The sequence below is a fragment of the Theropithecus gelada genome, chromosome 2 (genome assembly GCF_003255815.1).
Source record: "Theropithecus gelada isolate Dixy chromosome 2, Tgel_1.0, whole genome shotgun sequence".
Taxonomy (NCBI): Eukaryota; Metazoa; Chordata; class Mammalia; order Primates; family Cercopithecidae; genus Theropithecus; species Theropithecus gelada.
In genome coordinates, this window is record NC_037669.1 from 51,693,224 (window position 1) to 51,938,966 (window position 245,743).

Genomic DNA, 245,743 nt, shown 5'->3' on the forward strand with positions numbered 1-245,743 from the left:
TGATGACTCCACCTCCATCACAGTGCTCATCTAACCAGGAAGGAACCAACCCTGAGCTGCCAGATTTTCTCAGCTGTGGAGAGAAGACAAAGTCCAGCATTTCGCCTGAAATCTTCTATTTGGCAGTGCTAGTAGGTGATAACATGATCACATTTTAAAAATATTTTAGTTTTAAGCCACATGCTGCAGGCCAGCCATCCCTCGGGGTGGAGGCCAATTTGCCACCTCCCCTCATGGAGAGGGGACAGAGGGTGTGGCTCAGATGCTGCACACATCCTCGTGGCCAGAATTCAGTCTCATGGCTATGCTTCACTAGGAGGGAGGCTGGGAAATGCAGTCTTTCACTGGTCACCCATGGGCCCTGCTGAGGCTAGGGGAGGGAGAACGGATCTAGAGGGACTCTTAGATGCCCGTGATACAGAAAGGAGGGACGGAGAGGCAGTGGGGGGAAGGAGAGTGTGTATGCGCGCATGGAGACTGTTGATTTTGTTAACTGGGTAATATTTTAAAATGCGACTGCCAGCTTCCTTGCGTTTTTCAGGATTCACCACGCCTCTGATGTTTCTTGGTTTTCTCAGAGCTGGAGGTTCTGCCCCTGCCGGCAGGGGTGGGACTGGTGGGAGTGGGTGGCAGTCCCTGAGCAGCATCTGTCTGCTGCCACCCCAGAGGACACCGGGAGAACCCTGGGATGTGTGGCCAGGATCCTGGACTCCAGGCCTTGCTCTGCCCCTGACTGTGGAGGCCTGGGCAGGAGACCAGATGGGTGTAAAGTAGGGAGTGGTAGAGTCCCCTGGAGGGGAGTGGGTCAGGGCCTGCTTCCTAGAGGAACAGTGCTGTTCTGAGTAGAGGGTGTCGCAGACACAGAAGTGTAGTCCTGTGTAGAGATTCCTCGTGGGCTCAAAGGCGCCAGACCATGAAAGACCTTGAATGCTGAGCCAGAGAGTTCACACTGCACAGGGCAGAAGTCACAGACTAGCAGCCGACAGACTGCCCCTGGCCTGCAGCATGTGTTTTAAAAGTAAAATGACTTTTTAAATGTGATCATGTAATCAAGTACTAGCATTGGCAAGCCAGAAGATTTCAGGTTAAACGCTGGGCTTCATCTTCTCTCCACAGTTGAGAAAATCTAGCAGCACTGCACTGGTTCCTTCCTGGTTAGAGGAGAGCCATGATCTTCATCCTGGCCCTGCCCCAGCACACCCCGCTCGTTTCATACCCCGACCAACCCCTGCAGGCCTGGCTCCTACAGACCCTGCCATGGGTCAGGGGCCAGGCAGGACCTAGTTGTTTGTTGGGCTAGCGTCCGCTAGTGGCCGGAGTGAGGGGTGAAGAGGAAGGGGCCATGATGGGCCCTGCACCTGGGGTCCCGTGAGAGCAGCTGAGTCCAGAGCCAGGGCCACTTGAAGGGGAGAGGAGTAGGGGAGGGAGACTTGGAGATGAAACTGCTAAGATGTGGCCCCAGCGTGCACAGGGGAAAGAGGATGGCACCCGGGTGGTGTCTGTTCCCAGTGCTGGGTCAGCAGTGGAAATCTCCTTACCTGGCTGGAAAGCTGCAAGAGTCCACAGAAGAACAACATCACGGCTGTGAATGTATTTTTTTTTTTCAAATAGACTACAGAGAGCCCAGAAATGTAAGGGATTGGTGAAAAGGGAGATGGAGGTAGGATTAGAGAGTCCCTAATGTTGGCCCCAGCAGTGTACTCACTGGGAGGCTTGTCACCCCAGGGTCACCCAGGGGAACTCACCCCATCTCTTCCCTTCATTTCCAGATGAAATACTCCAGATTTACCCCAACAGATGGGTCAACTAGGTTGTTTTGGGAAGCAGGGAGTGCAGAAGTCACCATTTATTCACTCAGCAAACATGCTATGTTTGTGTGTGACAGAAGTTATACCAGGCACAGGACCTAGTCCCTGCCCATCGGAGCTGACAGGCCATGGGGAGCAAGTAAGGAAGAGCGGGGCGATTAGTAGCAACAGCCCTAGAGCCAGATGGCCTGGGCTCAAATCTCAGCTCCATGACTAACTAGCTGTGTGATCTTGGGCAAGTCATTGAACCTCTCTGTGCCTGAGTTTTCCCATCTATAAAATGAAGATACTAGTAGCACCCACCTTAGGGAGTGCTGTGAAGATTAAATAGAACAATACCTGGCACAAAGGTAATGTCCTAAGTTTTGGCAAGTATTGCCATTCATTTAGTGACTTACTGAGCACCTACTATGTGCCACACGCTGGGGAGAGAGCAGTGATGGAGGCAGACACAGCCCCTGCCCTCATGGGATGGTAGGCAGCATGGAATACCGGGGAACTCCTAGGGGTAGGAGGCACACCCTCTGGGTGTCAGGCCTCCGACTTTCCTCTGCTCTGCAATCACAGCTGCCAGCCCCCCTGCCAGCCAGACCCCCAGTGCCTGCTGCATATGAAGTGCATCATGCAAATTGCCCACCCCGATGGCACACTTGGCTCTGGCTCTTGCCAGCTGCTGCTTGGCCTCCCTGATTCTTGGTTTTCCTCACAGTGAAGGGCCCGGCCCCTTCCTTGGGGACAGGCATGGATGGCATCCAGGCAGCAAGGCCAGCTCTTCCAGTGACTGAGGATGGTGATCAGACAGATTTAAACACACCTGCCACTCCCCTGAGGCTGGTGGAGCTAGTGGTCTGTGGTCCACAAAGGTGGAGGGGAGAGGGTGATCTATTGGTGCCTCGGGTGTGTTGGAGGGGGGTTAATTAAAAAGGTGGCTGGGAGATGAATTTCTGGAAACAAATTGGAAACCAGTGGAAGCTATTGATCTGCTTAATGGGAAGCTGATGATATCTGAGCGAGCAGACAGCTCTGGCTTAGGGAGGTGGCGAGAGATCGATGTAGGCCCCTTCCCTGAGCTGACCTGCCTGGGGCCGGCCGGGGACATGGGCCAGGGAGGGGCTGGGACAGAGGCAGAGCCCTGGGGCCCTGGCTCTACTTCAGAGCATGGGAGCAAACTGCATCCCTGCGCAGGAGTCAGAGTTCCTTCTGACATCCAGCCCGCAGGTTGAGGTAGGGGGGCGCCAAGCACCTGATCTGAGCCCCCTCTGCCACCTCCGACGGGGCTGAATTGGACAAGGTGCCAATTGTCTTCAGCCCTCAGTTTTCTCATCTGGAAACTTCTGACCTCCCAGGGTGGTAATAAGGACTAAATGCAGTAATAGGTGGGCTGTGGCAGGCACAGCCCTCAGCACCAGGGATGCAGCCGTGAACAAGCTGCGCTCAGTGCCTGCCTCCTGGAGCTTACATTTTAGTGGCAAGCAAGCAAGTCTGCTGACAGTGGAGTGCCAGGGAGGGCATCCAAGCAGGGAATGCTGGACATGCAAAGGCCTGGAGGGCGGGACCCGTGGCCTGCAGTTGACAGTGGCAGCCTGTGAGGGGAGCTCCGTGGTTACCAACAAATACCTGCAAATCCCCAATCCCCACCCAAGCAGGGAAGGACAGTGCTGTGGAGAACCATGGATCACACCTGCTCCTTTCCTCCTGCCAGACCCCTGTGAAGCACAGGTTTTCATGCCCATTACTCAGATGAGCAAACAGAAGCTCAGAGAAGGAAACCATGGGCCCAAACCACATGGGTGAGGAAATCCAGCCTCAAATCCAGCTCTCCATACCAACCCAGGCAGTGCCGACACAGGGCTGGGCCCAGGCCTCCGCTCCCCAGCCCGTCCCAGTCTCAGGCTCCAGGATGGGTGTTTGTTCACATGGAAGGCAGAGGTTATTTATTATTATTATTATTATTTTGAGACAAGTTCTTGCTCCATCACCCAGGCTTAAGTCAGTGGCTCCATCACGGCTCACTGTAGCCTTGATCTCCTGGGCTCAAGCAATCCTCCCACCTTAGCCTCCTGAGTAGCCAGGACTACAGATGCACACCACCATGCCTGACTAATTTTTGCATTTTTTGTAGAGACAGGGTCTCACCACATTGCCCAGGCTGGTCTCAAACTCTTGGCCTCAAGTGATCCACTTGCCTCAGCCTCCCAAAGTGCTGAGATTATAGGCATGAGCGGGCGGAGTTTACTAATCAATGGCTCATGACTGGGCCGCTGGCTCACTGCACACTCCTCCCACCCCTGCAAGGCCAGAGTCATTTTCAAAGCACTTACTCGTGAAATCGTCTCCCAGGATCTGGATGGGGAAGGAGGCCAGTGTTAGTCTCTGTTTATTGATTCCTGGACTTCATCAGGGTTTATCTCTAAAACAATAAAATTGAAAGATGGCCCCAAATTTATATCTCTAGCCTGTACCACTCACCACTCCGCTGCTACCCATCCAGCTGCCTCCTCCGTGTTTCTACCTGGAGGCCCCACAGACATCATACTGGACACAGCCAAAACAGGACTCTGAGTCTCCTCCCAGCCCCTCTGCCAGCAGCCCAGCCTGACTCCCCTTCCTCTCCCAGCCACTCCAATCCCTCGTGGAAGCCGGGAGCTCCCTCTGGACAGACTGGGGCCTGAGCACCTCTCCCTGCCAGGCCACTATCTAGCCAGGTACCACCATCGCTCACCTTCCCAGGGCTTCCCAGACCTCCTTGTTTCCTTTCTATTCCTTTTGGCCCTCTCAGCAGTAGAAGGGTGCTTTTTTTTTTTTTTTTCCCCCCCCCACGGAATCTCGCCCTGTCTCCCAGGCTGGAGTGCAGTGGCTTGATCTCGGCTCACTGGAGGCGTGCGCCACCAGGCCTGGCTAATTTTTTGTATTTTTAGTAGAGACAGGGTTTCACCATGTTAGCCAGGATGGTCTTGAGCTCCTGACCTTGTGATCCACCCACCTCAGCCTCCCAAAATGCTGGGATTACAGGCATGAGCCACCACGCCCAGCCTAAAGGTACTTATAAAAACAGAAGTCACATCATGTCACTGTCAGGCTTGAAGCCCTCCCATGGCTCCTTGCTGCACTTAGCAGAAAATCCACACTCCCCTCAGCAGCCTCCCTCTTCCACCTCCTCTTCCCAGCTCAGTTCCTCCCAGCCTCTCGGCTCTCTTGCAGCCCTTCGAACACGTGGTCTGTTTTCTCTGTCTGGAGCACTCTTGTTCCAGGTTCTTCCATGGCTGGCCTTGTTCAGGTCTCAATTCAAAGATTGCCTCCTCGGGGAAGCCCTCCCTGGCCGCCCCTCTTCATTTTCACAGCACTGACTGAGTGATCTTTCAAAGCATCCTTTGTGTGCACTTGTTTATGAGTTTCCTATCTGTCCCCGCAATGCTGTGGCAGCAGAAACTGTCTTTCCTACTTACTGCTCAATCCCCATGGCCCAGACCAGAGTTCAATAAACATTTGTAGAATTAATCGATGAACAAAATGTGAGGCTCAGCAGGAATTCAGCTGGAGACGCCACCTGATGTGGCCCGGAATTCTGGGCTTTGCTGGATTTACCAGCACTTGGTGGCGTTGTGCCTATTTCTCCCACTAACCCACTCCCAACCACTGACCTGAAGACCTTGTAGTTGCCTGGGCGGCCCTCGCTGTGCCAACTCCAACTACAAGAGGTGGAGCTCAAGGAGGTGTTCAGGAAGCTGGTCCATGCTGAAAGCCCAGACCCTCCAGGTGAGTGGGAGGAAACCCCACCCTGGGGTGCTAACCCCAGCAAGAGAGAGTAACTTCTCCATACAAGGGGTTAGGCACTTGAGGATGAACATTCACCAGGCAGATAAAGAGAGAGGGAAGGGGGTTCTGAGCAGAGGGAACAGCGTGTGCAAAGGCCTAGGTGTAGGAAGAGTGTGGTAACGAGAGAGGTAGGAGCCAGCCAAGTCTTCTGTTTTGGAGGGAGGACCATGGTCTGCACCTGCCTTATTTACCTCCCCACACCCCCCAACTCCCTGTGCACAGCTGAGGGGTTAGGACCACAGAGTCTCTCCTGAGCCTAGGTGCCTCACCTCCTCCCTGCTCTCATGGCTCCTGCAGCCCTCACCACGCCACTGTTCTCAGCACAAATCCAGCGGGTTCCTCCCATCCTCCTACTCAGAACCCTCCCAAGGCTCCTGCGCCAGAGTGAAGGCCTAGTCCTTCCAAGGCCTGCCCCACTGTCCCCGTCACCTCCGACCCCCTCTCCTTTCCTCCAGCTGTCTCCATCCCTCCCTCTGTTCCAGCCACCCTGATTCCTTGTTTTTCCTGGATCACACCAGGCACACTGCTTCCTTGGGGCCTTTGCACAAGCTGTGCCCTCTGCCAGGGGTGCAGGCGTGCAACTGTCCCCTTCACTGATGGCTGTGGTTCCACAGAGAGAGGAGTTGGGGGTGGCGGCTTGAACAGGGACTGCTTTGAGGTAGAGAGGACTTTCCTGGCATTTGAAGTTGTCCCGAGTTGGCGGGGGGTCGGGGGCACCTTTTAGGAAATAAAGATGGCTGTTTTCCTAAAACTCAGAGCAAAGGAGGCCTCCCAGAGATGGAGCCCCAGCCCCGGGCAATGGGTAGAGTCCTTTTACTTCTGCCTAGTTGATTCTTGCACAGGCTGGCTTGCGCTTCCATGGCCATAGCGCTCTGCCAACCTGAGTGAGGTGGGTGCTTCTGAGGGCCACAGATGCACGCGGGGACTCCTAGCTCAGGGGAGGAGTCCACCATTGCCTGTAAGCCCTGAGCAGCACTGCCTTCACTCTTTCGAAAGTAGCCTGAGCCTAAAAACCATTTTTCCTACCAGCTTTGAGATGTTGCAACTCTTGCTGATTTAAATATGTCAACTTCTCATAAAATACAGTCCTGCACATCCGAAAACCTCATCTGCCTATGCCTCACCAGCTATATTCTGGTGCCCCAGTGGACCCTGATAATAGCCCGTGTGCCTCACTCTGGCCTCAACTTCCCTGAAGGTCCCACTTGCCTCTCCCCACCCCTCTCCAAGGGCCATGGTCCCCAGGGCTACACTCAGTGGTGCCCCAGGTGGCAGGTGCGGGACAGGCTAGTCTAGCCACCAGCCTATTCCTGGACCTGTGGCTCAGCCCAGGTCTCTGCTTAAATATCACCTCTTTGGGGACACTCTGCTTGTTCCCCCCAACCCCTGAAAGTCCTCTTATCCCCGTGTCTTTTCTTTTCTGGCACTGATCACTACCTGACATATGACAAAGTTATTTTGTAACAGCTTCATTGGAATTTACATACTGTAAAGTTCATTCATTTAAAGTGTATCATTCCGTGGATTTTAGTATATTCACAGTTGTGAATCCATTTCACAATCGGTTTTAGGACATTTTCATCATCCAGAAAGAAACCCTATACCCATTAGCAGTCATTTCCCACTTCCTCTTCCCCTAAGTCCCTGGTAACCTTGAATTTACTTTCTTTTTTCTACTGAATTGCCCATTCTGGACTTTCCATACAAATGGAACCATATTACACTGGTCTTGTGTAACTGGCTTCTTTCACATTGCATCATGTTATTTTTAGCCATCCATTTTCCCCTAGCTCAGAACCTTTCCACTGCTGTTTCCTCTGCCTCAAATACTCTTCTACAGGTATCTCCTTGGCTCCCTCCCTCACCCCCTTCTCAGTGAGGTCCTCTCCATCCTCCTATTTAAGTGGAAACCTTCACCCTCCTCCTAACCCTCCTGATTCTTACTGTCTTGTCTTTTCTTTGTAGACTGTTCCCTTTCTGGGGTTGTGCTTTCTTTACTTATCCCCCCCACCCCCAGAGAACTCCTCTACATCCTTCAAAACCCACTTAAGATGGCACCTCCTCTGTGGTACCTTCCCAATGCTAAGTTAGCTTTCGCCGTCTATGCTCCAAAAATTCCTGATTCTTGCTAGACTGTAATTTGTTTGCTTCCTCGTTGGTTCCATTGATTGCCAGGCTGCCCCCACAAAAAGTCAAGGACCTTGTTTTGATCTCTGCTGTGCCCTCAGCCTCCAGAAAGAAGGCTGCACATCATAGTTGCTCAATAAATGTTTGTTGAATGAATGAAGAAATGCTAGGGTCTTCTGGGGACCTGAAGACCTGACCTAGGGTCAGGTAAGGCCATAAGCCAGCGCAGGGCAGGACAGACATTGACAGCACCACTGCCCCAGACATCTGGGGTCGGCCCTGATATGCTCAGGCCTGGCCTTCAGAAGCCCCCACATGCCCAGGGCACAGCAGGCTGAGGCTGTCAGGGCTTTAAGTGTCCAGGGCCTTCCATGCACCGCTGTGGGGCAGATGGGCATCTCCTATACCACTGAGCTGGTCATGAAGAAAGGGGCTGCACACAGGCGCAGGCTCCAGCTTTCCCCAGTGACAAATGGCTGATAATTAATGTTGGGTCTGCACGTTATTAATCAATTTAAAGTTGAATGCACAGCCAGAAGCAATTCCAGGAAAAAAAATGTTCAGCCCTGCATCCTCCTCATTCTTACTCATCAATCACCAATTTTGCAAGCAGCTTATTAAAATGTAGAGAAAAGCGTGGCTGGAGAAATAAAAGGCCCTTAAAGGCCCAGAGATGGTTTATCAGGCGTTCACAGCATGAGTGTGTCGGTAGGTGGGGACCGGCAGCTGCAGAGCTGGGGGGCCCGGCCTCTGTACACAGATGGAAAGACTGAGACTCGAGCTGGGAGGCCATGTGAAATCCAGAAAGTTGACGCCAACACAGGAGCATGGCCAGGGCCTGGGAGCTCTGGGCACAGGGCCTGGAGGGCTTATGGTGAGCAGCCAGGAGGAGTATGGCTGCCAAGCTGGAGACTCAGTGACTGGAGGGGACCAGAGCCACGTCTGGAAGCAGGGAGGGGGAAAGGCATTGTTCTGGAGTCAAGCAGATCCGGATTCGAATCCCAGCTCTTCTTCCAATTGTGCGGGAGGCAAGGTACCATCCCTCTCTGAGCCTTGCTTTCCTCTTCTGTGAACTGGAAGGTTTGCAGAGGCGAAGGGATGCCATGTAAAGAAAGGCCTAGGAGAGGGCTTAGGTGCACACCGGGTGCTCACTCGATGATGGCTGTCTGTCGAAGGCCCAGCACTGGTGAGAGGGCAGCTGGGGCAGCTTCTGTGCCTCCCTCAAGCGTGGCAGTGCTATTCTGGGTATGGAGCTAAGTGGCTGCGACTGTGCTGCCCTTTGCCAGCATGGTCTTCGGAAGCACCCGGAGGCTGCTGTGCCTTTGCTCATGTTTCTTCCTCTCTGGGGGTGTGTTTTCTTCACATCAACCCCAGGCCCCAGTGAACTTATATACATCCTTCAAAACTCACCTCATGTGGCACCTCCTCTGTGGTGTCTTCCCAATGCTGTCAGCTTCTTGCCCTCTGTGCCCCCCAAATACTTGATTCTTGCTAGACTGCGAATCCCTCCTGGGAAGGGTGTGTGCCCTGTGCAGCCCAGTGTATGGTGACACAGTAAATTTTGTTGAGTGAATAAGCAAAGGAATGAGTGAATACATCAATGGACGGTTCTCACAACACTGACCCTGCCCCGAGATCACTTAGAGGCCTGTCCCCCACATGCCCCACCTCCAAGACTGTGAGCTCCCCAAGAGCTAGGGCCTGGCCTGGAGGTCTTACCTGTGCCTCCCACTGCCCAGGTCAGGTCTTAGTACACACTAGGTGCGCAATACATGTCTGAATGAGTGAGAAGAAAAAGAGGGGATGGGAAGGCTGAGGCCACACTTGGGACCTACAAAGAGCCAGGGAGGGCGCTGGGCATTTTCGCCCGTGGGGTCCTTTCTCTGCCTCATGGCAGCCCAGATCACAGATGCGGATACTGAGGCAGGAGGAACCAAGGATGTGCAGGAGCCTGGATTGAAGCCTTGGAGCTTGGACAACTCAGAGGGTTCTTCCCACCCCATCATGATGCCTTCCAAATGAGGGAATGCAGGCGTGTGTGGATAAATCAGTGAATGCATGAGGCGTCACGTGAATGTCGCCGCCCCTCCCTCAGCCTCATCCTTTCCAGGCCTCTCTCCTCTGCAGCTGGCTCAGCGCTTTTGCGTGGGGCTGTGGAATGAAAGCTGCCCCGCCCGCTCCCTGCCAATCAGCCTCCATTGTCCTGCCGCATCTGGAGCCCTCTGCAAATTGCCCGTCCCGACAGGCGTGCTCAGCATCCTCCGAGGAAGGACGTCCCCACCTCTTTCACAAGCGCCAGTTCCTAAAAGGCTGGTGATTGCGTCCTTAGCGTCCCCACTGAGCCACCCAGTGCCATGGAGTGGCGGAAAAGGCCCCAGATGGCTGGGAAAGGAGCAGGGAGTGGCAGTGATTATCACTGAGCAGGAAGCGGCTCGGCCTCTGAGGAGGCGCTGGGTATGCATTAAGTAGGAAACACATGTCTAAAATGTCCTTAGCTCTGTCCATCAGCTCCCCCATGCTGCCGTTTCCACCAAGCCAGCGCTTCCCTAAAGGAGTGCACGCCAGCGTCACCAGGGCTGGTTAAATCCCAGATGGCTGGGCCCCACCTCAGGGTTTCTGATTAGGAGGTCTGGGTAGACCTGAGAATGTGCATTTTTTACAGGTTCCTCAGAGATGCTCTGGGAGGTGGGGGTAGGGGACTGACCACACCTTTCCAACTCCCTGGGGCCTTCAGGAACGGGGACCATGCCGGGCTCACCTCTGGGAAAGGCAGTGTATACCGTGGACCAGACTACACATGGCAGCCTGGGGTCCACCCACAGGCAGAGATGGAGGCAGCTTCTTGGGCTGGTCGACTTGTGGGGCATTGTTATTAAACTGCAGTAAACCAGAAGCAAGGTGGAGAGGAGGAGGGCTCTCGGTGCAACAGCATCTGCCCAGGTGTGGCTCCAGTGAATGGTCATGATCACCACTGTACAAAACCACAGCCACAGCCACAAGCTTAGGAGCACTTGCTTGCTGGGCTCCTGTCTCAGAGTGTGGCCTGCAGCTGGTTCAGTCTGTGTCCATGGTCCATCGAAATGCATCCCTTGCCTGGGGAGGTAACAACTGAACTCAACTATTGATCCTCCCTGAATTCCCCGTGGAGGCCCAGAAGGGTCAGGTGATCTCAGCAGGTCACACAGTGCTCAGTGGGAGAAGGCCCCGGAGCTCGTGGCTGCTGGAGCCTGTTAGCCTGAGTTTGAGCCCTGCAGCCCTTGTCCAGCAGTATGGCCAGGGACAGGCCATACTCTTGATTTATCTGTCCTCAGTTTCCACATCTGTATTATGGGGGAATGGTGGAAGCAGTCTCACAGGCTGATCCATTAACAATACTTAGTGCAGGTGGGGTGTCAGGAGGAGAGAAAAGTTGAGTGGACACAGATCTTCCTGTCAGAAAGCACATACTCAGATAGGAACAAAATTAAAGGGGCTCAGACACCCCATCCCCCACCCCAGCTCCCATCACTCTGTATCTCGCAGAGCCTCTTTGGTTCGTGTTTTGTATATGGTTAGGGGAGGGAGTCTACAGCAGAGATGGAACGTCCGGGAGAGGGGTGGAAGTGAAATCCTTCTTTTCAAGGTCAGCCCCTGCAAGCCCTTGCCTTTGCCTTCTATCTGGAATGCCTGATCACTTATCTTCCTGTGTTAACAGTCTCATCCTTCAAGGCCTGGTGCAGTCCCTTCCTCTTCCATAATCTCCTTGCCACAAGTGCCTTCAATCCTAAAACTCCCACAGAACCAGCTTCTCCCTTGTGATGCGAGGTGCTGCCTGCTACCATCGGTGGATCAGTGAGGACCCTGATGGGATGTCACAGTTCTCTCTCTCTCTCTTCATCCCTCAGCTCTGTTTCCCTTGCTGTCTCATTCTTGGGAAGGTTTGCTCTTACAGTGTAACACGATAGGCCCTAGGAAGCCCAGGCTCACAGCCAGTTAGTTCAGTGGCCCTAGTAGGAAGAGGTCTCTTTTTCAGATCTGCAAAAGCGCCAGGACTGACTTTTATTGGCCTGACTCAGATCACAGGCCCATCTCTAAGCCAATCACATGAAGAACAGAGGGATTTATGTTCTGATTGACCAGGCTGGATCACATGCACGTCCCTGGACCTAGAGGGTGCTGAGAATGGAGAGGGGAGACCTAGCCAAGTCACATGGACCAACAGTGGGCAGGAGGTTCTGGGATAAGGGGGACTGGATGCTAGACAGTGGATCCAACTGTGTCTGCCTCAGTCATCATCAGTGCTTAGGCCTGATCCTGCCGCCAGGCTGTAGCTGCATGCGTCTTATGTCCCCTTGTCCAGGGTTTGCCACACACCCCATGTGCTGGATGAAGGGGACACACATAGGAGAGTCACACTGAACAACCTCCTCCCCCGTGGCATCCCCTGAGCCTGGGGAGGAGGCAGCCCTGCCTCCCCCACTCCTGCCCTGAGCCACAAGGACCTGGATGAAGCCCCTCATCTGTGCAGGGCAGGAGGTGGAGCCCAGCTCCTCCTGTGGAGGAAGCTTCCTAATGGTCTCCCCTGGGGCCTGGTGAGGACATAAACTCTGCATCACTGAAGGTGCTGGGGCCCAGATGGCACCACCTGGGATGCTGGAGGGGCACGCATCCTGCAGCAGGCCGAGCTGGGATGGAGGCCCCAGGTCTCCTTCCGTCCCTGAGCCTGGCTGGGCTTGTCAGGTATGGGGCTGAGGCTCTGGCTGAGGGACGATGTCTCCTTTATAAGAGAGTTTGTTTATTTGCTCCTAATGCCTCTCTGTGTCCTCTTGCCTCCCCAGCTGGAGTTGGTGAAACCACAGACTGTGCTCTGGACAGGGGCAGGACCTGTGTGGAGCCACCAAGATGTGATTTAGTCACTTGTTACCTGGGTTAGGCTAAAATAATCCCAGGTACTGAGATGCTGCCAAGAAGACACAACACAGAGATAGGACCGTGAGGACTGGGAGCAGTTCGTGCCCGGGTACTGGGGGCCTCTCTGAGCCAAGAGTGAAATAATGGGAGGAGCCGGCTACAGGAGGGAGAAGGATGCTCCCGGCAGAGGAAACAGCAAGGACAAAGGCCCCAGGACTTGAAGAAGTTTGCCTTGGAGATGCAAAGTCAGCCAGTGTGCCTGGAACCCAGCGAGGAGGGCTGGCACTGGGACAGGAACCCTGCAAGGTGGGTGGGGCTAGAGTGCGCAGGGCCTGAATGTTGGTGGACTGTGTTTTACGTGAAGGGGCCACTATCAGAGGCGTTGATAGAGGAGTCACCATTGAGATTGTTCTGGCAAGTGAGGGAACAGAAATAATTCGGGTTAGGGGCTAAAATGGGCTCCTCCCATTATTTAGCTCTTGGCTTAAATGTCGCCGTCTCAGAGAAGCTCCCAGCACCCAGGCAGCCGCTGCTCCTGGTCCTTAGGGTCCTATCTCTGTGTTGTGTCTTCTTGGCAGTATCTCAGTCCCTGGGATTATTTTAGCCTAACCCAGATGGGGAGAGGACATGTGGCAGGGAATGAGGCCTGGGCAGGCCCGGGAAGGAGCCAGGTCAACAGGGTTCTGGGACGTCTGTGGGAGCCCGGACGGTTTTTGCAGGTATCTCTTTGCAGGGCTTTGCAGCAGCCGAGCGCTGCCCTCTGCTGGAACTTCTGAGCATTACACCCAGCGCCTTTGAGCTGTACTAACCCCAGAACTTACTTCCCTGAGACTTTATGGAGACACCCCTGGGATACGGTGTCCTCAGAGCTGGCAGTGGCTCACAAGTTCTCCTTCTCCTGCCTCATAGGTCCCTGCTGGCCTGCTTAGCCCTAGGCACAGGCATCTCACTAGCCCCTTTTGACGCAGTCAGTTGTGACCCTGCACAGTGCAGGGCAGCTTGACCCCAGAAAGAGCCATGCTTGGTTTCCTCCTGGCCTCGGCCCTGCACCAGCCCTCAGGACTGCCTGGGGGGCCTGGGGATACTGACCACCTCCCCCACGACTGCCCTGCTCCAGCACCTCCAGGCCCTGCCCACCCCGACCCCCCACAAGCTGCCCTCCCACACCAAAGAGAAGACCTGGGAGGAAGCCCGAACAGTCTAGGCTTCCACGGAGGATGCGGCTTTCCTAGGAAAACCCCTGCAGATTCCCCAAATGCAACACACGGGTCCTCTGCCTGCCTGTGTTTTGGTTTTTATGTTGGAGCTTCAGACACCTCTGTTTCCCTGAATGCAGAGGGAGGGTTGACAGGGGCCTGGTCATAGGAACAGCTGGGGTGAACAGAGAGGTCGGCAGGGGCAAGGCTGCAGCACAGCCAGGCCGGGCTTCCTGGGAGCATTGTGGGCCCGTCCCACCTGGGCTTCTGGGTCCTTTCATGCCCCAGCCCCTGCTTCTGCAGTAGTCACAAAGGAGGGCCGTGCTCAGGGAAGGCAGGGAGACCAGGAGGCCAGGGGAAGAAAAGATGGATGGGTTTCAGTAGGACCAAGCCCAAGTCAAAGGCCCAGCAACACTGTCCTGGGTCTCATTCCAGCATTGGTCCTGTAAACAAACTCCCTCATTCATTCAAATATTTTTTGAGTACCTGCTATGTGCCAGACACGGTCTATAGCTTGAGCCTGCTTCAGTGAATAAAACAGACTCCCCTGGCCTCCTGGAGTCTGCACACCAATGAGGAAGGAGGACAGCAACCAACAACCCGGCAGAGAGACCGATGCTGCTGCCCTGGGAGAGTGGTGACGGAGTCAAGATGTAAACCTGAGTGAGGGATGGCGTAGGGAGTGCAGGATCGAGGCGGGCAGGAGCCCTCCCTGAGAGAGTGTCCACTGAGCCAAGACCTGAGTGACGAGAAGTCTTTACAATCCTCTCTGGGGGAAGGACGTAGAAACTGAGCACAGAATGGGTCATCGGGGAGAGGAGTGTGGGCGGTGAGGAGCAGGCCAGGTCAGCCAAATCCAAATTAATCTTCCTCCTTGCTGGTCAGGCAGCTCTGTGCAGTCTTCCAGTGCTGTCCCTGCGGCCGAGGTTCAAATTCAGCACAGGGCTCTTGGTCAAGGGAACTGTGGATACCCGGGTTCCATTCTCAGCCTGTCTGTGCCTGAGTGTCCCCAGCTGAGGTGCTTCTGAGCTTGAGGATCGAAGTCTAAAATCTCTACTTGAGCTCATACCAATCACAGGGTACCAGGTCCCCTTAGTGTGTCTCCTCAGGCCCAGCAGAGCACCTGGCACATGGCAGGAGCCCAGCAAAGTCCCTTGAAATCAACACCAGGCTATGGGGAGGGAGAAGGGGCTCTCGGGATGTGGTGGGCTGTGGAGTCTCTCAGCCCAGTGTGGGGCCCACCTCTGCCAGTACCTGCCCTGAACCATCGCTGTCACCAATCACCCTACAGACTCCATGAGCATGTCCTGTGGGGGACTTGCAGCCAGCAGGCGGCACGCATGGACACAGAGAGGTGCAACACGGTATGGGGGTGTGCCTGAGTGCTGGGACTCACCAGTAAGCAGGACTTTGAGCTCAGATTGCAGTCATTCATTCATACATCCACTCATTCATTCAGTCACTCATTCCACATTTTATTGAATACCGATGGTATTCCAGGCACTAGAGTATAGTGAATAAAACAGACAAAAATCCTTACCTTCATGAAGCTAGCATGTTAACTGTAGGGAGACAAACCAAAATATAGAATATGGAAATTTAAAATATACAGTTTTTTTTTGTTTTTTGTTTTTGTTTTTGTTTTTTGGAGACAGAGTCTCACTCTGTCACCCAGGCTGGAGTGCAGTGGCATAATCTCGGCTTACTGCAACCTCCGCCTCCCGGGTTCACGCCATTCTCCTGCCTCAGCCTCCCAAGTAGCTGGGACTACAGGCGCCCACCACCATTCCTGGCTAATTTCTTTATATTTTTAGTAGAGACGGGGTTTCACCATGTTAGCCAGGATGGTCTCAATCTCCTGACTTTGTGATCTGCCCACCTCAGCCTCCCAAAGTGCTGGGATTACAGGCGTGAGCCACTGCGCCCGGCCTGTAGTGTTTTTAAAAGTGTACAATTCAATGCTTTCTAGTTAATTCACTGAGTTTCACAACCATCCCCACAATACATTTTAAAACATTTTCATCACTCCAGGCAGAAACTCCATACCCATTCACAGCCGTCCTCATACTCCCTAGGCCTCCTTCCAGTCCCAGGTGGCCACTCATCTGCTTTCTGTCTCTATGGATTTGCCTGTTCTGGACATTTTATACCATTGGAATCACAGAAGATATGTCCTTTTGTGTCCGGTTTCTTTAACTTAGTTTATCCATGTTGTCACATATATCAGTACTTCATTTCTTTAAAAACAATTTTTTTTGAGACAGGGTCTCATTCTGTCACCCAGGTTGGAGTGCAGTGGCACAAACACAGCTCACTGAAGCCTTGACCTCCTGGGCTCAACGGATCCTCCCACCTCAGCCTCCTAAGTAGCTGGGACTACAGGCGTGCACCACCACACCTGGCTAATTCAACATTTTTTTTTTGTAGTTTTGTAGAGACTGAGTCTCACTGTGTTGCCCAGGATGGTCTCAAACTGCTGGGCTCAAGTGATCCTCCCACCTCAGCCTCCCAAAGTGCTGATATTACAAGCATGAGCCAGCACTTCCCAAATTTTATTTCTTTTAATGGCTAAACAATGTTTTGTGTACAGACAGATCGCATTGCTTATCCATCATCTGTTGATGCACACTTGGGTTGTTTATACTTTAGGGCTGTGCGGTATATTATAGTGACAAGTGCTAAAGTAAAAGGCCAGGATGGGGTGAGGCAGTGTGTATTGGGGAGGGGCCCAAGGGGGCCTCCTGGCCAATAGGAGAGGAGTGGGCCAGGCCAAGTCAGAGCAGATGTCCAATGGTTACACACCTGTCGTTACAATACTGAAATCTTTTTATGCCCCTGGGTTAAAGCCCACTGTCTGGACCCCCAGAAGGGCTCCCACTGTGGCTGTCCCTGTCCAGCCCTTCTCCTGGCCCTCCTCAGATGTCCCTAGGGTCTGCAATAAAGGAGTTAATACTTAGCCTAGCAGGAGGTGTTTTGGAGTGGTCGGGACCAGTGCCTGTGTTAAATATTTTGAATATCCCCCTGGGCAAAAAGCATGGCACATGCAAAGGCCCTGGGGCAGGTGATCCTGGAGCTAGAGCTGGAGAAACTGCAACAGGCCAGTGTGCCTGAGCCAGAGTTAGGAGGAGGAGAAGTAAGGCTCAGGGGGTCAAGCAGGGCCTGTGGATCATGACAAGGATTGGGGTTTCTATTCTGAGTGGAGTGGGGGCCTCTGGAGGGTACTGAGCAGAAGAGGGCCATGGTCTCACTTAGGTTCAGCCAAAGGATTGGTCTGGCTGAGAGCTGAATCAGGGAGGGTAGGGAGGGTACTAAGGCCATTCAGAGGAGAGGGGAGGGCAACAGGAACCAGCGAGGGGTGTGGAGGCTGGGAAGGGTGAGAGTGGGTGGGTGGGGGCCTGGAGAGAACAGGAGTGGGGAGGAGCAGGCTTCGGGAAGCTGGGGGTGCGGTGGGCCTGGGCATACTAAGCTTATGCTCTCATAGGTGTGGTAGAGGCATCTGGACCTTGGCCCTGCAGTGAGCAGAGAGGTCGAGCGAGGGCGTCGTCAGCACACAGGTGCTGGGTGAGCACGTGCATGAATGGCTGGCAGCTCCTCTTCCCCCTCCACTTTCATCCGTTCTTTCGCCACCCACTGCGTGAGCACACTGCCCTGTTTTAAGCCCTGAGGACTCAGCAGTTACGGGACAGACGCGAAACAAATCCAGTGTGAGAAACAGATGGTAAACACACAACGTGATCAGTGGGTCACAGAACACTAGGCACCGGAGAAGAAGAGAAACAGGGGGGGCTGTGTTAGACAGGGTGGGGGGACTGTGCTCTATTACTGTGGTTTCAGTGTGTCCCCCAAAGTTCATACATTGGGAAGTTAGTCCCCAGGGCAGCAGTGGTGAGGGTCGGGGCCTTGAAGAGGGGGTTGGACCAGGAGGTGTTCATGTTATCTCAGAAGCGGGGTAGTTGTCCTGGGAGCAGGCCCTGATAAACAGGACAGGTTCTGCCCCCATCCCTCCCTAGTGCACATGCTCTCTGGCCCTTCCACCTTCTGCCACGGGAGGATGCAGCAGGGTGGCCCTTGCCAGGTGCAAGCCCCTCGACCCTAGACTTCCCAGCCTCCAGAACTGAGCAATAAATATCTGTAATACATTTATAACTACCCAGTCTCAGATACTCTGTTATAGCAGCACAAAATAGACGAAGACAGCAAGTGATTCTGGTTTTCCATTTGTGGTAGTGAAAGAAAAACTCCCTTTAAAATGCATTTAACTAAAAATAGTTAAAAGAAAAACATGACTGGGATAGTGGTACAGAGGCTCTCAGCATATTGCAAAGTCATCACAGCTGTCAAGGTTTGGGATCGATTCACGGTCTCCTCCCCTGCCAGGCCAGGTTTACCAACCCATTTTACAGATGAGGAGACTGAGGCTGAGAGAAGTGAAGGGGCTTGCCTGCAGACCTCCTGTGCACACTCTAGGGCTCTTTCTTCACCAAGAGGCAACAACGCAGTTCTCTGAGTTATTCTTTCTTGCTATTTCTCTTCCTTTTGGTGGATGAATTTGGGAACTCTTTAAAACATCAGGGGAACTTTCCAGATGCAAATATTCCATCCAGGCCATTAACTAAAGTCGCAGCAAATAAACTATGATCACAAGACCTATTATTAGTGTGGATTCGAAAGTAATTGCTCAGTGCAGATTTAGACTGTAGGAAGAATGTTGTCTGTGGTGGGATTTTCACCAAACCTTCAAAGGATGAGGCATGTGAAATAAGTAGAGCTACAGGGTGGTACCCAGGTTCCCACCGAACCGGCTGGGGTGAATGAGGGAGTGTGGCTTGAGGTCATTCATTCATTTAGTTGGCAAACATTTATTAGCACCTACTGTGTGCCAGGCCCCATTCAGTGCACTGGGGGATGCCACGATAACCAAGACAGGGGGTGACCCTGCCTTGTGGACAGGACATTCTCTTGAGAGAAGACAGATGTTGAGAAAGAACAATTAAACAGGATGACTTTAAATGGTCTAGAGGAAGTAAACTGGGTGGGGAGACAGTGCCTGGGGGCCACTTCTTCAGGGGTGCCCAGGAAGGCCTCCCTTGCAGGTGATTGTTAAGCTGAGACCTGAAGAGAGAGCTGTGCAGAGAGCTGGGGGAGGGGACAGCAGGTGCAAAGGCCCTGAGGCAGGAACGAGGCTCTCATGGATGGGAGCAGGCGGGGGTGGCAGAACGGTGGGGTAGAACCAGGCTTTCTTTCGGTTCTGAGTGCAGTGAGAAGCTGGCGAGATGGGTCTGATTTGCGTTTACCATGATACACCACAATACGGAAATAGGCAGTGACTCCAACCAGGGTGAAGAAAGGCCCTGACCCTCCCAGGAAAAAGACGCCTGCTGGTTCCCAGCCCTGCGGGTGGCTCTGTGTGCCAGTTTCTTCCACACCCCTCTCCCAGGGCTGAACCAGCATGGAGACTGAGGTAGGCTTCCCAAGGCCAACAGTGCTGTCATGATGATGGTGACAAGCAGCCCTCACTGAGCATGTGCGGTGTCACCCCCACCACAGTGGGCACAAACCGGCATCTTCTCCTGTCATCCTCCTCATGTCTGTCCATTCTGGATAAGGAATCTGCCTTTCCCATCTTCCATACAGGAACTAAGACTCAGAGTCAGCAGCCCCTTGCCCAGGGTCATACAGCAGGCAAGCAGTGATCAGGATCTGAGCTGAGGTCTGAGGGCAGCGTCCATGCCTGCTGTGTCCCCAGCCTGCCTACGCCACTCTGCCCCAAAACAGTCTCTCTGGGCTGGGTGACCAGCAACCTCAGTCCTCCAGCGCCAGCCCTGCGGGAGCCCAAGTTACCAGCTAGACTGGGGGTAGAGGAGAAGTGTGCAAGCAGAGGGACCGCGTGGAACCACCTTCCAAATTCCCTCCCTGGGTAAGGACAGCAGGTGACAGCCACCTGCAGGTGAGGACTCAAGAAGACATTCTGTCTGTGTTCCCCACGGGAAGGGCCTGGGCAGCCTGGAGAGCCTCGCATTGGCCAATACCCACATGCCCATCAGGCCAGCCAGTCTCAGACGGAAGTCCAAGACATGGCCTCGGGCCTTCTGTCCGTCTGTGAAATGGGGTAACAGCACGTGGGCCTGAAGGCTTCAAGGGGGTTCACTTTGGTAACGGCTATTCCATCACAACCACTAGCCTGTAAAACTGGAAAGGAGCTATGAAGGTGGGGGCTGTTGTCAACCGTGGGCGCTCACTCCAGCAAGGACCCACCTGACTGCAGCTGGACACCCTGTCTGCTGCAGGCTGTGCTGGCAGGGCCGCCATCACGGAGGCCTAGTTTTCTGGTCCTTAAACACGCTATCCTTCCTACGTCAGAATCCCAGGATTGAACGAGTATTGAAGGTGACCCTACACATTGCTGGGTTCCTGTCTGCCATGAAGCCCCGTCCTCCACGTGGCCCCTCTGCTTGCACACTTCCCATGACAAGGATCTCACTCTCTCACCAGGCAGCTCTGATGAGGGTGCTTGCCCCGAGCAGAGCTGAAGTCAACATCCTCCTAACATCACCCTTACTGCTGCTGGGGCTGCCCTGGTCGGCTCAGTTCCGTGCTGGCTGAGTGACACAGAGCAGGTCTCTTTGTGTCTCTGAGCATCAGTTTCCTCATCTCTAAAAGGGACTCAGTAATCGTTTTCTTCATATGGCTATTTGGGGCATCCGAGGAGATGTCATAATAAGCGGGAGTTCAATAAATGCTAGCACTCTTCCCTGTTCCTCTTCCTCCGAGGGTCCTATCTATGGCCTCTGAGCCCAACAACCTGTTTATCTGTCCCAGGACAACCCTACACAAGGACTTGGGGGCTAGAATTGCGCCCTCCCCCCACCGCCCGCGACCCCGAGGCTGTTTCTTCTTGTTGGTGATACCTTCAGGCCCTTTTGCATCCCACGCACTCGTTCTGATCATAGCCCAGGCTGCCCTCATCACTTTCTCAGGGCAGGAACCAGAGCTGAGCTTGAGACCCAGATGGGGTCTAAGCAGGACTGGGAAGACTTATCACCTCCCCAGTTCTGGGCATAGATCTTGGTTACTACGGCCAATGATCCTGGGAAACCTCTTTGTACCAGTGACTTCTGGTGAGCTGAGTCAGTTCAGAGCCTGAAGCTGGGCCCATCTCCCCTGTCCTCAGTTCTGCCCACCCCAGAGTTCTAGGCTTAGGCACCTGGAATGGCAGGCAGGAGAATGGGACTGGCAGATGCTGCTGACACTGTTTCTGCCATCAGAGAGCCCAGGGCTGTCACGGCACCCATCATCATCTGATGTCTGTCTCCTCCACTGGACGGTCAGCCCCATGAGGCAGATTTTTCTATCTATCTTATTCACTGCTAAGTCCTGGTGCCTAAAACAGTGCCTGGCACACAGTAGGTGCTCAGTAAATTTTGGATGACTGAATGAGCAGGCTACCCCCGGTATGCCACCAGGCCAGAAAAAGCATCCAGACACAGGCTTTGAGATGAGTATGTCAGGGGGGATGTGGGGTGTGGAAGGAGCTTTGGGGGCCCCCAGGCTCCACACCAGCTATGTAGTGATGCCCCTACCCTGGGCTGGGGGACCCGCCGTGTGCCCCACGCCTGACTTAGCCAGGTCCCAGGTGGTCAGGTGCAGCTGCCCTCTGAAAACCCTGCCTGAGCTGGAAAAACCCACAACCCCCACTACAGCTGGGACCAGCTGAGTTCTCTTCATCGGTCTACCCCCGCCCCACCCCAGATACCACCAGAAGAGGAACAGAGACCCTGCAGGAGGCATGAGCTCAGCCATGCGCTTGGAGCCCCTGGGACACACGGCCTTCCGCCCTCCCCTCAGTCCACCCTGCAAAACCCCCACCTCCCTGGGGAAGGCCGGGGGGTGGGGGACGGCTCTGTCACTGGAAAACTGTGTACTCCTCCAGGGCAGGACCCTGACGTGAAGTGGGGACCAAGAGATACTCACTCAACAAATAGTCGCTGAGCTCCGGCTCCATGCCAGGCTCCGCACAAGGTGCTGGGGAGACAAGGAGAAAGTGGAGCGAGGTCTCGTCCTCAGGTCGCTGACACTCTGGCGAGGTGTATGCCAGGCGCTGTCCCAGCTAAGTACAGGACATGTGTCCCCTCATTTATTCGCCGCAGCTCTTGGAGGAGGCACCATTTCATGCCTGTTCTCCAGATGAAGCAGCTAGGAAGGCTGCCTAGAGACCCTGCGGCCACAGACCGGGCTTCTGACTGCAGCGGGGGCTCCAAGGCCTCTGTTTTCAGCCAGTCTGGGATGGGCATGTGTGCAGTGGGAAGTGCGCACCCAGTCAGAGTACCCTCCCAGGCACACTTATCCAGCAAGCCGAGTGTGCCACTCCATTGTACAGAGTAGGAACAGGAGGAGGCCCAGAGAGGCTGTTGTTTGCCAGGGTCACACAGCAGGTGAGTGGCAGAGCCGGAATTTGAAGCCCTGTCTTCTTGACTCCATGGTTGTTTTCTGCTGCCACACTGCCTCTCAGTGAGTGAAGGACTAGTGAGTGACTGAGGCAGGGACTCAGGCCCTGGAAGAACGTGGGAACTGCCACCTTCTCTCAGCCCCCATCTGCATTAATGGGAGACACGGTAGGCACGCAGGTCCTCCCTCTCCTTGAACACTAGTGTCTCTCAGTTGCCAACTTGTTCAGTCCACGGGCATTAATTGAGCACTGCAAGTTATCAGGCACAGAGGATAAAGCAGTGACTGACAGACACGGTCCTTGCCTCCACCAGGCTCACATTCCAGTAGGGGAGATGGCCACATGATAGTAAACCGGTGTGTAATTATTATAGCATCCCTTCTCACGTCAACGACTGTGAGGGAGCTGGTGGGGCAGGAATAGACACTGTGCCATGCCTGGAGTCACAAGAAGGAGCCAGCTGTGAGCTTGGGAGGAAGAGTGTTCCCAATGAGGGTGGCAGCTGTGCAAAGGTCCTGGGGCTGGGAAGAGCTTGGGAGTTGGGGGCTGACAGCGGTCCCTTGGCTGGAGAGGCATGAGTTGGGGCATGACCAGAAAGGAAGGTGAAGGTCAGCAGGGGCAGGGGGAGGCATCTGCACAGGTCCCTGAGAGCCAAGGGTGACCAACACGGGGTGGGAACCAGAGCCACGACATGGTCAAGTTTCAGGATAAATAGATCCTTCTGAGTGCGGAGCTGGGGGTGGTTTAGAACAGCAAGAGGGGAGACAGGGAGGGGCCCAGCATGGCAGCCAACCTTGCTAGGAGATGCTGAGAGCGCAGTGACTGACAAGGCGGAGGGCTCTGCCTCTGACCTCCAGGCTGGCCAGGTGGGCACCTGGGACCCACAGCCATGCAGTGCTCAGCATGGAAGCCCATAGAGAATGCCCGCTGGGTGCCAGGCCAGCTGAGAGGCTGGTCTCACTCTGACCTCAGCACCCCAGCCATTGTAGCAGTCCAGGCCCGCACCTTCCTCCCCAGCCCTGACCTGAGGGAACTGCAGAAGAAGCTTAACTGCCCTTTGTCAGGGATAAAAAGAGAGTCGGGGGTGAGAACTGTGTGTGCCCAGCGGTGTGCAGGGTGATGATAAGCACTCGGCAGCCATTTGCTGTGATTAGCACCTGCACACATTAGATCATCACACTGCCACAGCCGACCGACGCGTTGATTCCCTTATTATCCTCAGTTTTGGAGATCTGCCCAAGGTCACACAGCTAGTCGGTGACAGAGCTAGGATGCAGTACTCCAGAGACCACATGCTGAACCACGGCTGCTGCCCTGCGCTACTCAGGGGCCATTGCTTCCACTCAAGGATAAGGGAGCTGCACCCATGGAGTTGGGCAGTGCACAGCCTGCACCCCTCGCCCTGCCCAGCAGCCCTGCTCTCATTCACCCCACTCTACTGACCCCTACAGTCTTTGCTCACCTTTGTCGAGCACCTGTCATGGGGTACCCACTCTTTTAGCACACTGAGTGCGTTCATTCATTTGGTATTCATGTCAACCCTCTGTGAACGGGAGAACCAGAATAGATGTTTAGAGAGGAAAAGCAGGCTCAGAGAGGAACGAAGACTTCCCCACGGGTCTCCCTGGCACCTCACATCCAAAGGGGGCAGGGGTTATCTCTGCCTCCACCCTGCATCTCTGCCTGTGTCGCTGTATAGACTAAGGGTGCCACCGTCCACCCAGTCGACGAGCAGGTGGATGCCTTGCCCCTGTCCCATCTCTCCTCTCCCACCCACACTTCTCCCCAAAACACCTTTTCTCTGCATCCCCACTCTCATGCTTCAGTGTAGGCCTCCACCTCTTCTCTCCAGAGTCACCATCCCAACCTCTCCTCTGGTATCCCAGCCTCTAATCTCTCCCCACTAATCCTTCCCCCATGAGGGGATCTATTTAATCACAAACCTCACCATGTCCCTCCTCTACTCAGAAACCTCCCCGGACCCCATTACCCTCATAATGAAGCCCAAATCCCTGGCAGGTTAAGGCTCATGACTTTCTGCTGCTTTTCACCTCCAAGCTTCTGCACATGTTTTTCTATCTGCAAGCAATACCTTCCCATGCACTGTCTGCCCAACAAGCTTCTGCCCATCCTTCAAGACCCCGTTTCAACATCTTGTCCTCTAGGAAACTTCTGTTTTCTCTTGCTGTATCTCTTTTTCTCAAAAACCTTGCCCCTCCTTCCCTCATCTTACATAGTATTATTTGATCTACATTTCCATCAAAACAGTGAATTCTACCATATTATAATTGTGATCATGTTCACTCAGTATTGTAACTATTACAAGGTACTTGCATTAGAACGTTTGGTTCTGTGTGACAGTGAGCCCACTTCAAACTGGCTCATGTGAAATGGGCATATGGGCGGCATAACCTCCAGGTTTCAGGTGTGGCTGGCTCCAGGGCTCCGGTGATGAGAACCTGCAGCCTCTCATGCAGGCTCCTCCCCATGGGGGCCCCAGTAAAGCAGGGGCTTCTATCTCTCCAGGGGTAAGCTCAGGCCCAAGGTGGGATCTTCTGTCTCTCCATGACACTGGCAAACGTCTGGGCTTGCCTCTTACAGCCCTGCTTGAGTCACGCACTGGTCCTGGCTCCCCCAGAGTCCCAGAGATTAAAGAGGTGGCAACCAGAAGGAGGCAAGTGGCTGGGCAGGAAACATGCTGGGTGCCCACTGCCACCCAAGGCATGCTACTCCCTTCCTCCAGGCAGGAGATGGGGCCTTGGCTCACCTTGTTTCCCATGCCTGGCCTGGACCTGACCCAAAGCAAGCACTGGTCAGCACTTACAGACGCAGGACCAGGCAGATGGAGCGTGAGGTTTGGGAAGGCTCAGGGTCACAGGGATGGGGCCAGGCAACCAGTGGCCTATGCTTGCCGGCCCCTTGGCCCTACACACAGCCCAACTCCACGTGCACGTCTGTGCTGACCCAGCCTCCACAGGCCCGGCCCTGCTCTGCACCTACCCTGTCTGGTACCCCAACATCAGTGCAGGGGTTCCCATGTTGGGACACCCAGGGCCTTGCGAGGGCCTCAGGGGTGCAGTGCTTCTCTCTAAATTGTACTTCTTTTAATGTTTATTGGTTGAGGAAAGTGACTAGCACATGGAATGCACAATTTGCAATACTGATGGAAAAGTTATGCTTTAGTGAAAATTATTTTAAATTGATATAAATATATTAGGCCAATATGAACACAGGAAGGGTGAGAAGTAGGGGCAGAAGGGCACTTGGCACAAGGTATGCCAGGCTTGGAGGAACCCCCTGGGACAGCTGGGAGAGGGAGGCACCAGCCCTGCTGAGCCCAGACCTCCGGATCCAGCGCCCCATGAATGTCCCTCCTGTGAACTCTGCAGCTGCCCAGCCTGGCTCTAAAACAACTGCAACAACAAATCGAACACCGGCAGAGCACGCAGCTGGACCTGGTCTGACTGCTCCACCTGTGCGCACTCACGCAGCTTTCACCCACAGGTGGATGTAGATGCCCTGTTAATCCCGGCGTCTAGATGAGGGGCTGCAGTGGGGTCACCTTCCAAAATCCCACAGCTGGTGGCAGAGGAGACTTCTGGCCTTCACCCCCAGGCTACACTGCCTGCTGACAGGTGCAGGGTTTGAGGGGAGAAAGGAGGGGTATGGCAGCCCTTGGGTGCAGGAGGGAGCCCACGTCCTGGGGCTCTGTCTCTGCACACAGGGACCCAGCATCTCTGGTTTAGTGTCTGTGGCTGCTCCATCCTGTCCTGCCATTGACCACCACTTTTTAATGATGCCTTCTCTCTCTCATGTTACACCCCCCTGCATCCTTCAGGGGCTTCTCACAGGCTCCTGAGTAGAGGCTCAGAAGCACAGGGGCTGCTGTAGGTGCCCTCTGCTCATGTGTTCACCGGTTCTCTCCCCAGGGGAGCAGGACCCTTGAGTCCTGCAGCAGCCGAAGCATCTCAAGCAGCATCTGTCTCCCACGCCCCCTTCCTCCAGCCAGCGTGGCCTAGTGCAGTGTGAGCTCCTGCAGAAAGTGTCTGCAGGGCCACAGCTCCCTCACTCATCCCCAGCCACAGCAGGTTCCATTGGCCACAGCCGTTCTTGGCACACTCAGCAGCAAACCTGGCAAGGCGGCAAGTGGGGATCAATGCCAGCCCTCGTGACTTTCAGATCTCCATCAGCCAGGACTCCAAAATAGCATCAAGAAGCAGTGGATATGCTCCATTTCAGGAGCATATCAGGGACTGCTGCTCAGCTGTTACAGGGCCAGGGTCTGATCTTCTCCCCCAAGACAGGGGACAGGGTACCTCAGTGATACTTGGTTTGCTGCAGAGGGAGGTGTTTGCCAGGCTTCCAGAAGCCCACACACATTTGCAGAGATAATTGCTTCCGGCTGCTTCCCCCCTCCATCAGCCTCCTGCACGTGAGGGGTAGGGCTGGGCAGAGATGTTAGGAGGGCCCTGCACAAGCCTGCCAGTGAGGTCCCCCCAGCACCAGAGCCCGAGCCCATGTCTATGATTAGAAAAGCCTGTGATTTGGAAACTCAGCATGGAAGAGTCTGTGGTTTAGAGATTCCAAGATTCCGCCTTCCAGACATAATGCCGAGTGGGGAAAGAGTTGCAGAAAAAGATATGCAATGTGATCCTACTTATGTAAAGTTTAAAAACGTGCACAAGTGTTTATATGGTTTGTGGATACCTCTCTATGCAGGAGATTCACTACAGAGTGAATTCACCATGGGGATGGGAAGAGGGCAGGACTGGCGAGGGGATTTAACAGAGGCGGTGACCCTGGGCTTCCATCATATTCGTCATGTTCTGTTTCTTGTAGTGGGTCAGGGGTATATCAGAGTTCATGGTATTCATCTTTATGCCTTTTGGCATATTTTAAATCTTTTATTTAAAAAATTCATAATATGCTGGGTTCGGTGGTGCATGCCTGTAGTCCCAAGCTAAGGCAGGAAGATCACTGAGCCCAGGAGTTTGAGGCTGTAGTGTGCTATGGTTGCTCCCGTGAAAGCCACTGCACTGCAGCCTGGGCAGCATAGTGAGACCTCGTCTTTAAAAAAAAGAAAAGAAAGAAATTCATAAAACGATGCCATTTTTAGGGCCTATGTAATACTTCATATTTTCTATAGGCATATATATGTAGATAAGTGCATAGAAAAAGTTCTGGAAGGATCCACTCCAAACAGATGACAGTGGTCACCTCTGCAGAGACTGGAAAGGGGAATAAGATTTAGTGGAGTGGGAGGTAAAGGGGGCTTTATTTTGTTTAAGGAGAATAAATTTTCTTATCATTTGTGCACTTAGGATTTTATTTATTTAAAATGTGAAGCTTCAGCTAAAAGAAAATAAAGTCTTCAGACTTGAAGGCTGTGTGGCCTGAGATTTAAAGAGTCAGAATGTTGACAGCTTTGCAGTTCCATAGTTGGAACAGAGCAGCGGGGGTGGGGGGTTCACTTCTATCCAGTGCTGGATGAAGACCCTGAATCCTTAGGATTTGGGGTTCCCTGCCTTGAAGAGCTCTGTGACTGTCATATCTGTGGACTGCATGCTCCAACCTTCTCCATCCTCTCTCTTCCCAAATGCTGTTGTGCTCCTCCCACCTTGGGGACAGATGGCCGCAGGTTGCAGGAGTGAGCCGATCTGCAGGAATGTTCCTGCCAACCTGCAGGGTAGAACTTTCCGGTTGAGGGAGGGGAGATGGATGTGAGATGTTTCTGGACCTACCCCTTGGCAGCTGCTCTCGCCTTCTGATGCAGGTGGCTTCCCGCAGTCCACAATGATGAGGCAAGGGCAGGGGTGAACTTGGGCACTTACAGAAACTCCAGGGGATGAAAACACTGTCTGAATGCTAGGTTCCCACTGTGCCCTAGTCCCCAGCCTGCAGAGGTGGGTGAGTGGGTGGGTGATTCTGTGATACAACCGGGGACACAGGGCAGCAACCCCAAGGCTGGCTGCCCCCGCTTCCCACTCCAGACCTCTGGTTACAGCTGAGAAAGTGAGGAAAGGGGACAATTCCATCCAAAGTCCTATAGCACCACTCTCTGTGTGATCAGGACCCTCTCACGACCACAGGTTTTGCATCTGGGAGGTGGGGCTGACAAATCTGCCCTGAGATTGGATGGCGAGGGCTTGGGGTCGTGAGGTAGGTGAAGCCCAGCCTGCACAGGTGGGCACGCCCCTTTGCTGAGTCTCTCTGACCTCTCGCTGCCTGAAGGGATGAACCTGTGGGTTCTGGAGTCAGAGATCAGAGTTGGAATCCCAGCTCCACACTTTTTGGAGCCTCCTTTGTGCCTGGTCCAGTGCCGGATACTGAATGTCAGAAATCAAAACAATACAGGTGGGTTGTAGGCACTGTCCAAGTAAATGACGTTTTGTAAAAGCCTAAAATCTTGGCATTTGTATCTCAATGCCAGGGTCCTTGCCATTTGCCCTACTTTGAAATAACAGCATAATGTGGAAGGAAAAGGATTGTACATTTACAAGAGGAAGTGCTGAAGAAGGAACGGATGTGCAGATGCATGTCCTGGGCCTCCCAGGGAGCAAAAGAGGAAGCCCAGGAAAGGGACACTGGGTGCTCCACACTCAAGGCATCCAATTCACCAATCTGAGCCTGTTTCCTCCTCTGGAAGATGAAAGTGAGAAGAGAATCACTACTTGAGCAAGGTGGCTGAGAGGGGCATTGCTCTAGCCCGAGCCAGACTGTGAGTTAGAGTCTGGGCTCTGCTACTGCCTTGATGGGAGACCCCCGTAGGTGGTGCAACGCATCTAAGCAGGAGTGGTAATTATGTTCACTTCATAGGGCGCTTCTGAGAATTCACTGGAACCATGAAACAATTGGACCTGACACAAAGTGAGCCCTCCTGATGCAGTGGCTGAATTTTGATGTTATTAAAATCTTTTGAAACTCTAGTGAGAAGAGGAGTGGGGCAGGCTCTGCAACATGTTAACCCACAGAAATATGAATTCCTCACATGACTCAGGGAGGGAGGTCCGTGCTACAGGAAGATTGGTCATGCATATGGATTCACCTACAGAGGGCAGATGGGGAAGCATCATGCAGTTCTGATCGATGCCTCACCTCAGCCACCTGAGGCTGCAGCTCCAACTTCTGCTCCCTACGAGGACACTGAGCTGGAAGAATGGGATCCTAGTCCTACCTCTGCCACTCTGCTGTGCAACTTTAGGCAAATCACTTACCCCAAGGTTCATTTCCTGTAAAGGATGGAATGGAACTCAAGGTTGCAGCATCACTCCTAAATTCAGTGAGTGTGAGTCCAGAGAGAATGGAAAGAGGAAGGGAAATGGCCCTGTGGGCTGCCAGCCATGGCCAGCTGATTCCCAGTCTCAACTACTCCCTCTCTCATTTATTCCTCCCAGTGAGGCAGCTTTCAAGAAGTCAAGAGCCAAGACTCTGGAGCCAGACTGCCCTGGCTACACCCCCCGCCAGCTATGTGGCTTGGGCCAGTTGCTGAACCTCTGGCTTTAGTGCGCTCCTCCATGAAGTAGGATGATAATATTAGACCTCATTGGAGTTGTCTTGAGGATTACCGTGTACGGAAGAATATTGTCTACATGCCTCTGAGATAGGTCTGGGATTCCTGGTTTACAGATGAGGAAGCAGAGAGGATCAGATGAAGATCAGATAGGAAGAGAGAAATCTGTGTGGGAAAGGCGGGTGTGGGAGCCAAGGATGGATGTGCGCTTCTCCTCTCCACCTCCCTATCCCACCACTGCACCACGCTGACCTCCTCTGGGCCACTCTAATACACCAGGCTGCCTTCCGCCTCAGAGCCTGGACGCCAGCTCCTCCCCTGCTTCTTGGGTCATCCGAGTCTCAGCCACACGTGCCTCACAGAGGGCCTTCCCGACCACCCTGTCTGATGGCAGAAGCCTCCTTCCCGCCTCCCTCGGGCTCCCTGCCGCTCCTCTTTCTGCTCCCTTTTCATCCTGATTCTTATCACCACGTGCAATCCTGTATCTGCACACTTACTTCCTGTCTCCCCCTTAGACTGTAAACATGAGGGCAGATACTTGCCCAGCACATGGAAGGTCCCCCGGAGAGGAAGGGGCACCATAGCTAGACCAGAAATTCTCCCTAGCCCCGTGCAGCCCCCTTTGGGACAGGACTGGCACAAACGAGGACTGCTCTGCCATCCGCCGTACAGCTTAGTGGTGTGGTACGCCCTCCTGAAACCCCGTGTTATAGCTGTAATGATCCCTTTCACAGTAGCATAATCAAGACTCCCAGGAGAGATGCGGCTTGCAAAGGTCTCATCGCCCTTCAGTGGCAGAGCTAGCCTTGGAGACGGCCGGCCTCACTCCAGGGCCAGAGCCCCGAGAGCTGCGTGGCTCCCGTGGCTCAGTTCCGAAGGCAGAGAAGCCGCCTTGGAAAGCAGTGACATCGTAGGCTCCGCGCGGCGCGTGCATTTTAGCAACAGAATTCCAGGTTTCCAGCGCGGGCCAGGAGGGGGCCGGCGCCCCGCGCCCGGCCGGGTGTGTGACTTTGCAGCGAGGGCGCCGCGGAACGGCCGCGCCTGATGCTGCTGTTGCCATGGCGACCAGCGCCTCGGCGATTGGTCCGGCGCGGCCGCACTACGTTGCTCCTTGGGCGCCGGGGGGAGGCTCCTGCGCGCCCGCCCCTCCTCCGGATGCTGCGAGAGCAAACCGGGGGCAGCGTCCTCTCCACCCTCCCCTCCTCATCCTCGCGCCCCGCACCCCAGATGTACGGGAGGGGAAACACCCCAAGGTGGGCCCAGGTAGCAGCGAGGTGGACTCCCCCGCCCAGCCTGGCGACCATGGTTACTCGACGTCCTCGCTCGCTCCTGGGCACGGTGTGAGCGCGCTCTACGTGCCAGGGCCCTTCACAGTCAGCTGCTGGCGCCGCCCCCCGCTCCCGCCCCAGCCTCCCTAGAGGAGCCCGCCACCCCCGGGAATGTGACTCGCCCCGCGATTTAATTTTATTCCCTTCCACGTCTTGCCTGAGCCTCCTGCTCCTCTTGCAAACACTTTGAGCCTCCCCGCTGGAGAGGGAGCCAGAACAGGGAAGAACGGATTCACACAGGATGGCCTGCAGAAGACGCTATTTGTGAGTATATGTGGCAGGTTTCTGCCTAAAGCCAGAGGCCAGAGGGGCCCGGCTGAGCTGGAGTGAGGGGCTTCGTGGGGGGAAGGGCAGGTGGATGTGCAGGTGACTTGCAGAGGGAGCTGGCCACCCAGCAGGGATGCCAGCGTTCGGCCCCTGCAGCGGAGGTGTTTGTTGGTGATGACGATGAGAAAAAGGCTGTTAGTCAGCAGGTCTTCAGCAGGCTGTGAAATTCCCAACTCTGAGAGCAGGTATCCCCCCTTCCAGATCCACATTCAGGGTGCCCAGACCGGCTCCTACTGTTTTGGCTTTGGTTTAGCCCATAGCCTGTTTGGGGAAAGCCTCTCTGCCCAGCACACCCATGGCCAGCCCTTCAGCCATGCCTGATAGAAGGTCGCAGGCAGGCTGAGGCAGTGGGCAGGATGCTGCGTCCTCCAAGGGCAGGTGAAGGTCCCGCCCACCGTCCCTAGCACGGTGGCATCAGTGTCCAGCTGTATGCCCAGGTGTTCTGTGGGCTGGCAGCAGAGCGGCTGTGTGCTGGGCCTCACGCCAGCAGCAGAGGCTGTGAAAGTCTGCACGGGGCGGTGACATCACGGGCCTGGGTATTTATGGAAACCAAAGCCTGTGCTTCGTTTAGCCAGGCTTCCCACGGGGCAGTGGGGTTCGAATGCCAGCTTCCTTCACAGCTCCCTGGGCGCTGCACTGTGCTGTTCTAGGAGGAGCAACCTTTGCCCTCCTCTGGGACCCTCAGCTGCGGGGGTTGGGGCCCAGCGTCAGGTCTCCACCTGCCTAAACTATTTGCCCACGACCCACTCGTTTGGGGCTGTGCAGTGACCTCAGACCTTAGGAGGTTAGCGATTACGGCTGAGTCCTCTTGAGCTGGGCTCAGTCGCAAGGCTAGGAAAAGGAGGCCTGGAACAGTATGTGGGGAGCCTTCTGGGGGCTACCCCAAGGCCTCCCTATTCGATGGAGGCCTCTTACCACGGCAAGGGCCTGTGGAGCCCCTGATAGAGTGGCAGCTCCCCGTCACCTCCACTGAGGGAAAGTAAACACACCTCTGCCTCTGCTGCGTCAGCAGACCCGGGCGGGAGCCTGCGGGGGATGGCGGTGGCCTCTGGTTCGCTGTGATGCTCACTTGCTTTTTTAGTGGAGAAGTTCACAGGTTGGTTGCTCGATGCCAGCAGAACACACCAAAGTTCTCACTCCCTGTGGCAAGGCCCTCGCTGTATTTTCGGAAACAAATAGTAAATCCTTTCCCAGCGTGGAACTTCCTCCACAGTGGCTGGGAATAGGTCCTCCTGAGCCAGCTGTCTCCTCCCTGCCACACCTTTGCCTGGGCCCAGGAGCCTGATGCCAGAGAAATTCTAAACTCTCGGGGGCTGTTATACCCTCAGGGAGGGGAGATGTCATGAGGATGAAATGTGACAATTCATGTTCGGATTACTTGGCCCAGTGCTTGCTTGCCTCCAGTGCTCAGAAATGTCATCCTTGCAAAGGCCTTGTCTGGGCAGGCACTAAGACCCCCATTTTAGAGATGGGGAAACTGAGGCTCAACACAGTTCTACTGGAACCCTGGAGTATACTAGCCTGGGGTGGGGGTTGTAGCCCAGGAGCTATACTGGAATCACTTGAGGAGCGGTTAAAAAAAAAGTGTGAGTCGCACCCCTAGACATTCTGGTGTCTAGGTCTGGGGGAGGGCTCAAGCCTCAGAATCTTTTTCATTTTCCAGATAATTTTAATGTCCAGGTGTGGTTGATGTTCCCGGGATGCAGCTATTCACTGTGGCTGCGTTGCCCAAGCCCATCCACTTGCGGTTTTGTGGGGACAATGTTCTATATGAATTCTAATACTCTTCCCTAGAGAGTCTGCTTCCATCTGTTGGGGGCCCAGCCACCTGCATTTGAACACATGGCTCTGGTGGGTTTGCTGATTCCTGGACTAAGCTCCTCTAGCCTTCCTGCCTGAGAGAGGGGGCTCAGCGCTCACTGTCTTCCTTTCCTGTGCGTCTTTTCACTCTTCTCCAGTTCTCAGGCTCCCACAGTCTGAGCATTGTGACTTCCAGGCCATCCCTCCTCTGCCACCAAACCTATTGGCACCGAAGTACCAAATAGACTTGGAGGGGGTGGCTCTGTTTGTATGCAATGATTTTGCAACCAAGAGCAGGCCTTTTCTGAGGTTACCCTGCTGCATTTGAAAGCCCGTATTTGCCCACCATTACTCCCCACCCAGAACCCATGGCAGGCCCACTCCTAGACCCAGGCTTTCCCAGCACCTGCTGCTCAGACCTTATTGTTACCCAGCCTTTCAGCATGGAAAGGAGATGGGGTGTTGAGTATCTCTAGATGTTTAACTTTCCCAACAGCGGCGTTATAGCCACTATCAGAGCTGCCCAACTTGATTGCAAAGCGTTCTCGTGCTTAGTTGCATCGCTGAGTCTCACCAACTGCTGCAAAATGTGATACTGTTGATCCCATTTTACAGAAGAGGAAACTGAGGCTCAGAGAGGGGAAGGAACTTGACTGGGGTCACACAGCTGTTTCCTGCTGTACATTTGGCAGCGGTGTCCCTTCCCCAACATGCCACATGTCAAATCAGGGCAGACTTGCTCCAGTGGCCCTGTGCACGGCATGGCCAGGCTCTCCTCAGCCTAGAGGAGCCCTGCCAGTGGGCCCCCCAGCACCCTACTGTCCCCGCTCCCTAGCCTCCATTTTCGCCCCTTCCACTCTCTGGGCCCCTGGTGTGCACCCAAGGGAGCTTTATGGAATCGAGACTCTGTCCCAGTCAGGGTTCAGTCCATCGTGAAGGTGGCACACTGGACGGGATAAAGAATGACAACAAAAGCAGGGGAAGATTTCTTAACCCAGTGGGGGAACATCAGGAGGCTTCCAAGAATCAGACCCTGAATCAAACTTGCTAACACCCGAGGTTATTGCTGTACTGGCAGCTTCATGAATAGTGTCTGAATGAAGGATGGCTCCCACTTCTGTAACTACAGCGTCCTTTTCATCATCTCTGCAAGGGGCCCCTCTGTCCTCATGGGCATGTCATATCCTGTCACTTGAACACAGGAAGTGAGGCTGTGAGGAGTTTGTGGTGTGTGAGATGTGGGCTGCTTGGCCAGGCCAATGGAACACTTTCCCACCCATGCCTGCTCATTCATTCATTCACTTCCTGAAACTGTCCCGGCCCCTCTCTTCCTTCTGTTTGGGGGACATGGTGACCAGCCGGCCCCTGCAGGAGGCAATGGTCTCCCTCCGGTGGGATGCCCTGACCTGCTGCTTGCAGTGGGGCCTTCATAAAGGAAGCCAAGCCCTGGTGGGTCTCCCCCAGACAGAAGAAGGGACACTGGTGGGACTGGGCCTGGAACATTCCACACGCACACCTCCAAGAAACTTGTGCATTGAGCCTTCACCATTATCACCTTGGCTGGGTCAGTTCTGTAGGCACAGTTATCAGCATCTGCTGGACAGTGGGCCTGGGCTGGATGCCAGGGAAGAGCAGCCCCAGCCCACAGAGAGAGATGCCCGTAGGGAACCTGAGGCCCAGTCTTCACTCTCAAGCACATGTGATGACAGTAGCCTTTCTTGCCATGCAGCGATCATTGTTAAAAATGGTCATTATGAATGACCCACACAGCACTGGGCTATTTTCCAAGAATGCTGTAGCATCTCTCCACCCTTTACAGCCCCAGGAGGCAATTGGGCAGGTCCTGGTTATAACTCAGAAAGACTGGGACATGCAGCCAAGGCCACATAGCCAGGCCTGGGCCTTCACTTCCCTGCATTCAGCTAGTGTTCATGGCACACCTGATGTGTGCCCAACTCAGTGCTGGGAACCACTGAGAGGGTGCCGCTTTCAGGGGATACTGCAGGGGAGAAGGACATAGAGAAATGAAGAAGATAAAGAGCCCAATAGGAATGGATTGAATGAACTGTGTGCCACTCAGGAAGTGGGGAGGGCTTCCTGGAAGAGGTGACCTTTGAACAGAAATCTAAATGATTAGGAAGAGGAGAACTATAAAAGACTATCAAGGGGAAGTGTGGGGGCCCCAGGTGCAGGAGACAGCAGGTGCAGAGGCCCTGATGAGGACATGCTTGGCAGGATTGGGCCACAGAGGGAGGGTGGTGTTGCTGGAGCAGAGTGGGCCAGGAAGAGAGGTAAAGGGGCTGGGGCTGCTCATGGAGGCCCTGGAATAAAGAGACACATTGTCATGCTGGAGGCTAAAGATATGAAGGAGAGACTGGGGGTTAAAGAGGCTGGGGAACTGCACTGGGGCCTCCCAGCCATGAGGGGATGTCATGAGCCTGGGGCCTGAAAATTCAGAGGCCTGGCCACTGCCTCTGCCCCTTTGCAAGGCCAGGGCCCAGGCCTGCTCCCCGTTGTATACCCAAAGCTGGCACGGCCTGGCATGATGTTGGGACCTAGAGACCCTGTCTGGGCTGAATTTTAGAGACTGAGAGGAACAGACTTTTCTGGTAGTTGCTGGACAGGCAGGGCAACAAGGAGCGTCTGCTTAGGCAAGCACCTACCTCTAACTTACTCAACCTGCCACCAAAGGATCTATGAAAGACAGATCCGACATCCATGCCCTCCCTGGGCCTCAGAGGAAGCGTAAGGCCTGGACTGGCCCCAGCCCCGGGGCAGGACCCTGCCGGGCCTTGGTCAGCCCATGGTCAGCATCTTTTCCCAAGTGCCCTAAGCACAGGCGCTGGGCCTAAGCCTCCTGCTCTATGCAGCGGGGCTGATACTCCCCTTCCAGGGCTTGCCTGCGGGCCAGAGGGCGGGCCGGGCCCCAAGCTCAGCAAGTGTGGCGCCATCCTTGTCCCTCCCTGGTGGCCCTTTGTTGAAGCCCCCCAAGGTCCCCTGTGCCCCTAAAGGACTTGGCACCCTCTCATCAGGGCCCTGGCCTGCCTCCTTGCGCTGACTCACTCACTTGGTCTTTAAGAATAACAAGAGTGCCTTATCTTGTTGAATCCCACAACTCTGGCAGCGTAGTTGTGTGCCATCCTATTTTCCAGGGAAGTGCCTTGCTCAGGGTCACAGCCAGTGAATCTGCCTGACTCCAGACCCTGCTCCTCCCAAGCCAGGTCTGTGTGCCCTTGTGGGTGGGGCCAGTGGGCACCCGGTGCACAGAGATAGGATGAGGAAGGGAAGGAGGGCAGTCAGGGGGCCCAGGTGTTGGGGGACCTGACGCCTTACCCTGAGCAGGTTCCAGATCTCTTGGCCACGAGGCTGTGTCCCTCCCCACCCCTTCCCCACTGCATGCACTACCTGGAATGTGTTGGCCACTGCCGCTGCGGCGTGGCTGCCCCCAGCCCGCTTGTCCTGGGTGCTGAGGGTACTTGTCCCACAGTGGCTGGGAGCCCAGCACCCAGTACCTGTGGACTAGACCAGTTTTGTCACCACCAGTGGGGTCTTAGGAGGTGTTGCTCCTGGGTACTGGCTAAGCTGTTCCCAGGCTTACCTTAGAGCCTGCTGCTTTCCCCCAAAAGCCTACGGATGACACAGCCCCGTCTGCCCTTCCTGCTCCTTCCAGCCTGTTGGATGGCTCCTGTTCTCTCACTCTTACCCCAGGAGGCTCCCTGCAGGCAGAGCAGATGAAAATACTCTGCCCCTTGGACTCTGAGGCCCTGGCCCACCTGGGGCCTTACAAAGCAGGACAAGGAGGCTCCACTCCAGCTCTGTCCCTGCCGCACTGAGTGATCCTGGCCAGGCTGCTTGCCCTCTCTGGGCCTGTGACCTCATCTGGAAAGTTCCTGGTTATGCTGCGACACACAGGGGACTGGGAGTGGGAGGAGCTGTGTCTGCCAGGCACAGCAGCTCCAGGCATGCTGGCTTATTCACGTGGCCCCATCCTGCCGATCAATCACCCGTTCATTCGCTCAGCCCACCATGGTCACTGGACGTCTAGTCCACATCCTGACACACACCAGGCCTGTGGGCTATGCCTGTAAACGAACCAGGCCTGCCCTGCCTGCGTGGAGCTGACCGCCCAAAGAAAGGACACAGTAAATAAGACCTTGGTGGCACCTGCCAGAGCAGCTCCTGAATAGAACTGAGAAGAGAACGAGGTGGGGCAGTGGGCTCCCCTTCCCGCACACACCCCTCTCTCCTCAGCCACTCTGGGTCCTGAGGCCCTCTGTCCTGCCCCTCCTGGCCTCTCCCGATCCCACAACATTCCATCTGCTGCCCAGCACTGCCTGGAAGGCTCACCCCGCCACACTCTTGCCCATGCTGGCTCCTCTACCAGGAGTGCCCTTCTCTTCACCTCAGACCTCACAGTCCAGCCTGTGCCTCTCTCCTGACTCCCCCAGGCAAATGGGTCCCCTCATGGAGCTCCTGCATGGCGAGTCCTCCCTGCGACAGACACATTGCCGGCCCCTCTGTTGTCACCAGCTGCCTGGAAGTCCCGCGTTTGCTTTCTAGCATCCCTGCAGGGCCTGGCCTGCCAAGGCACAAATCACCATTTTTAAAAACTGTGGTAAGGCAGACAGAAAACTTCCTTTTTTAAAGCTGAAAACCGTTCCATTGTGGAGATCCACCACATGTTTGCCCTTTTTAATTACACACATTTCAGCTGCAATAAGTGCATTCACAGTGTTGTGCAGCCAACACACCATCCATCTCCTGAACTTCACTTTCCCAAAAAAGGCTCTGTGCTCCGTGAGCGCAGACTCCCGTCTCGCATCCCCAGCCCCTGGCGCCCACCATTCCACTCTCTGTCCCTGTGAATGTGACTGCCCTGGGGACGTCATGTGAGTGGAATCAGACAGCAGTTGTCCTTTCCTGACTGGCTTACTTCACTTAGCATCATGTCCTCAAGGTTCATCTGTGCTGCAGCAATGGGCAGAACTTCCTTCCTTTTTAAAGCTGAACACTGTTCCATTGTGCGAATCGACCACATTTTGTTTGTCCATTCACCCATTGATGGACACTGGGTTGTTTCTGCCTTTTGGCTATTGCGAATAGTGCTGCTGTGAACGTGGGTGTGCAGATACCTCTCCAAGTCCCTGGTTCCATTTCTGTTGGGTGTGTACTCGGAAGTGGGCTTGCTGGGTCAGGTGGTGATTGGATGTTGACTGTTTTGAGGAGCCGCCGTACTGTATTCCACGGCAGTTGCACTGTTTTACCTTCCCCCCAGCACTGCGCAAGGGTCCTAGTTTCTCCACATCTTTGTCATTACTTGTTACTTTCTGTTTTTCTTCAGTAATAGCCATCCTAATGGTGTGAAGTGGTATCTTGTGTTTTTAAATTTCCCCTTCCTGAATAAAAGTGTGAGTGATCAAGTTTAGCTTACAAAAGGGATGGTTATGTTTTTGTTGTTTTTTTTAAATGTATTCATATAACTGAGAGATTATTCATTCACATGGTACAAAAAAGGGCTGCACACATTGTCTGCGTGGTTCCCTGCTTCTCGTTTTTCTGCCCAGAGGCCACAGCTGTGTCCAGTTCCTTTGGGTCCCTGGTGAATTTCTGTGCATGTGTATGAGTGCTTCGTCACTGAAGTGCTCCCTCAGCAAGCTGGTGACACAGAGCGGTTTAGTTTTCCCATCACTGTTTTGTGGTTCTGGATTTGAGCCAATGAAATGCTCAACTTGGGGGATGTGTGACCAGCCGGCCGCTGCAGGAGGCGGTGGTCTCCCTCCGTGGGAAGCCGTGGCCTGCTGCTTGCAGTGGGGCCTCCATGAAGGAAGCCAAGCCCTGTGTGTCTCCCCCAGGCAGGAGGAGGGAGGCTGGCGGGATGGGACCTGAACATTCCAAGATGAACCCCCGCACACACACCTCCCGGAAGCCTATGCGTCGAGCCTTCATCATTGTCACCTTGGCTGTCTCTCCGTCCAGGTCAGTCCTGGGCACAGTTACCAGCATCTCTTTGACAGTGGGCCCCCAGATGCAGGCAGAGCTGCCAGAGGGCGTCTGGGAGCGGGGCCAGCCTAGGCTGTGCAGGGCAAGGCCCCTACACCAAGAATCCGCACAGATATTTATGGGTGTGAAAATCTGTGAGCAACTATCTGAGTCTGGTCCTCACTCCTCTTGACATCTAAACCACAAAATGCATTTTGTATGATTTGAATATGCATTGAGTTTTCCAGGAATGCAACTGCTCTCGCAGTCGAGGGAAGATCAGACTCTGATATATTCGGAGCTCCGCCAAGAGCTGCCACCATTCAGAGCACCACATCACCAAGGACAGCATCTCTTGTGGTGTCAGAGTCCCCAGTGAACTCCAGCATCCATCTGGGTTTGTGGTCGCTGTCACACGACCTGACAGGTGACTATGGGATAGGCCCACCCACCATTAACATGACAAATTACTCTTTATTTTATTCTAAATTATTTTCCTCTTTTTTTTTTTTCTGTAATGTTACCATCCAGCCATTCTCTTGGTTCTGTTTTAAATGTGTGTGTAGATGGATCACATGACTCATCAACTTCATTTGAGAAGAGAGACGAGGATAGTGCAAAGCTCTGGTTTTAAGGGGGGGGGTGCTGGACAAGGGATCTTTGTGGTAATGGAGCTATTATTGTGTATTTTGATTGTGGTGGCACTTGTATTTGCCTGTATGTGTGTGCATGCATGTGTTTAGTTCTATGCAGGCGTATCGTGTGTGTCGGCTCCACAGTACAAGCAAAACAGGAAATCTACCTAAGGTGGGGGGACAGTGCAGTGTCAGTATCCTGGTGGTGATGGATCCAGTAGTTTTGTAAGATGTTACCATTGGGGGAAACAGTGTATATAAGATCTCTCTGTATTGTTTTTTTTGTTTGTTTGTTTTAACAACTGCAAATGAATCTACAATTATCTCAAAATAAAAAGTTTAATTTTAAAAAGGTGAGAGTAGGTATTGGGTCTGACAGACTGAGATCTCTGGTGATTGAGGACAGCGGACAGCCAGTGACCTCCCAGTCTCAGTTCCTTGGTGGTGCGCCATGGTCACCAACCTCTACTACCCTCCCCTCCCTGACACCTGAGACACCTTGGGCCCTTCTCTCCAAGGCTGCATCCCACCAGGGGCACTGGGGCCAGCCCCTCACCCCAGAAAGGCAGCACAAGCCCCTTTGGCTGCCACCTGGGGCCTGGCTGGCCCCCAGGGGTTCTGAGTTTGAGACCCTATTCTGCCAGCAGGCAGTGGATATCAGCTGGCTGATGGAACAGGGGTCTTATGTATTGTCCCCAGTTGTCTCCCAGAACCAGGGCCCCAGCCCCAGCCCAGCCCATTCCTCTTCTCAGGTGGGCCTTCCTGCTCCCCTGAGCTTGCAGGACAGCCCTGCTGATGGCCACTCCTGCCCTCCTCTGCCCTATGCCTGCAGCATTCCTGATGACACAGTCACCATGCTTGTCTCTGCCTCCTGCCACCACAGTGGGCAGCTGGGACAGAGACAAATAACATTCCATCAAATGCCGTTTTGAAGACGAAAATGGACCAGTCAACTAAAGCTAAAAGGTTAAGGGAGGAAGCAAGTCCTTTTTATGACTTTATCATTCTTCAAATTGACTGTTCTATGAATTGGCTTTCAGTTAATTGACTTGTTACTGGTTGAAGGAAAGCTGGGATATGGCTGGTGAGGTTGTGGGCAGGACTGGGGCAGTGAACAGGGCGGTGGGGAAGCCAGACCGGGCGTGCTGTCGGCTCTCTGAGGGACCGGGCTTTGCCCGCTAGACTGCCCAGCCCAGGAGTCCTGGCTCTTCTTCCCCTGTGCATCCCATTTCCTGAGCATGAGCTCAGGATATCAGGACTCGGAGGAACTGGGGCTGCACCAGAGATACCCATCCCCCTTTATATCCCATGGCATGACCTTGCCACACTGACCTGACCTCTGAGGAATGAAGGTCCTGTCAGAGCAATTCCTGTGGCTCAGCAGGTGGCTGACCTGAGCGTGGCTAATAGAAAAATGTTTTATCGGCACCAACGGCTTCATTCCTCATCAAGATGTCCCTGACATCTGCTTGGAATGGTTACTAAGGGAAGTAATACATCTTAAATCACCAGGGCCCTGGCTGAAGTTTACTGCCTATCTCTCAGGGCCCTCGGTGGCCCCACGATGACACTGAGCATTTTCCTCCCATTTGCCCTCCACCATCAGATAACAGAGAAACACCCTCAAGTCTCTCCAACCCCTTTCCTTGTTCAGGTTTCTGTCCCCTGACCATCTCTGGGCTGCAGAGAGGTTGGGCTGCCTCAGAGGAGCTCCCCAAGACCAGGTGAGCCCAGCAGATGTGGGGTCCAAGATCCGGGGGTAATCAAGACCTTTTTCTGAACCTCCCCTGCCAGGACCCCACCACTCTCCAAGGAGCTGCTCAGATGGAACTCCTTATCTGCTGCCCAGTGGCTGTGTGACTTGGGGCAGATGACTTAATCTCTCTGAACCTATTTCCTTTTCTGTAAAATGAGGCTAATAATACCAGCTTTGCAGGGTGGCCATCAGGACAGAATGAGGTAATAAGGCCTGTGGTATCTCTGTGACCTATAGAGATTATTCCTGTCCCCTTCCTCCCCTGGATTCTCATGGCACAGGGCTGGGCTTCAGGACATGCTAGGACTTAAGAAATGTGAACATCTGGGAAGGGAAGGGAAGCTGGGCCATAACGGTGTATCCATCAGGAGCCTTTGGGTGGCAAACGGCAGAAACTCAAGTCAAAGGGATTTCCGTGGTTACTGTCAGTGAGTAGCCCATGGTCTGGCTTCAGTGTGGCTGGCTCCAGGGGCTCCAACATTCCTGAGGCCGTGTCCTGTTCACCTTTCCCCAGGACGCGTTCCTGTGTGGAGGCTCCAGCCCCCTCAGCAGCCTCAGTCCCCCTGGTTAGCCCTGGGGCTCATGGCCATTCCTGAAACCATCTCCATCCCCAAGAGGAGCCATGTGCTGATTGACCAGCCTCTGTCACTTGGCCACACCTGTAGCTGGAGCATGGGGTCAGCCCCCCTGAACCACTGGGCTGGGAATTAGGAGGGGAATTCAAATGTGTGTGTTTGTTGGGATGGAGGTAAACCAAGTCTAGAAACAGGCCACCAGATTTTGCTTGGAGTTAGAGGAGAGCCTGGCAGTTTGGGGCAAATCTGGACGGAGCTGGTAGCCTCAGTGCAGTAGTGTGCAGAGGCCCAGGGCAGCCAGAGCCATGGCTCAGGTACCAGGGAGGCCAGCCCAGCACCCCACGCCAGGCAGCTGGCCCCTGGCGTCAGCACAGGGCCTGGAGTCATGGGCTCTGTGTGTTAGGGGCTCTGTGGACCTTGGTGGGGGCTGGGGACTGCATGTGCTAGGTAAGTCCTGGGACCCCTGATGTTCAGGATCCAGCTGCACCTCTGGGCTGGCACATCCCCCTCTTGCTTTGCCAACTGGGACCTATAAATAAGCACTTTTTCTTACCATTTCATCTTTCCTCTTTTCCTAGTGATAGATATTTTTAAAAACTGCCTAGGGCATTGTATGTTACATGAAAAAACTCATCATTTATTCCAGATTGACCTGAAATCTTTTTTACCAGCACCTCAAGGAGGGGAAACCCTTCCTGGCTGCTTTGAGCCTCCCTGGGGAGAAACAGTGAGGAGAGGCAGTCATGCTCATGCTGCTGGCTCTGTCCCCTCGTCCCCGTCTATAATATGGGCCATTCCCGGCCTCGTGGGCCAGAACCATGGGGTAGGAATTGCACAGGGGTTTCCTGAGCAAGAGCAAGTTCTCAGGGAGGGCCAGGCCACACATGACTAGAGACCCATGTTGTCTCCTTTAGTCTGAAGTATATTGTTTCTCTTTTCCTTCCCTCCTTCCCTCCCTCCCTCCTTCCCTCCCTCCCTCCTTCCCCCCCCCCTCCCTCCCCCCCCCCCCCCCCCTCCCTCCCCCCCCCTTCCTTCCTTCCTTCCTTCCTTCCTTCCTTCCTTCTTTCATTTTTTAGAGACAGGGTCTTGCTCTGTCGCCCAGGCTGGAGTATAGTGGCCCAATCTCAGCTCACTGGAGCCTTGAACTCCTGGGCTCGGGTAAGCCTCCTACCTCAGCCTCCCAAGTAGTTGGACACAGGCACCCACCACCACACTGGCTAATTTTTTTTTAATTTTTTTGTAGAGACTGGGTTTTGCCATGTTGTCCAGGCTGGTCTTGAACTCCTGGGGTTCCTCCTGCCTCAGCCTCCTGAAGTGCTGGGATTCCAGGCATGAGCCCCCATGCTGCCTCTCTCACATCACCCAGAGGGTGCCCCCGTGCCAGGCCTGTGCTGCATGGGCAGGGGGTGATAGGAAAAGCTGGAGGTGGTCTGATGGGGAGGCTGAGGCAGCTGCTGAAGCGGAGATGCCCAGGGTTCCCACGGAGATTCAGCCCAAGGCTGGGAAGGAGCAGGGGAGAACAGGGCATCAAAGGCATGGTAGACCGTGGTGCCCAGTAGTCTGGCCTGGGGGTCTGATGGGTGGCACCACCATTGCCGAGATGGGCCCCTGGGATGGGGCCTGCTGGTGTAAGGAGAGCCCTATGGGACACCCAGGGAGGAGCCCACGAGCACTGAGCTCCTTGTGTCTGAAGGTCAGGGGTGGAGGGAGGTCAGACTCAGGACGGTGACCTTGGTGGCCCCAAAGAGTGGAGGGAGCCCAGGAAGAGATGGCTACCCCAGGAGAGGCTGTGTCAGAGGCTGGCACCATCCCCATTCTCATGCCCTGGTGAGGGCACTACCCCTCCATCCACCTCCTGCACCCCAGGGCTCAGCCCACCCACCTGGCTGAGGGCAGCGCTCTCTGCTGCTGGCCAAGACTACCAGCCACTCCCTGAGCCGAGGGCACCCAAGGCCTGCCGCCTACTGCAGCTCTCTGCCGGGAAAATGCTCTGTGTCCCAAGTGGAGACAGATGCATGGGGAACAGTGCATGCCACGACAGCATCTTGCGCCCCTGAAATAGAAGCCCGCACGCTCAGACTGAGCTTTCCAGCTCCTCCCTCTCATGCATGGCGGGGGATGGGAGGCAGGTTGGGCTCTTTTTATCCAGAAACCAACACACCCTTGAACCCACAGGCTGGGGGTGGGTTCTGCTTCCAGGGCCCCACTAAGGCTTCAGGTCCCCTGCAGCTGCCCTCCAGGTCCTCCCCTGGATGGTGCTGACTGGCCACAAAGAGGGCCCTCATCTGCTGTGTGACTTCAGACAACCCCTTTACCTCTCTGAACCCCAGCTTGCTCCTCTGTGAGGTGGGAAAGATAACAACCCCTGCCCCCAAGGATGTTTGGAAGGACAGAGGTCATATACCAGGCACACAGTGGCACTCAGCCCATCGTGGCCCTAGCCTTTATTGGCCTCTCCTAACCTTCATGCCCCTGTGGGGTTTGCGTGGAAGTGCCCAGCCTAGCGTCTGGCCCACAGGGGTTTGAAAATTACTATTTTTTTCTTTTCTTTTTTTTTTTTTTGAGACAGTCTCCCTCTGTCGCCCAGGCTGGAGTGCAGTGGCGCCATCTCAGCTCACTGCAACCTCCACCCACCGGGTTCAAGCAATTCTCATACCTCAGCCTCCTAAGTAGCTGGGATTACAGTTACCCGCCACCACTCCCAGCTATGTTTTGTATTTTTTGTTGAGACGGGGTTTTACCATATTGGCCAGGCTGGTCTTGAACTCTTGACCTCAAGTGATCTGCCTGCCTTGGCCTCTGGAAGTATGGGGGATTAAGGTGTGAGCCACTGTGCCAGGGCTGAAAATGTTGTTGCTTAATCAGAAGGATGTGTGAGTTAAGCCTGAGCTGTTTTGTCACCTGCTGTCTGTGCTCCTGACCCTCAGTTGCAGGGAGCCTGGGGGCAGATTTTCCTTTCGTGTGGTTGCTGAGTCCTGGCATGGGGTGGCGGAGTGGGTAAGGAGAGCCCTAAAACAGCAGGGAGTTTTCCAGACTCAGGCGGGCTGAACTTCTGGGCAGGGTAGTTTGGCAGGATAGAGGAGCTTTGGAGGCCAACCCTGGGACAATCACCTCACTGTGCCCAGTGGTAGGGCCCCGAGGCCGGCAGGCAGGGTGTCTGGGGTCCCATCCTAGCCTAACCTTTACTCACTGTGTGACCCTGTGCCAGGCGCTTCTCCTGTCTGTGCTAAGACCAGGCCTGGGGACAGTGGGGTGTTGCCCGCCACTCACTGGAAGAGCCCATGTGCATGTGCCTCATTGCACATGTGTGTGTGTAGTGTCTGCATTGTATGGGCTAAGAGTGTGTCTTATGTGTGTGCTTGTCTGGCCATGTGAGGGCAGCATGGCTCTGAGGGTGTGTTGTGGGTTGGAGGGCTATCCTGTAGACCCTCCATTGGGCATGGAAAAGTCTACAGGGCCAAGATTGGCCTGGGGCCTCCACTGTACCCAGCAGGTGTACGCTGTGCTCCCCACCACTGTTTTAGGTCAGGGGCTCAGGTCTGGGAGGGCGGCTGTGAAGCAGAGGCCACCTCCATCCCCTGACTGTGTCTTCAGTCCACATGGGCAGCTGTGCCTGAGATTGAACGGCCAGAAAGCGAGTTTAAGAGCGTGTTCTTGTTGGGGGAAGGCAGGAGCACATTGTGGTCAAGATAAGGCCTCTGTGTAAGGAACAAGAGACTAGGGGAACATGTATGCGTTGCAGGTCTTGAACTCTTGCATACTGCCCGTCTCTGTGTGCATATGTGTCTGCTTGTGTTCACATAAGGAAATCTTGTAAGGGGGCCCAGGAGATGGGGCTCTGTGTAAGGAGTAAGAGACCAGGGGAGCGTGTATGCATTACAGGTGTGCATTGTGTGCCTGGGAGCCTGGTGGATATGGAACATTTAGGAGGGAGACCCTCCACATGACAACTTTTGTGTTTTGGTTTTGAACCATGAGTATACATTAGGGATTTTAAAATGAAATTTTAAAAATGTGTAAGTTGCTAGGTCTGGGGTGAATTGGGTTGCTTTCTGAATATCCTAAGGACCTCCAGTGGAAGGACACCCTCAGAGAACGCTCGTCTCAGCAAATCCTCCATCCTGAGGTTGGGAGGGCCCAGAATGTTCTTCCTGGTTGGAGATCAGCTGCCTGAGCTGACTGTGGGTGGTGCAGGACCCTAGAGCAGGGAGCAGGGGACAGAGCCCACAGGCTCAGGTCAGGAGCTAAGTGGAGCCACTTATCTGCAGAGGAGGCTTGGGGAGGTCTCTGCCTTTCGGAGCCTCAGTTTCCTCATCTGTAAAATGGGAATAAGAAACTCAAGCTTCCCAGGGCAGCTTGAGGATTAAATGAGATCCCGTCAGCACCTGAAGGGTCTGACACCTGAAGGAGGTGAGGCTGAAAACCCAGGAAGGACCCCTCAGAAAGGCCAGGTGGACCCCAGAGGGTTTTCTGGAAGCTGTATTTGCCCTGTAGATGGGGTGGTGCCAGATGGTTCTTTCAGGGCAAGGAGTTGAGATTGGGAGCGCTGAACTCCAAAGATTGCAGGTACACCCTCCCCCAAGCCTGTACTAGACTAAGGTTTCTCTCTGCTTCTTGCCCGTCAGTGAATTGGGCCTAGAATGAACAGGACTTGGCAGCAGTCCTGGACTCGGGACCAAAGGACACTGATGCACAGGCTTGGTCAGGCTCCAGGCCGCATGGTGAGGCCTTGGTCCCACCCGGACAAGCCCAGGATAAGTTGGACATGCCCTGACCCGAGACACTCATGACTTGTGCTGCTGCCTTAAGAAGAGAGTCCTTAGTGGAGCCTTTGGGGGTCACAGAAGAAGCTGGGATGGTGGTTGGGGGGACATCTCGGTGGTGCTACTTGGCAGGTGTGACGGTCCAGGTGGGCCTCTCTATGAAAGCCAGGCCTTCGTTCCTGCAGTAGATGCCTGGCCTGGCCCACGCTGGACCTGGACCCTGCATCCCAGGGCCGCTCCGCCAGGATGTTCTGAGGTCACTCTGCAAGCTTTTGTCCTTGCTGGCCCCTTGCACAGCACGTACTCCCTCTGTGACCTTGGCTCAGTGGTCGCCTCTTCCTTGAGGCAGCTCTGGACCAGGTTAGTGGGGGCAGCCCCCTGCTTCGCCACCCTACCCATCCACTGTCTCCTGGTATTACTTTCTGGATCCCTTGAGGTTATATTGTTTGTGTATTTTGCCTGTGTCCCTGCCCTATGTGGGTGGTGAAGGCATCTGTCCTGTTCACTCTTTGAGTCATGCCTCTGATCATGGCTAGGTGCCTCCGTTTTCACATCTGTAAAGTGGGAAGGAGAATATCTCGTGTCACAGGGTGGTTGTGAGCATGAAATGAATTAGTACTAAGCTCTTAGACCTTAAAGTGGGGGCTGCGTGGAGACTAGGTTGAATGAAGCTTCGTTTCAAAGTGGCCTGAGACTCTCCCTGCCAAAGTTAGTAACTGCTTCTCTAGACAAACTCCTCATGACACTGATGGGGAAACTCAGGCCCAGACAGGTCTCACCCCAGGGCTTCTGCCTCACTACCCTGGGCTCTCTGTCCAGGAAGACCTCACTGAGACCCCTGTCTGCCCCCACAGGAGGGAGTGTTCCAGACATAGGCGGGCTGAGCTCCTGGGCAGGGCAGTTTGGCAGGATGAAGGGGTGTGGAGGCCAACCCTGGGACAATCGCCTCACTGTGCCCAGTGATGGGGCCCCAGGCCCACAGGCAGGGCGGTCTGTGGCCCAGAGCCAGGACAGGAAGGCTGGCAGTGGGTGGACAGGAGCCTTCTGTGGCCTTCTCAGAGCTTGGGAGGCCTGGGCAGGACAGGCGGGCATGAACCAGTGTAGCAACCCCTCAGGCCAGTTTACGAGGCGCCTCCAGCCGTCAGCTCCCGGGAGCCTCGCTGTAACCTCTGATCAGCCCGTTTTACAAATGAGGAAACCGAGGCTCAGGCAGGGTCATGTGGCTTTTGAGGCCTGCACTGGAAAGCCCAACAGGGTCCGTCTGACTGAAGTGCCCCACCGTGGCTCCTGGGGTCCCACCATGTGACACTGGCAAACAGCCTCACCCCTCGGGGATCATGGAATGAGACCGCAAGGTGACCCAGTGGCTTTACTGGGCTCAAGTCCAGAGGCCACCTCTTCACTTCTCTGCGCCTCAGCCTCAGGAAGCCCAGAGAGGAGGGATGACTGCATCCCGTCCCTGAGCTCAAAGGGCACAGTGAGCCTGGGAGACCTGGCATCGCTGTTAGGCTTCCTTCTCTCTGGCAACATGGTGGGGTAGCAGGGAGGCCAGGAATGCAGACCCAGCGTGCTCTTGTTCACTTCTTCTGTGACACAGCTCATAGCTTGGCTGTGGACACCAATGGCTGACATGTAAACCGCAGGGCCAGGGCCTGGTGTGTGGGGGACAGGGTAGAAGGGTGCCCACTGCTTCCTCCCTTGCCCTCGCTTCTGCCCCAAACAGAGAAACTTCTGGAGCCCTAAGAATGGTCCAGCACTCACAGTCAGTTGCTGGTAGGAGTGTGTTGTTGGTGCCACCTCTGGGTGGACATCCGGGTGTACCCAGAGCCCAAAAAACATCCCTCCTGTGCCCCAGCCATGCCAGGAATTGGTCCTAAAGGATAGACTGTGGCTGTGCACAGAAACCCTATTGAAGCCACTGCCTTGTTTACCAGGACCAACGAGAGAGACAGCCAAGCTCAACACCCACCGTGGGCAGGGGAGTGCCTGCCAGGCTCCACCAGCTTTCCATGGGGCGAGGGGAGGAATGCTTCCAGACCCAGAAACACACTCGAGAGACGGTGCGAAGTGGGGGAAAGTGTTTCACAGAGTGAAGCGTATTTTTGTGTAACTAAAACACATCTACATCCAGACACAGGCACAGCCAGAAAATCTCGTCAAATATTAACACTGGGGTATCCCCAGGGAGTTGGAATGGTGGATAATTTTATTTTTCTTGTTATGCTTCACTGTTATTTTCTAAAGTTAGTACAGTGAATATATGCGACTTATTTAGTAAGAGGGAGGGGGCAGTTGAACAGAGAGGTCTGTGTCCTCCCCACCCCTTTGGAAACTGAGGCAAATTACTCATACAACCCGTTCTGGGGCCTGTAGCAGTCTGAAGTGTCCCTTCCTCGAGCCCCTCCCAGGTCATGCCCCCACCCGAAACCACAGACTCAGCCCACTTGCTGGTTGCCCCTGGCGAACCCAGTCATGGCAGCTGCCGGGGCTGTGAGCTGACTCCCAGAGTCTCCCTTCTCCCCGTGGTCCCTGCCTTCTTTCCCTTTTCCTCCCATTCCCTCTCAGGAACACACAAGGTCATCATCTGGCTGAGACAACTCAGAGCTGCCTTTGGCCACCTGGACCCCGCCCTGAGGCCCGGATCCAGTTGTTCCTTCCAGAAAGCACAGGATGTTCTGGAAGAATTCTTAAGGCAGCGAATGGGTTCTTTTAAAATGGCAGAACTGTCTAAGCTTGGGAGGCTCGAGGGGATTCACTGATTCTGCGTTAGGTCTGGGAGCTTCTGAAGCAGATGGTACACATAGATGCTCCAGCAAGGATGACGTGCAGGTGGCAGAGAAGCTCATGGAAGGATGGGTAGCAGCATCCCCACAGGGAAACGAGGTTAAAACCACAGCCAGCCCCCTCTCTTCCTTTCTCCATCATTGTGGTGTGTGCTTGACTCCACTTCTCGCCTTGTCTTCCCATAAGACTTTCAGGAGTAAGTGATTTCCGGCCAAGAAAATAAAGCAAAATCGTCCCATTCCCCCGTGGATTTGGATGAAAACTGGTAATAAAATCAGGCACAACTCCAAAAGGAGACATTGGAGAAGAACCAAGCTGGGTCTATAAAGAATTACACATGAGATGGCACACATATTGGTGCTGTCTCAGGGTCACAGTCATGTTGCCAAATCAAGCTGAAAATGTCACCACTATCTGGAGAGTTGGACATGTTTTATTGGGAATGTATTTTTTCTCTCTGAATATGTTATGAACGCGTTGGTTGGCTGGGTTCAGTAGTAAATATGTGAGAACTTTCATTTAAAAAAAAAAAAACCCGACATGGCACCGTGTACGTCTGTCCGAATGGCTAACACGGAAAGGGACAACGTGAAACGCCAGGTGGGCTGCAGGGAAACTGGATCACTCACCTGTTGCCGGTGGGAGTGTGGTACAGCCATGCTGGAAAATGGTTTGGCAGTTTCTTTTAAAACTCATCATACACACACCATATGACCTACCAGCTGGGCTCTTGGGCATTTCTTCCAGAGAATGAAGACTTGCATCTACACAAACACCGGTCCAAGAACACTTGCGGCAGTCCTAGTCATAACAGCCCCCAAACCGGAAACTGCCCAGATGCCCTCAGCAGGTGAATGGTTAAATACACTGTCCCAGCCATGCCAGGGAGCACTGCTCAGCAGAGAGGCAGAGCGGACCCTCCACACCCAAGCGTGACTGAATGCAGAGGGCATGGGGCTGAGTGCAGAAAGCCAGTCTTAAAAAGTGGCACACTGGATGATTCCATTTGTGTGGCACTTGAGAGATGAAAATATGATGGGGATGGAGAAGAGATGGGCAGTTGCCAGGGATGAGGGCTGGTGGGAAGAGGCGAGGGAGCTATGGAGGGTGCCCAGGGAGCCTGGTGAGGAGACGGCCCTGTGCTGGATCATCGTGGGGGCCACACAGAGCTGGGGGAGAAGGAATCACAGGGACATGCAGGCGTGTGTAACTGGTGAAGTCCCCATAGGCCCAGTGGGCTGTGGCTTTCCTAACATCGATGGTGTACTGCAGGTGTGCAAGATGTTATCTCTGGGAAAGGCTAGGGGAGGGGCACACAGGATCTTGTACTTTTTGTTTGGAACTTTCTGTACATCTATGGTTATTTCAAAATAAGCAGTTTTTTTTTTTTTTTTTTTTTTTTGAAGCCCTAGGTGCAGGAACTTGGTCTACATTAGGGCCTAAGCATCCATATTTCTTGAAAGCACCCCAGGGTGTTTACCCTACAGCCAGGATAGAAACACTGACCACTTCCTCATTTAGCAGAGGGAAACTGAGGCAGGGAGGGAGGTTTCCAAGGCCACGCAAGTGCTGTGCAAGAAAGGGGATGACCACCAGTTCCAGCTGAGCCTGAGGCCTGGGCTTCTGCTGCTCCAGGCTGGTGCTGAAGACTGAACGTGAGGCAGACTGTTCGGTTTTTGTCTTTGTGTTAATTGATATTGAATTATTATCTATGTACAGAAAAATACACACTTCATCAGCATATGGCTTGTAGAATTGTCACAAACTGAACATACTCATGTAACCAGCACCCAACCTCAGAACAGATCACACCCCAAGATCCCTGTGGTGCCCCTGCCAGTCACAGCCCATTCCCCAGGGGCCCTCTCCTGACTTTGTGCAGCACAGAGCCAGCACTTTTTCCTGCTCTTGAACTTTGCATCAATGGTCGGGTGCTGTTCAGAAGCAGTGCCAGGGCGTAGGCCTGGGGCAACCGGTTGGTTCTGAAAAGGGAAAGGAAGCAGCCTCCCCAGGGTGCTGTGGAGTGGGGCTGGGGACAGAGGAGGGGGGCCTCACTCAGCATGGCTGGAAAGGGCTGCTTGTCTCTGAGCCAGAGGCGAAAGATGGAGGAGAGACTGGACCCCTGCCCAGCTGACTGGCAGCTCTGTGTCCATGAGCCTGGACCAGGATCCCCTAAAGATCCTGGGGGTGAAGCAGGGGAACCGACACAGCTCCAGCAGGTAGACAGAGCTCTGGACTTGGGGCTGGCAAACCTTTAGGGAAACTGGGTGCCACTGAGCTTGTTGCTGTACCTCTCTGAGCCCCAGTGCCCTCATATATAAAATGAGACTCATATATTTATATATATAACAAATATCTATTAACATAGAGGTAATGTGTTAAAAAATATGTGTGCATGTTATTATAACATTTATATTTTGTTTGTATGTTGTTGGTATCACACATGAATATATGTAATATAATGCAATATAAGATATATTGAATATCATACAAATCTTTTGAGTCCTTTCCTAGTCAGAGCTAGCTTTTATGGAATGCTGACTCTGTTCTTGGCACTGTTTTAAGCCTTTTAAATGTATTAACCTGTTTAATCTTCCCAAAACATTACAGATGAAAAAACTAAAATGGGGCACAGAGAGGTTAGTTAACTTGCCCAAGGGCACTCAACTAGTAGGTGGCACAGCTGGGATTTGAACCCTGGCCCTCTTGGCTCTAGAACTCATGTGTTAACCTTTAAGCTCTTACATCTCGATATACACTAGTCTATGTAATGATAATAACGATGTATCTCAAATATGCATGCAATGGCGTTTTCTGGTTTGCAAAGCCCTTTTACTTTATGGGCACTGTCTCATTTCTCAACAGCTCTGGGAGGTAGGCGCTATTATTGCTATCCCCAGGGCACACACCAGTTGGGGTTGGTTCCAAATTCAGGTGTGCTGGGCTGAGGGTCTCTCTGGGGACCCTGTGTACCCTCACTCTGGGCCTTTTTTACTGGCGCCTGTTCCTGGCCTGTGCACTGCTGTGCTGAGTGATGAAGAAGGACGGCAGGGAGAACAAGGCCTCAGTCTTGGCTGGACAGGCTGCAGACAACTTGGACCCAACAGGGCGGTTGACAGAGGGAGGATCTCCATTCAGAGCCACTCCTAGCTATACTGTCTTGGAGGGGCAGGGCCCCGAGGCAGCTGGTGGGAGGAACTGCTGAGTGTTCCAGGCCACAGAGAATTTCCCGGGGTGGGGAGTGGGGGCAGGGACACAGGTGGGGAGAAGTGGAGAGGGCAGGCAGGGGCCACTGCCTACTGTGGGGTTCAGCACTGGGCCACAGCAGGCCTGCAGGGCACGTTGCATCCATCTGACAGTTTCCCATCTTCACATGTGGACTTCAGTGACTGTACTCTCTGGTTGGGGAGAGAGTATTGCACACAGCTCAATTCCTTGGACCCATGTACCACAGCATGTAGGGTGTAACTGTACCTCTGTTGCGTGGCTCAATGAGTTAATACCTGTGAAGTGTTAACACTCCTGCCACTTATTAACTGCTCAAAAAATATTTGCTATTATTAGGGAAATGAGAGAGAGGAGAAGAAAGAAAGGAAAGGAGGGAGACAGGAAAGGAAGAAGGAAGAAAGGAGTCTGCTGAGGGAGGGTGCAAGGTAGACAGAGAAAGAGGTTGACATTTGAGCAGAGTTTTGAAGGGTGAATAGGAGTTTGCGTCTGAATAAGGAGGCAGAGAATAGAATGGTGTTCTGTGTATGGGGTCTCCCTGAGCCATACCTCAGCCTCTGTGAAGTGGGAGCATGATTCCATGTACCTCATAAGGTTAATGCAAGGGTTGGATGAGGAAGTGTGTGGGAAGAACACATAGCCCGAGGTAGGCTCCCTGCAGTAGGTGAAGATATTGCTGTTTGTCATGATGTGGCCAGAGTGAGATCAGAGCTGGGGAGCTGAATCTCTGTGGCTGTGGCAGGGCAGCCCTGGGCCTGGGAACAGTGGGCTCTGCCTGTGGGGCCCAGGAACCTGGTGCCATTTTGTGGTATCTTTGTCGCATTGTATTGGTATCATCTCATGTGGCTCGTGTGCAACTGAGTGGCCAGGCTGGGGGATGGAGGGCTGGGTCCTCTTGTCCAGATCCAGGACTCCCTGAAGCCCCAAATTCCTTACCATACCCAGTATGGGTTCTGGCACTGGAAGGGAGGGAAGGCCTGCTTGCCGCCCCGCTAGCTCTCCCTCCTATAAAACCTGTTGCCCATCCCAGATTGGGCACAGGACTGTGACCAGTCCAGGAAGTGAGCTCATGGCTTCCTGGCACCGCCCCTCATGTCTTCTTTTCTTCATGAGCTTTGGCAAGGCATGACTGGCACACAGGTAGAGCTGCTAAGCCCACCGTGTGTGGCCCTGGGTGGGTTCTGGCTCAAGGGGAGAGGGGTGCCACCTGCGGCCTCTTATGCTGGGGCTGGAGAAGAAGGAGGCATTGCGCTGTGGATGCTCCCGCCCTTATGGACGCTCACGTCCCTAAGGGATGACGTGTGGAGCAGGGCCTGGCATTGGGGATTCGAATCTGCTGAACATGGGATCTCCCAGTGGCCATGATGGTAGCTAGGCAGAAAGTAGTGGAATCACAGGCCAGCATGGGACACGGGAAGGAAGGTCAGCCTCCTTCCAGGAGTGTGTCCAGCAGGGCTCTTATACGAGAGCAAGTAGGGAAACGGAGGCTAAAGCTGGGATGACCCATGGCAGGCACCCAGCATGGGCCCAGAATGTCAAACCCCACTGTGGCCAAACATAGGCCCAGGCTTGGCCTGTGCCATGGACTTCTAAGGTCTCAGGAGAAGCGTGTGAGGCAGCGATGGGGGGTGTGGGTGCCCCATGCAGGAAGGCAGGTGGCATTGGAAGAGAGGTATTCCAAGGACATGGTCTCTAGGGATGAGTTCTGTGTCATAGCTGATGCGCCCCAGGTGGGCAGGTACAGGCAGTGTTGCTGGGATGGGGCCCCCAGCCTCTAGGAAAGCATCACCCCATGCCCTGAAGATGTAGAAGGTGGGGTGTGCTGCCAGGCAAAGCAGAGATAGTCCTTTCTGATGCATTAGTTGCCCCTGTGAGAGATCTGCTTTTCCTACTCCCATTTTACACATGAGGAAACTGAGGCACAGAGAGGTGAGGGGACAGGCACCAAGTCCATGGCTAGTCATGGATGGAGGTGGGATGTGATCCTGGTTGGGCTGGCTCCAGGCCCACACCCCATAGTGTAGACCGAAGGCAGGAGGCAGGACCCAGGCTCCTGGGCCCAGATCCAGAGCTGGACGCTGAGTCTCTGGGCAGGAAATCAGGGCTCCAGGGCCCCTGGGCTCCTGGCATGGAGGCTGGGTGGGCCCAAACCCATGGATCTGCTGAGATTCCTGGTGCAGGGCTCTTTGGGGAAGGAGCATGGTGGTTCAGGTCAAACATACCCGAAGTTAAGTCTGGAGCAGCCAGAGAGGACCTTTAACCCTGCTCACTGTGCTTCCTCTCTTTGAGCCTCAGTTTCCCCATCTGTCAAGGGGGCAGTGGGACTTGACATTGCCATGGGCTACAGACAAGGCAGCTTCTCCGTTGACCCAGCAGGGGGAAGGAAAGCACATGGTTTCTTGCATGTGGGGCAGACACTCTTCCCAGGGCTGCTCAGTTGCCCCAGGACCTGTCTTGGGACCACCTGCTGGGGCCTGAGTGGACATGGCCCCCAAGGGGTTTGCTGTGTGTGGGACCATAAGTAACCCTGTCTCGCTTTTGCCACCTCAGGAGCTCCCTGGACACCGGAAGCAGCCTCTCAACTGACCGCTACAGGTACTGTCTTGCCATCCACCCCAGCCTGCCCCAGGATCTCCTTAGGTCCCCACTGCCCATCTGCACCCAGAGGCGGGCCTCTAGGAGCCCATCAGGGGAAATTAGCTCCACCATTTGGCCCTGAAATTCCCCCAAGGACCAGAGTACTACTGACATGTCCCCTGAGAGCTGCTACAGCTTGGAGTAGTTTCCCCTCAAATCAAGGTCCCCCCAAAGAGCATGACTGCAGTCCAAGTTCCTACCCCAAAGACCAGAGCTCAGCTGAAGGCCCCTCGGAGGATCAGGCTGCAGCTGATAGTTCCTCCGAGATCCAAGGCTGATGGGTCTCCTGAGGACCAGCCTGCAGCCGGCAGTTCCCATGACGACCAAGGCTGCAGCCCAGGGGAGAAGCCTGACGGTTTCTATTGGTGTGCAGCTGCGCTTGGTGGGAGCTGGGGCGTCTGAGGGTCTCTGCTTCTGTGTGCTTTGTATCTTGATGTCTTCCAAAAAGAGCATTTTCTGTTTTCACAAAAAAGAAAAAAATATTGGAGACTGCGCCTAGAGGAAAGCTCCCTGGACTGGAAGTCAGCAGATCCTTGTTCCAGTCTCATGGGCAAGAAAGACAAGTGACAGGCAGCCTGTCCTGGGAGTGGGGGTGACTTAGAGGGCTGTGTTCAGTGCATCGATGTGAATTGGGGAGGAGGGGACATCTGTACTGTGTTGTAGAGGTGACTAGAAGTCGACTGGTCCCCTGTTTGGGGTGGGAAACAAGTGGTCCCGGAAGGGAGGACCCTGTGTTCGGACCTGTGCAGGGTGGATGTGGCCGGGGCATGGAGAGGGAGGAGGGGAGTTGGGGGAGCTTCGTCCTGCTAAAGAGCTTGGCTTCTGTGAGAGGGGGTTTTTGAACAAGCCCAAAAGGAGACTCACAAGGTAGTAGGCCCTGTCCTTGGAGACAGCAACCAAGGGCTGGGCCCCACGTGTCAGGGTTGCAGCAGATGCTATACAGGAAGGAGATATCAGAGCGACCAACTCTGAAACTCTGGACTGCAGGGAGTGAGGGAGTGGCCATCTGGGCCCTGCTTCCCTGAGCCAGCTGGGGACTGGCAGCCCTGCCGCGTGCGCTCCTGGAGGACACAGAGCCAAGTGGTACACACGTGTATACACATGAGCAACACGCTCACACACTCACCTGATCCTCTGCACGGACACTCCACAGTCACACCCACATAGCATCATAACAGTACTTCCTTTGCTTAGTGAAAGCTGACAATCCTTATGGCCACCCAGCAAGTCAGGGCTATTGTTAGCCCACTCCACAGACGTCACCTGCTCAGGATTCGAGACTGCGGGGGCAGAGCCGGGATTTGAACATGTGGGTATCCTGGTGTGAATGCTGCCCAACACCATAGCACACTGCCTGCCCTCATACTCACAGCTCCTCATATGCCCATTGCACAATCTCACATGCACACACGTATACACACAGACTCCAGAACGTTCCCACACCCAGTTCTTCCTGTAGTCAAACTCTGGCATTGTCACTTTTGCACATGGGCACACAGCCCCCATTTTGACACATATGTGCTTGCAGGCTCACACTGGTACACACACTCTCACCCCTGATGGGCTGGCCTAGGGTGCCAGCAGGCCTGTGGGTGCCTGCGTCAGGGTGGCCCCAGGGAAGGAGGCTGAGGAGGCTCCTGTAGGGGCTGAGCCTGGCCTCTGCACCACCCACCCATGCCATGGGCGCCACTGCAGCTCTGTCTGCATTGTCCACTCTGCCGGCTGGTCAGTCAGGTGCCCTGCTCGAGGCCAGCCCAGGAAAGTTCTGGCATGAAGGGAGGGTGGATGGGGCTCTTTGTTCTAGGGTGTGTGGGGGCCGAGCAGGTTCTGTGCCCCTGCCCACTCGGGTCTCACTGCACAGCCCTCCATCGGATGGAGTCACACTTGACCTTAGAGCCAACGCCCCAGTGCCTCACTCCCTGGAGGACAGAGCAGGGGTCAGAGTGGAGGCTGTAGGAGCCTCTGCATTCTGCTATATTTCCTGAGCACCTGCGGGTGTCAGGCACTCAGGATCCCTCATTGAGCAGTCCTCTGCCTTCACAGAGCATGTGTGGCAGGCAGGAGCACAGGTAGCAAGCGGACAAAGAAATTGGTTTTTAACATAATGTGTCAAGGGGTGAAGAGCTATGGAGAAAATAAATCCAGGTGAAGGGAATAGACAGAGATGGGAGGGTGGCCAGGGAAGGCCTCTGGGCCTGGAAGCACAGGAGGGGCGAGGAGCATCCCAACAGCCTGGTGGGAACAGTGGTGCAGAGGCCCTGGGGTGGAGCATGCCTGGAGGAGTGGCCAGAAGGCAGGTGCTAAGTGGGGCCTGCCCCATCCCTGCCATCTTGCCTTGGCATGCGTCCTGACTCCCAACCCTCACAGCAGCCTCAGACACAGACAGGGCCAGGATCAATGTTCCCCTTTCACAGATGAGGATACCTGAGATCTAGAGACCAGAAGAGCATTGGTGCCAGGTCCAGGACTAGGGCCCAGGACCCCCACCACTACCATAACTCTGTGCCCTTTTTGTGCAGTGGAAGCACAGCTCCGCTACTGGGGGCAAGCTTCTGAGAATCCCGACCCTCGGATGTTCTAGAGGCCTGTGCACAGCCTAGGAATTCAGAAACAAAGGTCCCAGCCAGTAATTGCCGCCTTTCAAAGGCACAGCCGGCTTCCTCTGCCACAAGCGTGAGAGGGAAGCTAATGTCCTTCTCTGGGGGTGTGGGGGGGTGGGGGAGGAGTGGGCAGCACTTCAGGGCTGCTGGCCCCGCCTGTGCTACCTTGCCAAACAAGCACATCACACTCAGCACATCGCGTCTCCCCTGCCCACCCCCAGTTATCAGCCCAAGTGGGATGTCTTGCATCCAGCCTGGGTCCATTACAATGACACTAGGCGTCCCCCTTTACCTCTGGCCTCGCACTCCCTGACTGTACTGTAGGAGGCTTGGACCCAGCCATTTGGAAAGGTCTCCCTCTCCAGCCATCCAGGATGGGTGCCTCCAAGGGAAAGTGACTACAGACAAGGCCTCCCAACCTTGGCACTACTGACATTTTGGGCGGGACTGTTCTCTGGTATGGGGGCTGTCCTGTGCATGGTAAGGTGTTTAGTGACATCTAAATGCCACTAGATGCTGGCACTCTCTCCCCATTTGTGACAACCAAAATTTCTCCAGACATTACTAGATGTCCCTGCGGCAAGGGGATGACCAAGATGCCACTGGTGGAGAACCATTGCTCTAGAAGCAGCATTTTTGCTAACGACACTGAGAAAATGCCACCTGAGGTGGGAGACGTTGTTCTTTGGCTTTGCACGGGGTGGAATCAGGCCTCTGGTTCCCAGCCTGGCCTTGGAAGCTGAGCAGCCTTGCTAGAAGCACACAGAGTCTTGTCTTTTTTGTGGCCCCAGCTTCCATCCGACAGCCTGGATGTCATCCCTCCTGGCCAGCAGCTCCTGGGCTCCTGGGCTCTATATGCACTCCTGGGCTCTATGTGCACACCTCTGGGTCTTCTCTGTGCCTCTGTTTCTTCATCTGATGGGGAGTGGAGAGGTAGCAAGACCTCCTCGTCTGAATGGAATGTGACCACTGCTTTGCAAACGATGTTGGGTTGTGCAAACGTGGGCCCCAAAGTGGCCAGAGGGGATGAGTGTGGTGCCTCTGAGAGCCTTTCACACGCTATTCAAGATCCTTCCTTCCACAAATGATTATCGAGCCCCTGTAGTGGGTCAGCCCTTAAAAGAGATGGGCCCCTGCCCTGGAGTAGTTGCTTGTAGTCAGGAGAAAGACAGTTAACAAGTAAACATGCAAAAGCAGGATCCTTTCGGAGAAGGGGCTGTCCCGTGGAAAGAATCAGACAGGGTAGTGACTGAAGGGGGCTGGGCTGCTATAGCTTAGACAGGAGAGGTGCTGGAATGGGACCTGACTGGCGAGGAGGAGCGGAGCTGCAGGAAGCGTGCCCGAGAGCAGACTGCATGGAACCCAAGGGCGTGCCAGACTCACGGGGGTGCGGGTGGCCAGTGTATCTGGGAGCTGGAGCCTCAGATTTTCGGGTGGCTGGTGTGTGGGGAATGGGCCATGGGAGGGTTGGAGCAGAGGCTGGGACCAGCCAGATCCCAGGAGATAAGAGGGGAGAGGTGAGGCTGGGCCGGGGCCTCCTCTCCTATTGTCTGTGACTGCCAGGTCCCCTGGCCCGTGGGGCCACCCGTTCTGCCTGGGGTCCCTCTGCCCAACAATGCGCCTGGTTGTCTGTGGCCCGGCAGCTCAGCCGCTCCCCTCCCTGGTTAGCGACCGGATTCCCCTGCCGGCAGCCAATGAGCGGCTGTCATAGCGGTTCCATTTTAGATTTTATCAATGTGTCCCCGTCACCCAGGCAACGGCAGGCGCTGGGCGACCCTGTCAGTCTTCCTCTGCCTGCCTTTCAGAGCCCAGCTGCCCCCACCCCAAGCACCATGTGGCTACATGGTGAGTTTTCCCTCGCACAGGCCGAACAGGGATTCCGCCAAACGTAATTTATCTGGCAAAAGAGGCCGGTGTTTGCCTGTCATCTGGCCCCCTCCCTACCTGCTTTCCCTGGGTCTTCCTGGCCTCAGCCACTCTGGGCCAGTCAGGCGGGTGCAGGACTGCCCAGCCAGTGCCGGCCCCACCACCCAGAGCCCCAGGGCCTGGTTGGAAGAACAGACTTGCAGAGCCACCATCAGGAACCCTAGCATCCAGGCCCCCCAGGATGATGGGCTGGGGGCCCCCACAACTTGATACAACCAGAGCTGCCTTGGTGTGTCCCAGGGACCCCCAGGGAAGCCCTCAGATGCACCAGCTAACAGAGACAGCAGCAGCATGAGCCGGGCCGGGCGAGCCGCATGAATGAGTTGCTAGGCTTTTGTGCTGGCTGTTCTTTGTATTGGAGGCGTGTACTGTACAAGCCGCGCCGGGCGGGCTGGGCCATGTGAGTGGGGGCCGCCGTGGCAGGGACCAGGGCGGGCCGAAGCGGCCGGTTCTCCACCTCCCACCAGCCCCTCTCCGTGTCTCCGCGGAGACACTGCCGTGGTCCAGCTGGAGACCACAAGGTGAAAATGCTCAAGTTCAAGGCCTTTTGCCTGGATTACTGGCAGTTCCTGTGCCTACAGCCCCTGCATGGAGCCTACAAAAGGTAAGTCGACCCTCTGGGGAGAGCCTTGGCCACTAGGGCAATGGGGCCCGGAGGGAAAGTTCGCTCTGAGCCTGCCCGACTGCAGGGCTTCCTCATCTTGGCGGAGGGTCCCCGCCACTGGCCAAGACCAGTGGCGGCATTTGTCGTGGTTCACTTTGCAACTGGGCTTAACTGTTTTTTCCTCTCCCTCTGGCCTGAAACTGGTAGAGTTTCTGCAGAGAAAGGGTCAGCCTGGACTGCTCTGTGGCCAGGCACTGTGTTTCATTGTTCCGTGCTGCTGGGGTGAGCCCTAGGCAGGGAAGATGCACCGGTCCGGGGTCCTGGTCTTTCCCGGCACACTCGCTCTGACCTCGTGGGTTGGATGACTCAGGGGTTGGCCTGCCTCCTCCCTAAGCACAGGTTTGGGGAGGCAGAATTGGGGGTCCCCTGGTCAGGAGATCAGGAGACCCAAGTTCAGTCCCTTTCCTGGCTGTGCAATCTTGGGCGAGTCACTTTCCCTCTTTGAGCCAGTTTCCCATCTGTAGGGATTCGGACTCGATGACATGGATTTGGGGACTGCTCCCTGAGGTGACAGGGGCTGTAGGCACCCCAAGCCCGAATGTTCATACCCCCGGCAGCTTCTTCCGAGCATGTGTGTTCTTCCAGTGCACACCTTGGTCAAGAAAGACCTGCATCCGGGCCAGCAGGAGATCATCGTGGAGCCGTCGCCATGGTCACCTTGAACAGCGTGTTATTAAAGACCTGGAGGAAGGAATTGTCCCGTCTATTCTGAGGGAATTAGTTTTTCCTGATTTCACACTCTGTGAAGTCTGCGGCCATTAGCATACGAGCAATTCTGGGAAAGTGTGGGAGCTTTTCTTCTCCCTTCCAGTGGGCTTTCTCCAAAGGGGGAGGGCACAGAGGGTCTCACAGCAGCTGTAGAAAGGAAGTCCCTGCTCTTGGGAGGGTGCCAGCAAGAGTGGCCTGTCCTGCGTCTGATTAGTGCAAGCCACATCAGAGAGGAGCCCGACACCCAGTGGGCCCTGAGCGCCGTGGTACAGCCTTTCACCCGACCCCTGCCCCCAGGCTTGCTCACGTGGCCTCAGGAGGGCACATCCAGCTGTCAGTGATTCAGTGTCTACCGCAGTGGGGCACTTTATATACTTAATTGTTCATCCTCATCCCTCCTGCAAAAGAATCATTGAAGCCCCTGTGCACAGGTGAGCAGAATAAAACCAGAGGGCAGGCAACTGCAGAAGAGTGGCCACGGGATCTGACCCGTCTTTCCTGTCTCGAGATGCAATCTCTTGAATGTCTACAGTCTCAGGCCATATAGACGCCACAGTCCTGGGCCAGGCAGGGACAAATGAGGGACAGACCCTGCTCCACAGGGCTTAGCTGGCCAGGCACGAGTCATGGTCAGAGTCTTGACAGAGGAGCAGGGCTGGGTGCGGGGACTTCATGGAGGAGTTGACAGCTGAGCCAGGTGGTGAAGTGTCTGGAGGAGTTTACTGGGCTGAGATGGGGAGCACAGGTGTTCCAGGCAGAGGGGAAACCATGTGGGAAAAACCCAGAGGCTTTGAAAGGGAAGGGTGTCTTCGGGTCATGGCAAGAGGTCATGGAGCTGGGAAGGGGTACCAGGGACTGGGGCTCAGGACCAGGGCCTGGGCCTTGTCCTGCATTCAGCGGGGAGCCCATGAAGGATCTTGGCAAGCAAGTGGCAAGCTGAGAGTCACACTTTGGGGGCCACGTGGTCCAAGAGTGAGAGGCCTGGCTCAGACTCTAGGAGGAACCCGTGAGAGCGCCCTTTGTCCCCTCCCCTGACCTATGGAGGTTCTTACTCAGAGCCTGTGCTCTTGTTCTTAAGCCCTGACTGTGCTCCAAAGACAAATGAGACTAATCCTTGAGGAGCTCCCAACCTACAAAGGGAAAAGACCTATTAACAATTCATGAATGTTAAGAACGGGGGTAAATAGAGGGTGCACAAAGTACCAGCAGCCTGAGGGAGGTCTTATTGGAAGGCTTCCTGCAGGAGGCGGCATCTGATCTGGGCCTAGATATGGGAGTTGGAATTTTCCAGACAGGGAAGGGCACTGTGGGTGGAAAACAAAGCATGAACAAACGTATGGGAGTGGGACCAAGCCTGGCATGGTGCATAAATGATCAGAGGTGAGGCTGAAGCCTAGTTATGTGTCAGGGGAAGAGCTAGAAAGGAAGGTGGGGCAGTGAAGCTCAGTGAGCGTCTGTTACACGTGAGGCATCGTTCTAAGCACCAATTCTGTGCACTGACGCCGCGAAGTGGAGTCATGATTCTTCCATTTTCCAGGCGAAGAAACCAAGGCACAGGGAGAAGTAGCTTGTCCAAAGGCTCATGGCCAGTCCGTGGTGCTGCTGGGATTTAACCAGGGGGTCCAGCTGTGGAGGCTGCGTGCTGCCAGCTGAGCAGCTCCGGCTGTCCACCCTGGCAAATGACATGCTGAGGGCTGGGGGCAGTCATCTTTCCAGCAGTTGTCGACCAGAAATGATGATGCATCAGCCAGGTGGGCAAGAACTCAGACTTTGTGGTCAGACCTCACTGTGGCAGGGAGCTTAGAAAAGTCACTTTTCCTCCACAGCTGTGTAACATGGGAGAAGAAGGATGCTTAGCTCACCTCTTGCGCTTGTGTGAGGATTTCAAGGGTAAATGCTGGGAAAACACTGAATATACAGCACTTAGTAGGGGCTTTGCAAGTAAGTGGCTGTGCTCACCCAAATGGATCCTTCCCCAGGAAGGCTCTGCAAACGGAGCCACTTGGCTTTTTGCCTGATGCCATATTCCGTTGTTTAAAACAGCGATCCCAAACTTAAGAGCATGAAAGGGGTGTTTTGCAGACAATGCATAATTAACCACTTCTAAACACAGGGTGTGCCAGGCTCCCTCAAAGCTGTTAATTATTCTTCATTAGTGATCTCAAATTAATGTAAAATAATCCTGGAGCTCTGCCAGAGGCTAGGGCAGGGGGAGGAGCGGAGCGGCTTATTTCTGGAAAGAAATCTTCACGGTGCGGAAAGAAATCTTCACGGGGCGCCTCTGCGTTCTGCCTTGCTTGCGGGGAGGTGCCTCTGTAGACTCTTTAGCTCTGGCCCAAAGGCCATTATAGGAGGCAGTGAGCCCTCTCCCAAGTTCCCAGAGCCCAGCTGACCTCAGGGTACTTTGGTTAATGAAATAGTTTAGGTGGGAAGAAAATGTGGAGGAGAGTAGTATACCCATCACCCAGCTTCCAGAATAAGCTGTTAGTGATGTGATGGACCACCCCTGTGGGCCACCCCACAAATCTGATGCCTCCCTGCTTCCCCAGAGCTAAGCCTAAACAGTCCCTCTTGTTTGGTGTGTAGATTTCCCATGCACATTTTTAAAAATTGCTGTAGGTACATAGTAAGTGTATACATTTATGGGGGACATGACATGTTTTGATACAGGCATGCAACGTGAAATACACACTTCATGGAGAATGGGGTATCCATCCCCTCAAGCATTTATCCTTCGAGTTACAAAGAATCCAATTACATTCTTTCAGTTATTTTTAAAATGTACAGTTCAGTTATTATTGGCTATAGTCACCCTATTGTGCTATCCAATAGTGGGTCTTACTCATTCATTCCTTCTATTTTTTGTACCCATTAACCATACCTACCTCCCCCTCTATCCGCCAACTACCCTTCCCAACCTCTGATAACTGTCCTACTCTCTATGTCCATGAGTTTAATTGTTTTGATTTTTAGATCCCACAAATAAGTGAGAACAAGTGATATTTTGTTTTTCTGTGCCTGGCTTATTTCACTTAACATCATGACCTCCAGTTCCATCCATGTTGTTGCAAATGGCTGGATATCATTGATGGCTGAGTAGTACTTCGTTTTATACATATATATACACACACATATATCTGTATTTATATATATACACTTATATATATACTTTATATATTTATATGTACATATATATTTACATATGTATATATTTTATATATATACCAAGTTTTCTTTATCCATCTGTTGCCATGTACATTTTTACAACGTTGTTAACACAAAAGATTGTTTTACATGTTTTTAAACTTTAGATCATAGTATTATAAACTTCTAGTTGCTTTTTTAAAAGTTTCAATTGTGGTAAAACACACATAGAATTAAAATCCACCATCTTAACCATTGTACAATTCAGTGGCATTAAGTACATTCATGTTATTGTGCAATCATTCCCACCATCCATCTCCAGAACTTTTTTATCCTCCCAAACTCTGTACCCATTAAACACTAACTCCCCTCGCACCCCCAGCAGCCACCATTCTACTTTCTTTCTCCATGAATTTCACTGCTCTTCCATATGAACGGAATCAATACAGTATGTTTTTATTGTTGTTATTTCGTTATTTCACTTAGCAGAGTGGTCTCAAGGTTCATCCACGTTGTAGCATGAGTCAGAATGTCCTTCCTTTTAAGGCTGAATCATACTCCACTGTAAGTATGGACCACGTTTTGCTTATCCTTTCATCCACGAATGGACGCTTGTGTTGTTCCCACCTGTTTGCTATTGTGTGTAGTGCTGCTATGAACGTGGGTATGCAGATATCTCTTCAAGATACCACATGTAAAGCTACTTAGCACATATAAACACTCAAAGAAAGTAATAATAAATAAAAATAAATTGTTTAAAAAAGCAAATTATGAAAGGAGCCAGTCAGATTGCATTCCCACTTCTCCTGACTTCAGAACTGCACTGTCCCCTGAAGCCACAAAGCCACCCAGGTGCCCCCTGTAGAGCCACTCCTCCCTGGACTGAACTTCCCTGGCCAATAGATGAGGCCCGGGGCATCAGTTGTGTGGGGGGTGCCCGACAGCCTTGGATGAGCTCAGGAAGCTCGGCCAGCTTGTTTTTTCAGTAAACATTTTATTGGTAAGATTCATCCATGTTGCAATGTATAGATCTCATTGATTCATTTTCATTGGTGTATAGTATTTCATGGTACAGCCATGCCCCGGTCTGAGTATCTGCTCTCCTGTTCTTGTGTATTTTGGTGATGTCCCATTTGTCAATGTTACAGACAAGGATGCAGTGAGCCCTTGTCCCTGCCTCCTTGTGCATGGCTGCGGGCATTTATGGAGGGTTTGTACCAGGATGGCACAGGAGTGTCTTCAACTTTCCTGGGCTTAGTGAGCTTGCTTTCCAAAGTGGCCCTGGCAGTGTGTAGCCTTACCAGCAGTGGGTGAGAGTCCCACATCCCCACATTCTTTCTACACTCGATATTAAAAGCTAGGTGTTTTTTTTTAATGTAAAGATGAGAGAAAGAGAGATTCAGAGAGGAGAGCATGTAAATGGTATGGGGGCACACCTGTAGCTCGACACAGCCCTAGGCATCCTGGAGTGGAGGGTGAGGTGCACATGTGCTGTTCACCTGGTCTGTGTAGTTCCAGGCCCTCCATAGTAAGAGGCTTCCAAGGGTGGTAGGAACTCTGCCCACACGCTGACTTTGCAACCTCACCTTCAGTATGCCATGGATGCCGTTGTCTGGTTTGGGATGTGGGACTAGTTCTGATCACATAAGGTGCCAGCTGATCTGATGCGCAGGTTTCACAGATTGCTTCTATTAGAAAGAACAGAGGCCAGGGATCTCGAAAACACAGCATCTAGAAACCCACTTTGGGACGAGCTCCCCCAACTGCCGGCTCAGTAAGGGAGCTCAGTGGATGGGATTCCAAGCACATAGCCTGGGAAGCTAGCTGAGCTTCCTGGGCTCATCCAAAGCTGTTGGGCACCCCCCACACAGCTGATGCCCTGGGCCTCATCTGTTGGCCAGGGAAGTTCAGTCCAGGGAGGAGTGGCTCTACAGGGGGCACCCTGGGTGGCTTTGTGGCTTGAGGGGACAGTGCAGTTCTGAAGTCAGGTGAAGCGGGAATGCAGTCTGACTGGCTCCTTTCATAATTTGCTTTTTTAAACAATTTATTTTTATTTATTATTACTTTCTTTGAGTGTTTATATGTGCTAAGTAGCTTTACATGCGGTATCTCTGTCAATCCTCACAACAGCCTTGTGAAATGAATACTATTATTTTTTCCATATTTCAGACAAGGAAAAACTGAAGGCATAGAGGTTAAATGACCAGCCTAAGGTCACAGAAATGGAGTGTAATTTATCAACCCAGGTGACCAACTCCACTGAGCTACACTATCTTGTGTCTCCTCCACACTAATGAATGCTTTCTGACTGCATGTAACTGTCACGGTTGTTATGATGGTGTAACACATCACCCCAAAACTTAGTGGTTTAAAATCCCATAGAACTGCAACTTGGGCAGAGTCTGCTCTACTCAATGTTAGCTGGGCTTTGAAGACTGGGGCCTGGATTCCTAGGAAGCCTTACTTGCCCCCCACCCACCCAGCCACTCACTCACTCCCTTCCTCACCTTGCAGATGCTACTGGCTGACAGCTGAGACCTTAGCCAGGGCTGGCAGCCAAAACACCTGCACAGGACTCTCCATGTGGCCTGGGCGTCCTCACAACATGACGCCTGGGTCCCAAGGGTGAGCAATCCAAGGGAAAGAGAGCCAAGTAGAAATGTCCACCTTTTATGACCAGGCCTCAGAAGACACACAGCATCACTTCTGTGGCATGATCTTCACCAGGACAGTCAAAAAAGTGCTGCCCAAGCCCATGGTGAGGGACTTAAACTCTATGCCTGATCAGGAGTGGCAAGGTTCTGGCAGAGCATGTGGGACAGGAGATGAGGTTGCAGCCATGTTTGGAAATAGAATCTGCCACAATAGCAAATCACTTCTCCACTCTAACCCTCAGCATCCTGGGGTTGGGAAGAGGACCTAACAGGTGTGGGGGCACTTGGGATCCAGTGGCATTCAATCAATGGTGGGTTTTCTTTTCCTTAATGGAGTCAGTTGAAATAAAGTGTGGTGATTATTCAAGAGAGGGGGCAATCATTTCAGCCGGGGAAGCAGGAGAGGATTCTTAGAGTTGTAGAGCTGAGATGGGTCTTGAGGGATGAGGAGGACTTGTCACGTCCACGTAGGGAAGACAGTGTCCTTGGCAGGAGAGTCCTGAGAAGGATGTGCAGATGGTGCCTCGTGTCTGATGGAGTCTTTGGTGGAGGGCAACAGAAATAGCCCCAGGCCAACTACAGCAAAAAGGGAGTTTACTGAGCCACTCTTGGGAGTTCAGGGGACCAGCAGGAAGCTAGAAAAGTGGATTAGGAGCCAGGGCGCCTACTCTGTACCCCCAAGGGCAGGCTCACAGCTGTGAACAAAGCTCCCCGGAAGCCCACAGCCCTGTGCCGCCACTCAAGCTGTCAAATCTCAGGAGAGTTTCATTGGCCGAGTTCAGGTCCTGTCCTGCTGCTTGGCAGTGCTGGGATGTCAGTGGAGGAGGAGAAAGCAGGATGGAGCCTCCAGGGACCCTTGGGCTTCCGTGGGGCACAGGCTTCTGAATTCCTGCCCCACCAGCACTGTGCCCTGTCGGGGAGAGGCCAGTCCCTGGGGGCATGGGAATGCTGTTAGGGGAGCCTGTGTGCCAGACAGGACCTGCATGTGGGCCTGTATTCCCTGCGATAGCAAGCATTAGCTCAGACACTTCCGCCGGCCTGGTGAGATTCAGGAGCGGGTGTAGGTGAGAAATACCCCAGAGGGGCAGGTTGAGCAAACTGGCAGGGCCTTGAGAAACTTGTCCTCAGCAGAATAGGTGCAGTGAAGGAATGAGAATCAAGCATCCAGAGCCGAATCCGGCTGGTTTAGAGAGAGCAGCTGACCCCCTAGTGCGAGTCATGGGCTGCCTGGCCTCAGTCAGCAGATCCTCACTGGGCCCATCCAGAGAGCATTTAAAGCAAGCGTTGCAGGTGTCAGCAGGCTCCGCACTGGCTCAATCTTTCACTACGCCCTCTACTCCTCCCTGGCTGCCTTCTGTGTTAGCAAGATCCCACTGGTGGCAAGAAGCGGGAGATGGGTGTTAGGTTCATGGAGATTTGATTCGGGGAAGCATTCTTGCTGGGTCAAGACCTTACTAGCTTCTCACCACAAACACTTCTTGCTCTTGGTAACTGCTGGATTTAGCATATGAGATGAGTCCATCCCAAGTGACTGTTTGCACCTCAGCGGTTTCTTGGCAGCCACCTGGTTGAACAGGTCCTTCCTTCCGCAGGGGGGAGATCGTGCCAACCTGAGGAGCTCCACTTGCCCAGTTGACTCTGTGGGGAGACATCTGGTCCTGAGTGGTTGCAAGCTGAGCCCTTTGCCTGGCAGGGCCTGTCACAGGCTGAAAAGTGTCTCCCTGAATTCATCTGCTGACGTCGTAACCCCAGTATCTCCGAATGGGACCTTATTTGGAAATAAGGTCTTTAATGGGAGGATTAGGGTGGGCCCTAATGCAATCTGACTGACGCCCTCATAAGAAAAGGAAATTGGGCCGCCTACAGTGGGAACACCATATTCATCTCATGTGTCAACTTGCCTAGGCCATAAAGTGACTGGATGTCTGGTCACACATTACTCTGGGTGTGTCTGTGGGGCGTTTCTGGATGCAATGAACATTTGGATTGGGCTGAGTGAAGCCGAATGCCCTCCCCAGCCTGGGCGGTCCTCTTCCAGTCAGTTAAAGGCCTGAATTGAACAGAAGGCTCAGTAATCAGTAAGAGGGTCTCCTGCCTGGTGCCCACAGGCTGGGACGTCGGTATTTTCCTGCCTTCAGACTCAGACTGAAACATAGGCTCTTCTTGGGTCTCAAGCCTACTGGCATTTAGACTGAAGCTAAGTCATCAGCTCTCCTGGGTCTCTTGCTGACTATAGATCTTGAGACTTGTCAGCCTTTGTAATCATATGAGCCAATTCCTTATTTTTAAAAAAATGTGTATACATACATATACCTATATATGCATCTCCTATTGGCTCTGTTTCTCTGGAGACCCCTGACTAATACGCCATGCAAAGACACAGGAAGAACACAGCCACATGCAAGCCAAGAAGAGAGGCCTCAGCAGAAGCCCACCTTGCTCTGACTTCCAGACTCCAGAACTGTGAGGAAACTCATTTCTGTTGTTTACACCCCGTGGTCTGTGGTGTTTTGCTACGGACGCCCCTGCAAATCAATACAGGGCCTCTCTGTCTTCATCTGTGAAGTGGGCACGAGGACCTGTCCTCGGGCTCGTCAGGAGACGCTGTCTGGGCGCGTGTTCTGTGCCCTCAGCAGAGCTCATGTGTCTGGTGTTTGGTGGTCAGGGCTGGGATTAGGGTGAGACAAGTGAGATGTTCACCTCGGCACAGAATTTAAGGGGTGCCAAAAAACTCAATAACCAAGTAAACAAAATATTGAATTTTAAAATAAACACAGGCTGTTGTTTATCTTGCAACACCATGTGAGTATTGTAAAGCGAGAGGTCATTTCCAAAGGCACTGCAGTTTCCAGGCCCGGAGGCCCTCGTGTGCCCTGCAGAGCTGGTTTTTGAGGGTTGACAGGGACATGTGAACAGATCGAGCAATGTGGGGCTTTATATATAATGTTTTAAAAATATTTTTAAAGCTTTATTCGTTTTTTCTACTTGGTTCAAAATATGGGGGGGCTATTTTGGTGTTTTAGGGGTGCACATTTATCCTTCTGTGTCAGGTTCCAACCTGGCTCCGTGCAGCGTAGTTGCTGGCCCTGGGCTGGCCCATCCGCATCCTGCAGGCTCAGCCTACGGAAGTCACGGCAGCACAGCCTCCCCCATGCTGCCCTGCACTGTCCACTTTCACGGGGCCAGCCTGGGTGTTCTCCTTGGAAGGCCTTCCTGGGAACATTGCCCCCAAATGTGTGTGTGAGAGGCTTAAGAATCAGGGGTTGTTTCTCCATAGAGGACCGCATGAGGTCAGTTGGCAGCTCTGGATGAGCTGTGAGGATTGGAGAGTAGTACCGAGTCAATGTCAGTGCCCTCATTTTGAAAACCGAACTGTGATTATGCCAGAGAACGTCCTTGTCTTTAGGAAAGACACTTTGAAGGAGTAAGGGGCTTGAGGTGGACACGTTACTCTCAATTACAGGAGGAAAATGTGTATGCGAGCACAGGTATGTGTGCGTAGAGAAACGAGAATATGAGAAAGCAAATGGGATACAATGGTAACAAGTGGGGAACCTGACTGAAGGCTATACAGGAGTTCTTTGTACTCTTCCTGCAACTTTTCTGTAAGTCCGCAATTAATTCAGTATCCAAAGTTTTAAAAACAGAGCCAGAGGTTTCTGAGGGCTGGCTGCAGATGCTCATGAAGTTCTCTACCCTAGACCTCCTCCACCGCATTCTTAGTCCTTCAGGTGTCAGCCCGCGTCTCCTCCTTACAGAGGCCCTCCCCATCACCTTGTCTAGCATAGCACCGCCCTCCCCTCACCTTTCACGTCACTCAGTTTTGTTTTCTTTGTCACCCTCACTGTCCTGGGAAACTATCTCATTCATTTGCTCAGCGTTTTTGTCCTGCATCCCCTGTCTGCAAATGTCGGCTCCATGAGACTGTCCGTCTTGGTCACTCCTGCCCCTCTGCCCTCTGTGCCTGGCACACAGTGGGTTCTCAAGCAATATCTGTGAACAAGGGAAAGGTTAGATGATCACAGTTCTAAAGGTCAGAAAACCTGGAGTCTTGTCCTTTCTGGTTATCCCCCATGGATTTGCCAGGAGACCTGGGGCAGTGTCCTGCTCGCCCGTGGACCTCGGTTTCCTCATCTGTACCCAGCCCTATAGCTTTTGGATTGCGTGTTGCAGAAAGCCCCAAGGTTCTGCAGAGGCTGAGTCCCCTAGCTGAGCCCCTCCCTGCTGTAGGCAGGGGCCCTTGTCTACCAGCTGGGGTGGACCTGTCCCTGCCCCCAGGCTTGTCACCACCATTCCCTGATAAAGGAGAAGCATGTGGCAGAGAAAATGAGCTGCGTGGCCCTTACCTGTAGGCCAGTGCTCCCAGAAAGGTGGGTCCAGGTAAGAGTGAGTTCAGTTCTCTCCCTGGGCTTCTTTGTAACAAAAATGGGGCAGGTTTTAAGCCCAGCATCTTTGGCAGGAAACAGTATCTGTGTGAAACTCAATAACATTGTCTTGTTTTCATGGTAACCTTCTACTTACAGCAGATGATCCTAGTTTTCCATTTAAAGGAGTGATATAAGGTTTCCTTTTAAAATAAATGTATTCAGGGGTGAAATCCAACCAATGTATTAATTTGTGCATTGCTTTTAGCTTCTGATTGTTGAAAGTGTGAAATATGTGTAGAAGTGAAGATAGCTGCTTGGTGAAGGTGAACCTCGGAGTTGTAAGGCGAATCCCTCGACTGTATGGCACAGCTTTGCGCCTTATGCTTGAGTTTCTTCCACCCACTCCATGCTGTTTTTCATGTTCGGCTCTCCCAAAGGGTCTCCAGAAATGTCTTTTTACAGCTGGTTTGTTCAAATCAGTGCCCTAACAAGATCCACACCGTGCACGTGTCTCATAAGTATCCTTTTACCTAGAGGCTCCCCTTCCTTTTTCATCCTTGCAGGATTTGTTGAAGGAACAAATTTGCCTGTGGCATGTCCCACATTCAGGATTAGGCTGATTGCCTCCCTCATGATGTCATTAAAGCTGTTCCTCTGTTACCTGTAGTTCCTGTTAACTGGGAATTAGATCAGGAAGCTTGATTAGACTCAGGTCCAATTTTTTAAGCCAGATGATTTTAAAAGAAAATATTTAATAAATACTAGAATGGAAAGAGAGTGCACCACAAAGGTGCAGCGAGGCTGGGCACAGTGGCTCATGCCTATAATCCAGGTACTTTGGGAGGCCAAGGCAGAAGGATCACTTGAGACCAGGAGGAGTTTGAGACCAGCCTGGTGGACATGGCGAAACTCTGATTCTATTAAAAATACAAAAATAGCTATGTGTGGTGGTGCATGCCCGTAATCCCAGCTACTCAGGAGGCTGAGGCATGAGAATCACTTGAACCTGGCAGGAAGAGGTTGCAGTGAGCAGAGATCGCACCACTGCACTCCAACTTGGGCAACAGAGGCTGTTTAAAAAAAAAGATTTTAGACAGAGCATGATGGCTCACGCCTGTAATCCTAACACTTTGGGAGGCTGAGATGGGAAGATTAGTTGAGTCCAGGAGTTCAAGACCAGTCTGGTTAACATAGCGAGACCCCCTCTCAAAATAAATAAGTAAGTAAAGGTGGAGCGAGGGTGGAGTTCGGAATGGTCTGGGAATGCAGGAAAGCAATGGAGCAGGTTTAGGCAGCAGACTTACCTCTATAGGTCTGGGTATTGGGAAACAGCCCAGAGGCAGCAGATGACAAGGAAAGGAGGCAGGGAGGCCAGTGAGGAGGTGAGGGCCAGCCCAGGGTGCTGCATTCCTCACCAGTCCTCACCAGTCCTCTTTGAAGGGGATTTATGTGGATATGTGCATGCATGCACGCACGCACACATCTCACACACCACATGTGTGCACATACACACGCACAAGGGGAGGGTTCCTATTTGGCCCCCCCTTGACCTGCATGGCAAGACCCAGGGAGTCAGGATACAGGGGCTAAAGAATTGAGGCCTGTCAGCACAAGAGTGGGGGTTGAAGGGAGCAACTTTCTTCTTTGTCTAAGGAAGGGGCTAGTGAATAGGCACAGCCTGCAACAAAAGGGATTTAGGTTAGACATTGAGAAGGACTTCCAAGTCAGCCGAGGAGAGCCATGTTACGTAGCAGTTATGAAGTGTGTCTCAGAACAAAGCTGCTTCAGTTCAATTCCCTGCCCTGCCATGTTCTATCTGTATAGCCCTGGGCATGTCTGTGGACCTCTCTCTGCCTTCCTTTCTTTATCCTATAGATGAGATAGTAACAGCACCTACCTCATGGGATGGGCCTGAGCATTAAATGAATTAGTCACACATAGAGGAGTGGCTACAAGAACCATTCAGTAGCCCTTCGGTATCACCATTCTTGTTGTGTTGATGGAGAGCTGTGTCACCCTGGAAGTTTTAAAGACAACCACAGCCAGAAACTTTCAAGGCTAGAGGCTTAGAAGGGCAGTTACTGCATATTCGTGATCTTCTATATAGCTTTACACAGTGCAGTCACACAGCATTAGCTCCTTCCATTTGCTTCATCTTCACAACCCCTGGAGATAGATCCTATTTTTCTCCCCATCTTGTGGATTAAGAAACTGAGGTAGGCCAGAAGGTGTGAGGAACAGCTTGTGAGGATCCCTTGGCCAGTGCAAGTCTCAGAGTCAGGACTTCTCATCTGAAGTCCCAGAAGTCCCAGATCTGCAGCTTCCTTGCTGTGTGACCTCAGGGCAAGTCACCTCCCACCTCTGAGACTCCATTCTCCATCTCCAGCAGTGAGGAATGAGGCTGGAGTCTCCGGTGCCTACGTTGTCTGATTTCCTTGCATAGAAGATCTGAACACAAACCCTGATGGTCAAACCCGGTACCATCTGCCCTCCCCATGGCTGAAAGGAAACGTGTCAGAACCCTCAGAAGGGACAACCTATGGGGACTGGCTGTCACTTTGACTGACTGCTAATGTCAGTCCTGCCATCTGGGATGCCATCTGTCCCACAGCCATGACACCTGCAGAGGTACCCAGTTCTAGGGTCTGGCTCTGCCCTGACCCCAGTTGGGGTCACCTTAGCAAGTTCTTGGAAAAACATCCCCCAAACAGCCTCCACCCAGATGCTCAAGAGCTGCTCAGGATCCTATTTCTACCCTCCCATGGCATAACTTGATAAGATTGTGCAATTGTCTTTATACTTCCTGCTGGCCTAGCCTGGCCCAGCCTCAGGGGACAACTGACAAACAGAGGCCAGATGGGAAGCAGACCCTGGCCCCAGATCCCACCCTGGCAGGTCATGTCCCTTATCTGGGACTCAGTTTTATTTGCAAAATAAGGGCAGAGGGATCAAGTGAGCTAGCTGTTCGTTCACTCATTTGGCAGGTATTCATTCATTAACTCCCCCTCTGAGCCAAACCCTATGATTGAGGCACGAGAAATGGATACGCAAACCCCCTATTTGCCCTCCTGTCACTTCCAGTCTGGGATTTTCAGCCCTGCGGGGCTGTGAGGGGCCACAAGCATCTCTGGAGCTGAAACAATCATGGGCAGCTTCCTGGGGGAGGTGGTAGCTAAGTGGACCTTGAAAGGCAAGAAGGAGCAGGGGATATAAGAGGTGTCCTGTGGGCCAGACACTCACAGGTGTATTTTATTTGGTTTTCATAGGATTAGCCTACATATCATTGTAAATTTGAATTTACTGCAAACATATAAAAATCAAGAGCTTTTATGTAAAAACCTGGATTTCTGATATCTGAAAAATCAGAGCCCTTATTCCTGCAGAGCAGCCATCAGCCAGAGCCGAGCCATAGTTGTTCCGTTTGACCAGTGGGAGTGCCCCCATTCTGCCTTGCCTCACCATCCCTCCGAACCTGCTCCCACCGGCCATCCTTGTGTTCGTCACCGTGGATGGAACCTCCATTTTTCTAGTTGCTCAGGCCAGAAACCCAGTCATCATCTTCCACTCCTCTTTTCTCTCTCACCCCCTCATCTTCTTGATCAGACATTTCTACCGGTTCCACTTTAAGAATGTCTCTAGAATCCAACCTCTTGTCCCTACCTTCCTGTCCACCACCCCAGTCCAAGCAACAGTTCCTCCCTGGCCCCTGCTTGGGCCATCGCCCCCTTGTGGTCTCTTTTCTGCACAGCAGGTAAAGTGAGGCCTTGCAGGCCAAGTCTGGCAACTTGGACGCTGGCCCTTTGTGCTCCCTAAGATGGACTTGGGGAAGCTCTTCTCTGCTTTCTTTCCCAGCTCCTGCCCTGAAGTGAGTGCCCAGCCCCTGCCCGCACACTGGGATATTAGTAGCCGTCCTAGGCCTGAGACAAGATGGTGGAACTCAGGATGCCAGCTGCCCGGGAGGCTGGGAGCCCACCACTGTCCTCCAAGACCCAACGCTCTTAGCATCCTGGACTTTCATTTTTCCGTTTGGAAAATAGGGGCACCCCAGCACCCCATCCTCAAAAGGCCAGTGCTTCTTGAGAAGGGGGATTCAGGGTTTTGAAGTTCAGCCAACTCGGTGTGTGTGCCTTCCTGTGCCTTGTATGGCTCGGCACCATTGGAAGACTGCGGATATAAATGACAAGTGATTTATTTTGTTTTCAGCCTCCAGAGCTTCAGCTTTAGAGTCAGATAGGCAGAGCTGGGTTTATATATCATCCTGAGTATCTAACCTTAGCATCTGAACCTCAGTTTATTAATTTGTTAAAAAAAAAAAAAAGAAGCTGGGGAGATAATAATAACTGCTACTTCATAGGGTGATTGTGCAAAGAACTAAGCTGCATAGATCTCCCCACCCATCCCTCCCCTGCTCATGTGAGCTCTCAGAGCAGTGAGGGAGGGATGCAGAGACAGGTCATCCAAGTGCAGGGAAGAAATGGCTGCAGTCCAGTCTCAGGGAACGAAGAGGATGCGGGGAAAAAAGGATGGACTCCTGGAGAAGGGAAGTGTGTCATCCAGAGAAATGATCTAGTTCATATGCCTTCTTGATGGCACAGCCCACTGTGGGAAATCGTTTTCATTTGCTCCCTTGGTTCACAAGGAAGGCCAGCCCCACCAGGCTCCACAGTTTTGTCCACCAACTCCTCAAGTGATGATATCTGGCACAGAGTAAGCCAATCAATGAATGTTGATTGGGTGAAGGAACAAGCCAATGGAAAATTGGCTTCCTAGGGGAGGTGTCCTTTGAGTTGAGCCTTGAGTATTGGGTCCTGTTAGGAAACATGGGTCACTACACAAACTCCCTTGCAATGTGGCCTGTGATGGGGCTGTGTGCAGGGTGGGATGGGGTTAAGGCAACTGGGCACCTGGGCTGGCAGCAGGGGAGAGCCCTAACCGGTCCTGGGCCAGAGGGTTGGGGGAGAGAACAGTTTCATGAACCACAAAGAGAGAGACCTGAGTGCAAACGGCCACCCATCAGGACTGTGGCTGCCGAGGGGCACAGGAAGCAAAGACAGAGCTGAGGCAACAAGTACCCTCACCTACAATTCTCTCCTCCACCTCCTGACCTCCTGCCAGGGCCACTGCTGGCCACCCCATCAGGAACCAGGAGGCAGTGGGAGCCTGGGAGCTGCAGTCCTGGACCCAGAGCGGACTGGGGCATGTGGAGAATAACTGGCCAATGTGTGCAGATTTCCTGGCCCAGTGTGGACAGGCCTGGAGATCTGAGAGGGCTCAGGGGTGTTGTGATGGAGTGGGGGCCACTTGGGGGTGTCAGGAAGCTCAATGCAGAGGGAAGATGTCAAAGGGCCTTGCCCACCTCACCCTGGTCTCCCGTGAGTGACGGTCAGCATGGGAGAGCGGGTAGAATAGGAGAGGCTGCACGGACCCCCAGTGAGCAAGGAGGGGGTCTCATACTGTCACCTGTAGTTCTCCAGGTAGGAGTTGAGTATAGTGTGCCCGTTTTGTGGATAAGACAGATATGGAACAGTGGCTTGCCCCTTAAGCCAGAGGCAGAAGTTGGAGGGTCTCAAGGCCCTAAGACCACAGGCAGATACATCTCAACGGGCAAGGAGAAGGCACATGTTCAGTGAGGCCTAGAGGCCAGACAGAGACTCATTGGCCCTCACTCAGCTTCCAGAGCAAGGGACACCTCTTCCAGTCCTCATTCCCCCAAGCGGGGTCCCCTTCGACGCTGTCCCCCCACTGTGCCTGCTGCCTTCCTCAAGTGTGCACAGTCTCTGAGCTGTGCCCTGCCCTCAAAGGCCAAGTTCACAATGGCATCAGAGTCTCCCAGGGAACAAATGTGTCCTTTCCTTTGCCTGGGCGGCAGTGACTTCATCCCCAGTGGGCTGTGTGAGTCACTGGACTGAGGTTGGAGGGCCAGCCAGTTCCCTGCACAGCCTGGCTTTGGCCTTGTGGCTGGGGAGATAGAATAGCTGAGGGGGTGAAGGCTTCCACGCAGACCTGCCCTCGTTTCCACTGCTCTTGCTGGGGCTCCCTGTGTCCTACAGGGCAACTGGCACTGAGCACCTAACACATGCCCGGCAGTGCCAGGGGGTTTTTAGGTGACAGCTGGTATTTACTGAGTGCACTCTCTGTTTCAGAAACCGTTATGAACTCTCACTTCGTGGACCGGCCATGCTGTCCTGCAGACAGTGATGTTGAGAGGTTAAGTGTTATACCCAGGGTCACACAGTTCTGTAGTATCCCTCATTCCTCATCACGGCCAGGAGGGCAGAGATTTTTATTCTTATTTTGCAAAGGGACAAACTGAGGCTCTGCAAGAGGAAGTAGCTTGTGTAGAGACAAAGGAGTCAAAGATGAGTAAGGAGTGCCCTGTTCTCAAGGATGAGCCCCTGAGGAAGGCAAAGACAGAGTGTGACATGTCCCCAATGAGAGGATGAATGGGTGGATGGACGAATGGACAGATGGGTGGATGGGTGGATGGATGGACAGATGGGGTAGATAGGTGGATAGATGTGTGGATGGATGGACGGATGGGTGGATGGATGATGGATGGATGGGTGGATGGATGGATGGGTGGGTGGATGGGTGGATGGATGGATGGATTAAGGCTCATTTGCAATGAATTCAAATTTACAATGATATGCAGCAACATATGATATGTGGATGGGTGAATGGACAGATGGATGGATGGGTGGATGGATGGACAGATGGGTGGATAAGTGGATGGGTAGGTGGATAGTTGGGTGGATGGACAGATGGATGGATGGGTGAATGGAGTGATGGATGGGTGGATGTGCAGGTGAGGAAACAGATGGATGGATGGGTGGATGAGGGGATAAATGAATGGATGATAGGAAGGAAGATAGATGGATATGTGAATGGATTAATGAATCTATGGATGATTCATTGGAGAGGAAGGTATGTGGATGTGTGAATATATGAATGAGTGAGTAGAGATACAGAGGGTAAGCAGAGGCTGCTTCCACCCACAAAAGACACTGCGAAAACTTCCCCTATTAGGAGGACAGGCCAGAAAAACATTTGAATGGAGGCCCTAGTCTGTGTGGCACAGGGAACCGAGGCCTGTATGAAAAGTGATAGGGAAGTAATGTCCAAGGGAGAGTTTCCTTAGGTCAGTGGGGTTCCATGATGGAATGGGGAAGCTTAAAGAAAAAACAAGGAATGGGGAGCCTTGAAAGGTAGTGGGCTTCACATCACTGGGGGTGTTCAAGCAGAAGCTGGGCAGCCACTCCCGCTGCATGCTATGGAGGAGCCCCTGTGGCAGGTGGAGGTCTGCTGTGGTGGCTTGTGAAACCTCCTCTGATGACAAGGAGGGAGAAGAATTTGGGTTTCCAAGTCCCCCAGGGAGGCCACAGCCTTTGTAGAAACCTATCTTGCTTTGGGATTAAAAGTTCTTTCCTGGCTTGGGGGATGGAGAAGCATGCAGCTGCTAATCCTTGGTGTGGGAATCAGGCTGGAATCCGAGACAGATTTCCCATTCTGCACAGGCCAGGGCAGGGGGCCTGGGGACAGAGCAAGGCTTTGGAGCCCTGGCCCCACCCTCCCTGTTTCTGCAGACAGGTGATGGCCCTCTCTGAGCCTCAGTTTCCCCCTGGTGAAATGGAGACCCTGCTGCCCACTCTATATGATGCCCAGGGCCCTGCTGGGTGCCAGGTGCTGGGTGCACCTGCCCTTCTGGGGGACTTCCTGGGGGCCGTAGGTGGGGAAAAGTAGATCTGTGAGCGTTGACCTTAATCTGTGAGTCATTATCCCTGGGGGCCCTGCCTGGGAAGCCCCAGCTGCCTGGGCTGGGCTGGGCCTGGGAGCAGCTGGCGGGGACCAGGGTGGGGGCTCAAGCTGGGGCCTCAGTCTGGAAATGCCCCAGACCCAGCCTGGGCCCAGACCCCAAGGCCCTCAGCTGCTCAGAGACTCCAGCCCTTCATCCCACCCCACCCCATCCCTACAGAGAGGAGCCAGCTTACACCCTGACTCCAGCGTGGGCTCTTAGAGCCAGACTGCCAAGGTTCAAATCCCACCTCCACCAATTCCTAGGTCCGTGACCTAGGGTAAGTGACTTCCCCTTATCTGTGTCTCAGTTTCCTCACATGTAAACCAACACGAATCATAAAATCCACTTGATAAGGACATTGGGAGAACTGGGTGAGTTCGTTCTGGGCCTGAGGAGGGCTTAGGCCAGTAGCCTGAGGTGAAACTAAGGCCGGAGGGGGCTGACCACACCCAGCATCAAACAGCAAAGAAGTGGCCCAGCCAGGGCTGGAAACCATCTCACCCACCAGCTGGAGACCCTCGGGGCCAGCCACTGTCTAGAGGATCAGCCCTGATTTTGTCTTTATTTTGCTTTGTGTCAACCCCAGGCTTTCCCTGGGAGTGAGGTGGCAGAGCAGCCCCTTCCTCCACCCTCATCTTGGCCAGCCGGTCGGTGGGCAGGGCTGCAGGCTTTGGGCTGCGGGGCGGGAGTTGGGTTTAGGCCTCTGGGGAAATGGGGAGGATGTGGGCCCGCCCTCGCCTCCCCGCCCGCCTCCCTCTCTCTGAGCTCGCCTCTCCCATCCCAGGCCAGCCTCTGGACACAGGGCCGGCCCCTGGGCTCCGGCAGCTGAGCTTTTCCTCACCGGCGGACGCCCCTCACCCATCCCGCCCTGAGTGACTCACTGCTCCCCTGGCCTGCAGCCACCACTGTCTCCTGGCAGGAGGCAGCGCAAGGTTGTGCAGAAGCCACAGGGTCTAGTGTGTGAGGGCCGCTTGGCCAGGAAGGTCTGGAGCAGCTAGACAGGACCAGGGCACAGAGGCTGGCTGGCAGATAGTGGGGCCTGTGGCTCAGCCCTGCAGTGGCCGGTGGCAGCTGGTGCCTCCCCTTTCCCCTGACTTTGGGAGCTTTTCTTCCTTCTTCCCACCATGAAGAAGGAAGGGACTTGAGAATCTGTGAAGAGAGCCGGTCCCCGGCCAGGAGACGCTGGGTGGTGGGGCAGTGGTGGTGGGCCCCTCAGCCACTCGCTCCTCCACTGAGCCAGGCATGAAGGGGGATGGCAGTGCCGTGTGGAGCCTTATGTGGAAGTACTGCATCTCTGTGAGGACACTCAGGTACCGGGACGCGTGCGTGGCTGCTCTGCCTGGCTGTCGACTATTGGGCTGGACGGTTTGCATGGCTGTACAGGGTCCAGGAAGGAGCTGGGATGGAGGCAACCAGAGCAACTTTCAGTCTCTGGTGAAGCGGGAGGAAGAGAGTGGAACAATGGCCAGGGGGTGTGCAGCATTTGCCTGGGACCCAGAGCACCCATTCAGGAAAGGAACACCAGGGGCAGGTACAGCATGTGTTACATAACATGCTGGCACAGGGCACAGCTGTGTGACCCTGGCCCTGCCCCACAGCCTCTCTGAGCCTGTTACCCACCAGCAAAATGGGGCTCACACTCGTCCCTTCAGCGCTTGGTGGAGTGATTCCTTCGTGTGACTGTAAATGTCAGTCACTGAGTGGCTGAGGGCTCAACCCGGACTCAGGCACCAGGCTGCCCAGGTTTAATGCTGGCTTTGGCATTGTTAGTGGTATGAAGTGGCTTCACTTCTCTAGTCAAAGTTTCCCATCTGCAGATCCTTTCAGGATTGTTGTGAGGATTTAGTGAGGTAATACATACTAAGATCAGGGCCCGGCGCGGCGCCAGCATGCAGTCAGTGTTGGATACGATGACCCTTGCCGTTGAGCTTTCTCCCCAGCTGGACAGCTGTGGGGGGCGGTGGGGGTGTCTGGAATGGTGCCTGTATGGTGGGAATGAAAGGGTGGAGCAGCGCTCCTTGGCCCCCTGGGGAGGGGACACCACCCGTGATCGTTCCAGCCTCTGCAGCTGTCAGAAGGAAGGAGACAGGGGCTCAGGAAGCCAGGTCCCGTGTGATCTTAGGCAAGGCTGGGGTCTCCTCATCTGTAAAGGGGAACTATATGGGGCCAGAATTTGTATATGGAAGGGCTTAGAGGCAGCCACCTATTTGGAAGATGTGTTTGTACTTGGATACCGCTTAAGGGCGTATTTTTTTATTTAAAAGGGTGGACTTGCAACAGGTATGGGATTGAAAGATTGTCCCTCTTTCTGCCCTCACTATCTGGTGTATAAACTTTTATAAAAGTTCCTTCTTTCCTTCTTTCCTTCCTTCCTTCCTTCCTTCCTTCCTTCCTTCCTTCCTTCCTTCCTTCCTTCCTTCCTTCCTTCCTTCTTTTTTGCCTTTCTTCTATTTATCCTTCTTTCCTTGCTTCTTTCCTTTCTTCTTTCCGTCCCCAAATACTTGTGACAGCTTACAGAAAATACCTGAAATAAAATAATTAATAAAAAACATCACAAGCCAGGCATGGTGGTGCGTGTCTCTAGTCCCAGCTATTCGGGAGGCTGAGGCAGGAGGAATGCTTGAGCCCAGTTCAAGTGTAGTGTGCAATGATCATGCCTGTGAATAGCCACTGCACTCCAGCCTGAGCAACACAGTAAGACCTCATTTCTAAAAACAAAAAGAATCCGGAGTGGAAAAAGCACAATTTAGAATAGGATGTCATGAGTTAGGGTAGAAAAATAGAACAGAACAGATATATGCAGGGTCCTGAGGTTCTTCTGTTGGGGCAAAAATTGCCAAGTTTCCTGGCAGCCAAAGGGAAAGGGGAAACCCAGCCACGCAGTTTACTCTCACTGTAATAAGAAACCATAATTACAGTGGCCACAGTTGTCTCGCTGCTCGGTGAGAGTGTCTGGGGCCCTGGGCCTCAGCCTCAATGGCGGGCCTTGGGCCTGGGCAGGTTTGAGGGAGCAGGGCAGACAGTGAGGGCTGAAGTGTTCTCTTGGGACAAGGATGCCGGCTGGCTGTGGGAAAGGAGAGAGGCAGAGTTCAGCCCTGGAGTGAGTCAGCGGCTGCCTGCCCCTGCCCCAGACCCCGGGATAGACCTCCTGGGTGGGTGACTTGGGAGCTGGGCCAGGCGGTGGGTGAGTCCTGGACTTCGGTGAGTGCTCCATGTGCTTTTCCTTGTGACCACAGCTGTATTTTCCTGAGTCCCATTCTGTCCCAAGGTTTCCAGGGATTGGCACTTTGGAAACCTCAGGACTTGTTGACAGAATGCAGAGGGCTCAGCACTGGGAGACCCACCATGCCCTGTCCAAGGGTGATTCGCTCGCTCCCTCTTGGCTGCTGTTTGCCCACATGGTCTGTAGGAGAAGCAGCAGCGCCTCACAGAGGCTGGCATACTGGCCTCTCTGTGCCTCAGTCTCCTCATCCACGAAGTGTGGGGATAATGGCATGGCCACCTGACAGGGCTGTGGGGCGGGGCCTTACAGGAGGGTTTGTGGCTGTCATGTGGTGATGAGCAGGTAGCTTCACAGGGGTGTCACGAGCACTGGCAGGTGGCCTCCTCACCACCAATGAGAGGAGAGTGGCAGGGTGGGTGTGGGCACCATAATTGGCACTGGGTTTGTCCCAGACCCACTCTTAGCACCCATAAGTGCCAGGCACCCCTGTGGTTAGCTGGGGAGGATGGGCCTTGGGCTCCAAGAGAAGCACTCTGCCCTCCTGACCCCTACCCCATTCTGTTGAGAGCCCCCGAAAGGACTAAGGCCACGCCTCAACCAGCCAGCCAGCCAGAAGCAGGCCCTCTGCAGATCCCAGCCCCCTCAGCTGCCAGGGAAGCCCTGAGTCAGCAGGTCTGTGGCCTGAGGCGGAGCTGCCGGCAGCCACAGGGACAGATTGGAGGGTTGTGATCGGACAGCGCATAGTTTTCCACTTGCGTCTTCAGATTCCCCTCCGAGTGAGCCTATTGCCCTGGCTGGGTCCCATTCACATCTGGAAAAGCGAGAGGTGTGTGTGGAGCAGCTGTGGGCCTGCCAGCCCTGGCCCTCTGCCTAGGGGTTTGGTGATCACAGTCAAGGAGGCAGGAAAAGGGTCTCTGGAACTTTGGCCCGAGGACTCTGAGAGGCATGATCCTGGCTGCAGGCTGTATCCTGGACAGAACAACTTGGGAGCTGGGTACCCCAGGGTTTAGAGCCCACAACGGTAGGTTGTGAGATGTGCAGCCCTCAGGCAAGTTGCTAAACCTCTCTGGGCTTGTTTCCTCACCTGTAGAGTGTGGGGGGAGCCATGACAGCTGAGCGGGCTTCTTGGCAGGTCACCACTGGGTTCTGTTGGCTTGGCATCCAGCAGGGTGCGTGGTTGTGGCACCCACTCCTTGTCCTCTGAGTCTCAGCATGGGGGCTGGGGCAATAGCATGATGAAGTGAGAAGCACACAGGCTCAGAAGTCAGGCCGACCTGAGTTCAAAATTGGGCTCAGCCCCTTCCTACCTTGAAAGTGACTTTTAGAGATGTTCTGAAGCTTCCATGAGATGATGCCTGGAAGCCTGCCCTGGCTGCAGTAGGTGCTGCTGAGGCATTGGCTGTTTGTATAACAGGCAGCCTCCCTGATCCTTTGTTTTCCCACCTGTGAGATACGTGTGGGGATACAGTAGTTCTGGAGGGTGGATGAGACCCTTTAACAAGCTCCCCGCCCCTCACCTCCCTGCCTCTTCCCTGGCTGGCCTTTCTCTGGGCACTCACCTCTGGGCCCCTGGCAGACAAAGGCCTTGCTCTGGGTACAGGGCAGTGCCCTGATAAATCCACAGCCCCTCTCAGGTCAGGCAGGAAGATCACTTTTGCATCTGGCATTATATTGGAAAAGAAAGATCGTTTTGTGCCTTGAGAGCCAATGGGGCGTTTGAGCCTCTTGATGGGCCAGGGCAGCTCGCTCGGAACACATGGGGCCCAGGGTGCTGGTTGGTGAGGAGTGGGGTGGCCTTGGCTGCCCTGGCCCTGCCCCCCTCTGGCTTCCCACCGTGGCTGCATCTGGGCAGGAGGGCCGTGAGCAGCTCAGCTGGCAGCCGGCCTTTGAGAGCTTCCAGGGAGCTTCCTGGACAATTAGCCATCTGATGCCTCTCTGCAGGATGGCCAGCGGGTGTTCCTCTTGGGACAGAGCGCTCACCACCTCCCAGCCTGGGCCATGCCTAGGCAGCTCTGATGCGAGGACATTTGTTCCCACTTGGAACTGGCACCATCCTTCCTACGGTGCCCGCTGCCACCCACCCACACACTGAAGTGGCCTGGCCCTGCGCTCTGAGCCTCACAACCCATCTGCTCCCCAGCTCTGGACAGCCTGCAGAGACCAGAACTCCCTGAGGCTGAGGAAGGGGTCACCAGCCTCTTCCTCACCCATGCCTTCTGGACACACCCTGGCCTGTGCTGTCTATCTCCGGGAAGAGCCCAGAGCTGAGTTTAGGATGGGCAGGAGGTCCTGGGCAGAGCAGAGCAGAGCCGCCACTTCTCTGGCTCCGGGTACTGCCTGAGCACACATAAATTCCCTCATGGCTGCTTTCCCCTTTCACTCATGGGCCTCCCCATTACCTCAGCCCTGCCAGCCTCACCTCCCTCTCCTCAGTTTCCATCTCTGCTAGTAGCTGCTGCCCCCTCTCCCTGCATTGAGTCTTTGTGCAGGGGATGAAGACCCACTGTGTGCCTGGCACTGTGCCAGGCGCTAACTATGTGTTCCCACATCCAGCCAGCTAGCGCCCACCCTGTGAGGGGCACTGTCTCACAGCACAGAGGAGGACCTGAGTCCAAGGCTTTTCGTTATTGGTTTCCTCACTGGAGTTGTGGGTGAGGCTCTTCTTGGCAAGCACCGCAGGGCAGCACTTGTTGTCAAGAGCTCAGAGCCCAACAGCAAGGCGGCATGGGCATGAGCCACTCTGGTGCATGGGAAGAGGCTTTCTTCCGTTGGTCAGCAAGCAGTTTGCTGAGCACCTATTGGGTGCTGACCCGGGCTAGACCCTGGGGATACAGCAGTGAGTGAGGGGAACACTCGGGCCTCCTGGAGCAGATAGATGTTCAGGTGAGAGAGAAATGATAAAGAGAAAATAAACAAATGAAGATGCCTTCAGGCAAGGATCAGTGCCAAGAAGATAAAACTGGGAGGGATGATGGAGTGATCAGGGGAGAGGGAGCCACATGGCCTGGGGAGGTCAAGAAAGGCCTCTCCCAGTGGCGATCAGTGGACAAATACATAAACACAAGGTGGTCTGTCCATAGTGTGGAGTATTATTCAGCCATAAAAAGGAATGAAGTTCTGGCACATGTTACAGCACAGGTGAACCTTGAGGACATCATGATAAGTGAAAGAAGCCAGACACGAAAGACCACAAAGCGTATGGTCCCGTTTCTAGGAAATGTCCAGAACAGGCACATCTATAGAGACAGGAGGTAGGTTTGTGGTGATCCAGGGCTGGGGAGGGGTTCTTTTTGAGTGATGAAAATGCTCTAAACATAGATAGTGGTGACGGTTGCACCCCTCTGGGAATATACTATTAATAAAATCATTGAACTATACAATTTAAATGGGCGAGTTATATAGTGTGTGAATTATATCTTAATAAGACTGTTTGAAAAGAAAACAAAGGCCTGTCTGTGGCGGTGGCCTTACATTGAGAATGACAGGGAGGAGTGAGTTTGTAAGGACCTTAGGGAAGAGAGGGCAGAGAGAGCAGCCGGTGTGAGGACCCTGAGGTCTGTGTGCACCTGCAGGAGAAGCATGGAGGAGGAGGCCAGCAGGGGTCGGGAGGGAGGGAGGGAGGAGCAGGCTGGCAGGGGTTGGGAGGGAGGGAGGGAGGAGCAGTCCCCGTGGTGGCAGGGCTAGATCCTAGAGAGGGCTTGAAAGTTGACTGGGGCGGGAGAGCCACGGCTGGGTAACATCGCTGTGCTTTCTGTTTTAAAACCGTCACCCAGACTGCTGTGAGGAAATGAGACTGTGGAGAGGGAGTGGTGGGGCATGGGGGGCAGGGAAGGCCGGTTGAGATGTGGCGGCCGGCCGCTGTTTAGATGAGAGATGACAATTGAGATCCAAAGAAGGAGACAGACAGACTGGCCGGCGGTCGCACTGGGAATTCAGACAGGGACAGAGCACTCCTGGCGGGGAAGAGGCTTCCTGGAGGAGGGGCCTGGGCCTGGACACTGGGAATGTCAGGATGGGCTGGTGGCGGCTCTCTAGATGGCACCCCTATGGGGGATGTGGGGTGCCCTGCCTGGCCATGGGGAGACAAGGCTGGCCACCCTACCCTGGCACCCACCCTGGGTACCCTTTGGGCCCAAGCTGCTAAGTAAGTAGGGCACCCTCTCTCCAGGGACCCCGTCACACTGCCTTTGTGCTGCCGGCTCCGGCTGGCCCTCCGTGAGAGTGCAGTGCCCGTGTGGCCAGGGACCCAGCAGGGGCCTGGCACTCTGAACAAACCAGCCTGCCTGGAACTTGAGTGGCCCTGAAACACAATCAGCCACCAGAGACTAGCCAGGAGGTGGTTGTATTATTTATTAACTGGGGCTTGCCCAGTGAAGCCATTTGGGCTTGCCAGACCTGGAAGAAGCCCCCTCAGCAGTGCCTGGGGGCCTTTTGGAGGGCAGGCGGGTGGGGGCCCCGGGGTGCCTGGCATGCTCTCCCCTGGGTGTGGTTTCCTGGATGCCGACTGAGCAGGGAGGAAGTCAGACGTCAGGACCTGCTGTGGGGATGGACCCACAGCTCATCCCCTGGGGCCGCAGAGGCAGGCCAGCTGCTGGGGTTCCAGGGACACCTCCGCCCCCTCCACTTTGAGACTGTGAGTACCACCCACCTGGCCCGGGGAGGGGACCTCAGCAGCCCTGAGAAACCTGTGAGGGGCTGGCGACTGTCAGGGCAGCCTGCCGTGGTGAGGGTCTTGGGGGCTGTCGTCAGAGTTTTCACTGTTTCTCAGAGCTGTATTCTGTGACCCATTTCTCACTGCCTGGAATGCACACAGGCCCGCCCTGGGCCCAGGAACACCAGGTGTTTCCCCACAGCAGCAAGGGGAAGTTCTTTAGCTCCCCTGCGCATTAGACCAGCCCCAGACCCTGTTAGGACTGAGAACCAGGGCCCCGCAGACCACCTGGATGGCTGGGAGTGTTGGCTCTGCCTAGGGCCCTCACAACCACCCTGAGAAAGATGGACTTTTGACAATGCCCAGTTTACAGCCAAGTAAACTGAGGCCCTCAGAAGTCACACACCAGTCAGAAGTCCTCAGAGGCCCTCAGAAGTCACACAGTTGCCCACGGCTCCTAGAGCATAGTTGGTGTGTTTCCTTCCCACACTGCTGCTCCCCTCAACCCTATGTTGCATAAACTTTGAGCAAATGGAGTTTTACGACTGAGGGAATACAAGGCTTCCCCAAGCTGTGCTGAGGAGACACTGCCTTGCACAAGTCTTCCCTGCCCCAGGCTCCCTGGGGCCATTTCCCATCTGGCAGTGCCCCAGTGTGTGTCCCCCCAGGAGACTCTTGACCCACTGACAAGTTCAGTTTCTTTCTGAAATGATCCAGAGTAGAACCTTGAGGATCTGCAGATCCCTGGGGCTGGGAGGGTGTTGGGGGATGGTCTCTGGGTTCTGAGCTGTAACCCCTGAGCCCGACCTCTTGGGGTCCTTGGGCCAACAGACCCTGGCTCACTGGGGTCATCAGGGAATTCTACAGATGGGTCAGAGGAGGCTTTTGCCAACCCAGCCTCAGGGAGCAGTCTGGGAGCTCTCACTCCTGTTAGCCAAGCCTCCCCCACCCCAGCCCTGGCTCTTGGGGGCAGGCAAGATGGATAGCCCTTTCCTTAGGACTGGAGCCCAACCCGCGGCAGATGGAAAAAGTGAGGCCCAGTGATAAGGAAGTAATGGGCACCTTCACTCCTGGCCCCACGCTGCAGACAGAAGGCTGCTCAGTGCCCTGAGGGGTCAGTCAGTCTGTCTCAAATCCCAGCTCCCCAGTGTGTCCCAGCCGTGTGACATGGAACAGATGTCCCAATATCTCTGGGCCTGGGTTTCCATATAACCCACGGTGAAAGTCCCCCCTTCCGGGGTTGTTGTGAGGCTTACGTGGGGAAGCAGGCCTCGATGGGGAATCTCCCTGTAGGCGTAGGTGACTCCGGATTCCCATCTCACTGAGAGATTTACCAGGGCACAGTGCCCCTCAGGCTGGGTTAGGGGAGGCTTGATGACCCTAGTGAACCAGGGGCTGTTGGCCCAAGGACCCCAAGAAGTCGGGCACAGGGGTTACAGCTCAGAGTCCAGGGCTCTGGCCTCCAGCTCAGCTACCTCCAGCAGGAACCTGCCTTTGTTGGACTCCAGGGTGCAAGCTGGGGAGCCTGGCCAGATGGCTGCCCACACCTGTGTTCAAGGCCCAGCAGAGGCACAGGGCAGAGCAGGGCCCCTGCTGCCTGCCTGGGGACCTCAGGGGCGCCCATCCTGAGGCCTCCTGTCCTTACCTGTGAAATGGCCAGGTGTAACCAGGAGCCTTTAAGCACTCCATGACTCTGTGCAGAATTTCATGCACATCATTCATTCGTTAATGTAGTCATTCGACAAACATCTATTGGGCACCTACTGTGTACCAAGCACTGTCTTGTCTCTGAGAGTACAAAGGTGATAAACCAGATAAACCATCCCTGCCCTTCTTGGTGTTGGGGAGGTAAGTGATATATGAGTAACGCAATGCATGCATGATAGGTCATGGTGGGGACATGTTCTGTGAAGGCGAGTAGGGCAGAGGAAGGAGATAGGCAAAAAGGAGGGGTAAGCGGTTGGTTTTTTTTTTTTTTTTTTTTAATTGAGATGGAGTCTCGCTCTGTCACCCAGGCTGGAGTACAGTGGCGCAATCTCGGCTCACTGCAAGCTCCACCTCCTGGGTTCACGCCATTCTCCTGCCTCAGCCTCCCGAGTAGCTGGGACTACAGGTGCCTGCTACCACGCTCTAGGGCTAATTTTTTGTATTTTTAGTAGAGATGTTTTACCGTGTTAGCCAGAATGGTCTCGATCTCCTGACCTCATGATCCACCGACCTCGGCCTCCCAAAGTGCTGGGATTACAGGCGTGAGCCACCGCGCCTGGCTGGTTGTATTTTATTTTAATGGACACATGTCAGCTATTAGAAAACACCTGCAGGCCATCAGGCAGCTGAGGGCTGGTTGGAGGGTCCACACTGTGGCCTTCACTCCCTGAGTCCCTTGTGGGCCAGGCCAGTGTGAGCTGTCCTCTGACCTGCTTGCAAGGGTGAGCTCATTAGCCCCATCTGAGGGACTTGCAAACCAATGCCCAGAAATCCCAACCAGTGTAACTCCAGTGGCTTCTGGGAAAGAGGTGAGGGGACCCCGCCAGCAGAATGGATATCTGGACTGTACTCAGTGTGTGGGAGCATCGAGGTGGTTATCAGCTGGGCCTGGGGTGCGGTCAGGCTGTGGTTAACAGCCCAGACCTTGGGAGGCCAGGGCAGGCGGATCACTTGAGGTCAGGAGATCAAGACCAGCCTGGTCAACATGGTGAAACCCCATCTCTACTAAAAATACAAAAATTAGCGGGCGTGGTGGCAGGCGCCTGTAATCGCAGCTATTTGAGGGGTTGAGGCAGGAGAATCGCTTGAACCTGGGAGGCAGAGGTTACAGTGAGCCTAGGTTGTGCCACTGCACTCCAGCCTTGGAGACAGAGCAAGATTATCTCAAAAAAACAAACAAAACAAAACAAAAGAGGCCCAGACTTTGGTGGGAGTTTCTGTTCCGCTGCTTTCGTAGCTAATGTGACCTGGGGTGTGTTGGGTGCCATCTCTGAGCTTCAGTCGGTCAGTGAGGGCTCTCTTAGTTCCAAGTGACAGAAAATCCGAACCTATCAGGCATAAGCAGAAAAGGGGTTTCGTTGCCTCCTGGAACTGCAAAGTCTAGAGGGTAAGCTAGCTTCAGGAATGGCTGAATCGCAACGTTCGTTTATGCATTTGGACTTCTCAGCTCTTACCTCTGCTTTCTTCCCTACTGTCTTCACTGTGAGGCAGGCCCTCTCCATGCGGGCATCCCTGGCTCTGTGCCCGGCATGTAGCAAGTGCTCAGAAAACATTAGACATTTCCTTTCATTCAGTCGTCGCCAGCCCTGTGACAGGCCAGCTGGAGGGCCCAGGCTGTGGTGAGCAACACATCATTTCTGTCTTGGGGATGTTCACAGTGCTCTGTGGGAGAAGGGACTAGAAAAGAGGAAATGACTACATAGGGCACTCAGGGCTGAGAAGGGGGTGAGCTCTGAGGCCTGTGGGAGCCCAGAGGAGGGACAATGGAGTTTTTATATGGAGGGGTTCCCCGAAGGCTTCCTGGAGGAGGTGGCAGATGAGCTAGATTTTAGGAGCAATGGAGGAGGTAGCCTGGTGAGTGGCAACTAAGGGAGCAGGGGCCTAGGATCGGGTTCAGGACTCACACCCAGTGGGGCTGACCTGGCTGTGCTAGGTTCTTGGAAGTCCTGGCTGAACTCAGAGAATTGGTTCTTGGGCCATGCTGGGGGTGGAGGCGAGTAAGCCTACATGTAGGTGAAAGGTAGCCCCAGCAGCAAGGCTGTAAGGAAAAGAGAGAATGAGCACTGAGTGAACACCTACTGTGTGCCACCCACCCTCCATATGTTGCCTCATTCTGGCCACTCCACAGCCTCTGGTGGTGCCTCATGCCCACTTTGCAGAGAATGAGCCAGAGGTTCTGATCAGGTACTGGAACAAACCACCCTTCCAAGTGAGTCCAGGAAACCATTTCCCCCATGAACTTAGAATTTGAGACTCACTCATTGGCCAGGCTCAGTGGCCTCTGTTCTGCCATCGAGAGGCTGCTGGGATGCTACCCATGGCATGGCAGGGACAGATGGGGAAGTCACCGCGTTCAAAACAGTCATGTGTTGAAACACCTCCCCAGCCTCTGATCTACCGGTAGTGGCAGCGGAAGCAAACACAGCAAATCTGAAACCCGATGCCTACAAAACAGGAGTGTGAAGTGTGACACCAGAGGCCCCCACACAGAAGTGGGTGTGGACGGCCACCTGCCTGTGAGCAACCAGGGGAAGCCAACTTGGTGCTGAGTTTACACAGTGAATGTTAAAAAGACTTCTAAGCTGGTCCCAGTGTATTCACACATAGTTGAGAAAGGCCAGGGAGGATAACAAGGGCTAGAATATAGGGTCAGCTCCCTACAGTTGCTGTAACCCCCTGGGCAGCTCCCTTTACTTCTCTGAGCTTCAGTGACCTCCTCTGTAAGTGAGGATAACATTTCCCAGAGTGAGGATTAAATAACACCATACATGGACATGCATGGTGTCGATGACCTAGCAATGGCTCAATGAGTGTCAGTGATGATTATCCCCATGTAAAATAAATTTGAATTTAAAATTTTAAAAATGGTCATTTTTGCATCCATGGACTTGAGCCAAATGGGAAATGGTTTGGTTCAGCCTCTAAGCCCCTACAGGTACACACTAGGTCTTTCAGCCTTGTGTCTACTGGTACGCCTGGGGCTCAGGAAATGCACACGGTGTGTTAAAACCAAGTTTGAATTTGTCAAATCCCAAGTCAGTCCAGGATGTTCATTTCTTAAATGATACAGTGAGAGAAAGTTTTTTGAAGATGAAAAAGAAAAAAAAAGTGAATTTCACTCTGGAGAAATAAGCAGAGTGATGGAGGTAGATGCCACTGACAGAGTGGAGGAGGAAGCGTGGGGAGGCTTCCAGGAGGAGGCGAGCTCTAGTCAGCAGGCACCGGTCAAGTGGGGAGTAGAGGAGAGTTTGGGTAGAAACTGTAGGTCGAGTCCCCATGGTGTGTTTGGGAAACAGCAGTCTTGGGTGATACCTGTATGGAAGGGATGAGGGCCAGAGTTCAGGACAAAAAGGAAGGCAAGTGGGACCCAGAGCCCAGGGTGCTGGCCTCCCTGCAGGCACAGAGGAGCTGCCAGGAGCTTTTGAGCAGGGAGTTTTATTAACCAGTATTTGGTTGATTAAAAAAAAGAGGCACCTCAGACTGGCTTGACTGGCTTAAGGTAAAGGCTGAATTTATTGCCTTCTGTTTCTGAAACAGACAGGACTTCAGGTACAGTTGGATTTGGGGGCTCAAACCATGACTCCAGACACCGGCCTCTTTTTCTCTTCTTCCATCTCTTTGACTTCATTCCCAGACAGCCTTTCTGCCCTGATGGCCTCAACAGCTCCAAGTCGACAATTGTCATATCCAGGCAGAAACTGTTCTGACAGAATCAACTCTCCCTGGTTAGCTTAGACCACATACCCATCTCTGGACCAGTCACTTGAGCAGGGGGGATGAGCTACTCTCTCTGATAGACCAAGCTTGGTACTGCATTCAGCCCTGGAGGTAGCTGACCCAAATTAGATGGACTGGGAATGGAGGATTGGGTTCCCCAAAGAAAATTGGGATGTCTTACCAGAAGTGAGAATGGAGGCTGGTCAGGCAGAAACATCCTGCATCCACCACTGCGACCTGCTAAGACTTGTGGGCTGGTCGATCCGCTACTGTGACCTGCTAAGACCTGACGGCTGGCCAGCTGAGCCATGTGATCTGCCATGCATCATCCCTTCAGGTCAGCCCCATGAGGTAGAGTTTGTTATGATCCCTATTTTGCAGATGAGAAAACTGAGGCTTAGAGAGACACAGTCAGTTGCCGAAGGTCACACTGTTAGTAAATGTCCTCAAATCCCAAATCAGCTTGACCTGAAGCCCAGAATCTTAACCACGTGCTCCACTGCCTTACAGCAATCAGCAAAGAGTTTGAAGAGGATGCCTAGGGAGCTTGGATGGAGGACAGGCTGGCAGAGGAGACTGGAGGCAGAGGATGGGAGTAGGAGGCAGGTGCCACACTGGCAGAGAGGAGGGATCCTAAGACATAGAGCTGTGGTGTGCTAAAGCCTGGCTCTCAACGCACTGTCAGTTTCACTTTTGTTGTTGTTTCCTTGTATAGATAAGATAGCTGATATCTAATCAGCAAAGTACACACACACACACATATATATATACACATACTAATTATTATGCCTACTGGTTTCTGCTTGGGGTGATCTTAGCAGGAGGATGTGAGGGATGAGGGTCCTGAGCCTGGAAGCTGGAGTTATGCTTGGGCTGCGGACACCTGGGGCATTTCTGGGGGAGTTTCCCGGGGAAGTGGTCAAAGGGAGTTGGCCGCCCACCTGGCTCAGGGCCAGGGCAGAGAGCGGCTAGGATGGGGAAACAGCCACTCTGCACTTCCCTTTTCAGCCCTAAGGCTTCTCAGGCAAGGTCCACCTCCCTGATGACATTACAGCATGTCAGAAATCAGCCTGCCCACACCCTCACGACACAAAGGGGAAGTCAAGGCAGCAGGCCACTTTAGCTTCACTGCCACCACATGGAGAGGTGTGGCAGTCTGGGCACCCGTCCTGGATTGGCTGTCGCCGCACTGTGTGACCTAGGGCGAGTCACCAGGCCTCTCTGGGCCTCGGTTTGACATCTGCAAAATAGACCTATGAAGACAGAGCAGGCATATGAACAAACCTTTGCAAGTGACCTGACCCAGTGCCAGGCACTTCACGGGCTGTCAGGATTCCTTCCCTGTGTGGTGATCTCTTGGAATCACAGCCTTGGAACCCTGGAGGGGAGAAGGGCTGTCGATCTCAGAAAAGCAGGCCAAGACCCAGCTTTGTGGTATACAAGCCACGTGGCCTTGCACAAGTCACTTCACTTCTCTGGGCCTCCATTGCCTTATCTGGAAAATGGCTTAATAACCACCCCCTCATGCACGAATGAGAGGGTTAACTGAAAGCTTAGCCCCGAATGGGTTTTGCTGGTGTATCTGGTTCCCACTGGGTTAGCCGGATATCCCCTCCTCTGTGAGCTTGGCTCCTGCCCTGGAGCCAGATCAACAGCGTTGTTCTACCAGTAATTCAACCAACGAATATTGACTGTGTGCCCAGCACCGCTCAAAGCAGTGGACACCAGTGCGAGACCCCCTCCCTCACAGAGCTGGCATTTGGGGGTTGGGGGAGACAGACAGGTGACAAGTAAACAAACAATCAAACAAGAGCATTTCCAACATCACAGTCACGAAAACGAAGCAGGAGGCTGCGGTGGGGAGCTACTTGGCGCTGGTCAGTGAGGGCCTCCCTGAGGAGGGCACCTGAGGGCAAGAAGGAGGTGGCCAGCAAAGATGGGGGCTGGCCTGGTGGCAGAGAGAAGAGGAGTGTGGACAGCCCCCTGGGGATTCAGGCTCAAAGGACAGAGGGTTTGGAGGCTAATGGCAGCACCCTCAGAGAGGACGTCTGGGCAGGCGTGGACAGTGGACAGCCTGACGGTCGCTGGTGGAGGATGCTTACCTCATTCCCTAAACATTGGCTGGAGGAAGGGTCAGTTGAGGCTCACCTCTGAGCTTCAACGCGGGAGGGAGAGGTGTCCAGCTTGGCCTTAGACCCCAGACTGAGGGTGACGAGGTGGTGATGGTGGTGGACGGGCATAGCCAGGAGAGGCACCTAGGTTCAGTACCAAACTTCAGAACTGCTAAGAAGTACCTAAGTAACCCCGTTTCATCTTCAGGTAAAGACACTCAGAAGGCCAGGTACCAGGCCCCTCCTTGGGGTTCCTGGGGTGGGCTTATGGATGGGTAGTTCCTCTGCTTTCTCACCTGTCTTCCTAGAGGAGTGCAGGCTTAGAAGGTCAAAGCTGCAAGAACTTTGAGAAATCACCAAGCTGTCCTCCCATAGGACAGGGAATTCAGTGACCTTGGTCTGGGGAAGGGTGGGCTCCACTGGCAAGCTGGATGTGCTAGGGGCTCTGGACTCTGGGGCGGGGTACGGGTGGGGCCCCAGAGACAGGGAGGGATGGCTGGACTCAGCCCCAAACTTCCAACAGCCAAGAATTACGCTTCATCTGCAAGCACAGAAACCACAGATAGATCCAGAAGGGAGGGGTGGGTGGCCTGTGGAGGCTTTCGAGCGTCAGCAAAGGAAACATGGGATGTTTTTCAAGTACAGAATGGGTGATAAGCTCTAATGTGTGTATGAGGATGTTCCCAACTATGATGTCATTCCATTCTCACAATAAATCCTGTCCAAGAGGAATATCTGCCCTATCTTGCAGAGGGGAAACTGAGGCAAGCCAAGTGACTCGCACAAGTTCCTTGCCAGCCAGAAAGTGACAGCATCACAATTGAGACCTAGAACCAAGCTTTCCTTAGGGACATGGAGGGTGGACCAGTGCAGTGGGTGGGGCAGGTAGAGAGCCAGGCTGGCCTCTGCCCTCCTCCCAGGGGCAGCTGGGCCCACAGCTCAGTCCTCTGGATGATTAGAACGGCCGGCAGGCCATTTACGGAGCCAGCCCCACCCGCTGTGTCTGGATCCTGCATACCAGCTGGAGACAGTGTCCTTACGACAGCTCCCCTGACCCTCTTCCTAGGGGCTCTGTCCCCCCACCCGCACTGCCTTGGTCTCTGTCTGCATGAAGACACGTGATTCCCTCCCCACAGTCTCATGCAGCCCCCGCCAGCTTCCTCTCCTGCACTCCACTCTTGTGAATTAGGGGTGCCCCTACCACTGCAAGGATAGGCCAAAAAGTCCTGGAGGAGGACAAAGCCTAGCAAAAGTGACTTTGGACAAGCGTCTCCTGCTCTTGAATCTGTTTCCTCATCCATGAAATGGGGAGAGAGATACCCGCCGGTAGCAGGGCTTTGTGATTTTGACTGCAAACGTGTCAGGAGAGGCCAGGCTGCAGGGGCTCTGCCAGTCAGAGCCCGGCCCAGAGCACAGATCCCAAAGACGGCCTGTCTCTGGGCTCCATGTGGGTCTCTGCTCTGTTTAAATGGTAGAGTTCCCCAGCGGCCCATGGAGACTGCTCATGCCCCTGCCCCTGGGCCCAGGAAGTGCTTCAGGGTGTGCTGCTGCCTCCTGGGGCCGTGGGTGGGCCCTGAGCTGCAACACCAGCTGGCAGTCTCTGGAGTGGGGGCTGTGTGCGCATGTGTTTCAGTTAGATTTTGCTGTGTAACAAACTACACAGAACATAGTGTCTTAAAACATTGGTGACTTATGATTTTGCATGATGGTGTGTTTGGAAGATCTGGGCAGTAGTGCTGGTTGCCTTTGGCTGTGCTCAGCTGGGCTGGAAGTTCCAAGAAGGCCCCCCTCCCATGTCTGCCAGTGGATGCTGGCTGTCAGCCAGGCAGCTCAGGCCCCTCCAGGTGCCCCCGGGCTCCTCCATGTGCCCCCACCACAGTGGTAGACCAGCCTCCTCACATGGGGGTCCGCTTAGTTCCCTCCACATGGCCCCCACAATGGCAGACAAGCCTCTGACATCGGGGTCCCTTCAGTTCCCTCCATGTACCCCAATCACACCTTCTACACATGGCATCTGAGGCTGCCCTCCCAGAGTGGACCAGAAGCCGCGAAGCCTCTTGAGGCACAGCCATCACCAATGCCACCTTCTCCTGAAAGGAAAGTCATATGTCCAAGGAGAGGGGAAGTAGCCCCCCGCTCCGGTGGGAGGAGGGGGACACGTCGTACCTCGGAGAGGCCTGGGTACCAGGATGGGAGGAATTTGTGGTCATATTTGGCAATCACAGGGTATGTATCATTAGGATTTTGCTGGGCTGTTATTTCACACAGGTTGGGGTGAAGGGAGTAAGCTCTAGTCATTATATACAAAGTCAAAAAGTTACTGTCTTAAAATTCCCCTTGAAGAGCCCTTAAGTTGCTCATATTGGACAGAGTACCTGGTTTTGTGTGCACTGCCCCGGGCAGTGGCACTCTGTGTGCTGTGATGTGTGCAAATGCCTGGGCCAGACCAGGAAGGGAGCTGAGGCTTGTCCAGACACCGCGGCCTTCACCCTGCAAGGGGGACCCTCAAATCCTTGCTGAGAAGGGAGGGGGAGCTAAGCTGGCTGGCTCACCTTCAGGGCCATTTCCATTCCCCATCCCTACAAAGCCTCTAGAGCCAGGCTGCCCAGAACAGTAGCCACTAGCTATAGGTGGCTATTTAAATGTTTGCTGATTAAAATTCACAAAATGAAAAACTCAGTCTCCATCGCCCTAGCCACATCCTGAGTGCCCAGTGGCCACACAGCTAGCAGGTGGAGAGCCGGGCTCAAAGCCCTCAGCCAGCCCAGCCTGCTGTGAATGTCAGTCCCCTTGTCCAGGCCCCTCCTGCCTGCCTGCCTCCGTGGTCACCCAGCTACATGCTGACTGCCCAGGACTCCCGAGAGACTCAGCCTTGGCCCAGCTGCTGCCCTAGGGGACTGCTGGTCTGCTGGGGGCAGGCAGGCTAGTAACACTGGGTGCCTGACTGCGGGCCCCCAAATCCCCTCATCTTCCAGAGCCCTGTGGAGCAGGGAGCCCTGGGCTGCAGTCTACAGCTGAGGTCCAGCAATACAAGCCTTATCCTCTGATCCTTCCCCCACACCATGAAGTATGGGGACTCCATTTGCACTCCCGGGCTTTTCCAGTAAAGGGAAGAGACCTGTTTATCATCAGAAATTATGAGACACCACCTGCCCCCATGCCATGCACACCCCCCACGCACAAGGGTTAATATCCAAGATTGAAAAACTACAGGATGACAGGAAGCTGTTAAGAACCAATTTTTAGATGACTTTGGAGTCTGTGAATTTTATTTATCAAAGCAGCTTCTATTTTGGTTTGAAAGATGTTCATGTGTGAAACATAGTATTTGTTTGGTCTACCAGCAGTGTTAGCTGCACATATGGGATGAGAGATCCCCTAAAATAATTCAGGGGTTCCCAGCTTGGGAATCCGTGTAACCTCCAGGAGCTGGAGTCCCTGAGCGGCCCCAGGAGTCAAGGGCTTAGTGGTGGAGGTAGAGGCTACCTTGTGGATATTTGCGTGGCCAGCACTGTGGCTGGCCTGATGCCAGGTTTTTGGTGGGAGGTGAATTAGTCTCCCACCTTGATATTGCTTCCCTCCATCCCTGCAGTCCTTCACCTGGACAGCCCCCAGCCACCCTCCCTCCCACCCACTCTTGCTGATTCTGTTCTGAGCTTTGCTGGTGGAAAGTGTCCCTGCATAGATGCCCTGTCCCCACTCTGGGCCTCTCGAGGCCTGTGGGCCCCAGCGGTCAAATGCTCTTTGCTGTGTGGAGGCAGAGTTTGACTTATAATCCAAGGAGAGGGAGGAGGGAGGCAGGGAGAGTGCACAGAGGTGATTCAGACACAAATCCCTGCCCTCCAAGGCTCCAGATCTGGTGGGAGGCTGGGGCCTGGGTTTGGCTGAGGGGTTTCCACATCGGGTTCTCCCTCCTGCTGAGCGCTACCCTGCCCCCCAGCTGCAACTCAACACCTGAGGGCAGGGATTTGACTGTGTCTGCTTCACAGCCGATTCCCCTTGCACATGGTGGCACCCAGGAAATATTCGTTGGGTAAATGACTGAATGAATGCAAGCTATGGCATATACAGACACGTGTTCTTACCCTGCCCTCTGGCTCTGGCTGTGTGTCTTCTCTTTGGGGTGCAACAGACATGATGAGCAGGGGCACCCTCTCTAGGAACTCTGTTCTCAACTAGCTCAGGGCTTTTTCTCCATTCAAGGTTCATAGATTTCTTCAAGGTCCAAACAATAATTTTTTTAATGTGTGGATTCTTTAAGAGTTGTAAGTTATTTTGAAGTGATTTCAATCTTAAAGAAGAGTTACAACAATAATACAAAATAAAATTCTCCCATGTACTTTTAACCCAAACTCACCACTAATAACATTCCACCAAATTTTGCTTTCTCTTAAAAACCATTTTTCCCCTTAGAAGCATTTGAGACGTCACTGCAAACATGCCACGTGTAACTTTCACCCCTAAATAATGTTCCAGCACATAATTACTAAGAACAAGGACATTCTCTTAAACAACCATGGTCCAGTAGCCAAATTTAGGAAGTTTAACATGGACATGATACTAGGATCTCATATACAACTAACTTAAAAGTCACATTTCGCCTGTTGTCCCAATAATGTCCTTTTTACCAAGTTTGCCTCCCAATCTAGGATCTTGTGTTACATGTAGTCATCATGTGTTTTCTTAAAGCTTTATCGAGGGATACTTTACGCTATGAAATTCACTCATTTTAAGTGTACAATTCGGTTATTATTACTATATTTACAGAATCCTGTAACCATCACCACAATTTTATTTCTAATCATTTCCATGACCCTGAAAATAAACCACATACCCATTTTCCCTCACTCCCTTGTGCCATCCCAAGTCCTCAACAACCACTTTTTGTCTCCATAGATATGTCTTTCTGAGCATTTCATATCCTTTTGGAATCATACAACATGTGTCCTTTTGTGTCTAGCTTTGTTCACTTAGCGTGAGGTTTTTCAAGTTTCATCCATGTTGTAGAATGTATCAGTACCTCATTCCCTTTTTTTTTTTTTTTTTTTTTTTGTAGAGACAGGGTCTCACTTTGTTGCCCAGGCTGGTCTTGAACTCCTGGCCTCATGTGACACTCCCGCCTCAGCATCCCAAGTGTTGGGCATGAGCCACTGTGCCTGGCCCTTCATTCCTTTTTACTGCTGAATAATAACATTCCATTGTATGGATACACTGTAGTTTATCCATTCCCCGGTTGATGGACATGTGGGTCATTTCTACTTTTTGGCTATTATAAATACTACTACTATGGATATTTGCATACAAGATTTGATGTGGACATATGTTTTCATTTCTCTTTAGTAGATACCTAGAAGTGGAATTGCTGGGTCATATAGTAACTCTCTGTTTAACCTTTTAGGAAATAGCCAAACTGTTTTCCAAAGTGGCTGCATCTTTTTGTATTCTTACCAGTGGTGTGCGAGGGTTTCCATTTCTCCACATCCTGTCCCACATTTTTTACTGTCTGGCTTTTTGCTTCTAGCTGTCCTAGTGGGTGGGAAGTCATATCTCATTGTGGTTTTGATTTGCATTTCTTTGATGTGGAACATCTTTTCATGTGCTCATTGGCCATTCATGTCTCCTTTGATGAAATGTGTATTCAAACCTTTTGCCCATTTAAAAATTGTATTGTCTCCTTGTTATTGAGTCATGAGTTCTTTGCATACTCTACATACAGGTTCCAGTATCAGTTATATAATTTTCTCAGTTTCTCAGTTCCTTTTTTTTTTTTGGAGATCAGGTCTCACTCACTCACTCAGGCTGGAGTACAGTGGCGTGATCATGGCTCCTTACGGCCTCGAACTCCTGGGCTCAGGCAGTCCTTCTGCCTCTGCCTCCCAAAGTGCCGGGATTACAGGCATGAGCCTATGCAGAGCCTTATCTTTTCACTTTCTTGATATGGTGTCTTTTGAAGTGCAAGTTTTTAATTTTCATGAAGTCTAGTTTATGAATTTTTAATTCTCTTACTTATGCTTTTGGTGTTGTATCTAAGAAATCACTGTATAACCCAAGGTCACAAAGATTTATTCTTATGTTTTTGTCTTAAGAGTTTTATAGTTTTAACTCTTTCATTTAGGTCTTTGATCAATTTGAGTTAATTTTTGTGTATGGTGGAAAGCATGGGCCCAAATGTATCCTTTTGTGTATAAATAGTCAGTTGTCTCAGCACTTGTTTTTTTTTTGTTGTTTGTTTGCTTTTTTTCCAGACTGAGCCTTGTTTTGTCACCCAGGCTAGAGTGCAGTGCCAAGATCTCAGCTCACTGCAACCTCCGCCACCCCCCACCCTGCCCCCGGGTTCAAGCGATTCTCCTGCCTCAGCCTCCCGAGTAGCTGAGATTACAGATGCACACCACCACGCCTGGCTGATCTTTATATTTTTAGTAGCGATGGTTTTCACCCCGTTGGCCAGACTGGTCTGGAACTCCTGACCTCAGGTGACCCGCCCACCTCGGCCTCCTAACGTGCTGGGATTGCAGGAGTGAGCCATCGCACTCAACCAGCACTACTTGTTAAAGAAATGATTGTTTCCAATGAATTATCTTGGCATCTTGTCAAAAATCATTTGACAATACATTTTTATTATTTATTATTATTTTTGACCATTCCAGCTAAGGCCAAGACAATACATTTTTAAACATCATTTTTGTGAAGACGAAAACTCCCCCCCTATTTTAACAAAAGCATGCTCCAGGTCATCTGGAGGACCTTCTACCAACTGAGCTCTGTTGCCTGATGTCCGTGGCTGCCTTTTCTTTATGAACATGTAGTCATCACAGGACCTTCCAGTGTAGCAGTGTTTACCATTGGATGCAGTGTTTCTTAAAGTGGGGCCTGATGGAGCTCAGGAACCATATTCTTAGAGGTCCATCAGTTCTTCAATTTGAGAAGCCCCTAATATAGAGCCATTTCTCAGATGGAAGGGTAGAGTTCCAGATAGGGAGCATGAAATGTCCAACCTCCCATGCATCTATCAAGTGCCCACAAGCCAGCACAGGCAGTGTGGGGTAATGATAAGAACTCACTTAGGATCGGGCATGGTGGCTCATGCCTGTAATCCCAACACTTTGGGAGGCTGAGGTGGGCGGATCACTTGAAGCCAGGACTTCGAGACCAGCCTGGCCAACATGGCGAAACCCCATCTCTACTAAAAATTAAAAAAAAAAAAAATAAGCTGGGCATTGTGGCAAGCACCTGTAATCCCAGCTACTTGGGAGGCCTGAGGCAGGAGAATTGCTTGAGCCCAGGAGGCAGAGGATGCAGTGAGCCAAAGTCGAGCCACTGTACTCCAGCCTGGGTGACAGCACATGCCTCTGTCTCAAAAAAAAAAAAAAAAAAAAAAAAGACTCACGTGGGTAAGCTACTCCCCCTTCCTGAGCCTCTGTTTTCTCACCTGTAAAATGGAGGACACACCACCCATCTCAAAGAATCTGCAGGAATAGAGATAGTTTGGATAAAGTATCTGGCACAGTGCTATCTGACACGAAGTGGGTACCAGTTCATGGAAGTTGTGTTTATTGCAAGCCTGGGGCTGTGCCCACTACCTGGCCCTCCTCCTAGCCCTCCCCTCCACAGTGCCTACTCTCCCCAGCAGAGCAGCCTTTGAGGGCCGACTCCTGACTCCAGCCTTCCCTCTGCCGCATATACCTCACCTGTTCCCATCACCTGTCTGCTTACAGGGCACAGCTCTGTAGCAGGCCCTGTGTTGGTCCTAGAAAAGCAGTGATGAAGCAGACTCCATTCCTGCTTTCAGAAACCTTCCGGGCAGGTGGACAGAACCATTAGCTGATGACCACAGAACAGTGTGGTAGCTGTTATTTTTATTAATAATAGCTAAATTTATAGAATTTCTGCTCTGTGCCTGGCCCCACTCTCTCAAGATGTACAGGACATTGTGGGAGACAAGAAGATGATGTCTAGAGGAGGTGACATTTTTAGAGCTGGATTTAAAGGATAAGTTTGGACTTTAGCTAATATACAAAGAGACATGAGCATTCTAGGAATTTTTGCCCTAATCTCATCAGTATGATTTGTGTTTCTGTGTAAGGTTGTACATCTTTTTGAATGTTTGCAGGCCATTTGTATTTCTTTTTCACTGAACTACCTGGTCAAATTGATTGGACATTTTTATTTGAGTTGTTCATTTTTTTTATTGATTTGGAATAGCTCTTTATATATGGAGAAAACCAAGGGAATAGTATGTGCTAATACTCATTGATATGAAATAGTACAGTGTGCTTGAAAAGCATAAAGTTTAGCCTAATTTTGAGAGACATAGCTGAAGATAGAGCTGAGCAGGGAGGCCAATGCTAGTTCCTAAGGAGCTTGGACTTTATTACACAGGTCATAGGAGCTACAGAAGTGTTTAGAGCAGGGAAGGGATAGGATTGAATGTGTATGATTGAAAATTGCTTTGATAAGGGACAATAATGGACAGAGTGAAGAGCTAGAAGGGACAAATTGAGTCCAGAAAGTACAGGAGCTTGAATGTCCCCTGAAGAGTGTCTACCTGGTTTGGTGGGCAGTAGGGAGTCACAGAAGGTTCTGGGTGATGACCGATGGTGAACTGCAGAGACAATGGGGACTGAGAGTTGCCTGCTACACTTCCTGCTTTGTGGACAGCTATAAAGTGTGGGGGCGGGATGGAGGCCAAGGCTAATCTCTGGGTGGGGTGAGTGGTTTTGTTTCCCAACATGACTCTTTGTTCCCCTAGACATCCCCGCCCCACGTGAGTGCCAGTGCTGTGTCATCTGTCCCCACACCACAGGACTGACCTCCAACCCAGACAGACGAGACCATTGCCAGGGGTAACCAATAGAGGAAATATGAACTAAGAGTTTCCAGGCAGGGCACTGGGAATGGGAGAATGAAGAAGGAACAGCACACTGCCGAGCTGGGAGGGATTTTAGAAGTCATGCAAGGCAGCTTACCCTCAGCCCTGCTCCCATGAGCCCAAGGACAGGGAGTCCCTACCTCCCCAGCAGCCATTCCATATCTAGGTGGCTCTTCCAGGGAGAAGGCTCTGGAGCTGGTATGGCATCAGAGCTGTAAGGAGTCTTAGCACTTGTCTTATGCTTCTTGATAGAGGGGACCTTGAGGCTCAGAAGGGACACCTGCCTTCCTGAAGTCATATAGGGAGTCATCCTGGGTGGCACAGCAGGCTCTAGAAATCAGGCTTCTCAGTTCCCCACTCAGAAATTACTTTTAAACATAATCTTTTACAAACAGTAACACATGCATATAGTAATACGTGCAAAAAATACTTAAATGAAACATTGCACTGAAAAGCCAGTCTCCTTTCCACTCCATCCCCCAGGGCACGAAGACGTCTAGGGGGACAAAGCTTCATGTTGGGAAACAAAAACACTCAACCTACCCAGAGATCAGCCTTGGCCTTGATCCTGCCCCCCTCCCCCAACTTTTTAGCTGCCTGCAAAGCAGGAAGTGTAGCAGGCAGCTCTCCATCCCCACTGTCTCTACAGTTCCCCTGCGGTCATCACCCAGCACCTTCCCCAGGGCATGGTAACATGGTGAAACCATGTACCAGTTTCTTAAGCATCCTTGTCAGAGACAACATATGCAGGTACCAGCAGACATTCTATACCCCCTCTTTTTTTTACTACCAGATTTTTATTTTTATTTTTAAAAAAATTTTTTAAGAGGGAGTCTTGCTACATTAACCCAGGCTGCTCTTGAACTCTTGGCCTCAAGTGATCCTCCCACTTCATCATCCTGAGCAGCTGGGATTACAGGCAAGAGTTACCACACCTGGCTTACTCCCTCTTTCTCACATAAAAAGTAACACACCCTACACCCTTTATTGCATCTACCAAAATATCTTGGGGATTGTTCCTTATCGTATCAGTCCATGTAGAAATGCCACTTTTTTGTTGTTGTTTTCGTCTTGTTTTGTTGTTTGGTTTTTTGAGGCAGAGTCTCACTCTGTCACCCAGGCTGGAGTGCGGTGGAGTGATCACGGCTTAGTGCAACCTCAGTCTCCCCTGGCTCAGGTGATCCTCCCAGTTCAGCCTCCTAAGTAGCTAGAATTACAGGCGCATGCCACCATACCCAGCTAATTTTTCTATGTTTTAGTAGAGATAGGGTTTCACCATTTTGCCTAGGCTGGTCTTGAACTCCTAGCCTCAAGTGATCCACCTGCCTTGGCCTCCCAAAGTGCTGGAATTACAGGTATGAGCCACTGTGCCTGGCCCTAGAGCTGCCACATTCTTTTTGATGGCTACATAGGTTTTCATCATAAGGATGTGTCTTAATTATAATCTGTTTAACAAGTCCCTCACTGGTAGGCTTTAAGGAACAAGAATACTTCAATAATTTTTATTCACTTTAAAAACATTTATAGTAATGTGCATTATGACATTTTGGTCAATGACACACCACATATACATGATGGTGGTCCCATAAGATGATAATACAATATTTTTACTGTACCTTTTCTATGTTAAGTTTAGATACACAAGTATCTACTACCTGGACAAATTAATTGGACATTTTCATTTTGAGTTGTTCACGTTTTTTCTTATTGATTTGGAATAACTATATATGGAGGAAACCAAGGGAATAATTGTGACTAGTTGCCTGCAGTGTTCAGTACAGTCACATGCTGAACAGCTTTGTAGCCTAGGAGGACTGGGCCATACCATATAGCCTAGGTGTATAGTAGGCTGTGCCATCTAGGTTGTGTAAGGACACTCTATGAAGTTTCACAATGATGAAATCACCTAAGGACACATTTCTCAGAATGTATCCCCATCATTAAGTGCTGCAAACCTGATTGTTTATTAAAGACATGTCAAGAAGAAACTTCAATTGGCCCATGAGCTTGTGTCCAGATAACCCCTGTTGACCTTTTAAAAATCAATTAATACAAAAAAATATACAATGAAAAGTAAAAGCGCCTCACATATCCATTCCATGCACCCCTCAGTCCTCCCAAAAGGTGTCCATCAATAAGAGTTTCTTTGTTTCGGCATGTTTGTGTCCTTTGGGAAAATTAGGAAATTCCCACACACATCTACAGAGAGCCTTTTAAGTTGTACACAAAAGGGATCATGATGTACAGTCTTCTGTTCCTTGAATTTTTCACTAGAAATATGACCTGGAGATCCGTCCATCCTAGGACAAAGTCCCAGCAATGGGTATCTTATTGAAGTTACTCCCTCTCCTACTGCTGGACTGAAGGCGGCTCTTTTCTTTCATTGTTTACTGGTACACACAGTGCTGTGTTGTCTGTCCTTGCATTTTTATATTAGCGTGCTATAGTAGCTTCGCCATACCCTTCCCGATTGGTTGCACCATCTGGCACATCACTCTACAGCATTTTTGAGAGTGATCATTTCTTCCCACCTTTTGCAGCAAAAGTATTAGCAAACTTGCTCGTTTTTGCCAACTTGGTAGATAAAAAATGGCAACCATGTTGTGCTTTGATTTGTATGTCTTTAATATACATTTAATTACAAGTGAGATTGAAGATCTTTCCATAGCTGCTTGTTCATATCCTTTGCTCTTTTTCCTAATGAGTTAGTCATCTTTTTCCTATCAATTTGAAAGGCCTGTTTATGTATTAGGGAAATTAACTTTCATCTCATTTTCCTCAATTAAATTCTGTCATATGTGCTGCAGACATTTTTTTTTCAGTTTACCATTTGTCTTTTTTACTTTGTTTATGGTATTTTAATTCCATTTACATAGTTTTAATTTTTATGCAGTTAAATGTTCGACATCTTCCTTCACGGCTCCTGGGAATGAAAATATTTACACAGTGCATTTTGTGCAGGCTTTCCACACATTATCATAGTTAATTCTCATAGCAGCCTTTGAAGCAAGACAGGGTGGGAATTTTTAGCTTCAGTTCCATTTTAAGGATGAGTTCAAATGAGCCTCAGAAAAGTCGTGGGACTTGCCCAGGTCCAACAGATTCTGAAACTTTTGTCATTCTCACTTCCTCACCTGCCTTCCAACCAGCCAGGTGACCTACTCCTGGCACTGATAACAAAAGAATATGGCTTCTCAGGGACTGCGTTTTTAAACTATTAAAACAATAAGCATCTTATCTTCCCTTAACTGCCCTTAAAAAAAAAAAAAAAAAAAAAGTGTTTTTAAGAGAAAAGGCTTGCTCTGTCACCCAGGCTGGAGTGCAGTGGTGCACTGATAGCTCGCAATAACCTTGAACTCCTGGGCTTAAGTATTCCTCTTGCCTGAGCCTCCCGAGTAGCTGGAAGCACAGGTGTGCATTACCATGTCTGGTTAATTTATTTTTGAGATGGAGTCTCACTATGTTGCCCAGGCTAGCCTCAAACTCTTGGCTTCAAGTGATCCTTCCACCTCAGCCTCCCAAAGCACTGGAATTACAGGCATGAGCCACCACGCCTAGCCCTTAAAAAGATTGTTTAAACCTCCAATAATATGGAAGGGTACAATATGCAGTGGGGATGGGACTCACATTTCAGCCCACAAGCCCATCCCCAGGGGACCCACTGTCCAGTTGGCTGTGAGCACTGATAAGAAGCCATGGGCTCTTGCCACCAGGCAGGAAGACCCACCAGGAGCTGGGCCATTCCTTATTCGTCTCTGTCACCAGTGCCTTGGGCATTCTAGGGACAACTTAGATGCTCAATAAATTCTGCAAGAGTGGCGAGTGGGGCAGTCAGGCACACTGCTTAGACTCTACAGCTTCGCAGGTGGGTGTTCAAATCCCAGGTCACCCCTTAGCAGCTGTGTGAATGTGGGCAGATGACTTTACCTCTCTGCCTCAGTGTCCTTGTCTGTAAAATTGAGATACTAGTTTCTGCCTCAAGTAAATGAATAATCCTCCTCCAGTGCTGAACAGTGCCTACGTCTCACTTCTGATCCACCTGTGCCTTTCTGGATCCATTTGCCCACTCTCACCTGGCCCGGATGTCCAGGGTCATGAGATGTCAGAGGTAAAAACCAGGGTCCCTCCTTCTGTCCTTTCCTCCCAGAAGTCCAGAGGGGGAAACGTCTTGCCCGAGGTCACACAGCCCCTGGTGGCAGGACCCACAGAGCCAGGTCTCCTGACTCATGACATCACTCGCCCAGCTTCTCTGGCTGGGCCCTGGCTGCCCCGTCCCTCCGGTCTCCGGTCTCGCCGCCTCCAGGCACCAGGGGGCGCCTCATCCCAATCGCAGCCCGCAGCCTGACGCCCGTGGTCCAGACCGGCGGGGTTCCGGCTGCCGGGGAGAGGCCGCCGCTCCCGGCCCGGCGTTCAGGGCTGCCGGAGCACCTCTGCTCTGCGATCCGCCCAGCAGGGCACTCGTGCGTCCTCGCTTTCTCCTTAGGTGCACTCCTGCGGGCGCGCTCCCGCCCCTATCCCTTCCAGGCCCAGCCTCTGCTATCTGCGCCACTTCTTCCCCGTCTTTGGGCTCCCTTCCGATTGTGCGCACCCCATTCTCTGTAACAGTCGCCAGACCACCAGGGCCCGTCCCAGCATCCAAGTCGAGGTCGGCTGCGGGATGGGGGCGGCACCGGCAGACCCAGGTCCCCACCCCGTCCCCAAACAGTCAGGAGCGCGTGTCTTGGAGGGGACGCAGAGGAGCATGGTGCAGCTGTGCGCCTCTGGGCCAGTGGCTTCCCTGCTCTGGGCCTCAGTGTTCCCATCTGAGAACTGGGGACGGCGGCGGGGATGGGGCGTTGTTGGCCGAGGCTGCAGCTCTCCCTGGGAGGACCCGGGGGACTTGGCCTGAGGTGCGTTTGCTCGCTGTTTATTGGGGGTCTGGAGTGGTCTGAGGGAAATGCCGGGGGTCGCAGTGCCCCCTGCTCCGCGCGTGGACTCTGCGTATGCCGCTCTCCGGGTCCATCCGCAAAAGCGGCTGCACCGACCTGAGCGCCCTCCACTCGCCCAGGCTCGGGTGACGTCGGCGGCCGGGGCGGCACCGTCCTCCCCGCCCCCCAGCACAGCCGCGCACGCACACACACCTTCCGAGGGGGGAAACTGAGGCTAGGCGCGGCGAGGCCACCCGCCAAGGTCACGGCGCACGGGCGGTGGGGCGGGCAGGAGGGCGGCGCGCTGGGAGGCCGCCCCGCCGGCGGCATTGGGATCGGGCTCCGGCTTTGGCTCCCGAGCGCCCGCCCCCGCCCCCCCGGCGCCCGGCCACCCGACGCGCTGGGGCCGCGCCCGCCGCGGGGACGGCGCGCGCTCGGCGGCTGCGGGCGGACCCGCGAGGTAGGAGGCGGGCCGGCGGGGGACGCGCGCGGCGGCCGGTGCGGTGCGGTGCGGGGCCCCGGGCGGGGGTCGCTGGGGCTGCAGCCGGGAATGCCCTCCGCGGGGAGGCCTGGGCGGCAGCTCCTCCCCCAAGGCCGCGGTTACACCGACGCGCGGGTGGCTCTCGGGAAGCTGGGGCGCGCGGGGATCGCGGCGAGCTTCGCGAAGCGGGGCTCAGGAGGGGGTTGCGAGGCCGCAGTTGCGAAGCCCGCACCGGGCTTCGCACCGGGTTGTGGGATTGGGGATCAGCGGCCGCCAAGCTCACGGGAATGGGGGCCGGGGCGCGCCAGCGCTTTCTGAGCTGGGCTCTGCGGTGTCGCTCTCTGGGACTGGAGCGGTGAAGACGCAGAAGCCCCAACCTCCGCGGCTATGCAGATGGCTTATCCCGAAGCCTTGAGAACGCTAAAGGCGCGATCTTGGGGGACGGGTGGGGGGCGGGGTGCTCCATCTCCGCATCAATGCAGTTGGTTGCCTCCCCGAAGCGAGGGTGTGTGAATCCAGACCCCGAGGGTCGCCGGGCAAGCATTCCCCAGACCCCGACTCCGCACTACCCTGCTTCTCTTCCCCACCCCCACCCCGCCCCCACCACCGCTGCTGCCTCCAGGCGGAGAAATCCCGCCACCGCGTCCAGGGTCCCGAGCCGCGGGCGGGAGGTTGAGGCATCTCAGGAATTCGCTGGGAGCCACAAGGACGGGCTCTGGGAGGGAGGGAAAAGCTTTGGCAGGGCTGGAGGGCTGGGTCCAACCTGGCCCTGTCCCTGTCTCCCAACCCCGTGTGACCTTGGGCAGCCCCTCCTGCCATTACCACGTGGGGAAGAGACTGGTTCTCAGTCTTGGGGTGGAGGGAGCTCTCCCGGTCAGACCCCCAGGAGAGTTGGCTTAGGGAGCAGTCTTGGGGACCAGAACAGCCTTGGCGACCTCTGGACCCTGACCCATAGGGGGCAGGAGGCAGCAGGGGGATGAGGTGTAATGGGGGTTGTTGTTGGAAACCTGTCCCACCTGCCAGCTGAGGATGGGACACTCCTGGGCCAGGGTCTTAGAGTGTGGGACACCCCCCCTTACCTGCCGCTACAAAACCACCTGCCCTTGGGCTCTAAGCGGGCAGGGTGGGTTGGCAGAGGTGAGTCAAGTTTCTCCCCACCCCTAAGAGTCCTGGGGAACTTCCCCTCCCATGTTTCTGTCTGGCAGTTGTCACTTTAAATTGCCAAGCTCTCAACTGTCACAGCTGATCTGTTCCTGGAGTAAAGGGAGCAGAAAGGTGACAGTGGGTGTCCCCTCCCCCTGGCCCTGTCCAGGAGATGAGGCTCACAAGGACAGCAGTCGGCTCTGCCTGGTCAGCTTTGTGAGTGTTGCTCTGAGCATGCCCAGTGATCTGTGGTGGGAGGGACCTGTCCTGGACTGGGAGCAGGGGTCTGGTTGTGCACTTTGATGAGCCACTGTTCCATTTTGTGGTCAGGCTCCACTAGACACACTGGCCTATGCAGCCCCCTCTGAACAACTCTGAATTAAGGTGACACAGGAATTGGCTTTCTGGTCACCCTCCCCTGTTCCCAGTATGATGCCGAGCTCCTCATTACAGTTGGCAAGATGGCCAGGCTGCTGAAGCCATGTGCAATTAGAGCTCAGAAGCCAGGTTTAAGGGTAAAGAAGAGAAACTGCCTTAGCTGTGCCACCTCCTCCCACCCCCCACCCCCCACAGGAAAAGATAAACTAAGAGGTGACTTGGGGTGGCCACAATGCCCACGTCCCAGCCATTAAGCATCAGTGCTGAAGGGAGCATCCCGGAGCCATCCCACTGTGTTAGAGATGGAGAACTGAAGGCCAGAGAGAGGCAGGGATATGTCCAAGGTCACACAGCATATTCAGAGCCGAGGGGCCCTGTCCCCAGCTCTCCAGCAACCCAGTCATCCTGAGAGAGCTGCTTCCTGGGGAATGCTTAGAGGACTCGGTGTCCCCTCAGAGGTCTCTGCAGTGAAGGGACAAGGGAGGGGGCCTGTGCTCACCTCTGCAGGGGACTGTCTCCTGCACGGTTTGCAAACATTAGGTAATCTTGGGTCTTGTGACTGGAGTTGCCACTCTTTCAAGGCTGCTTAAAGGGCCATGGCAGCCCGCCCTTCCAGCCACTGCGCTGACCAACCTGCCCTGCCCTGCCTGTCCCATGCCTGCTGTCCCCATACCACCACCCTTGGTTTTAGTCATGCTCCCTTCCCCATTGTCCAGAGGGGAGTGCCGAGGCCACGCCAGAAGAACTGGGACCATTTGTGTCCCCAGCTTTCCTGCACACAGTTTCAGCCATTGGTATAGGGGGTGGACCTAAGCACCTAAGTGTCCCCAGCCAAGAACACAGCCATCCTTTGTTCTTGTAGGAAACTGCCCATCTCTGGGCTGTGCAAGCTGGAGCTGCCGTTGTGCTGGTCAGGGAGTCTGAATCTGGCCTCTGGTAGGAGAGTTGGCCAGAGCCCTCATCACTCCCCCTGCCCCTCATAATTAGGTGGGTGGGGAGTGGGGGGCTGCTCATTCCTATCAGGAGGTGTTTCTCGAGTACAAGAGGCTGGCAAAAGCCCATTCTGTTGATGAGGTCCATGTGGACTGGGGCCCCACGCACTGCCGTAGCTCAGACCAGCATTCATTACCACAATGCAGTGAGATGCAAACCTGCTTGTGGGAGCAGCATTTTCTGGAGCCCCCTACCTTTCCATTGGGCCCCGCCTTGCCCTGCCTTGGCTCCTGCGGGAACGAACACTCCACCCCTGCCACCTGGCAAACTCAATTCATCCTCCATCATCCTCATCCATGATACCTCTTTGGCAAAGCCTGCCCTGAGTCCCTGAATCTTCCCCGCGGGGATACCATTATCACTGAACGGAAGGGCGGTGTAAAGCGGGGTGCAGGTAGGGACTGACTTTAGACCCCTGGTCATACACCAGTCTTCCAGACTCCCTCTCACCGCCTGCCTCGGGGCTATTCAGTGGGGCCATCATAGCAAGCGTCAGCTTGGAAAAGCAGGAAGCAGGCTGCTAAATTCTCAGTGACTTAGAGAACTGTGACTCAGAGAACTGTGTATGTGGCTTTCTAACCCAGCAGGATTGCAGTGCAAACCCAATGAGCATTTTTTTCTAAGCATCTACTCCATGCTAGACTGGATCACAGGGGCTTTCACATGTATTTCCCATTTCATCTGCAAAACCACAAACCCATCATTCCCTTGTATGATGGTTCTCAAAGCATAATATTAAAACAGTGTCAATCCCACAGGCCAGCTGGAATAATGTAGGATGCAGCACCCTGTCGATTGTCCTTTCAGCGTTGCTCGGTTGCCCCAGAGCCCCAGCAGTTTACCAGTCTGTGTAACCAGACACCCTCAGGGTGGCATTCCTCTGGGAAGGGCTTCAGACTCAAGTGCACAGAGTCCAAGCTGACCCAAATAAATCCCTGCGTGCTGTGTGTGACAGCATAGAAAGCTGGCTGTGGGGGCTAATGACCTCTGTACACACAGCTTGGGCCTTACCTGCTGTCTCTTTAGAAGGTAACCCTGGCCTGCGTCATGCCTTATCCGGTTGTGCTTACACAATTTCTTCTTCCAGACTGTGAACTCCCTGAGGGCAGAGTGGGGCCTGAGGCACTACTTCATCCCTAGTGCCAGGGGCTGATATAAGTTCTTGTTGTGCCTGACTGAGACTGAGCTGAATCCAAACAAGGAACAGGCTGCCTTAGAAGGCAGTGAGTTCCCCTCACCGAAGGTGTGCAGAGTGAGGCCAGGTGGAGGATTCACAAATTTCAGTTAGCTGAGATACCCTGCAGGACCACTTTAGCTCCAAGACTCCCAGAGCCAACGATTTATTTTTTGTTTTTTCAATGATCCAAGGACTTGGTGGAAAGCTATCAGGATAGTAATACAGGTTTGTAACAATGCTAAAAGTGCCAATGTGTTTTAATAAAGCCAAGTGCCAGGGAGTATTATGGGAACATTTCATTATTCAGCTCAGCCAGATGCTGAACTAGGACCAGGTTTGGGGCTCATCCAAGTGGCCTGAGGGTTTGGTATAAAAGGAACCAGGAAGAAAATTGAGCGTCTTATGGCTAATCCTTGAACAGCAGCTGGGGTCTCTGTCTGTCACTCCAACTTAGGAGGCCTTTAGGTCAGAGAGCCGGATGCTTTATTACTCTGGACAAGTCCCTTCCCCTCCCTGAGCCAAAGCTTCCCCATCTTTATCATGGGGTACCTAATCCCTACCCACTTCCTTACTGGGGGCTGAGAGTTTGGAAGAGACTGGAACACACTTTAGAAGTCAGAACCAGCACTCAGGAGGGTTGAGGGCGGGTGAGGACAAGAGGGCCTAAATTCCACAGATCCTGGTAAGCTTAGGTGTATGGAGTGGCCCAGGGCCAGCCAGCCTTTTGGGGGCTTCAGAGTCATGGATGAGGTTCAGCCTTTCTGTGCTTCCAGTTCAGTGATCCTAGGGGTGCTTGAAGACAGCTGGGCTGGATTCGAATCCCAGCTGTCAACTTCCTAGCTTTGTGCATGACCTTGGACAAGTCACTAGGCCTCCCTGTTTTCTCCTTGTTCAAATGGGGTGATGATGGTACCCGCCTCCTAAGGCAGTTATGAAGATAATTCTGTGAAAGTGTGTCAGTATCATACAGTTGTTTTTTTGTTCTCTCCTTTGGAATATCACAGAAGCCACCAGGGATTTCTGGGATCTCAAAGTGCATATAGAAGCATCAGCTCCATTCATTTACTCATTCAGCAAATATTTATGGAGCACCTACTGTGTGCCAGATTTTGCTTTTGGTGCTGGGGTTACCACTGAAGCAAAAGAGACTAAAAACCATGCCCTCTGGGAGCTTTTATTCTAGTGGCAAGAGACCCAAAATACATAAGCAAACAGAATAATTTTGCAGTGCTAAATGCTAAAATCAGCCCATCTGCTCCAGTTGATGTTAAATGTGATTTGCAATGGAAGAACTCTTCCAAAGAGACCAGAGAGGAGAGCCTTGGTTTGGGCTTTGCCAAACCTAGATTTTAGTCTTGGCCCTGCTGGCTTCTAACTTGCTTTGCAACATTGGGCAAGTTCCTTCCTGTCTCTGATCGTCAGTTCTTGTCTGTGAAGTAAGAGAGCAAGATGAGCCCTTCCAGCTCGGATGCCGCTGCCTGGTGGCTCTGCAGTCACAGCTTGGGGTCTGTGCCTTTCCCCACCCTTATTACATGTACCTTTCTGTTTTAAATGTGGTCACCTGTCACAGAGAAAGGTGCAAGGACAAACATGCATAGCTTAAAGAAAAATAAGGAAGAACATGAGTGCGACCACTGCTTGGGTCAAGAGACTGAGTCTTGCCCAAAGCCCCCACGTGCCGCTCCCCAGTCTACTCCTCAGAGATTGTCGTCGTCCTGACTTTGTGCTAATAACATCCCTCTTGCCCTTCCTGTTGTACCACCTATAGAACAGCTTTTTACAATATAATTTTGTTTTTATTATTTTTTAGCTGAATATAAATAGGCTGTGGATGTTTGTTCAGGTCTGGCTCCTTTTGCTCAAAGTTGCATCTGCGAGATTCACCTATGCTATGAGTTGTTGTTCATTCTTTTATTTTTCTTTTATTTATTATTATTATTTTTTTTTTGAGATAGAGTCTCGCTCTATCGCCCAGGCTGGAGTTCAGAGGCACAATCTCAGCTCACAGCAACCTCCGCTTCCCAGGTTCAAGTAATTCTCCTGCCTCAGCCTCCCCAGTAGCTGGCATTACAGGTGCCCACCACCACGCCCAGCTAATTTTTGTATTTTTAGTAGAGATGGGGTTTTGCCATGTTGACCAAGCTAGTCTCAAACTCCTGACCTCAAGTGATCCGCCTGCCTCGGCTTCCCAAAGCACTGGGATTACAGCCACTGCGCCCTGCTGTCCTTTTAAATAAATAGTATTTCATTGTATCGACAGGCCACAGCTTATTTATGCAGTCTACTGTGATGGACCACATAGGTTGTTTTCAGTTTGGGGCTGTTACTCTTGAACCTGTGTCCCAGCACACATGGCATGAGCTGTCTCTGGGGCACATACTGGCTGTAAAGCAAGCACACAGCCTTGCCCCAACCCCGCCCTGGGCATTGTCAGTCTTTGTTGTTTTCACTCACCTGGTGGGTGGGTAATGGTTTCTTGCTGTGGTTTGAATTTGTATCTCCCCGATGAGGTTGGGGGTCTTTTGTTTGCCCTTTGGCTGTTTGGATTTCATCATTGGTGGAGTGCCTGTTCATGCCTTTCACCCATCTTGGGCTGTCTTTTTATTTCTTTATGATTTGGAGAGTTCTTTGGGTGCTCCAGATTCTAATCCTTCGTCAGTTAATCCACATTGTAGATATCTTCTCCCTCCCTCCAGCCTGCCTTTTTCATTCTTTACAGGGTCTTGGGATAAACTTCTCAATTTCAGAGTTCTTAATTCAAGTAGTCAACTTTCTCACTTTATTAACATTTTTCGTGTTTTGAGAAACTCATTCCTACCCTGTAGTCATGAAGATTCTCCTTATTCACCTTTCACATTAGGTCTTTAATCCGCCTGGAATAGATTTTCATCTATGGTCTCTTTCTCTGACACACATACATGTGTGGATATGCATGGCCCCATGTGCACACATATACCCATTCCCAGGTGGCCCGGCACCATTTGGTGAGAACTGTGTTCTTTTCCCTACCTGCACTGCCCCCAGCACGTACCATACCTCTCGCTACAAGGCTGGCAGGGGCCCAACTGCAGGCTGTGGGCTGGGAGGTGGTAGGGACGGCCCGAGGGCGAGGCAGACAGCCCTCCCCACCCCCATCGGGACCAGCTGCTGCTCCTGCCAAACAGGTCCGTGAGGCTGCAGTGTCACGTGTCTGGCTGGCGCTGACTCGGGAGCTGGCGGATTAAGCAGGGGCTCAGGGTTTATGACCCGCACTGGCCGCAGCACCAGCTGGGGGAGGGCTGAGGGAGCTCATCTGTGTGGGCAGCAGAGGAGGCCTGAGAAGCCGGCCAGGCTGCGGCTGTTTGTCCACCCACAGCACTGGACCAAGGTAAGGGAAGGGTGGGATGGACCAGCCCCACTATTAGTGTCTCTAGCTGGAAAGTAAAATGTCCCCTCCCAAGCTCCTTCTATCTTGGTCTATTGGGGCAGCTGAGATCTGGGAGATGCCACAGCCCACAGCAAGCCCCTACCGGGTCTCGGTCTCCTGTGGGGAGCACACATGAGCTCACATATGCGCACTGGCACCCTGCCCGCCCAGTTCCCGTCCCAGCTCCTCGTCCTCTTCAGTGCCTAGTATGTGCCCCTGGGTGAGAGGGTCACTGCCAGCTGTTAGCATGCCCCCTAGACCCTGGTGCCTTTCCCCAGGCAGTGCCCCATGCCTGGCCTGGCAGGACGCAGCCAGGAGAGGACGGACCTCCCACTCAGGTTCACCAGGCAGGGGAGAAGGGAAGGGAATGAGTGTGTGCTGAGCACCTCTGTGTGTCAGATACCTCATCCAGGGCCATCATTACCCCTGCCTTCCAAGGTAGGAAAGATTCACCTGTTTCATAGATAAGGAAACTGAGGCTCACAGAGGGGCTGAGGATGGCCACCTGCATCTCAGTAGTCTGCCTGTGTGACCCCAAGGAAGCTGCAGGCTCTGCTCCTGGCCCCCGGGGAACTCTCAGTTGTTGTCTGGGAACTCTCAGTTGTCTGACGAGGCACATTCCCTCTGGCACAGGGCTGCTGCTACCTGGGGCTCCAGGGAACTCTAGGCCTCTGGGGGAAAAGTCAGGACAAAGAGCAGGATCCAGAGCCTCAGGTCCCAGCCCAGCCTGTGATGTAGCCCTCCCTGTAGCATGCCGTCAGCCTTGACCGGTGGCTATGACTTGGACTCGGTGGTCCAGCCTGTGGCGACCTTGCTTTGTTTCCTCGTTTGTAGCATGGAAGATGTCAGTAATAGCATCTCCCTCCTCAGGTCACTCAGGCTGAAATGAGATGGTAAAGAAGGGCTTTAAAAACAGGGCCCAACAATGGCCAGGCGCGGTGGCTCACTCATCGCAGCGCTTTGGGAGGCCAAGGTGGGTGGATCATGAGGTCAGGAGATCGAGACCATCCTGTGAATGGTGAAACCCCACTTCTACTAAAAATAAAAAAAATTAGCCGGGCGTGATGGCAGGCACCTGTAGTCCCAGCTACTCGGGAGGCTGAGGTGGGAGAATGGCGTGAATCTGGGAGGCAGAGCTTGCAGTGAGTCGAGATCGCACCACCTCACTTCAGCCTGGGCGAGAGAGCGAGACTCTGTCTCAAAACAAAAAACAAAAAAAAAAAACAAAACAAAACAAAAATGGGCCAACAGGCAAAGCCCATGGGCACTCAGTCAACCCTAGCTTTCGTTTTTACAGAGAAGGTCAATGTCTGGGGTCCCTTCATCTTCTGAAATTCTGAGCTCCTGTCTCTTTCTTTTCTGCCTGGGCCATTTATGTATGGGTTTAAATCTATGAATTTAGTATTTGCTTAGGAAATACAGGCCCATGATGAAAATGTTAAACATTATAAAAGAATATGCAGTGGAGACTACGTATGTGCCCCACCCCCTCCCAGAACAAACATGGAAAGCATTTTTTCGGGTATCTGGTCAGAAACATATAAATGTTTATCACCCTCCACCCCAGACATATTTGGGCAGTTTGGTGACCCCCCATCTAGTGACCCCCCCTGCCACCCGTCCTTTAAATTCACCCACTCTAGGCTGGGGAACCCAGGCTGCTGCCTCCCTCCAGAAGTCACACATATTTGTGGGTGCTGGCACCAGATTTTCCTTGTCAGCAGGGCTTAGGGAAGGCTGCAGCCTGGCACAGGGCAAACGGTGGGGGGGTGGTTGTTGAGCAGTAAAGAACGGTGTCTCTGTGCCCAGTGAAGGCCCGAGTTGGAGACCAGCTCCCCCACCCCCAGGATCCAGCAGATCTGGGTCTAGAGCAAGGGCGGGGCCTGGGGACCTGACTCAGGCCCAGCCTGGCTGCCAGCTGGCCATTGGGTGACCTTGAGCCAGCCCTGGCTTTCTCTGGGCTCCTGACTCAGTGTGGGAGCCCAGCGTGTGTGGCAGCCTCAGTGAGAGGGCCGAGGGTATGCCCCCTTGAAGACCCAAGCAAGCCATACCTCACTTAGCCCACTTGGGCTAAAACCTGTAATGTAGGGATGGGGTCTTGATTTCCTGAAAAATTTAACTACTTAAAAATGTAATTGCTTTAAAGTTTTAATGGTGCACTGGGAGGCAGCTGAAGGCAGTGCTAAGTCTGGCTAACATGTTCTCTCTTGATCTTGTGACTTCTGGACCTGTAAGCGACTTATCTTTGTTCAAGTAAATCTCGTAGGGGGCGGAGGGTTGGGGCTTTATCTTTCCCCAGGAAGGCAGCAGGTGGTTCCATGTGGCTACAGGTTGTGCATGCATGGCCCTTAGGCCTCCCAGCCCCCTGAAAGGAGGAGCAGCATTTACTTTTGGCCTTGGGAGGGTGGTAGGTACACAGTCACTGTCACCCTGTGTGGTAGAACTCCAGGCACTCCCAAATGTACAGATGTTCAGATTGTGCCCTGCACGAGGGCAGTTAGCAGAGGAACAGCGGCACTCTTGCTACCTAAGCCATGGTCCTTTGGGGCTGTATCCACCAGAAGAGGGCGCCTTTTACAAATTTACACAGGGGCCCTAGATGTGGATGGTGAAACTAGACTTGAGGATGCTCACTAGCAAAGGCATGGGGTCTCCTCCCTATCTCCCTGTGGTCTTCCTGTGCTCAGGTGTCTAGAATCTCCCTCCAGGGACTCTGCTGGTAACCCCAGGGGAAAGGAAACTCCAAACACCTTCCCCGATCCATGTGAGCGACTTGAGTTAGACTCAGCCTGGTGAATTTCAGAGAGAACTGGACCATGGGCCTGGCCTTGGGGGCTGCAGGGTCAGGCCTGGCTCCCCATCTCAGTTCCAGTTTTTTCTGGCTCTCTATACCTTGGGTCAGGACAGCTCTGTGCAGACCATCTGTTTACCATGTTACTATCCCTCAGAACAAAGTATGAAAGGCCCTTATCTCTATGCCTGCCCCCTTGAAGGTGGGTGCTTTATTTTTAAAGACATGTGAATTTGGGGACAGGGACACACATGAGCTGGGCATATTCATTTCATCCACAAATATTTCTCCAGCAGGTAGTTGTGCCAGGCGCCGTGCTGGAGCTGGGCATAAGTGGGGTATGTCAGACAACCTTATTCTTATCCTCATGGAGCTGTCCAGAAAGGAGAGGGAAAGGGAAATTGTCCCCTGAACAGCATCACCCAGGTCCTGGGAGGAATTGCCCAGCGGGGCCTGTGAGGTCAACCTAGGCGTCCCTGAAGGAGCTGAGCCAAGAAGGTAGAATGGGGGCTGAGTGGGCTCCAGGGGCTGGCTCAGCACCCCCTCTGGGCACCCTGCTCAAGGCTGGGGCATCACTTCATCCTGGCCACTCTGTCTTGGGGCTGGGAAGGCCAGGCTGCAGTTCTCCAGCAGGGTGACAGGTGGTGGGTGGGCTGGACCTGCCAGGACCAACCCAGTGAGAGGTGGGGCTGGGGATCGCTTTGGTCAGGCCAGGAGTGAGCCATGCTTCCCCCTGCTCCTCACCCGCTCCCAAACCGGCACTCAGACTGCAGTTGTCACCATGCCACCTTTCCTCCCCTCCAGGGACTGCTCTACCAGCTGTGCCCTGAGCTGTCCTTTTAATCTGATCTAAATTTGCCACCGTGCCCAACCTGGGGAAGTTTGGGTGAAACCCCCCTTTGCAGAGGATGGGCCTTAGATGCTGGAGCACCCGAGTTCAGGTCTGGGTTATGCAGCTGCGGCCAGCGGAATGCTGGCCATAACGTCCCTGTCTCATAGGAGAGGCAGGTGCAAGTGAGTTACAGTGGGGAAGGCCTGCAGGAGCCCCCAGTGAGCCTTAGCACTCCTCACCCTCCATCCGACACACAAGCACCCAGAGAAGGCAGACAACTGCACCTTGCTGAAGATTGGTTACCATGGCCAGGGCCTCCCTCTGCAGCCTCAGAACAGGGGTACCTGGGCCAGCACCTTGCCACTGTCTCTTGCAAGCTGGGAACATTTGGACTAGTGATTTCTCAAACAGCCTCGGTTTCCTCCAGTGCCTGGCACATGGCAGGCACACAGCGCATGGGGGCTGATGCTGTTTTGTTCAGGTCCCCTGAAGTGACCAACAACGGCCCCACCACAGGCAGGCAGCTCTTTCCTGTCAGTACTAGAGGCTGCAAGCTGTGGTGCTGAGCAGGGTCATGCACCTCAGGACTAGAAAGGGGACCCCCCAGTCAGTTCTGCCTATAGGACCCAGAGCGTGTTCCTCTCTCTCTCTTTCTAGAAGAGGGCTTAGACTTAAACACCCACAGGGGCCAGGCAAATGGTATGGGTGCTGGCATTGGTTGTGGCTAAGAACGTTTTTTTCTTTAATGGCAACGTTTCTCAAAGTGTGGTCCAGGGAGTTCAAACCGTTTAAATAACAACAACAACAATAACAAACTGTTGTTTGCCTTATCACCATCATTCTTGCACAAGTGTGCTGTAGAATATTCTAGAGGCTACCTGATATGTTGGCAGATAGACTGAGGCTTTTGCTATAAAGATGTCTCAAGGTTGGTGATGTCTTAATTTTAATTTTTTAATATGGTAAATGGTGATAGATATCACACCCATGAACAATTTTGGGATCCTCAGTCAAGAGTGTACGGGGAGCCTGACACCAAAAAGCTGGAGAACCACCGGCCTGTATTTTTTTAAAGCGTGTTTGATAAAATGCTAAAGGACAACTGATGGTGGGTTCCAATATGGGGGGCAAAAGAGAATGGGGGGGATTTTGGCAGAACAGTGCTTAACCTGCTAACAGGACACCACATTGACTCAGCACCAGTCCCAGGTGGGCAGGCAGGAACTCATGTGGGCCCCATGCGGCAGTGCATCCAGCTTTCACAAGAAGCCCCAAATGCAGCTCAGGTCACACATAATCCATCTGGGGCCAGAGCTGTCTGGGGACCTCCAGTTGCAGCCTGTGACCTGGGGTCTCAGTGTCCCCATCTATAGAACAGGCAGCAGTGGCCCCTTGTGGGGTGCCAGGAGGCAAGTGCTCAGGGTGCAGATGGGGAAGAGGATGAGGGCTGGTTTCACCCGCTCCCACCCCCATGGCGGGCTCGAGGCTCACCAAGCTGCTGCAGAGGGGACAGGCAGTGGGAGGCAGGTCCTCCACAGCTGGCTCTTCCGGGTGTCCTTTGTCAGCCTGGCATTAGCATGTATATATGAGAGAGAGTTCACAGCTAATTCTGCAATCATACTTCACAATTCTCTATGATAAAGAATAATTTTAATGGTAATTTTTCATTCTAGCTTTGTGTATATTTCTAACATGTTTATTTACATTTCAAAAGATACAAAAGGGTATATGGTGAAAAGTTCCCCCTGTTGTTTCTACTTGGGGAGTGGAAGGGAATGGGGGGATTGTGATGAAACCACTAGTCCTCCAGCAGCCGGTTCTCCTCCCCAGAGACGTCTCATGTTATTGGTTTCTTGTGTCCGATTCCAGACAGTTTCACGTATACATAAGCAAATGCCTAGAAATATACGTTATCCCCCCCATTTTTAAACACAAATGTGGCAATACCATACACACAGTCTGACACCTCATATAGCTAACTTTATCAGTGACTCAACCCTATGAGGTAGATATTATTATCCTCATCTATAGGGAAGGAATTTGAAGTTCAGAGTTTCTGTGATTTGCCCAAAGCAACACAGCTAAAAAGTGGCAGAGCCAGGATTCAAACCCTGGTTCCCACTCCCCCTAAGCACAACCCTGCCAAGCCTCACCCCTCCACTGCCCTTGGAGTGGGTGCTGTGGGGCCTTGTTCATCCATCAGATGAGGCAAGCCTCCATCCTGCATCGATCTCTCAGGACACTTGGGTTGCAGCTGACAGAAACTCACCTGAACACTGCTTAGCGGAAAGGGGAATTGATTGGCTCCTCTCACCGAAGTGCAGAGGGAAGGAGTGTAATGGAGCAGGGTGCCTCCTGAGGGAGAGAGGCAGGATCGGCTAAGACAGCCATGGTTGTCACGGTGCTCCCAGTGCCCCTCCCAGGAAGGAGCATCCACGCAGCCCTACTTGGGTCCCTGCAGGCAGGTCTGGACAGTGAGAGGCTCACCAGGTCCAAATGCCTGGAGGACCAGGCGAGGCCCAAAACGGGAGAGAACAGGAGGGCTCTTAGGAAGAGGAAAGGGCCTCGAGGAAGTGAGGAACACAGCAGAACACAGCTGAGGTCCCATCCCAGCCCCTCCTTCCTGACCTCCCCTCCCCGTGCATGGCAGGGCATTGAATGTGGAATTATCCTTAACCAGGGTAGTAATTACTGAAGATGTAGCTGGCATGTTGAACAAATTGTTGTGTGTTTGTAGTTACAAATCATGTTCCTAACACTCCAGGGGGTTCCAAACCTTGATATCTTTGCTATTAACCCATAAATTACAGTTATTTATGGAAATTGCTAGAGAAACAATTGTCTGTGGATTGTGTTGCGTGAGGGATGCTCGTCGTGGATCAACTCCAGGAGCCTGGAGTGGTCTGTCTGGGTCTCAAGGCTGAACACTTTTAGTTCGTGGGGTCAGGTTCTCACACCAGCCAAAGGCTGACTTGGCTCAGGGGCTCCTAGACTTTGTCCAGTGCATGGGCACACAGGTTGGATTCCCAGCTCTGTCATCACCAGCTGAGTGGCCTGGAGGTGAGTCATTTAACCCTTCTGTGCCTCTGTTTCCTGTGGACTAAGAGGGCCCACTTGAAGGGGTGGTGGGAGTATTACAGAAAATAACATGGGTGCAGCCCCTTACACCTGCCCTGTGCAGAAGGTGCTCCTGGGTCCAAGCACTTCTCCTTCTCTCTGCACAGCTCAGGAGGCACACAGTGGGGCAGCAGCCAAGTCTTGTTCCCAGGAAGAGTGGAACAGGATGTGGCGGCTCCCCCGCTGCATGCCCCTGGCACCAGGCTGACTTCCCCCACCTCAGGTAGCCGGGAAATCATTTTTTGCTTGAGTATGCTGTTTCTTGTTGTGCAAAATGGTTTCTTAGATCCTTGTTACCCACCAAGCAGGGTTTCAGGAAGTATGAGATCCAGGCCGTGAAACAATTCCGGGTGAGGCACAGGCTCAGCTCTCGGTGACACGGAGCATACCACCTGGAACACGGGAGACAGTTCTCCTTCCAGTGCTCTTTCCGCCCTTCTGATGACATCAGACAGGAGGGTCGGCATGCTAACAGACCTTTAACGTCTCTATCACCCACAAAGGCTTAATGCCATGTATTGATTATATAGGGAGTAATACAGTCACATGGTTCAACAGTTAAACATACAGAAGGGTACACAGTGAGCCGTGCGTCACGCCCTTCCACATCCTGTTCACCTCCCCAGAGACAACCGCTGTCCAGGGACACCTTAGAGTGTGTGTGCATACGTGCATGCGTGCGCATGTCCACCTTTTCTGTAACCCAAATCCAGCATTCTTCAGCTTACCTTTTTCATGCAGCGCTATGTCTGTATCTCGGTCCATATCAGGATGTAAAAAAGCATGCTTCTGTTTTATTGGCGGCCTCCTGTCATGTGGATTCTCTGTGCTTGCTAATCTCTGTTCTAAACAAGACACAGCAAGCCTCAGGGATGGGGCTGATAACAGGATCAAAGCAGGAGTTTATAACAGCGTTTTGTTTTTGTTGATTTATTTTCATGGGAGAATTCAATTTACGCTTAGTGAGGCTGGCTTTGCACTTATGGACCAGATATAAAGTTTCCTTGATAGAATGAAGAGTGTTAAGTAATTGATATGTATACAGGTGCTATGTGGTTGTTGGGAAACTAAACCCAGGTCACTCCCACTCCTGCTTACATGCTCACAGGATGAAGTTTTTGCTTGGTCCACTGGCTTCATGCCTCACAGCACACCCGTCCCCACACTTCATGCCCCACGTAGATGCAGAACTACAGGAATATTTTCCCAAGTTCACCAAGCCTTTGCCCTTGCCACTTCATGTACCCGCAATGCCTTTCTTCTGCTGGGCCACCCAGTGAATTCCCATTCATGCCACAAATCCCAAGAGAGGCATCAACTCCTACAGGAAGCCTTCCCCACTCCACCAGGTAGCAGTCATTCCTGCCTCTCTACCAGGTTGCTCCTATTACTGCATTTAGTGGCTTCCTGTCATGCAAAAAAAAAAGTGTTGTTTTTTTTTTTTGAGACCGAGTCTCCCTCTGTCGCCCAGGCTGGAGTGCAGTGGTGCAATCTCTGTTTACTGCAACCTCCACTTCCTGGTTTCAAGCGATTCTCCTGCCTCAGCCTCCCAAGTAGCTGGGATTACAGGCGCCACCCCACGCCTGGCTAATTTTTGTAGTTTTTTGTTTTTTCAGTAGAGATGATGGGGTTTCACCATATTGGCCAGGCTTATCTCGAACTCCTGACCATGTGATCTGCCCACCTCAGCCTCCCAAAGTGCTGGGATTACAGGCGTCAGCCACCACGCCTGGCCCTGTCCAAAGATTCTTAAACTGCAGCAGGTATTACAGTCATCTGGAGGGTGAGAATTTGCATTTCAAATGATTCCCAGCTGAGGCTGCTGCTGCTGCTATTTCTAGGACCCTACTTTGAGGACAACTGTTGGAGTGCAAGGAACACAGGCTGAGTGTCGGCCTACTGGGCTGTAATCCCAGCTTCATCACACATGGGCTGTGTGTCTTAGGGCAAATTACTTACCTTCTCTAGGCTTCAAGGCGTCTGTGATAAATCAGAAAACAATCCGCACCTTGTAGAATTGCTGTCAGGATTACATGAACTCATGCAGGAATGTGGCTGACGCCAATTGTGAATTACTTTCACTCCCCATACCCAACTGAGTTTCCTGAGGGTAGGGCCCACATCTGCAGCCTCTGAGATGCTTAGTGCCTAACACATAGTAGGTGGGAAGGTATGCTGGGAAGTTGTTGAGCACATTCAGGAATGCACACATTCTCGATGACAGATGTATTCAAACAGTGAATCACACGTCACACATGTCCTGCCTCCATTAATTCTGAATCAGTGGAGTTGGGTCAGGTCTTCCTTCCACTGGGACAAAAGAAGGTGTTTAAATCAATAACATAAAGAAGACTGCAAAAGGGAATATTTAACTCACTTAGGAGACACTGTTGATTTAGGAGCACTTTATGGCATCCATTTACAAAACAGGTGACCCCAGCACTTATTATAAATGAATGTATCTATTCATTACAGCAGAGGCCCTGCACTCCCTTGGGAGCTGTTCTTTGGTGTGAACTCACTACGTAAAAGGCAGCAGACTGTCTCCCCAACAGCTACCAGGAATGCAGCCCCGGCCCTGCCACAGCGTCTAAGCTAGTGACATCCAGGTGAGATGTTCTGAAGGAGGGCAAGCCCTTGCAGCTTTCTGTTTATATTTTTTTCTAGATTCCCTCAGTTTCTCCACCCATTTTCGTATGCAGATAAGCCCCAGTTTGGGTAAAGCTACCAGGAAAGAAACCCAAGTATATCAAGGATGGCCATTCATTTTGCCAAAAGGATGGCGCTTTTTTCCTTCCCCTTGAGACAAGATTTTACACTGTTGCCCAGGCTGGAGTGCAGTGGTGCAATCATGGCTCACTGCAGCCTTGAACTCCTGGGCTCAGGTGATCCTCCCACATCAACCTCCCTAGTAGATGGGACCACAGGCATGTGCCACCACACCCGGCTAATTTTTTATATTTTTAGTAGAGATGAGGTTTCGCCATGTTGCCCAGGCTAGTCTCTAACTCCTGGGCTCAAGCAATCTGCCTGCCTCAGCCTCCCAAAGTGCTGGGATTACAGGCGTGAGCCGATGTGCCCAGCCTGACGCCTCCTTTTAAATAAAATCTTTAGCTGATGGGTTCCTTTAAATACTGGGCTCCCCTAGCACACTAGAGATGAGAATCAAGTGATATTGAAAAACCATTTCCAGCCTTTCCCGAATCTCTGTATGGTATAAAGAGGGGTGGGGTGCAGGGCATTGCTGAGGTTGAGACAAGGATGAGCATGGAGAGAGGGAAGGAGACCTGCCTTAGTGCTGTGGGTGGTCCCTAAACCAGAGTGAATCTGGATCAACGTGATTTGCCTGTCCAGCAGACATTTATTGAGCACCTGCTATAGACCGGGCACCGTCTAGAGGCAGGGGATACAGTGGCAAATGAACAAAGTTGCAGAGCTACATTCTGGTGGAAGTGACAGTGAGTACACAAGTGATTAAGCCAGATAATGATGGACTGTGAGATGGGCTTTAAAGCGAATTGATGAGACAGAGAGAATGTGGATGAAGGTTCAGGAAAGTCCCAAGGAAGAAGTGACAGAGCATGTGTGTATTGTCTTAGAGCTCTTCACGTATGAGGTCTGTCTCTCTCCCAGACTCTAGACCTGAGGGCGGGGCTTAGAAGCTGCAGAACCCAATTCTGCCCTGGTCCCAGGCTCCCGGGGGATCTGCAAGGGGCCCTGTAAGTGTTGGCTCCACCGGAGGATGTGCTTTCTTGAGTGAGGAATGGCGAGGCGCAGGCAGCCGGGGAAAAGGTGGGGAAAAGGCAAGGACCGCTCCCCCACTGTGACCCCGCCTGGACTTGTGGGGTACGCTCAGCAGGGCACGCTCAGCAGGGCTGGCAGAGTCCCTCCTGGGGCGGCCACTGCTGCCCCCCTCCTGCTTTTCCCTAGTGTCACTGCCTTCCAGAGGGCCAGGGCAGACCCCAGGAGGAGAGTGCAGCAAAGGAAGTGGGGAGTGGTGTACGGTCTGGGAGTGGGGTTCAGGGAGCAGGCTGGGTGTAAGCAGAGCACCGCTGAGGCCCAGCACCAGATGGCTCACTGAATTCTTTTCGGCAGCCTCAGAGACATGGATTATTATTCAGTTCTGTTTCACAGAGGAGGAAACTGAGGCTCAGAGAAGTGACGCCCAAGGCTATACAGCCAAGAAGGGAGCTGAGCCAGGAGTCTGCCTCTGCAGGCCCTTGGGGGGCAGATGCCAAGGTTGCTTTAGTTACTCACACATCAGCCAAGGCAGAGACTTTCTCCCTGCAGAGGTCTTCCTCCTGGGCCTTGAAGGTCAAATGGAATAGTGTTGTAAGAATGAACCTGGGACTCAGTCCTGGGTTCTCATCCCTCGTTAGCGCTTTGCCCTTAAACAAATTCCTTAACCTTTCTGAGCCTTGGTTTCTTTTTCTGGATGGGCAGATAGAATAGTCCCTACCTTAGAGTTCCATTGTGAGCCTTAAATGAGATGACCTGTCGTGCATTTAGCACAGAACTTGCATTCAATAAGAACCTTGGATATGGGGGAAGAGGGACTGTGGAGCTTCATGGTTAAGTTCGTGATTTGGAGACCAAATGAACCTGGGCTCAAATCCCTGATTCAGCCAGGTACTAGCTGTGTGGCCTTACATAAGTTATTCAACCTCTCTGAGTCTGTGTATCTGTAAAATGGAAGGTTGTTGAGGATTAAGTGTGGGTGCTTCTGTAAAGTGCCTGGCCCAGACTGTGTGCCCTGTGAGAGGAGGCTGCAGGAAGAGGCAAGAAGAGGCAGAGAGTTGGGAAAGGAGGCTTAGGAAGACCAAACCACTTGCCCAAGATTCAAGATCATGCTCCAGAACGTGGAGCCTCTATAAGCCATGAGCATCCCTATTGTGGGACGCAGCCTATGGCTGGAAAGGGTGCTTATTCACTCAGCACACCTTGGCTCCTCTTGCACTTTAGCCCCTGTGGAAGGTGCCAGGGCCACAGTGAAGCAAGGGGAGGAACTTGCAGGCTCTGAAGGGCTGCTGTGTGCCCAGCCCTGGCTAGGCAGTCATGGGTATCATTGCCAAGCTTCACACTGAGCCTGCAAGGAAGGTGGCACCATCCCCACTTTGAGGCTGAAGATGCTGAGGCCCTGGGAAGCATAGTAACTGTGTGGGGTCACATGGTGGGGCTGGGATATCTGCTGGGCCTGTTGCCCACAGGCCTGCCTCTTCCATCTGGGGCACAGAGAGCTCACGGGCGACACCTGCAGGAGCCTGGAGCCCTGTTCCAGGAGCTGTGCCCCAGGGGTCCAAGCCCACCCAGCATAAGTGTCCGCACTCCCTGAGGGTGCTGCTGTGGCTCCCTGTGCCACCTACCAGGGAAGGAGGAATGAGTATGAAGGGCTGAAGTGGGGGCATTTTTGATTGTTGGCAGGGGCTGGCAGGCACCTGAATGAGAAGGGTGATGGCAGTGTGATGGGGGAAGTTTAGGGAAGAGTCCTCTACCGATGGAGGCAGCAGCTCAGTGGAATTTCCTCCTGAAGTTGTCTTGCCCCTTGAATCCTGCGGGAAAGCTGGCAAATGGCCATTTCCCTTCCACTCGAATAGAGACCCATAACTCAAGTAGCTGCCCTTCGGACACCACAGGACTGTTCTCTGCAGGCCCTGCCCCTGGATTTGGGACAGGCAGTCCAGCTCACCTAGCTGGGCTCTGCAGGGAGACCAGGAGGGATGGGGTGTGGCCACAAGAGCAGCCAGACTGATGAGGGATGTGACAAACATATTCTCACCACCTTCTTTCATGTTTACAACAGACCAGCATTCCCTGTGTGGCAGGGATTGCACTGGTCACCGAGGACCTAGAATCATGGAGTGCTCTGGGGATCCAGGCTTGGAGGGCTTCTTGGAGGAGGTGACCATTCCTGGCTGTTTTGTGTGCTAAAGAAAACCCTCACCAACCACCAAGCACCCGTCATGTGCCAGGCTCCTCAGAGCCCTGGCAGAGCCACCTGTACCCATGCTGGGTTTCGTTTCTCCTTTTGTGGGATGCTGTGTCCTAGCTGTGTGGTTCTTTATTGCAGCCCCTCCCTCAGGGTCTTTCCCATGCATCCTCAGCCTGTGTGAGTCCGTTTGTCAACTAATGGCACCATAACAGCTGCGTCTAATTTTTATTCATCTAAAGACCACAAGAAAACAGAGCCTCCTGACACCTCAAACCACGATAGGTCTTAGGTCTTAGCAGTGCAGAAGGAGCTGGGGAAAGGAAGCCAGATAACCAGTTCTTGGATGTGTCCCAGTGTGACTTGGGGAAGTGCTCCCTGCTTCTGTGAGCCTCAGCTGCCTCATCTGAACAATGGGTGGGCAGCACTGGGTCTTGGTGGCTCCTTCAGACTTTACCATTAAGGCCACTGTGTTTATTTAATTTTTGATTTTTGTGGGTGCACAGTAGGTGTATATATTTATGGGTCATAGGAGATATTTCTATATAGGCATGCAATGCCTAATAATCACATCAGGGTAAGTGGGGTAAGGCTGCTTTAATCTTAGTCATGGTTGGGGTCTTGGCCAACCCAAGTACCATTGTGGTTGGGATGAATTCCCCTAGGGCTATGGTAGCTGTCTGGAACCAGGCCAATTACACAGCACAGTGGCAGTGTCTGGGCCCCACCACCAGGAAGGTGCATGGAGAGCAATGGTCCTTACCTTCAAGGTGCCCACAATCTTAAGTAAGGGGTTCTTGCTCTGCCTGGGGGTAGAGGGATTAGGGGAGGCCTTAAAGAGAAAGAGACATTTGAACTGGGCTTTGAAGATTGAATAAGACATTGCCAATCAGATGGAGCAACAACCCAGGAAGTAGGAACAGGATAAACAAAGGCACTGGGGCCGGGAAGAGCAGGGTGCGTTCTGGGAGTGGCTGTGTTGTAGGGATCACAGCTGGGAATGAGGCTGGAAAGACAGGCAGGAGCTAGATTACAATACAGGTGGTGCCTGAGCAGTTCAGTATCACGCAGGAAACCCGGGCCACAGACCTAGGTCAGGGTGGACAACCCTACATCACCTCCAGCAATCCCTAGTTCATTCCATTTACTTTGTTTAGTAAGATATGGCACGTCCCAAATTCACAAGTGGTTTCTGTGGAAAATGGTTGGAATTTTAAAGATAATTTGGCACTTGATAAGAACAGCTTTATTTATCTGGAAACATTTCTGTTCTGGGGGATGGACTAGCTTCCCTGAGGTGCCGCTCTACAGAGTGCTGTGTTCCATGCAGCTGTCTCTGGCTTTTTACTGCATCTAACAGTCATAGGAATAGGTTCTATTCCATATTTGGATGAGAATGGTGTGGTCTTAAAACTCATCCACCCAGGCTGAGTGCTGTATTGTCCAGGTGGGTGCTGTATTGTCCAGGCTGGGTGCTGTATTGTGGTGGCCAGTGTGGCATGAAGCCTCGGGTCAGTGTCAGTGTTTATAGTTCCTGGGGCACATCCCTCCACCTCTCTGGACCTCAGTTTCCCTGTCTGTAAAATGAGGAATTGGGGCTGAGTGGCGGCCACAGAGCTCCCTCGCAGACCCAGCATGCTAACTGTGATGGGGAATGCTCATTTCGTAAGATGAATGGTAACATAGTGGTGGTGAACAGACAGTGAGCGGAAGCTCAAAATGTGCTACAGCACAACTCTTACTGATTTTTATGGTTGTCGGTAAGACACAACCTGCTTGAAAGATGAGGAACCTGAAGTAGCCCGAGAGGTGGCTTAAGTACCATCAAGCATTTGGGGTCTTTGTGGACTAGCTCTGGTGGACTTCAGAGCCTCCTAGAAGATGTCAGAAGACCTTCAGTCCCTTGATTTCCTCATTTCACTGGCACTTTTTTTTTTTTTTTTTTTTTGGCGACAGGATCTCAGTCTGTCATCCAGGCAGGAATGCAGTGGCACAATCATGGCTCACCACACCCTTGACTTTCCTATGCTCAGGTGATCCTCCTGAGTAGCTGTGACTACAGGCACATGCTACCATGCCTAGCTAATTTTTCTGTGTTTTTGTAGAGATGGGATTTCGACATGTTGCCCAGGCTTCACGGGCACGCGCGCACACACACACACACACACAAATTGTATTGATTCCAGTCCAATCCATAACTGGTCGTTGTTTTTTTTTTTTTGAGATGGAGTCTCACCCTGTTGCCAAGACTGGAGTGCAGTGGCATGATCTCGGTTCACTGCAACCTCCACCTCCCGTGTTCAAGCAATTCTCTTGCCTCAGCCTCCCGAGTAGCTAGGATTACAGGCACCCACCACCATGCCTGGCTAATTTTTGTATTTTTAGTAGAGACGGGGTTTCACCATGTTGGCCAGGCTGGTCTTGAACTCCTGACTTTGGGTGAGCCACCACACCTGGCCCATAACTGGCTTTTTTTTAAAGTAACAAACACTTGTTTAAAAATTCTTTTTTGGCGGGGGAGGTTACAGAGTCTTGCTCTGTCTCCCAGGCTGGAGTGCAATGGCACAATCTCGGCTCACTGCGACCTCCGCCTCCCGGGTTCAAGCAATTCTCCTGCCTCAGCCTCCCGAGTAGCTGGGACTACAGGCACCTGCCACCATGCCTGGCTAATTTTTATATTTTTGTAGAGACAGGGTTTCACCATGTTGGCCAGGCTAGTCTTAAACTCCTGACCTCAGGTGATCCACCTACCTCAGCCTCCCAAAGTGTTGGGATTACAGGTGCGAGCCACCATGCCCGGCCTAAAATTTTGAAAACTTTAAGTGTTCATAGAGTGAAAAGTTCTCCATTCTCCTCCCCACCCCTTTCCCACCTAGATCTGAAGCCTAGTGGGCAGAGGCCTTCTCCATGAATTTCTGGAACCTCTCAGTTTCCCTTCCCAGAGGCAAGCACTGGTACCTGTCTCTTGGGTCTCTTTTAAGAAGTAATCTATGATTATACAATCTTATATAAGCATACTAGTGTTCTTTTATAAGTACACTTCACGTTTTTCTGGACTTTCTATCACAGTATTGTGTCTCAGATCTTTTCCTATAAGTATGCAAGATACTGCTGCCATCTTTTTAACATGGGACTCCATTGATGGGTGTAATACAATTTACTTAACCAGTCCGCATTGAGAGGCATTGCATGTTACCTCCCCTGAGTTCTGCTTTTTCAAATAATTAATATCCTTGGGCATGCCTCTATGTGTCTATGTGCACATGGGCAAGTGGCGCTGTAGGATTCATTCTCAACAGTGCACCCCATCTTGTGGCCATCACATCTGAGGATCATCTGGCCCAGCCCTATCATTTCAGTCACTGTCTTCCCCCATGATGTTTGGATTCTGCTCTTGCACGGGGTGTCTGGCTGAACACGCAGGGGGTTTGCCAGGGTAGTTGGAGCCAATGTAAGACTCCCTCAGGAGAGCTTCATTTATTTCAGAGAAGGGCTGCATAATATTGTATGTTTTGCAGGTCATGTGTCTCTGTTGTAACTGTTTAACTTCATCATCATAGTCCCGAAGAAGCCATTGACAATACATAAGTGGATGAGCGTGGCTCTGTTCCAATAAACCTTTATTTTTAAAAAACAGGCAGCAGGCTGGACTTGGCTCTCAGGCCATAGTTTACCAACCTTTGGTGTATTCAGCTGTTGAAGACCTTCTGTGCACCAGGCTCCACTGTCGGCACAGGGGCTGCTGCAGGGAAGGACATAGAACCAGCCTTCGCAGTTGGAATACAGCTCACTGGTATAAGCGAGCAGGTGCGGTGTAACCTGATGCCATGTAAGAGGAGTTTCTGACTTGGACTAGGGGCCGGTCATGGGTGTCTTTCTGGAAGCAGTGACATAGGAAGCTGAAAACCAAGGTCCTAGCTCTGAGGCAGGCACAGTGGGGAGTGTGGGGAACTGAAAGAAGCTTAGTATTGCTGGAGGTGTGGCAGGCATAGAGTGGGCAGGAGGAGAGGTAAGGGCTGGAGAGATGAACCAGGCTACACAGGCCACGAGGCTGGCTGTGCAGAGAGGCTGGGCTTGATCCTGACAACTTGGAGAGAGGGGCTGCAAAGGCTGGGCTTTGGGAGAGTGCCACACGTCCAGCTGGAGGAAAGCAGGGAGGCTGTGGAAAGACTGGAGGCTGTCAGAAGCTGGGTAGCATAGAGATAAAGTCGGGTTGTAGCATGTGAAATGGGCCAAGGCAAGCAGCTCAGGACTAAAACCTGGGTTGATACAGTGGAACTAAACATTTCCATGACTTTTTGCATCCTTTGACCCCATACGTGGGACCCTATTCATCCCTCAAGGTCCAACCCAAAATGTCCCCCCATTAGAGCCTCTCCTGGGGCAGAATTACAGGCTCTTTCCTCCACTGTCATGACACCATACTGAGGAATACTTGTCACAGCAGTGTTTCCCCACTGAGGCCTCAGAGTAAGTACTAATTAATGCTTGCTAAATTAAATTAAACAGCAAGGTGAATTAGCTGGGGTAGAGGTGGCCGCTGAGCCACTCTTTACAGTTGCAGAAACAGAGACTTAGAAAGCTAAGCAATTTTTCCTAATGGTACATGCAAGGATTCTGACCAGTCTGGTCATTTCTGCAGAAAAATTGGCCTTCTCTGCCTCTCTAGGCTGGAACTTTTCTTGCTTCTGCTCACAGTTCCCTAAATTATTAATCTGCAAGGCAGTTAGCAGAGCAGGAGCAAGAGGCACACTTTGCAGAAAGATAAAACAAGAGAATCAAGATGCATTTGGTTTCCAGAGAGTCCATCATCTGGTATTCCAAATCCTAACAGGGAAATTCAATCCCCTTCTAAATCCCAGCCGAGACAATGTCCCCAAGACCATCCTGCTGGGCGGCAGGGCTCTGGGCCTGGAGAAGTGCCTGAAATTCTTGGACAATCCGGATGGTGAGGCTGTCAAAGCCTGTGTCCAGAGTGCTCCAACAGCTGGGCTGGGGGAATTCTTTTGGCTCCATTTATTGCAGTCTATTTTTAGAGAGCACTTCAGACAGGGGTGGGAGTTTTCTGCTGCCTCTGCCCTCCACTGGGTCGTTTCTACCCTATCCTCTCCCAGCTCCCTACCCCTGCCCTAACTACGACAGATGCCAGATGTGGCTGTGGTCTTTGAGCAGTGCAGCCTAGTGTTCTTCTCTTTCCAGAGCCCTCTATGTATAGGTACTTTTGTCCATCTTTTTTATTATAGCCTTCCTTGTGAGTGTGAGGTTGTATTGCGGTCTTGATTTACAGTTCCCTAAAGATTAGTGAGGTTGAGAGCATCTTTTCATGTGCTTATTGGCCACTTGTAGATTGTCTTTGGAGAAATATCTATTCAGACACCTTGCCTGTTTTTAAATTGGCTTATTTGCCTTGTTACTTTTGAATTGTAAGAGTTCTTTATATACTGTGGACACTAGACCCTTATTAGATACATGATTTGCAAATATTTCCCCCAATTCTGTGTCTTCATTTATTTTTAACAGAGCAAAGAAAACATGGGAAGCTGAGAAGGGGAATGTGGAGATGGGCAATGAAGGGGCACTGGGTTCCTGCTCAGCCTCTTGCCTTGGAACCCAGGTGCTCTAACTGACTTAAGGGGCACTGGGCTCCTGCTCAGCCTCTTGCCTGGGAACCCAGGTGCTCTAAACTATTTTTAGGGATTGCCCTCTGCTGCAAGATGGGCCACCTCAGCCCCCTTCCTTCACTGTCCGCCTCCAAATGAAAGATTCAGAAGGGCACAAGACAATGACCCTGCATTGATGGCTTCTTGCAGCTTCCTGACTCCCGCAGGCCCGCCAGCTGCCTGGCCCTCCAGGGGATGGACTTGTAGGTGGGTGGCCCAGGACAGGCGGGGTTTTGATTGTTCCATATCTGCTTATTGTCTCCCAACCACGTCTAGGCATTCCACAAGTGTGGGCGCTGAGCACTGTACCTGCCTTCATGGAGCCCAAGGACAGATAGTAAAGAAGTAAACGTACAAATGGAGGACTGCAAGCCGTGAGCGCTCATAGTAGGAAGAGCCTGGGAGAGGAGGACAGGGTGAGGGAAGCCCTCTCTGAGTTGGCCCAGTTAAGCTGAGCCTCAGTTTACTCATTGGTAAAATGGGGCCGGGGTAACTCCACCTACTTCACAGTGTTGCCTTGAAGGCCAGCTATCACTAAAGAACTCTAAAGTGCTAATTACTATTACTTTAAGCTTGTCATAGGTGCTTGAAGGGTGTCTCTGGGTGGAGAAAGGGCAGGGGGCTGGGTGGGCTTAGGGAGAAAGAAGCAATTTTCCATTAGATCTCCCCAAAAAGCCACCAAAAGTGTGGTACCAACCTCAGGATAGGGCCCATTCCCTTCTTTGGGGCGCATCAGAGCCCCAGAACCACACGGTTCGGTCCAGGCGAGCAAAGTCCAGGTTTTATTAAACTGAAGGCAAAATCAAGATAGGCAGAGGTTGAGTGGGCATCAGCAGAGTAGGCTCTGGTTGGGGGTTTGGAGCTTTGTATTTGTTGTGGTTACACGCTGGGGAGGGAGACATGGCTCCCGGGAGGCGCCAGTGTTGAAGGGGCTGCGCAGAGCCTTCCTACCAGACCGGGGGCTTCGCGCGCTGGGACCTGGATGCAGTGTCTGGGACTCCGCCCTTGCGCTCGCCACCCGGCGCCTCGGCTCGGCCCCGCCCCTGGATGTAGCCCCGCCCCTGACCCCCCTTCCCCTATGCTTCTGCCTCGGCTCCGTGTGACCACGCCTCCTGCGCTCCCTTCCCCACACGCTCCGTGCGGTCCCGCCCCTGTGCGCAGCCCCGCCCCCAGCTCGCCCCCGGCCCCGCCCCCTCCCGGCCCCGCCCACTTCAGGGCCACATTCCTCCGGCCCGGCCTCGCGCTGCGCCAAGCGGGCGGCGGCGGCGGAGGGGCGGGCTTGGCTGGCCTGGGGTTCGGACTCAGGGCCGGAGCCGCGGGAGCCGGCGGACACTGGGCCAGGATCCCCGACGTGGTCGCGTGGCGGGTAGTCGGGTCTCCGGGTGGCCGGGTGTCGGCCCCGGGATCCGGCGGCTCGCTGGCTGGAGTCGGCGGCCTCAGCTGGGCCTGGGTCCCGGCTCCTGGCCCGGCCCGCTCCCGCTGCGACCGCCATGTGGTGCCTGCACTGCAACTCAGAGAGGACCCAGTCCCTTCTGGAGCTGGAGCTTGACAGCGGGTGAGGGCGCGGCGCGGGTCGAGCGGCCTTCCCGGGTGCTAAGCGGTGGACTGGCGGAGGCTGTGGGGACGCGTGTGCGGGAGTGCAGGTGACCGTCGGGACCGGGCGCCCGGCGTACGAGAGAAAGCTGCCTGCGGGGCGGGGTGCGTCCGCGAGACTGGGTTTGGGTGGGAGACCAGCAAACAGGACCCGAGTTTGTGCGTGGGAGAGAGAGACGCGCCCTTGGGACAGGAGGCTGTGTGTCCTGGGAGGGTCTCAGGATGGGAGTGTGTGTGCGATCGAGGGCCTTTTGGAGTGCAAGTTGGTGTGGGGGTGAGTTTGAGTTTGTGGGGCTGAGAGGGAAGCAGTGGGACTCGGTGTGGATGTGAGGTGAGGGGCAGGAGGGAGAGCGGAGGAGAGTTGGTGGGAGGGTGCCCAGCGGGTCTGTGCCTGTTTCAAACTGCAGGCAGGGCAGGGGCTGCCAGGGAGGCCTCTTGCAGGCCTGTCTATTCCAGACATTGGGCCTGTGTCTGGATTGATGTGTCTGTCCTGTCTGCAAGACCCCGAGTGTGTGTGAGGGTGGATGACCCTGAACAAACAGGCGTCCCAGGTGTGCCAGCAGCTTTTATTGGGTACTGTGCGCCTGGCAGGGCCACTTGGGGGTGCACTGGGGTGTGTGGCTGCTGTTTGTGGCAGAGTGTGGATGTGAGGGGCTTTGTTTATGTGGTGATGAGTGTGCACCTGGTGTGGTCAGGGATGGAGTCTGGTGGGTCAGAGGGGCCAACCCTTTTCTACTTCAGGGCCTGTGGGCGGCTGTCTGAGCTTCCAAGGGCCCATGTTTATGGAGAGAAAGGGAGAAAGAGAGTGTGCGTGTATGTGCTGGGAATATTGATTTCCTCTCTCCAGTGGCCAGCACAGCTGCCCCCTGAGCTATCTGCAGGCCCTTCTGAGGAGCAGGGGGGTGGGGCTAAGGGGGTTTGTTGACAAGCTGACTTGGCGTATATCAGGCCCCCTCTGGAGGAAGCCCACCTGGAACTTTCGTTCAAAAACTGTGCAGCGCATGCCTAGCAGTTGCGCTGAGAACATGCATATGTCCCCCTCTGCCCCATCCTCACCCCAGAGGCCTGGGGCCCTGGGTTTGACGCTCCAAGTGGAGTTGTAGGGCTTCCCAAGGACCCATTGCTCCTTGCATCTGGGGTGGAGGCCAGGCACGCTGCAGCTGCAGGACCATCTGTCTGGAATCAGTGACAGCAGTCTGGACATGGGGGTCATGTTATTCATATACCACACACACCCATGGCCTTCATAGCCCATCAGCTGTCCCACCCGGTATTGCAATTGCTTTTTATCCTTGTGGTACCAGCATCCTCAATTGCAGGAGAGCAAATTGAGGCTGATTGTTCAGTCTTGTCAGTGCTAAGGCTCTGTGGTTTATTGAGTGCCTGCTATGTACCAGTCCCTGCTCTAGGCACCAGGGACATAGCAGTGAACAAAACGTGAAGTCTTTGTCCTCATGGAACCAGCAGTCTAGTGGGGAAGAAGAAACCATTAGCATGTTCTCCTGGCTGCACCTCCCTCCTCCCTCTGAGCTGAAAGTAACTGGGGGGTTTTTCTGCCCCTCCATTAGGACCTTTTCAGTATCGCCATTCCAGTTGGCTTGTCCAGCCACCTCTCTTGCATACTTCTCCGTCCCACATCCCATCTCATTAGAAGTCCCTCCGGGTATCTCATCTCAATCTTCCAGCTGCAGGGAAGCCTGCTTGGATCCTTCTGTGGTCTGGGTTGGTAGTGAACAGCTGCTCCCCCAGCCTCAGAACATGAGCCAGAGGTCTTGGAGGTTGAGAAGCCTCGCTTGGGTATAGCCCACAGTTCACGCATCAGCCTCAGAGCAGGTGGGTCCCATTTGCTCTGGAGCACCTGGTATGTGGTTCCATGGGAAGCTTGGGGGAGGGTTAGAGGAAATCAGCCCAGTCCCTGGCCTGTGGAGGCAGAGCTAGATGCTCCTGGGGCTGGCCATCTCCCCCTCTCTAAACCCAGATGGGATGCAGCATGGTCCAGAAACCTCAGGGGATCCCCCCCAGTCTGTAACAGGCCCTAGATAACCACTCCCAAGTCCAGCTATGCCACCATGCACCACTCTACAAATACAGGCTTCTTTCCAAAAGCATGTGTGGCACTTTGATGCTTTGCTGTTGGAGCCTTGTGACAACATAGGACTCTTCTTACCCTCGTTTTTTTTAAGGGTACACACACTAAGAGAACCCAGTGACTGGGCCAGAGTATCACATGGGGAGCCTACAGGAGAACCCTAATGTTGTGATGGAGGCCTCTGGAGGCCCTGGGATTTTCAGGCCTTCACTCAAGGAAGTCGGACTATGAACTGGTTGCACTAATATTTACACAGCTTCAGTTCAAAAACGGACAGGACTGACAGCTGCATAGTCAAACAGTGTGACAACTGGGCAAATAGATGTTTCTGGACAGGATTGGACAGGGTACCCAGGGCTGCAGGAGCTCAGTATATGTGTGTGTACATGTGTGTGCATATGGTTTTATCTGTCTGAACTCTGCAGACTGTGGAATCTTGGTTTGCCTGGAGAATCTGGAATCCAGGGCAGCTTGAGACTTAAGGAAAGAAGGGCCTGGGGAAGCAAACAGATTTTGTTTCAAGTCTCAGCTCAGTTTCGTGAGTGTATGCAAGTTACCGCATCCCTTCAATCCTGTTTCCCCTTCTGTGAAAGGGAATGATAACACTGCTTCATGGAGTGCTCTGAGAATGTGGGTGTCTGAAGGCCACTGCACAGCTGGCCATCCTCAGGACTCCAGTCAAATGCCATGTTTGTCCAAGTCAGCACTCTGCTCTTCCCAAGCACCAATGACCCGCTGGATTTTCTTTCTTCCTGTTTTGTAAATTTCCTTTGAATTTTGATGACTTGTGGAATATCCGCCCAGTAAGCACAGGGGCAAGATGATGCACAGCCCAGATGGGCTTGAACACCACCGGAGGCCTTAGGAGAGGTCTGTGGAAGCGTGTGCGTGTGTGTGTGTGTGTGTGTGTGTGTGTAGGGGGGATGTGCTCAAAGGCTGTTGAATGTGATTTATCCTTTGTCCTCAAAAGCAAATTGTAATGAGTTTAGAGGCCATTAAGGCTCTTGAAGAATTAATTGGCATGGCCTTAGAGAATCTGGCTGCTCCCACTGTGTGAGCTGCTGCAGAGACAAAGTTGATGGCATTTATGGTGGAAATATGGCATGGTGCCACCTGGACCTGCCACTATCCTGGCTGCTGTGGCTGTACCCCGAATTTGGCAAGTGTCCCTCCAAGGCCTGGCCCTGTGGCTAGTACCCCGATGCCTGCCTCACACAGCGCCTGGCCCCATGGCGGACATAGCCAGTTGTCAGTGAATGAAAGCATCCATAAATGCAGGTGTTAACAAGTGCACACATGCTCTCTTGGGCTTGGAGGAGTGCGTTGTTCTCTGGAGAGATGTGTATGACCCAGGGGACACATAGCTTTTCACTTTCCTGTGTTCCTTTATATACACAAACATGTACTGAGCACTGACTTTGTACCAGGCCCTGGGCTAGATGTAGAAGCACTGAGGTTAGCGGTGTGAAATGGTACATCACAGAGCACAGGACTTGGGGATCACACAAAACCCTGACTCCACCTCTTCCTAGCTGTGTGGCCTCAGATATGTTGCCTCCCATCTCTGAGTCTTAGTTTTCTCATCCATGAAATGGAGCCAAAGCAAACCCCCTGGGGAGGGTGTGGGGATGTGCAGCTTTGCCTGGTGACTGATGCATACAGATAGATCCCCAACAAATGGTAGCTAGCATCACCATCATCAGTATTACCACCTTTTCCCTTTTGTGAAATCGTTGCTGAGTTAAAATGATTCCTCACAGTTTTCTTTTTGGCTGATTTGTGAGGTTGAAGACTGATTTCTAGAGTCTGTGTGGCTTTTTGTGAAGTTGTCCTTCTTGGGGTCCCAGCTGCTCTGACTTGAATTTTTTTTTTTTTTGCCTTGTTCATAGGTACCTGCAGCTTTGCTGCTCCTTGGAGGAAAGGCCCATTCTTTCCGTTTTATCTCCTCGGTTTGCAGTTTCCTGACATGGTGACAGTTTGATTTGAACTTAAGGTCCCCATAGAGACCCATAGCAAGAGTCCCCTCCCTGTTTGTAAAGATGAGACACTGTGACTGCATTTGTTTTTTCCTCTTTGTTCAAAGCTCAGTAATAATGATAATAGCAGCAGTTGCCATTTAGTGCTAAAGCTGCTAGAGTGCAAGAGTTAGCGTGTGAACTTGGCCTGCTTGGCTTCAGGGTCTGTGTACTTCATGGCCAGGCTCTGCTTCTTCTGGGATTAAATAATCTTTGGCAAAATATGTCACCATCATGAATGGAGCCTTTTGCTTCTTCCCTATACTGCCACAACAGGTGTCCGGTATCCCCAGGCATCAGGATTCCCAACATGTTCCCAAATGTCTCAGCCCACAAGCTAGCTGATGACCACTCACCGGGCCTTCCTGGAATCTTGTCTCTTTCCCCACAGAACCCAAGAGCTGCATCCCCAGACTCTCTGGCAGGATTCTGGGACAGTGTCCTTTGCACTTGCAGGCTCTTCAGGGTAGCATGCTTGTGTGCTGTGCGCAGCCCCAGGCCAAGACTCTGCTTGGAGCAGGGTCCTGAGGACTAAAACTCACTGTCCCCTGACTCACTGAGGGACCCATGCCAACATGACAGGCTTCTGCATGATGAAGAAACCCAAGGCTAGGGCTTTTGAATCATTGGAGGACACACAAGTGTGTGGGTGCTGAACTTGATCCCACGGGAGGGGAAAGGGATCATTAATAAACTGGAAAAATTGGAACGAGTTCGCAGCTGGGAGGAGGCCTCCTCATTCACACAAACTGGAAGGGTTCTCCCAAAATCCCCTGCTGCCCAGACCGGATCAGAGTCTGTCTGCCAACATGAATACTTTCTCCCTGATGCCATTTACAGAAGTCAGTGGTGTTTGCTTTTCTATTTCTGGCTGGGAGGGTAGGTGGTATAATCATGAAGTGCATGGATACATGCAAAGCATTTAAATGGTGTCTCATAGTAACATAGCAAGGGTCCGGTAGATGTTAGTTGTAATCATTGTTGTCTTTATTCTGGCTGACCCTAAGCTCAAAGGTCTCTCATCCTGAGAGAGGAAGCCTTTCAGAAAGACCTATCCAGAACTGGCCCTGATTGGCCATTGGTTGTCCCCCTCCCTAGAGCCCTGGCATCAGTCACCCATCTCATCCCATCCCTCCCTGGGCCTCAGTTTCCACATCTATGAGAATGAGCCTCTTGATCCTTGTAGTCATTTGCAGATGCAGGATGTTTAGCCCAATGGTTAGGGAGGCAGATTCTGTAGTCAGACTACCCATAACTCTAACTCCAACTCTAACGCCAGCTCTGCTCCTCATTGTCCCTATGATCTTGGGCACCTTCCTTAGCCTTTCTGCGCCTCGGTTTCCCCATTGGTAAAAGATGGATGACAGGAGGAGGCCATGGAGTTGTTGTAAGGATTCAATGAATGAATCCATGTAAGTGCTTAAACTGCATAGTCAACACCAGATAAATGGCATCTTTTAGCTGCTGTTTTAGGCCTGAGAAGTTTAACTGTGTGGAATTGGACCGTGTTACTTGTTTGGGGAGATGTGTTCCTAGATGGGAGTGGATTATTCATCTTTTTGGCCACAGACAAGACCAGGGTTAAAAGAGAGGGGTACAGAGAGGTAGTGGTGAGAGGAAGAAGTTAAAGGGCTAAAGGACTGCAGGCTGCTGGTGGTGTGACAGATGGCATACACAGTAAGAAGTGACTAAGCCCATGGACTTTAGCATGTGCTTGTAGCGTGCTGTCCAAACAGCCCACAAACAAGTGGATGGTTAAGGGTATTAAGAAAATCACTTTGCCTGTGGATTGGGGAAATTGCAAAGTAAGGCAGCTTGCTCTTGGGCTGGGATGAAGATTTCTTTAGACAGGATGGGCAAATGGCCTGCACCATGTGTAAGAGACACCCTGAGGTGTACGGACATCAAGGTAGAGGCCCCCAGCCCTGTGTCAGATGGAGCAGAGCTGTGGCACCTCTGGAGCCTTCACCTGGTGGCCTATGCTAAACTTCTGAGGCTTTGGGCAGGTCTGGCTTCCTGGTGGTACCTGGGGCTGCTTCTGGAGCCTAATAAGGCCCAGAGCTCCAGAGCCTGACCTCAGGGGCAGTGGCCTCCAGTCCCTGGTTCTGCTGCTCAGTCCTCTCTAGCTGGTCTGTCTGCCTGGGAGGGGAGGCAGCTTGCTGCAGTGGGCAGAGGTGGCATTTGGAGCTGGAAAAACTTGGATTCCATTTCTGCCCCTTCCTGGATGTGTGGCCAGGGCAAGCTGGTCCCCACTGCAAGCTGCTGCCTCCTTGTCTGTCAAATGAGAACAATGGAGGGAGGGGCAGTGTGGGTAGCACACACACAAAACAGGTGACCATGCGTGCTGACAGGAAGGGGAAAGGAAGTCAGCTGGGTTTGGGCAAAGCCTTAACTGTTTTTGGTGGGTCTGAAGTTGGCACAGGATTGAGACTGGGGCTGGAACAGGCTACAGAATGAAAATGGTGATACTGGCATTTGAATGGCCTTTGAACTTCACACATACCTGTCTGATTGGAACCAAGAACCTTGTGAAATCATGACATTATTCTCATTTGACAGATGAGGAAACAGGCTAGAAAATGAAAATGACGAATTCAAGCTCTGCAGAATGTAGACCTGGTCCTCTAGTTAATGTATGGACCCTCTTTCCCCTCCCTGACGTTGCTGGGGAGCAGCATGTTAGAATGGAGCCTGAGGCAGAGGCAGGGAGGAGCAGGGGACCAAGGAGGAGCCAGAGAGACAAAACCTGCAGGCCCCAGCTGTGCGCACCCCAGTGGCAGCATTGGGTTCCCTGAGCAGCCACCATGGATGGCTACAGAGGTGGACTACCATCAGCAGAGTGGAAGGAGAATCATTGGAAGCGCCGCCCAGTGCCTGGAATCTCAAAAACATGTTCACCAGCCCCGGGAAGTCATCTGGGCTAAGAACCACCCTCAGATTCCTTGACAGGATCAGGACAACTGTCCACCCGAGATGATGGGGGAGAGGGGCTGGAGTAGCGCCAGGCACCTAGTAGGTGTTCAGTAAACGCCAGCTGCTGTGATGACCCCTACCCACTGCACTGCTATTCTCCCCAGCCGTCATCATTATTACCATTGCAGCGCTGCTATTCCCGTGGGGTGAGGGTGGGGTGGAGAGGAAGTGTTTGGGGAAGCAGCTCTTTCCTCTGCTGCTAGGGGAGGGGGAGGTGCGGTCGCAGGAACGTGAATTCTCTGTTCCCTCTGGGCCATTCATTGACTGTTCTCAGAGCTCAGAGCCGTCATTTAAATGAGCAGGGTTTGAGTGTTTTTTGTTTGTGCTTAGTAAAAATGGCAAAATGGCCCAAGAAAATAATGGGCCTTGATGTGATAGCAGAGTCTTAGCGTTATTTTTAGCTTTTTGTTATGTAAAATTTGCAGCGTACAAAAGTAGAATGGTATAATGATCCCTATGTGCAGTTTTATTTCATTGCCCTAGATTAGTTTTAATCCCAGACATTTTGTTGATTTTATATCAAGGACCTGTCTCATGGTTGGCCTCATTTCTAGCTTTGGAAAAGTTGTATCACTGGGGCGGGTGCCTAGGGCAGGCCACAGTGTCCCTTGAACAGCCCTTAGCTGTGTTGGTCCAACTCGGGAACTCTGAGCTTGAAACAGTTTCCCAGCCTGGTGACCAAGTAGCTTCTGACCCATTTGGGGTGCCCTGTGTCTGGAAGTGACTGGAATAGGCTAGGCCCATGACTCCTCCATCAGACAGGGCCTTCCTGGGTCAGGGTAGGAGAACTCGCTTCTCTTCCGTCTCCCTAGGACCCCTGGAAGGCAGGGCGTGGAATGGGCTCTCAGCTTCTCTCATCGGATCGGGGGTCCCCTGGGTGGTATTGTGGCTCTCAGCTTCAAGCTCCACAGGGTCTCCCTGTTGCCCTGGCTTTCCCCTTGCCAGATGGTATAGCCAGGCTGCGGCCCCTGCCACCCTCCCAGACCCGTCAGCCCCTCATCTTGCTGGGCCCCTGGGTGGCCATTCAGCACTGGGGGTCCCTGGGCCTCTGCCCAGCCCTCTTTCCTTTTCCACTTCACGCAGTCTCTTCCTTCCTGGGGTTTCTGATCTGGCTCCAGCCCAGGCCCTGACATCCTGCCGCCCACCCAGCAACCCTCTCGAGGGGTCTCATGGGCACCTGTAAATCTGTAAGTTCCAAAGGGACACGTATTATCTCCCTCTCCCCAAATTGGCTTCTCTTCCATGACTTCATCTGATCCTCTTGGGCTTCACTTAGAATGCCAAAGTCATCCTGGACACCTCCCGTCACCTTTACTCGCCTTTGTCATCATCACTGGGTGCCGTGCCACCCCACATTACTGCTGGGCTTAGAGGCAAGGGCTGACACATTTCAGCCACTGCCCTCAGTATGAATGTGTGGTTGCTACCCTAGCTCCTAGCACAGTGCTTCGTACATACAGCGCCCCCAACCCAGCTTAGTTAAAAACAAGCCACACCCTAGGCACGGCCACATCCCAGCCAGGCGCCCTTCGTGCTCCCCAGGTATGGGTGCTAGTGTGGAGTGAGATGGTCTGCGTTCCTTCAGACCTCTTCCTCTTTGGCCTGCTCACCTCCCTCTAGCCCCCATGGCACCATGCAGTGTAGCGAAGTGGTAACAGCCCTAAATCGTGACAGTGGCAGCAGCTACTCTGTGCATTTCCTGGGTGACAGGCCCCAGGCTGAGGATTTGTGTGTGTGTTATCATATGGCCCTCACAGCAGCCCTGCTGGGTGAACAATACTCCCATTTTATGACTGAGAAACAGACACAGAGAGGCCAAGTCATTTGCCCAGGGCCACACAGCTCCTGCCTGCTGGGTACCAGACAGTTGCCAGGGAAGAGCTCTGTGTGCCAATGTTGTAGGTGGGGAAGCTGAGTGGGATAGTGTTTCCTACCCCCAGCCTTCATTTGTCCCAAGACCCTTTCTGTGCCCCTGCACTGGGTGCTGTGGGCAGATCGCTGACTTGCCATGGGGCCTGGCAGCTGCTGTGCTGCAGGTCTGGGCAGCACCTGCACCAGGTCCTGCAAGGGCAAGGGGAGTTCAATGGGCAGACAGGGTGGTGGACTGGCCCCGCAGAGGGAAGAACGTGACAGGCAGGGAGGTGGCCCAGCCAGCCTCGCCCCTCCTCACGTCCTGTGTGAGTCACATGGCCTTGGGTAAATTACATCACTTCTCTGTGCCTTAGTTTCTTCATCCACAAAATGGGAAGATGATATAGTACCTACTTCAAAAGGTTGCTTGAAGCCGAATGTAGACTGTGGACCCTGGTGGTGATGATGTGTCACTGTAGTTCATGGACTGTAACAATGTGCCACTCCAGTGTGGATGTTGATAGTGGCTGTGCCTGCTTTGGGGCAGTGGGTACATGAGAACGCCATACCTTCCTTTCAGTTTTGCTGTGCACCTAAAAAAGACCAAGATTGTCTGGGCCAAGATGGCCACAGCGCAGGCCCTGGCTGGCAGGGTGGGCCATCTTCTGCGCGATGGGCATCTGTCTCCTTCTTTCTGCCCACACCCTGTCCAGAGCTAGCCTCCCCAGCCTGTGCCTCCAGCCTGGCTCTCCCGGAGCGTCCCTGGGGCCCAGACTAGCTCTGTGTGCTGGAGCCTGCCACAGAGAACTGCTTTATTTAAGTCCATTTGGTGCGTATGGAAATAACTAGAGGCCTCTGTATTTAATTTGGCTCAGCCAGGAAGATTTTTGGCTCTGTATGTGTGTATGTTCTGAAAAATCTTTCTGAGTGAGCCCAGGGGTTGGAAGCTTCTGGTCATCTCTGTGCACTCAGAACCAACAAGAACCACCCTCCTTAGCCAGGGGCAAGCATCTGGCAGAGTGCAGGCTTTAGGAATGGTTAATGAAGAAACTAAAGGAAGAACGGGAGAGGGTGAGGCCATGCAGATGAGGTCATGGCAAGGGAAGCAGTCTTGTAAACTTTGTATCTTGAGACCAGGTAAGCTGTGGCAGAGTGGAAGGAAGGAGGCCTTTGGAAGCATAAAGCCCTCTACGCAGGCACAGAGATGGCCGTATCTGGTTTCCTGATCCTGCAGGGCTTAATTTGGCGCTGGACTGGGGAATACTTCTCCTGATGTCCCTCTTTCTCTGACCTGGACAAGCCCAGCCAAGACTTGAGGAGTTGAGGGGGTTGAGCCTTCCTCTCTGGCTGATGGCACAGAACAGAAACAGCTCCACGTGGGATTTACAGTTGACAAAGTGTGTCTTCCCTCAATTCCCACGCTCCTGTTGGGCAAGCAGGGCAGGAGTGATGCCCATTGTGCAGATGAGACAACAGAAGCCCAGAGAGTGGAGGGCCCTTGCCTGGGACCACTCAGCCTGGAAGTGGGGAAGCTGTAGAGAGACCTGGTCTCCCGATTGCACCTAGAGCTCCCCACCACGCTCCCCAGGAACGCTTCTGGAGCCGTTGGGCATTCCTCCAAACTCAGGTTGGCATTCTCACAGGTGGACGGAGGGGGCTGCCGAGGGTGGGGACAGCTTGAATTTGAACCTCAGGACATCCTCTTAGAGTCCAGTTTTGGAATAAACACCAGGTATCAGATGACTTTGAAAATTATATCCTAACCCTATGAATCTTAGGAACGAGGGCATCTGGTGAATTGAGGCTTGGTGGTTATGATGACCATGGGATTGTGGATTGTGGTCACTGTGATGATGTTAATTTGCTAGAGCCTTGTAAAAACCACACACTCTTAGGACCCAGTGGAGCAGAAGGCCTTGGTGTTCCCACTGGCCATGCAGAGCTGTGGGAGTTCTTGAACCCTGCCTCTCTGGAATTGGTGTTCTAAATTAGGTTTCTTGGGAACAACTGATCCCAGGCTGTAGATCCTAGTTCTTTTCTTTGCGTTGGGCCTAGAATTTTGGTCCTGTCTAAGCATCATAGGCAAACATGGATGCTGCCAGTAGGCAGGAAGAGAAGTGGTGACCCAGGTATGCGTGGGCGATAGGGAGTGGTGGGGACTGTGGCAGTGGTGGGGACTGTGGTGGTGATGGAACATGTGCTGTCTGATGGATGCGGCTGCCACCTCACTTCATCTGACTGTTATCAAGTGGGAATATGGGCCCAGGGTGGCCAGGTCCGCAAGATGAGTCAGAAACTTAGATTTTCATATAAAATCTTAAGATGCTGAAATGTTAGTGATTCATTCTAGTTTTTGAAACACTGGGCCACAGAGAGCATGTTTTGTGGATCAAGTTGGGCCAGGGGCTGCCAGTATTGGAGACCTTGTGAACCCCCAACACAGAATCTGTCTTCCAGAGAGCTCTTTGCAGTCCGAGGTCTCCTTATGGGGAGCAGCCGGGCAGGTGCTAGGTCTCCTGACCAACTCTCCCAGGGGCGAGGCCAAGGGTCCCTCACCGCGGCCCTGGCCCAGGTGGCACTCGAGAGAATAAAGGGCTTTGCCCAGCCCCTCTCTTTAAAGGCTGCCTGTCCTGGGGTTGGCTGCAGGATTGGCGTTAGGGGATGACTTTTCCTGTTTTAGGCCTGTTGCCCTGGGTTGGGGCCCCTCTGTGGCACTGATAGTGATGCCTGTAGTGGTGACACCTCACCAGGCAGAGGCCCTGGCTGGGACTGATTGTAGGGTGTTTGTATCGGCCCCCAATCCAGAGCCTCACAGCCCCCCTGCCAGCTGGCTCTCGGCCCAAGTGAAAGTGCAGGTTGCCAGCCTGTGGAGCCAGTCTGCCCCCTGCTTCCTTTCTGAGGCCCCGCCAGTGCCCAGGCCAGCCCAGCAGGCCTCCCGGGACTGTGGGAGGGTGGGGTGCGCACAGGGCAGAAGCAGCACACAGAGAGCTGAGCCCAGGGCGTCCTCAAGGGGTGGAGCTGATCTCAGTATTCCAGGTTCCTTGGTGACTTGAGGCCTGTGGGACAGTGTTTTCAGCGCAGTGAGCATGTGTCTGTACGGTGGAGAAACTCACAGTTTCCATAGTCGTTTGGTGTCTCCACAACCCAGCTGCAGAGCAAAGGAGGGGTGTGGACACAGCTCCACAGTCATGGGGCTCTGCCAGGCTGGGCTGCGTGTCAGCTGTGTGACTGTTGAGCCCCTGTCCTCTCCAGGCTTTGGTGCTCCCACCTGTAAATGAGAGAGCAGCAGCCCTGCCGTCGGCCTGTGGAGTTGTGGGAGAAAGAGAAGACAGCCAGCCGTGCCTTGGCACTGGGGACTTGTTCTGCCCTGCTCTGTGGCTCTCCATCCTGAGCGCGGGGCATCCTGTCCTGACCCCTCTGTGTTAGGAGTGCTGGCATCTACTTCCAGGGTTGTGCAGGTCCCCTAGTCACTAGCAGCATCATTCATTCATTCAGCAGATTCAGACTGAGCACCTGCCGTGTGCCCAGCCCTATTTAGGCCCTGTGGAAACTTCAGTGAGGAAAACAGACAAACACTGCCCTTCCGGAGCTGACCTCCTCATGGGGAGAGACAGAAATAAGAAAGCAGGATAAAAGATGGAGTCAGATATGGAGCCGTGCTGTGAGGAAACCTAACAGAGATCCGGGCAGATGGCCCCTGCGGATCCCTCTTTTCCTTCTCTCCTGCTGAGGGAGACCCCTCTCCCCCATGTTTGCCACGCAGCCCCCATCAGATGCCCTGTGACATTCCCCAGGGCCTCTCCCAGCACTGGGCTCCAGGCTGCCATTGATCCACAACCACTAAGGCCCTCGGGCTCTTTCCCATGGAAGCCCCTGAAGAAGTGAGGGGGCAGGGCAGATCTGATTCCAGGTTCTAGGGGCTGCCCTCTCATCCCCAGCCTGTCTCCTGGAACCTGCATTCTCATCTCCATAACCCACTCACTGGGCTTTTTGAGTGAGAGGGCCTCACAGCAGCCATGGAGGGTGGCCTGGCCCCTGCAGGCTGACGGTACTCTTTATGTTTGGGAGCGAGGCCTGGGCTGGGGAGGCTGGAACCACCACCTCCCTGGGGCTGGAAAGACTGCCTTTGACAGGATAACGGCTGCCTTGGCTGTGTGGCCGTGGGTTCACAGGACATAGAGACCTTTCTTTGTGCCCTGCCTGGCTATGTGCTGATGAGAATAAGCCCTGTCTGAGGACAGGAGGTCTCTCCTGAAATAATCACCCTCTAATTAGGCATGGCATTAGCTGTTGGTGGGGCTTCCTGGAACACTCCCACTGACTCCACTGTGAGGCCATAAAGGGGCAGCCTTGCCCCCACTGTGCAGTTAGGAAACCAAGGCTCAGAGAAGTTGGGGTTCCAACTCAAGTGTTGGACTCTAGCCCAGAATGTTGCTGCCACTCCTGTCATGACAACATTAGGGTGGTAGGCGCCTGACGGAGCTGTACAGAGTGCTCGGGACCAGAGGGCAGGGGCAGTGCGAAAAACTGCATCTTCCTTCGTATGGTTGGGTGGCCTGAGAAGCCCCCTGTACCTTGACTGCTGCCTGACTCCTCATGCCACCTGCCCATCTCGCCAGCAGCTGCTGACATATAGGGAGATGCTGAATGTTGGATCAGTAAGCAAAGCTCTAAAAATAGCCTTCCGCTTTGAAAAGTTCATTGTTCGAGTCCTATATTTTTCTACATATATAAAAGCCACTTCTGGAGGCTTTTTAGTCGTTAAAGATAATGCTACAGCCTGAGGCGGAGCTGGGCTGGGCCTTATCTGGGCCTCAGCAGGGCAGGCCTGAGGCCAGGGCAGGGGGATGTCAGTGAGGCCGATCTCCACCCAGGGTCCTCTTCTCTGGAGGCAACTGGACAGTCAGCCTCAGTGTCCTCCGCGGATGGAGGCCGGGCTGCCACGGCATTTCCAGGCTCTGAGGGGCCATTGGACAGGTCTGTCTACGGCACACGGAGACCAAGAGGCATGGAGACAGCGCTGTGGGTGTGCTCCCTGCAGCCAGGCACAGGGTTGGAGGCATTCTGCGTTTCCCCCTGGCTTGCTCAATTCAGACCTAGCTTCCTGAAATTGTCCCTGGCTGAGCCCCACCTTGCTGGGGGAATGAAGGATCAGGCCCCGTCAGCAGCTGACTGGCCTCCCTCCCTGCCCGTCAGAGAACAGTGAAGCCCCAGAGGAGGGTTTCAGCCCTCTGGTGGTGTGCCCACCCACCAGCCCGACCTCTTCCTCCTGTCAGGGTCGCTGCCTGTCACCATTCATATATGCTGAGGTCTCTTCCAGCTTAAACCACATGCCTTCTTGGAGTCCTCATCCCTCTTCTGCCACCTCCCCATCTTCTCTTCCTTCTCAGCCACATCCCTCCAGTTGTCTTCAGAGGCCTGAATAGAGTGCGGGAGGGAGCCAGCGGACTTGGGGAAGGCTGCGCTGAGCAGCAGGAACAGCACCTGCACAGGTCTTGGGGTGGGAGCATTCCAGAGCGGAGAGGAACAGCCAGGAGGCCAGGGGGCTGGGCTGGAGTGACCAGGGGGTTCAGTGGAGGGTAGCAGGAGGAATGGCTGGGTCTCGCAGAGTCTCCTGGGTCAATGGGAGGACTTGGGCTCTAAATCCCACCAAGTGGGATTAGAGAGGAGAATGTGGTCAGGATTGTGTTTTAACAGGACCCCAACTGCTGGGTGGAGAGGAGTGGGGTAGGGTGGCATGTGAGGCTTGAAGAGCCTGGAGAGGCCGTGGCAGTCATACAGGGAAGAGATGAGGGCCACACAGGCTGGCAGATGCGGGATCTGTGTTGAAGACGGAACAGCCCGATGTGCTGACAGATGGGGAGGAGGGTCTGAGAAAGAGTTGCCAAGAGTGACGCTCAGCGAGCAGCTCCGAGGACCCCAACCACACCCCACTGAGATGGCAAGGCTGTGGGGAGCTGGCCTGGTGTGGGGAGCTCAGTTTGGAGCCTGAAGTTGGGCTGTCTACTAGGGCTCAAAGGGGCAGTGCCTGGGCAGCAGGATGTCTGGTTTCTTGGGTTCCTCTGCAATTCCTGGATATCCTCATTTCTCCAAACCTGGGAACTGGGTAAATGCAGAAACCCTCCTGACCCCCACCTTCTCCCGCTGTGCCCTGTGGGGGTGACTTCCGGATTGTCGCGTTTTAGATATGGTGCTCCTGGTTAGCCAGTGGAAGTCACATGGGATGTTTAGGTGGCCGTCACCTCGTGCCAGTGCTTCCTACAGATTCTTACTCTAAATCTTTCCATGTGAGGGCCCTCTGTCCCAGACCTTGGCAGCATCTGGAGGCTCTGAGCACGGGACTCAGCGTCTGTGCCCATTACGTGTGCTCCTCCAGGGCTCACTCGTTCCCTCTCTGTCCACCCTCCCCAGGTTTCCACTGGGGGTACTGCGACTGCACCCCTCCTGCTCACCACTAGGTCGTGTTCATCCGAACCTTGCCTGCCAGGGGAGGCGACCAGCGTTGCTGGGCCTTATCTAGGATGTCCTCACCCTACTGCTCTCTAGGAAGGACCTCAGGAGTCTATAAGTCCTTTTGGTCAGCAGCCAGGCATCATTCTCCTAGAACTGCTTGCCAGGCTGTAAGGCTTTAGGCATCGGTGGGGATGCTGCCTCCCCTCAAGACCAGAGAAGGGGGTATGGCTGACTGGCACTGGAATGGCCTCCCCTGGGAAAGCCCTCACTATTCCTGTCTTGCTGGCTACACCAGTTAATTCTATTTCTCTTCTTTTATTATAATTTTTTTTTTTTTTTTTTGAGATAGAGGTTCACTCTGTTGCCCAGCTGGAGTACACTCCAAGTTTCACTCTGTTACCCAGTAGTGCAATCTCAGCTCACTGCAACCTCTGCCTCCCAGGTTTAAGCAATTCTTGTGCCTTAGCCTCCTGAGTAGCTCGGATTACATGCTTGCGCCGCCATACCCAGCTATTTTTTGTATTTTTAGTAGAGACAGAGTTTCATCATGTTGGCCAGGCCAGTCTCAAACACCTGGGCTCAAATGATCCATCCTCCTCAGCCTCCTAAAGTACTGGGATTACAGGCATTCGCCACCATGCCCAGCCCTTTTATTATAATTTTTAAAAAGTTTTTTAGAGGCAGGGTCTTGTTCTGTGGCCCAGGCTGGAGTACAGTCATGTAATCATAGCTAACTGCAGCCTTGAGCTCCTTGTGCTCAAGGGATCCTCCTGTCCAAGCCTCCTGAGTAGCCAGGACTACAGGCATGAGACACTGTTCCCAGCTATTTAAAAAAAATTTTTGGCCGGGCGTGGTGGCTCACGCCTGTAATCCCAGCACTTTGGGAGGCCGAGGCGGGCGGATCACGAGGTCAGGAGATCGAGACCATCCTGGCTAAAACGGTGAAACCCCATCTCTACTAAAAATACAAAAAATTAGCTGGGCATGGTGGCGGGCGCCTGTAGTCCCAGCTACTCGGGAGGCTGAGGCAGGAGAATGGTATGAAGCCGGGAGGCGGAGCTTGCAATGAGCCGAGATTGCGCCACTGCACTCCAGCCTGGCACAGAGCGAGACTCCGTCTCAAAAAAAAAAAAAAAAAAAAAAAAAAAAAAAAATTTGGCTGGGCGCAGTGGCTCACACCTGTAATCTCAGCACTTTGGGAGGCTGAGGCAGGCAGATCACGAGGTCAGGAAATTGAGACCATCCTGGTGAACACTGTGAAACCCCATCTCTACTAAAATTACAAAAATTTAGCTGGGCGTGGCGGCGGCGCCTGTAGTCCCAGCTACTCGGGAGGCTGAGGCAGGAGAATGGCATGAACCCTGGGGGGCGGAGCTTGCAGTGAGCGGAGATCACGCCACCGCACTCCAGCCTGGGGGACAGAGCGAGACTCCGTCTCAAAAAAAAAAAATTTGTAGAGATGGAGTCTCATTATGTTACCCAGGCTGGTCTTCAACTCCTGGCCTCAAGTGATCCTCCTGCCATGGCCTCCAAAGCACCGGGACTATAGACACTTGCCATCATGCCCAGCTAATATTTTTTAAAAATGCTTTGTGGAGACAGGGTCTTGCTATGTTTCTCAGACTGATCTCAAACTCCTGGCCTCAAGCAATGTCCCACCTCAACCTCCCAAAGTGCTGGGATTGCAGGCATGAGCCACCGCAGCTGGCCAACTTTATGTCCCTTCTTTACACACTCAGTTTTCCTTTGAGGTCCATTTCTTTGTGTCCTTGCATTCTGCTCCTTGGGGCCAGGCTAGCTCTTGGGGACTACCTCCAGTCCTGAGAGCATTCCAGAGTGGGAAAGACTAGAAAAATGACATGGATTTGAATCTTGGCTCTGCTCTGTGCTCTGCAATCCTGAGCAAGGATCACAGTGGGCCCTTCCTGAGCCTTCATTTTCTCATCTGGAGAATGGGAAGAGCAGTGCTTTCTTGACGGGCTCATTGCAGGGATGAAATCTGTGTACTTAGCTTGTGCTGGGGTCCCCCATTGCATAGTGGCGTAGTGGGTGAGCATATGTGTGGGTGACCCACCCCCAGCCACATCAGCCCAGAAAGACTGATTTTCCAGACCCTGCTTGAACACCTCCACTAACCCTTAAAGCAGCCCCTTCTTAAATTGCTGAACTGTTCAAAACTGCTAGCTGTCTGAAGCTCCTGCCCCTGGCCTCACAAACCCACCTGTTCTCTCTGCACCAGGACCACCCTGCGGAGACCTGGCAGGGGTGGCGGCCGCCCCTCTCCGGCTGTGCCGTCCTTGCTCTTGCTCAGAGGATGTGCCCCACCCGCCCCCCAGACCCTGCCTGGCTGTGTCCCATCCCTCCCCGAGACGGGGGCATAGAGATGAAGATAGCCCGGTACAGAGCAACACCATCCCCTTCCTTCCTCTGGGTGACTAACCTTGGTTAATGTGGCTTAGGCAGAGAAGAGCCACAGAAAGCCCCAAGAGGGAGCTTGTGAGGGCTGGAAATGAATTGTGCCTGCCCAGTCTAGGCTCCCTTTCTGGAAATCAGAAACCCTGAAAGCAGAGTGTAGGGGAAGCCACGAGGCCTGGAGGCGTGATGGGCATACGTACTTCAGGAGGCTGTTTTGCTCTGGCCTGTGCAGACTGCCAGGAGTCTGGCCTGAGGCTGCTGGCATGGACATTTAACCACAGACAGGCTTTCAAGATTGCCTGCTTCCTCTAGCATGGGGCCCGGCCCACTCTGAAGAGGGTGGCTTTGCTGTGTGATGTGGCCACCCGCTGGCCACACATGACTACGCTTATTTCTCTGATTTATCTCATAATCATGCACAACCCCAGGACCCCTAGGCTCTGGACCCAGCCCTGTCCAAGCTGCCAGCAGCATGCTTTTCCCCTGAGCAGCTGGGCAGGAGAGGCCCTGGTGTGGGGTCAGGTCCCACAGAACCCTGTCTTATACTCACCACCTTGACTGGGTGACTCAACTCTTCCATCCCTGAGTTTGTCATCTGCAGAAGGGAGCAGTCCTAGCTACCTCCCAGCGATGGTGGTTGAGTTACAGGTCATGTATTTTAAACACACCCGCCATGGCATCTTGTACCTGGCAGGTTTATGGAGAAGTTGCTGCTGTATAATTCAGACCGTGTATATCTGTGTTTGCGTATGTATATGTGTGTATATACATGTGTGTATGCCCCCTCTGTAAGAAGTTGCATAAGCACAATGGGTAAGTGTTTGGGCTCCCTGGCCAGACTGCCCATATGCCCTTGGAGATGGGTGCCACCTCTCCGTGCCTGCAGGGTATTGGGAGCACTGAATGGGTTCCATATACAGCTTAGAACATCACTAACCATATAAACATTCGCTGTTACTACCATTGTCGTTGTTGATGTTGGGGGTGAACAGTAGGTCACTGCTTTCATCTTGTCCCCTCATTGGTGCCCAGAACCTCCCCTGGCTAACATTTTTCTTGAGAAAAGTCATTCATTACTTCATAGGCCATAATTAGAGACATCCGTGACTGAGAGGCCACAGCCCCCCTGCCCTGACTCACTCCCTGGCGAGTCAGGACGTGGCATCCAACAGGTCTGGGCTGAGGGGCTGGGGTTGGACTGTCTGCCTCTCTCACCCATCCCCATGAGCTCCCCAGTCCAGGGAATGGGCCAGTGGAGGGTCTCTGGGTCCACCCTGGGGTCAGGCTCTCCAGCCTGGAGGTGGGTGTCTCGCAGAGACGGTCCCAGCAGCAGGCAGGGTGCAGGGCAGGTGACCCTGGCTTGGGGCACTAGGCTTGTCTGCCCTTCTGCCTCCAGCTGCTGGGACTTGTAGATCAGAGAATAACCCTAGACAGTCATTGAAAATGAGCCAAGCACTTTCTTAAGGACCTCACTGTGTCAGTCCTCCACAGGACCTCCACAGTCCTGTGAAGTAGATACACTAGTTACCCCCATTTTAGAGGAAAGGAACCTAAGGCACAGCATTAGTTCCCCCTGTGGTCACACAGCTAGTAAGCAGTAGAGCTAGAATTTCACCCAGGAGCCTGCTTAGCCCCTTGCTTGGCAGAAAGGCCAGGTGGGGCGGGGCAGCAGGAGGAAACTCTTCAAGTTGTGTTCTCTGTTCCTGTGAGGTGTCCATTGCAACACTGTCCTGTAGGGATCTAGCGCCTCACCCAACCGTGTCCCCACATAAAACTCCACATACCACCTCCATCACAGGAAAGCATGTTTGGAAAACTGGAGATGGGAGAAGAGCTTGGTGACCTTCCAGTGACCAGCACTTGGAGTCCCTGGGCTGGGAAAGGAGGGCTGTCTGTGCCTGAGCCCACGACGGGCTCTGGGACAGAGTATGGATGCATCCACAAGCAGCTCCAGGCCCTTATGTGCTCTCTGGCCCTGTCCTGGGCCTGTCCCACCACCGGGGGCCCATCCTGGACATACAGAACTCGTCTCATGGGAAGGAGCAGGCCTCCTGCTCCTGGCCATTCCCATCTTTGCTGGAGGCTAGGGCTTCAGGGGATACTTGGGCAGTTGTCTCCCACCCTCACAGAGCAAGACTTCCCCATGGTGCAGGTGGACTACACAAGAGATCAGGTGATCCCCGGGGTGGGGAAGAGTGTGTGGAGTAAGGGTGGCCTTGTGGAGGAAGTGGGATTAAGCTGAGACCTCCGTGTAAAGATGGCAGACTCAGGTCGTATGGCGCTGGGATAGAGGCTTCCAGCCAGGATTGGAGTCCCTTGTACCACCTTTCTGACGGGTGTCTGACCTGCTGCAGCTTGCACACCTCCGATGACAGAGAACTCACCACCTCTTCAGCAGCCCTAACCACGTGAGAGTGTCCTTCATCGGGTCAGGTATTGGCAGTCATAGTTCTGCCTGCAAGAGAAATCTCTAGCCTCAGCTTGTCAGCCTGTCAGAGGCTTGATGATGGGGATCACATCATCTCCCCGAGGCTGCTTTCCTCCCGGCTGTACAGCCCCAGTTCTTGATAGGAGCATACTGTTATACTGCTTCCTGGCATACCATTATTTGGCCTTGGCAAATAGAGTCCATCTCACATGCTAGCTGGGATCAGTTGTATGGAGTGCTGTGTTGGAATGAGGCTGAAGCGTCATCTAAGCTCTTTAGGAGGGAGTCTGTGATCAATTAGCAATGTCTGCCCAGGAGGAGTGGGTGGTGCATGCATGTGTCCCAGGTCTGCCATCCCTGCCCTCAGGCTCTGGACTGTCTGTGCACTGTCTTCTGCTGTGTCTGAGAACTGTGGCGGGCAGCAGGGCTATTTTTGCTCCTGGCTTTTTATTCACGTTAGTGACTGGCTTCTCGGCCACATCATAACATCAGCTCACATTCCTCTTATAGTCCACAAAAAATCCCCAAGTCTTTTTCATAAGAAAAGCCATCAAACTAGATCCTTCCCCATCTTGACGTTATTTCCACTGTGCATACAGAATTAATTTAAATCATCCCCTTGTCGATGCTTATTTAGGTTATTTTCAGATGTTTATAATCAGAAACAACACTGCTGTGAACATCTTCATATGTACTGCTGCACGCATTGGTCTTATTTCCTTTGTACAAATCTATGGAAAAGGGCTGGGCAGCAGCCACCTAACTCTCATAGAATGTTCCAGAGACTCTGAACTGCCAGGAATTTCAGGGACTTGGAACAGGTGCCTCAGCCCATTCCTTGGTCTGCATGTGGCCCAGGTGTCTGAGAGAGATAATAAATTCAGGGGTACAGTTAAGGACTCACCCTGGTGTGTTCCCCAGTCCTGTTCAGTGGGCTGGGTTTGTGGGAGAAGCATACCCAAGGCAACTAAAGTGGGTGGTGAGATGTCGAGTAGCTGAGCTCAGGAGGTCGGGGCAGGGATATGGGAGCCAGTCTGGCTGTTCTCTAACCCAAAGTCCCACCTAGAGACTCATGTATGCTGGTAAAATGTGACTGTCACTTTACAGCCAAGCTCTGTCACTAGGGCATCTGTGTTTCTGCCCTAGAAAGGGAACAGTTGACATAGGATAGTTCTTCCTGCCCCAAGAAGAAACTGGGTAGAGCTGAGTCCTAATCAGGAAGGTGGGGCTGAGAGCCCAGAGCTTCAGAGTGTTGCTGTAGAGCAAAACATCTTCACGAGTTCAGCCAGAAAATAGTCAAGCGCCCACATCATTTAAGTTTGATAACTTCCTGTACTGATGTATACTCCTTGCAGCAGAGTCCTAGAGTGCCCATGGCTGCATGTACTTGTCAATACTGGGCATTTTCACTTAAATTATCTTTGTGTTTATCAGTTCAGATAAACTCAGAAAAGCTTCTTTTTTAGGGTCTAATACTGCACTGCGTAGCTGCTGATTGGGGCCATCAAGAGGTGATGTCCTCTGGCTCAAAGTGGGTTCATAGCTACATGGAAAATTCCACGCTGTGCTCACTTTTGTCCACGTTTGCTGAAGATCCGTGTGGTGCCACACTGGTTGCAGTAGGATCGCCCAGACATTTCTTTCTTTTGGGATGGTTTGAAGTTGGGTTTGATTTTTTTTGGAGTGTGGAAGGGCTGCCACATTGCACAAGCTGATGCTATTCAATAGACTCAACAGGACCCGGGGACAGATTGAATGGGGGCGTTTGAGTCGGGGAAGGGACTAAACTGATGACCCCCAGGACCCTGGCTCTGGGATGGAAGGGAAGACTGGGTGACTGTCAGACCTTCCCTTCCTGGAGAGGGAGGCCCGGCCTCTCCCAAGCATGTTCAGGACCTGCTGACCCAGGGCAGCCAGGAACCCAGGAGTGCCCAGAGTGGAATCTTGGGCTGCCACAGGCCCAGAAAGTCTGCCCCAGGCCACCACCATCGCAATCCTATCCCCAAAGATGCCCTGCCCCAGGGCCCAAAGCCACCCTGCACTACCAGCGCCAGGCACTCCCATCTCCTGCCCATCCTGAGTTCAGTGGCTGCCGCCTGATCTCTTTCCACAGCCCCGTCTGCCCCACACCGCGGCCAACTGGGAACAAAGGCCCCTCTCAAGTTCTCAGGCAGGCCTGGGCCCTCACTCACCCCCCACCGTCAGGGAAGGATGCCCTGCTCTGCCTGCTCACAGTGGTTTCAGGCCAGGTTAGAAAGGGCTTGGTGAAGGGTAGAATTCCTTCGGACTTGAGGTGAACATTGCTCCTTCATCCTGGGTCAAGGGGCAGCACAGTGAGGGTCCCACACTCCCCTCCCTGGCAGAGCCTCCCTGCAGCTCAGCAGCAGCCCGTGGACCACCAAGGGGCTTCCTGCTTCAGCTCCAGGGACCTGCAGGGAAACCACCTGTCCATCTCTGTGCTTCTGTGAACCTAGGGTGATGAGACAGTTTTGAATCCTCCTCTTAGGAGTGGAGGCCCGGCTGCATCTCTTTAAGGATGATGCTGTTGTTTCCTGTCAGCCTTTTGCTTGGAAGCACAGATTTGGCCCCTGACTGAAGTGTTTCCAGTCCAGGGCGTGTGTGATGTGTCCCCAGGCTGCAAAGACAAGGCGAGACAGAGGGAGGTGCACAGGCCTGGAGCAGAGGCGTGGGCTCTGGGGTCAGACAGTGTGGGATGGGCTTCCCGGCTGAGGCTGTCACTCCCCTGCAACCTGAGGCTCTGGGGCCTGAAGTCTGAGATGGAGACTCATTTGCTCTTTTGTACAGTTGATTAGGTTGGTGAGTATTGTGAGGTGCTGCTCAAAGCTTTAGCAATAGAATGGGAGGATTTTCAGATCTGTTCTCCCCCTTTCCCCCTACCAAGGCACACACACCAGGCCCAAAGGAGGCTGCTGTGGGTGGGGGCTGCAGGGGAGGGAGTTGGGAGACTCTTATGATGTGGAGAAGAATCTTTTTTTTTTTTTTTTTTTGAGACGGAGTCTTGCTCTGTCACCCAGGCTGGAGTGCAGTGGCCAGATCTCAGCTCACTGCAAGCTCCACCTCCTGGGTTTATGCCATTCTCCTGCCTCAGCCTCCCGAGTAGCTGGGACTACAGGCGCCCGCCACCTCGCCCAGCTAGTTTTTTTTTTTTGTATTTTTTAGTAGAGACGGGGTTTCACCGTGTTAGCCAGGATGGTCTCGATCTCCTAACCTCGTGATCCGCCCGTCTTGGCCTCCCAAAGTGCTGGGATTACAGGCTTGAGCCACCGCGCCCGGCCGATGTGGAGAATCTTGAAGGGTGGTGTTCCTCAGATGGCTTGAAGGCATCGAGTCTAACCCACCGTGTTACTGATAGGGAAACTGGGGTCTTGTAGGGAGGGGCAGCCTGCCCTGATTCTCAGTCCAATGAGGGCAGAGCCAGGCAGAGAGCCCTAGGCCCCTCTCTTCATTCAGGCTTTTGCTCAGGAGGCCTCTGTCATGGCCCAGCTCCTGGAGAGTGGGATGGGCATCCCCTGCCTGACCCTGGAGGCCATAGCCAGAAGTCTTGCCCTAATCTGCGGGCCGCAAAGCAGGTGCCGAGATCCACAGCCCAGCCCTGGCTCACGGCAGAATTGGCAGCAAAGAGCCGCCACTCCCTACCCCCTGGGCCACTGACTGTGCTCTCTGCTCCAGGCCGCCTGCTGGGGCCCCCAATCCGGGCTTCCCTGGAGCCAATGACAGTCACATTCTGCACTGGGCGCTGGGGTCCTGCAGGCCTCATGAGGAGCAGCAGGGAAAGAAGCAGAGCAGAGCAGGGCTGGACCCGCTGCCCCAGGCTGCTGTGTGCAAGGCCTTCTATTGGTCTGAGGAAGGCACTGGGAGGGAGGATTGCAGCTGCGTGGGGTCCGTGTGCCCACCTCTCTGCTATGCCCATCTAGTGGGACCTCCAGCCCGGCCCCTGGGAGAAAGGGTCTTTCAAGGTCCTTCCAGCCCAAGGTTGAGTGATCTGACAGGGACAGGGCACCTGGCAGGCTGACTGGACATTGTGTTGGAAACTGTGACGTAACTCTCTCCCTTCCCTGTTCGTCCTACACTGAGAAGCCACCTGCAGCGGAAACCAGCGTCTGCACACAGTGAAAAGGCTTGCGAGTTCCGAGACGGGATGAGCTCGTCAGCCCGTCCCACAAGGCCCCATCAGGGGCCCTGCTCCCCCATGGTGCTTGGAGACGTCAGAGGAATGTGTACATGTTGCAGGGACAGAAGGTGGTGAGGCGGAGGGGAACACTGGGTCTCAGAATCCCATCACTTGGGCTTGAACGCTGACTCACCTACTTCCTACCTGGGTCACTCTGGCACCCCCTGTAGGCCTCAGTCTCCTCACCTGGAAAGGGGGAGTTGATGGTTCCTCTTTGTAGACTGCTTTCAAGATTTAGAGAAAATGTATATACAGCATTGTATGAGTTTCCGGACTCGCCGTGACAAACACCACACACGGGCGCCTTCGACCACAGATGTTTATTGTCACACAGCTCTGGAGGCTGGAAGTCGGGGATCAGGGTGTAGGCAGGGTGGGTTCCCCGACGGCCCCTCTCCTTGGCCTGCAGGTGGTCTTCTCCTCCTTGGGTCCTCGCATGCTGCTCCCTCTGTGTGCGTCCATGGCCTCATCTCCTCTGCCTACAAAGACACCAGTCAGGCTGGATCAGGACACCTCAGTGACTTTATTTTAATGTCATCACCTCCACAAAGACCCTGTTTCCAAAACACAGTCCCGTGCTGAGGTGCTGGGGGCCAGGGCTTCAACACACACATGTGGAGGGCACAGTTCACTCACGGCAACCACCAGCACAAGGGCTGGCCCCATGTAGGCATACAGTACAGAATCACTTTTGTTAATTATTGGAACTTTTTTTTTTTTTTTTTGATGGAATCACGTTCTGTCGCCCAGGCTGGAGTACAGTGGCGCAATCTCAGCTCACTGCAGGCTCCGCTTCCCAGGTTCATGCCATTCTTCTGCCTCAGCCTCCTGAGTTGCTGGGACTATGGGCGACCGCCACCACGCCCAGCTAATTTTTTGTATTTTTTTAGTAGAGACAGGGTTTCACCATGTTAGCCAGGATGGTCTCGATCTCCTGACCTCGTGATCTGCCCGCCTCGGCCTCCCAGATTGCTGGGATTACAGGTGTGAGCCACCGCGCCCGGCCTTTTTTTAAAGTTTTTAAATCAGTGGTGTATTCAATGCAGGTGGTAGGAGAGAAGGTGACAGAACTGGCTGAGTCAGTAATTGCTGAGCACCTGCTCTGTGCCAGGCACTGCTCTAGGCTCTGGGGATGATCAGCAACCCAGTGACCAAAACTGCCGTCCTCAGGGAGCTGGTATTTGCATGTGGGTGATGGACAGTGAGCAAAATCAATGAGGAAGGTGTATGGGATGTCAGAGCGTGGTGCGCTTCACAGAGAAACTGAATCTGAGTGGGTGGGGTGCTGAGTGGAGGGGCTTTGCAGGGTCCTGCCAGCTGCATGTGTGGACTCAACTGTGGGGTGTGAGAAGAGTGGGCATGGGGGCTCCTCCAGGAACATGGTGGGGTTGCGCCCCACGGCCCAGCATCGTGTTCAGGTTTCCTGCTCACCAGAAGCTTCTCGCCTCTCTCTCCTCTGCAGCGTCGAGGGCGAGGCCCCCAGCAGCGAGACTGGCACATCCTTGGACAGCCCCTCAGCCTACCCCCAGGGCCCCTTAGTGCCTGGTTCCAGCCTGAGCCCAGATCACTACGAGCACACGTCAGTGGGAGCCTATGGGCTGTATTCGGGGCCGCCGGGGCAACAGCAGCGCACACGGAGGCCCAAGCTGCAGCACTCGACCTCCATCCTGCGCAAGCAGGCCGAGGAGGAGGCCATCAAGCGCTCACGCTCACTCTCTGAGAGCTATGAGCTCTCCTCGGACCTGCAGGACAAGCAGGTAGGCGAGCACAGCCCCTTGGGCCACACATGCGAGCACAGGGTAGCTCTGCCCACCATGTATGCCCCCACCAGGCATGGTGGCAGCTCTCTCCCATAGACTCGAGTTGGGGTGCGTGTGGGCTGAGGCTGAGGACTCTGCCCCAGTTCCAACTCCACCTGTGGCTGCTCTCTGGAGCCTCTTGCCCCAGCTGGCTCTTGCTGGCGTGTGTGAAGGACCTGGATTGTCTGGCATTCCTTCTGGGGACTTCCAGAGAGTCATCTTCACATGAGGCCTTTGCCATGGCCCAGGTTCCACATCCTGTGTGGCCCAGATCTGGGGGATCATGATAGGTATCTGAGCCCAATGTCATCGGGACACACTGGGTACGTGGCCGGCCACTGAGGTTGTAAAGACCCAGGAGAGGGCTGAGGGAGGGAGGTCCATTGACAGCATGAATAGCACGAGCTCTGGAAAGAACCTCATCTACGGCCAGCCAGGGGAGGCTGCTTGCTGTACCCCTCCTGGCTCACACCTCCCTACTCCTGTGGGAAATCCCCCCACTGAAGACTGCACCCCTCCCCCAGGGGCCTTGGCCCTTAGGGGTGGCCCAGATCCACAATGTGCTTAGGGCTGGGCTCGAGGGAGGACAAGAGGCAGCCTCTCGGGGTTGAACCAGGAGAGGAGAATCCTGGGGTGCAGAGGGAAGAGCAAGGACCTGAGCAGTCCCTGGGGAGGCCAAGAGCTCTCGCTTCCAAGTCCTCCAAGTGCAGTGCACAGTAGGTGTTTTAATAAGGATCTGAGTGAATGAACAGATGGGTGAGTGAGGGAGTGAGCGAGCCAGTGCATGGACAAGCCCCATAGCAGTTTCAGGCTTCAAGAGAACCTGGGCTCCCAGGCAGCAGCTCTGCAAGCTTGCAGGGGCAGGGTGGGGAGGGCTGTCAGACTCTCCCCAGCTCCTGGGCACTGAGCTCTAGACAGCTCCTCCAGATGCCCAGGTGGCCGCCTCTGCCCCTCCTGGCCCCAGGACCCTTTCCCATCTTCCCCAGACTCCATGCTGCAGAAGCCACCTGGCCTTCACTCCCACCCACACCCATCCTGTGGCCCCACCCGCCCTCTGCTTGCTCCGAGATCTTCCTAGTTATCCTTTTTCTTTAAAAACAATTTTGGGGGGTTTTATTTGTTTGTGTTTGCTGGGAGTATAGATTCAAGTTGCCCTGAATATGTGCTCCCCTTTTTGTCCTTTAAAGAGTATAGTTCTGGGCCTGGTGTGCCCCAACTTCCTAAGGGAGTGGTGCAGATACTGCCTGGGGTTGCAGGATCATCCCCTCTCTTGACAGGGAATCCCCCATCAGCCCCCTCCTCACCTGGCTGTTGGTGCTGCCCTGCAACTTAAGCCAGGCCGACACAGTGCAGAGCAGCTTCTGTTCCCTTTATCCGTGATGCCCACATCCAAAGTGGACCATGGTTTATAGTAAGAGATGTTGGCAGCAGAGCCATTTAAACAGAAAGTAGAAAGGTTGGGACTTAATAGAGGCCTTTGAAGAGAATTATATGCTTACTGTGGGCCTAATAGGACTCCAGCTATTCATTTTCATTCCATGCATATTATCTGAACGCCCACCACACACCAGATACTGTGCTGGGTGCCCGTGACCGAGGCAAGGCCCCTGCTCTTGAGCTCCACTGTGGCACAGGAGCTGGACAGGAGCAAGTTAGCAATGCAGAGGCAGTTGACTTCCAGAAAGTGATGCAAACTCGAGGGATTCTAAAAATTGGGGAAAGAAATCGGGTGGCTATGGGAGGCGACAGCATTGGGTAAAGCTGGTTGGGAAGACCTCTCTAAGGTGGCATTAGAGCTGGCTGTTCCAGGAAGAGGCAACAGCTGGTGCAAAGGCTGCTGAGTGTGTGAGATGGAAAGGAAGGCCCGGAAGAGGTACCAAAGAGGTGAGAGGGAGGAGGCAACATCAAGGACCACTGAGCATTCGATGCTCCACCGAGCTTCCCGGAAAACTCAGCAAAAGTGGGAATGGGACAGATTGCATGGGAATCACTAGATGAAAAAGTAAGGTGCCCGATTCCATGAGGAGTTTTAAGTCTGGATAACAGAGTCCGTTTAGTGAAAGGAGCCCAAGGGCCAGTCTCCTGTGCTCTTCTGGCCCCTGGCCCACTGTGCCCTTCAGTGGCTTTCTGTCCCTGAAGCAGGAGACTTGAGTGGGTGTCAGATACTGTCCCTGTGTCATCAAGAAGTGACATTCTTCCCAGTTCCTCTTCCGCACTGCTCAGAAGTTTGCCTTGAAGGGACAAGTGAGGGCCGAATGGGGGAGCCCTGGCCACGGGTTCGACTCCTCTATCCAGGAACCACATGCCCTGGGCCAGCGGCTTCCCTCCCCTGAGCGTCTTGTCCTTGCTGAGAAGTGGGGTAGCAAAACCCCTCAGGAGAGCAGAAGCTGCTGTGAGATGGGATGAGGGTGTGGGGGTCCCCAGCACACATAGTAGATGGGCACATGTTAGTAGAATCCCCTCCACTGGGTCCCAGGAAACTTTTCGACCAGGCCTGGCAATAGTTCCATCCCAGAAAGAAGAATGACCCACAGTAAGTTTGGGGACAAGGAAGAGCAGCCCCAGGTCCATGTGTGGGGACCCTTGGGGGAAGAACTGCCAGGGGCTCTGGTGAACAAACGCAGAGCCCATTGCTGCCTTCCTGAAGTCCCTTCGCCCCCAATACACACAGATTTGGGCAGGAGGTCTCAGGAAAACAGGGTGGCTGCCTGGTCTGCGAGGTCCGGAGCCAGCAGGCGAGAAGGCCCTCCGGGGAGCTCTAGGCCTGAGCTGGAGGTCCTGGTGCTTGTGCTGCCCACAAAGTAGAGTGAGGGAAGAAAGGCTTCCCAGATCCCAGCCTCAGGTCTCTTATCGGCCCCACGGGCTTTCTAAGCTCCACTCACAACCCAAAAAATGGAAACTTTCTGCTTACAGTTGTGGAAGTGAGGTCATTTCTTGGATGGCGTTCAGTAACAGGGCGAGAGAGAAAACAGACTCTGGCCTGGGATTGGAAAAGTCATTTTGATCTGCTCCCCTCAAGCCCCCGCAGCTCTTCTCCACCCAGCCTGCTGGGACCACCCAAAGCCAGGCAGCACGCATGGTCATGCAAGGCCTCATGTGGCTCTGAGCTAGTCTCCCTGGTGCAGGCCGCAGCCTTCGATTTGTTGGATGTCTGTTTGGCATTGTTTCAGTTCTGCGCCTGCGGCTGCCTGCTCTCCTTGACAGACCCCTCGCTCCTCGAGTGCAAGGACCTCCATGCCTCCCATTCCACCTCCAGGTGTGACGTGATGCCCAGCATGTAGTGGGCATCTGGGACCATACAGGCAGGTGCAGCGCTTTGCCTGGTTCCTAGCCCCACATCACATGCCCACGCCACCCCAGCACCCCAAGAGGCCTGGCTTGGCGGAGAAGCCAATTCCTTATCTTGGCCGCAGGAATGTGTTCATTGTCCACTCAGGAGCAAGGTGCAGGGAGCGGCCCTCAGGGCCCTCCTTGGTCACGGGTGCCTCAGAAATTCAGGAGGTCTGCGTGTCCCACTGGAGCACCCGGGGTTCACCCCATCCCCTCCCTGCATGTAGCCCAGCCCTCACAGGAATGAGCTGTGCAGCCCAGATGAGCCATTAGGAATGGCGGTGCTCATGAGGGAAAGCCAGCTCCGGAGCCTGGAGGCCTCTTGAGTATGTGTTGAGTCTCTTCTCTGGGCCACAATTTGCCCATCTGTAGAGCAAGGGAGCTTGGGGGCTTTACAAACTGTAAATCCCTTCCCAGAATGCAGCTGAGTGTCTTTCCGGCCCAGCTACCCCTGTGCTTGGCATGTGCCAGCCCTTGGCCTCTGTCTGCGGGGTTCACCACAGTCATAGGTCCCAGCACTATGCCATTTAATAGACGAGGAAACCGAGGAAGTGCATGGGCTCAGGGCTTATTCTGGGTCACCCAGCTACCAAGCGGCATAGCCCAGATTAGAACTCAGGCACCTGTCCTCGAAGCCTGCTTCTCAGTGCAGCAGACCCCACAGGTCTCCCTGAAACTCAGTGATGCCTCTGGCCACAAGAGCTGCCTGGTTGGTGCTATGGAAAGGAAATGAGTCCAGAAGCCTGTGGGCCTTGCTGGAATCTTTAGCCTGTCTCTTGACCTGTGCATACTTCTTCCAGGGTCTCCAAATGGGTTTCATTAGATGGCATACCTCAAAAATGCGTCAGGGCCAGGGGCTTCTGTGACCCAAGACACTGGGGACACTCAGCATAGTGTATCTCACTGCCTTTTAAAGTTTCTTGAGGCCCTGCCTCGTGGATCACCTGAGGTCAGGAGTTCAAAACCAGCCTGGCCAACATGGTGAAACTCCATCTCTACTAAAAATACAAAAATTAGCTGGGCGTGGTGGTGGGTGTCTGTAATCCCAGCTACTCAGGAGGTTGAGGCAGGAGGATCGTCTGAACCCAAGAGGCAGAGGTTGCAGTGAACTGAGATCATGCCATTGCACTCCAGCCTGGGTGACAGAGCGAGACTCTGTCTCAAAAACAAAAAAAAACAAAAAAACGGGTCTGAGAGGAAAAACATGGTTGCACTCATTTTAACTTGATGCTTCTCTATCCAATTTGACCTTGGGACTCATATTTTGCATAAGCCCACCAGCATCCCTCAGCAGTTGCTTTGACCAACTTTGGGACCTTCCCAGGTTGCACAGCTGCTTGGCTAGGAAGTGGGAAGGAGTTTGGTAGATGTCTCACTGTGCCCACATGCAGGGCTGTTCTCATTCTCCTCTCCCACCCCCAGGTGGAGATGCTAGAACGAAAGTATGGGGGGCGCCTGGTAACCCGCCATGCGGCCCGCACCATCCAGACGGCGTTTCGCCAGTACCAGATGAACAAGAACTTCGAGCGCTTGCGCAGCTCCATGTCAGAGAACCGCATGTCGCGCCGGATCGTGCTGTCCAACATGAGGATGCAGTTCTCCTTTGAGGGGCCTGAGAAAGTGCACAGCTCCTATTTCGAGGGGAAGCAGGTCTCAGTGACTAACGACGGCTCCCAGCTGGGAGCTCTGGTGCCCCCTGAGTGTGGTGACCTCAGCGAGCCAACTACCCTCAAGTCTCCGGCCCCCTCTAGCGACTTTGCGGACGCCATCACTGAGCTGGAGGACGCCTTCTCTAGGCAAGTGAAATCACTGGCCGAGTCCATCGACGATGCCCTCAACTGCCGCAGCCTGCACACTGAGGAGGCACCGGCCCTGGATGCGGCGCGGGCCCGGGACACTGAGCCCCAGACAGCCCTGCACAGCATGGACCACCGCAAACTGGACGAGATGACGGCCTCGTACAGCGATGTCACCCTGTACATTGATGAGGAGGAGCTGTCTCCCCCTCTGCCCCTCTCGCAGGCAGGGGACCGGCCGTCCAGCACTGAGTCGGACCTGCGGCTGCGGGCTGGGGGCGCAGCCCCAGACTACTGGGCCCTGGCCCACAAAGAGGACAAGGCCGACACGGACACGAGCTGCCGGAGCACGCCGTCGCTGGAGCGGCAGGAGCAGCGGCTGCGAGTGGAGCATCTCCCGCTGCTCACCATCGAGCCACCCAGCGACAGCTCCGTGGACCTCAGTGACCGCTCGGAGCGGGGCTCGCTCAAAAGGCAGAGCGCCTATGAGCGCAGCCTCGGTGGGCAGCAGGGCAGCCCCAAGCATGGTCCCCACAGCGGCCCCCCGAAGAGCCTCCCCCGGGAGGAGCCTGAGTTGCGGCCCCGGCCCCCCAGGCCCCTAGACAGCCACTTGGCCATCAATGGCTCGGCCAACCGGCAGAGCAAGTCTGAGTCGGACTACTCAGACGGCGACAATGACAGCATCAACAGCACATCCAACTCCAACGACACCATCAACTGCAGCTCCGAGTCATCGTCCCGTGACAGCCTGCGGGAGCAGACGCTCAGCAAGCAGACCTACCACAAGGAGGCCCGCAACAGCTGGGACTCGCCCGCCTTTAGCAACGATGTCATCCGCAAGAGGCACTACCGCATCGGCCTGAACCTCTTCAATAAGTGAGTACCATTGGTGACCCTGCAGGGTGGGCAGTCGTGGCTTGCTGGGCCTCGGCAGGTGGGCGTGGCTGGATCCTTCCAAGCACAGAGCTTGAGGTCCAGCGTGGCCTGTGAGCGTAGGAAGCTGCCAGGCAAGGTCGGTGGCTAGGATACTGCCAAGCTGTGCACTGAGGATCCAGCCCTTCCTGGAGCTGCTGTTTGGGACAGCAACACACACAGGCTGAGCAGGGGCAGAATGGAAGCTTTCTGTGCTGAAGCAACTTGAGTCCCAGGCACTTCCATCCCATCACCCCTGAGTCCACCATAGCAAGTGGGGTATGTTGGGCCATGCCCTGTCCAGCTTTGGATGTCAGGCTTAGGGGTGATGTGGGACACAAAGGACTTTGAGCCGGGGTATGACTGGTTGTGTCATTGGGGGGCAGGGGCAGACAGATGAGACCCAGGGCTATGTCTTGTAGGGGACGCAGGCCAGACCTGGGACCATGTCTGGGGGTAGGAGTGCTCAGGGGCAGTTGGCCAGACCCAGAACCGTGTCCTGGAGGGAAGGAACTCAGACGCAGACCAGACCCAGGGCTGTGTCTGGGGGTCTTGGGGAGCTGCATAAGTTGGGTTCATGGAGTGACTGCTCCCCAAGGGGGTCCTGGAAAGGTGCCATTGACCATCCTGACAGCAGATCCAAGGAGCGATGGGTATTTAAAGCAGACTATTCTTAGCACAGCCAAAAATAGCAAGAGGAAGGGGAGGAGGGCTGAGCACTTGGCCTGGGTAATGTGCAGGCTCCTGTCCAACCTGAGATTTCTCGTTATTTCCACTCCCTGGGCCACTGGGATTTGGCCTCGTCAGATGCTGGCCTGGGACCAACTCCCCTGGGCTGGTGGTTCCTGACACACATCCGGGGAGCCAGGGGCAGACGACAGTTTTCCCAGAAGGTCAAACTAGGGTGGTGAATGGTGCAGTGGGACCTGGCCATCTCAAAGCCAGTGCCGAGCTGGCTCCCTGTTCTGTCTGCCCCCTGTTCTCTCTACTCCTAAACTGGGGGATAGCCATTCCTGGGACACATGGAAGCACTATCTTGGGGTGTCAGAGAGGCCTGTCTCAGGAAGAGCCTCTGGGGAATGGTGCATTCACTTGGGGCCAGCCAGTGGCAATGGCTTACTGGTTTGCTCAGCTAAGAACTAAGAGCCTTGGACATCTCACACCTACCAGGATGCTGTCTTCTGTGCCTCCCATCTGCCTGTGGCTTGCTGCAGAGTACGGCTGCTCTCACTGCTGCACAGGCCACGGCCGGAGCAATGCAGTGGACGGGGGAGGGTTGCGTCCTACTGGCCCACCTAACACGGTCCCTGAAGTCTGTCCCCACTGCTCCTGGGCACAGCCCAGCTCCAGGATCATCTCTCAACCCAGGACCATGTCCCCTAGAGGGGAGGCTGGGTTAACCAGGGGCCCCTGCAGAGTGGACAAGTGGAGACCAGCAGTGGGGAGACAGGAAACCAGGAAAAACCACCTTCCTCAACCAGCCAGCTTTGGTCTGTGTAGATTTTTTCTTATTCAGTTAACTTTTAATTCTCTGTGTAGCACGTGAATACATTCTTCACAGAAAATGCTTGTCTTGCAGCTCAGGATAACATCCTCTTGGACTCAGCATGTTGCAGTCTCTCCTTCCAGATTTTTTTCCTGTGCGTTTGTGTGCACTCCTGGGAACTCTAGACAGCCATGGTTAAGAACACAGCTTGGGGCCCGGCTGTCTGGCTTTAAATCCTGGCTGTCCCACATCCTATCTCTATATCCTTGGGCAGCAAAGCCCCCCGTCCCACAGTGGCTGCATCTGTGAAATGGGCTGATGCCAGGGGCACCCTCCTCCCAGGGCGGTGAGGGTGAAGCGTTGGTCTGTGTGAAGTGCTGAGAGCAGGACGTGGCACAGGATAGGGCCTTACTATGTATTAGCTGCTACTGTTGGATCCTTGCTGACATCAGTCGGGGCCTGGGACTGTGACATTGTCTTACGAGGGTATCGCTGGGCTCTGCACACAGGCTGCCTTGCGCCTATGTGCTGCTGAGTGTAGTCCCCACCGTGGCTATAGGTTATTTGGCCAGTTGCTTCTAGCTTTTCACAACTAGCACTAGTGTGACGGTGGTTGTGATCCTTACACACCCGCCTGGGAGGCCCCTTGATCAGATAGCTGGAAGTGGAATTGCTGGGTCTTGGCACGTTTTTAATTGAAGTAGGAACTGCCCTTTCCCTTCCCTTTCTCTGGCCTTGCACCTGTGTACCACCTCCACTTCTCTCCCTGCGGGGTGGTATGTCCCGGCCTTTGCCCGGCCTCCAGCACAGCTCTCAGTTTCCACCCCTTCCCAGCAATGAAGCAGTGAGCATTCCTGGCACAGGCCTCTGTCTGGAGGGATGCCCCCTTAAAGGGAATCATGTACCAAAGTCGGAGAGCCAGCAGCAGGCGGGGAGGAAGAACAGAAACGAAGCCTGAGAAAGTGGTGTGGGTTGGCGGTGAGGGCATCCCTGGGGCTGCCGAGGTCTACCAGGCATCCAGATGTTCCTCTGGGCATCTGCCGCTTACTCTCACCCGGCCCAGCTGACAGCCACACAGCTGATCTGGCTGGCGGTGCTGTGGGAGGGTGGGGGTGCAGGAGCCAGAGGCAGGAGGATTTCAGCCCTGGCTCTGCCACCTATCAGCTGCAGGACCTGGGGCGACTCCCTGAACTCTCTGAGTCTCACTGCCTGCACCTGGAAAATGTTTGTGCAGTGGATGGCAGCTGTTGTGGTCAGCGAGAGCTTCTGTGTCCAGAGTGAGTGCCAAGGGAAGGGAGCTTCCAGGGCTGGGCTTTAGGAAGACCCAAACAGGCATTTTGATGGACCAAGCAGTCAAATAACGAGATTGGCTAATCCTTCCATGTGCTGACGGTGCGCCAGGCGCATTTCCCAGGGCCTGTCGTGCGCTAATGCACGTTCCCCTGTGCAGTGGGTGAGCTGAGTCTCACACAGTTGGTAGGCGACTAGGGATGTCACACCCTGGCCACTTGGCTCCTGAACACATCCTCTTAAAATCCATGGTGTAGAAACTGCTACCACAGGTATAGCCCTGGGCTCCCTACCTCCACACTGGGTGACAGATCTGTAAACTGGGTCCAGGAGGCAGAGCCACACCATTTGTGGGAGGCCACACAGCCCTGCAGCACATGGAGCTGGGGCAGGTGCCCAGCAGGGACCTCACTGAGTCTATCACCTCTGCATTGGAACCCCACCCCAGCGTCTCCTGCTCCTGTACCTGGTACACGCCCTCAGGGGTACATGCCTGGCTATGTCCACTTCCTCTCTGTCACATTCCTCTCTGGAATGAGCCCAGGTGACTATGTCACAGGTGAGCCACCCCAGACCTCTCCCGCCTCTGCAAGAGCATCCTTGGCCCCAGAGCTGCTTCATGATGACACGGGCACCCTCAAAAAGGAGTGAGAAGCTTGTCTCTGAGGAACATGTATGCAGGGCCTGGGTGGCCACCTGGTGTTACAGTGTGGTTGGACTACTTGGCTAGGAGCTTTTTCCAGGGGCCCCTGAGGCCCTTCCAGCACAGGGCCCTGTACCTGGAGGCAGCCCCCTTTTGTGGACCTGGCCTCCCCTACACTCGGTGCCCAGCGCCTGGGGCCCAGCAGCCTCGGGTCCCATCCACCTGCTGGAGCTACTGCAGGAGGGAGGCCAGGGATGCTGTCGCTGGGATCCTGCAGGTAGCGTGACTGTTTCACCCTTCCAGCACACCCACAGGGGGCCATTCCCCTCCACCTATGGGAACAGGGCTCAGAGAGTGCCCCTGATCTGCATGCTCTAGCTCTGTGCTCCTCGTGTTTAACGTGTCTGCTGTCATTGATAAAAATAGCAGTGAGCAGAGCCGGCCTGTGCAGAGCCTGGACCAAGTGCCAGGCCCCATGCCAAACACCTTCCGCCTATTGTCTCACTGAATCCCCACAGCCATCCTGGGAAGCGTAGGTGCAGGCAGCCAGGCTGAGAGCCCAGGCCCAAGCTCAAGGCCACACACCAGAAGTGCTGGGCCCAGAGCATGTGTGGTGCTGCTCTCGTAGCCTGTGGTGCTGATGTTGTAAAGGATGGGCTCTCTTAGGAGCACTTTGAGCTGGGTCTTTGGAGGTTGGGACCCCCCTACCCTAGACACGGGCCACTGTGACCTGTGGCCCTTGATGCTAACCACAGCCCAGGATCCTGAGCTCTGGCCTGGGTGTGAGATGGCTGGTGCTGAGCCTCAGAGAAGACAGTGCCAAGGGAAACTCTGCAGGGGGTGCCTGCCACACTTCAGAGGGTGATTCTCATGCCTTCTCTCTGGGATCGATACCAGGGAAGCCACTTGAGTTCACGCTACCAGAAAGTGCGGTGTAAAAGTAAGAGCTGGATGGAGCAGGCAGCCTCCGGAGGTGGCGAGCTTGCTGGCCCGGGCAGTGTGGGAAAGGCTGGAAGTGGCACCTCTCTGCAGGACCCTGGGGGGACTCGAGTCTGGGTTGCTGCATTGGAAGGGCATTTCCAGGTATGCAGGGACTCTCCGAATGCTGAGTTTGGTGAGTCTGTCCTCACCCCCACAAGCAGTTACCAGGTGGACTGAGACCTCTGACCACGGAGATCCTCGGGCACTCCAAACCCTGCGTTGGGCTCTGCGTTAATCATGGCCTTCTCTGTTTCATGTGACAGAAACTCTATCAAACTGGGTTAAGCAAAGAGGCTTTACTGGTTTATGGACCTGAAAAGTCCCAGGTATTTCTTGGCTCTATCTGCCTCAGGGTTGGCCCTGCCCCTTGCCAGATCCTCCCTGACCCAGGACAGGAGGGCCATCCGAGGACCCCAGGCCTGTAGTCTAATCTCAAGGCAACCCCAGTAGGAGGAAGAGAGATTATCCTCCCCTCGTCAGCTCCTTCTGGCTCTCGTGCTTCTCCCTGAACCACTTACTTGGGCAAGCAGGATGCAGGGCTCTGACTGGCCTGGAGCAGAGAGTAGAATCTGCCCACTGGGTCTTAGGGCCTGAGCTGGAGGGTACACTGGGAAACCTGGAGGCTGAAGCTAGGTGCTTGGGCATCCATCCACTTCCACATCTCGTAGGCATCCTGAACAGTTAAAAAGGACTGGAGCCAGGCACAGTGGCACATCCCTGTGGTCCCAGCTGCTTGAGAGGCTGAGGCAAGAGGATCACTTGAAACTAGGAGTTTGAGGCCAGTCTAGGCAACATAGTGAAACCCATGTCTTAGAGAGAGAGAACCCTTTTCTGGATCCTGCACACCCCTGCTGGGAAAATATCAGGGTAAGCACTCAGTGCTTGGCTTCAGCAGGTACGTGTTCCCCACATGCAATCCACAGCCTTGCAGCAGCTCTTCCTCAGAGCCTCACACAGCTCTCTCACCCCACCAGCAGCTCAGCTTGCAGCTGAAAGACGATGAGAGATGTGTGTGCAGGAAGTGACTGGTGCGGTCTGTGCTCACCTGTCATACTTGAATCTGAATCAGCATCTGATGTGAGGAAAAGCTGGCTCAGCCAGCTTTAGAGGAGGCAGCTAAGGCCAGACCTGGGAGCACACAGCAGGGATGGAGTCAGAACCCTCCGACAACACTGCCTGCTGGGGCATTTTAGGGGGCAGCAGGGCCAGGGGTACACAGGTGGGTCAGGTATAGATGGTGAGAATGTTACAGGCAGCACCTGTTAATGCTGGATCCTTACAGGGTGGAACCAAGAAGAGCTAAAGAAAGAGTAATGGGTGTACACAGAGGGACTGTGGGGATGGGTGACTGCAGAGTTGGACAGAGTGGATTTTCAGCAGCAGGAAGGGCATCCGGAGGGTAGAGGGAATTTTTAAGGACTTCTGGGGCAGAAGCATGGATTATAAGTCGCGGCACCCTTCATCTTGCTGGAGCCAGTTTTTTGACCCTTCTGTGCCCCCATTTTGTTACCTGTCAAGGTTTTTGCATTGGCCGTTCCCTCCACCAGGGACCTGCCCAGGCTCAATGCCATCTCGTCAGGGCGGGCTTTCCTGCCCGTCCTTCTGCCCCTTCCAGCTGAAGTCAATGCCATCCCAGCTTTCTGTGGCATCACCCTGGGTGGGTTCTTCCAGCCCAGGCCTCTTCTTCCAGCTGTGAAGCCTGAAATGGTTTCTGAGGCCTGAGGCATGGTGCTTTACGAGTACGAACTCATGGATTCTTCACAGTAACTCTGTCGTGTGAACTGTTGTCATCCCCATTTTACAGAGAGAGAGAGAGGCTAAGTTACTCACCCTGGGTCGCCCAGCCAGAAGTGGAGCTGAGACCGAAGTACGGGCTTCTTGGCTCTCCCAGCCATGCCCCTGATGCTTGTGCTGTAGCATATTCCTGGACTTTATCTACTTCTGTATCCCTCTCTAACTAGAAAGCGTGTTTTTTGAGGATGGGGACCATAACTGTGCTAGCATAGCACCTGGCCAGGGTAGGTACTTGATAAATGTTTGTGGAATGAATGAAGGAGGTGGGTGTCCATAGGGGACCGCGCAGCTTCCCCCTTGAAGTGACACAGACCCCTCAGCTCACAGTTCAGTCGCTGAAGCATGTCCTGCAGCCCTCTCCCCAGGGCAGGCGGGAAAGTAAAGTCCTGCTGCAAGAGGAGGCGGTGGGGGTCCGAGGCCATACCAACGGCCCACGTTTGGCCTGTGTGATGCTTGGCAGACCTCGTGGAGCTCTGTGAGGTGGGGTGCAAGTAGATGGAGAACTCACCACCCAGCAGGGCCACCAAGGACAGATTGGGGAAGGAAGGGCTTCATTACACAGGCTAGAGTAGGGGAGGGTAGCAAGGTCTAGATAGCAGGGGATTCCCACCAGTAAATGCCCAGTGCCCCGGCCATCTGCTGTCAGGGAGGCTGTTGAGGACCTGTCCCTCCTGTAGGGAGCCTTGGGGGGACTCCCAGCCCCACCCTGGAGCTGGCCCTGGCTGTCCAGCTGCAGCTCCTCCCCAGTTCCCCACAGGTGAGTGGCGAGCTCCTCATCACTGGCCCAGGCCCCTTCACTGAGCATCCTCACTTCTGCCATATCGCCCTTGAGGCCTGCTGGGTGGAATCCATGCCCTGCACTAGGTTCAGGCTAAAAGCTGATGCCATCCTGGACTCACTGCTCCTTGTCCTTCTTGTTCCTACCCCCACTGTCCCCACCTCGGCCACCTCCCACCCAGATCCATCAGCAAATATCGACACCTCTGCCCTCAGACTGTGTCCTCGACCCAGTCCCCTCCCACCTCTGCTGTAGCATGGCCGGGTGCCCACAGGAGCCCCCCTCACTCAGCTGCCAGCTGGGCCCTGGCCCGTGATCTCCTCAGCATGGCATCGCCCATGTGGACTTAGGACCCCCATCACCACCCTCTTCACAGCATGCCGGGGCTTCTCAGCCCACTCGAGAGAAAGCCAGACCCCTCTCCATGGCCTGCAGCACAGTGTGGTCTGCCTGCCGGCCCACTGCCCCCTTCGCCTTCCCCCGGGGTCCCTGTGCTTAACCCTGGAATAGCCTCTCCGATTTCCCCACCCACCTCAGGGCCTTTGTCCTCACTGTCACCTCTTCCCAGAAAATTGCCTGATCCCTCAGTCTCTGTCCCCTGCCCCCTGCCCCCTGCCCAGACTAGGCTTCTCAGCTGTACCCACAGGGGCCCATGACTTACTCCCAGCCAGTGTTCACCAAGAGGTGCCTGGCCCAGCAGACACATGGTGCTCACCTAATCCTGAAGAGCTCGCATGCCCACTTCCCACAGCGCCTTCCCCTCTTCCCTTTGTGCTCTGAGCACCTCCAGGGCCAAGGAGCCTTGTCCTGGAAGTCCCTGGATGTGGCATATCGACACCAGAGGGTGGATGGAGGCAAAAAAAAAAGAGCAGCTGCTGCCCGGGGAAGTGACAAGGCGGGACCCAGCTGGGCCTGGACCTGGTCACTACAGCAGTGGCCTGGAGGGACCAGACAGCCTGGGTGGAGTCAGAGCATGCACCTGTGTGGGGAAGGGACCAGGCAGCAGGGTGTGGGGATAGCCCAGCCCAGCTCCCGCAGTCACTGCCATGGGGGCCAGGGAGCAAAGGCCCAGGGATGCCAGAAGGTCTGATTTTTCAGAAGCCAGAAATCCAGATTTTTTGTGCACTCTTCCAGTTTTTAAATACTGGCAACTAGCTGGAATTCTTTTTGTTAACAGTGTGTGGGCCAAAGAAAACCCAACTGTAGGTGAGCCATGGCAACCCCTCACCTGGAAGCTGAGGGAGGGAGAGAAGGGTGTGGGCTGGGGCTGGCATGGAGCAGGATGGTGAGGACCCAGAATCTGCTCTGGCCGTGGCTGTAGAGGCCTGGGGCATTGGAGCAGTTCTTGGTTGGAGACCCCCGAAGCATAGCGAGGCATGTGATCTTGTGAACAGTGAAACGCTGGTCCTTCCGTCCTGGGTCCCTGGGACAGGTAGGAACGGGGCCACTCCATTACCACTTCTGTGCCAGGACCAAGCTAGCTAGTGGTTGCTCCCTGCCACACTCCTGGGGACAAGCTTATGGGTGTGGCCATCCTAGGGTAAAAATAGCAGGGTCACCTTGCAGCCAGGAGGCTTCCTTTCACTTGCACGTGGAAATACAGTGTCCACAGGGCGCTGTTGTCAGCCAGGAGCTGTGCGGTTATGGGGCGGGTGAACACCGGCTTTCATCTCCATTCCCCCAACCCTGGGGACAGAAGAATGCGGACCTCTACCTGCTGGGGCAAGGGGTCAGGCCCGGCCCCCCAGTTAGGGGATGACCTGGCCGATTATGCCCCAGCACGGGTTCTGGGTGTGCCATGAGGCAAAGAGGCCCAAGCCACACTGGACCCCTCATGGACTCTTGAGGAAACACATGTCCCTGTGTCCCCAGCCACTTGACAGCTGTCGGTGACTCTGAGGACTTGGGCTAAGGGGACATGGAGCCAGTCTGGCCTGATGGCTCCATACAGCTCCCAGAGTGACCTGGCGAACTCCATGGAGAACACCCATTCTGTGGGGTCACATGTGTGGCCATCTTCAAAGCCCTCTCACACCAGCCTGTTTTTTTGTTGTTGTTGTTGTGGTTTTTGTTTTTTTTGAGACAGAGTCTTGCTCTGTCGCCTGGGCTGGAGTGCAGTGGTACAATCTCAGCTCACTGTAACTTATGCCTCCCGAGTTCAAATGATTCTCCTGCCTCAGCCTCCTGAGTAGCTGAGATTACAGGCGTGAGCCACTACGCCTGGCTAATTTTGGATTTTTAGTAGAGATGGGATTTCACCATGTTGGCCAGGCTGGTCTGGAACTCCTGACCTCAGGTGATCCACCTGCTTCAGCTTCCCAAAGTGCTGGAATTACAGGTGTGAGCCACCACGCCTGGCCCAATCTCTCTCCTTTGACCACCAGGACCACCCTGCCAGGTCAGCCAAGCAACAGACCTACCACAAGATGGGCAGGACATCTGAGGCCCTAAGGGAGAAGGGGCCTGCCAGGGCTCACACGGCCGGAGTGCCGCAGGGAGGCAGGGCCTGCTCCCAGGGTTGGTGTGAGCAGCAGGGTCAGTGCCGTGTCCCCACAGCCTGCCTGGCCCTACAGACACCTGGCCAGGTGCAGACCAGGAGTGCTCTGGCCTGGTGCTAGGCCCCATCAGCCCATGACACACGTGCACCATGCACATCCCTGCCCTGGCCTGGTTCTGCACACACCTTGGGCACCGAGAGGCTTGAACCAGTGGAATGATCCATGCTCTGGGGGTCCGGTCTCCAGTGGACACACTCAGCCCTGCAGGGCCAGCCCTGCCACTGGCACTGTGACCTCCAGCTAGAAACGCTGCCTCTCTGCACCTTCATCATTACTGAGTGCGTCATTGCAGGCATCTGACTACTTCCTCAGTGTTTACAACAGGGGAAGCCAGGACCCCTGAAAGGTCGTATGGCTGTCAGGCTCCCGAGTCTGGGCTCCTGAGCACCGCAGGTAACCAGAGTGCTGACCTCCCAGAGTGGGAATTGAATGAATTAGTGTGCACAGGGCGCCTCAACAGCGGCGGCACAGAGCAATTGCTCCCCGCAGGTGCTGTGGTTGCTGTTCTTTATTACCCATTGGCAGACAGAGGGTTCCAGTCTGCTCAGAAGAGCAGCCTGGCACGGCGGCTTTCACGCTGAGGGGAGCAGAGATTTGGGCCGGACAGGGAACCTGGTTCTGAAGGCGTGTGCGGGCGTTTGGGGCCAGTACCGGGCAGCCGAGAAGGGGCTGCAGGCAGGGCAGGGGAGTGATGGTCCATCTCCAGCACTCACAGAAGCACCCCTGCAGCCAGCCCAGCCCATTCTTTGTACAAGGTCTGGGCGAGTCTAGGTGAAGGCGTTTGTACCAGGTCCCCCACATTTGGGTTTGGGACAGGGCAGGATGCCTGGAGCCCAGGGTCTTCCGGTGCCAGCCTGGGCTCTTGAGTTCCCACCCAGGCAGGAGATGGAACTAGAGACCCCTGAATGCCTACAGGGATGAGGGCCGGTGCAGGTGGGCAGGGAGGGAGAATGTCAACTGTCCACTGAGCGGAGATCCCCTCCAGGTGCCTGGCTGGCAGCCGGGCAGCTGGGGCTGAGTGTGCCTCTCATCCTACCCCAGGAAGCCTGAGAAGGGAGTCCAGTACCTCATCGAGCGTGGCTTTGTGCCCGACACGCCCGTCGGGGTGGCCCACTTCCTGCTGCAGCGCAAGGGCCTCAGCCGGCAGATGATCGGCGAGTTCCTGGGCAACCGGCAGAAGCAGTTCAACCGCGACGTGCTCGAGTGAGTTCTGTGGCGGGGGTGGGACTTGATTCCACACGCGCCGTCACGCACCCTGTTTTACGCATGGGCACACACAGGGTCAGCCCCACCCTACTTGCCGGGACATGTGCTGGGCACCCCCTTCTCTCTTTCTAACTCCTAGACACACACATGCAGATACCCCACATCTGTACAGCATGCAGGTGGGCACCTGCCCTCCAACGCACCATCCCTCATGTGGACCCCGCTGCCTGTCCACCCACCTTCTTTCAGGTACCCTCGGCCCCTCCTCCCCTCTGTCCCTAAGCACAGTTTATCCAACCTGGCACCAAGCATCACAGCCCTCAGTGACCCACGTTCCTGCAGCCTCTCATGGCAGGGCTGGCAGGAGCAGGCAGCTGGAGGTCAGGGCACCTCCTGCATGGACTGCATGCCCTGTCTGCTCCTGACTTGCCCCTGGGGAGAGTGGTCGGGAGCTGGATCAAGTGACCTGCCTCCCTGTGGGTGGCCCGTGCCACACACTACCACTGCCTTATTCTTCTGGCTGGGATATTTGGGCTGTGTGTCCTACCCCCACCTCCTGATTCCACAGCTCCCCCCAGCTTAGAGAGCTGGTGAGCACAACATTCTCAGCTACTTGAAAGCCTTCTGAAAAATGGGTTCCCAACTCCCTGAGCCAGAAGGGTGGGCCAGGAAGAGCATTCAGAGCAGGGTGAAGTGTTGGCCATCCAGAGGCAGTCCCTTCTAGCCGCCCAGCCCTGCCCATGTGCAGCCGAGGGGACCAGCGAGGGCTGGGGAGCAGGTGCCCGGGAACAGCAGCCCCTGGAGCACAAGGCCTCACGTTCCCTGGGGCTGGCCAGTGCGCCTGCGGTCTCTGCTGCTTCCCTAGGAGGCAGCGGGTGCCGTCGCCCCTTTTGTCTCATGGGTGGGGAAACCAAGGCTCAGAGTGGGAGGGGCTGGCCTGGGCACACACTCCTACATACACGGACTTACACACACAGGCACTCATGTAGTCCCGCCCCACACCCAGGAGGCTAAATGTGGCCAGCACATGGCAGACACCAGCAGAATGTCTGTGTCCTTGGTCGGCCAAGCATGCACAGGCCGGGCATCTTTCTCCCTGCTCAGCACCTGGAGAAGCCTGCTGTATTGTTAGGGTGGCTACTGCCCTCTCCCCTCTTTGAAGCAAGCATGAGGAAAGGTCCGAGGATGAGCTCCTTGGTGAATGCCCAGCTCCAGCCCCCATCCCCTGCAGCCATTCCCCGCTCCAAACCGGTTCCTGGTCCTTAGGAAATCCGCATATTGTTCTCCTCATTCAGAAAATAGCAGTGGCCTCAGGAAGTGGCTGGCTCCCCCGGGCCACCACACCAGGCATCTGCAGGGCCGCTGCTCCTGCTGCTCAGCAAATCCTCCTGCCTGCTCCCTGCTTGCCCTCTCCCCACTGCTCTGAAGCCACCTCCAAGGCTGTTGCCCCAGGAGGCCTTGAGCGCTCAGAGGAGGGTGGGAGCAGCTGCATCGCCCCATGTGGGGATGGCCCTGGGAGAGGGGTCAGGCCCTGTGTGGCCAGGCCTCTGCCCCATGGGAGTGACTGCAGCGTCATTAGGGAGCTAGGCCAGAAGCTGGAGCCTGCCCCAGGGCTCCTGGTGCAGACCCCATCTTCTCTGTTCCAGGGTCACCATAGGAGGGACTGGAAGGGTGTGCCAGGGGCAGAGCCATGGGAAGAATGTAGAGACCATTCATCAGCTGCCCCTCCAGGCACTCCCCCGCAGATGAGGGTGCATGGCCCTTTCAAGTCCCTGGAAAAGCACCTGCAAAACCCAGCCCACCACCCCGATACTCTCCCCACAAGGGCTTATTCTGAAAGTCAACACCCTGGGCACCCTTTCTTCACTGTGAAAATGGCAGTGAACTCCCCGACCCCATGCAGAAGGAGAAGAGACTCACCGTAGCATCCACTGTGTGCCTGGTGAGGACTATGCTTAAAAATGCTTGTCTCGGCCGGGCGTGGTGGCTCACACCTGTAATCCCAGCACTTTGGGAGGCCAAGGCAGGCAGATCATGAGGTCAGGAGATTGAGACCATCCTGGCTCAGATGGGGTGAAACCCCATCTCTATAAAAATACAAAAAATTAGCCGGGCGAGGTGGTGGGCGCCTGTAGTCCCAGCTACTGGGGAGGCTGAGGCAGGAGAATGGCGTGAACCTGGGAGGCGGAGCTTGCAGTGAGCCGAGATCGCGCCACTGCACTCCAGCCTGGGCGACGAACGAGATTCCGTCTCATAAAAAAAAAAAATTGCTTGTCTCTTGGGAAGGGCTTTGATCCAGATAACCATATGCTCTGCCCCGCTGGGAAAACTGCCCACATAAATATAGGCACACACGCTTCCCTACAGTTCCAGGGGCTTCACAGCTCCCCAGAAGCCTGGATGTCTTTTTGCTGCATTCTGAGGGCTCTTAGCTGATTGGTTGGAGTCCAGCAGGGGCCCTCCCTACCAGGAGGCAGCCCGTTCCCTGGGCTCCAGGCACCACCACCTGGGTGTGGGCTGGGCGTGTCACACCTGCAAGGGGTGCTCATGCGGGGCTGTCTGTCTCTATTCCAGCTGCGTGGTGGATGAGATGGACTTCTCTACCATGGAGCTGGACGAGGCCCTCAGGAAATTCCAGGCGCACATCCGTGTCCAAGGGGAGGCTCAGAAAGTGGAGCGGCTCATCGAGGCGTTCAGGTGGGGCCCAGGCTGGCTGGGGGTGCTGCATCGGGGGAGGATGGTGTCCCCAGCTTCAGGGCCCGAAGATGGACCAAAGACTGCATCCCCACCATCCCTAGACAGGGCCAGGTGTCCCTGAATGTTGCTTTGGGGGTGACCGTAGTGGCCCAGTCTACATTCCAGGCACTGTGTCGGGCTCCTTTCAGCCATTGTGAGGTGGTGGGGGTGGAGGAGACTGTACCAATTATTCTGATTGTGAAGATGAGGAAACTGAAGTTGAAAGAGGTTATGATTGCGACTGCTAGGATTCTATCTGTTCAAATCGGGATTCTGAATGCTCTTCCTCCAATTCCCCTCGAACTCTGCATTCATCCACAAGTCCATCTATCTAGTCATTCATTTGCTCATTCACGAGGAGCGGCGCAGTGACTCACAGCACTAGCCAGACAGCCAGACGCCTGGTTCAGTCACTGACTCCACCACTTACTGGCTGTGTGGCCCTGTGCTGGTTTCTTAACTTCTCTGTGCCTCATTTCTTCACCTGTGAAGTTGAATAACAATAGCACATATCCTACAAAGGGGTGCAAGGATGAACCGACACAGGACATGTGGGCACACTTAGCCCAGTTCCTGACACAACAGTGAGCTCGAGGTCACTACACAGTCATCCATTCTGGGATCACGTGCAGACTGGCTGTGTAGGAGCCTGCATGTTCGATGCTGGGTGTGGGCAGCACAGGTCAGCTGCTGACCCAGCCCTCTGGGCTCTGCACTGGTGGTGGGGCCAGGAGGATTGAGGACATAGAGTGAGGACAACCCCAGGGCCCTGGCAGGAGGCAGCATGCACCCGCTTCTTTCCAGGATGGCTTCCTGGAGGGGAGGGCACTAAGCTGGGCTCCTGAGCCTCAGTCCAAGTACTTTGCCTGGCTCCTCTACTCCTCTACTCTGTCCCTGCCTCTTGTCACCTGCCCCTCCACGAGGTCAACAGTGGAGGGGCCCCTGGAGTGGCAGTGGGAGCGGCAAGCGGGCGGATTCCAAGGCAGGGGGGTGTTCTTGTCCACAGCTGTTGAACCTGAGGCCCTTCAGTAGCCCTGGCTGAGACAAGGCGGGGTGTTTCTCCCTCTGAGCTGGTGTGGAGGTGGCCCGGGCTGCTTTCTCCTCAGGGTCCTGGAGGGCAGGCCTGACACCCACTGTGACGTCCCCATTGCAGGCAGCGGGAAGAGGGGCCCAGCCTTACAGGCACTCACATCACATCTGTTCACATCCCATGGGCCGAAAGTGGTGGTGTGGCTACCCTGAGCTCCTGGGAGCTGGGAAATGCAGTCCTCCCCAGGACGGCTGTGTGCCCGGCTATAATCCAGGGTAGGAGGGACTGCAGTAGAGAAAGGAGGGCGAGTGAGTAGTCAGGACCACCTCCGACAGGCAGGCAAGATCCTCGCTCACCAGAAGCAGGAACTGAGACTCAGCAGTACGTGACAGCCTCAGCTGGTGAGAGAGGGGCCATGTCACTTGCTGCGCCATGGCCCTGACCCCCTCCCTCCCGGCCTGCAGCCAGCGCTACTGCATCTGCAACCCCGGGGTGGTGCGGCAGTTCCGGAACCCAGACACCATTTTCATCCTGGCCTTTGCCATCATCCTGCTGAACACCGACATGTACAGCCCCAATGTCAAGCCCGAGCGGAAAATGAAGCTGGAGGACTTCATCAAGAACCTCCGAGGTAAGCTGTCCTGGGCGGTCAGCCAACAACAGACTTGCTTCAGCACCTGCCCCAGCCAGGCCCTCCCCAGGTGTAAGGGCAGACAGGGACATGAGGCAGCCTCCAGCTGGGGAGCTGGGCTCCAGCCTCCAGGGTCTGGCATGGAGGGACCTTTGGGGAGCACAGCACAGATGACTGGGAAGAGCACTGCCTTAGAGGAGCCCCTGTGGGACACAGGTTGCACGACACAGGCCGGGGTCTCGAGGTGTTGGGAAACCTTCCTCACGGAGAAGGTGACACTGTTAGCTTGCCCTTGAAAGATGAAACTAGCCTTTTTCTGTGTGTCTTTACCTAAAAGTATGTATTTTAAAAGGGGACTTGATATCGCTACTGTAAATGGAGAATGAGTAGCATTTGCCAAATGTAGAAAGTAATTATAAAAATAAATGCAATGAAAAGAAAACAATGCTGCTGAGTTCTAGCCAGTGCGGCTTCCCGCTGCTGGCGCTGGAGTACAGACCCAACTCCCTGTCCCCTGGGAGGTGGGCATGTGCTGGTAGGTGTGGGTGCAGGGTCTGCAGGAAGCGAGGCCTCCTTGCGTGATCAGAGACGGGAAAGGAGCTAAAAGGCCGTGACCTTCCCCCAGGCAGCTCCGTGCCAGCCCAGTGTGTCCCTTGTGTGCCCCAAGGCCCTCGGAAGGAAGGAGGAAGGCACTGCATCCTTCAGTCCGTGTGGGAACCCTGGCTGCAAGAGCTGAGGGTGGGTTGAAAGGACAGGGACTGAGGGTTCCTTGGAAAGGGTGTCACTGTTTATAAAAGCAAAGAAGAGCCAGTGTGAATCCAGCCTGGCTCTAAGAGCATGTGGAACTGACAAAGCTGTTCATTCTTAGTTTATTCAACAGTGGTTCTGCCGTCCCTTCTCCTTGGACAGGGTCACTGTCCAGGGAGCAGCTCCAGCTCCACTCCAGGGTCTTTAGGTGCCCTCCCGTTCTCCTGGTGGTGGGTGCCACTGTGGCAGGATCCTCAGGCAGCAGAGACCACAGGGAGATGGCACCTGAGCTAGGCTCTAAGACCTGAGTGGTTCTGCCACCTCCCTTGGGAGGCAGGAAGGGATGCTGAGCAGGCTGGGGCATGGCTTAGAGCTCATGGACAGCCATTCCCTGCACCCCGCAGTCACTGCATGTGGCCTCTTGCAAGGTCTGAGGGACATTGCAGGCCCCAAGTCCATCAAGTCTGTAGTTCCTAGGAACCAAGGCATCTTGAAAGCTCCTGAGAGCCACCAGTGGACACTTTGATGGTACAACAGATGCACTCCCAGGCCCAGGTGTCCAAGCAGCAGCCAGGAGGCCGGGGCCTCCTCTACATCCACCCAGGGCCTCTCTCACCCTGAGCCTCCCTTCTCATGGGGCCGAGCCTGTTTCTGGGATTCACAGACTCCCACGTTACACCTAATGCAGGCTGGCCACTCATCACCTCCAGGAAAGCCAGCTGTGTGCTACATGCTGTTGGCAGCCCAGGGGGAGTTTGAGGGTCTCTGATTTGGTTTAATTAATTAATATATTTATTTATATTTAGAGGTCCCTCTGGCAGCCCAGGGACAGTTTGAGGGTCTCTGATTGTTTAGACACGGTCTTCCTTTGTCACGCAGGCTGGAGTGCAGTGGTGCAATCATATCTCACTTCAGCCTTGACGTCCCAGGCTCAAGAGATCGTCCTGCCTCAGCCTGCCAGGTAGCTGGGACCACAGGCGCGGACTGCCATGCCTGGCTAATTTTTAATTTTTATTTTTTCTAGAGGTAGGGTCTCACTATGTTGTCCAGGCTGGTCTTGAACCCCGTGGCCTCAAGTGCTCTTCCCACCTTGCCCTCCCAAAGTGCTGGGATTAAAGGCTAGAGCCACCATGCCCAAACAGGTGTTTTTTTTTTTCCTTACTTTAGAACCTCCTGCATGTCATTTGGAATGTGCTGGATGAGAAATAACAGGAGGAACCAGAAACAACTGGCCTAGAGCAGAGAAGGATTGGCGGGGCAGGGCTACTGAGTCAGGTGGTGGCCAGTCCATACCCCCATGGCAGTGGCTCTGTGGTTCCTGTCCATGGTTGCACCCAGTCCTGCCAGCTAGCTGGATGACAGGGTGGCAGGAGCCTCCCCACTTCCCATAGAAGGGGCTGAGCACCCCATTCCCAAGGAGGGAGCTGCAGGTTCTGTCTCCCAAGCCTGGGCTGTCCCCACCAAGTCACCCCTTTTTTTTTTGAGACGGAGTCTCGCTCTGTGGCCCAGGCTGGAGTGCAGTGGCCGAATCTCAGCTCACTGCAAGCTCCGCCTCCCGGGTTTACGCCATTCTCCTGCCTCAGCCTCCCGAGTAGCTGGGACTACAGGCGCCCGCCATCTCGCCCAGCTAGTTTTTTGTATTTTTTTAGTAGAGATGGGGTTTCACTGTGTTAGCCAGGATGGTCTCGATCTCCTGACCTCGTGATCCGCCCGCCTCGGCCTCCCAAAGTGCTGGGATTACAGGCTTGAGCCACCGCGCCCGGCCGACAAGTCACCCCTTTTCAGCCTGGAGCCCAAGGACGTTCTTTCTCATCTTATACTTCAGAAGGGGTGATCAGGGCCCAGAGAAGGCAGGGACCTGCCCAGGGTCACATCAGCCAGGAAATGGCGGAGGCAAGGCAGATCCCTGGACTCCTGGAACCAGCCTGGTGCTCTGTGCCTAGCGCATGTTCTTTTTGTAGGGATATCCTCATCCCCACCCCAACACACATCCTCTCTCGAGTGGGCCACCCCAGTTTGTCCGGTGGGTCCTGCAGCAGGAGAGCCCTGGGGGCTGGAGGACTGTGAAGGAGGAGTAGCTCACCACGGAAGCCAGTCCAAGAGTCTTTCCTTGTTATTAAAGTTTTTGAATTTTTTAATTTATTTTTTAAATGGATATTCACATAGTTTGAAAGCCGGAAAGTAATATGATCCAGCAGTTGTGCTCCTTGATATTTACCTAAATGAACTGAAAACTTAGGCCCATGGAAAAACCTGTACACAGATGCTTATAGCAGCTCTATTCAAAACTGTCAAAACGTGGCAACCACCAGACGTCCTTGAGCAGGTGAAGGGATAAATAAACTGCATGCCTCCAGACAGTGTAATAGTGCTCAGCACGAAAGAGAAGTGAGCTATCGACCATGAAGAGATGTGGAGGAACCTGAAGTGTGTAGCACTGAGTGAAAGAGGCCAGTCTGAACAGGCTGCGTGCTATGTGAGTCCAACTCTATGACATTCTGGAAAAGGCAAAACTATGAAGACAGGAAAAGGATGAGTGGCTGCCAGGAGCTGGTGGGGGGGATGGGTATGCAGAAATCAGGATTTTTAGAGTGGTGACACTGTTTTGGGTGGTGCTATAGTGGTAGATAAGGGTCGTTCTACGTTTGCCCAAACCCGCAGAATCACAACACCCGGAGTGGACCCTAATCTAAAACGTGGACCCCGGGTAACGCTGATGCATCAGTGTGGGCTCATCATTGTGCCAATGGAGCACTCTGGTGAGGATGGCGACAGCAGGGGTGTCTATGAGTGTTGGGGGTAAATCTGCCTTCTGCTCAGTTTTGCTGAGAACCTAAAACTGCTCTAAAACTAATGTCTATTTAGGGGAAAAAAAATACTGGAAGGTGCCTGGCAGAGTTTCCCTCCCACCCTACCCCACGTGCTCAGGGCATAGCCTCTGCCCTTGAAGGTCCTCCATTTTGGCTTCTCCTGGCCATGCCCCCTAGTTGTGCCCCACTCATGCAAGTGCACATATACGGGAACGGTTTTACCCCCTGTTACTTTGCACCTTGCTTTTCTCACTTACTAAATCTAAGAGAAATGACCCATGTGCTTTACTGTGGCCTTCTTCACTGTTCCTGACAGATGCGTAGTAAGTAGTCTGTTGTGCTGATGTGGAATGATTGGTGAGCACTGCCCTGTTAATGGGTACACGGGTTACTTCCAGCCTTTTGCCATTTGGAAACAGTGCTGCAATAACCTTGTATGTGTCTCATTTCCCATGGGATAAGTGCCCCAAATGCAGTCAGTGTACCAGAGGGTGCTAGAACTTGTCATTTGGGCAGGCATTGCCAGGTTACCTACCCCAGGTTGGAGCATCTCCTGTCCTGCCAGCCATCTGTGGGAGGTCCGTCTTCCCCAAGCCCTGCAGCCCTTTGGACTGCAGCCTGGCAGAGGGATGAGGCCGGAGCTCACTGCAAAACGAGTTTGCATTTCCCGCATATACAAGGCTGTTTCTCTGCTCACACCAGTTTTCAGAGTGGGGAGGAAGAAAGAAGTGTGTGCTTGTGGTTAGGGCAGCCCTGGGTCAGAGCCCAGCCTCCAGTCTCTGCCCGGATGATGTGGGCCAGCAACAGCAGCCACTGCAGCACTCTCACTGCTCAGATGCAGGGCTGGGCACGCCCCAGGCGCCCCTCGTTTCCTCATGAAAAGCCTGTGTTGTGGGCAACCTGTTTTAGAGGAGGACACCAAGCATGGGTGACGCACTCGCCTATAGTCACATAGCTAGTAAGTGTGAAAGTAGGATGTGGCCCCAGGTCCATCGGAGTCCAAACTCACAAACCCCAACCTCCCCACACCTCAGCCTCAGTCTTCCCATCTGTGGAATGGAGATGATTATACCCACTTTGAAGAGCTGTGGTTAGCATGGAGCAGGGTAGCATTTATAAAGCCCTCTAAACATGGCTTAACCTGACACCCATTGCCTACTAGTCCGGGTCAAATGTACTGGGCCCATTCCGGTAGGAGGACTGAGGAAATTTGTGTTGACTGAAAATGTCCTGTTGCTGTGGGCCCGCCTGGGAGTTCTTTGGTTCTGTTGGGTCTGGTGGAAGGTTCGCTCCTCTGATTTGCTTTAGAAACTGGTAAATCGAGTGAGCCTGGGGCCCACCCTGATACCCAGCTGCATCCCCTGCCCAGGTGTGGACGATGGTGAGGACATTCCCCGGGAGATGCTGATCGGGATCTATGAACGGATCCGTAAGCGAGAGCTGAAGACCAATGAGGACCATGTATCCCAGGTGCAGAAGGTGGAGAAGCTCATTGTGGGGAAGAAGCCGGTATGTCATGGGCCCTGGTACATGGTGGGCCCCAGCACCACCGGGACGGGGCTGCCTGCCAGGCCTTCTCACTCCCACCCACCCCACTCCATGTGGTCCCTTCCAGCAGGGCTGGTGAATTCTGCCAGCCAGGGCTTGGGGTTTTTTCAAGTGGCTCCTGTCATATTTGGGAATAACAGCTATTGGCTCTGCATTACAATCTGAAGAGAGCTGAGGCGCTTAATAATCCAGCAGGCCAGGGTTGTGCAGTGGCTGAGTTCTGGACCCCTGAGACTGGCGGTCTTTCCTGGGTGGTCCAGGAGTCCCCTGGGACCCCTCAGAGGTCTCTGCCAGAGCAGGTCCCCCACACACTGGCTGGGTGGAGCCCAAGGGGAGGTGTAGGGAGGGGCACTTGCAGCATTGGCCTGGGCGTGGCTTTGAAACATGAACACCGTTTTGTTGGTTTCACATTCTCCCACAGATCGGATCCCTGCATCCCGGGCTCGGCTGTGTGAGTATTTCTCTGCTTTTACCTTTGTGGGTAGCCCACTGCCCTAGGGAAGTCCAGCATCAGCCAGTCTCTGGCTCCCCAGGCTCCCAGAGCCCGAGTGCTGGCTGCTTGAGTTTGTTGCTGGGGCGCTGAGGAATCAGGTGTTCATAATTACCCCAGCCTCAGATCTCTGCAGGCCCTGAGGCTGTGCTGTCAGGGGAGACTCCTGCTGGCTCTTATCAGTGCCCTGTTGAGGCCAGCCCCTAGACCCTGCGTCTGAAACAGACCCCGGTGTGTCCTCTGAGGCCCTGCCCTGTCCGCTACCTGACCCTGCTCTGTGCTCTATCCCCCACATCCCATGCCCCAGGCATTCCCAGTGCCCGCCTCCTCACCCCCAGGACCCATCCTCTGCCATAGCTTTGTGGTGTGCCCACACGCCCCAGGGCACATGCACATAGGGTGACCAGGCCGCTTGCCATGACCCTCCTTGTGGACTGGCCTCGTCCCTCAGTCCTGAAAGCAGCTCTGCCTGCCCTCACCCTCCCCAGCTTCCCCTGCAAGAGACCAGGCCCCTCCCACCTCCAGCCTGTGCTCCTCAACCCTGCCATCCTCTCTCCTTCACACCTTTGCAATCTGAGCACCCCAGGCTGGGCCACATTTTCCCCCCTCATCTTAACCCCCTGATGTGCCAAACTCAGGCAGCCCTGGCCTAGAGCACACCTGGCAGAGTCAAGCCCCTGGCCTCAGGGCAGTGATCCCGGGGATCCCACCCCTTTGACCGTCTCCCCTGTCCTGCATGAACCTGGGCACTCCCAGAGCCAAGCCCTGATGGCTCATCCCTCGCCCTGAGGCATCCGGCCTCAAGGGCAGCTGGAGCTATGACCATGTTGAGGGCTCGCGTGAGCTGTCAGGGACATGTTCAGGGCAGATGTGGGGAGTGGAAGACAGGGCCAGGGCAGGTGCCACAGAGTGTTGGCTGCTGGCTCAGGATTTTCAGGCATCAGGACAATAGGTATCTTTTATGGGGAGGCTTGGTAGGGTGGGAAAAGTCCTGGAATCTGGAATTGGATCCTGGCTCTGCCACTTCCTGGTTTTGTCATTACTTACCTTCTGTGCCTCAGTTTCCTCATCTAGAGTGGATTCTCTCTGTAAAGACTTTTTCAGGGCTTAGTGACCTCATGTGTATGACCGGCACATTGCAGGGACTCAAAATGTGACTCACTATCTGGGCAGAGGCTCCCAGGTGAACTTGATAGTTTAAGAAGCCTGGTACCTGCCCAAAAGAATGGAAGGGGGGTCTCAGCAGAAGCAGGGGTGCATCCCTAGTGCTTCAGGAGAGCAGACATAAGGGATTTTAAGTAGTGGCTCCTGAGAACAGAGTACGGGAGACTGCCATGAGCCAAAAGACACATCTGCTCTTCACTGTGTGTGAGGGAAGGCATTTTTGAACTCAAGGCCCACGTGCCAGGTTTCTAGCTTGAAGGGCTAGACTTGTCCACTGTGGCTCCCAGGGCTCCTGGAGGAGAGCTGGGCGGCCGTGGCAGGACAGCCTCTCCCCACACAGGTGCTCTCTCTGCCCCACCGTCGGTTGGTCTGCTACTGCCGGCTCTTTGAGGTTCCAGACCCAAACAAGCCCCAGAAACTCGGACTACACCAGCGAGAAATCTTCCTGTTCAACGACCTCCTGGTGGTATGTGGCTCACCCACAAGGTGTCATAGCAGGGACCTCAAGCCTGAGCCCAGGGTCCGCGTCTGGCTCTCTGCATGGGGGAGATGTGCATGCATGTGGGGGTGCAGAAGGGAGGGTCTGCCTGGTGTCTGTCACACTGATGCACGTGGAGACAGACTTCATTGACTCATGTACAGGTCCAGAGGGGGATCTTTGGCTTTAGTGCCAGCTCCTTCCAGAGCCTCTGCCAATGTCAGCAGCACTCCTGTGTGCTGTCTGCACCTGTACCTTGTGTGATGCTTCCTTGGGCAGGCCCCTTCCTCAGGCAGGCTCTGTCCAGGAAGGGAATGTGGCCCCAGCAGCTTCAGACCTGATCCTGTCTGCTGAGCAACTGTAGAATTCTCTTCTTAGACTGAGCAGAGGTTGCAGAGTTAGTCCTTGTTGCTGCACATCCCTCCCTAAGCCACTCCAGGCCAGGCAGGTGCAGCGCTTTCTGATTGGCTAGGCCTGGGTCCCAAGCCCCACCTCCTGGAACCCTGAGCTGGTCCCCTCAAGACCTATGGACTGAAGGAAATAAGGGCTGGAGGTTTCCCCAAAAGGAAACTGGGGCGCTCTTGCCAGAAAAAAAGGTGATATGGATGCTGGCCAGATGGGGGCAGAACTGCAGAGAGAAGGGAGTTTGTCCTTTGGATTTCTATACCATGCCATGGGCTTTCTTGCCAAAGATGCCCATGTTCTTGATTGGGTATGAAGACTGGCTACCCTTCTCTGACCACTGATGTTGAAATCAGACCTGTAGGTTCAAATCCTTTATGAAGAACTTCTGACCTTGAGCGAATCCCTTCACATCTCTGAGCCTCAGTTTCCTCCTCTGTAAGATGAATCTCTCAGAAGGTGGCGGGGGTCCAGTGAGGTCCTGGACCTAAGACCCTTACATGGTGCTTGGCATGCCCTAGAGACCGGGGAGGTGTGAGCTCCCCTCTCCCCTCCCAGCCCAGCCTTTGGCTGCCACACTGGAAAGTTCCTTTCCTTACTGCAGACCAGGATAGCAGCCAAGGACCGTGGCGGGCCAGCAGGGGTTCAGGGATCACATCGCTAGCCCAGGGGCCAGTCTCCCTGCGGGGCATCACCAGGCATAGCTTCACACTCTAGCTGTTCCCGAGAGAGGAAGCCATGGCTTATTCTCAAGGTCAGCGCTGCTGAGCGCCACCTGTCCATTCTTGCCCCTCAAGGTAGCAAGCCTCAGGTGTGTACACCTCACCTGGCTGTGAGAAGGCACTTGAGGGGGCTCCGTGCTGTGAAGTGCCTACTGCCTCTGTGCCAGGTTGTGGGACTTTGTTGCCAGCCAAGATGGCATCGGGGTTGCAGGGACAGGAACCGTCGTCCGAGTCTTGGAGTAGAAGGCCGTGCCCTCCCCCAACGTGGGCTTGTCCCTGTCCTCCTGACTTTGAACTCCAGGAGGGTCCTCTGGCCAGAGGTTGCACATAGTCACTGCCCGCCAAGGCACTGCAGCTCAGCTCTGTCTCTGGCTGCCTCCAGGTCACCAAGATCTTCCAGAAGAAGAAGAACTCGGTGACGTACAGCTTCCGACAGTCCTTCTCCTTGTACGGCATGCAGGTCCTGCTCTTCGAGAACCAGTGTAAGTCTGCCCCAGGGCCTGCCTGGAAGAGCGCACGTCCCAGCTTACGCTCTTTCTCCTGGCTGCTTCGAGGACAGAACCCTGTGGGGGCTTCTACACTCACCCCTGTTTTATCCCCAGAGAGCAGATTGCAGCTAGGAGCTCTGGTGAGCAGTGGGCACAGACCCTCAACAGACCCATCAGTCAGTTGAGCCTGATGTAATTACTGGTACTTCACTTCTTGCAGTGATAAGATTTTTAAATTTATGGCAGAAATACATTTATTTAAATAAAATGTTGACAGAAAAACATTAAATCGTATAGGTGATACGCAAACATGGCCCAGAACACAGGCAACAGCAACCCCTGAGTGTCCATGGAAGTGAAGAGCTGAGCCCCTCAGCCTAGGTCAGATCCCAGCTCTGGCTCAACTGCTGTGTGGCCTGGCTCTGCAACCCCACTGGCCTCTGTTTCCTGGGTCATAAAGTAGTGCCTGCGACAGGGCCCCTATCATAGCTGCCGGAACACAGTGCTTTGCAAGGGTTAATTTTGATGTCCTGCTGGAAGGCACTGGGTAAAGCCTGGGGGCCTGGGAGTTTGAGGGGCTCACACCTGCAGCACCCCACTGGCTTCCATTTTACCTTGCTCCTTTCGCTCTCCACGGCTTCTCTTCCCCCTCCTTTGTCCCTTCCTTATTGGAGGCTGAGCCAGCCCTCCTGGGCTGGGGAGCAAGGGGCCACCTGGAGTGTCCTAGGGAAAGAAGCTGAGTGTCCCTGCTTTAGCAGTAGGGGTCCCTTGTCCTCTCAGAACTAGGCGTCACTGTCTGTCTAATCAGCCTTCCATCTGCAGGTTAGAACAGTGTCAGGGACCCACAGCTGGACCATCCAAAACCACAGGCCTTGCGCCTAGCTCTGGGGCTCTCTGTCCCCTTCCATCTTCAGTGGGACCAGGGACAGCCCGGCAGGAGCCCCTGCACTCCCTGTATGCCCTGCTCCCCATGCGCCCAACAAGGAGCACGGCGTGCCTGCCCTGGCTGCCTCCCCACCTCCTGCCATTCCTGTCTATTGCAGGCTGCAAGTCATGGCTTACCTTGGTCCCAGGGGAGACCAGTGCCATCCCCACATTGTCCTGACCAGCAGTAGCCCACTCTCTGAGATGGTGTCATTGACCCCTGCCCCCCAGGGCTGGGGTGGGAACTTAGTGAGATCCTGGCAGCAAAGCTCCCAGCAGGGGGCCAGGACCACTGTGGACCGTCAGGGCAGAGGCTGCACCTGGATCATGTCTGTGGTCCCAGGGCTTGGCCTTAGATCCTGGACGCTGGGTGCTGGCAAGGGCTAAGCCTGCAGCTTCTGTAGGAGATGCTGTCATGCCAGGGATCTCAAACTGGCAGCCTTGGAGGCAGGCCCAGCTCAGTTATGTTTTATATGGTTTGCATATTTTTTTTTTTTTTTTTGAGACGGAGTCTCGCTCTGTGGCCCAGGCTGGAGTGCAGTGGCGCGATCTCCGCTCACTGCAAGCTCCGCCTCCGGGGTTCAGGCCATTCTCCTGCCTCAGCCTCCCGAGTAGCTGGGACTACAGGCGCCGCCACCACGCCCGGCTAATTTTTTGTGTTTTCGGTAGAGACGGGGTTTCACCGTGTTAGCCAGGATGGTCTCGATCTCCTGACCTCGTGATCCGCCCACCTCGGCCTCCCAAAGTGCTGGGATTACAAGCGTGAGCCACCGCGCCCGGCCGGTTTGCGTATTTTTTTAAAATTTGCTGAACCAGTCTCCACATCAAAATGTAGATATTGTGAAAATCAGAAGGTTTGGCGTCACTAGGCACATGTTCCCATGTGGCAGTAATGGGCTGCATGTACACACATGTGCACACATATGCACACAGGAGCACTCTTCAGCTGCCCGCAGGTCCACCTGGCCCACCTGGTCTGAGCCAAGGTGGGATTAGTGCTTGGTCCAAGAACCTTCAAGCATCCAGTGGCTGATGCTTTGTCAGTGACTCTCACTGCAGGAGCAGCACTGACAAGAGATCAAAGCCCCAGGGACCCTGAAAGCCAGGAGGTGGCACCAGGCAGGTCTGGGCACAGGGTTCCTTGGCTGTGGAGTGCCCATAGTGCACCCCATGGGAGTTGTGGGCCACAGGCCATTTGGGATAATATGGCCCTCACTGTTGTCCAGAACTGAAATGATTAGAGAAGACCCCCACCCTTCTCAGGACGCAACCTCTGTCCTCCTCCAGGATTCAGCACCTGGCAGAGTGCCCAACGACCTGGAAGTCAAGGGCCTGGTCTCCACGATCTTAAGGTTGGGGAAGAATGGTGGCCCCAGCAGCCTCCCGTGAGCTCGGCCACTTTTGTCCCCAAGTCACATGTGGAGCAACACAGACCATCTTACCCAAGTTGGGAGATGAGGTTGCTGTGTACCCCTGCAGCCTGCCACTGCTGAGGCTGGACTCCGGGCACTTATCCCAGGCTCACGTACAACTCAGCCCTACCATTGTTTCCTGACCAGAGAGAAGGTTGCAGAGAACACACTGAGACCCGTGGGCCTCCTCCCCTCTCGTTCCCTTTTGCAGACTACCCCAATGGCATCCGGCTCACTTCATCTGTCCCCGGAGCAGACATCAAAGTGTTAATAAACTTCAACGCCCCCAACCCTCAAGACCGGAAGAAATTCACTGATGACCTGCGGGAGTCCATTGCGGAAGTCCAAGAGATGGAGAAGCACAGGATAGAGTGTGAGTACCAGGGCTTGTGGACAGAAGGCCGAAACTTGCTGGCCACTGGCACTTGCCTCCCCATGTCAGGGCAGTGACTTCTCCTGAGCCCACAGAGATGAGATGTCCCTCAGTCTTTTCTGACCTTCCCTATGGCCACGTGATGGGGCAGTCTGTGTGCCCAGGCTGCAGGAGGCACAGAGGGGGTCCAATCCAGGACCCGCCCTACCTGTTGCATGTCATATGTCCAGCAAAAGACTCTGGCTCTCTGGTCACCCCGTGCACAAGAGCCTGCAGAGTTCCCAGCTGGCCTTTCTGCACCTCGTCGTCTTCTGCATCAGGCTCAACCCACTGATGGGTCACACAGCCAAGGCCATCCTTGGCTGCAGGTCTACTCCCTGGAGGCACATGGGACTCCCTACTGCTGCCCCCTCTGTGGAAGGCCCTGGCTAATCCTTACTCATCTCCCAGACCTAGGCAAGTCTGTGCCTCCCTGTCCACCCCCGAGCCTGGAAGGTGACTGTCATTCCTGCAGGTCACAAGGCCCTCTGGCCTCCCTAGCCTTCCTCCTGGGATCTCCTTTCTGCTCCTTTGTCCAGGGTGGCCATCACACCCTCTTTCCCAGAAACAACCCTTCCCCATTCAAGGCAGATGGTGGCTCAGGACAGTGCTAGCTCCAAGCAGAAGGCCCCGTCTCGCACCTACTCTAGGCTGTGCTCCTCTCATCAGGCCACTCACCCTCTCTGTTCCAGCGGAGCTTGAGAAGCAGAAAGGCGTTGTGCGGCCCAGCATGTCCCAGTGCTCCAGCCTCAAAAAGGAGTCGGGCAATGGAACTCTGAGCCGGGCCTGCCTGGACGACAGCTACGCCAGCGGCGAGGGCCTCAAGCGCAGTGCCCTCAGCAGCTCCCTGCGGGACCTCTCGGAAGCTGGTAAGAGCTTGGCCTAGAACCACCTTCCTAGCCCAGCGCATGCAAGACCGAGGCAGGGCGTCTGCATTCGGGGCATGCATCACGCGGGGCGGGGCCTGCGGCGAGGCCAGTGTGGCATTTCCCCTGACCTCCACCAAAGCAGAGCAGCGTCTGACAGCACAGAAAGGGCATCCCAAAAAGATACAGGAAAACAGGACCAAATTGTGAAAAAGAAAGGCATTGTGTACGAATTAGCTGGGGAAGTCATCCCCATTTTCCCTTTCTTCTTCCAGGGGTTTTATTTACTCGTTTATTGATTTGGGAAGTCGCTCTAGCCCGGAGTGAGCCGGCGGCTGTGTCCCGTGCTCTCTGTGCGGCCGCGTCCCTGTGCTTCATGCTGATGAATGAACTTGCGCGGAACCCTCTAAGCTGTCTGGCGCCCCCTTGCCCACTGTCCCCGGTCTTGCTTTCCCTGCGGGGCCTCCTCTCCTGGGAAACCCGGGCCTCGTCCAGCCCAGAGGCCATTGAGCAGCGGCCAGGGCTGGCTCCGGGGTCCGGGAAAGCCCTGGTGGGAACTGTGATGTTGTGATTGTTTCTTTGTTTCTGTGTGTGTTTAATTTGCTGCCAGCTGTTTCACCCCCAAGCAAGCAGCACCCCTGAAACCGCCTGCATTCCTGGGGGTGGGGCACTGTGAGCAGCAAGGCTCAGGGGCTTTTGCCAGCAGCCTTGGCCCAGCCTCTCCCTCGTGGAGCAGGAGAGATAAGAGGCACGGGCCGGCCGATGGGTGCCTGCTCTTGCCGCTGCAGCCTGTGTTGCTGCTCAAGGAGTGTACAGGAGGGTGTCATACCCACCCTCAGCCCAACAGCCTGTCCACCAGTCAGTGAGCTTCTCCTGGAAGGGGCCCCGGGGGCTGCCTGGGGCTGCAATGGCCCAGCTTGTCTCGCGCAGGTCTGCCCTAGGAGCCTGGTGTGCCTCTTTTGGGAAGACCCCCTTCCTGGGGTTGCCTGCCCCACCTGCCCTGCCTCAGGACTCCCTCCTGCACCTGCCCATCAGCAGCCTTGCCTCCCCTCAGCTAAGTCCCTCTCAGGCCCTTTGGAGTCTGCCCTTTTTTTTAAGTTGGATTTTTTCCTTTGTTTTCGTTTTGTCGTTATCATTATTATTATTATTATTATTACTATTATTTGCCATAGTAAAAAAAATCAGAAATTCATTGCCAGTTGCCAGCATGAGGGTTGAACCCAGGGCTTCTCAACCTCGGCTTGATTGACATTTTGGGCCAAGTGACTCCTTGCTGGGCGGCCATCCCGGGCTTGGCAAGATGTTTACCGTCATTCCTGGCCTCTACTACTGGTTGCCGGTAATATCTTCCCTGTCATGACAGTCACTGATGTCTCCAGAAATTGCCAGGTGTCCCCTGGGGGGCAGAATCACCCCTGGTTGAGAACCACTGGTTTTCCCAGTGGCCTTGTGAAACACAGCTAAATGTCACTGGACTGCTTTGGGCCTCTGCAGGCTGTGGGCCGGGACCTCTGTTTGAGTTTGTGCAGTGTGGCGGGCCCTGCCCTCTCCCTCCCCTGATGAAGCTGTCCAGCCCCTCTCAGGCAGCAGCGGTTCTGCCAGAACCGAGGCCCTTGAGCCACATCCACCCCAGGGCCCAGAGGTCAGGACCCCAGCCGTCCACCCTCTACAGAGCTTGGGGGTCGGACAGCCACGTGCCGGGCCCACGTTCATGTGAGGGGTGAGCCCAGGGCCAGCTGCTTTCATGTAGTGTGACGATTGCTGTTGTCATTTAGGAATTCTGAGCTCAGAAGGACAATAGGGACTGAGACCCCGCCCTGGGCCTACCATTGAAACAAAAGCAGGAACAGATCTCAGAGACCCCCCCTGTACCCAGAAAAGTTTGGGGGTGAAGTGAGGTGGGGTTTGAGTCCAGGCAGCTGCCGAGACCCCAGGCTGGGGACAGGCCACCTGTGATCTCCCATCGGAACAGGTGGGTGCTAGCAGCCTTCCTGGGGAGGGGCAGGGCTGGCAGCAGGAGAGGTCAGATGTCGTGCTCTGGACCAGGTCGGGGCTGCAAGCTCCCCAGCGGCAGCATGGCCCCACCTCACTCACCACAGCCCTCACAGCACTGAGCCCGAAACACCACGATGAGCTTGTGGAAGAGGCAGGCCCGCAGGACAGTGTCCCCTCCATGGTTGGCACGTCACTGCTCCCAAAGCAGGAAACCCTGGGAGAGCTGTCCCAGGTCTGCACTTGATATCCATCCAGGAGAGGACATACCACAGACATGAAGCCAGGGGACTGATGAAGTAGCCGTAGATGGTGCCCGAAGAAACCCATCCTCAGGAGCCTCCAGAAGCCTCTATCATGCCAAGGGTTAGAGGGAAGGGGGCTAGCACCGGCCACACCGCAGTGCATTGCCTGGTGTCTCAGCCCTGGTCTTCCTTGGGCCAAGACTCCCCACCCGGTCCTCATTCCAGCGGCACAAGAGCCCTGCTGACCCAAGACCAAGGACCCAGCAAGGACTGTGGGAACAGGGATCAACCGAGTGGTGGTGGACATTGACCAGCGGCCCCCAGTGGCCCTCCTGCCCCTCCCTGGCCAAGCTGCCCAGCTCTGAGTCCTTACGGAGAGGACCTGCCTGCAACAGTCTCCATGTCCTGTTCCAGGGGAGCAGTGACAGCCAGCAGTGGTGGGTGGACAGAGCAGCACCCCTGCCATGTGTGAAGCGGGCCAGGGCCCAGAGAGGGTGGTGCTTCCTCTTGCCCTGGCCACATCCCTCCCCACCATGTCAGGCCCAGCAGAGAACATGGTGCAGCACGCAGATGCCAGAGTCAGACAGCCTGAGCTCCTCCCCCACCTCCGCCTGCCCTCTCTAGCTCTCAGACCCTGTGGGCCTGTTTCCCCAGCTGCAGCGAGGGAGTCAGCGCATGGAAAGCCTTTCAGGCGTGCCTGGCTCAGGCAGCGCCGGCCAAGTGTGCGTAGCTATCATTTCTGTTGTGGTCATTGACACTGAGCAAGGCTACCAGCATTGCTGAGGGTCACAGGACGAGTATCCGGTGGGCAGGAGAGTACTGCCATGTGACGTCCTGCCCTGACTCTGAGGAAGCTGCAAAAGTTGTGAAGAACCATCCTGGGAGCCCTTCAAGAAAAATGGTTCCAAGTCCCTCCAGACCCTGCCCAGGGCTGGCTTGGCCTGATCCGCACACGTGTGGCGTGAGCCACTATTCTTCATCAGCCTGTGAACCTGGGCAAGTGTGGGAGGCTGCGTATGCATGGGATGTCTGCACGGATTGCTATGGGCAGTTATGGTTGTGGGTGTACCTGTGAGCACAGGGCTCTGGGATTCAGCACAGAGGGAGCCCTGGGATCACCCTGCATCTCTTGCTGACCTGAGACATTGAGAAAGTGGATTGTAAGACATTCAGCATCACTCCAAAACAGCCAAGTAAAGAACTCCTAAGTGTTCGCCCAAGTTGAGCAGGGTAAGGAGGACCGTGTTTAACTCCAGGTGGGGACACTGTGTGGACCCCCAACCCCAGCCTTCAGGCCTGGCGCAGGTCGTGTCAGAAGCTATAGGCTAGCCAAAAGGAGTTGCCAGATACAGGCAGGGGAGGCCATCTCCCCTCTGCCCCTGGTTTTTAGTCAGCCAGAGGAGTCCCAGGCCTTAGAGGAGTGGGCTAGAGAGCTGATTTGAAAACCCTAGAGACAGTGGCGCTCTGTCCCTCCACATTTCCACATGGCGTCACAGTGTCCTGAGTGTCTGATGGCCGTGGCCACCCAAGAGGAGGGTGGAGGAGGGAGGCCATGTCCTGGGAGGCTGGACTCTACTTTGCTCCATGTCCCTGGACCACTGTGTTGGGCAAGAAGGGAAGAAGGGTCAGCCCCTCTTCCCACACTGGCTGAAAAATGAGGAAATGTGAGCCTCCTCTTTCTTCTGGTTGAGAATTAGGGCCAGGGTCCTACTTGGCTGTCCTAGGTCCTCAGCAACTGGTGTCAAGCCCTCTTGCCCTGATGTGCTGTGTGGCCCTTTCCCCATAGTGGTCTCTGAGGGCCACATCACACAAGCCAGAGCCACCCAAGGCCTTCTGCTGACCCCAACTCCCACCTGGGCCTCCGGTTTGGGGTCAGCAGGCAAGGCAGAGGGACTGGACTCCCCTGAGTCTGTGTGGCGATGCCCAGGCTGAAGCCATGCCAAAGCACAGCCCAGCACACTCAGAGGGCACGGGGAGGCTCGAAGCCCACAGCACTCCCTCCACCTGTCACTGGCTGGTGGCCCTGGGCTAGCTGGGAGGTGCAGTAACTTTCCCAGAGGCTGGGGATGGGACACAGTGGGGAGGCCCAGCAGTTGCTTCCTTCTCCTAGGGTCGTGGGCCCAAACGGGCCTGGGGTCCAGCTCTGAAGGCAGCGTGGCCAAGTTATCCAGCCTTAGAGGCGGCCGGGTGCGAAGGTCTGGGTGTGAACCCTGCTGCCTGTGAGAATTGGGCCTCAGCGTCCCCCTCTCTGACACGGACACAGTGGCGCGTATAGGGTTGACATGTCCAGCGCGGTGCTGAACACATGGCGATGCTGCCCAGATGGAAGCTTCAAGAATGTCAAGTGGGGAGGGCTGTTTCTCCCTCCCTCTTCCCATCCCCACTCCCAGCGCCCAGGCTGGCCCCTAAGGCCAGGCCGCTGTCATGCTCCAGGCTTGGTGTTCCTCAAAAATCCACGGAGAAATCCTCAGGAGGGACTGTGGAGGCTGGGCGGGGCCGGGCTGGGCCCTAGGCACCCGGAGCCAAGAGGAAGACCCGGCCTTGCTTTGACGGACCCCGCACACCGAGTGCCTACTGTGTGTCCTGCGCTGGGGCGCGACGAAGATGCTGGCAGAGACCTCCTGGCTTAGGGAAGGCTTTGTGGCCCCTTGGGGAATGGTGCCAAGCAGAGGAGTCCCAAGCTGGAAGGTGGTTTCCAGCAGCCCCCAACCCTGTCTCCTGCCCCTGGCCAGGGCACTGCACAAACCAAAACTGAGCTCCTGCGGGCAGCCGGGAGGAAGCGGGGATATGAAGTTGTTTCCTCTTCACCCTCAGTGCTCGTCCTGCCGAGGAGGTGGGGGCATATATGTGTGTGTGCGGATATACACATATATACAGCAGTCACTGAAGGTGGGCATGCAGGACCTGCCATGCTGTTTGCGGCTATGGAGAAGCTGCCCTCGCCCCTCCCCATTCACCCGAGTCAGGGGTGAACACACGAGTTGGAGGCATCGGGCCCACCTGTCCACATGCCTCAGCCCCAGGGCCCCTCTCAACAGACCGCTGGTCCAGGAGAAGGAGTATAAAATAGGGGCTGGTTTGGAAAAAAAAAAAAAAAAAAAATTTTTTTTTTTTTGCTTTTCAAAAACTTTATTTTGAAAATTCATTCCTGCACTGCTGCTGGCTTCCCCACTGAGCCCCTCCTCCGACCCCTCACACCTGGCTCCTGAGGGCAGGTGGGCCCGGCACCTGTGCCTGCTCCCAGCAGGGGTGCAGGCTCCGTGGCAGCAGCGTGGCGCCAGGCAGGCAGCGCCCCCAGCCTCATGTCCGCGTCTAACTTCTGGTATTGCATGTTCTGGGCAGGGAAGCGAGGGCGTCGCAGCAGTGCGGGATCGCTAGAGAGCAATGTGGAAGTAAGTAGGAAGCGCCTCCGTCCAGCTGGCTGTCCTGTGTCGCCTTCCCCAGTCCTCGGTTCATATCTGTTGTCCTGGTTTTTTTGGTTTGTTTGTTTTTTGGTTTTTTTTTTTTTTTTTTTTGGTTTTTTGTTCTTGTTTTTGTTTTTGTTTTTTTGCTCTTCCTTCCCCTGCTGCACAGAGACGCAGTCACCCGCTCCCTCCCTGCCTGCCTGGGACCCTGTGCATGTCAGCTTCTCCTGTGTTCCTAGAAATATCCATGCCTCTCACCGCTTGTTTTGGACTGAACAGTGGGGGTGGTTCTGAATTTTGTGTTTTGGTTTCTGCTTAACCCCATCACCTGTGGTCCCTGAGCATGGTTGACCATCCCCAGCTTCTGGCACCCCTGCCCGGGCCACCCGGCTCCCATTCATCCTCCACACTTGCTGTTGGATGTTTTTGCTGAACCCTTGACTTCCACGCCCACCCATCCCCATCGCTTTCTTCTTGGAGTTTGATTGCTGTGTGTCTGCGGCAGGACACCATGGAATTGCTTAGCTTGTGGGAGGAGGAGTGTCTTGAGAGAAAGAGAAATTCAGTGTGGATTTCATGATATTTCACTCATCCTCCGGCCATCTCTGTGTTACTGTTCACATCTCTACCTCAGCTTGCAGATCTTTTTCTGTTTCCTTCTTTTTCCTTGTTTGGTTTGCAGTAGGCAGCTGCAGTGAAATGCTTAGGCAGCCCATTCCCCCAGAGGACAAGGTTTCTGAGCCCCACCTGTCCCTGTCACCACCTCTCCCGAGACCTCAGGACCCACATGGGCGGAGCAGGAGAGCTGAGGGCCCTGTTTCAGCAGGAGCAGAGCTCCTCTTCCAGGCACACCAGCCCCTCTGCACTTGCCACACACAGCGCACAGACATCCCAACCCAGGGGTTCCGATCTGAAACCTCAGGCTGCTGCCAGGGCCAAAGTACTTGTCAGAATGAGACTGGAAGTCCTACTTCTGCTGCGGCAGTCAGAGAGGCGGGCCCCTCCCCTGCCCTCACCCCCGACTTTGGTCAAGGCCAGTCACCCCCAACTGCCCTGCACTGTAGTGAGAGGAGGTGGGGCCCAGTCCAGCTTCACTCAGCCCCACCCTCTGGCCAGCAAGTTGAACTAAAGCTTAGCAGTCAGTGGGTGAATTTTTACATTTAAAAAAAAAAACATTCTGACCTAAGTGCTTGAAGATCTTTTAATTTTGATTTCTATGAATTTCCTTTTTAGGGGTCCATCATTAGCAGTCCTCACATGCGCCGGAGAGCTACATCAACACGAGAGTGTCCATCTCGCCCACACCAGACTATGCCCAACTCATCTTCCCTCCTGGGCTCCTTATTCGGGAGCAAGAGAGGGAAGCCCCCTCCCCAGGCCCACCTGCCCTCAGCCCCAGCCCCGCCACCCCCTCACCCACCGGTGGTCCTGCCCCACCTGCAGCACTCCGTGGCTGGCCACCACCTGGGGCCCCCAGAGGGGCTGCCGCAGGCCCCTGTGCATGGGCATCACACCCAGTACTGCCACATGCAGCAGAACCCACCCCCCTACCACCACCACCACCACCACCACCCGCCCCAGCACATCCAGCACGCACACCAGTACCACCACGGCCCCCACGGGGGGCACCCAGCCTACGGGGCCCACGCCCACGGCCACCCACCGCTGTCCGCGGCCCACATGGGGCACACAGCGCACCACCACGGGCAGCCCCCTGCCCCGCCGCCCCCCACCAGCAGCAAGGCCAAACCCAGCGGCATCAGCACAATTGTGTAGACAGCCTGGGCAGGTGTCCCAGGTTCCCTGAAACAGCTGCACACCACACAGGGCACGCCCGGGGGTCGCCAGCCGCACACCAAACCCGGGGCACTTCTGTTGCCATCTCTCCCCTCTTCCCCTCACGGCCCAACTGGAGCCCCAGGAGCCCATAGGGCTGGTGTTGTGTGGAAGAAAGGTCCAGATTTAATTTAGTGTTGGCACCCCAAGCTCCGCTCACCTCAGTCTGAGGGATGGGTGGGCCTCAGACACCATCAGCCTTGAAACGGTGCCGCCAGCCAAGTAGATGTTGAACTGCCTCCCCCACTCCAGCTCTCAGCTCCCTGTGCCCTAATTTACATGCCTGTGAAAACCCAACCTAGAAAACGAAGAAATGAGATACAAAAACAGAGACAAAACAGACCCCAAAACTTGCTGCATTATTGCTCTTTTATTGACAATGGGCAAAAAATTAAGTAGACCTGATATGGTTGATGAAAATACGTAAGTAAACTTTATATAATATAAATATATAAATATATAAATATATATATATATATACTGTATAGGTAGTACTTGTGTGTGAAAGGCAGGCGTTTCAGTCCACAACATTAGCAATACCCACCTTACAAGGAGCTCCACTTACCTAGTAGGAAGACAGTACCTTAGCTGGGTGTGTGAGACAGTAGACCAAACCCTAAATGCTAGGAACAAATTCAGATACTTCATATTTTCATACAAAGAAGTCCCTCTAGGACTGGCTAAAATCTTTACACAATCATTACTAACTGTGCCAAGTAACATAGCATCTAACTGTTTAAAAAGTCCAGTATTGCTTTGTATAAATCCTTATTTTATTAACAGAATACTATCATAAATAGTATTATAATGCTCTGTTATTTCAGGTAAGCAAATAGCTAAACTGCAGTACACTCTACAGTAGCAACTCAGGACAGCTGGTTACGAGCTGGTTGTCTTAGGACATTGGTTACACAGATTCTTAGACACTTTAATGGCTGCGATAACTGTGAATCTCCATGATCCATGTTTCTTTTACGCGCATATGATTTAATGCACACTCATTCAGAGTCCTCCGAGAGGGGCACCCATACACGGCAGAAGTGTTCATCTCCAACATGAAAGTGACCAGCTCTCATCCTCGTCTCCCCAACACCATAACTTCCTCATCACGCCTCCAACCCACACCAGGCCGAAGCCCTCAGAGAGTGTTTTCACCAGGAACCACTCTCGAACCTGAAGGTTGACTTTAGCGTTTAGCAACCCAGGGCGGTGTGTGTGTTTCCTGTTTTGTTTTCTGAGTGGTAGCAGTGATCATCGTAATTCCATGTAGCCATGTGCTAGCAGAACCCCTGTGTCATCACCGTGGCCCGTGTGACCCCAGCCGACGAGTGCCCGGCGGAGCCCCCGCTGCCTTCCCATGGTCCAGTGAGCTGCCAGGGCATCACATGACTCTCAGCTGTGCTCTTGTCGCTTCTGTGTTGTGGTGACACCATGCGCTCCCCGGGCCAGACGCTGCACGTGGCGGGTCTGTGCCCAAGTCACCCACGGGCCATACTTTGTAGTTTCAGCCTTTCGAGCCACTGCAGCCGTCAGTGCTGTGCTCCTAAGCCATGGGACCCGAGGACTGCCCCCCGGCGCCTGTCCAGGCGGAGGCCCTTTCAGAAAGGGCGAAGCTCACGCCTGACTCTGCGGGCCGTGGGGCCGCGTGCTCGGTGGACAGCGTGGTGAGCCGTGGCCGGACGGCAGGAGGAGAGGGGAGCCCCCTCTGGCTGTGTGTCACCTTGGCTGGCTGGCTGGCCAGGGTTTTGCTGATTTCCCTCCTCACATCCCTCCCCTCGCTCATATCATTGAGATCACCGTACCAGCAAATCTGCAAACCAAGCACTTTGTTAATCTCCACAGAGAGCAAATACAGCAATCTAGAGTTTAGCCTTTTTAAAATTAAGTGTGACTTTAACCTGCCCACCTGTGTCCTCCCATCGGTGTGGCATTTCTTTCTTTGGTGTCTGCTCAGAAAGAAACAGCATGGGAGCATGTGATTGGGTCCAGGCTAGGCTGTGGGGGAAGCGCCCTGGTGTCCCCAACTCCTCAATTCTTGGGTCTTTTTTAAAAGCCAGGCTCCCTAAAGCACTCTTTGTCTCGCAGTTTTGAGGAGGTTGTTCTGACCTGGAAGCGTTAAACTGCTGCATGTCATCCGGTGTCAGCTGTGAGGCCGCGCTCTGCGGATTGTACATTTGCAAAATGTATTGGTGTGACCGTAGACACATCGTTGAAGTAAAGCGATCACATATTGAGTATGTCAGCTTTTCTCACCCTCTTCTGTGCCAAGGGGACAGTCTCACTGTAACCTTTAGGTTGTTCCAGAAAAGATTCAGGCCGTTTGGCATAGAACTGCTCTTTCTGAAGGGCAGCACTAATGAATAGCAACAGACAGTAAACCCTAGGAGGGGCTTTCCAGAAACTCTCCCTCTCCATCGCCATCCTGCAAGCTCCACAGCCTCGGGCTGCCAGCCTCTGGCGCTGTCCTCAGTGTGTCCTGGAGCTGTGCTGGGCAGCAGGCCTGGGCCTTGCATAAGGAGCTGCTGGAGCCCACTGAGCCCCTCCTGGGGTTTCCAGCCACACTGTGTGCTCCTTCAGGCCAGTGAGGTTTCATCCTATTTTATTTGCAAGCTTATCAAAAGTTTGTGGAAGATACATTGTTGGATTCCGGAGGCTGGAGTCATTCTGCTGCCCACATCTTGTTTGGGAAGCGAAAGCTCCCAGTGAGCTGGTGTCCCCATGTGTCTTTCGTGGGACTGTCCCCTCTCGATCCCCACCTGTTACTGCCATAGCTTCGGGGTCCTGTCATCACGTCCCACGGGAGGGGAGGCAGAAGGAGGCCGAGGGCCCCAGGATGTCTGCCTGGTCCCTTCTCACTGTGAGGACACCCTCGGCACACCTTTCTCAAGTCACACAAACTATTGTAGTTACATACAGAATTGCTGACAGGAGCAGGAGACGCTGAGGGAAACAGCTGGCAATGTGACAAAAGTCTTTCCTGGGACAACAATCAAATCATGTATTTGTATTTTTTTAAGTTTACCAATGAATTGTACAACAATGTAAAAATAAAGTTCATCCTAATATGATGTGCACATCTTGCTTAAAAACGTCTTCAGCATCCAGTGCAGAGTGATGTTTCCCTCACACACTGCATGCAGCACGAGCCTCTTGTTTTTCTTAACAATGAGCTGAAAAGACAGCAGATGTTCACAGCTGATGCTGGGCGTTGACTCAGCTCCACGGGAAGCTCTGTGCCCGCAGGTAAGCATGCACAGTCTTACAGTTCTCCTTGTAAAATATCATCACCCTTCCTGCCTGAGAAACGAGTGCATTTGTATTTTATATAACAACAATAGTCAAGGCAGCATTGCAACACTGAGCAGGGTGAGGTGGGGGTGCTGAGCACAGGACAAGTGGGAGGAGGCCTGCCCTCCAGTCAGACGCATCCGCGTCGCCCTTCTGTGTGCAGTCACGTTGAGACTGCACACAGCATGCGTCTCCTCTTGGGAGATAACTTTTGCCTCTGAGTTGTTTTAAGCAATTAGAATCAGGTCCTGAATCCCCAGACTGTTCAGAGACTTCAAGGGACACCTCCCTCACAAGAAACCTGGCACCCCCACTGTGTACCTGTGGGAGGGAAGGAGTGCGTTTGTGTTCATCTGCATTCTGTTTGTCAGTGGTAACAGACTCTATCAATGTAAAACCATGGTTGTGATCATGTGGGGAAATCAAATAAATCCTTTGAAACTCTCGGATTCTCAGTTTTTCTGAAAAGTCCAGAAGTTGCCCTGTTGGCCAGACCCAGATCTCCAGCTGATGAGTTTCTCCATTCCTTGTCATGACTCTGGGCACTCACTTTCCTTGAAGACATTGGACTGACTTGACTTTGAGGACACTGATACAAAACTTAAAATAAAGGGACACATCACAACCAATTGAAGGTTTCAAAGGTATTTATAATTTCTAGCAACTTTTTTTTATTTATATTTTTATTTTTTTGAGACGGAGTCTCGCTGTCACCCAGGCCGGAGTGTAGTGGTGCCATCTCAGCTCACTGCAAGCTCCGCCTCCCGGGTTCATGCCATTCTCCTGCCTCAGCCTCCCGAGTAGCTGGGACTACAGGCACCCACCACAGCGCCCAGCTAACTTTTTCTATTTTTACTAGAGACGGGGTTTCACCGTATTAACCAGGATGGTCTTGATCTCCTGACCTTGTGATCCACCCGCCTCGGCCTCCCAAAGTGCACACACCCTGGCGCCTTGCCCAGTGCCTGTCTCTGCAACTGGGAGTCCATCCATTTTACAGACCATTCAGGGGCCCTGCAAGAGAAGCTGGGTACAAAAATTCCCTGAAATACCCAGTTCTGCCTCGGTTTAATTACAGGCATGAGCCACTGTGCCTGGCCGTATTTCTAGCAGCTTTCAACAAATGATGGTCCCCTCATGGAGTAAGAGGGGATGAATTCTATTAAACGTTGAGGTACACTAGTTATGACTTAGGGAAAAACAAAATACCCAGTGGCCCAGTCCCCAGTGAAGATGGATGATGACATGAGGTCAGAACAGCCTGCTTTTCCATGTTAGCTAATGTCATGTGCAAAAGCCAAGATGGTAAAGTCATTCTCCTGGAAGGAAGAGGCCTGTGAGGGTGTAATTGGCTTCTATGATTTCTCCTTTCCTGGCCAAACATAGTTTCTGAGAACACCACTTTAAAGTTTCAGTGCACGGGATAAAATGAACTGGCAGATCTAACTAGTGAAAAAGTTACTTTTGGTGACCAAAACGAGCTCTGGCCCTCCCACTGTACAGCACATTCTGATTGAAAGATGTTCTCACATGGGCCGCCTCTTCCAGTCTCATTCATAGCTGCTACTGGCTCATCCAGACTGAAACCAGGAAACCAGCCATTTCAGTGCACACACCCTGACGCCTTGCCCAGTGCCTGTCTCTGCAACTGGGAGTCTATCCATTTTACAGACCATTCAGGGGCCCTGCAAGAGAAGCTGGATACAAAAATTCCCTGAAATACCCAGTTCTGCCTCGGTTTGATTTTTGCGATGCAGATCTGTAGCCCAGGAGCTGCTGGAGGTAGATGAGCTAGGCCGGGGCTCCGAGGCAGTGATCTTCTGGGGATTGTGTTTGTCTCCCCCTGCCCTGAGATTGTGAGCTGCATGATCTGCCTCCGTGTGTCCAGTCAGCCCCAGTACTGGGCTTGTCAGCATGCATCTATCTGAAAATGAATAGATGGCAGGGGTTCAGGTCACACTACCACCAGCAGCTGGTCTTTGAGGGCACTGATCATTGACATTATTAAATGTATGGAAACGGTTTGCCCTACCGCGCCACCCCTCCCCCGCCCCGCACAACTTCCCTTGACACTGAGAAGTCTGACTGGGAGACACCTGCCTCAGACCTTGAGATCATGGTTCTTCCTCCTCCCTGGCTGCACATGACTTCCGTGCCACCGAATCCCAGGAACATGTTTAGTCCCTGCTTCACCTGACCCCTTGGCAGCTGTGACTGTTCGTGTCTGCCTCCTTGAAACGCTGGTTCCTGGGCACCTCTGGGCCATGTGCCCTTTCTGCTCTCTGGAGACTCCTTCACAGTCTCCTGTGCAGGCCAGTCCTCCTCCATGGAGCTCGTGTGTGGCTTAGGTGAAGTCCAAGCCCTCTTCCTCCCTTTCCGCTCTGCTGAGGCACCCTCACACAAGCCCAAGGTTTCAGTCCACCTTCTCCATGCCCCTGGCTTCCACATGTCATCTGCAGCCCAGACCTCTACTCTGGGCACCCATGTGCCCTTGGTATTTCTGACAGCCCAGCCCTGCAAGCCCTCCATGACCATGCTCTTTCATTATATAGCCCCATGCAGCAGAAACCTGGTCCTGTCCTCTGTTCCCTGTCTTGGCGAATGACATCATCATTGACTTGTTTAAACTGGGACCTGGGTTTGCTGGTGTCCCATCCATCTTTCCCCAAACCCTCTTGATTTGTGCCTCCTGCTGCTTCTAGAATCCATCTGAGTCTCTTCACGTCTCACCCCACTGCAGGCCCTCATGTGTCTCTCCTGGACTAGAGCTCCCTGCCTTGGCACTGGCCTTCCTGGGGGGACCCCTGTCTATTCCCCATGTGGGTCTTGCTCTGTTGCCAAAGTTGGAGTGTGGTGGTGCAATCACGGCTCACTGCAGCCCTGATCTCCTGTGATCCTCCCACCTCAGCCTCCTGAGCAGCTGTGACTACAGGGGCGCACCACCGTACCTGACTAGTTTTTTTGTTTGTAGAGACAGGGTTTCACTATGTTGCCCAGGCTGATCTCGAAATCCTGGACTCAAGCGGTCCTCCCGCCTTGGCCTCCCAAAGTGCTGAGATTACAGCTGTGAGCCACTACACCCAGCTGCCTAGCCATGGAGTCATTTTTTTTAATGGCTGTTGCCCTTAGGAGGAAAGAAATCCCATCCTTCACATGGCCCCTGCCTGCCCCTCAACAGTCACATTCCCCTCACATTCCAGCCATACCAGCCTTGATTGTTTTGTGACTGTTCATGCATGTCCTTTGACAGTAAAGGTCAAAAAGTCAAGATAGTGTCTGTCTTTGTACACGCTGTAATCTCAACATGGAGCACAAAGTAGATTTCCTAAGTGAATGCCTTGGGAGCACAGCAGGAAATGTGCTACAATGCACGACGCCATGTGGCAGCAACATGAGATGAGGGCCCAGGAACATGGGTGGGGACCATGCTGGCAAGGCCCTGGGGCCTGCTGGCATGCCTTGTTAAATAAGTAAAAATTGGGGCAGTGGTTGGAGGCTTTTAGACATGGTGTTTTAACTTATATCAAGTGTCTTTTGACATGTATTTAATCTAGTGAGAATAGATTGATGAAAAACAGAAAAAAAATGTCCCCACAGTCTCACTATCTCAAATCACGTATAATTGAGTATGTGACCAATTGTTCTTCCATCGTCCCTCCATGCATATTTCTCAGTCACCTCGTTCACATCTCTGAAGTGCTTCCCAAACAGTACTGTCAGTGTTGCTTGGTGCCCCATGTGGAAAGTGTCATCCGTCACACACCTCTAGGGAACGATGCATTACACGCAGTTCAACGCGTTTCTTTCTGCTGGACCTTTTAGAGCCTTTGGAAAAGATGGTGTGCATATATGAATCAATCTCTGAACGATAGCCTGTGCGTTCTACAGAATACAGTTCACTGACACTGTGTGTGTGTAAATGCTATTTTTTCCCCCTTAATCTATTGTGATGAGGCAGTGGAAGACTCAACCATTTATAGTATCTGCATAACATTCCACCTTACGGATGTCCCATAACATGTTGCCATGCAGATAGTGTTGTGTTGGTGAACAAGGAACAAACGGAAAGAAATAATCGAGTTTCTGATAGAGTTGGTGATTCTGGTGAGGACTGGAGCCCAGAGAGGGGAACACCATGGTTCGACCACAGTGCTGAGTTCCTGGGATGACCATGGACCCCGTTTTGGTGCTGCTGGAGGCCAGGTGTCCCCTGAGATGCCTCTTAGCTCAGTGCATTCAGTTCAGTGCCCACTTTTCAAGAGACCCCATCTCACCGCTCAACCCAGAGCAGGCCTGTGATAAAGACCTGGGGGCTGCTGCTTGCAGCCATGGGGTGAAGGTCGCCCACCCTCATTTCTAACGTGGAGCTTCAGGACTTTCAAGGCCCTCAGGGAAAGCTTTTCTTCCTATTGTTCCTAACCACACCCCATCCCCACCTCCACGTTAAAGTGTTCCAATTAAATCTGAAAGATAGGACCTGAAGCACTTTGTCATTTTCCATGTAGTTAATAGGGAAGAACACATTCTAAAATAAAAATACCAGAGGACAATACCTGAATTGGAACCTCTTCTCACATCTTCTGAGAACTTTTCAAAGAAGAACAAGGAGGGGCCAGATGCTGTAACTCACCCCTGTAATCCCAGCCTGGGCAACATAGTGAGACCCCCATCTCTACAACATCAAAACATGAACCGGGCATGGTGGTGCCTGCCTGTGTTCCCAGCTACCCTGGAGGCTGAGGTAGGAGCACTGCTTTAGCTGGTGAGGCCAAGGCTACGTGAGCCATGATCACCCCACTGCTGCCACAGAGCAAGACCATGTCTCCAAAACAAAGAAACAGAATCACCTATAGCTGTCAGACCTACACTGTGTTTGGGAAAGAGTGAAAACCCACAAAATTCACTCAAAGGTCAGTGGGAAAATAAACATCTTAGAGCAGCAGAGTTGACGTAGAATCACTTGCCATTGCCAGGGTGGGGTGCAGGGGCAGGGGGGATGCACAGCGGGAGGGGATGAGGGGGTCCTCATGGAAGTTCTGGGTGGGGTGTAAGGGTGGAGTGTGCACAGCTGGATGGGGTGGGGAGTCCCCATGGAGGTCCTGGGTGGGGTGCAGGGGCAGGGGGGATGCCCAGCTGGAGGAGGTGAGGGTCCCCTTGGAGGTCCTGGGTGGGGTGCAGGAGTGGGGGGGTGCACAACTGGAGGAGGTTGGGGATCCCTGTGGAAGTCCTGGGTGGGGTGCAGGGGTGAGGGGTGCACAGCGGAAAGGAATGGAGGGGTCCCCATGGAGGTCCTGGGTGGGTGCCGGGGCAGCCAGAGGGGATGCATAGCAGGAGGAAATGGGTGGTCCCTGTGGAGGTGCAACGCACGGAGCAGGAGGAGGGAGCCGCCCTGAGGGGAGAAAGGTGACCTGCTAAGCAAGAGCTACAGGAAGCACCTGGACAGGCCATCGGGCCAGAAGCACCTCGAAAGGGTGTCTGGGAGCTTTGGTGATGAAGGGCAAGAAGGAAGCAGCTAAGAGAGGGGCCTCATCACAGAGATGCTGTCAAAGATTCACCAGGCCCACCTAAAAATATCTTTTATTACGGGAACTGCATTTCACCTTAGCAGCGCAAGAGGGCATGATTGCACTAGCAAACCCAGAAAAGCACCCGCGCGTTTAAAAAACGGGAAGAGAAAGGGAAAGGCAGTCAGCCTATCCGCTGCTGCACTGTTAGCAGGTGAGAGTCGGGTGATTTTATTGCAGCTGACAGTGCTCAATAATAGCACAAGGTCAGTTAGGAAAAGCGGGCACCGTGGGCATTAGTGGAAGGTGCTATTACCAAGGCAGCCCTTGTGATGGCTCATTATAGCAGTCAGCTTGACTAAGCTAAGGGATGTCCAGGGAGCAGGGAGAGCGTGACTTCTTGTGTTTCTGTGGGGGGGTTTCTGGAAGAGCTGAGCACTTGACCCCCCAGGGGGACTGACTGGGGGCCACCCGCGCCAGTGTGAGTAGGCCTGCTCCAATCGGCTGAGACCCAGATGCAACCAACAGGTGGAAGGAGGGGAAATTTGTTCTCTGCTTGACCTGGGACATCCACCTTCTCCTGCCCTTGCGTATGAGAACTCCAGGTTCTTGGGCCTCTGGACCCCGTGTCTTAAATCAGAAGCCTCCAGGTTCTCAGGCCTGTGGCCTGGGACTGAGAGGGACACCACCGGCTCTTCTGGTTCTTAGGCGTTTGGAGTCGGACTGAATTGCACCACGGGCTTTCCGGGTCTCCAACTTGCCACTGGCATACCCTGGGGCTTCCTGGCCTCCAGAAGGGCATGAACCAATCAATTCCCACAATAAATCCCCTCGTGAGTGTGTGTGTGTGTGTGCGTGTGTGTGTCCTATTTGTTCAGTTTTCTCTGGAGAACACTGACTAATACAGCTCCAGAACAAAAATAAAGCCTTCCTAAATACAGAAAAAAATAACCAAGCCAAAAATGGGGAGGGAAACAGACCGCAGTCTTCAGATTGAAAGCCACACGAGGACACCACACTCCACACAGTGAATTCACAACGGCAAACAACCTTCCAGAACAAACCGAAGACACTAGCTACATCAAAACGCAAGTGTGCCAGTTCCAGCACTTTGGGAGGCTGAGGCGGGCGTATCACGAGGTCAGGAGTTCAAGACTAGCCTGACCAACATAGTGAAACCCCGTCTCTCCTAAAAAAAAAAAAAAAAAAAAAAAATAGAAAAATTAGCCAGGCATGGTGGTGTGTGACTGTAGTCCCAGCTACTCAGGAGGCTGAGGCAGGAGAATGGTGTGAACCCAGGAGGCGGAGCTTACAGTGAGCCGAAATCGCACCATTGCACTCCAGCCTGGGCGATAGAGCCAGACTCCATCTCAAAAAAAACAAAAAACAAAACAAAAAAAAACACGCAAGTGTGCCTAGCTCCCCCGCTAAGAAAAAGGTCTTTGAAGACCTTTCTCTTCACCACACTAGTTCTGTGCGGCAACCCCAAAGTGTACAGGAAAAAACCACTGATTTATCAGCCCGCATCTGCAGATGCACAGGGTTCCCCTGGTCTAGAACTGGGTCAGTCTGAGCCGTAGCGGGTCTAGGACTGCTCCACATATCCCTCATTCTCCTGACTGCACCGGTCGAGGCCTGTCCTGGTCATGGCAGTAGGCTGGAGTGCAGGAGCATGAGCCTGGCCCCAAGCACATTGCACACCTTTGCTCACGCCAGGCACACCACAACCCCATTGGCCACTTTGCTCCATGCCCAGCCCAGCGTCAGAGGGTATAGAAGTGTTCCCTGCCATAAACAGAGTCATGGCTAGGGTATGGACTAGAAATGCATTCCATCTACCCCAGACCACAAAGCAAAACCCACCAACTCTCTGCCAATATGCTAAAGGGACACTTAAGAGAAAAATTCAGAAAGGCTAAAGGCTACCCATAAAGACGTGCACGGAGGGGCACAAGCTAATGAAGCGCAATAAGGGGAGGAAGCAAGTTACAGTCTTGATGTGTGACAGGGTAGAAATCAGCCTTAAAAACAATGTGCAAGAGAAGATGACTCGATAATGCTAGAAGCTACAATTCCCAATGTAGACATGACAGGAATATCTATGTGCTACATAAGACAATAGCAGTCTTCAAAAAACCAAAACTACAGGATAGGTAGGAAGAAATAAAAACACATTCGTAAAGGTTAACATTGCCACTCTGAATCCAAGATAGGTTAAGAGGCCGAAATGAAATGATCTAGAAGCTTTCAGTTTCTTATGAATGTGATACCAAGCATTGCGCTTCAATAACAGAGAAAATACCTTTCTGAGCTCCCTTGGAATGTTTTTGGAAACTTGCCACATATTAAGGCACAAGGGAAACTTCAGTAATTCCACAAGGCAGAGAGAATCTAAACATATTCTCTAATCACAGTACAGTAAAACTAGAAATTAATTAAAGACTCAAAAATTCCCTACTGGAAATGTTATTAACTCTATTAAATTACTCTTGGATCAGAGGACAAATACAAACCACAACCATAGAATTTGTTTAAAATGCTAAAAACGTGTATCAGAATCCATGGTGCAATTAATGAGGCAAAGAAAATTACCTCCAAAATGAAAAAGAAACATCAAATGCAAAATTAGGAAAAGATTAAACAAAGGAGAAACAGTTGCAAAATAACAAGCAAGGCTGGGTGTGGCAGCTAATGCCTGTAATCTTAGCACTTTGGGAGGCCGAGGCGTGCACATTGCTTGAGACCAGGAGTTCGAGACCAGCTTGGCCAACATGGTGAAACCCCATCTCTGCTAAAAATACAAAAATTAGCTGGGCATGGTGGTGTACACCTGTGATCCCAGCTACTTGGGAAGCTGAGTCAGGAGAATCGCTTGAACCTGGGAGGCGGAGGTTGCCATGAGCTGAGATAGCACTTCAGCCTGGGAGACAGAGTGAGACTCTGTCTCAAGAAAGAAAAAAAAAAAGCAAAAATCAGAACAAAGAAATAATAAAGCTTATGGACAAAAAGTTGATCTTGGAAAAAAAAAAAGAAAATAGACAAACCTCTAGCTAACCAAACCAAGGTGACAAGAAAACAAAACACTAAAAATGAGAAACCAACACAGGACTAAATATTGAAGTGGAGAACATTTTTTAGAGTGATGATACTTTGAATGACTTTATGCAAATAAATTTGGAATGAATAATTCCCATGAGAGAAATAGAAAATGTAATCAACGGCTTAACTGGCCCATTTTGTTTCACAGAGAATTCTTCTGACCTTCACAACCAAATAATTTCACTGTTATGTAAACTGTTTCTGATCACAGCAAAGGAAGGAAAACTTTCCAGTGATTTTTTTTTTTCTTTGAGATGGAGATGCACTCTTGTTACCCAGGCTGGAGTGCAATGGTGCCATCTCAGCTCACTGCAACCTCCGCCTCCCAGGTTCAAGCGATCCTCCTGCCTCAGCCTCCCGAGTAGCTGGAATTACAGGCATGCGCCACCATGCCCACTAATTTTGTATTTTTAGTAGAGACGGGTTTTCTCCATGTTGGTCAGGCTGGTCTCAAACTCCCAACCTCAGGTGATCTGCCTGCCTCAGCCTCCCAAAGTGCTGGGATTACAAAGGTGAGCCACCGCACCTGCCTCCCAGTGTTTTTTATGCAGTGATTTTGGCAGTGTTTTCTAGACCTGATAGAAGTTACATAAATACAGCGCTACATGTCACCAATAGAAAATTGTGAATCAAATCATATCAAACATCTAGTGGTATATTCCATATAAACTAATATACCTCATGACCAAATAGCATTTTACATCAGGAATGCAAGAATTGTTCAATATTAGGAAATCCATCATCTTAACTAAAATAAGAAGAAAAACCACATGATCATTTCTCTGGATGACAAAAGGGCTTCAACAAAATCCAGAACAAATTCCTGGTACATAAAACACTTAAATAAGTGGATTCTTTTTTGGGAATGATAGAGAATATCTGAGTTCAAAAGCCAGCATTTAATTGAATGGAGAAACAGTGAATGCAGTCTGTGCAAATCAGGGAAAAGACATGGTAAGCATCTTCACTTCTCTTCAACACTGTGTTGAAGGGTTCAGCCAATGCAATCAGATCCAGTTAGAGGCATCTGAATCAGAAAGGAAGGGGTGAATTATTTCCTTCTTTTTCTTCTTCTTTTTTTTTTTTTTTTTTTGAGACAGGGTCTTGCCCTGTCACCTAGGCTGGAGTTCAGTAGTACAGTCACAGCTCACGGCAGCTTCAGCCTCCTGGGCTCAAGTGTTTCTCCTGCCTCAGTCAGCCCAGTAGCTGGGACTACAGGTGTGTACCACCACCCCCGGCTAATTTTTTTTATTTTTAGTAGAGATGAGTTCTTGCTGTGTTGCCCAGGCTGGTCTCAAACTCCTGAACTCAAGCGAACCTCTCACCTCAGCCTCCTAAAGTGCTAGGATTATAGGCATAAGCTACTGTGCCCCACCAAAGAGGCAAATTATTTATATTTGCAGATGACGTAACAGCATTTCTGGAAATCCCAAGAAATCAATGAAAAAGTTAAGGCACAATGAGGAAACTCAGCAAGATGACTGAAAAGCACATTAATATATATGAATCAATAGACATTAATATATATGAATCAATAGACATTAATAAGTTTAAAAGAATAATAAAAGGAAAAAAGGAATGCATGTACAAGATAAAATTTTTACAAAAGATACATAGGAGCTGGGCATGGTGACTCACACCATAATCCCAGCACTTTGGGAGGCTGAGGCAGGAGCATCACTTGAGTCTAGGAATTTGGGACCAGCCTGGGCAACAGAGGGAGACCTCATCTCTCCTAAAAATAAAAAACATTAACTCGGCATGGTGGCTCATGCCTGTAGTCCCAGCTACTTGGGAGGCTGAGGCAGGAGAATAGCTTGAGGCCAAGAGGTTCAGACTGCAGTGAACCATGATTGCACCACTGCACTCCAGCCTGGGTGACAGACCACGTCTCAAAAAAAGGAAAAAGATAACTAGGAATAACTTCAAAAAATAATGACAATACAAGTGAGGAAAAGATTAAAACACTGAGAAAAATACAGAGTTTTAAGATAACACAATTTAACACACAGAGGTCAATACTTCTCAGTTTTTTTAAAAAATGGAGCTAGTCAAGATTATTTTAAATTCCTATTTTGATAAGGCAAGACTCTCCGGGAAAATCGTTCTTTCTTTGTGTGTTTGTTTTTAGGGTTAGTGGTACATCCAGACATCATTGCAGCACACTAGAAAGCTTCTGTCATTAAACCTGCCGTATTGGTATGTGCAGACTCAGACGAGCTGAACAGAATGGAAAGTCCAGAAACAGACTCCATAAAATGGAAACTTAGGATACAGTAAAGATGGTGTGACAAATCACTGGACAAAAGACAGTCCCCTAAATAAAAGGGATGACAGTTATCTTTTGCTACAAAGCCAAACACCGCAAAACTTCCTGGCTTAGAACCACAATAACAGTTGTTTCTTATCAGACTCAGGGTTGCTTGGGCCATTCCTCTGGTCCCGAGGCTCGGTCTCATTGGAGAAGGAGTGGAAGCAGCCCTTGGAACGGCGGAGAACGTGGCAGTTGCCCCACAAGGCAGTTGCTGCAGCCAGCAGGCTGGGGCTGGTAGGCGTGGGAGTGTGAGACAGGACTGGCAAGCAGGATGTCCCTTGGGTGCTGGCAGACAGGGCACTGCATGTGGGAAGTCACTCCCATGGAACCCTGCCTGCCCACGGCAGCTGCAAATGGGAAGAGAGGGCTGCCCAGTGCAACCATGAGGGTCGCCCTTCTTCCCGCAGCACCCCCAGTGTCACCTCTGCTAACTGGCAGAGGAGAACATTGACAAAGTCCAATGCTATGATCACAGAGCAAGGCGGTGAACAATGGCTTTCGAGCTGAGAAACAAAATGGCTCTAACCCAGCTATCATAGGACACTGAGCTTCCACCTGCACCTTCCACGCACATGTGAAATTCAGAACAAGCAAGCAGCCCTGTGTTTCAGCCTCCCAAGATACAGCCATACTTCAGACCAAGAAGGGGTTTCTCACACCCTGCCCACAATGAGGCACAGTCCCTCAGTCACTGTGTATGCGGGGCTCTGAGTGACTCCTCAGGTTCCATCACAGCGCTGCTGAATATTCTGTCCCCTGAAGACTAAATTGTAATGTTACCCATTGACACCTGTATAGAAAGTAAAAAAAAATGGAAAGAAGGAAATAGCACAAACCAACTAACACGTGTGTGTAACCAGGAAAGTGAAAGTGAGTAAAGCTACTGCAGCCCTTCCTTTGCTAATGGAGGGCACAGCTGTGGGTAATGTCTGTGGCTTCCTTCTTCCTGAACCCATTCCATTGTCCCCTGCCCTCATACAGACCTGAGCTGGTCAAGTTTCTTTTTTAAAATTGGTTTTATAGAGACAAGCTCTCTCTCTGTCACCCAGGCTGGAGTGCACTGGAAAAATCATGGCTCACTGTAACCTTGAACTCCTGGACTCAAGTGATCTGCCCACCTTGGCCTCCTAAAGTGCTGGGATTACGGGCATGAAGCCACTGCACCTGGCCTCAAGTTTCTCCTATCTGTGTTGTGACTCAAACCATCATTCATAAGTACTCTGATTCTTCAACTGTCCTGCCTTTTTTGGTTGCTAGAATTTCCCATGAGCCATTACCACTGGGTATGGAAATACCAGAGCAGCCCCCGGGTTCTTGTCCCCATTGCGTAGCGAAGCCTTGGTGACTGGGCTCAATCTCTCCAGCCAGTAGGGAACCCTTTTGCCTCCCATTGCTTCAGTGGCCTGGGGAGCCCCAGATGGCCAGGGGAAAGTCTCATCTTCCAATGCACTGGAACCATTGCCAGATTTCCTCTGGGGAAGCATTCCCTTGTGGAAACTAAGACCTCCAAACAAGCAAAACTCAAAGTTTCTGGGGCAGGAAGCAAACATTCTGTGCAAGGGTTACTAGGTGTGAAGAGGAGCCCCTCCCACATGCACGCCCAGCTGCAGACCCCTGCTTGGGAGGAGCCAGCACGACGTGGTGGTCCCTGGTTCACAGCATGCCCCGCTCCCTGTGAGACAGAGCCCCGGCCTTCCAAGGCCGTGTCCCCAGGTGGCGCTGTGCTGCGGCTGCAGTGAGCCATTCCACCTCTACATTAGGCTGCTGCTGTCTCGTGATGGTGGATGGATAGGAAGACAAGTTATGGTCTGGATTTCTTTTTCTCCTTGGGGGCTTAATTCTAGGTTTTGAACATGTAAAGTACTTGTATGGCTCAAAAGTCAAAACCCGACGCAAAGGTATTTTCATCCCCTCCCCCCTTCTTACCACACCCCACAGAGTTCTATGCTCATCATTTTTGTGGGTTCCCAGGTTCATCGTGCCCTGTTTCCGCCTGCAAAATTAAAGGAAGATGTTCAGACACCATCGCCTGGCCGTTCATACACAAAACAGCTCGCGGTGTGTGCTGCCCCGCCTCCTGCCACTTCACTAATGGCCGCCCATTACCCATTACCCATTTATTGACGTCAGCTCCAAACCTCCCTGTCCTGCCCTCGCTGTGTGAGACAAGGCTGAACTCCGTGTCATGACCAGCGGGCCAGAGGTGCCCTTCAGCCCAGGTCTCTTCGCCGACCAGGCTGAAATCCTTTTGAGCAACCACTACACCAGCTCCGAGGTCAGGGTCTTTGGTGCTCCGGAGGTTCTGGAGAACTTGGAGGTGAGTGGCATCTGCATGCCTCAGGCCAGGCCGGAGTCAGGGGCGTCAGGAAGGCCCTGGAGGAAGAGGGAATGTGGCGTGGGTGTCCTGGGCCAGCTCTCTTTAAAATTTATTTATTTTTATTTTTTTATTTTTTTTTTTTTTGAGACGGAGTCTCGCTCTGTAGCCCAGGCTGGAGTGCAGTGGCCAGATCTCAGCTCACTGCAAGCTCCGCCTCCCGGGTTCACGCCATTCTCCGGCCTCAGCCTCCCGAGTAGCTGGGACTACAGGCGCCCGCCATCTCGCCCGGCTATTTTTTGTATTTCTTAGTAGAGATGGGGTTTCACTGTGTTCGCCAGGATGGTCTCGATCTCCTGACCTCGTGATCCGCCCATCTCGGCCTCCCAAAGTGCTGGGATTACAGGCTTGAGCCACCGCGCCCGGCCTAAAATTTATTTTTACAATTATAATTTTTAAATTGAAGTACTCTTTCCGTAGCACTATTGCTGTCTCTCAGGCTGCGTGATTGTATTAATTGATCCGACCTCTGCTGTTCTTCCCCAGCTATAAGTTGAGCTTGTGGGGGCAGCACTGAGAACCCAGAAAAGGTGCCAGTGAGCGTGTGGTGCGTGGCATGGCCGAATTCAGTGCAGGAGCATCCGCCACAGAGCAGGGAGGAAAGCCCTAATCCCTGCTGGGACAAGTCCCCTCTCTCCAGGCCTCACTTCCCCCATGACTAAGTCGTGGATTGGGGTTGGGGGGTGAATGATCCCTCAGGCCCGGAGCCTAGCAGGCTGGGAAGAGTTCTGGGGTGAGAGAACCAAGGAGTTCCTCGGCATTTCCACCTGCTCATCCTCCTGCCTTGCTGCAGCCAGCGTGACGGCATGTTCCCCCGCAGAGGCAGGGAATGCCCAGCATCACCGATGAGGGAGGAGGGCCGGCCCGCTGGCGGCTGCTGGAGACCAGCCATGAGCAGAGCTCGGGCTGTTGCCTTGGAGAGCTGGTGCTTGGTGATATTTCATGTTAGTTTAGCCTTTTTTTAAAGCAGCACTTGATTAGAATTGAATAAACTTGAATTTAATTCTGACATTCATATTGATTAGACCTTCCCTCAAAAAACACCCTGAGTACGTACAGGGCTTCCCGACTCTGCAGACTACATGCCGTCCATGAGCAGTGCCCAGGTGTCATTACCTGCCCATGAGGTGTGACCTGGGCAGAGGTCCCCACTTCATACCCTTGGGCCCCAGGAGGGAAGCCAGCATGTCAGGCTGAAGCGGGGGTGCTTCCAGAGATGGGCCATGCAGAGCAGCCCTCCCGCCTCGGGGTCCTGAGGCCCCACTCAGTGGTCCCTCCACTCTGCAGAATGTGCACCCCCGGCTCTGATGTCTCTCCCAGGTGAAATCCAGGTCCCGGCCATGCTGGCCTTGGTGAAGGAGAAGTCTCTTGGGTGGCCCAGCTTCATCACATACACGGTTGGCGTCTCGGACCCCGCAGCCGGCAGCTGGGGGCCTCTGTCCACTACCCTGACCTTCTCCAGCCGTGAGACTAACCAAGCCTTTAACCTCTCTTTTCCCACCTGTTTCCTCTCTCATCTCACCTCCCAAATAAAACTCTGTTGAGATTTTGACTGGAATTCATTTTTTTCTTCAAGCCCATTGTTTTTTTTTCTCATCGATTGCAGTTTTGTTGCAGCTGTTGCATTAGCCTGCTCAGGCTGCCTTAACAAAACTCCACAGCCTTAACAAAACCCCACAGCCTAGGCGGCTCCAAAACAGACGATTTGTTTCCTCACAGTTCTGGAGGCTGCAAGTCCGTGAGCAAGGTGCTGGCACATTTGGTTTCTGGTGAGGGCGCTCTTCCGGGCTCACAGACTGCTGTCTTCTCACTGTGTCCTCCCATGCCCTTTCCGCTGTGTGCACAGAGAGAGGATACATGAGCAAGGTGTCTCTGGTGTCGTGTCTTCTTTTTTGAGATGGAGTCTCACTCTGTTACCCAGGCTGGAGTGCAGTGGTGCCATCTTGGCTCACTGCAACCTCCACCCCCAGGGTTCTAGCAATTTTCCTATCTCAGCCTCCCAAGTAGCTGGGATTACAGGCGCCTGCCACCACGCCTGGCTATTTTTGTATTTGTAGTAGAGACGGGATTTCGCCATGTTGGCCAGGCTGGTCTCGAATTCTTGACCTCAGATGATCCACCTGCCTTGGCCTCCCAAAGTGTTGGGATTACAGGCGTGAGCCACCATGCCTGCCCTGGTGCCACCTCTTCTTATAAGGCCCCGTTCTTATAAGGACATGAATTCTCTCAGCTCGGGGCCCCATCTTGTGATATCATTTAACCTTCATTCCTTCCTTACTCCAGACACAGCCACCCGAGGGTTAGGGCTTCAGCACAGGAATTTTGGAGGAACATAAAAATTCCGCCCATGATACTATTTGAGGTCTTGTTTCAGTTCCTTCAGTAAGATTAATTGGTTTATTTTTTAGAGACAGGGTCTTGCTCTGTCACCCAGGCTGATATGCAGTGGTACAGTCATCCCTCACTGCAACCTCGAACTTCTGGGCTCAAGTGGTTTTACCATGATAGCCTCTTAAGTAGCTGGGACTGTAGGCACACCCAGGCTGTAACTGATTTATATAGGATCCTTTGCCTTTCATATTAAACGTATTCCTAGGTACTGATGGGAATGTAAAACATTGCTATTTATAACAGCTAAAAAGCAGGTACAACTCACATGTCCATCCACTGATAAGTGAGTAAACAAATGTAGTTTATCCGTGTATTAGAATATTATTCAGCTATAAGAAGGAATAAATTAATGACACTTGCTGCAACATGGGTGCTAGGTGAAGGAGGCCAGTTGCAAAAGACTGCATGTCATATGATTCCATTTCAATGAAATGTCCAGGCTGGGTGCAGTGGCTGATGCCCAAAACTGCAGCACTTCAGGAGGCTGAGGCAAGAGGATCACTTCAGGAGTTTGAGACCAGCTTGGGCAACATAGCAAGGTCCTGTCTCTACTAAAAGTTAAAAATTAGCTAGGCATGGTGGCATGAGCCTATAGTCCCAGTTACTTGGAGGATCCTGTGAGTCCAGGAGTCAGAGGCTGCAGTGAGCTGTGATTACGCCACTACACTCCAGCCTGGGCAACAAAGAGAGAATCTACCTCAGAAGAAAAAAGAAAACATTATTCCTAGGGAAATAAGCCTGACACGGGAGGACAAACATTGTATCACTCCACTCTTTGGAAGTACCTAGAACAGGAAAATTCATAACGACAAAAATAGAACAGAGTGGGGTCGAGGGAGTGGAGAATTACTCTTGAAGGGGCACACAGTTTCTGTTTGGGATGATGGAAAAGCTCTGGAAATAATAGTAGTGATGTTTGCACAACATTGTGAATATATTTAATGATGCTGAGATGGACACGTAAAATGGTAAATTTTACGTATGTTTGATACTTTTTTAATAAATAAAAAATAGGAAACTGCTGAGTGAAAAAAAGTCAAAAATCAATGAGTACCTAAAACCCATGAACTTGAAAATGAGGCTTTGCCTCACAAAAACCCCAGCTGCCTCTGCATCTGCCCCCTTCCCATGTGTCTCTGAGCCCCAAGCTGGTGGCCCTTTTGCTGTCAGCCCTCCCAGTGGCCGCGCTGGCCTTGGGGGCTCACCCAGATAGGAGGCAAAAGGATAGAAACCCAGGGCTCCAGGCTGGGCCCGGTGGCTCACGCCTATCTCAGCACTTTGGGAGGCTGAGGCGGGTGGATCACCTGAGGTCAGGAGTTCGAGACCAGCCTGACCAATATGGCAAAACCCTGTCTCTACTAAAAATACAAAAATTACCCAGGCGTGGTGGCACGCACCTGTAATCCCAGCTACTTAGGAGGCTGAGGCAGGAGAATCGTTTGAACCCAGGAGAGGGAGGTTGCAGTGAGCTGAGATCACATCACTGTGCTCCAGCCTGGGTAGATGACAAAGCAAGACTCCATCTCAAAAAAAAAAAAGAAACTCAGGGCTCCACCCAGGCTGAGAGCTCCTGAGTTCTGGTGCTGAGCCTCCTGAGTTTCTGGAACTTCAGGCTCTGAATCATGGTGGGGGCCAGAGATTTTTACTCAGTATGGGAGGACACATGAGTTAGGACTCATTTCTTGGCCCATAAGGCTATGCAAGCATCCCCTGGCAACTCCAGCCGGCTTTGCTGCTGAAGGAGGCTGTAGACAGAGAGTGCAGAGAAGCCACCCAGGCACCCTCCCTCCCCAGTGGAGCAGGGTCTGGAAAGTCAGTGGCCTTCCTTTCTTACCAACCTCAGTCGCTCTCACCCCTGTGGCCAATGTGGAAACTGGGATGCTGGGAAGCTTGCCCAGGCACCTTCAACCCTGCAAGTCCCTGGAGCTCTGCCTTGGGTAGAGCTGCAGGCCCCTGAGCTGGCCAGGCAATGTCTCCAGGAGTGCCAAGGCAGGAAACTCACTAGAGAGCTGGAGCTTTAAGAAAACTTCATGCCTAGGCCCCATCTTCAGCGCCCTGGATTTCCTTGGTCTTGGAGAAGCACGGGTGTGTTGAAGGCTCACCCGATGATTTGAGTGTGTGGCCAGGATGGAGAAGCACACATTTCTGGATGCTCTCAGTGGAGGCCTTTGACCCAGGGCTTCTGCAGAACCAGGCAAGGAACCTGCAGTTCCTGCCTTCCACTACCCACAGCCCTGGACAATGACAGGCTGGGCAAGAGAGACACGTATTGGTGGGCACAAAAGATCTATTTCTGTTCCTGCTCGGGGTGTTTCTGTGTAGGAAAATAAATCCCTTCTTTCTTCATCTGCAACAGGAATTAAAAGAAATTAAAGAATGTGTAAGCAGGAACTCAGTTGTATGTAAGAAAACCCAATTCCCTCTGAGAAAGAGAAAGAGCTGGAGTCCTTTAAAATTAACTGCCTGTTTTTCTGTGGCTGTTGAGCCTTATCTCTCCTCCTTTCCCAGGTATTGTGAAGACCCTGTTTCCCTAACTGTGCAGCTGCAAGGTCACTAGACAGATAAACTCAAGTTGCAAAACACGTTTTCCTTGAAAAGTAAGAAATTATGTAATGCATGTTTCAATTGAGTAACTGTCTTTGTTTCTTACTTCTGTAGTATTCCCCCTGCACACATCTCCCCTGACCCATGAAATGCTTAAAAGGTAACTTGACTCTTTGGAGCTCAGTCCTTTGGATGTTAATCCAACTGGGCCGGTGCAGCTAAATAATTAATAAATATCCTCCTGGCCTGGTGCAGTGGCTCACTCCTGTAATCCCAGCACTTTGGGAGGCCGAGGCCAGCGCATCATGAGGTCAGAAGATCGAGACCATCCTGGCTAACACAGTGAAACCCCGTCTCTACTAAAAATACAAAACAATTAGCCGGGCATGGTGGCGGGCGCCTATAGTCCCAGCTGATCAGAAGGCTGAGGCAGGAGAATGGTGTGAACTCGAGAGGAGGAGCTTGCAGTGAGCCGAGATCCCGGCACTGCACTCCAGCCTGGGCGACAGAGCGAGACTCCGTCTCAAAAAAAAAAAAAAAAAAAAAAATCCTCCTGAGCCCCATTGGTCTCTCTGATTCCTTAAAAATCCTGCAACACATCAAGGCCCAAAGCCAGCAGAATCATTCTTCCGCCTGGCCCTTCTAGTATGTTTGTGAATATGTTTCCTGGAGGAAGTTATAGTTCTACTGTCCCCTCTGGAGGCAGGCAGGGCTGAGACCTGGAGGAGGCAGCGGCTCCCAGGAACGATGGGATCTCTGAGCTGCTCTGTCTACATGGGGTGCTGCGTTTTGGACAAAGGCAGGTTGCTAGTTAGCATATAGACCAGTCAGAGGAGGCCCAAGAAGGAGTTGCAGCTGTTCTGGGCTGCATTTGGGAACCTACGGCTGAATGTGGCAGGTCTGTGGCAGTTGCCAGAAGCTGGCCCTGCAAGCCAGGGTGTGACCCTGCTGCTCTGTTCTCTTACTCTCTGGGTCCCGTGGTGCTAGGAGGAGACTTCTGGATGCTTCCTTCCAGGCCTGGGACATAAAGTCAAGGGAAGAGGAGCATGCCCTGGTGGCCAGCCTGCCAGTGATGAGTGGCTCCAGTGGGGAGAGGCCTAGGGACCGGGGCTGGGTTCCAGGATCCATTTGGCAAAGGATCTCTGGCCAGCCACTACCCTCAGAGAGCAGTTATGAAGGAAAACCGGGTCATGAAGCTGACGCCTGCCCCACAGGAGCTCACAGACTCAGGGCCAGACAGCCCTGGCAATGAGGAGGGACCTCTGTGGCACTTGGGGCTGCAGCCACAGACTGACACCGTGTCCATGGGGTGTGCAGTGGAGACTTACCCAGTCACGAGAGCACAGGCAGGAAACTGCACCAGTCACAGGTGGCTGCAGGTCAGCCCTGAGCTGCAGGTGGGTTTTGTTTTATGTTCTGCAGTTTTTCTTTTAATCTACAGTTTTACGACTCTGATGTTTAACACACACACACACACATACACACACACACACAAGATCATGCACAAAAATGCTGATTCCTGTGTCTCTTCAAAATGTCCTGCAGCCCCAGGCCTCCATTCTGCTTGCTGAGGCAGCTGGAACCACAGGTGCTCCTTGGCAGGGCGACCATACCCTCCAGCACCAGCCCCTCACCTCATGCCTCTCAGGCAAATTTGGAGCATCTGCCTGGCCAGGTAGGCCCGCAAGCCTGTGGCCCCTGGAAAAGATATAATAAATGCTGTTGGCTTTTGATTTGCTTTTCTTTTTGCTGAAGAGGTTTTACTGGGATAAAATTTGAATGGAAAAGCATCCCAGACAGAGGTACGGATGCACGGACAAGAAAGGCACCTGAGGTGTGGAGTGTATTGGTTCCACAGAATGGGTCCTCAGTGGTTTTATGATCGGGCAAGTTGGGAACACTGGTCCTAGTGTGCACCTCACCACAGGGGCTGCACAAATGGATTCCAGCAATGGGGAGGCCAGCAGGTGCCCACAGCACAGGTCCTGAAAGCACATCAGGAACACAGGTCTTGAAGGCACATCTTGAAGGCTTGCATCCTGTGGTCAGTGAGGACCCACAGAAAGATTCCTCTGGAAGCCAACTCTGCTAGGTGGTGTCAGGTGTGTGCAGCTTCCACCATTCTAGGGCACCCTAGAAGTCAGCCCTCAGCTTGGCCTGCTTCAGTATAGAGATAGTTTTTATTTATTTTTTGTTTGTTTTTTGAGACGGAGTCTGGCTCTGTTGCCCAGGCTGGAGTGCAGTGGCCGGATCTCAGCTCACTGCAAGCCCTGCCTCCCGGGTTCACGCCATTCTCCTGCCTCAGCCTCCCGAGTAGCTGGGACTACAGGCATCCGCCACCTCGCCCGGCTAATTTTTTGTGTTTTTTAGTAGAGACGGGGTTTCACCATGTCAGCCAGGATGGTCTCCATCTCCTGAGCTCATGATCCACCTGTCTCGGTCTCCCAAAGTGCTGGGGTTACAGGCTTGAGCCACCGTGCCCAGCTAGAGATAGTTTTTAACCCTTTGTTGTTCTGTTGGGACTCTGGACATCTAGACGTCTGTGCAGGGGGGCTCATGAGGAGACCAGACCAACCTCCCTGATAGGCCTAGATATGGCCTAGCCTGAAGCAGAAAGGGAACACAGTTGGGGCTGGGTGTTCGTTCAGCCTCCCTTGCAGAGATCATTGACAGAGTGGTCAGCTTGGCCAAGCTTCTGCAAGGGCTGGCTGTGATGTCTGGGAGGGAGGCAGTCCCCAGAGCAGAAATGCCTTCCCTGGGGTTCATATCCTTGCAGGGGAAAAGCCGGCCATCCTCCCCTCAGAGCCTCCTTCACTGCAGCCCGTAGGAGGCGAGTGACCTGGGGGATCCGTGCCCAGGGCAAACCTCTGGGCTTTAGCTTAGCCCCACCTCAGAGAAATATTCACAGCCCTCACAGCCCTTCCGGAGGAGAGCCCTGCTGCAGGAAGACTCTAGGGCGGGGCCCAGCTGCGCGGTCCTGGGCTGTTGGTAACAGTACCCCAGGTTCCAAACTCTCTGGGCCTGGGGACAATTCCCTTCCCTGGTTGCAGCAGATTCCCACCCCTCCCTGCCCCACTGCCCGCCCCACGGGGAAGTGGCCCAGGAGTGGAGGCGTGGACAGGCATCCCGATGTCTCGAGTCGGGCTGTCGGGTCAGCCTGGACAGCACGGCCCGCGGAGGGCAGACAGGGCGCACGGGGCAGGCCCCAGGCTCCAGAGCAGCCGCTGACAGGCGGTCCAGCTGCGTCGGGTCTCCGTGGAGACTGAAGCGGGGCCACCTGGTGTGAGCGGCGGGGGGCGGGGCTTCCAACGGCCATCAGCCCCGCCCAGCCTGGGCAAAGAGACAGAGCCCGTCCTGGGAGGCGGAGCCAGAGACCCCCGGGTAGAGCCTGATTTCTGCCAGCGGCCGGGGCAGCCTCCCTCCAGACGCTGCTGCCCCCACGCGGACGGGCGCCCTCTGCGGGTGCCGCGGGTCCCGCGGGTCCCTGCCCGGCTCAGCGCCTCCGGAGGCCTCAACCGGGCCCTCTCCGCTGGGTCCACAGGGGCCTCAAAGCGCTGGCCCAGACGCGGGGTCACTCCCCTGAGCCTCCTGACCTTCCCATGGGTCCTTTGGAGCCCTGGGTTTTGGAGTTTGTCCTTCCTAAGTGCCTCTCGCACGGACGCGGCTGCTCCAGGACCACAGCGGACCGAGTGCGGCCGCCGCGTCCCCTGCAGGCCACCCGTCAAGGGCACAGGAGAGAGCCGCCCCAAGCCACAGAGCCGCAGAGCTGCCAGGAGCTGACCCTCTGGGTGGGGAGAGGACATTAACTCGGGTCCTCTCCACTTCTCAAGGCTCCTTCTCACTTTCAGTGAACGTCTCCCAGCACCTCAGGGGCCTTCCTGTTTCATTGATGTCAACAAGTGATCATTGATCGCCTCTGGTGTGCAGGGACAGAGAAGACAGACAACGCTGGCCCCCGGGTGGGCGAGGGAGTCTAGTCTATCAGTGAAGAAACTCCCCATAGAGGTGGGGACTAGGAAGGAGACACCAGGAACAGTGAGGGTGGAAGATGGGGGTGATCCTACTGCAGATGGGGTGCTCAGAGAGGGTTTCTCTGAGGGGGTGACATTCACTAGATCGACCAAGGGATGGTCAGGGCCTGTGAAAGGCTTTTAAGAGAGGGAATGGCAGTGTCCAGTGGACTGTTTCAGGGATGGAAATAGGGCAGCAGGGTGAGGGGTGTGAGCCAGGCAGGCAGGGCCCAGACACCATGTGATGGGTGCAAGGGTGTGACCCATAGAGGCTCTGAGAAAGGCCTGGGCCTCAGAAGACAGGAAAACAGGAAGACCCACTTCAAGGCCTGCACAACCTTCTAGGGTGCAGATGGTGAAAACGGCTCAGGCCAGAATTCGGTTTAGGTTTCAGAAAGGTGCTGGGTCCCTCATTCTCTTCTTGAGGCTAAAGGGCTCCAGCTCCTTGGGCCCTTTCCACACAGACATGGTTCTGGGGCCCCGGCTACATGGACACCTTTCTGATGTCTGCAGCCAGGCAGGGATTGTGGGCCAACCCGCCCCTTCCTTGGCCAAGTGGACGGATGAAGGGAGCCTCTGGGGGCAGGATTGCTGTACTGGAAATTAGACTTGGAGTGTAACCCAAACGGCCCACAGGCCCTGCCTCTTCTCTGGAGCTCAACTTCTTCAAGAAAACTGGAAACAAGGGGATGGCAAGACCAACTCTCAGGACCCTTGCCCTTCTACCCCATGATGCTTTTAGACGGTTCTCAGGGGCCATCTTTTTCAGGAAAAATTCTAGGGTTATAGGAAAGTGAAGGGAGGAAACGTGTTTTGAGTGGCACTTAGATCAGGCTTTAGACTGGGTGTTGGTTTGGTGGGGTTTGCTTTTTCTCCCACCCCACACCCCTTCACAAAACCTGAGTCCTGGCTAGGGCCGGGAATGAGATTCCTGTGTCTAGATTTTCATCATTCTATGTTGCACAGGAAGTCTAGGGGAAAGGAGACAGATATTAGCAACTGTATAAAAGATAATTTAGCAAGAGAAAACCTAGAAGAGGAATGAAGATGGGGGGATTAGGAATGGCAAAGGAGGAGCTAGGGGAGAGGGAGTTGGGGGCGGGGCTAGGACAAAGAGAAAGGAGGTGGGAGAGGGGGCCAGGGAAATAAAGTCCAAGAGGTCAGTGGGGACCAGAAGCCACAGCCTTAGTGGGGGCATCAGGAGAGCAGCAAGCTGCATCTACCTTGGAAAGATGGAGAGAAGACTGCTGTGAGCTGGGTTGGGAGGAAGGGGGAAGTGGCAGGGCAGAGGAAGCAGGGGACAGACAGGAGAAAAGAGATGGTGCCCTGGGCCAGGTGGCTGCCACCGCTACCACTGCCAGAAGTGGAAAGCTCTTTGCCTTCTCCTTACCCCTGTCGCTATGACACCCCCATTCTTTCTGCTCCCCCTTCTTTAGTAACAGGTGCTGGCAAGTAAGGAGTAGTCTGATTTAAGTTTGCCAAGGAAACCCTCGGAGGTAGCTGTGAACCCACCAGGCTTGCCAAGTAGGGAGCTAAGAATCCTCAAGATTGGATGAGCAAATAAGCTCAGTGAGTGACAGCTCCATCAGCCTTCCCCAGAGTCACAGTAGGCGTCCACTGCCCCTGCAGGTCTCCAGGGTGCTCTACTGCTCTACCGGGTGGCCTCTCGGACCCACAGCTGCACTTCCAATGCTCTGCAGACACACCTCGGACTTGAATCCCATCTCACTGTTTCCACAAATATTGATTGAGGGCCTACTGGGTGCGAGGCCTCTGTGGCTGTCGGGGAGGCAAGGTCCCTGCTTCAGTGGGAGTGACAGGTGTAAAGCAGGATGACTTCAGAACCTGAGAAGGGGGACAAAGCAGAGAACTGGGAAGTGGCTGGGCGGGTACGGGGCAGCCTGGGACGGGGTGAACAGCAAATCTTTGCCATCCTCTCCTGTCCAGATATCATAGGAAATGCTACCTGATCTCTCTTCAGCCTCAGTGTCCTCACCCGGACGGTGGAGTTTGAGCTTCGCCACCGCCTGGCCCTGCTCTCTGGGCTGTCTCTAGGAAGTCTGCCCTTTTCAGGCCTGCTTCCCACCCTCTATGGCTCTCAATTCCTCCCAAGAAGAATGTCCCCCTAAAAGGAGGCTGCTGGCCACAAAGGGAGATGAACAAGCCAAGGTAGCCTGACCTGCACTTGGGGCCACATGGCTCCTTAGGCCTGGCCTGGGTGGACACTGGAGGGAGCTTTGTCTGTGAGTTTTGCCCTGGTGCCTGGAGCCCCTTCCCTATGGTGTCTTGACCCAGCCCAGCTCACTGAGCCTGGAGCCCTGGCTTCTGGAGAAGAGATGTCAAGGTCTACCACAGGTCACAGGCCAGAAACAACTTGTCCAATGCCAGTGAAAGCCAGGCCTGGGGAAGGCTCCTCTTCTCACAGGGCCGGCACTCCCAGAGGGGGCACGGCAGCAAGTTGGAGGCATAGACTCTGCGGGGCCCTTGGTGGGGAGCTCAAACAGGACCCACAGGGACCCTCTCTCTGGGGTTGCAAATTGGCATTGGGTGGAGGGAGATTCAGTATTGACACCTGGGGGACCCTCAACCCCAAAGTGGATTTAAAGGACAGCGGCACACTGGGGAGACAAGGGGCTCCACAACACTCCCGTGCTTGCCCCAGCCTGCTTCTTGCTTCCCGGTCCTGCTCTTTGTTGGGGAAGGAGAATCTTATATGATTGGTTGAACTCCAGGATAGTCCTTGGCCGCTATCAGTAGTGTGCAGGGTCACCGTATATTCAAGGCTGTGCACACTGAGCCACCAGCCATGCACAAGGGCAGGGCCTTCTGGACCTTCCTCAGGCTCCTTAGGAACCCATGAGGAAGCTCCCTGATGGGTGCTGATGGGCATCTGCACCCATAGATTCACTGCCTGACATGGAAACACTGGGTTCCTGGGAAACTGGAACCTGCCTTATGAAAGCCCCCATTCCCATCACCCCCTCCATCCCTCCAGGCTGCTGCTGTGTCTTGTCATCAACCCTCCCCAGACCCCCAGGACGCCTGCCTCACCCAGAAGCACCCCTTCAACCTGGGCCTGGATGAGGGCTCACTCCTCTGTCAGGCCTCTGAGGGGGATGGGCTCCGTGCCACTTTTCGCAAAAGGGGAAACCATTGCAGCAAAAAGGCCAATGCCACATTAGATAGTCAGGAGCCAAGCAGCACAAGTAGCCCCCTAAAGCGCTTTGGGGACCACACCCACGCCACTCTGACCCCAGCACAGTCTGGTTCCCAGGACTTCGGGATCCTCCTGGGAACCTCTCAGCATGATTAACACAGGCAGACGGCAACTGAAGGGGCTACTGGTCCTTCTGAAAGTGATCACCAGGCAGTGTGAGTGTGGAGAGGCCATGCCCAATGTGTGGGACTCTGCCCTGCACCCGTTCAGAGCCTCAGCCCTTCAGAAACACTGATAATGATTTGCTGTGGGTGGGGTCACCCTGATACTTCCCTGAAGTCTTTTCCTTTCAATTTTTCTGAGAAACTGAGAGGATCACATGACAGCATGCCACCTAAACTAGGCTGTGCACAGCCCCTGTTCTGTGCAGGGAGGGTGCAAAGCAGCAGAGTGTCTGTGAGCCACCTGCCACCTTTCCAATGCTACTACAAGATTATCAGGAATCATCTTTATTAAACAAGATAAAATAGAGCAGGGCAGGGGAGAAGTGCTGCAGGCTCCGAAGTTGCTGGGCACACGGCAGCGTGAGCATCTCGCTTGGCTCCTCCCCGCAGCTATTGGCATCCACTGTCAGGTTTCAATATTCTTGGATCTCAGCCAGGCGCAGTAGCTCACACCTGTAATCCCAGCACTTTGGGAGGCCAAGGCGGGCGGATCACGAGGTCAGGAGATCAAGACCATCCTGGCTAACACAGTGAAATCCCATCTCTACTAAAAATACAAAAAATTAGCTGGGCGTGCTGTCGGGCGCCTGTAGTCCCAGCTACTCGGGAGGCTGAGACAGGAGAATGGCGTGAACCCGGGAGGCAGAGCTTGCAGTGAGCCGAGATCGCGCCACTGCACTCCAGCCTGGGCGATGAACAAGACTCCATCTCAAAAAAAAAAAAAAAAAAAAAAGCAAATATTGTTGGATCTCAGGACCTTCATCCTCCCCAATCTAAATGCAGGGAGACATTTGACATGGACTATCTCAGGTGTTTTGCAAAATCCAAGACATTCTCATTGACTCTGGTCACCCTGCTGTGCACTAGATGTCAAAACCTCTTCTTCCTGTCCAGACTTTGCTCCTTTGACCGACACCCCCCGTTCCCTCCCTCTGTCACTCCCTAGCCCCAGGTCACCATCCATCTACTTGCCATTTCTAAGAGGTCAGCTTTTTTAGATCAACACTTCCGGGACATCATGTGGAACTGGTCTCTGAGGTGGTGGAGATGCTAAGTAGCGGGATTTCCTCCTTCCACAGTGCACACATCTATCTAATCCTCACATTGTATCCCATGAATGAATACAAGCATGATTTGCCAATTAAAATAATACTAATAAAGACAGAATACTAATACTAATACTAAAATAATACTAATAAATACCATAAAATGCAGGAAGTGTGGTTTGACTACCCCACCTACGTGATTTTTGTCTTCATTACTGCCGTCCAACTACTTCTTTGGGGTGGTTTTATTGGTTGGAATGTTCTGCGCTGGGCTCAAGTGACAAAATCTTAGCAGAAATGAAAGTCAACTTCTGGCAGCCCTGCGGCAGCCCTGGTTTCTTGGCAAGGCTGACGTCACAGCCTCTGGCTGTCCAGCTTGGAGGAAGCTGGCTTCCTGCGATGGTTCTCAGTGGGCCAGGGACGTTTCTGGGTCTCTGCGACTGCTTCTGGTGCTCTGGGTGGAGGGGGAGGCCACAGGGTCATGCTGGGGGCTTCACTAAAACTGTCCGGCTTCCTCTGCAGGCCAGCATGTGCACTGGCAGGAATGGTGGTCTTCTGCCCTGACTTGTGGCTCTGCTTGGGCAGCTTGTTAGAAGTGTGACAAGCTGGCTCGCTGTGAGCTCATTTCAGTGGGAGAGGGAAGGTGGAAACTTCAGTGGATAGAGAAAGACAAGTGGGAACCCCAGGAGGAAGGGACAGTTCTCTGATGGTAGAGTGCTTCCTCTTTTGTTTTGGGTGCTCTAAAATCAGGTAGGGGGCCATGGAATAGTTGAATTTTCTTTCTACTATTGACATGGAGATGTTCTCAGTCTAGAATCCCATGACCATCATGAGCTGAGTTGTTTGGGGCTCAGGTGGTCCAGGAGTGGCTCTTCGTATAGTATCAGTGGCATCTCCTGACCACTGTTCTCCCATGGGTCCCTCATCAGTTGTTTGGGGCGGGGACCGCTCCCTGGAGTCTAGTGTTAGTAGCTTTTTAATCAGTCTTTCAAGTTGAAGGGAAAAAATGGTGGGGCATGGTATTTTCTTGTGATAGTTTTATTATTGAGGTCTGTAGGGTTCCCTGAGTAGAAGGGCAGGGCCTGGCCACCATGGAATAGAGAATGACATTGAGGCTCCATATGTCCGTGGCAGGGCACTGGCACCCCAGGCCCAGGAAGAGTTCTGAGCAGGAATGGTGGGCTTCTGCCCCGACTTCTGGCCCTCCTCAGGCAGCTGAAAATTAAAAAGTGTGAACAGCCGGCTCTCTTTGAGCCCTCTTTGGTTCCACAGAGAAGGTGGACTTTGTCAGACGAGGAAGAACAGGTGGGACCCCCAGGAGGAAGGGACTGTGCTGCAATGATGGAGTGCCTCCTCCTCTGCACTTCTCCTGTACCCCAGGATTAGGTACAAGGCCATGGGATAATTACATGCATATTTTTTTTGTGGGGGAAATACTGATTCAGAGATGTATGAGGCCTGAAATCCCATGGACACCATGACCAGCCTTGTAGGGGGCCCAGGTGCCCAGGCTCTCTGTATGGTGTCAGCATCTTCTGGGCAAAATCGACCCAGGGGTCCCACGTCAGCTGGTTTAGTGGGAGTCGTTCCCTGGGGTAGAGGGAAACGAAGAAATAGGTGGGGAGTCATACTGTCACATAGCCTGAGGCGGGAAGGGACCACAGGTGGGGCTGGATGTTCTTTCAGCCTCCCTGGCAGAGATCACAGACAGAGTGGTCAGCTTGGCCAAGCTTCTGAGGGCTGGCTCTGATGTAGGGGAGGGAGGCAGTCCCCAGAGCAGGAGTGCCTTCCCTGGGGCTCATATCCTTGAAGGGGAAAAGCTGGCCATCCTCCCCTAGAGCCTGCTTCACTGCAGCCCGTGGGAGGCCAGTGACCTTGGGAATCCGTGCCCCAGGGGCAAACCTCTGGGCTCTGGCTTCAGCCCCACCCCGGGGAAACAATCACAGCCCCTCTGGAGGAGGCCCTTGCTGCAGGAAGACTCTAGGGGAGGGCCCAGCTGCCGGAGTCCTGGTCTGTTAGTGACAGTACCCAGGCTCCGAACTCTCTGGGCCTGGGGGCAGTTCCCTTCTCTGGTTACAAGATTCCCACTCCTCACTGCCCTACTGCCCGCCCCGCGGGGAAGTGGCCCAGGAGTGGAGGCGTGGACAGGCAACCCGGTGTCCCTAGTCGGGCGACAGCCTGGGCAGGCCAGCCCGCGGTGAACAGATAGGGCGCACGCGAGAGCAGCCTCTGACAGGCTGTCCGGCGCCTTCGGGCTCCATGGAGACGGGGGCGGGGCCAGGAGACAGACAGCGGCGGGGAGCTGGGCTTCCAACTGCCATCAGCCCCGCCCAGTCTGGGCAAAGAGACAGAGCCTGGCCTGGGAGTTGGAGCCAGGGATCCGTGGGGTGAGCCTGATTTCTGCCGGAGGCTGGGGCCACCTCCCTCCAGGCGCTGCTGCGCCCACAGGGACCGGCGCCCTCTGCGGGTCCCGCGGTTCCCGCCCCGCTCAGCGCCTCCAGAGGCTTCACCCGGGCCCTCTCCGCTGGTCCACAGGGGCCTCAAAGCGCTGGCCCAGACGCGGGGTCACTCCCCTGAGCCTCCGGACCTTCCCATGCATTCGTCCTTTGGAGCCGTGGGTTCTGGAGTTTGTCCTTCCTAAGTGCCGCCCGCCCGGAGGCGGCTGCTCCAGGACCACAGCGCACCGAGTGCGGCCACGTCCCCCAGCGGGCCACCTATCAAGGGCACAGGGGAGAGGCGTCCTGTAGGGTCCTGCCCTACTGGGTCTGTGGTTTTTCTCTTCGTGTGCGGAGAGGAGAGATCGTAGAAATAAACACATAGGACAAAGAGAAGAAAAAACAGCTGGGCACCGGAGACAACTACCACCTGGATGCGGAGAGACGGTAGTGGCCCCGAATGCCTGGCTGCACTGTTATTTATTGGATACGAAGCAAAAGGGGCAGGGTAAGGAGTGTGAGTCATCGCCAATGATTGATAAGGTCACGTGAGTCACGTGTCCACCGGACAGTGGGCCCTTCCCTGTTTGGCAGCCCAGGCGGAGAGAGAGAGGGGACAGCTTATGCCATTATTTCTTCTATGCATTTCAAAGACTTTTAATACTTTCACTAATTCTGCTACTGCTATCTGAAAGGCAGAGCCAGGTGTACAGAGTGGAACATGAAAGCGGACCAGGAGCATGACCGCTGAAGCACAGCATCAGAGGGAGACGGTTAGGCCTCCGGATGGCTGCTGGCCAGCCTGACGGATGTCAGGCCTTCCACAAGGAGTGGCAGTCCTCCTGCAGAACTATGGAAGTCAGCGCTTCTACAAGCGCTGGCGTTACCGCTAGACCAGGGAGCCCTCTAGTGGCCCTGGCCGGGCGTAACAGAGGGTTCACACTCTTGTCTTTCGGTCACTTCTCACTGTGTCCCTTCAGCTCCTATCTCTGTATGGCCTGGTTTTTCCGAGGTTATCATTGTAGAACAAAGGTTATAACATCAGAAGAAAGAGTAATGTTACCAACTAATGATTAATGATATTCATATATAATCATATCTATAATCTATTTCTAGTATAACTATTCTTATTCTATATATATTTTTTATTATACTGGAACAGTTTGTGCCCTTGGTCTCTTGCCTTGGCACCTGGGTGGCTTGCTGCCCACAACATCCCAAAGCATAGTGACCATCCCTGCCCGGGGCTGACCCTCGGGGTAGGGAGAGGGCACTAACTTGGGTTCTCTCCCCTTCCTTAAGGCTCCTTCCTCACCTGGGTGAAGGGCTCCCAATCCCGGCACCTCAGGGGCCTTCCTGTTTCATTGATGCCAACAAGTGAACATTGATGCCAACAAGTGAACACTGACCATCTCCCGTGTGAGGGACAGAGAAGACAGACACGCTGGCCCCCGGGTGTGTGAGAGAGACTAGTCTATCAGTGCAGAAATCTCCCCCTGGAGATAGGGGCTAGGAAGGAGACACCAGGAAAAGTGAGGGCGAGAGATAGGGGTGACCCTACTGCAGATCGGGTGCTCAGGGAGGGCTTCTCTGAGGGGGTGACATTCACTTGATTAGCAAAAGGAATGGTCAGGGCCTGTGAAAGTCTTCTAATGGAGGGAACAGCAGTGCCCAGTGGAGTGTCTCAGGAATGGAAATAGGGCCGCGGGTGGAAGTGGGGGGGTGAGTCAGGAAGGCAGGGCCCAGACACCGTGTGATGGGTGCAAGGGTGGGACCCACGGAGGCTCGGAGAAAGGCTTGAGCCTCAGAAGATGGGGAAACAGGAAGACTCACTTCGAGAGCTTCACAACCTTCTAGGGCACAGACGGTGAAAACAGCTCAGGCCAAAATTTGGTTTAGGTTTCAGAAGGATGCTGAGTCCCTCACACTCTTCTTGAGGCTAAAGGGCTCTAGCTCCTTGGGCCCTTTCCATGCAGACATGGTTCTGGGGCCCCAGTTACAAGGACACCCTTCCAGTGGTTGTCTTCTGCAGCCAGGAAGGGGGCGTGGGGCAACCCGCCCCTTCCTTGGCCAAGTGGACAGATGAAGGGAGCCTCTGGGGGCAGGATTGCTGGACTGGGAATTAGACTTGGAGTGTAACTCAAACACCCCACGGGCCCTGCCTCTACTCTGGAACTCAGCTTCTTCAAAAAAACTGGGGACAAGGGAACGCAAGACCAGCTCTCAGGACCCTTGCCCTTCCACTCCGTGATGCTTTTAGATGGCTCTCAGGGGCCACCTTTTTCAGGAAGAATTCTCGGGGTATAGGAAAGTAAAGGGAGGAAACGTGTTTTGAGTGGCACTTAGATCAGGCTCTAAACTGGGTGTTGGTTTGGTGGGGTTTGCTTTTTCTCCTGCCCCACACCCCTTCACAAAACCTGAGTCATGGCTAGGGCCAGGAGTGGGATTCCTGTTTGTAGATGTTCATCATTCCGTGTTGCACAGGAGGTCTAGGGGAAAAGGGGACAGATATTAGCAAGTATATAAAAAGATAACTTAGAGAAAACCTAGAAGAGGAATCAGGATGAGGGGATTAGGAATGGCAAAGGAAGAACTGGAGGAGAGGGAGTTGGGGGTGGGGCTGGGACAAACAGAAAGGAGGTAGAGGAGGGGGCCAGGGAAATAAAGTCCAAGAATTCAGTGGGGCCCAGAAACCACAGCCTTAGTAGGGGCATCAGGAGAGCAGCAAGCTGCATCTACCTTGGAAAGGTGGAGGAGAGGACTGCAGCGAGCTGGGTGGGGAGGAAGGGGGAGGTGGCAGGGCAGAGGAAGCAGGGGACAGACAGGAGGAAGAGATGGTGCCCTGGGTCATGTGGCCACCACCACGGCCATCACCAAAAGTGGAAAACTCTTGGCTTTCTCCTTACCCCTGTCACCATGATGCCCCCATTCTCTCTGCCCCCGTGTTCTTTAGTAATAGGTGCTGGCAAGTAAGGAGCAGAGTCTTACTTGAGGTTGCTGAGGAAACCCTCGGAGGCAGCTGTGAACCCACCAACCTTGCCCCACAGGGAGCTCAGGATCCCCAAGATTGGATGAGCAAATAAGCTTAGTGAGTGACAGTCCCACCAGCCTTGCTGAGAGTCACAGTAGGCGTCCACTGCCCCTGTGGGTCCCCAAGCCTGCTCTGCTGGGCAGCCTCAGGGACCCAGAGCTGCACTTCCAATGCTCTGCAGACACACCTTGGGCTTGAATCCCACTCACCGATTCCACATGTTGGATATAAAATACTCCAGGAATAAATGCTCGGTGCCACGAATAAAAATGGCACTCGGGCAAAAGTTTAATCCTCTCAGCAAGGCAATTTACTTCTGCGGAAGGGTGTCACTCGCATCAATTAAGACTGCCAGCACACACAGAACAAAGGAGACCAGGGGGTTTTTATGCTTAATGCAGTCCCTATCTCTGTGCCACTCCCCCATGGGCTGGGGTGACTGCACAATCTGAGCTGACCCGATTGGCTACTTGTACATATTTTCCTAAATATAGCAGGGGAGGGGGACGTGAGGTACAGAGGTGAATCGTGTGAGATGTGCAGTTTCGGGGGAACAGTGGGTACAGGTAACCAAGGGAACAGATGTGAGTTATTGATTAGAGCTGATGGGAATTGGTAGGCTGTTTACGGTAACCAGGGGCAAGGGAGAACAAGAAAGTTGAGTTTGAGAACAAAGGATAAGGAAGTTAACAGGCTAAACCCTTTGAAGAGAAACTCAGAAAGATTTATTGTATCTTACACACAAAATATTGATTGAGGGCCTACTGGGTGTGAGACCTGTGTGGCTGTGGGGAAGGCAAGGTCCCTGCTCCAGTGGGAGTGACAGGTGTAAAACAGGATGACTTCAGAACCGAAGAAGGGGGACAAAGCAGAAAACTGGGAAGTGACTGGGTGTGTGCGGGGCAGCATGGGACGGGGTAAACAGCAAATCTTTGCCATCCATTCCTTTCCAGATATCACTGGGGATGCTACTCAATCTCTTTGCAGCCTCAGTGGCCTAACCTGGACAGTGGAGCTGGAAAGTCCCCCACTGCCTGTTCCTCCTCTCTGGGCTGCCACTAAAGAGCCTACCCTGCTCAGGCCTGCTACCCACCCTCCATGGCTGTCATTCCATGCCAAGAATATTCTCCCAAAAGGAGGCCACTGGCTGCAAAGGCAGATGAACAAGCCGTGGTTGCCCAGCCTGCACCTAGGGCTGTATGGCTCCTGAGGCCCGGCCTGGATGGACACAGGAGGGAGCTTTCTTTGTTTTGTTTGTGAGTTTTCCCTGGTATTTGGAACCCCTTCTCTATGATCCCTTGACCCAGCCCGTCTCGCCGAGCCTTGGAGCCCTGGCTTCTAGATTGGAGATGTCAATCTCTACTGCAGGACATGAGCCAGAAACAATTCTGGCCTTCTCCGAGGCCAGTGGAAGCCAGGTGTGGGGAAGGCGTCTTCACCCACAGGGCTGGCACTTTCAGAGAGTGGATGGCAGCAAGGTGGGGAAGACAGACTCTGAAGGAGCACAAGCGGGGCCCACAGGGACCCTCTCTCTCAGGTTCCAAACTGGCATTAAGTGGAGGGAGATTCAGTATTGACACCTGGGGGAACCTCATCCCCAAAGTGGATTTAAAAACGGCAGCAAACTGAAGAGACAAGGGGCCCACAACACTCCCACCCTGTCCCCAGCCCACTTCTTACTTCCTGGTCCTGCTATCCTGGGGGGAAGAAAATCTTAACTGATTTTCTCTGACTTGTGGCCCTGCTTGGGCAGCTGAAAATGGTAAGAAGTAAATACTGGCTTGCTTGGAGCCCTCTTTGGTTTTGCTAGGAAGGTGGAAACTTTGACAGAGGGGAGGGATAGGTGGGAACCCCAGGAGGAAGGGACGGTGCTCTGATGGTGGAGCGCTTTTGAGGACAACCCGGGTCCCCATTAAACTATGCTGGGCCAGTTCTCTGGGGAATGGTGTCTATGATCTGCTAATTTAGTATTTCCTTGTGAAGTGAGATGGAGACCGATCCCTGCTTTATGGTACTTCCTCACTATACTGCGCCCAAGGGAAGTGAACAAGCCATGGTTGTCCAGCCTGCACCTAGGGCTGCACAGCTCCTGATGCCTGGCCTGGGTTGATGCTGATGGGGGCTATCTCTGTTCCTAGGTTTTGTTCTGGTGCCTGAGGCCCTTTTCCTATGGTCTCTTAACCCAGCCCAGCAGGCTGAGGCTGGAGCCCCAGATTCAAGAGAAGAGATGCCAAGCTCTACCGCAGGTCAGGGGTCAGAAACAATTCTGGCCTTGTCCAGTGCCAGTGGATGCCAGGTCTGAGGGAGGCACCTCCTCTCAAAGGGCTGGCACTTCCAGAGGGGCCCTTTGAGAGCTCAGTGGGGCCCACAGGGACCCTCTTCCTGGGGTTTAAACTGCTGTTGGCTGGAGGGAGATTCAGTATTGACACCGAGTGGACCCTCACCCACGAAGTGGATTTTAAGAACGGCAGCACACTGCGTAGCCAAGAAGGCCTGCAACACTTTTACCCTCTCCCCAGCCTGCTTCTTGCTTCCTGGTTCTTCTGTCTTGCAGGGAAAGGGGAATCTGACTTTCTCTGACTTCTTTCCCTGCTTTGGCAGCAGAAAAGACAAATTAAAAAATACTGGCTTGCTTTGAGCCTTCTTCGGTTTTGCAGGGAAGATGAAACTTTGGCAGAAGGGGGAGGATAGGTGGGGACCCCAGGAGGAGGGGACGCAGCTCTGATGGTGGAGTGCTTCCTATTCTGTTATTTCTTCCCTTCTCAAATGAGGTATGTGACATGAAATAGTTGAATTCTTTTCCAATGTTGACACTGAGATGTTCTCAGCCTGGAATCCCGTGGCACCATGAGCTGGGTTGTTTGGGGTTCAGGTGATCCAGGAGTGCCTCTTCATACGTTGGTAGTGGCATCTTCCGGACACTTTTCACTTAGAAACTTTCCATCACTTGTTCCAGTGAAGGATGCTCCCTGGAAATCAGTGATAGTCACTTTTGAATAAGTCTTTTTGTTCGTAGGGGAAAAAAATTGTGGTGAATGGTATTTTCTACTGACAATTTTCTCTTGAGGTCTATAGGGTTCCTTGAGTAGAAGGGCAGTGACCCGACCATCGTGGAATAGAGAATAGTGCTGAGGCAGTATGCGTCCATGGCAAGTCAGTGGTACCCCGGGCCCAGGCAGACTTCTGTAACCGTGTATGGGTACAGGCTACAAAAGGTTTTCAGCATCTACTTCTCCCTGAATATTGTCCTAAAGGCAAAGTCCATGACTTTTGTATTGCCTTCTCTATGACTAGATGGGTTTGTGGCTTTAGCTCTGGATGTGTGATGTTCTTTAAGTGGCAGTACTGCAGGGCTGACAGAATCCGCCTGAAGTTGACTGGGGCCTCCTCCGCTGCCCGTTGTGGCCATGGTGGCGTATCTGGTGTTGCTACTCTGTTTCTTGCTTCTAAGTTGTGGGTTTTATGTTGTAACTTTGTCAATTACCTGGTACAGGTTTATAATATTGGGGTGGTTGAGAGTCTTCATGATACTCATCTCTCTTTCTGGAGAACAAGGCCAGTCTTCATAGAAATGATTTGGAGGACAACCTAGATCCCAGTTAACCTACGCTGGTCCAGTTCCCTGGGGAATGGTGTTTATGATCTGTTCATTTAGTATTTACTTGTGAAGTGAGGTGGAGACCAATCCCTGCTTTATGGTACCTCCTTACTACGCTGCCGCAAAGGGAAATGAACAAGCCAAGGTTGCCCCGCCTGCACCTAGGGCTGCACAGCTCCTGAGGCCCGGCCTGGGATGACACTGTTGAGGGCTCTCTCTGTTCCTGGTTTTTGTTCTGGTGCCTGAGGCCCTTTCCCTATGGTCTCTTAACCCAGCCCCACTGGCTGAGCCTGGAGCCCCAAATTCTAGAGAAGAGATGTCAAGCTGTACCACAGGTCACGGGCCAGAAACAATTCTGGCCTTGTCCAGTGCCAGTGAATGCCAGGTCTGAGGAAGGCACCTCTTCTGAGGGATGGCACTTCTAGAGGGGGTGGATGGCAGCAAGATGGGGAAGACAGACTCTGAGGGGCCCTTTGAGGACTCAAGTGGGGTCCACAGGGACCCTCTCTCTGAAGTTTAAACTGCCATTGGGTGGAAGGAGATTCAGTATTGACTTCTGGTGGACCCTCACCCCCAAAGTGGATTTTAAGGACAGCAGCACACTGCGTAGACAAGAAGGCCCATGCCGAGCGCGGTGGCTCATGCCTGTAATCCCAGCACTTTGGGAGCCCGAGGTGGGCGGATGGCGAGGTCAGGAGATCGAGACCATCCTGGCTAACACGGTGAAAACCCGTCTCTACTAAAAAATACAAAGAAATTAGCCGGGCGTAGTGGCGGGCGCCTATAGTCCCAGCTTCTCGGGAGGCTGAGGCAGGAGAATGGCGTGAACCCAGGGGGCGGCGGAGCTTGCAGTGAGCAGAGATCGTGTCACTGCACTCCAGCCTGGGTGACAGTGCGAGAGTCCGTCTCAAAAAAAAAAAAAAAAAAAGGCCCACAACACCTTTACCCTCTCCCCAGCCTGCTTCTTGCTTTCTGGTTCTTCTATCCTGGGGCAAAGGGGAATTTTATGTTTCTCTTTTCTCTGACTTTTGGCCCTGCTTGGGCAGCTGAAAATGACAAGTAAAAAATAGTGGCTTGCTTTGAGCCTTCTTTGGTTTTGCAGGAAGGTGGAAACTTTAGCAGATGGGGAGGGACAGGTGGGGACCCCAGGAGGAAGGGACGAGACTCTGATGGTGGAGTGCTTCCTATTTGGTTGTTTCTTCCCTTCTCAAATGAGTTATATGACATGAAATAGTTGAATTCTTTTCCAATGTTGACACTGAGATGTTCTCAGCCTGGAATCCCATGGCACCATGAGCTGGGTTGTTTGGGGTTCGGGTGGTCCAGGAGTGCCTCTTCATACGTTGGTAGTGGCATCTTCTGGACACTTTTCACTTAGGGATTTTCCATCACTTGTTCCAGTGAAGGATGCTCCCTGGGGTTCTGAGTTAGTCACTTTTTAGTAAGTCTTTTCTTTCACAGGGAAAAAATATTGTGGTGAATGGTATTGTGCACTGATAATTTTTTCTTGAGGTCTGTAGGGTTCCCTGAGTAGAAGGGCAGTGACCCAGCCATCGTGGAATAGAGAATAGTGCTGAGGCAGTATGCGTCCATGGCAAGTCAGTGGTACCCCGGGCCCAGGAAGACTTCTGTGACCGTGTAGGGGTACAGGCTACAAAAGGTTTTCAGCATCTACTTCTCTCTGAATATTGCCCTAAAGGCAAAGTCCATGACTTTTGTATTGCCTTCTCTATGACCAGATGGGTTTGTGGCTTTAGCTCTGGATGTGTGATGTTCTTTAAGTGACAGTACTGCAGGGCTGACAGAATCTGCCTGAAGTTGATCAGGGCCTCCCCCGCTGCCCGTTGTGGCTGTGGTGGCGTATCTGGTGGTTCAGCTGTTGTTGTGGTGCATCATCATATAAGTTGTTTCCGCCTTGCCAATTACCTGGTAGAGCTGAATTATATTTGGGCGGTTGAGAGTCTTCATGATACTCATCTTTCTCTCTGCAGAGCAAGGCCAGTCGTTTTAGAGATGATTTGTAGGACAACCTGGCTCCCAGTTAACCTATGCTTGGCCAGTTCCATGGCGAATTGTGTCTACGATCTGATAATTTTGTATTTCTTTGTGAATTGATGTGGAGACTGATCCCTGCTTTATGGTACCTCCTCACTACGCTGCCGCAAAGGGAGATGAACAAGTCAAGGTTGCCCAGTTTGCATTTAGGGCCGCACGGTTTCTGGGGCCAGGCCTGTGTTGACACTGGAGGGGCCTCTCTTTGTGGGTTTTGTTTGGTGCCTCTTGCCCCTTCCTTATGGTCTTTTTACCCACCCCAGCTGGCTGATCCTGGAGTCCCAACTTTTAGAAAAGAGATGTCAAACTCTACCACAGGTCATGGCCCAGAATCAATTCTAGCCTTTTTTGGTGCCAGTGGACACCAGGCCTGAGGAAGGCACCTCCTCTCAGAGGGCTGGCACTTCTAGAGGGGGTGGATGGCAGCAAGGTGGGGAAGACAGACTCTGAAGGGCCTTGGGGATCTCAAGTGGGGCCCACAGAGACCCTTTCTTTGGAGTTGCAAACTCACATTGGGTGGAGGGAGATTCAGTATTGACACCTGGTGGACCCTCACCCCCAAAGTGGATTTTAAGGACAGCTGCACACTGGGTAAACAATGGGGCCCACAACCTTTTTGCCCTCTCTCCAGACCTCTTCTTGCTTCCTGGTCATGCTCTTTTGTAGGGAAGGAGAGGCTTACCTGACTTTCTCTGACTTTTGGCCCTGCTTGGGTAGCTGAAAATGACAAGTAGGAAATTCTGGCTTGCTTTGAGCCCCCATTGGTTTTGCTGGGAAGGGGGATATTTCTGCTGATGGGGATGGATAGGCGGAAACCCCAGGAGGAAGGGGTGGTGCTCAATGGTTGAGCGCCTCCTCTTCTCTTATTTTTTGTGTTCTCAAATGAGATATTTGCCATGGGATAATTAATTTCTCTTCCATTGTTGAAACTGAGATGTTCTCGGTCTGGAATCCCATGGCACCATGAGCTGGATGGTTTGGGGTTCAGGTGGTCCAGGAGTGGCTTTTCATACATTGGTAGTGACATCTTCTGGACACTTTTCACTTAGGGATCTTTCATCACTTTTTTCAATGGAGGACACTCCCTGGGGTCCAGCGTTAGTCACTTTTCAGTAGGTCTTTCCATTCGTAGGGAATACAATTGTGGTGAATGGTATTCTGCGCTGATAATTTTTTCTTGAGGTCTGATAATTTTTTCTTGAGTCGAA

General features: G+C 53.6%; 1 protein-coding gene and 1 long non-coding RNA gene across 4 annotated transcripts; both read left to right on the forward strand.

Annotated features, from left to right (window-relative positions):
• The first annotated feature begins 30,955 nt into the window (after window positions 1-30,955).
• On the forward strand, window positions 30,956-207,200 carry IQSEC1 (IQ motif and Sec7 domain 1). 3 transcript variants are annotated; one of them, XM_025375603.1, is made up of 14 exons: window positions 30,956-31,385; window positions 162,021-162,315; window positions 167,110-168,359; window positions 178,967-179,128; window positions 181,706-181,828; window positions 183,362-183,528; window positions 188,455-188,594; window positions 189,055-189,084; window positions 190,628-190,753; window positions 192,272-192,371; window positions 194,925-195,086; window positions 195,818-195,994; window positions 201,571-201,620; window positions 202,866-207,200. In XM_025375603.1, exons 1-14 carry the CDS (start codon window positions 31,363-31,365, stop codon window positions 203,406-203,408), a joined length of 3,348 nt encoding a protein of 1,115 aa, XP_025231388.1. In that variant the 5' UTR covers window positions 30,956-31,362; the 3' UTR covers window positions 203,409-207,200. The 3 variants fall into 3 exon arrangements, with proteins under 3 accessions (XP_025231388.1, XP_025231387.1, XP_025231389.1); XM_025375602.1 differs by lacking the exon at window positions 30,956-31,385 and adding an exon at window positions 135,790-136,104; XM_025375604.1 differs by lacking the exon at window positions 30,956-31,385 and adding an exon at window positions 135,790-136,104 and having other exon boundaries at window positions 204,971-207,200.
• A 12,432-nt stretch (window positions 207,201-219,632) lies between these two features.
• On the forward strand, window positions 219,633-226,720 carry LOC112619770. The gene is made up of 3 exons (XR_003118295.1): window positions 219,633-219,990; window positions 224,947-225,035; window positions 226,528-226,720. It is a non-coding gene; the product is annotated as an uncharacterized LOC112619770 (long non-coding RNA).
• Window positions 226,721-245,743: the final 19,023 nt, after the last annotated feature.

Excerpts from the sequence above, each read along its gene's own strand:
- IQSEC1 (XM_025375602.1), top strand. The coding sequence starts at position 136,040 with ATGTGGTGCCTGCACTGCAACTCAGAGAGGACCCAGTCCCTTCTGGAG. Across the intron at positions 162,316-167,109 it reads CGGACCTGCAGGACAAGCAG|GTGGAGATGCTAGAACGAAA; the intron begins GTAGGCGAGCAC and ends TCCCACCCCCAG. Across the intron at positions 181,829-183,361 it reads CGGCTCATCGAGGCGTTCAG|CCAGCGCTACTGCATCTGCA; the intron begins GTGGGGCCCAGG and ends CCCGGCCTGCAG.